Raw genomic sequence first — 288358 nt, 5'->3', positions numbered from 1 at the left:
TAGCTCCTCCAAATGCCCCAGCTCACACACTAGCATCTCCAGTCCACTCTGAAACATCTCCATCTCAAACAGCCTCACAGGTGTCCATAATCATGTGGGGGTATATGTAGGGGACTTAGTAATTGCTATGTGGGTCACCTGTGTGAGATTTAACCTTTTCTACGCTCAAACGCTGGCGATTTTGAGGAAATCGCCACCCTCTACTTGGTCTATTTTTTGGGGGGGGAAAAAATCGCATTTTGCAGGCGATTTCTAAATGCGGCAGCCATTAAATTAGCGATTTGTATCTTTTTCAATGGAAAAACATCTGGATGCGATGTTGTAAATCGGCACTTCAGAAAGTGCGAATTAGCGCCAAAAAGTGCGATTTATGCCGCAAATCGCAACCCATTAAGTAGTCGATTTGGGGAAAAAATGCGAAAACGGACGTTTTTGCAATAAAACTCACAAAAAACACAACATCGATCTCTATTAAATGTCACCCTGTATTTCCTATAGAAACGTAGAATTTGACGGCAGATAAGAACCACTTGGCCCATCTAGTCTGCCCCTTTTTTTAAACATGTTACCTCAAACCATATTTTATCCTTATTTTTTTGTAAGGATATCAATATGCCTATCCCAAGCATGTTTACATTGCTCTACTGTATTTGCCTCTATCACCTCTGATGGTAGGCTATTCCACTTATCCACTACCCTTTCTGTGAAGTAATTCTTCCTCAAATTTCCCCTGAATCTTCCTCCCTCTAGTGTCAGTGCATGTCCTCGTGTTCTGTTGCTCCTCTTCCTGTGAAGAATGTCTCCCACCTGTACCTTGTTACAACCCTTGATATACAGTATTTGAAAGTTTCTATCATGTCCCCCCTTTCCCTTCTCTGCTCTAAAGTATACATATTAAGATATTTTAGTATTTCCTGGTACGTTTTGTGATGTAGGCCATGCACCATTTTAGTTGCCCTTCTTTGTACAGTCTGTAATGTATTTATATCCTTCTGGAGATATGGCCTCCAGAACTGAACACAGTACTCTTGATGAGGTTGTACCAATGACCTATACAGTGGCATTATTACTTCTTTCATTCTACTGCTGATACAGTGGCGTAACTATAGAGGGTGCAGGGGGTGCAGCTGCTATGGGGCCCAGGGGTTTGGGGGGCCCGAGGCTCAGCAGACATCCCCTGCACCCTTTTGAAGTTATTTTTATTAAGTGTGCCCCCCCCCCCCAGCAGAGGCTGTGGTCATCTACCGTTATCTGCGGCTCGCACATACAGTATGTGAGCGGGAGATCCCACCCCGCCGTGCCGGCTCCAGTGCTGAAAGTGAAAGCCAGCAGGGGATCTGGCCTTGATAGCACACTCCTCCCTGGCGCTGATCGTCACAGATGTCGCGCCGGCTCTGACTACAGTGCTGGCCGGGCGACCCACGGGGGGGAAGAGACTTGGCGACTCCCCTCTCCTCCTCCGCCACTGATCGTAAGACCCCCGTGCGGAGCTTGGCGGGCCCCCACCTCCCGGCACTGATGAAAGAGACCCCTGTGTGGAGACTGGCGGCTCCTCCTCCCCCCGAAATGGCCTCATCAGGATCCAGCGCTGATCCTCAGAACCAGCGGGGGGACACCACTTGGCGGCTCCCACCTTCCCCTGCACCAGCACAGACCTACAAGCAGCAGCTGGAGCTGAGGAGGTGGATTGTGCAGTGCAACCAAAGAAGCAGTCCCAGGTCAGTGCTATCATCCACTGTCCCCAGCCCAGTGCACTCAGGTGCCCGGCCCCTAGCCCAGTGCACCCCACATATGACCAGCCATCCTCAGCCCAGTGCCCCCCCCCCCTCCATCTAACAAACCATCCCCTGTCCCCAGTTCAGAGCCCCTCATCTAACCAGCCAGCCCCAGCACAGTGCCTCCCCTGTCTGACCAACAATGCCCTGTGCCAGGCCCAGTCGTCCTCACTATCCCAGTGTCTGTCACCCTTCCTCTCCTTCCCCAATCAGCTTACTGCTCACTTCCCACTGCCCATGGTCTAACCCCCAGCCAGAATAATCACAGCCACCCCCATATCCTTAATCCTCACCTTCCTGCCTTCTATCATACCCCTCCCCATCTTCTAATATGACCGCAACCCCCCCCCCCCCTCCCCATTCTGTCAGAATGCTGCTGGGGGGCCCTTTTAAAATTTTGCTATGGGGCCCAGACAAGTCTAGTTACGCCCCTGTGCTGATACCTCTCCCTATGCAACCAAGCATCTGACTTGCCTTCTTCATTTCTTTGTTACATTGCCTACCTGCCTTTAAGTCCCCTGAAATAGATCCCTCTCTTTCTCAGTAGTTTCCATTATAGTGCCACTTATTCTATATCTAGTCTTTGGATTTCTGAGACCCAAGTACATGATTTTGCATTTTTGGGCATTAAACTGTAGTTGCCATGCTCTTGACCATTCCTCTAATCTACCTAGATCCTCAATCATTTGTTTTACCCCTCCTGGTGTGTCTACCCTTTTGCATACCTTTGTGTCATCTGCAAAAAGGCACATATTACCCTCAATTCCATTTGCAATATCACCAATAAAGATATTAAAAAGCACTGGTCCAACTCTGTGTTCATCGACATGTCACATTTTCATTGTACATATAATGCTGCTTTTGACAAATGTATTGTAAGGTGAAAGCATAATAATAATAATAAAAAAAAAAAGCACTGGTCCAAGTACAGATTTGGGGTACTCCACTTGTAACCTTTCCCTCCTTTGATTGTACACTGTTTACTACAACTCTGTTTTCTGTCCTGCAACCAAGATCTTATTCATTCGAACATCTTAGAATGCAATCCAATAAGGTAAACATTACAGGTCATTATGATTAATTAAAATGTTTGGCAATTTGCTCACTCTTGAAAAAGTCCCTTGGCGCGCAAAGGGTTAATCGACCACCACAATTCAGAATGCCAAAATAATACAATGTAAGAAGCAAGCCTATTATATCACCAAAGTCATCATAATCTGCTCCCAATTTTCCCATTGACAGCTACTTAAAGGAAATCAATCATTCTGATTTAGAGAATGTAAACTTGAATAAAAGCCCAGTTGTTAGCGCCAAAAACAATTTCCAATAATGTGCCCCTCTCTCCGTTTGGAACTGTCTAATTCAATTGCATTATAGCTATAATGTAGCCAAGCATGGTGGATGTTTTGTGGGTACTTGTGTAGTTTCACGGATGCGATATCGGCCGATGTATTGGATGCGATATTGGGCGATATATCGATGCGATCTGCAGCGATTTATGACCTGTTCATAATGATTTTACATAGTGTGGCGAGCGCAGTAATCCGCGTCCCCTCGCGGGGCTTGTGTGATATTATATATTTATTGTAGTCATTTAGTAACTGTTGCTTTAATGTGGAGAGTCCCCCCAGCTTCCGGCAAGGCTGTTGTAATTCTTTTGGCGGGATAGTCCTGATTTGGTGGGCTGTCCTGCCACGCTGCAATTAGAACATTTTGTTGGGAAGCAAAGTGCTGCATACTTCAGCGGATATAAGGGGTTATTCTGATTTAATCATTTCCCTGCGCGTTTCGCACGGGGGACCGATTTTTAGCGTGCACAGTTATGCACATGTGCAGACGTATGGTGCGAGTAGGCATGCATGTTCGCCGTCCACCTAGCAGTGTGGGCAGGGGGCACAGCCCACGGGAACGCCCAGCATTTCATGGGCTTTCCCATGGTAACGGCACAGTGACGTGGGTGTGTGTGTGTGTGGGGGGGGGGGGCAGGCAGCTGACATTGTCAGCGGATGTCAGCTGCCTGCCCACTTCCCGCACAGGGTGCTCTGTGAACGCTGGAGAAATTATTCAATGGCCGTCGACCATCGAATGATTTCTCCCTTGCACCCAAGGCTGCAAATGGATGATTATGCAAATCATCCATTCGCAGCCCTGCTGGGAATTGTGGCATACAAGGGTGGGTGGGCGACCACGAGGGCAGCTTTGCGAGTCAACCAGAATAAGGTCCATAAATGAAGGCAATGACCAGTCCAGTAACTTGGTTCAAGTGATTGTCCAGCATTACTCGCTATTATACTGCTTGGCTGGGCCTGCAGCTAGGCAGGGGTGTAGGGTTCTGGAACAGCATGGTGCACTCACAGGTCTCAGAAGCTAAGAGGACATCCACCCTCCACCATGTCGCACTTACACCGTGGCAAGATGTTCCTATGCATATACAGATACACTATTGATGGCCATCTTGGTTAAGGTTGATGTTTCCCTATAGGAGCCATTTTGTTGGAGACTACACATTAGTGCATTACACTTCTAGCACATTTGTCACAATCTTTTACGTATGGTGATGGTATTTCCATTGCATAAAAAAATCCTCTGTACTTATTTTCTAGCAGGGCGCCCAGTTTTCTTACGTACGCTACCGTAGTAAAATCGCATCGCATTGCATCTCATGGGCCATTATAGTGCCGTGCCATGCAATTTTTGTATGTGATTTATTCACTGCTCTGTTGGCCTCAGGGGATCGCACCTCCCGCAAAATCGTATGCGATTGCATGCGATTTTATAGGGTGCCATGCCATGCCATTAGCTATACACTTGTATGACATACAATGATGTTTTACTGACCCCCCACTATCCACGCCACCCCGAAGCGTGGGGAACCCCGTGTGGGGCGGTGGAACGCATCCTCCCAACGCTTTCATACCCCCATCCACGTCGGCATGGAGTTGATTTTATATAGTGTGGTGAGCCACCGAGCCCGAAGCGCGGCGAGCAGACGCGGAATACATGTAAAGTAATCCGCGGGGCTTGCTGCGCTCACCACGCTTCGGGCTCGGTGGCTCGCCACACTATGTAAAGTCAACTCCACGCAGATGTGGGGGTATGAAAAGGTCGGGAGGACGCGTTTCGCCAACCATCGCGGGGCTCGCTACGCTCGCCACACTTCGGGGTGGCGTGGATAGTGGGGGGGGTCAGTGAAACCTCATTGTATGTTATACAAGTGTATAGCTAATGGCATGGCATCGCACCCTATAAAATCGCATGCGATCGCATGCGATTTTGCGGGAGGTGCGATGCGATGTGATCCCCTGGGGCCAAGAGAGCAGTGAATAAATTACATTAAAAAATCGCATCGCACGGCACTAAAATGGCCCATGAGATGCAATGCGATGCGATTTTACTACGGACAATAGACCTGTACGCTTACAGCATACTGGGCGCCCTGCTAGGAAACAAGTACCAAATCCTCTCCTATTTGCATACTCCCATTGTTGGAGGTATGCCTACAGTCTGGTGACACAGGCAGCAGAGCAAGTCCCTGACAACAGAGATGAGCAAAACGTTTTAAACTTTCTTGTAAAATATAATAATTGCCTCATATTAACCAGTGGAACAGGTGTTCCCTGTCTAAAAACCTAAACCACAAAGCAGAATGAATGGCCCTTCTTCATTACACCTCTGGGTACTGGATGACTGTAAATGTATCAAAATGTCAATTTTTAAGTACTGTAAAATATGAGTGCTTTGTCCCAGGTTTTGAAATGTTGGGTTATGTATAACTTATTGAGACCGATTCAGACTGATTCAGACCCATTCGTAGTGGGATGAATTCGTCCCTGATGGTCGGGTTCGCTGGGCCGTTCACTCCAGGAGGGGCGGCCAGGGGGGCGGAAGCAGGTGAACTTCCAGCGTTTTATGGACGTGCTTATAAAAATGCTGGGCATACCCCTGCAGATGTAGGTTGTCATCACATGACGTCAGCGCCTGCCCCAAATTCACCAGATAGCAGGCGCTAGAAAAGTCAGTCCGGCACTGAGCATCTACATGTTGATGGAAAGACACTGATGCATTCTGGGCTTGTTCATGTTTTGTGTTCTACTCACATGTGGTTCCATATAAGTGACTATGAGAAATCTCATTTGAATATGCATGTAGGGATCATTGTGCATTAAAACCAATGTAAGGAAATGGCACTGATGGTCCCATTTGAATGTATATGTATATATATATATATAGAAGGTGGTGGTGCGGCACTCGTGACACTTTCTCAGCAACAGGAAGGTAACGCCAGTCAAGTTTGCATCAACGTTTCAAATTTAATTTGTCATCAGGATAAAATACAGAACAGACAATGGACAATATATAGACTTACACCAAGTGCAGGTAGACACCGACTGGGCGGGAGAGGGAGAGTCCGCCCCTTCGGAACAGGGAGATGACGTCATAAACAAGGGCGCGTCAATCGTGACAGAACCATCACCATAGTAACAATAAACATAGAGTACAATACAGCAGGAATGGTATATAGATACAAAGTTAACAGTCTTTACTGATAGCATCACAGTGGTGCGTACAACGTATAACAATGCCGGATGGTGTGGCAGGGTATAATGTGCATAAATTAACGTCTGAAGATACCCAGAGAAAGTTGTTCGTTTAAACCCCGGGGAGCCAGACAGTCAAGCTGATGGATCCACCGGGTTTCTTTCTGTAGTAGGAGTCTACCCCTATCCCCACCAATTTTGGACATAGGGACACAGTCTATCATGCAATATCTGAGGCTAGAAAGGGGGTGCTTTAATAGTGCAAAATGACGTGCGACCGGCTGGTCGCTTTTGCCACTCTCCAATGCATGGCGTATGGAGCTGCGGTGCATGGCCATACGCTCTTTGAATTTTCTCTCTGTCTTCCCTACATAAAGTAAACTGCAGGGACAAACAATTGTGTATACGACAAAGGACGAATTGCATGTGAAGTGGTGACTGAGTTTAAAACATTTGCCGGTAGTAAGTCTATATATTGTCCATTGTCTGTTCTGTATTTTATCCTGATGACAAATTAAATTTGAAACGTTGATGCAAACTTGACTGGCGTTACCTTCCTGTTGCTGAGAAAGTGTCACGAGTGCCGCACCACCACCTTCTATATTTGCTCTTGCTGAGCTGTGGAGGCACCGACCGCTGACTGCCTTTATTGTTTGGAGTGCCGGACCCTACATTTGTATCTCTTATATATTTGGCCAGATCTGTCAGTCAACGCAGTGTGGCAAACGGTGGGCGGGGTTTCACGGGTGATTGACAGTCCCATCCACCGTCAGCCACACTGCAGAAGCAAGGCACTTCCGCACTTCCGTCCTACATGCTCTCCACAAGCACACACCCCTCCTCGGCCAACACTCCCCATGCCTGCCCACTAACTCCATGCACGGCTGCTTACCTCCCACAACCCCTCCCCCAACACACTCATCCCCGGACGGCTTATAGGGCACCTACATACCGCGCGCCCAGGCCCCACCTCATAGACCGCCCCGCCGGACATTTCGCCCGCCCACCCTTCTGACTCACACCTGCAACGCCCGCCCCCCTTCTGCCTCTCAGTGGTTCCCAAACTGTGCGCCGCGGCTCCCTTGGGTGCCGCAGCACTGTCACAGGGGTGCCGCGGCAGATAATAAGCCTACTGACAGCTGCATGTCTTTTTTTTTTTTTTCGTGGTGTGAGGTGAGGTGAGCCGGTCCAGAAGTGAATGGAGGTAGCCGGCACTGGGGTTGGTGTGCGGAAGTGTCTGTCTGCTGGGAGTCTCTCCGCGCCGGGAGGGGGGTGCCAGCACAATTAATTCCGATGGCTGCCCGGGTACCGCTCCGTTATTATCAGTCAGAGAGCGGCGGAGACGGGACACCACCCACCCCGGGACCTCCCCTCCCGGCCGGCCTGCCGAGCCCCTATGTCCCGGGTCTGCTCCTGATCCCCCCTGTGCCGCCCTCCCCCGCAGCATCTGCCCCATCCACCCATCGTCACGAAGTCCCGGCCAGACGTCGCGGTAATCTAGCCGGGGATCTGTCAGCAGTGGTTACACTGCCTTCAACGGCAGCGCAGCAGGGGGCAGCTATGGGAGCAGGAGCAGCAGAGGGAGCGGCACAAGCAGCAGAAGGCAGCGCTGCAGATAACATGGTAAGATAGCGTCTGGCTGCTTCGTGCTTCCCTCCTGCTTCTCTCCCTCTGTTCCCCACTCTTTTTTCTTTAACAGGGTTCCTTAAGAAAGTGCTACGGTACTAGATTTACTATATGTAATTTCCATAGCTCCGCCCATGGCCACGCCCATTTAATGCCGTAAAATGGGGGTGGCCATGGGCAGAGCTATCCAAATTACATTTGAGAGCTCCCACGCCCCCTAATTAGATGCCCTCTCCCTGGTCTCCCGCAAAGTGAAGATGAAAAGTCGGCAAGTATGGTCCTGATGGGTCAAGGCGGTCCGACTCCTGCCGGCTATGACAGAGGAGCAGAATTGCGCTGCATTGGTTGGCAGTCGCTAAGTGAGTTTGAGAGGTTCTGGGGGGGGGGGGAATTCATGGTGTGGCGGGAGTGGTGAGGGGTAAATGGTCAGGGGGGGCAGATACTGGGTGTACTGGCGAATGAGAGAAGGATGGGTGGGAGGGGGGCAGGTGATGAATAGGTCAGATGCTGGGGGCAGGTGATGAATGGATGGGGCAGATGCTGGGGGCAGGTGATGAATGGGGCAGATGCTGGGGGCAGATGATGGGTGGATGGGGCAGATGCTGGGGCCAGGTGATGGGCCAGATGCTGGGGGCAGGGGATGGATGGGGCAGACGATGGGTGGATGGGGCAGATGCTGCGGGGGAGGGCGGCACAGGGGGATCAGGAGCAGACCCGGGACATAGGGGCTCGGCATGCCGGCCGGGAGGGGAGGTCCCGGGGTGGGTGGTGTCCCGTCTCCGCCGCTCTCTGACTGATAATAACGGAGCGGTACCCGGGAACGCGCACTCCCACACACAGAGCGCGGGCACGGCAGCGGCTGCGTCACCGTCTGCGTCACCCACACTCCCCCCAGCCCCGCACAGCGCCACTTCCGGCTACACAGACCCCCCCCCGCCCGCCGGCCTTCCAGATGCTGTCATCACAGGGACCCCCGGTCACCGGGATCGCCCCAGCCTCATAGTGACGGAGACCCGAGACACTCCATACCCACAGTGTCCCCCCATACCGACATACACCCCAGTGTCCCCCCATACCGACATACACCCCACAGTGTCCCCCCATACCGACATACACCCCACAGTCTACCCCCATACCGACATACACCCCACAGTCTCCCCCCATACCGACATACACCCCACAGTGTCCCCCCATACCGACATACACCCCACAGTGTCCCCCCCATACCGACATACACCCCACAGTGTTCCCCCATACCGACATACACCCCAGTGTCCCCCCATACCGACATACACCCCAGTGTCCCCCCATACCAACATACACCCCACAGTGTCCCCCATACCGACATACACCCCACAGTGTTCCCCCCATACCGACATACACCCCACAGTGTCCCCCCATACCAACATACACCCCACAGTGTTCCCCCCATAACGACATACACCCCACAGTGTCCCCCCCATACCGACATACACCCCACAGTGTTCCCCCCATACCGACATACACCCCACAGTGTCACCCCCATACCGACATACACCCCACAGTGTTCCCCCCATACCGACATACACCCCACACTGTTCCCCCATACCGACATACACCCCACTGTGTTCCCCCCATACCGACATACACCCCACTGTGTTCCCCCCATACCGACATACACCCCACAGTGTCCCCCCATACAGACATACACCCCACAGTGTCCACCCATACCGACATACACCCCACAGTGTCCCCCCATACCGACATACACCCCAGTGTCCCCCCATACCGACATACACCCCACAGTGTCCCCCATACTGACATACACCCCACAGTGTTCCCCCCATACCGACATACACCCCACAGTGTCCCCCCATACCGACATACACCCCACAGTGTTCCCCCATACCGACATACACCCCACAGTGTTCCCCCATACAGACATACACCCCACTGTGTTCCCCCCATACCGACATACACCCCACAGTGTCCCCCCATACAGACATACACCCCACAGTGTCCCCCCATACCGACATACACCCCAGTGTCCCCCCATACCGACGCCCCTCACGACGGTGTGAAGAGCGCCCGGAGGGCGCGATGAATCACCTAGTATATATATATATATATATATATATATATATATACCTTACAAGCGGTCCGGCACTGCCACGAGTGTATTGAGATAAACCTGCCCGGGTGCTCGCTCGGTTGTCAGCTTAGACAAGCTGACCACATACAAACTTCCCCAATGAAGAACGTCACTCCAGGTCTCTTTAAAAATAAAGTGCGGTTTTACTGATGCCTAAGGCGTTTCGGGCCAAGCCCGTCTTCAGGACATACTCGAGTATGTCCTGAAGACGGGCTTGGCCCGAAACGCCGTAGGCATCAGTAAAACCGCACTTTATTTTTAAAGAGACCTGGAGTGACGTTCTTCATTGGGGAAGTTTATATATATATATATATATATATATATATAGGCAGATACTGGCACTCCAGGAGACACAAGCGACAACAGCCCGGGTGCTGCACTCAGCAGGATAGAATACAGGTAGAGGTAGTGGCACTCCAGGGGACTTATCAAGAAATACACCAACACAGTGAAGTTTCCGACGTTTCGGATTTTACTCCGTCAGACGGAGTAAAATCCGAAACGTCGGAAACTTCACTGTGTTGGTGTATTTCTTGATAAGTCCCCTGGAGTGCCACTACCTCTACATATATATATATATATATCTCATATGCCACTTTCAGACCGCACTTAAAAACCGGTATTTTGCTGATTTTGAACCGTTTTAAAAAGGTAATCTGTGCGGTCTGGAAGGTGCAGGACCACTTTACCGTTTTACAAAAGCCGTTTTTTTGGCATCAAAATGGGGTCTGAAACGGTATTTAGGACTGGAGTGCCCCCCGCCGCCCCGTCGCGCCCCCCCCCCCCACACATTTGGGGGGGGGGTTTGTTAGCCCTGGGGGAAGGGGGTGTTTTAACCCGCGGGGGGGGGGGGGGCGGCGTGCTGAAGACTGACTTTGACACTGTATTTGGAAAGTTTCCAAAAACGGGTCTGCCAGTGTAATATACCGTTTAAGAGATGCGGTGTGAAAGGGGTTTTACCTGGCAGACCCGTTTTTGGAAACGTTTCCAAATACAGGGTCAAAGCCAGTTTTGCGGTCTGAAAGCAGCATGATTTATTATGGGAAAATGTGGACCATCGGTAGATCTTAAGGACCCTTTTGGCCTCCCCTGCTCTACAGGGAGACAGAGAGATTGCTACTATTTCAGGAAGTCTCCATAACATTCGTGTTGGCAAGTATCTGGTATATGTTATACTGGATGGAGGGGGGAGGGGGTTGGCTGGACTACACACCATAATTCTAAACCTAATACGAGGTGCTATCAAGCAGAGACTTGTAGGTCCACACAGGGAACTAAAAGAGAAAATGCAGGTGCACACTCAGCATCAAGGACAGAAACATTATAATAAACTAGAATTCAACGTGGAGTAAAAATTAGGTTCTTTTAGCATAACCTTAAGGTCCATACATACTGGGCGATTATGCCCAGCGTGTATGGACAGCGATGACCACTGTCAACGCTGGGGGGAAAGCCGCTCAGTGCCCAGCGCCGCCAGCAGGGAGAGGACGTCTTTGCATTGCGCAACGCTATGCAAAGCCGCCCGCAAAGCCGCTCATCTGCTGGCAATATAAGCAGATGAGCGGCTTTCCTGATGATGGTGCGGGACGTTCACACTGGGCGGCTTAGAGCTGAAATCTGCTCCTACTTGGTGTTTTGAGCGGCTTTCAGTTCAAAATCGCCCAGTGTGTATGGGCCGTTTAGGCTAAATGTACTGGTCCACCTATCATGGCCAGGTGACCGCATCAGATGGGTAACTAAAGTCCCTACGGTCCAGAGCCACAGGAGTCCCCGTGCCAGCACAACCCAACTGCCCCAAGGCATCACACTAGTGAGAAGTAGCAGGTATAGTGTTAGAAGGTAATGTATTTTGCATTATGGAGCTGTAGCAACTAGAAGCTAAGGTTGTTACATATGTGAGAAGTTATAATTGGGGTGCTTGAAAAGTGTCACATTAGTATAAAAGCAGTTTGTACATTAGTATACACAGCTTTTTACTAATGTAACACTTTTCAACACCCCAATTATTACTTTTGACTTATTTAACACTTTTAGAACATAGCTGCTACTTCTTATTAATGTAATACCTTCTAACACTAACTGCTACTTCTCATTAGTGTGAAGCCTTGAGGAAGGACCTCTCATATAAAATATGGCTCCCAGTGCAAACAGTAAAAATGGATGTATTGCACTTTCCGTCCTGCTTGTATGGGTGTAAGGGCATCGGGTGCCATAGGCAGATGGCTGGGGCCTCTGTGCAGTCTGCAGTTGGGTGCTCTGACCCTGCTGGACTCCTGGCAACTTCCTTCCCACTTATGGTTGCAGACAGCCAGCCTCACTCCTGGCAGTTGCACAGCCCATTTAGCCTATCACTGACAGGCTGCAGACTGCATACCTCCCAACTATTGTAGCTGCCGGGGAGGGACAGGGTGCGCGCCAGTATTTTCTGGTGTGAGGGGGCAACGGGGTCCGCGCAGTGGGTGGCAAGGTCCGGGCAGCAGGTGGTGGGGTCCGGACTGTGGGGATCTGGCCACTTGTAGCGCTATTTGCCGGGGCAGGAGAATTTGAATTTTTTTAAAAGACTGTCCGGACGTTGATTGGCTGAGAACGTCCGACCAGTCTTTTCAAATCCAGCAGCACTTCCCACCCCGCTGCCCGGCAAATAGCGTTACAAGCGCCCAGCCGCCACTGCCGAATCCCCGCAGTCTGGACTCTGGACCCCGTTGACAGATGGAAGCACAGGCCTGTGTCTCAGGAAACACCCCCCCCCCCCCTCCCCCAATAGCTCCATCAGTAAGGTGTCTGTCTCCAGTAAGACAGGTCATGGGTTCTAATACAGGATGTGACACTTGTAAAAATGATGTTAGGAGGGGGAGTCAGCCACAGACATAATATTGACTGATTCAATCTCGCAGGGGAGAAGAGTTGCCCCCATGAGAGCAGGAGCCTGACGGCAGATGCCTGTATTGCCTACTAGAATTACGCCTCTGCTTCTCTCGTTTGTCTTCAGCTGCATCCCCATATTTCTGAATCTCCAGTCCCCAGTGTCTCTCCAGCTCACATCAGCCCCCTTCTGTTTCTCCAGCCACCTAGCCCCGGGTCCTCCCCACTGTGTTAGAGTGTCCAGACCAGGACAGTTGCTCTGACAGTACCCCTTGATGGTGGCCCTGACTTTATCTTTCTCCAAGGTTTTATTCCTCTCCCTACTGTTTTTTTTCATAACAGTGTATAGGTAACTGAAAAGTAAAGATTGTGAACACAACTAAATGCAAGTTAAAAACATACCTAAATAACTGTGCAAGGCCTCTGTGCAGTGCATCAAAGGCCACTGTGCAGTGCGTCCAAGGCCTCTGTGCAGTGCGTCCAAGGCCTCTGTGCAGTGCGTCCAAGGCCTCTGTGCAGTGCGTGCATGACCTCTGTGCAGTGCTTCAAAGGCGTATGTACAGTGCGTGCATATAATAGGGTGAGAGAATCAGAAAGGGAGGGATTTGTTGAGAAATCTCTTGGTTTTTTTTAAAAGCGTCAATCATTTGCACTGCAAAACCAGTTTGATTGTGCAGTGTAAATGATTGCCGCTTTAAAAAAAAACTGTAAATTTCTTACCAAATCTCTCACTTCCTGATTCTCTCATCCTATAAAATGTCCCCCAATGTCTCCATGCAGTGCGTACAAGGGGGGCCATTCTGATTTGTTCCGGCCCTTCCCGATGGTTGGTGGACTGCACATGTGAATGGCCGAGGTGCTTTAAAATGATGCTGGGCCGTTCACATGGTGCGGGGGGGGGGGGAGGGGCATGTGATGGCCTTGTGTGTCGACCATGGGAACGCCCAGCATTTCATGGGCTTCCCCATGAAAACACTGGGCATTCCCATGGGTTTGTGGGTGGGACGTGGTGGGCAGGACGAGTCTCCACTGACTTATATTTGTGAAGGCAGGGGAAATCATTCAATGGTCGGTGGCCATCGAATAATTTCCCCTGCTGCAGGCACATACGAGGGGATGTGACTTCATGACACATCCCCTAGCATAGTTCCAAGGGGAGACTGCTGCAGGGGGGGGGGGGGGGCGTGCATTTGCCGGGATGGCGTTACAATGACTCAGAGTCAGAATCAGGGTCAAGGTCTCTGTGCAGTGCGTACAAGGCCTCTGTGCAGTGCGTACAAGGCCTCTGTGCAGTGCGTACAAGGCCTCTGTGTAGTGCGTACAAGGCCTCTGTGCAGTGCGTACAAGGCCTCTGTGCAGTGCGTACAAGGCCTCTGCAGTGCGTACAAAGCCTCTGCAGTGCGTACATGGCCTCTGTGCAGTGCGTACAGTGGCGTAGCTACGTTTTGGGCGCCCCCCCTCCGTCGCCGCCCCGCCGAGCATCCCTACCCCGCCTCCCCGCCGAGCAACCCTACCCCTACCCCGCCGCCCATGCAAACCCCCCCTCAATCCCCCACAGCCCTACCTATCGCGCTGGTCCCGGCGGCTCCGTTCTTCTGCTGAGGACCACCAGAAAATGGCCGCCCCCATACAGCAGACAGTTTCAGAGAACTGTGTGCTATATGGGGGCGGCCATTTTGTGGTGGTCCTCAGCAGAAGAACGGAGCCGCTGGGACCAGCGCGATAGGTAAGTGACAGTCTGCGGGGGATTGGGGGGGGTTAACTATAGCACCGCAGCCCCCGGCGCCCCCACATGCACAGCGCCCCCCCGCGGTGGCGGGGGCTGCAGTGCTATAGTTACGCCCCTGCATACAAGGCCTCTGTGCAGTGCGTACAAGGCCTCTGTGCAGTGCGTACAAGGCCTCTGTGCAGTGCGTACAAGGCCTCTGTGCAGTGCGTACAAGGCCTCTGTGCAGTGCGTACATGGCCTTTGTGTCTTAGTGGAAGCATATTTCCCACATATATTTAATATGTTACAAATGATGCGCAAACACAGTTTTACATTGCTTAACCTCTTACCTGGGGTGGCAGTTGATGTCACATGAAAACATTTATTATGCGTTTGTTTTAGCTTAATCCCCTCCGGTGCAGTTGGATGTGCTCCTAATGATGTACTGTATGATTCAGAAATGATTCTGTGTTAATATAGTCTTAATTATTTTGCTTGTAGCAGTTAATGCTCTGTGCATGACGCCAACTGACTTGTCAGTGTCAGGACTGTGGAAAAACCTCTCTTATCTTTATATCGGTTAGTAATGAAACAAACCCAGTTTTAATGCTCCACAGGTCTATTATAATGGACTGCACAATAAGCAGAATGATGTAATGTAGAAAAGGCACACGTTCACAACAGAAAAACAAACTATTCTTAACAATGAACCTCCTGAGGCTTCTACTGTGGCATACACAAGCAAAATCCTCAACAGTATACAGAGCTCTGCACCCTACTAAAGAAAGCAATACAAACACATCCAGTCAGTACACAACTCAATCACTTTCAAATTGAGGCAAAAGCAATGTCAGCACTTCGTCATAAGCTTTCATGAATTGGGTTTCAATGGCCAGTGGCGTAACTATTAAACTTGATCCCCCTGCCAAAAATTTTGGCAGCGTCCCCCCAAGTAGGGTTAACCCAACTCCCTCCCCCTCCCAACCCTGCCTGCACATCTGTCTGCGATCCCGGCTCTCCTAGTTCCTGCTGCTAATGCTAATGAAAACTGACACTGACAAAATGGCTGCCCCCATACAGCAGACCGTTTGTAAGGATGATAGAAGAGGTCGTGGTCTGCTGCATGGGAGAGCCATTTTGTCAGTGTCAGTTTTCATTAGCATTAGCAGCAGGAGTCAGGAGATCCGGGACTGCAGACATATGCGGCAGGTCCCAGTAGGCGTCAGCGACGTAACAATAGCCCCGCAGACCCCCGGCGCCCACACTTTCTCAGCAACTCTGCGCTAGCGCGGGGTCTGCGGGCCTATTGTTACGCCACTGTCTATGGCAGAGCAGCCTTGCACAAACCTTAGGTCAATGTTCATGAATTCTAAGTCACCTGTGGATCTGTAGAATGTGCTGGCTAGGAATGAATGCAGCATGTTTGAAAATGTGACGTCAGTAATGACTAAACCTGTGCACCAGATAGGTGGACTGGAAAACATGAACTGTTGGTAGATCTCGAGGACCGGTTTGGCAAGCCCATCTTTAGATCATCAAGTATGAGCTGACATGGTGTAAAGCACATCACCACTGAATCTGGGCAAGTTGCATCATCTGGAGCGGCGAAACGCGTATTTCCATTATACAGATGAATCTGAGATTTGTGAATGCCAGGAAAATGTTTGCTGTCCAAATGCCCGCAGTGGAGGAGTGGCTACTTTGGCGGAGGAAGAATAATGTTTTTCATAATTTCTCCTGGGCACCTAAGTTCCAGAAAATGAAGTCTAAATGCAAAAGAAGACGATGACAGTCTAGAGAATTTAAAGCTTCCAACTTTAAGAAAGAATGTAGAGGGAGGTATATTTCTGTTTCTCCTTGTACACAGTGAGGTCCATCAAAGGATGGCTTTGTTGAGCTTAGTATGAAACAATTGACTGATATGTCCAGAGTACCAAACTCAGCCTTACAGAACACCTGTCACAAAGTACTGTAACTTGGTCTATCAACTCGGGGATTGGCATGACCTGACGGAAGGGCACAGAGTCTTACCATGCTGGGATGTTTCTGCCAATGACCCCTCCGAGTGGGATTTGGGCTTCTGGAGCACCCAACACGCCAGCCGCGGCCCCCTGGTCAGGTTCCCCTTTTGAGCTGATGTATACTAGGGAAACGGCATATGGAGATTCGTAGTCATTTAGCCGGGTCAATAACAGAAGAGTCAAAGTACTGAAGGATAAAGGAGTCCAATGTCAGGCCGGGTCATACACAGGGAATCACGGTTTGCAGTACAGAAGGATGAGGCTGAAGAGTGGTCGGGAACAAACTGAAGTCGATAACGATAATCTGGAGGGAATACAATAACACAAGGAACACTGGAGCAGGATGTGAACGAGGGAATGCCTGGCAGAGACTTCCTTAAATAGGGGAGGGATTTCCTGCAGACGCCTGATGACATCTGCTAATTTGGGTACTGGCCCTTTAAGAGAGCCTCTAGTGTGGCGCACGCAGGCCCCTAGGGAGGCGCATGCCCGCACATCCCGGAAGACGCTGGAGACCTCGCCGCCTGACGAGACCCTGTGGTTCGGGAGGCTGTAACAACACCTTTAGATTGAATTGGATTGCTGACTGCAAGCCAGGCCTTATAGCCCAATATCAGTGCTTGCGCCCCAGTCACCCGGAGGCAGATTAAATGTTGGTGCCCCCGTCAGATAGATAGATAGATAGATAGATAGATAGAGCAGTGGGGCATCCCTCACACCAATATTATTAATTTGGATAGCTAGTAAGAGGCTAAGGATAGGGAGATAATAATGTAAGGCTGTTTAATTTGAGGGTAGAAGTTAGGGGAAAGGCTGCAGGATGGGAGGTAAGGGGAGAGGTTAGGGTAAGGCTGCCGGAGGAGAGGTAAGGGGAGAGAATAGGGTAAGGCTTACGGAGGGGTAGGGCTGCTGGAGGGAAGGTTGGGGTAGGGGGAAGAGTATAAGGTAGGGTTGTGGGAGGGGAGGCTAGGGATAGAATAATGTAAGGCTGTAAGAGGGGAGAGGTTAGGGAAAGGCTGCAGGATGGGAGGTTAGGGCAGTGGCGTAACTATGAAAAAACCTTCCCCCTGCCACAAATCTTTTGCGCACCCCCCCCCCAGAACGACCAAGACACCCCCCCCCAGCACAACCAAGACCCCCCCCCCCCACGCCGACCCCCCCACCTCGACCTCCCCAACCCCCTTACCCCTCCACATAGTGCCGCTGCATGTGCCCCGGGACCTTCCGCCGGCGAATGAGTCTGCGCTGCGTCTCTCTGTCTCCCTGCTCTCCCGGCTCCTGCTGTCATAAAAAACATGTCACTCAGAAAATGGCTGCCCCCGTACAGCAGACCGTTTTTAAGGATGCTAGAAGAGGCCTCCGCCTCCTCTAGCATCCTCAAAAATGGTCTGCATTATGGGGGCAGCCATTTTGTGTGTTTCACATTTTTTATTGCAGAAGGAGCCGGGAGAGCAGGAAGACGGAGAGCCGCAGCGCAGACTGATTCGCCGCCGAAAGGTCCCGGGGCAGGTGCAGCAGGTAACAATAGCCCCCCCCCCCAGCTCCCTCACCTTCCAAGCGCCGCTGCGGGGTGATAGTTATGCCACTGGGTTAGGGGATAGGTTAGGGTGTTGCCACACAAGGGGAGAGGTTAGGGTAAGGCTGCAAGAGGGGAGGTTAAAAGAGAGTGTAGGGTGAACCCAGAATCCTAGCCTATTCTAATCAGATGTATATTACAAGTAATTGTTATTTCAACATTATCAGCACTTTAGATCTCCACATATCACGAGCCAATGCGCATTTCACCGGACTTCCGGCTTTAACAGCTTACCACCCGTATCTGACCATAGTCACCCTGCCGGCTGACTAAAATTTAGACGCTTACCACCCGTATCTGACCATAGTCATCCTGCCAGATGAGTAAAATTTTGATGCTTACCACCCGTATCTGATAACAGATCATGGCAGATATATATATATATATAATATATACTCCCTATTGAAATGCTATAGGGAGAGATGAACGCTTCTTGTGCTGTAGGAGAGATCATGCAGCTATGGAACGCCCACATGGGCGTTCCAATTTTGCCAGTATAGTCGCAAGAACGGCCAGCATATCGATCGAACGTGCGTATACACTGCACTTTTGTTCCGATATCGGCCCGTCCGGTCAGATGAATATTAAACAGCACTGAACCTTCGACCGACCGAGTATGGACGGACAAGACCGTTTTTGGCCGTTAATCGATCGTACAGAGGGAATCGGGACCGCGTACACACCTATACAATTGAATGGCCGTCCGACCCAGAATGGAAGAACGGCCCAACGATTGTGTATATGTGTACCCAGCTTAAGGCTGCAGAAGGGGAGGCTAGAGTTAGGGGAGAGGTAAGGGTAAGGCTGCTGTAGGGGATAAGTTGGGGTAAGGCTGCAGGAAGGGAGGCTAGGAGAGAGGTTAGGGCAGTGGTTCCCAAACTGTGTGCCTAGGCACCCTGGGGTGCCTCAGGACAATTGCAGGGGTGCCTTGGGTTGGTGGACCAGGATCAATTCATATTATTTATGGTCAAAGTACCAGGCAAAACCAGTGCTTGTGGCTGCCAATCATAATATATGTGGACAAACAGAAGTAAATCCTGTCCCTCACCAGATAACTGTGACATATACACACAATGCACTTAATTTAATATTTTTTTTTATGAATTTCTCGATAAGAAGCATTTGGCCTAGGGGTGCCCTGAAAACATTTTGATGCTCTAGTACGCCGTGATTCAAAAAGGTTTGGGAACCCCTGGGTTAGGGTAAGGCTGTAGGAGGGGAGCAGGTTATATGACTCTGGCTGTAGCCCACTCCCTGCTCCTCCCCTGCTCTGTATAAGATTCATTACGTAATTTCACAGACCTGTGTGAGCCATAGGCAGGGGAAGTGATGGAGAAGGAGCTCCTGGCTGTGGCTGGTGGTAGCTGCTCACAGTGTGGGGGTCTCCTCCTGTGCCTGCAGGGTGCTGGCTGCTGGAAACTGCACTGGGTGCTGTTTGCTGGCTGGGGGGGGGGGGTTACTAAGTACCTGACCTCACTAATGCTCTTGTCATGCATGGGTCTTCAAACTGTGGCCGTCCAGATGTTGTGAAACTACATGTCCCAGCATGCCCTGACAGATTTGACATGCTCTTATAGGAAAATATTGTGGCAGTGCATGTTGGAACATGTAGTTTCACAACATCTGGAGGGCCACAGTTTGAAGACCCATGCTCTTATGGCTGAATGGATGTGAATTCCCACAGCCATGTTCCAGAATCTACTGGAGGAGAAGAGTGAAGGCTGTTAAAGGAGCAAAGATGGGAACAAAGCCCTTGACTGTGGAAAAGGATGTTCAACCAGTGCATATGGGTTTGATGTTCAGCTTCGTGTAGTGTATTTTACGTTGGCCAAATGGGCCTGCATCCAACTGTTAATGGGGCTGACAGCCAGTGTATGATTTCATAATTGTTGGCATAACTTATGTAACATACTACCCAGCATCTGTGTTTTTGGGTGTTATAAGGTACTCTAAGGAACGAGTACTCGTTTCACCACTTATTTCTTCTGCACTACAGCTTTTTGCTTTCCTAGATTCTGCTGACCACACGTGTGGATGGCCTTTGCTGGGGAACCTCTGCTCTCCTTGCAATTGGTGTAGAAAGTAGCCCATTTTTTTTCTTCTTGAAGCCAGAGGTGCGTAGCTTCAACATCCAAAGGCAAACGCAAGGGGGGTTTCTGGTTGCCCGGTCTTAGCAAGTGGCTCAAATAATGACAATAGTAATGCTATATAATACTAGAGATGCTGCCACATCATGCATTTTAAGTCAAATGGCAGACTTGTGGCACATGCCCAGTGGTAGCAGCTTCTTCTAACAAATTTGCTGTGTGTATGGTTTTGAGTCCTAAATCAGTGCACAGGTCCAGAGAGCAGCTGCCAGAAAGAAGAGACAGGAGCCTTACCATGAGGTGGGAGAATGTCTGCTTAGTGCAGTACTTGTTCTAATATGTTTGTGTACAGTATTTATTATAGTATGTTTAACCTTTTCATGACCACTTATGTATATTAAATATGTTTGATACAGCCATAGACTATCTATAGTTTTAAATATTGATACTGTATTGAATACAGTATCCAGTGTATAAAAAGACCAATGTGTACATTAATGCCCAGCGTCATTACTAGGTTCTTCTACAGTTTGCCCAGACTCACTGTTGCTCCAGTGTTCTGCAGACTGGGAGACTGTGGACTGCATGTGGAAACCCCCCTCTATAAATCCTGCGTTTGGCACTGACACCCATGGCAGTAGCCTCTCCGGGCTCCTGTACTTTTCAGGGAGTGTGGTCTTATACCCATTTCACACCAGAAAATGCAGGGACTTACCCGGGAATACAGTCCAGGGATCATTTCCAGGTTGGCCCCTTTCACACCAGCCTAGTCCCTGCATTTTCTGGTGTGAGGGGGGAGAGACAGTGCTGAGAGGGTGCCTGTGGCACTATGGGGTCTGGGCAGCGGTGCCTGGGAGCTTGTAGTGCTGCTAAATTTGAAAACATTTTGAAAAGACTGGCAGGAAGCTGATAGCGTCCGGCAAGTCTTTTCGTCCTCGCATAGAATAGGATACAATGGGCAATGGCTAATGCCATCTAAAGATGAGGTTAACTACCGGGGAAAAGCTTGGTACTGTAAATGCCGTAAAAAAACACCAAGGGGGAAATTTGCTAAGATGTGAAATACACTTCACAGGTCATGTTGCTATGGGCAACCAATCAGAAGCTACTTCTTATTTATTTATTTACCACTCTTGTCTTGAATATAGTAGACAGAATTTGACTGGTTGCCCATAGCAAGTAGCAACATGACCAGTGAAGTGTATTTCACATCTTAGTAAATTTCACACTAAATGTCGACATGGAGGAAAAAAGTCAACCTAACAACTATTGACATGAAAAATTCAGACATGAAAAGGTTGGCACATGAAAAGTTCGACATGAGTATTTCACAATTTTGTTTTAAATGTCTTTACCATACACGTGCATAGGCTAATCTAGAAATATGCTAATGGTTGGTCCCAGAGAATAGTAACTCCCCCAATAGTTACTCCCCCTCTCTCTCTCTCTCTCTCTCTCTCTCTCTCCAGAATGACCGGCACCCTCCTGCAGCTTTGTACGACAGCTAAATGATATTATAACCAAGTCCAACGGCGAGCACCCACGGATTTTTCATCCGCAATAAAGCATTCCATCAGCATGAAGTTTCACAAGCTTTCGGCCTTTACTTTATTAGGCCCTTCATCAGGCAGCAACAGACATAAGACATACACAGTGCTCACCTTATATACATATGCAAAGATCGTGAACTCAATGGCGCGAGGCGGGAGTCCTGGCATGCGTTCCAGCAGACTTACGGGTACAACCTTCCCAGAATGCTCTCCACTGCGGACACAAGGATCACTTGAAAGTAACTGAATATTAACTATTCTTCAAAAAGGGACAAAACAGCATTCAAAACTGTTTTGTCAAACTGCAATGTACAGTTAAAAAACAGGGCCAGCCCTCTACCTCCTCTGCTATACGCACATGGGACACGTTGGTTGCCAAACTGCCTCACCTTAGCCCCCCTATTACAGCATTGTCATTGACAGCCATTGCCAGACTGGTTCCCAACTTGAACATATCCCCATGGCTTCAGTGTAATATACGGGTACTAGGTGACATTTTAGACAGAACTAATTTGCTCACTTTCCCTCAGCTTCAGGACCGCTTTGCCATCCCATCCAGGGAACTGTTTCATTATATTCAGATCCGACACTGGTTCCAGAGCCTGCCACGCCCCACGCATCCCCCTAGTGCTGTAGCTAACTCTGTTCTATCCCGTTTAACTTCAACTAGGGCGGGTGGGGAAATCTCTTTCTGGTATGATGTAATAGTCAACTTGCCCAAATCTAAAAAATCCAATGCCCAGCTTCGCTGGGAGAAAGATCTTGACATCACATTATCAGATTTCCAGTGGGAACGTATCTTTAGCTCGTCCTTTCAAATGTCCAAGTGCTTGAACCACGCAGAGATGCATGTCAAACTGCTTAACAGATTATATCTCACACCTGATAGGCTACACACCTACTGGCTGTCCTGCTCCAAACAGTGCTGGAGGGGATGCGGCGAGATAGGCCACCTCTATCATGTCTTTTGGTCCTGCCCCTTATTGCGTAACTATTGGATGGAGGTCTTCCTTTTTATCAATAAGGTCATGGGCCTCGCCTTCAACCAAGCCCCAACAATAGCATTACTGCACCTCTACCCTCCGGAAGTTCCACCCCATTGTAGATATTTGCTGGGACAAATGTGTATCGTGGCAAGGGCCACACTAGCCCAAGCATGGAAAAATCCTTTTCCTTACAATGGAAACTGAATTTGTCCCATATTCCTCCACACCATCCTCCCCAATTGTGAAATGGATGGCCTGGCATAACTATGTTACAGATGGTGAGGGAGCGGCTTTGGTATCCCAACCCTCTGGGCAGGGCCAGATTTGTGCCTAGGCCCGTGAGGCACCAGCCTCAGGGCGGCACCAATTAAGGGCGGCAGGCAGGCTGACATTCTTTTAAATGGCACAGCTGGTGGGCAGCGGCGAGTGACAAGCGCCGCCGCCGCAGACATGAATTATCATTTGTAGGCGGCAGCGCCGCTCATCACCCACCACTGCCCACCCACTCTGCCATGCACATTACATCACCGCTTAGTGGCTGGGTCCGACGGTCCCCCTGTGCGTCCGGAAATAGCTCAGGCTCACTGCTGCTGGCTCCCGCCCATTGGCTACTCTACACACACACAGTCTATTGGCTGCTGTGTATCCAGCAGCTGAGCTGAGCAGCGCGCAGATCCTCCCTGCGCTCAGTCAGTCACAGTATGTGAGCCGGAGAGAGACTGACGGAGACACTGTGCTAATCACTGTACTAATAAGTGCCTCCCTCCCTCCGGGTCCTCCGTACCGTGAGCAGTCCAGAGTGCTTAAAAAAATATTGAGGTGGGCTACAGTTACATTTTTATGAAATATATATAAATAACAATGTTTATACATATATGATTACATTAAAATAGGGGGAGGAGGGGCACAAAAATGTTGTGCCTAGGGGCGGCCTGACCCCTAAATTCGCCCCTGCCTCTGGGTCATCCCCCTTGCAGTTCAGTCTGAACGAAACACCTGCTACCTGAGGTTGTCGGGAGTATACTTCCTATTTCCTATGTTTTATCAAAATGTCTTAGGGCGGGATGTTATAACATCCGCGGCCCCCCTTCGCCGGACATCGCATTTTTAATAACGGCATATGCTATAACATATGCCGTTATTCATGCAAGGGACAGCTCTTGCGGTAAGAGCTGTCCCTTGCGATGCGGTGCCGGCGCTGGACTTCCGGGTCTGTGACCCGGGAGTCCATCTGCGCATGCGCAGACCCCGGCGCCGGCCGCAGGGCACGCTGGGAGGGATCCGTGACGGATCCCTCAAACAGCGCTGCGGTAAGAAGCCCATAGGCTTCTGCAGGGATTCGCCAGCTTTAGCTGGCGATTCCCTCCGCAGCGCTGACACTGCGGAGGCGCCATATAGCATATAGAAATGCGGTAGAAACCCCGAAAACGGGGTTTTTACCGCATTTCTGCTATATAGCATCCCGCCCATATTCTTTGACTGAACACTGTATTGAGCTCTTTATTGTTATATATTGCATCCTTGTACTGATACTGTGTGCATCCCATACCCATAGAAACATAGAAACATAGAATTTGACGGCAGATAAGAACCACTTGGCCCATCTAGTCTGCCCCTTTTTTTAAACATGTTACCTCAAACCATATTTGATCCTTATTTTTTTGTAAGGATATCAATATGCTTATCCCAAGCATGTTTAAATTGTACTACTGTATTTGCGTCTACCACCTCTGTTGGGAGGCTATTCCACTTATCTACTACTCTTTCTGTGAAAAAATTATTCCTCACATTTCCCCTGAATCTTCCTCCCTCTAGTTTCAGTGCATGTCCTCGTGTTCTGCTGCTCCTCTTCCTGTGAAGAATGTCTCCCACCTGTACCTTCCTCCCCCTAGTGTCAGTGCATGTCCTCGTGTTCTGCTGCTCCTCTTCCTGTGAAGAATGTCTCCCACCTGTACCTTCCTCCCCCTAGTGTCAGTGCATGTCCTCGTGTTCTGCTGCTCCTGTTCCTGTGAAGAATGTCTCCCACCTGTACCTTCCTCCCCCTAGTGTCAGTGCATGTCCTCGTGTTCTGCTGCTCCTCTTCCTGTGAAGAATGTTTCCCACCTGTACCTTCCTCCATCTAGTGTCAGTGCATGTCCTCGTGTTCTGCTGCTCATCTTCCTGTGAAGAATGTCTCCCACCTGTACCTTGTTAAAGCCCTTGATATATTTGAAAGTTTCTATCATGTCCCCCCTTTCCCTTCTCTGCTCTAAAGTATACATATTAAGATCTTTTAGTCTTTCCTGGTACGTTTTGTGATGTAGGCCATGCACCATTTTAGTTGCTCTTCTTTGTACAGTCTCTAATGTATTTATATCCTTCTGGAGATATGGCCTCCAGAACTGAACACAATACTCTAGGTGAGGTCGTACCAATGACCTATACAGTGGCATTATTACTTCTTTCTTTCTACTGCTGATACCTCTCCCTATGCAACCAAGCATCTGACTTGCCTTCTTCATTGCTTTGTTACATTGCCTACCTGCTTTTAAGTCCCCTGAAATAGTGACACCTAGATCCCTCTCTTCCTCAGTAGTTTCCATTATAGTGCCATTTATACTATATTGAGTCTTTGGATTTCTGAGACCCAAGTGCATGATTTTGCATTTTTTGGCATTAAACTGTAGTTGCCATTCTCTTGACCATTTCTCTAATCTGCCTAGATCCTCAATCATTTGTTTTACCCCTCCTGGTGTGTCTACCCTGTTGCATACCTTTGTGTCATCTGCAAAAAGGCACCCATGGTTTTTTTTTGTCCCCCCCCCCTCCCAATCTCTATTTTTCTGTATCCTATTCCTTTTGTTTGTTGAAAATTCAATAAAATATATTAATGGTAAAAAAAAAAAAAAAAAAAAACAGGGCCAGGTGGGGACAGATTACCGCGTTTTTTTTAAAGGCAGGGCATGGCACTGGGCAGGGCAAAGCAATGTGGAGGGAGACTGAGGCGCAATTTACACTCACTTAACTGACTTACTTTCTGTGCCGCCTGGCGCCCAGCACTGTCTGCGCCACGTGACTGAGACCTGATGGACCCTGCTGCACACACACATTAGCTGCGGCAGAAGCAGCAGCACAAGGAGGACAGACGGAGGGAGCTCACACTCCGCAAAGGACCATGGGAGGAGCTGCGTGCAGTCGTTCATGCGCGCAGCCCTCCCGTGGCCATCTTTTTGGTGTGAAAAAATGTGCAGCGGTGGTGAATCCATTAAAAGGTACCGAATGGCTGGGCAGTCTAATGGGTGGACTGGTGCGCCCCCGGACCACCCCTTGGATTTGCCTATGTACACGTGGACTACACTTAAGAACAGTAAAGTGCCAGAAGCATGGCAAGCAAAGGGAGCGTGTTACATTAATGGTGGGTTCATGTTGACATTGGCACCCAATAAAGTGAACAACCCATGTCGACCTTTTCATGTGTCAATCTTTTGACCATGTCAACTAATTGCATGTTTTTGACTGTCTATCTAGAGTAGACACTGTCTAATAATCCACACCCCTTTCTTTCCTACCTTACTGGTGCCATACTTCCTCTCCAGAGCACTTGGCTGCAATACAGCCTGTGATGTCAGCATGGGGACACAGCAAAGCTGGATGTTTTCAGTCCTAGCCGGCAAACAGCTACAGGTCATGCAAGGTCAGATCACACAGCTCATGACAACAGATACTGAAAGACAACCAATAAATAGAGAATGAGAGACTAGCACCTTCCGGTATGAAACCAAAGAGGCAGTACACTCAATCCTTAGAGTTTACACCAGGGGTCTTCAACCCATGGCCCGCGGGCCACGAGTGGCCCGCGAAGCTGATCTCAGTGGCCCCCTGCCTGCTGGCCCGCCATGCACAGGATTTTTTTTTTTTTTAAGTAAAAGAAAATGCTGCCGAGGGAGACAGTGTAATGGAGTCCCCTTGGGTGCCGCCTACCCGATTTCTATTGGCTGCAGGCAGGGCAGAGGAGTGGATCCAGCGCGGCTAAGGGAGGAGGAGGCACGTCTGGTCACGAGCTGGAGAGTTGGGACCCGGCGAAGCTGCGGGAGGAGGAGACGCAGCTGGCGGGAGCAGGGGACCTGGCACTGGAACTGCAGGAGGAGGAGGCACAGCTGGCGGAGGGGACCCGGCGAAACTGCAGGAGGAGGCATGGATGGTGGAAGGGGGACCTGGCAAAGCTGCAGGCATTACTGGGGGCATTGTGTGTGGGGGCATTGTGTGTGAGGGGCACTGCTGGGGCATTGTGTGTGAGGGGCACTGCTGGGGCATTGTGTGAGGGGCACTGCTGGGGCATTGTGTGTGAGGGGCACTGCTGGGGCATTGTGTGTGAGGGGCACTGCTGGGGCATTGTGTATGAGGGGCACTGCTGGGGCATTGTGTGTGAGGGGCACTGCTGGGGCATTGTGTGTGAGGGGCACTGCTGGGGCATTGTGTGTGAGGGGCACTGCTGGGGCATTAGGTGAGGGGCACTGCTGGGGCATCATATGTATAAGCAGGAGTACTGCTGGCATTATGGTCTGTGGCATAATGGGCATCAGTGTGGGGCATAATGTGCACTGGGCATAATTTTGCGTGGATTAATGTGTAATGGTCATCACGGTGCGGCATAATGTGTAATGGGCATTATGGTGTATGACAATGTACAACAGGTATTATGGTATGTGGCATAATGTCTAATGGACACTATGGTGTGATGCACAATGTGTAATGGGCATTACGGTTAAACAGTGTAACAGTGTATATTGATTTAAGTAGCCTTTCATTGTTTGGGTTTGATCTGTGAGGCATACTATTTCACTGTGTGGGCCTTCATGTTTATATGACATTGTGCAGCCTTCAGTCAACTTAAGCGTGTGAGGACAATGACCATTCCTGCGGTAACCAATGTCTGGTCATGCAGGTTGCAAAAGAGGTGTCAGGTAATTGTTTTCCTGCTAGTTCACACTCGTTATAATTAGACCACGCCCCTTATAATTAGGTCACACCCGTTTTTGGGAGCGCGCCTAAGGCGCGTGCAATTTATTTAATATCAAATTATATATGGGGGGGGGCACATATTTTACTGTTTGCACTGGAACCCAAATTTGCTGCTGATAACTATTAGGGTGTGTGTGTGCGTGTGTGTGGGGGGGTTATGTGCTGAGTATGGGCGGCTGTGCCAACTATCTATGAAGGACTGTGCTGACGTTATAGGGGAGCTGTGATTCTATGGGGCTGTCCGAAATTCCGTAGGCGATTTTAGTGGCCCTCGGGCTTCACTGGATTTTTTTAGGTGGCCCACGCTGTCTTAAAGGTTGAAGACCCCTGGTTTACACTCATCCAGCCATTTTGAGTTGTTATGTACTAGCTGTGTCATTGCGTTTTTTAGATGTATTTGAGCCGAAACAATGATCAAAAAGAAAACAAATGGAAAGTAAATGTTCCGCGTGGCATTATTAGTGCTGGGAAACTAGTAATTTCTTTTACAGAGCCAGAGGTCCTTCGACGACCTAAATAGGAAAATAACATTGCAGAGATACAAAATTACTTTTTCACGCAGCATTATCTTATTGCTACGGTAACTAAGCAGCACTTGTGTTGTTTACCTGCCACAAACAATCTGGAACCCATGTCCTAATCTGCTGAGTTATTATATGGTGCCACAAGGGTTCTGTCGCACCTTAGAAATGGGATGGAACATACAGTAACATTATATAGAGACATTCATAAAATAAATAATGACACAATTCTATTATTACAACCTGCAACTAACATAACTACATAGTGATCACAAAAGGAGAGAGGGCCCTGCTGATGAGAGATTATATTCTGAACATGAATGTGCGAGTGGTGAGTGCCAGGGTGAGATCCTATGGATCGCTCTCCCAGTACCTTCAGTAATCCATAGCCTGTAGGCGTTAGCTACCAAGGCCAAGCGGTGTTTTCCGGAGCTTGGTATATACAACATGGAAGCTGATCCCATAGGTTTCTGTGTGGCTGCTTTTGTGATCCAGACCCGGTGATCCCCTGGATCAGGGGTGGCCAACCGGTCAGAGGTAAAGAGCCGAAAAATATCAGTTGTCAAGCCAAAGAGCCAACCTCATGCGCGCGCCGAAGGCACGTGCGCCAAAAAGGGGCGTGATCGGGGGAGTGGTCAGGGGCGTGGTCATATGACACAAGGAGAGTGGCCACATGACAAAACTTTATGCCCCCAGTGCCAGATATGCCCACCACAGTGCCAAACATCCTATGCCCCCCACAGTGCCAAACATCACATGCCCCCCACAGTGCCAAACATCACATGCCCCCCACAGTGCCAAACATCACATGCCCCTCAAAGTGCCAAACATCATATGCCCCTCAAAGTGCCAAACATCACATGCCCCGCAAAGTGCCAAACATCATATGCCCCCCACAGTGCCAAACATCATATGCCCCCCACAGTGCCAAACATCACATGCCCCTCAAAGTGCCAAACATATGCCCCCCCCACAGTGCCAAACATCATATGACCCCACAGTTAGGAAGCTGGGCCCTCCAGCACAGGTGTTGCCCACAGTGCAACACCTATGCTGGAGGGCCCAGCTTCCTAACTAAAGGGCCCACCTAGAGGGCCAGGAGGGCCCAACAAATAAATGAGCCACGGGCCAAGAGGGCCCGACTAATGCGCCCAGAAGGGCCTGAATTTGCCCACGGGCCTAGTGCCCGACACCCGGTGGTCTAGGGTGGATGGAGGGTAGGAGGCCAAAGGCCCCTACCTGGTGTTGGGAGAGGCCGCTGGGGGGAGCTTCGTCAGCTCTTTTGCTTCCCACCCCCGCTGGCCTCTCCGGGAGCCATCTTCTTTTTTCTTGCAGAAGGCGCCGGAGATCTTCTGTCTTGATCCCGGCGTCTTCTGGCCTCTTCAGCGGCGCCGGAACTCTTCTCCCCGCCGCCGTCTTCTGCGCCATCCTCCGGCGGCTTCTCGCGTCTTAAGGAGCGCTCCTGCGCTCCGCCGGCGTGGAGAAGACTTTTCGCCCTCCTGCTGGCGTCTGATGTCAGGCGCCGGGGGCAGGGCGGAAACGGCGCGGCGAGCGCTGATGGCTCGCCGCGGTCGTTTCCTATTGGCCGCCGATGCGGCGTTTTGAATTTGGCAGCCGAATTGGCGCCAAATTCAAAACCCCGCTTTGCAGACGGGAGGCTGGAGCCGCAGTTTACAGCTCGGCGAGCCGCATGCGGCTCGCGAGCCGCGGGTTGGCCACCGCTGCCCTGGATGGTCCCCTGTAGATACAATTGAGGGACGTGTGTATTCTACCCAGAGGTTGTTTTCAGGAAATATGCAGAAAATTATAATATTCCATGTAACTGAAGGAATGTAGCCATAACATAACTGCCTTATTGGGGGTTATTCTGGTCGTGATGATCACTTTAAAATTCTTTTAGCACACATATAACACAATAAAAATATGATAAAAACAATTCATGGACACCTCTAATGATATGGCTGGTTGAGGGAGAGTCTGTTCCTATTATACCCCCTAATGAATAGAGAGTTTGATGAATCAATAGTTACCACCCTTAGTAGGGTATGTGCGTCCTCCACCGACCTTCCGTGCGGTCGGCCCAAGTTGGCACAAATTACCGACAAACGCAGATATAGATGGTAAATCCAATCCGATGGTGTTTGATGGAATGGTATGGCTGGGGCTATGATGATGAAAGCCCTTGGAGGTAATGCACAATCCTTTGGTGAGAAATTCACTTTATCGATTCCGGGGGTTGGTTCAGGCTACAATCCGGCACAAGTCAGCACATACAGCTCCCTGATGTGTTTCGCCACTCCAGGTGGCTTTATCAAAGGTGGGTTTATCAAAGACCCACCTTTGATAGAGCCACCTGGCGAAACGCGTCCGTGAGCTGCTTGGACCCCCCCTCTATGTGCTGACTTGTGCTGGATTGTAGCCAGCCATACCATTCCATCAAACACCATTGGATTGGACTTACCATCTATATCTGCGTTTGGCAGTAATTTGTGCCAACTTGGGCCGACCGCACGGAAGATCGGTGGAGGACGCACATACCCTACTAAGGGTGGTAACTATTGATTCATCAAACTCTCTATTCATTCTGGGGTATAATAGGAACAGACTCTCCGGCAACCAGCAATATCATTAGAGGTGTCCATGAATTGTTTTTATCATATTTTTATTGTGTTATGTGTGTGCTAAAAGAATTTTAATGTGAGAATCACGATATTACTATTTTCTGTAAACAGATTCTCCAATCTATTCCAATTTTTCCATCCTCAAAATTGTGCGCTGCTTTCATTTATTTCCATTTTCTCTGCACCCTTGGTACGGGACTGATCATCCCTCCCACTAAGCAGCAGCAGAAAGATAAACTCATAGTGAAGCGCCACCCAGCTCTGACCTTTGGGCCAGTTCTACATTTCTTCACATTGTTTGCGAATGGATGTTACACAGTAACATCCATTCGCAGGGAAGGGGGAACCTCACACATCTTTTGATGGTCGCCGACCAGTGAAAGATGTGGAAGGCGCACGCATTTAAAAGTGACTTTCAAGTCACTGAGATATGCGTGCACGCTGGGAAGGAAATGGGCAGGCATTTGACATCTCATGATGTCAGGTGCCCGCCCCCTGCACCCGCATCATTGCCTCATTAGCATAAGAAAGGCCAGCGTTCTCATGGGAACGCCCATGAAATGCTGCGTATGCACATTTGCAAAAATACGCATGTGCACAGCGCCACCATCGGACCCCATGCGAATGCTCTCCATTGTGAACGGCTTTGGCGAATTGCATATTCGCCAAGCCGTTCGCAGGGATTGGTTGGGGGCGGACGGCGAGTGGGAAGGGGATGGGTATCCCCATGAAAACGCTGGGCTATCCCATGGCTATGCAGGTGGGACGATGCCTGCGGGCACACACAGATAAAAGTCAGTTCAGTTCGGTGACCATTGAATGATTTCTCCTGCTGCGGAGACATGCAAGGGGATGTGTTCTAGTTAGTTGGCGACCATCGAATGATTTTAAACCCGCACGCAAGCTGCGAATGGATGTTTTTGCGTGCGGGTGGAGTGCGTTAGGATGGCGTTTAGTTGGCAGCTTTGCGAGACAAACTGGGTGACCTCCATAGTGTTTACTCTCAATTCATGAATTGTGTGATCTTATTGTCTCACTGGATGTTCTGCACATCCAATGGAATGGTTCCATGTCTGACGTGTTATTGTGAGAATAAGGAATGTGACAATGTTGTATGATACATTGTAAAGTGTGTACGGCACAGCAGTATATATTGTTACACCACATTCCGAAGTCACTAGGTCTCACCATTGTTTAACCAGCTTCATACCGTAACACTGTGTATCCAATATGTATAATTAACATAACTTAATTTTACGAACCATACCATGAATAAAGGAGTTAGACACCGGCGAGTAAAAGGCGGGACCATGGTCAACAGGACTTTTGCAGGATTTTTTGTTGCCAAATGTCAAAGGGGTCCCCGGGGACACTATATGTGCACAGTGTCCCCTCGCATGGCTCGCCTATGCTCAGCACACTATTCTATTCTAAAGTCCCCTATGCACTAGTGAAATTTGGTCTGATTTGACCCGATTCTGATAAATCGGACCAAATGTCATGTGTTGAAATCCCGTCCGATAAATCTTATGTGCAGCCCTGAACTGGGGGATGCTGAAAGCCGGTGGGGGGACTCAGAGAGGCGGGCCGTGGAAGCCGGGCGGCATGTGAATTAAAAACAAAACAACATACAAATAAATAGGCAGACAGTGATTGGCTGAGAGCTCTCTCAGCCAAACAGTGGCTGCCCAAATCGGAGGACTTTGGCCAATCAGTGGCTTCCCATCTATTTGAATGTTGTTGTTTTTTGGCAGCTTAGCTCCCGACTCCCCCTGCCCGGCTCTCTGCGATCCCCCCACCTGGCTCTCCATGAACCACCACCAGTGGTGCACGCAGGGGGGGTTTCTAAGTACCCAGAAACCCCCCCTTCAGGAATCTAAGGACAAGTCAGCCTGATATATGGGGGCCTTTACTCTATGTCCACTTGGATAGTAAAGAATAATCCAAGTAGACCAGCATCAAAAAATCCTGAAAAAGTCCTGTGGACCATGTCACCATGGGCCTTATTCTGATCGGTGCGGCCCGATCAGAAATATGCGGTCATGTCCGTGCAGGCGAATCCCCGCCTTCCATACGGATCGCCACCTCCGTCCGTATGCGGATATGTGGCGGTCTGCATGAAAGTGGACGGGGATACGCCTCCTCCATGTTGGGAGCAGCCCCTGCATTCGATGGTCGCCGAACATCGAATGCAGGGCCGCACGCTCCACCAGGTCCCGCCACCCAAGACCACACGGACACTTGTCCGTGTGAAATCATGTATGGGGACGGGCAGCTGACATCCGGCGATGTCAGATGCCCGCCCCCTACACACGCGTCACGGCTTCATTACCATGCATACGCCCCGCGTTTGCATGGGAACGCCCATGAAACGCGGGGCGTATGCATAGGGTAATGAGGCTAAGTAGCCCTTCACGCCCCTCTACGGCGTATAAAGAATACGTGCGGCGAAATCGCCTGCACATGCGCAGAGTGACCTCTGCACATGCGCAGACGATCAACATCGGCGGGACGTCCGCATGCGGTAAAATCCGCACCGATCAGAATAAGGCCCCATGTGACCGTTGTCCCGCCGATCACCGGCCAGTGTCTAACTAGCGTTACTGCTGCTCTGGCAGCCGCAGATTATCTTTACTCCGCTAACTCAACCACGACGACTACGGGTGTGGTCGACCATAACATTGCCAATCTAAACTCCATCGACCGAGCATACCAAGATGCTCTGGGAGGCGTTGTATAATGGGCCCGTTCTCTGGGCTGCAAATTTACAGCCTGAGCAATTAGCGAAGGACTGCGCATGTGCACGGATCACAGTGCCCGCCACGCATAGAAAGACAGCATCGGCTCTTCTTTGCAGCTTGTTCGCTGGCTGGTTGATAGGCAGCCGGCGTTTGGGGGAACCACCTGGCCGTTTTCAGCGAGTGCCGGCAAAAAACACAGGCGGACCCAGGTGTGACAAGGGAGGACCTCCTCTGGATCTGCTATGGATAATCGCATCACTGAGAAAGTCACAGGTTATGCAGCCACTGCACCCGGGGGGGGGATCAACCGATGGTGGCGTGATTACCAATGGATTTGCTGTTGCGATGCCATTCTCAGCCATGCACAGGGGCGTGTTTTCACTGTGTCTGGGCGGCGGCTAACTGATCACTGGGCTACTTAAAGTAGCAGCCCAATGATCAGGTGTGAATTACCCCCCCCCCCGATATAAGCAGAAAATAGTCTATAATGGCCCAATAACAAATGACAATAAACATTTCTAAAATAGAATATGCAAAGTATAACATAAGGGAGAACTTGTGGGCATAGGAGAATAAGGACAACAGTTATTTTATGGTGTCCCAGACGTGATGAAACTACACCAATGCTGGGTACACACTAAGGAGGTCATTCTGGTTGACTAGTAAAACTAAACAGTGCCCACTGTCCGCACGAACGCCTGCCCCTGCTCGCAGGGCGAATGTCCCCACACGCGTGCAAATGGATGTTTTGCAGAAACCTCCATTGGCAGCCTTCCGTGCGGGGCCGAAATCATTCCATGGTAGCTGACCATCGTATGATTTTCACTCTCTGGTGACTCAGATTTGCGGCGCCCTGCTCCGTGAACAGGACAGGCAGCTGACATCCGGTGATGTCAGCTGCCCACCCCCATGGCACCCGCGTCACATAGTCATTTGCATGGGAACACCCATGAAACACTAGGTGTTCCCATGGGCTGGACTCGTGCCTGCCACCCCACGCAGCAAGTTGCCATGTCATTCACATAAATGGTTATGCGCACGTGCCAATACAAAACATTGCTCCCTCGTCCAGAGCTGTGGGCAATGTCTGTTGTTGTGGGGAGGGAGGTGCTATGTCTATGGGGCAGTGTCTGTGAATGTGGCTATGGGATACTGTGTGGGTTTGGGTGGGGGGGCCTGCCTGTTTTTTCAGGGCTGCAATGTCTAGTTGCAGCCCTGGTATACGGTATTACAACAGTTATGCAGCTGTCTATGTAATGAAGATCTACCCACAGACTTTGCATTACATGTGTAGCCTTTTACTTCAATGCAATAAATAGAATTGTAGCAACTGTCTCCAGGGAGACCAGGTCCTCCGAATCACCCAAGCCAAGAAATATTTTCAGAAAAATGCTATAATGCCCCATACACACGGGGTGATTTCTGTTAGACTGCATGCTGAGCGATGCGGGCTAGGGAAATTGCCCTTGAGCTATTGGAGGGGTAGATTGCCCATACACACGTAGCTATGTGTGTAGGCTGGCGATTTGACTGCATTTTGACTACACATTTGCCCTTATTCTAGTTGATTCGGACGGATGCGTATTTCGGACAGGAACCGAGTGTTCTTAGCCCCGCCTACCGTACGGATTGCTCACACACCGTCCGACTGTGGTAAGCTGCCGAGCGTACGGACCGCGAGTGGATGTTTCATGTGAAAACCTCCTCCATCTGTGGGAAACTCCCCCACCCTATGATGGTTGCCGACCATCGAATGATGGACCGAGCGGTCAGACAGCACCGAGTGCTCCAGACCACTCGAATATTTCACCGTATGAAAGCAGGGATATGGGCGGGCAGCTGGCATCCGGTTATGTCAGTTGTCCGCCCCCCACACGTGCGTCATGACCGCATTACCATATTTACACCCAGCGGTTTCATGGGGAACGCCCATGAAACGCGGGGCGTACGCATATGGTAAGAGCCAAAACAGCCCTTCACGCCCCTCTCCACCCCCTGCTCGGATGGTTCCGTACAATAGTTTTCTGCACGGACCTCACTCCGTGTTCGGACGTGTGAGGCGTTCGCACATGTGCAGATACGCCTCTGCACATGCGCAAACACCAAACATCGGCCGCCCGACCGCACTCGGAGTCATCCGACTCAATCAGAATAAGGGTCATAGTCAAAATCTAGTAAGGCGATGGCGACGTCCAGGACTGCGCATCGCCATCGCTATGGGACATATAATCAGAGCAATATGTGCTTAATTTCTAAGCATTCTAGTCAGATTGCTTAGAAAATACTTAAAATTGCCTCGTCTGAATGAAATCTGCAGTACCCATAATGACAGGAGTCTTGATGTTGGAATTCACCATCGCTTGTATAGCTGTTCTGGATGCATAGATGGCCATAGGAGAAATGCAAGCAGTGAATTTATATAAGATGACAGCACAGATCCTATAATTCAACAGGACAATTATGGAGATCTGGAAATCATCACTAATGTCATCAGAAGCCGGATGGATGGGAGCATCACGAACTTGTTCAGTTACAACACTCTTGGAGACAGATTCAGGGCGCGATCACACAGCACAGTGGGCGATTATCGAGTCAGATGCCTAGGGAAAGGAGTCGGACATCATTGTACTGACTGACTGTTTGGCCCAGCTGGTCAGTATTTAAAAGGAGAGCTGCACTGTAATTGGCTGAAGGTAATTGGTAGTGCAGCCTGGTTGGAGAAACCAACAAGATGGCCGCCGCCAGGTAAGCCGACAGGTTTCAGAACCAGGAAGTGTGTGCAGTACACTCCAGGCAGCGTGTCCAGCAAGGCCCAGGCAGAGTTCACAGCATCATGGCGCCTCAGTGTGGGAGGCATGGGTGGCAGACATGGTGGTCGTGACAGCGAGGAGATGTGTGCGCAAACACATGCCCTTGCATGTGGCCCTATCTAATGATTTTTCAGCCATTCAGAATGAAAAGTCAGCCTGGACTTTTTCATTATTCATCTGATGTCATGTGACTTCAGCTGCCCGTCCCAAGCAGGCATCGCCACCCCTGTGTGTGCAGGGGAACATCCAGCATTCCCTGTTTACACCCCCTTCCCTCCCCTCCTCGTGGGAATGGCTCGGCGACTGTGAAACTCACCAAAGCCGCATGCGCAAACCCCAAACATCAGGGACGGGTCCGAATTTGACCCGTAACGTATGGGTCTGAATCACCCCATTAAGTTATGCACATGTTATGCATCCGCCTCATTGTCAATTTCCACGCTATAGGTATAATTTATACTACAAACCATTATCTCCATTTAAAAACCTCTCTGGATGGAGATCAAATGACTGTGCAGCGAGCTTACTGATTGAAAGAAAAAATCTAGATGTGGTTCCGTTCCACCATACCTGACTACTCTCCTGGAACATCTTGGGTGACTCCTGGAGGCTGCCGCGACCATCCGCTGCCACCCTCTTCCCAAGAGAAATGTTGAGGGGGCTTGATAATGTATTTCGCTCTCAATTGCGTGATTCTAACATTGTATACTGCGGGGCCTCGATGATCAAAAAAATCACCCGCCCACTGCTTTGATTGGCCAGCCATAAATTAACCAACTATTGGTTCTGCTCATGCACTGGGAATGATTTTGGTGGTGTTGTATGATGCACAGAGCCGGCCCTAGCCTAAATGACGCCCTAGGCAAGATTTTGGCTGGTGCCCCCTAGCATCAACCCTCATCATAGCAGTCATTATTTTGGTGCTCCTACCCGCAATATTTTAAATAGAAACAGTGCACACATTCGGTGCGCAGCCCAAACAGGGGTGTGTTCTTGCTGTGAAGGGGCATGGTCACACAATAGTATTCAAATGATGCCACACAGTAGTACAACTTTATTCACATTATATCATGCGATGGTGTCCCTTATTCACGTTACATCACACAGTAGTACCACTTTACCTTATGTACATTACTCCTCACATTATTCACATTATACCCTTAGAAAAAAATCCTGAGAAAATATTGTATTTTAAGCACCTCCATGGCCACACTGCAACCCAGCACAAAGCAGTGTGTGCTGGGCAGAGGAGAAGAGCTGCAGCAGCTGCTATCACTTAAGGGGAGGGGGCCCGGGGCCCCCACTGGGCCCTTCCATCAGACTTTGGCCTGGGTAATTTGTACCCCCTACCCCTTTCTCTCGGCACCCCTGATAATACCACACAGTAATGCCCCTTACACATGACACACATTATTAATGTCCTTATAAACATAATGCCCCTTACACATTATGCCAACCTTTATTAATGCCCTTCATACACATAATGACACACATAGTGCCCCTTACACATATGTTGCACATTATTAATGTCATTATACACATGACACACATAATGCCCATTACACATATGTTGCACATATTATTATATGACACACATAATGCTTGTTACACATATGCCGAATACTATTGCACAACCAACCCACCCGCAGACAGCACTCGCACAGGTGCTAACACTGTGACCTATGCCTCTGTTCGGATACAGATGTTTCCTCATACATCTTGCCTCAATAGGCCATGCAGCTCCTGGACAGTTCTACTAACGTTGGGTGCCTTTTTTGCTGAAAATTCTACTAATTTGCATTGTTATGAATGTGACATGACACACAAGGAGCTTCCGATGATTAAAATGATATGCAGCATGCCTATATTCTGTGTGCGACTGTGGCTGTACCTGCATACGAAATGCTATGTTACAGTGATTTCCATGAATACACTATTGCATATGCAGATGCAGCCTCACTCACACACACAGAATATAGGCATGCTGCATATCATTTTTATCATCAGCAGAAGCTGCTGGTGTCCCTATGCATTCCAAACACCCTAGGCATTTGCCTAGTTTGCCTATGCCTAGGGCCGGCTCTAAAGATGCAGCACTACACTACAACCAGAGCCTTCCTTACTAACATTGTAGTGATGCTTTTGTGGAACAGATTTTTTGGAAACTTATAAATAAACCTCTGTGATGACGATAGAAAGACAGCCGGCTGTGTTTGTGCTATCATTGTCTTTGTTAAATATGTTTCCAAATAGCTATCTCCATTTATTAAATAAGCGACTATGCAGTATTTTCCAAGAAACTGTGACTGACTGGAGTTCACTAGGAAAAATAGTTTCCATTTGTGAACAGCAATGGCAGCAGCGTCAGGCTATTTCCTGACTGCAGTGAAGAGTGTGTGCTTACCTCTCAGCATGACCCATTCCAGGAGGGACACAATGCTCTATACCTGGTCTTCCCTCGTAATACATGACAGCCATCACCTGTTTTAAACAGGTTCAATGATAAGAAAGGTGTTTAAGCACAGTTGATGGTAATCATAAATCAAAAGGGAAGACCAGGAATGGAGGTGGGGAGTGTGGCCTTGTGGCCCCCACATGTTCATTGTGAATACATAGCATCCTCCTAAAGTTGTTGTTCTAAAATATTATAGCAAATTAACATATTGCTTCACATTAGTAAGTATAAGGCTGCTATGTTAATATAAGTTACATGGTTGGGGGTCTGGAGGCTGCCTAGGCACTTTATGGATTTTAACAGTGAGAAATAGGTTTCTGTACTTGTGCCACCGACTGAGACTCACATATTAGGCCATTTACAAAGAAATACAGCTACTTACCTTTATTAAGGCCCATACACACTGGGCGACTTTGGGCTAAAAGTTGCTCAAAACAGCAGGTTTGAGCAGCTTTCAGCTCAAACCCGCATAGTGTGTATGGCCCGGCGATGAGCGGTGAGCGCTCCTGCGTGCTCCTGCGCGCTCCTGCATCACCGCCGGGAAAGCCGTTCATCTGCTGGTATTACCAGCAGATGAGCGGCTTTGAGGATGGCTTTGCATAGCACTGCGCTATGCAAAGCCGTCCTCCCCCCGCTGTCGGCGCCGGGCAGGGGGAAAGCCGTTCAGTGTGTATGCACTGAGCGACTTTCCGCCCAGCGATGAAAACGATCATCGCTGTCCAATCAATGGCTTCCTATGCGTTTGTATGGGGTTTTTTTTAACTGCTTTGCTGCTCCCGCCATTCGTACTGCCGCTGCAGCATCTTCTGCCCGGCTCCCTGGTACTCTGCGCCGCCCCCCTGCTCTCACTGACGGCAGAGGCTTCCTCCTCTGCCCGGCTCCCTGCGCCTGATCCCTCCGCCCGGCTCTGGTAGTTCCCCCATTGCGGGGGAGCACGGCTCCGGGCAGCACATAAGATTTAGCAAATCTTATGTGCAGCCCGTCTGACCTCCCGACTCCGATCCGAAGCGCACGGGGCCGCGCATCGGGTCAGAGGGGATGTCTCCATATGCGATTTGGGACGATTTCACGGCCTGATTCATCCGAATCGGGCAAAATCGTGCCCAAATCGCATAATGTATGGGGGCCTTAAGAGTCGGCCAGGGACGCCGAAAAGGAGAGCCTTTAACGCTGGGTATAATGGCTCTCCTTATCGGCTGGTGGGGGGTTTAATACGTTTGCCCATAACGAGTGCCCGCTTCTACACATTATGCAGGAGAAACAGCACCTGTTATTTTTAAAACATTAGTGGAAGATTGATACATCTGCCCCAATGGCCCTTATTCTGGTTCACTCGGAAAGGCAAATTCCTTCTCAAATGGACATGTGCACTGCAGGGGGGGGGCAGATGTAACATGAGCAGAGAGAATGGTGTCAACAAATCCCAGGGGGCGTGACCTAATTCCGGGGGCGTGGCCTATACACATAGCTCTTCCGCGAGGCCACGCCCCCATTTTGACGCTATGGGGGCATGACCCAGAGGCTCTGTGAGCCTCTAGCTGTTGCGCGCCGCCGTCCGGTGCTTCCAGTGCCCGGACGGACGGCGAGTAGTGTGGGCGGCAACAGCGCGGCTGACGCGAGTCAGCCGCGTCCCAAGCCTCCTTCCGAGGCCAGGCGTCGGGGCGTTGCTAGGCAACGTCCCCGACTTCCGCCCGGCCACAACGCGGCGAAGGACAGCAGCGCAGCTGACACACGTCAGCCGCGTTACAAGCCTCCTTCTGAGGCAGAGAGTCGGGGCGTTGCTAGGCAACGCTCCCGACTTCCGCCCGGCCACGCTACACGCGCACGTCATCCAGGCGGCGCGTTATTTGAATAAATAGCCGGCGTCTGCTGGGCACAGACGCCGGTTATAGCGTCTGCCAGCGCGTTCCCGGTCCCTTGCACTTCTCAGTGCCTCTCTGCCTTGTGGATCTGCTCTTGCTGGTTCCTGGTCTCCCTGCCTTTTCCATCCAGGTGTATGCTGGTTCCCCTGCTGTTTCCAGGGACTCGATCAGCTGCCTCTGTGTCCCCTGGGTCACGTAAGTGCTCCTCTGGAGCTTGGTACTTGTCTGTGGAACCGCCGAGTTCCTGTTATTATCAGGCTGGGCCGCTCTCCCTCCAGCTCCCCTGCTGGAGTATTGGACCTGCCCCGCCGTGGGCTTATGCTACCACCTTTCTTTAGGGCATTTACTCCCTTCCTTGTCCTTCCCTTTCTCTCTATCCCTGCTTGGGGGTTTTGGGGATTCGCTTGCTAGCTTGGTATTTGTGGTGTTTCCCCGTCAGTCCTCCTTGTGTCTGCGACTGGGTCGCATTCCCGTTATTGGCCTGGTGCCGGCAGACAGGGGTTTGTTTTCAGTTAGGCCCAGTAGTTAGTCTTTCCTTTTGAGTTACCCCTGACGATCGCTTTTCCCTTGTCCTCACATAGACCTAGCTGCATCGGGGTTGGAGCGGGCATAACTCGCTCCTTCGGACGCGGCGGCCACAGGTGAAGCCTAGTTCCCGCAGGGATTTGTCATCTGCCCGGGGTTCTCAACAGAGTCAGCGTAGGTTTCGCCGTGGCCGTCCTGACCGGCGGTCCCGGCTGTGGGCTCACGCCTAAACCTCCATTCCCCATTTCCCTGTATCTGCTCAACGGCAACCATAACATTATAACCGGCCCAAACGGGTCATATAAAGAGGTCTTTATATAACCAACCTTTTTGCTTAGAGTTGCCGTGGTTTTTTTTTGTATTATGAATCCCTCTTCCCAGTCCTTCTCGGACCAGCTCCAGGGATTAACCCAAATGGTCCGAGATCTGTCCCTGAAAGTGGCATCCCAAGAACAGAGGGTGCGTCCTTCTGATCCTGTAGTGGTAGAGCCCAAAGTAAACTTGCCTGATCGATTTGCTGGAGATCGAAGGGCTTTTTTCAACTTTAAGGAAAGTTGTAAATTGTATTTCCGACTTCGACCCCGGTCTTCCGGATCAGAGTCTCAACGGGTAGGCCTAATCATGTCTTTATTACAGGGGGACCCCCAGACGTGGGCATTTGGCCTTCCCTCCGATAGTCCGGTGCTGTCCTCGGTTGACAACTTTTTCAGCTCGTTAGGGCTTTTGTATGATGACCCCGATCGAGAAGCCTCTGCGGAGACTCATCTTCGAGCCCTTAAACAAGGGAAAGATCCCGCAGAAGTATACTGTACTGAGTTCCGCCGATGGTCGAATGATTGTGGGTGGAATGATTCTGCCTTACGTAGTCAGTTCCGGTGTGGTCTATCTGACATCATCAAAGATAGTTTAATCCAGTACCCTGTTCCCAGTTCCCTCGATAAACTTATGGAATTAGCTATCAAGATTGACCGTCGTCTCCGGGAGCGAAGGTCAGAACGGGGCGTTCAAGCCCGGGCTCTTCCTTATGTTTCTCTGGGTCCAGACGAGATTGACGAACCCATGCAGATCGGGGCAACCCGTATCTCACCAGAAGAGAGAACTCGTAGGTTTAGTTCTGGTCTCTGTTTATACTGCGGTAACAAGGGTCACATCCTTAAGAACTGTCCCAATAGGCCAGTAAAAGCCTTGGCCAAGTGAACGAAGAGAGGGTTCACTTAGGCCTACAATTGTTTTCCTCTCGTGATTCGGTTTTAGTCCCGTGTAGTATTTCCTTTCAAGAGAATGAATTTTCCAGCACGGCATTTATTGACAGTGGTGCGGCCGGAAACTTCCTTGATATCGGTTTGGCCCAGAGACTGGGTATTCCTCAGTTGAAGCTCCAGGGCCTCGTCACGCTTCGGGGTTTGGATGGTAATATCCTGTCCAATGGGGCTATTTCTTTTCAGACTCCCCCAGTCCTTATGACTGTAGGATTATTTCATAAAGAGCAACTTTCCTTTTTTCTGACGTCTTGTCCCCTCGTTCCCATAGTTTTGGGGTATCCTTGGTTAGTTAAACATAATCCTAGTATCGACTGGAGCGCGGCGCAGATTGCCCGTTGGAGCTCTTACTGTACACAGCACTGTCTCAATTCCTCGGTCTTAGTGGCGTCTGTCTCCCTCTGTGGGATACCTCCCCCTTACAAAGACTTTGCGGATGTGTTTTCCAAAGGGAAAGCAGACAGCCTTCCGCCCCATCGCCCATACGATTGTGCCATTCAGATTATCCCCAGTGCTCCCTTGCCCAAGGGCAGACTGTATGCCTTATCCATCCCAGAGACTAAGGCAATGGATGAATATGTACAGGAGAGCCTCAAGAAAGGGTTCATCCGCCCGTCTAAGTCCCCCCTCAGTGCGGGGTTTTTTTTTGTGGCCAAGAAGGATGGTTCCTTGAGGCCGTGTATTGATTTCCGGGCCTTAAATAAAATCACGGTAAAAAATACCTATCCCCTTCCTTTGATCACGGTGCTTTTTGATCAGTTGCGGTCTGCAACAATATTTTCCAAAATTGATTTGAGAGGCGCTTATAATCTCATCAGGATCAAGGAAGGCGATGAGTGGAAGACGGCTTTTAGTACTCAGACGGGGCATTATGAGTACTTGGTCATGCCCTTTGGTCTCTCTAATGCTCCTGCCGTGTTCCAGGACTTTATCAATGATGTCCTTCGTGATTTTTTAGGCCATTTTGTAGTCGTGTACCTGGACGACATTTTGATTTTTTCACAAGACGTGAATATACATAGAACTCAGGTTCGACAGGTCTTGCAAAGATTGAGAGAAAATCAATTATTTGCTAAATTAGAAAAGTGTGAGTTCGAGGTCACACAGGTTTCTTTTTTAGGATACATTATTTCCTCTCATGGGTTTCAAATGGATCCCAAGAAGCTTCAAGCAGTGGTGGACTGGGCCCGTCCTACCAGCTTGAAGGCTGTCCAGCGTTTTCTTGGCTTTGCCAATTATTATAGACGCTTTATCCATTCGTTTTCCTCTATTGTCGCACCGTTGGTGGCGTTAACCAAGAAGGGTGCTGATCCATCTCAGTGGTCTCCACAGGTGGAGCGGTCCTTTGATTTGTTAAAACAGGCATTTGTCTCGGCTCCTGTTCTGAGACATCCGGATCCAGACCTTCCCTTTGTGGTGGAGGTAGATGCTTCCGAAGTAGGGGCAGGAGCAGTGTTATCCCAAAGAGATCCTGAGTCACTTGAGTTACATCCCTGTGCTTATATGTCTCGGAAATTCTCACAAGCAGAAGCCAATTATGACGTTGGTAATAGAGAATTGCTGGCCATCAAGTGGGCCTTTGATGAGTGGCGCCACTGGTTGGAAGGAGCAGTGCATCAGATCCTTGTCCTCACGGATCACAAGAACCTGCAATATATTGAGTCTGCTAAAAGGCTTAATGCTCGACAGGCTCGTTGGGCATTATTTTTTATGCGCTTTAATTTTGTCATCTCTTATAGACCAGGCTCAAAAAACATTCGAGCTGATGCCCTGTCTCGGTGTTTTTTGCCTCGGCATGACGACAAGACCACTAAGAGTTCGATAGTGCCAACATCTTGTATTCTGGTCGGAGCTCAGCAGACTCTGGAGGCCCTCATACGTCAGGCTCAGAGTCAAGCACCAGCCCAGACCCCCATCAACAAGTTATTTGTTCCCCCATCTCTTAGACGTAGGGTGCTTATGGAGTTCCACGATTCTAAACTGGCCGGTCATCCGGGAGTCATCAAAACGGGGAAGCTTCTTTCTCGTACTGTTTGGTGGCCTGGTATGGCACGAGATACCAGAGAATTTGTTTTGTCTTGTCCGGACTGTGCCCGGCATAAAGTTCCGAGGTCTCGGCCCATGGGGGAACTTATTCCGTTGTCCATTCCTGTCAGACCCTGGTCGCATCTGGCGATGGATTTTATTGTCGGGTTACCAATGTCCGCCCACTGCCAAGTAGTGTGGGTCGTGATTGACAGGTTTTCTAAAATGGCACACTTTGTAGCCTTGAGGCAATTACCATCAGCCAAGGAGTTGGTAACTCTGTTTTTGCAGCATATTTTCAGACTGCATGGGCTACCGTCAGATATTGTGTCTGATCGCGGTCCACAATTTGTAGCACAGTTTTGGAGACTCTTCTGTGCTGCTTTAAAGGTTAAGACCAGCCTGACCTCGGCCTTTCACCCTCAGTCCAATGGACAAACGGAGCGATTGAACCAGTCACTCAAACAATATTTGAGATGCTTTGTGTCCAAATGGCAGAATGATTGGGCAAGTTTCTTACCGCTTGCCGAATTCGCATATAACAACGCACACCATTCTGCTTCCAGGACTTCCCCGTTCTTCGCTGTATACGGATTTCATCCCCGAGCAAACTCCTTGGGTCCTGAAGCTTCCAGCTCCACCTCCCCTTCGGCTTCTCGACTCAGAGTCATTTGGAGGAGTGTTCACGTTGCTCTTAAAGAGGCGGCACTTAGGGAAAAGGTGTCGGCAGACAAGGGCAGACGTCCCTGTCATTTCAAAGTCGGGGATTGGGTCTGGTTATCGACCCGCAATATCAAGCTTCACCAACCGTCAGCAAGGTTAGGTCCGCGATTCATTGGTCCCTTTCGGATCATTAAGAAGATAAATCCAGTCGCGTTTCGCTTGTCCTTACCCAAATCCCTCAGGATTGCCAATACCTTTCATGCCTCCCTGCTTAAACCAGTCTTCTTTTCCCAAAAGTTCCCTCGCAGAAGGGACACGGGATCTTCCTCAGTAATGGTACAGGGACAACAGGAGTTCCCGGTAGAAAAGATTCTGGACTCCAAGTTCATGAAAGGTTCTTTGCAGTTTTTGGTTCACTGGAAAGGGTTTGGTCCCGAAGAGAGGTCATGGGTTCCTGACAAGGATCTTCACGCGCCCAACCTCAAAAGGATGTTCTTTAGAGAATTTCCTAGTAAACCCGGTGGTAAAGGGTTGTTAACCCTTCCTCAAGGGGGGGGTACTGTTGCGCGCCGCCGTCCGGTGCTTCCAGTGCCCGGACGGACGGCGAGTAGTGTGGGCGGCAACAGCGCGGCTGACGCGAGTCAGCCGCGTCCCAAGCCTCCTTCCGAGGCCAGGCGTCGGGGCGTTGCTAGGCAACGTCCCCGACTTCCGCCCGGCCACAACGCGGCGAAGGACAGCAGCGCAGCTGACACACGTCAGCCGCGTTACAAGCCTCCTTCTGAGGCAGAGAGTCGGGGCGTTGCTAGGCAACGCTCCCGACTTCCGCCCGGCCACGCTACACGCGCACGTCATCCAGGCGGCGCGTTATTTGAATAAATAGCCGGCGTCTGCTGGGCACAGACGCCGGTTATAGCGTCTGCCAGCGCGTTCCCGGTCCCTTGCACTTCTCAGTGCCTCTCTGCCTTGTGGATCTGCTCTTGCTGGTTCCTGGTCTCCCTGCCTTTTCCATCCAGGTGTATGCTGGTTCCCCTGCTGTTTCCAGGGACTCGATCAGCTGCCTCTGTGTCCCCTGGGTCACGTAAGTGCTCCTCTGGAGCTTGGTACTTGTCTGTGGAACCGCCGAGTTCCTGTTATTATCAGGCTGGGCCGCTCTCCCTCCAGCTCCCCTGCTGGAGTATTGGACCTGCCCCGCCGTGGGCTTATGCTACCACCTTTCTTTAGGGCATTTACTCCCTTCCTTGTCCTTCCCTTTCTCTCTATCCCTGCTTGGGGGTTTTGGGGATTCGCTTGCTAGCTTGGTATTTGTGGTGTTTCCCCGTCAGTCCTCCTTGTGTCTGCGACTGGGTCGCATTCCCGTTATTGGCCTGGTGCCGGCAGACAGGGGTTTGTTTTCAGTTAGGCCCAGTAGTTAGTCTTTCCTTTTGAGTTACCCCTGACGATCGCTTTTCCCTTGTCCTCACATAGACCTAGCTGCATCGGGGTTGGAGCGGGCATAACTCGCTCCTTCGGACGCGGCGGCCACAGGTGAAGCCTAGTTCCCGCAGGGATTTGTCATCTGCCCGGGGTTCTCAACAGAGTCAGCGTAGGTTTCGCCGTGGCCGTCCTGACCGGCGGTCCCGGCTGTGGGCTCACGCCTAAACCTCCATTCCCCATTTCCCTGTATCTGCTCAACGGCAACCATAACACTAGCCATGCCCCCAGCCCCCTGGCTGTGAGAATAGACGCTGTGCGCATGCTTACAGCCTTTATTCCCCGCTGCTTAGCAGCCGACAGGGGGGACTCCCAACAGCCCCCCCTCACCGCGGTACACTGCCGCGCACTGGTGGGACAGCGGGACAGGCCCTAATAATCGGGACTGTCCCGTTAAAATCAGGACTGTTGGGAGGTATGCATTAGGAGGCCATCTGTAGAAGGTGAGGTGGGTATGGCCTTACCAGAGATGCTCAGGCTGGGATACTTTGCACCTGCACCATGTTCAGTGCCCCTTATGATCATGTTGTGAGTGATACAAGCCATACACATATGCATGAAAAGCTGAGGTAAGTAACCCCATCTTGATCCACAGAAGTTATACCTAATCTACCCAGAAACACCCATACTTGGGGACAAGTCCACCTACTTTCATGCATGTCCACAATGTCCACAACTTGGCACCCTGCCCCTTTAATTGGTTAATTTGGAAGGTAGCTTTAAGCCCCATACACACGGGGGAGATATATTGCTCAGCCATATATTGCTAGCAATATATGGCTGAGCAATATATTGCTCAGTTTCTCCTTTTCATCAGCCACCAGAGATGGTCGCTGATGAAAGGGAACCTCTGCCGGCGGTGCCGCAGAGGTAACCAGCGATTAGAAAGGGGCTGAAAACGGGAGCGCGCAGGACACGCTCCCATTACTGGCAATATGGTCGCTAGCGACCATATTTCCAGAGATTTTAGCCCCTATCGCCCCTGTGTGTACACAGCTTTACAGTTAAGGACAAACTCAGGGATAGAAATTAGACTGGATATAAAGAAAGACAAAGCGCTAAGTGGGACTGGCATACAATATATTGGGCAATACATATGTTTGATGTATTGAAGGAAGAGATGGACTACATTTTCAAAACATACACTACAAAATGGCTTCTCAGCAAAATGTAGAAGAAACTGGCAAAATGTTACTTGTCCGCATATCTCTGATATATCGCATGGTGCATTTTGTGAGAAACCTGTCTCGAAAGTGGTATATTACCCCTTTACCCCTGTTGCAACAACATGTGTTTTTGTCGTGTCTTCCCGGGTTGCAGACTACTGAAAAATTGTCCCAGATAAATAACCCAGGTCTACTAACCTGGAAATCCGACGCTGGTAGCTAACAGAGACAGACTTAATAAGGACCTGGGTAATGGGGCAGCGTAAATGGGTAACCTGGGTCGCCCAACCCGTCCTGTTAAAAGCAAAGGGAGAACAAGGTTGACTGAACAGAAACTCTGTACATTGGTGAAGTGTGAAAGGGACCTATCCGGATTATTTAATTTGACCGGGGTAAGACATGGGTTGTGTCTGTGTTCAAAAACCTGGGTTGGACACAGGATTTTAGTGGAAAAGGGGCAGCAAAGCGGTAGAGAAATATTTAAAGTACAGCTATTTATAATTACTAGTATAACATCCCACAAAGGCTTCTTCTACAAAATTGTAATTAATAATGTAACTTTCAGTCTCTTTATTGATTGTAATAAAAGTACAGTTTTGTAGATGGTACTCTCTCAGTCCCTCTTTATGCTGCCCATACACTTATGTGATCAGATGCGATGCAACATCGCAATGCAATATCCCATCGATTTGATTGCATCAAGTGGTGTCCAGTGCAGCACCCGATGTCGCATGCCATCCTGCGATGGACCTCGGGTGCTGGAAGAGGGGTGGTGTGGGGCTCTGTAGGCGGGACCGGAGCTGGGGACCATAGCGGTGGAGCTTTCAAGTGGCGGGATTTGTCAGCAGCAGCAGTTGACTTTGAAACACTGGACAGCCCTCTGATTGGCTGAGAGAGCTCTCTCTCAGCGGCCTCAGCCAATCAGAGGGCCGTCCAGTGTTTCAAAGTCATCTGCTGCAGCTGCCGAGTCCCACCGCCTAAAAGCTCCAGCCTACACAGCCACCATGCCTCCCCTGCTGCTGCTGAGTCCCTCAGGTCCCCAGCATTAAGGTATCGGCTCCCCACCAGCGCTCCGGTCCCCACCCAGCCCCGCTCCCCGAACCCGTCGCTGATTGAATTAGAGCAATTGCATGCGATTGCTCATGCAATTCGATAAATATTATGGGCAGCTCATAATATCTATTGATGCGACATTCGACGGCGTGCCTGCACAAGGCGTCGAATGTCAGCTTAAAAATGCATGCAATCATTCGATTTATCAGCCAGATGTGGTCGAAATCGAATGATTGCATGTGATATCTCACATATGTATGGGCAGCATTAGTGCTTACACCTATCCACGTTCTAACCCCAACCATGTCTGCCAGAAAATCACCTGGTGTATTATAAGCCTACACTGTTTATTTCCTGATGTGACCTGACAAAGAACTGCCTTCAGCACAAGGCCAATTAACATTTCTATTGAATCAGCATAAAGGTACACATCAGGCAACACACAATGGGGTCAATTTACTAATGGGCCGCAGTACACACGTACCAATGTGTGTAGGGAGAGCGTTCTGAGTAATGCTCAGCGAAGTGCCAGGGTCCGTGTTCTCCGTTGAGAACACTGGCCCCTACTGATTAATAACCTGTGTGCAGACCTGCGGGGGCCACACATTTAAATCACTGTGTGGTCTACACACACAGCGATTTTCTGGCATTTTCTGAGCGAATTAGTGAAGTAATGTAAAATTGCTCAGAAAATGCCTGAATACCGCTACATGTGTATGGCCCATGAGATTCCATGTTGCTCTTAGCAACCAATCAGATTGTATCTATTTTCTTCCAGAAGGTGCTAAATAAATAAGTAAAATCTTTATACAAGTAGCATACCATCTTCAATAGAACTGCCCTCTTAGTAAATGTACCCCCATTTATTTTTCTGTGCTACCCATCAGATATAAGCAAACAGCTGCTGTGGGACTACAAGTACCAGGATGCCCTGTCAACTGGGATTTAAAGGTCAACAGCAGCTGTAAGAGCAGATGTCATGCTGTAAATTTGGACCTGCCCTTCTTCAGAAAGAATCATCTATCTATCTATCTATCTATCTATCTTAATATACGTGTGTGGTGATACAGTGACTACTGCATCTGGATGGTTTCACTACATGCTATGCCTACAGTGATGAGCTCAGTTAGGGGAACACACGTTTTCAGCATCGCAGGAATTATTGCCTGCAGCGAAGGGGTTAACCCTGCTCTGCCTCTGACTAGCGATACAACACATCCCCCATCCCCCAGCACATTTCCAGCTCCTTGCACTCGGCGCTCCTCTGTTTTGGCCTAGCGAGATCTGCGCTGCCGCTGGGAGAAAGGGGGCGGTATTACCGGACAGGGGGCGTGACCCGGAACCCTGGGAGAAGAAGGAAGCTCTTGAATATTAATGAGTAGGCAGCATTGTGCAATAGGAGAGCGTCTGTAGCAGCGGATAGCGAAGTCGGAGCAGCAGAGCGATAGGAGGAGGTGGGTGCCCAAGCTGGAGCATGGAGCCTATGGTGGTGGTGGTGATGTGAGCTGGCCGGGAAGGTATCTTCTCTCCGCTCCTTATTGTCACTGGTCTAGCACGTCCCCCTTGCCCCTCCCCCCACTCCTTGCGCTGCACCCTGGCTGCGTGCACTGCACCTTCCCCACTTCCTTGTGTGTCTGCTGTGCTGCATGCTCTGCAACCTTCCTCCCTGCCCCCCTCATTCCCCCTCCTCCTGTGTCTTCCCTCTCCCAGTTCCTGCCTGCTCTATACTGGGGCAGAGGCCCCTCAGTACCCCCACTCAGAGCTAAGGGTAGCAGCATGGGGAGGTGAGATTGCATCTAGAGCCACAGCCCGACACAGCTTCCTGGGCAAGGTAGGAATGCATAGCTGCTCTCATATGTCTGATATATTATTTATTTATTTTCTTCATTGTGTACATCATGGAATGATTTGTTCATTGTGTTGCTTTAATCTGTAGGGTTGTATAGCCAGCCGCAGTGTGGCTTGGCTTTGCCTAGGATAGGTTCTTGATTGACAAGGGTGCATGGTATGTAGCCATGTGATGTTCTGGATGTGCCTATTGGCACATGTGATTATCTGGCTGTGCCTTGGGCCTCTCATGCCATGAGAAGAACCTGTTTTTGCCTTTTGTGTCTTGGAAGTTGCAGTAGGGCTGTGGGCACAGTGGGGAATCAGCTCTTGTCTTTTACTTCTGGTAAAATGAATATCGGGCTTTGGAGACTGTTTGAATGGCCAAGCAATCTGAGTCTTGGGTACTGTATGTTCTTATTGGAAAGATCTGGTTGTGTCTAGGGCTCGGCTGTATAACTGAAACGACTATAAAGGCTGTATAGAGTCTATAGCCAAGGGAATACTCTAGTTTAGCCTCAGATGGGCAAGTTTAATAATACAAAAGCTGGTTCTGAATTGGGCAAGGTAAGAGACATTGATTTAGCTCTACATTGGTTTGTGGTTTTGTGGCCTGACCTATAATCTAAGGTTATTTGTTGCCCAGGATTTATCTCTGTGTTGCTGGGATGGTTTTTAATATTGCTATTATTATTTTTCAGTATTATCTTAGCCTACTTCTGTAATGTGATTTTGTTTTCTATTTTTATTTTTGTTTCTCTATGTATATTAATGCCATTCTACACATGGGTACAATCATTCTGCGATTCTCACTATATATAGTCAGTCGAATCGGTATCGCACGCAGATCACAAGGGTTTTAACCCTTGCGATCCCGATGCGCGCTCCCATGTCGCACGGCAGAAAGTCTTGGCTGCCTTGACTATATAGTGCAGATCTGCACTATAGTCAAAATTGTATGGCATCGCATCTCACCGTGTGTACACATTATAAGTGTCATGTAAAGTATTGACTAGGATAGGGGTTCCCAATCTTTTTCAAATTACGGCACCCTAGAGTATCAGAATTTTTCCACGGCACCCCTAGGCCCCCCCCCCCCCCAATATATAAAATTAAGTAGTTTGTGTTTATATGTGCTTCTTAGGTGCAGTTATGTGGTAAAGGTCATGATTTGCTTCTGTTTGTACACATTTTATTTTTGGCAGCCACTAGCACTGGTTTTGTCCATAAATAATTTGAATTGGTCCTGGACCACCAACCCAAGGCACCCCAGGGAGCCACTGCACACAGTTTGGGAAACACTGGACTAGGGGCCAGATGCACTAAGCTTCAAAAGTGATAAAATGGAGAGTGATAAACAGCCAGCCAATCAGCTCCTGCCTGATATTTTTCAAACACAGGCCCTTATTCTGGTTGGTGCGGTCAGAGCCGCACACGGGGCTCCGACCGCACAAACCAAGGGCCGCCCACCCGACGGATCGCCACGGCCGTCCGTACACGGACGGCTGGCGATCCGCACAAAAATGGTGGAGGCTACGCCTCCACCATGGTGGGAGCTGCCCCCTGCCTTCGATGGTCGACGACCATCGAAGGCAGGCCCGCACGCCGCGGCAGCTCCCGCAAGCTCAGACCACACGGACAATCGTCCGTGTGGGAGCTTGAAAGGGGGCTGAAAGCTGACATCCGGCGACGTCAGCTTTCCGCCCCCATGTCATGGTAATGAGGGCGTCATGCCCTCATTACCATGCACACGCCCCGCGTTTGCATGGGAACGCCCATGAAACGCGGGGCGTACACATAGGGTAATGAGGGGCTGAAGCCCCTCACGCCCCTATACGTCCCCTTTGCGGCGGACGAAATCCGTCTGCGGCGAAGGGGGCTGCACATGCGCAGAATGACCTCTGCGCATGTGCAGAACAAAAACATCGGCGGTACGGCCGCACGCGGGCCGTACCGTCCGATTTAGAATAAGGGCCACAGTCTGTGACATGGCAGGTAGGAGCTGATTGGCTGGCTGTTTATCACTCTCCATTTTATCACTTTTGAAGCTTAGTGCATCTGGCTCTAGGACTTAACCAGGGTCAGCACTACCGTTAGGCAGCTGCTTTGGGAGGAGGGATTTGGTGGGGGGAAGGGGGTGGCTGCAGAGTCTGCAGATCACAAAACTATGAAGGTCTATGACATGCATGTCCAAACTATGGCCCTCCAGCTGTCGTGAAACTACAAATCCCATCATGCGTTGCCACAGTTTTGCTGTTAGGGAATGCAAAACTATGGCAAGGCATGCTGGTACTTGTAGTTTCACAACAGCTGGAGTTCCATAGTTTGGACATGCCTGGTCTATCAGGAAGACATCCTTGTTCTTAATGCAGGTGGTGACAGTGGAATTTCTCAGATTCCACCTCCCCATTTTCACTTAAGGGTCTGGAAAGTGGGTGTTAGGGGTCATTAGGTTGGAGTTTTGCCTAGACTGCTGACCTGCCCTGGACTTGGCTTATGCAGATGTTTCAGTCTGACACTACTTTGGTGGCTGTGTAGTCCTAAATGTACTGGCCCATACGCACTGTGATTTTCAGCTGAAAGTAGCTTGCTTTTGGTGTTTTCAGCTCAATCTGTTGTATGGCTGGGCAATGAGCACGAATGCGCTCTCCTGCATCATCATTGCTGCCGTCAGGCTGTTTTATGCTGGCCACACATTAGACCAACTTTCATCCAACTAGTTGCTTGGATGGAATAAAAATCTGGTACTGTATGGGAGCAAAGGAAAATCAGTAGTGTGCTCACAAACCCAGGAAAATGGACAAAAACATTCAGTTAAATTGTTTAACTCAAACAGGTTCAACTACAGTACTGTGTCTGAGAGACAGGTTTGGTCCTTTTCCAGATTTTGTGAGCAAATTTCATATAGAAAATATTCTATTTGCTCCCATCCAGTACCATATTTTTATTCCATCCTAGTTGGAGGAAAGTTGGTCTGTGTGGCCAGCATTCCCAGCCAAATGAACCACTTTCCATAGTCTCCTACTATGAAAAGTGATTCACCCCTTGTGAGCGATTTTTTTTTTTTTTTTTTTTTTTTTTTTTTTTTTTGTTAATGATGTAATAAAAAAACCACGTTGGTAGAGCGATTAACATGAACTTGGATCTCTGCTGGGTCAGAAGCTGTGGATCACCTGGGTACTGCCTTGTCCGTGTTTTATCAAATTCTGGATTTGACTAAATTGATCCCTTCCCAAATTAATTATAACTAGAATTGACTTCTAATGCCGAGCAATTTGTAGCTCCCCCCAAGCTAAGGTAATTTAATTTGCAGCGGTCTCTTGCTGAGCACATTGAGTATGCAGCTACTGTCATTTATGGCAAGCCTGGAAGTAAAGAGAACAGAAACAATATATTTGGGAACATACACAAAATGATCCGTGTGTATGAAAGGATTTTGCATCCCACTTACCCTATTTATGTTCCTGGACCTGATCACTGCAGTGGGTACCCCTGTCCTTGGAATGGGAACAGAAGAGCAGAGACAGAATGGCAGCCTAATAGGGAAGGGTATTTGTCGATTCTAAAGGTGTTAATGCCTGGGAATTTGTGGTCTTTTTCAAGACAAGCCCTTGCATATGGCTCCAAGAAATGCCACCAAATGCAGAAAACCAGGAGGTGGTGGCAGATAGTTCACAAATTACCTAGTTTGAGAACTGTGTTGACTTAATCGCACATGGCATGGGGGACAGGCAGCAACTCTACTACATGGGTCCTCCAATGTAAAGTTCACAATGTCTTCTATCTAGGAGACTGACAATGGTAGGGGCTGTAATGTTGAGACAAATGTTGTTGGAGTGTCTGACCATCTGTGATATTGACCCAAAGGAAAACCTTTTCCAGTTAAGCAGTAGCATAGGAACCTGTTAAAAAATGTCAAGGTAGCCATAGTCCGTGCCTGGACACAAGGGAGTCAATGTTTTGACCACGATGACCAGATGTCTTTGGCCTTGAAAACTTTCGGTGAGCATCAGCATGTAAATGTCTTATTTCTACATTACTTTCATAAAATAGCTTTAATGTAATTTTTTAAGGTGTTGCTATTGCTTCCTGAGAGACCCCTGTGTCTCTTCTTTTCCATACCAATATGATGGTATTATCAAATATACAAAAGCAGTGGGATTCTGAGTTTTTTTTTATTTTTTTAAATCATGATGCCCTTGGTAGCAGTATATCTGAATCAGAAGGGACTACATGTACTTCCATTATGATCCACTGAAGTTCCGTGGGATAGAAGTCTGTAAGGGCAGCTCCTGCAGCAAACATTAGGCATCTAGCATTGATTGCGGTCTCCATCAGGCTTGATCCGGGTATTCTTTCCACATGGCTATAACATTTATGACGCCTGTTCTAACTCGGGACCAGTTCTCTTGGGAGAATGTTGGATGATTCTGGAATGTCAGCAGCTGTCCATGGTCTCAGGTAAACCTCAGCCTGTAAAACATGGTTTCTGCAAAGGGTGTCTCCGTGTTGCTTTATGTATGGAGCCTCTAGGGAACTGGGTATAATTATTTTTGCAGATTGATTGCACACCTCCAGACATACAACTGTCAGCGGAACTGTCAGTTTCTGAACTGGGTCTTCTGAGTCCTGTTTAGCTGTCGGTCACCAAAGGTTCCCAGCCTGATCCGTAGGCATCTGTGGTTATAGTTACCTAATGGTGCCCCGTTAATAGGATGGCTTGGGGAATAACGTTTTAGGTCTGTCCACCCGTCTGCTTTTGTAATGCTTCTTCTCTGATCTGTATCCATAGAGAAGGGAGGCTGTGTGTTGGAAGTGTCTTCCCAGAGCCAGGAATCTAAAGAATTTCCTGTTTCAGAGTAAGATAGGGATATCAGAGTTTGTGTTCTTTATATTGATCTACAACAGTCAGTCCCCTTGCTGGATATCCTGAAAGATGGGTTCACTGTATCCATTATGAATAAACGTACATTTAATGATCCGTAGTTTCGTCAGGTAGACTGGGCTTCATCACCATAACAAAGCTTTGTCAGAAGAGTATTGTGTAGGATAAATAAAGGACTCAATGTATGATAATTGTATTAGTTACCTGCCTGTTAAGGCTGAGCTTCCTCAAGAATCTGCTGAACCTTGACATCCTTTATGAAACCTTCCAGTTTGCGTAAGCAATGAACGCTTCCCTGAAGTATCCTTGGAAATAATGTATTCAAGTTTCAGCAGGACAACAAACACTGATTACACGTAGAGGTCGTATAGGACTGCTGCCTACTGAGCAACAGCAAGTGCAATACCGCCAAAGCCATTGTCCAGTCCTGAGCAACACATCGAGGGGAATCCAGAAATAAATGCACATGGTCCACGTTTGTCTTCTGACAGGGAACCCAGAATCTTTTCATCTCTAACCAGATTATTTCAGTATCCTGTAACCAGAAGTTTTTGGCTGGACATCGGCAATGGGTTATGCACTGTATCTGGCATCAAGGGACCGAGACAGCACTGTTGGTAAAATGTTCTCTGTGACCTTGGGAACAATGGTTTTCGCTGTTTTAAAGGATGTCTTCAGCCGTTTCATCGTGGTCAATACTTGTGCTGATTAAAGATACTCCAGTTATTCCTCACACAATTGTTGGTCTCCTACCACCTGACAAGCACACAGAGCATTTGGGACAGAGACAAGCCACTGTTTCATGGCCTACTCACCTCTAACATTTAGAGCCTGAGCGGTTCTCCAGAGCTTTGCTGGTGGTAGAACTTTAGCAATGAGTTTGCTAAATTCTTTGCAGATAAAGTATCTATCATCCAGGCTGAAATCCCCACAGTGAACCCAAAGGAGTACCAACATACCAAGCCTGCCCAGTGTAAGACACCTGCCTTCATGGGACATCTTTGACCAAGTGGATGTACAATACATTGCTGGAATTTCCTGACTGTTGCGTCCCTCCTCCTGTGATCTGGACCCTGCCCCATCCAAGCTTCTTTTAGGGTGTATGGAAATAATCGGCCTTGCATTCGCAAAAATAGTTTATTGGTCTTTGCAGACAGGCGTTTCCCGAACCACTAAAGGAAGCAATAGTCAGAACACTTCTTAAAATATCTAATTTAGACCCTGACTGCATGACCAAATACCTACCAGTATCAAATCTTCCTTTTCTAGGAAAGGTTATTGAGAAAGTGGTTGCAACTCAACTAGAGACCCACCTTTCAACCCATGACATTTATGATCCATTCCAGTCAGGATTCAGGAGAAGACATAGCACAGAAACAGCTCTGGTATGTGTGCTCAATGATCTTCTAAATGCAAGGGATAGAGGAGACTGTTCAATCCTAATCCTTCTGGACCTCTCTGCAGCATTTGACACAGTTGACCATGGGATTCTAATTGAGCGCCTGAAGAATTTCTGTGGTCTGGGTGGCACAGTCCTTAGCTGGTTCAAATAATTTCTTGCTGGCAGGTCAGAGTTTCATCGGGAGTATACTCTTCGCCACCAGTGCCGTTGTCTTGTGGTGTCCCACAGGGTTCTATATTATCTCCCATGCTTTTTGTAGTATACATGCTTCCACTGGGTGACCTAATCAGACGTCATGGCCTGGTCTACCACTGCTATGCAGAGGATACACAACTGTACCTGTCCTTTGCTCCAGGCACCGATAACACAATAACAACCTTAAATGGCTGCCTAGCTGAGCTCCAGGAGTGGATGAGTGCAAGTTGGCTAAGACTCAACCCAGATAAAACAGAAGTCCTGATGATAAATCACAGGACAAGACGGCAGCATAGCCAACTGTCTTACGCTGGGGGCACAGCACTAAAAAAACTCTGATCATGTGCGGAATCTTGGTGTTGTCCTGGATAGTGGCCTGACACTTAAACATCAGGTGTCGGCCACAATCAAATCCTCATTCTTTGATCTGAGAAACATAGCCAGAATCAAGCACTTAATTCCTTCAGAAGACCTGCCTAAAGTCATACATGCATTTATATCATCACGACTAGACTACTGTAATGCTCTCTACCTGGGTCTTCCAGCAAAAGAATTGCACCGCTTGCAGCTGGTACAAAATGCAGCCACCAGACTATTAACTAACCAGCCCCGCTCCAGCCACATAACTCCCATTCTCTACTCCCTTCACTGGCTACCTGTAAAATGGAGAATTGTTTTGAAGATTGGCTTACTCACTTTCAAGGCCCTACATGACCAAGGCCCAAGGTACCTGCAGCAGCTGCTGATCCCTTACTCTCCTACTCTATTACTACGATCCACTGAAGGATTACTAACAGTACCCAGAATCTCCCTGAATTCATATGGGGGTCGAGCTTTCAACTTTGCTGCTTTAACTCTATGGAACTCTGGGGTAGATTTATTATAGCGGTGCTAAAAGCGACGCTATAACACTTCCTGCTTCGCCTCAGTAGCAAGGCGAAGCAGGAGGGGAGAGCGACAAGATCTACTAAGATCTTGCCGGCGAAGCGGTGGAGCGCTAACTCCCCCCTCCGGCGATGCCTCCTTCAGCTGTCATTGCGTCAGTTAACACTGACGCGCTGTCTGCTTCTCCCCGGCCGGCTGGACTGCGCATGCGCGGGATCTTGCTTCTCATGCGATATCCCCAGCGCAGCTCAGAGCCAGCAGCAGGGACAGCGCTGTCCCTGTTGTAGGCATAGGACATCGCCGCCTGCAGCTGTCGAAGTCGATAGCTGCAGGCAGCGGAATGGTCAGCCGTTCATAAATCAGGCAGGAGGCAGGTGCGCAACACAAAATATTGTAGCTGCGCTATGCCTCCTGCCCCACACCGCCGCACGTAAGGGTGTCATAGATCAGGGGAAGCGCTATCCCCTGCCATAAGGCACGGGATAGCGCATATTTCCCTGATCGTCACTTAATAAATCGGTACTTCTTTACTTTCACGGCGCCAGCATGGCGCCGCGCGCTTGCGGGGCTCGCCCACGCTGCGGGCTCGGTGGCTTGCTACGCTTATTAAAATCAACTCCATGCCAACATGGATAGTGGAGGTATGAACTATCCATGTTGGCATGGCGTTAACTTCGTTTATTTTACTTAGTTTGTGGCGAGCGTAACCCGGAAGTAGCGCGGCGCCATGCTGGCGCCGTGAAAGTAAAGAAGTACCAGTAAATCTATCACTCTCTCTTCCTCGCACAGTGGGAGAAGCCACCACTGTAGAATAGACTAAAGACATACTTATTTACTCAAGCATTTCATTGACATCTACTGTTAAGCTTGTTTTGTATTTTGAGCTGTAAAGACTTTTGGTGTGTACACACCAAATCACCCTGCGATTCTGACTATATAGTCTATATAGTCAGAATCGCATGCGATCCCGATGCACATCAGAAACTCTTGGCTGCCTTGACTATATAGTGCAGATCTGCACTATATAGTCAAAATTGTATGCCATTGCATGCAGGCCGTGCGATGCGATCTGATCGCATCGCACAGCACATCTCCGGTGTGTACACACCATTAGAGTCCTACTGGGAGAAAAGTGCTTTATTATTATTATTATTATTATTATTATTATTATTATTATTATTATGTAATGCTTGTCAGCCGTCAGTTTTGTCATTTGAGCTGGGGTATGTTACCGCATTCTCATATGCAGCAAAGCCCCGCAGCTGGGGCTTCGCTGCGGCGGGTTACGCCAGTTCTAGATGGAGTACCCCTATGGGCTTCCCTTCGCGTCCCCTGCACGCCCCCTGCCGATCTGTGCTGCCCCCCCACACACACACACACACACACACACACACACACACACACACACACACACACACACACACACACACACACACACACACACACACACACACACACACACACCCACCCACCTGTGTTCGGGCAGCCACCTGCTGTGCTGCCCAGACAAGTGATCTCGTCCTCCCTGCACCTCTTCCGGGTGCAGGGAGGAGGAAGCGGAGCCGGGTACGGGTCCAGGGAGAGAGGGGGGACCCGCTGCACGTCGCCGGCCACACCGCAAAGGACCGCTCTTATCGCAGGAGCGGTCCTTTGCCTTAATAATCACACGTAGCCTAAAGGTAATTTTATAATATATACATACCTCCCAACATGACCCTTTCCAGGAGGGACACAATGCTCTGCTTCTGGACTTTCCTCTAATGTATGATTGCCAGCACCTGTGTTGAACATGTTAATTAATAAGAAAGGTGCTTCAACACAGGTGATGGCAATCATACATTACCAGGGAAGTCCAGAAACAGAGCATTGTGTCCGTCCTGGAGAGGGTCATGTTGGGAGGTATGTAAATAGGGCGGGATTCTCTAATAAATGCGGCTGCATATCGCCGGCATTCGCATAGGTAATAATCGCATATGCACTAACATATGCGATTATTAACTATGCGAATGCCGGCGATGTGCAGCCGCATTTCTTAGAGAATACCGCCCTATATATTATAAAATTACCTTTAGACTACGTGTACAAGGTGTATATGAAACAAATGCATATCGGTTTAGCTATCCCCATGATATTGCTTCATGGTATGCAAACATTCTAAAATAAGGGGAAAATTCTAAAATCCTTCTGCTTCCAAGCATTTCCGACTCAACCAGTGCTTAAAACACAGCACATAAAAGTCACCGGAAAGACCTGACTATCTCTGTAGATGCGTACACATGAGACGATAAAATAACTATATGCATGATATCAACGTATACATCCATATCGTGTAATATATAGTTAATGATCAACTTTCCCACGCATGTCGTTAGTGATGTTCTGTCGCCTGTACATGCAGGATAATGGAGGTCATCACTAGCGCGAGCCATGCTGTAGACTGTGTCATGGCCCCGCACTAAATCCATGCCACCATTGCACATCGTGCCTGGCATCGGCAAGTGTGGCTGCACATGCCGATGCCAGGTCCCGTCGTAAATGACATTGCTGGCTACACATATCTTGTAATGTGTACCCAGCGTGTTACGGATGCTTTGTTCTCTGCACAATTATTGATGCCCATTTTATTATGCTGGGAAATCTGTTTGGCAAGACTTCACATGCCTCAGGATACAGTTCAAACAGCTTGGTGGCATGCTTGGTTTTTGTAGTTCTACAACAGCTGGAGAGTTAAGCTGGGTTCAGCAGATATTTGTTCCCACCAGACAGATTGGACAGAATCTTTGGGTGTATACCCAGCTTATGCTGCCTAGTTCAGGACGCTCAGCAAATCTTCACGTGTGTAGGCCTCTTTAGGAGCTTATGGTCTGGTGCGTTATCACCAGCCACTTTATCACTTCACTGGCTTAATAAATCTGCCTCATGAATCACACATTTACCAATTGGCTCCACCTGTGGATATTTTGGAATGTAACAGTGCGTAATGAATACACCTGTGCGACTGCTTGGAAACAGCTGTCTGGGGTCCTGAGGATGGAGTTTGAGAACTACTGATAGGGATGGCCATCAGCACATCCCCCATCGATGGTTGCCATCGATGGCTTCTGGAGCAGGAACCATGGGTGGCTATAAACCATTCTACCTCACACCTTCGATGGTTCCTGCCATCGCTTAGCCGCGCATGCGCAGAGCAACGGGACGGGTCGCCGCGGGCAGCCTGCTCGGCCGTGATCCGCGCGCATGTGCAGAAGAAACTTTTGCCATCAATCCAGTTTAAGTTTCTTTTGCACATGCGCGCACCTTCCGGCGGGGCGGGCCGCCCGCAGCAATGACGCTACGCACGCAGTGCGCATGCGCCCACAACTTTTACCATCGGAAGCCATCCATCGATGGCATAAAACTATTCGACCATCCACTATCGATGCCCAAAACATCGAGCACTAGGTCTCAACCATCGATGTTTTGGGAACATCGATAGTCGATGGCCATCCCTAGGGATGACTGCACTTTGCAGCAGAAGGTGGATAAAAGGTGGATTATTCTGATTCACACAGAAAGGCACAATCACTCTCTAATGGACAAAACCATGTGCAATGCAGGGGGTGGGGGCAAATGTTACATGTGCAGAGATAGTTAGATTGGGGTGGGGGGGGGGGTGTACTTCAAACTGATATCTATATTGCAGTGTAAAAATAAAGCAGCCAGTATTTACCCTGCACAGAAACAATAAAACACCCAAATCTAACTCTCTGCACATGTTACATCAGCCCCACCTGCAGTGCATATGGTCTTGTCCATTAGAAACTCGTGTATTCTAAGTACCAGTGTAATAATTTCAGCACAGCATTAAACAGGTAGAGGGTATCCAGCATATGCTGTTTCTATAAGTACTATTACGTAATACCCCTTTCAGACCACAAAATGCAGAGTTTCGCTGGGACTTTGAAATGGTTCAGTCCTGGCACGACCCTGCATTTTGGTCTGTTCAGATTACTTCAGCGAACAGGCAATGATGTCATCAGGGTGCGCGGGGGAGTATTGCTGTGTTTGCTACTAGTTTGTGGACCCCGTAATCCCTTTCACATTGCACCAATTACAGGGTCAAACTGGCATGAACCTGGTAATTGGGTGCAATGTGAAAGGGGTATTAGTATACTACAGTGTCACAGAGCTTATAGTTCCTCCCACCCAGCGCCTGAGCGGATATCCTGTGCTCGGTGCAGGGGAGTTGGAATGCTGTGCACTTGTTGCTGTGTGGTATTGGCACATCTCTGGCTTAATAAGGGACACACACAAAAACACATTCTACAGGCCTTAAAAGGGAAACGCAACTAGAAGAGAAAATAAACCTATATTTAGAGTCATTTTACATTGCAAATATTACTTTTTGTCTACAGGAACATGTAATGTGGGTGGTGATCAAAATAAGTCTGCTGTAGATTCTTAAATGAAACTGTTCTGTAAGAATAATAAGTTGTTTAGTAAATTCCATGGGCTTGGAAAGGTTGTGATTTTTTTTTTTTTTATATCAGCAAATAGTTTATATTATGCACCTTGTGAGCAATGTATGATTACTTTGCTACTTATTCTGTAATGGTTATAAAATGGAGATTTTTACAGCTGTGCAGTCTTTTTATGTACACGCCACATCCTAAATCAGCGAAAAGTCTGAAGTGGAATTTTTGTGCATATATTGAGGAGATAAAGGTTTTTCTTAACAAATTCATTATAGTGCATTTCAAACTATATATAAGACCTGTATGGATTAAATTGTAATTTATTGTGGTTTCTGTGGCATATAGTAGGTGATTCAATTATTTTCCCCTTTTGTTGATCTAGTTAGAAACCGGTTAACTTCAAGGTATGTGTGTATATGAGGAAGAGATGGGGTGGTGACATTTTCTTCTTGCAGCCTCCTGTGGCACAAGAAGATAGGCCATGAAGTCTGTTGTTTGTGTGCCCTAACAACTACTTTTTGAAGGGTTTAGCTGCTTTGCATGGCACAGAACAGTTGAGTTGCCACCATAGTTGTTGTTGTGTGGCCACAGCGGATGGTTCTCTGCCATCTGCTCTAAAGGGGGATGTATCTGCCCCTGGGTAGAGTGGAGTAGTTTCCCAAACCAAGAAATCCATGTGTTCGTCATTTATGTAGCACAGTCTATGAAATGACAGAAGTGGGTTGGTTTCTCTGGGCAGTTACTCCACTTGAACTCTCTCCAATGGGGTGAACTTACAAAATACACAGAAAAAGTACAAACCAATCCGCTTCTAATGTAATTTTTCTAGCACAGTCTGTAAAGAGGGAAACTGATTGGTTGGTAGTTTGGGGTCTCGACTATGCGTAGGAGAATAAAGGGTACTTTTTACCTAGCACGGCGCCCACGATTTTGATCGTGGGCATCGTAGGTAAAAAAATCGTGGGCATCGCGACCATTGAATGCACTAAAAATCGGGTGCGACCGATTTTCCATAGGGAACAATGTTAAATTTCTCAATTGACCCGATTTTACTGTTCAATGCCTCAATTGACACGATTTTTCCATAGGAAACAATGTTAAATGGCCCACAGAGGCCAAATAGGCACCCTGAAGTGTGAAATGGCCCCCACAATTGTTAACGCCACCCCACGATCAACGTCAACGCGTCCTACGACCTTTTCATACCCCCACTATCCACGTCGGCGTGGAGTTGAGAATAGAATAGTGTGGCGAGCCACCGAGCCCGAAGCGTGGCGAGCCCCGCGAGGGGACGAGGATACCTGTGAAGCCCGCGAAGGGACGCGTTTACCTGTGAAGGTATCCGCGTCCGCTCGCCACGCTTCGGGCGAGCGGACACTATTCTATTCTCAACTCCACGCCGACGTGGATAGTGGGGGTATGAAAAGGTCGTAGGACGCTGCGCTCGCCACGCTTCGGGTTAACGTTGATCGTGGGGTGGCGTTAACAATTGTGGGGGCCATTTCACACTTCAGGGTGGCTATTTGGCCTATGTGGGCCATTTAACATTGATTCCTATGGAAAAATCGTGTCAATTGAGGCATTGAACAGAAAAATCGGGTCAATTGAGAAATTTAACATTGGTCCCTATGGGAAATCGCGTCGGTCGCGACGCACCCGATTTTTTTTTTTAGTGCATTCAATGCCCGCGATGGGCGCCGTGCTAGGTAAAGAGTACCGAATAAAGTACTAGCCAATCTGCTCCTAACTGCTGTTACAGGCTGTTTGAAAAATGACAGGAGCTTGTTGGTACTTTCTCTCTCCAATGATTAGTACATGGACCCCTTTCTCTCTCCAAGGTTGGCTAAATCTCGCCTTACGACTTAATACATCTCCAATTAGGTGTTCTATCTCAGGGCTAGTGGCTTTAGCCCATATTGTGTTGCCAGGAAGTATCCCCGCTTTGTTCTATGTTGTGATGACAACATTCTTAAAATGGGGTATAGTATAGCGGGAGTTTAGGCTGCGTGTGGGTAATGTTAGTATTCAGCACTAGACAGAGGGTTAGGGGAGAAATACTCACTGGAATGCTGGAGCAGCAGATTTCTGACCCAGAAGCTGCAGTAAAGCCGCTGCAGCAGTCAGGGGGGCAAGATTCTCTAAGCTTCAAAAGTGATAAAATGGCTGGCTGTTTATCACTCTCCAATCAGCTCCTGCCTGACATTTTTCAAATACAGTCTGTAACATGGCAGGTAGGAGCTGATTGACTGGCTGTTTATCACTCTCCATATTATCACTTTTGACGCTTAGAGAATCTAGCCCAGGAACAGGTAAATGACCACTTGGCCACCAGGACATTGTCGATATTCTAACAAGCTCATATGTCATCACTGTCTACTTGATGAATGTCAACATACCACATCTGTTTCCTGGTGTATACCCTATTGGGGTATAAAATTTGTGAGGTCTGTGGTTTGGGTGCCCTAACCAGGACTGTACCCCTCTTTGTATAAACCTATGGCACTTGATCAGAGAAACAATTGAATTGATCTGATGGGCACCCAAAAACATTTGAATCTTTGGGTGGTATTCAATGCCGTCGGCGAGGGGGTTATACAAGCAACCCTCGCCATTTATCCCCCCCGCGGGCCACTCGCCCTATTCCATGTTAAGGGAGAATGCTCGCTAAAGAGCATTGAATACCATCCTTCGTCTTAATTTTTAGTGGACATGTTTTAGAACATGTGTTTTAATTTTCTTTAGCTCTACTGTCAACGTTTTAGGGCCAGATGTATCCAGCTTCAAAAAGTGATAAAATGGAGAGTGATAAACGGCCAGCCAATCAGCTCCTAACTGTCATGTTACAGGCTGGGTTTGAAAAGTGACTGGTAGAAGCTGGTTGTTTATCACTTTCTACTTTAGCACTTTTTGAAGCTTGATACATCTGGCTCTTAATCCCTTTTTTTTCCCCTTAAAATTGTTGGCTTTTGTACTATAGTAATTCCAATGTGTTGTGCTCTCATTCATGACTGGTATTAGGGTTCCTGGCAGGTGACTGCTGTATGTGGCCCTTTTATACTGCTAATGGAGGGCCTTTGTAGTTTTCAAGGACCCTGCTCTCTCTGTGGGTGGGGGGGGGGGGGGGGTGTGCATGCAGCACTCACTGTACTGTACTAATAGGATCGGTGTCATGTGGGCAGTCAGAGGAAAAGGAAACCACATTTTATTCCGAGAACAAGTGTAGGTGTAACAGCTGTGGTGTTAGTCTCTCCCTCACACACTCCTGCAGCAGGTTGTGAGGACAACCAGTGGAAGCGTAAATTGAAATGTTATTGTTAAATTCCATAAGTTCTTACTACTGGCCAAACAAACCCGACTCTTGTTGAAGCACACCTGTTGCCTAGACAACAGTGAGGGCAGCCATTTTGTGGGTCATATCTATGAGATTGCAGCCTATTCACATGATGTGACATCATGTGCCGTGGGGGGAAATGTACTCTCACCTTGGTATAGGACTCCCCTGTGGAGATAACATAGACGCAGATGGCAGCATAGGTCAAAATCAAACCTAGGACCTGAGCACTGTGCGAGAGAAGTGAAAATGGGTAATGGTGCCAAATATATTTCCATATATCTGTATGTGCTTATATTTATGTTATGGTCCAATGCATTTTTTTCAATACTACTTTGTCTGATTTGTATCAATATGCTAACAATCTTTATATAATCTCAATAGGGGCAAACTGTAAAATAAAGTGTTACAAATGCAGAATTAATACACGTTTGACAAAAAAACACACATTATTGTATTTGTCTTTGTTCACTTTTTTGTCTAGAACCAAAAATTTCTTTGCAGACTCCTCTGTGTCACTGGTCTATTGGTATAATTCCTCTTTCTCTTCATGATGTGACTATGGGTAGAAGTTGTCAGCGATAATACTAACAACCCCCACCCACCCCCCTACGCTCCTGTAGTAGCTGCTTACATTGCTGTGTGACACAGATAGGGCTGAGATGGGGGGGGGGGGGGGGGTGCGACAGTCATATAACCTCCGGCAGAAGCATCACACAGCAGGTTGAACAGGGAGGGGTGGCAGGGAGAGCATTAGCAAGTCTTAACAATTTAAATAATTGGGCTAAATCCAAGTACCGTGTGTGTGTCTCCTTAATAACCAGTATGCACAATGCGTGATAAACAGTTGGCAAAAGAAAAGAGAAATTTGGACAAAGAAACTGAAGGTAGAGGCAGATCTGGAATAGCTTAGGGGCATAGACATGGGGCGATTTCAGCCCCATTTCAAATCGATCTGACCAGATCGCTTAGAAATGGAGCACAGAGCACTCTCCGTGTGTAACCCCTATGGCAGTGGTTCTCGAACACTGTTCTCAGAACCCCACACCGTTTACAGTTTCCAGGTCACCCGACAGGTGCACCCCTTACTCACTGACCTGTTTTAAAAGATCCACAGGTGGAGCCAATTATTTCACATGGTTCTGTGAGGAGACCTGCAATACACGCACTGTGTGGTGTCTCGAGGACCGGCTTTGAGAACCTGTGCCCTATGACGATACCCGCACGGAAACAAATCTTGCACTGTCTTTCCTGCGAGTTTGCAGGGTTTTGCTTAGAAACAATAGGCAAAACCCCACTTCACACCGCATCACTAGTGGCGCACGATGTGTGCTCATGCTTAACGCTTTGAGTGCCACCGTTGCTGTGAGCAATTCTTTAAAATAGCCGCTAAAAATGCCGGCATCGCTCACAGCGACTGATCTTTTAGTATAAATAAATACAAATACAGCCAAGTCTATTCATTTATATTGCACCCAAAAAATGAACAGTCGCTGTGAGCGGCGCTGGCATTCTCACAGCAATATTGGCACATGGAGGGTTAAGCTCTGCTTTATCTGTTATTGGTGGGTAGAGGAGATTTGGGAGTGCATATGTTCTGCCCCCGATCATGCAATAATACAGATATAGACACGGTAGGAAGCAGATATGTAACTAGATATTCATAGGCCCCATAGCAATGTCTGTTAGGGGCATTACTGTATGTGCCAATTAATGGTGATAAATGTATATAGGGCATATAACTTACACAGTACAGATTGGGCCCCATAGCAGCTGCACCTATAGTAGTTACTCTCCTGGCATGAAGTCCCTAGGGGTGCCGGACCTGTTCCCAACAGTCATTTACCTGACGTCGGGATCCCGACTGTCAAAACACCGACAGCCGGGTGCCCGACGGCCACCCGCTATTTTCCCTCGTGGTGGTCCACGACCCCCACTGAGAGACCAGTCTGAAGAAAACAGGCCAATTGCAGGTTCCTCCGTTGCGGTGAGTGTCCCTGCTTTAGGTGTGCTGCGCCAAGGATCTATCTGATCTGAAGCCATCAAGGGTGCATCGGGTGTATTGTTCATTCTAGCACCCGCCAACTTTGAAAACCCATGCAGTTCTTCTTCCCTGCCTGGGGTGTCGCTGTCTGCTGTGCTGTTTCTAGCAAGGTCTGGTTTGCATATCAGTGCTGATATACAGACCACACTGTGCTAGATGCACTACAGCAGACAGTGACACCCCAGGCAGGGAAGAGGAACTGCATGGGATTTCAAAGTTGGCGGGTGCTAGAATGAACACTACTTGTGTACTTCACATGTATCGCATGTAAGCCTGGGGGCGGCAGAATTGATAAATCCTAATCAAAAGACTGGGCATCCACTGATTGGCTGAGAGCTCTCTCAACCAATCAGCGGCCACCCAGTCTTTTGAATAGGATTCTTTCAAATCTGTCCCCTGGACCATGCTCCCTGCCTGCCGCACGGTGATTAGCACCTGCGATATGCTGCTGGCGGCTGCACATATTCTCTGTGCAGTTTGTCCGACATCTGATGTGCATGGGACCGCACATTGGATCCGATCGGCCCAAATCGCAAGTGTATGACATCCACCTTCACCCGATTTCTTGGCCCGATCCTCCGGAATGGGGTGAATCAGGCCCAAATTGCGAAGTGTATGGGGGCCTTAACACTTTACTGATCTTTCTACTCCTCCGTAGGATCGTGTGTGCGTTTGTGCGTTTGTGTGTGTGTGTGTGTGTGTGTGTGTGTGTATTCCGGGATGTGGAATGCAGGGCTTCCTGGTTTGCTTATAGGAGTAGCAGACGTATAGGCTGACACACGGCAGAAGGAGAGGGGGGGGGGGGGGGGTCATATGTCCATGAGTCACATGAACTTTGCAGCCTGTGTTCATGAGTGGATGTGACAGTGCATTTACCAGGTTGTGTCACACTACAGAGGGTGTGCTGATGCACTGTGGTACACACACACGCACGCGCGCAATATTAGGAAACCGAGAAGTCTACAAAGCTTTCTTTTTACAGTACTTGCATGAGTGTGAAGCAGATTGTAAGTAGATGAGGTTTTGTGAGAAGAAATATTTATTTGTAGGGTTACATCTCCAGCAAGTAAGGGGGTCGGAGCGGGATACGTTTAGCATCCCGGCAGTTGGAGTACTGGTGTTTATAATAGGGATTCTGGCATCCCGACTACTTACAGGAGACTGGTCACGGAGGATGTTGGCACCAGAATCCCAAGTTTGGCAAGTAAGGTGAGCGCTAGTGTTAGGCTTAGGCAATAGGGGGGATGCCTTCATTAGAAATTCTTAATGCCGGCATCCCAAATTCCACCTTGTCAGAACACACAGGGTATGGCATCTGGGTATGCGTTGGAACAGTAGTGGGCAGGATGAGATGCCGTTCCAGGAGAAGTGAATTTTTAGCGTGGGGTCAGGAGACGTGCTTCCGGGAAAAGGAAATGTGTGGGGTTGAGGTGTGGTTCCAGGAAAAGTGAATGTGGAGAGGGGATACTGTTTCGGGACCAGTGAATGGGTGGGGTGGGGAGGGGATACTGTTTCGGCACCAGTGAATGGGTGTGGGAGGGGATGCTTTTTCAGGACCAGTGAATGGGTGGGGGATGCTTTTTCGGGACCAGTGAATGGGTGGGGGGGGGATGCTGTTTCGGGACCAGTGAATGGGTGGGGGGGGGATGCTGTTTCAGGACCGATGGGTGGGGGGGGATGCTGTTTCGGGACCGGTGAATGGGTGGGGGGGGGGGATGCTGTTTCGGGACCGGTGAATGGGTGGGGGGGGATGCTGTTTTGGGACCGGTGAATGGGTGGGGGGGATGCTGTTTCGGGACCGGTGAATGGGTGGGGGGGATGCTGTTTCGGGACCGGTGAATGGGTGGGGGGGGGGGATGCTGTTTCGGGACCGGTGAATGGGTGGGGGGGGATGCTGTTTTGGGACCGGTGAATGGGTGGGGGGGATGCTGTTTCGGGACCGGTGAATGGGTGGGGGGGATGCTGTTTCGGGACCGGTGAATGGGTGTGGGGGGGGGGATGCTGTTTCGGGACCGGTGAATGGGTGTGGGGGGGGGGATGCTGTTTCGGGACCGGTGAATGGGTGTGGGGGGGGGATGCTGTTTCGGGACTGGTGAATTGGTGTGGTAGGGGATGCTGTTTAGGGACCAGTGAATGGATGGGGTGGGGGGATGCTTTTTCGGGACCAGTGAATGGGTGGGGGGGATGCTGTTTCGGACCAGTGAATGGGTGGGGGATGCTGTTTCGGGAACGGTGAATGGGTGGGGGGATGCTGTTTCGGGACCGGTGAATAGGTGGGGGGATGCTGTTTTGGGACCGATGAATGTGTGTGGTAGGGGATGCTGTTTAGGGACCAGTGAATGGATGGGGTGGGGGGATGCTGTTTCCGGACCAGTGAATGTGCATTTTTGGGGTGAGGTGTAGTTCTGGGTGTTCATAGACAGATATTTTAAAAAGCAGTACATTGGGCATGGAAGCAGAGATATTGTGCTGTTGTAACTGTGTGAATGCTGTTCGCTATAAAGGTGGTCTGTAGGGTGCAGGAATGAGATGTTTGGGTACAGAATAGTGGAACACTGCGGAATGCAGAATTTTGTTACCAAGCTTTAGGTTTGCTATGTGTGAAGTGCAGGGAGGGGCTGTGAGCAGCGGAGGGGCACTGTCCTTTTACAGCAGAGGGGGGGTTCATACATTTTTGTGTTTGGGTTGGACAGCGAGATCCTGGTGAGCGAGAACAAGACAGAACCCAATGTTCCAGAGACGTGACGGGAGAGGAGGAGGAAGGGGGGGGGGGGGTTGGAGGGAGCATCGTGAGGAGGATTTGTGTCGAAATGCCAACCGTACATACTACAATTCTTATTAACCCTGTCTTGTGTGTTTGTGTGCATCTGTGCTATTGTTGGTGAGCTATTTATTGGGCAAATTCGCTTTTTCGATGGTTAATGGATGCATCGCTCAAGGTTGCATTTGTAATCTGATCTCCGGCAGCTTTGTTTAATATTTCACTGCTGGTAAAAATGTAGTAATTAAACCTGACCCCTCTCATAGGTTGCATGGTAAGCGTGTACATTTCATGTATAGTCTGATTCTCCTATGCTGCCAGGTATAATATCTATAATTGCGATTTTCCCGGATTCCTGATCAATCGCCCTGACTATACATACCATACAATCCATATTTACATTCCGTTAGTGAGTTTGGCTTGACATCATGTGGTAGGAATGCCGCACAGCCCTACCACCCTCTCTAAGCTGCTGCTGATGGTACTCTCCGGACCTGATGAAGCGGTTTATGCGCACCAGGTGGTTTCTTACAACTACTATGGTGGGTAATGTGCCCTTGTGCTGCAGTGCAGCTGCTGCTCCGATCGATGTGCTGCGGAAGCCGCGGCGCCGTTGGCTGTTGGCGAGGCTGCCCAGTTTTAGAAAACTGGGCATGTGGGCCTTGTTGTATGTGTGTGCCAAATCCAAAGATTTACTGGCCTCCAGTGTGGGTGGCCATTTTGAATAAGCTTGGGCTTTTTCAGAAGGCCGATGGTGATTGGATGCTGCGTCTTCGAGCACAGCAATCCGATCTCTAATGCCGGCAGTGGACATATTTTGTCCTCAGGCGCCTCCTGTGGCATAATCCTACTTTCCCATTGCTGCAGAGACTATGTGCCTAACACCTCAGGAGGGTTCAATAAACGCAGCCTTCAGGCTGGTCACGCAAATCAAATGATTGGCTTCTGGGTACTTTGTTGCATGCAGTCTGCCAAGCCCATACAATTTTTACATAGAAAAATGCATGTTATGTTCAGCAGAAGAGCGCTGCATAAAATGTATTTAATCCAATATCAAAAAAAAAATTGCTACAATTTCTATAGCATCTCCCAACTCTCTGCTTTGCCCGATCTGCACCTGTCCACCACACATCACCGTGCCAGGTACTTTGTTTATTTGAGTTTTATTTCATGACCTGAACTCCCCTTCTGAAATGAGCTCCCTCATACAACAGGACTTTACCCTAACCTTCAGCCATTCCCAGCACATGCACCCTTTTTAAGCCAGATCATGAACTTCCCAAACCACCTTGTTCCCCTTAGCATACCTCCATGCTCCCCATACATAATGGAAGTTTGTTAATTGTCCGGCTCAAACGGCCCTTTGATCCCCGTTGCTGTGTGACTGGATTTTTAAATGTGACAGTTGCTTACATACTGCACTGGCTGGGTGACTTGGAAAACCCAACATCTTAGGGGTACTTGAGGACCGAGGTTGGGAACCATTACTATAGCCCCCATTGAGCACAAGTTCCGATTTGCGTTTGGATTGACCAATCTGCAATCTGTGTCACTTACCCTACTATATCTGCCTACTATAGTCCTATAGATGTCACTTCATTCACATTCTTACCTCTTTATCTGTGTGTTTTATTCACGTTCTTAGTATGCTGGCGCTGTGTAAATACTAAGGGGGAAATTTACTAAAGGAAATGTGTAAAAAATAGGTGTAAAAATAGGTGTATTTGTATCCAGAAATACACTTATTTTTGACATTTTCTATCCCAAAAATACGGCAATTCGTATTGATGTGCTATCAATACGAATTGCCATATTTTTGGGATAGAAAATGTCAAAAATAAGTGTATTTCTGGATACAAATACACCTATTTTTACACCTATTTTTTACACATTTCCTTTAGTAAATTTCCCCCTTAATGTCTTCCATTTAACTCTGTGTGTACACACTGGTCTGTTCCTACATTTCTTAGTAGTTTACTAATTGCTGTCATTTATGCTGAATGAATAGATGTTAAAACTAATTTCAACCAATTAATTCATGACATGTTTTTCCTGTTTTTACTTGATGGCGTTTTGCATCTCTGTGGGATTCCATGTTTCCTGATAATGTGCTACAGGGAAGCAGGGACATGATCAGCGAGGGTGTGGTATGGGGTTCCGACAGTTGGGATCCCGACAGTCATTAGCCCGACGTCGGGATCCCGTCTGCCCGGACTCAGACAGCATGGCTACGCGAAACACCTATTCTCCCTCTATTGAGGTCGTGGACCCCCACGAGGGAAAATAGCGGGTGGCCGTCAGGCACCTGACTGTCGGGATCCCGACTGTCGGGAATGCGTCCGGCACCCATCAGCGAAGCGACCAAAACGAATCTGGATAGGTGGATCCTTTAAAGCAGGCCGTGCCAACCTGTGGCTCTCCAGATGTTGTGAAACTACAAATCCCAGCATGCCTTGCCACAGTTTTGCTATAAGGGAGTGTTAAAACTGTGGCAAGGCATGCTGGGATTTGTAGTTTCACATCATCTGAAGAGCCACAGGTTGGCCTGTCCTGCTTTAAAGGCTAATAAAGTGGATTTGAAAAGTTAAACATTAATGTTTAGTTTGACTTCCCTACTGTGACATTCCACCCGATCCACAGTGTCTACTGTGGGTGCAGCGCTGCTCTCCTGGCTCCTGCTTGCAGAGCAGATTAATTATTGATCAAACTGGTGACTTTCATGGAATTATGTCAGCATGTAGTGATGAACTTCTGAAGCAGTAACCTAGCTGTTCTGCCATTAAATAAACAGTTTCATCCAACTTTAACACCTATTTAATTTTTTTTATTTTTTCTATGCATGTGTAAGAATGTAAAATGCTTTGATTGAGGCCAGAGAAAGTTGTTGCCCTTTCTCAGTTCAGCTGACTCCAGTAACAGCATAAATAAACATTTGAAAGTAAAGGTGGGTACACATGGTACGATTTATCGGGCAATGTTGGTACTTTCAACCCATCTTCCCGATATTCATATAGTTTGTATGTCCAATCCAAGAGGACCATTCCGTGGTTGACGCAGTGTTGCAATACAGCTTGTAACAGTACATTATGCTGTTGTATGGTGGATCATGTAGTGCAGGCATTCCACGGTCCTCAAGGCACACCAACAGTGTAGGTGTTAGTGATATCCAGGCTTAAGCACAGACGGTTTAATCAGAATCCCTCAGATACTAATTAAGTCACCTGTGCTCAAGCCTGGATATCACTAAAACATGCACTGTTGGTGTGCCTTGAGGACCGTGGTTGGGAATGCCTGATGTAGTGTGTAGTGATGCGATGTATCATTACATGTAATTGCTGGGTCACACCTAGCTTTACAGTTTTCATTGATTGGTTGTCAGCACAGCTAATTGAATGGCTGCAAGTCGTGTCTAGATTGTAATTGTGCCTTGCTAGTTTGTTAATGTCTCACCCAGCCTATGAGTGTCCACACACTGCTATAACTTCAGTCTGATCTATACAACAAAAATAAGATTGTGTTTCATGGATCGGCAGTCAGTGTATTTCTGTCTGTTGCACCACACTCATCGTGTAAATAGCCCACTACTTGCTCCATTCACACAATTAGCCTGGCTCAGAATAGCTAAGCTATAGATAACTCTTGCCTGTCAGTTAGTGCTAATGTGACTTAAGCAAAGTGATGCTGGCCAGGAGACACTACGCAGATGACGACTGCACTTACCAGCAATTTAAATAAAGTAAAAAAAAAAAATTACCATTTTGAGCACAATTTATTCTCCTCAATAACGAATCACAATAAACACAGCACCCGGAGGTGTAGCGGACGCCAACAGATGTGTCCCAATACATTATTATTACAGTCTCGCCAAACAAACAGGTCCAGTGCAGCTCTGCTACTGCTTTGGCGGTTTTTGTTTCACCCAAAAAATATATCTTACTTGCAATGGCATGGGACGAGGGCACACCAGGAGACTGCACTGGTTAATTTCCTAAGTAGCGCTTGTGTACCTGACTGCAACATAGTGGGCACACACTGGTCGACATTTTAAATGATTTTGTGGATTCCGACAGGTCGGAACAGCAAAATCGAAATATCGCCCAATGTTTGCGCACAGCGTCGCTGACTAAGCTCACTCCCGCTTTTTGTCGGTGAAATTCTTTATCGTCTGTATATGTAGGACGATGGAGGGTATCGCCAGCGAGAGTCATGCTGTAAAGGTTGCCGGGTACACCCATCGTTTAGAGTATTTCCTACTAGTTTAAGCTTTTTGTATGATGAATGGTGCAACAGCCAATCGGCTCCCAACTGCCATTTGTCATGTCAAGTATAGGGGAAATCTCGCGAGAGGTTGTAGCTCTCACGAGATTTCCCCTGTACTTTTACTCCCTCCGCAGCCGCCGGGTGGGTGGGCCGCACAGACTGGTTGCGGGGGCCGTATACGGCCCACGGGCCGGAGGTTCCCCACCGCTGTTGTACAGCATGAGTTTACTTACCATTAGATCTTTGATACATAGTGCTATTCATTATCCAATTTGGTTGTTTTATATTACATTTGATGAATATGTGACACTTGCTGTTCTCTCCATAGTAACCAAGATTATCACTGGGTTATCTGCCCAACTGTCATCTTTCAAACATATTGACAGTTGGGAACTAATTGGCAGGATCACCATATTTCATACACAACCACTTTTTAAATATCTAAAACTTGCTAAATGGCCCCGTAATTCTGTATACGTAGTGCTTTCTCCCCCACGCCAAGACATTCCATTGAGGCTTGTATACAGTGGTTACGGCACAGTGCTAGTACAGTCACACAAGAGCTGGTGGCTCACTTGCGCCGGGTATCTCTATCTAGATGGCATATTGAGGCTAGGTGCAGGACTATACACAAGTAGCATTTTAGGGCTTGAACCAGATCATTGTGAACATTGTACTTGGTGGTTCTCGATGTCACTAGTTCATAGATTGTCAAAGCGTATCTGTCCTGTAAATGGTTTCGTCGACTAGGTGTATGTGGTACTAATGCATATGTTATACAGGGAAGGCAGTGTATATACAATATGAAGGTTACTGTGGAACTGGATGGATATTTATCCATAGCCCTCTATCCGGATACATTTGTGGTTCCCTGAAGTTGGCTTCCATGTGGAGCACAACAATCTGAAACCATTCATTGGATGAGTCCTTGGTATGAGTGACCTCATTCTGGGCTGCTTATTGCAGTAGTCGCCTTTTTTATAATTATGTACTGAATGAATCGGTTGATATTTTGGCGATATCTGTATATATTTTTTTCGTTTTAGTTCGGCCTCCTCCTTGTCCTGTGTGCCCTAAGGAGGTTGTCTAATGCATGACTCTGTTCTTCAGCCTATGCACACACTGTGATATCAGGGTCATTAGTGCAGAGGGCAAGTCCAAGTGGTGGCACACTAAGTTCTAGAACCTAGTCATGAATTCTTCTTAAAGGAGAACATTCTGTACTTTATTTTTATTTTTTCCTGAAACTATCCGTATTCTCCACATGGAGGTGGCAGGAATTCTATGCAGAGGCTTTGCATTCCACTAGTTTCCTCACTGAGGCATGAGGTGCCAAATGAAAAGCTGCCTTCTAATGTTTATTTAGTAAGCCAATAAAATGGCTGCCTCCATTCTGCATAGCCTCTGGGTATGATTTAACCTGCACTGGTGTTGGGTACATCCTAAACTACTGATTTAATTTTTTTAATATGACCTATTCTAACTTTCCTTTTAGCATCTATCATTTGTGTAATTCTGTTCCTAGAGTTTGGCATACTGGTAACCTCACCTGTTTTATATATAGTATTGGAGGTTTCTCTTGCATCTCTGAACCTATGTTTGAGTACGGGGTGTGTGTGTGACACCTGCTTTCTCAGGCTACCTGTCTGTTATGTTTTAGCCTGGTCTACCCCCAACCTACTGTGCTGTGCTTACTCCCACCCGCTACACACCTTTTCCGTCCCCCTCCTCTGCTTGTTTCCTTCCTGTCTCTCTCCACTCGCCCCCTCTTCCTGAATACGCCCCACGCGGTCACCTACAGCTCGTCCGGGGCTTGGGAACCCCACAATTGTGTTCTATCTGTTCTAAATTTATTTTTTTGTTATCCCACTTCAGTTCTTGTTTGTGTGTGTGTGATATAGATATATCTATCTATCTATCTAGATCTACTTAAATGCATGATGAATCTCCCATATAGCATTGAAGAATATGTTAGCATGGCTGCAATAAATAGCACAGTGTAAGGGTTTCCATAACTATAATGCGGAGATGGAGAAACCAATGTAAGGGGCCAGTGCGCCTGGTACGTCAATGCATTTTCTATTCTGCTGGGCACCCCATGGTCTGTCCGTGGCAACATCAGGGTTAATGTAGGGGTGTCTGTATAACTAGTGCCAGATGCGGGCATAGTGCCAGCTTCCACGTCCTGTGTACAGAATGCGCGGTCATGTGACCAGAGGGGGAGGCTGAGGTGCAGATGAGCAGTGTGTTAACCCTTGCAGAGCAGGGAAGCACTCAGCAGTGCAACATCTGTACTACATGCGGCACAGTTCTCTTACAAAGGAAGAGCCGCAGGGTTATATAAATGTGCAGTGACGCCTCTGGAGGAATAGGCACAAGAGATGACTGTGTGTTATATCTGTTTCTGCAGCCACTGACAAGAGTCGCCTGCAAATGAATTCAATGAACCCCATGAAACCATCCCACCCAGGCACAGGACACAGGTGAGACCCTGCAACATGTTTTGTTGCATTCATTCATTGTGCCTTTTTAGTGTTTGTTTTGCAAGCACAGACTTTATGTTGGTTGTCGTCGTATACGTGTTGTGGTTCTAGAATGAGAGTAAGCGGAACCAGCTGCTTGTAAGAAATGATTTATGGAACAGGGTTCCCTATAAAGATTGCAGGGACAAATGGAAATAAATACAGCCGTTTCCTGTTGTGACTTTAAAATGTATTTATCTGTGTAATGCCCAAACAAAAAAATCCTGAAAGGTTGGTTGGTCGGAATCTCCGCACTGATGCATGCGGTGTCTGTGGGGGCACGGGCTCTCTTACATCCCTGCGTATGTGATGTCTGCCTCCTTGTTTCTGTGTCTCATGTATCCCTTGTATTTAAACGTTCTCCCTCTGGTTTGTGCACTCACCAATAACTCCCGCCTCTGCCCTCAACAGTGATGGTTCATTTGCATACGAGTCTGTTCCCTGGCAACCAAATACCAATCAGGCTGCAGGATCGCTCTCCGTAGTAACCACCGTCTGGGGTTTGAGCAACACGTCGCAGAGCCAGGTAACATGATGTCACGGAAGGCGGCGCACGCTGGCATGCACAGTCTTGGCCACTCCCCCCCTGTTCAGGACCTGTCCAGCATTATTCTGATTAACCCTCTCTTTATCGTCTCACTTGCATCGCTCACTCCTCACTAGTAGGCCAGCTGTGTCTCATACCTGCACATTAAAAGCTCATTTTCTATATTATTTTCCTACCTTTTGAAATATTGCTCACTTGGACTTTCACTCTTAGGAGGGCCTTGGGAATCCCATGGTGCCCAGCGGTGGCCCCACAGGAGGCGGAGTCATGCCGGGGCTGGCTGGCAATAATGGGGGAATGGGAAACCCGCAGTACATGAGCCAGCAGGCATATCCTGAAGGTGGAGCTGGGAAGGGATATCTGCAACAGAGCATGTACGGTCGTGGTGGATATCCAGGAGGGTCAGCTTACACAAATAGGTAACATAACCTTTGTTTTGTGCTATATATTAAGTGTTGCTGGCCATTCAGCCAACAAAGCTATATTCCTTCTCAATCCTCGGCTTCTTCTCTAATGATTTCTTACTGATAGTCTTATTACTTCTTGAAGACCCTACACTTATTTTTTATTTTTTTTAATTCTATATATCATCAGTGGCCCCTGAGGAAGCTGCTGGAGGGGCCAGCATTTGTGCAGGTCTCATTCAGGCATTGTCTTCTGAGCAACGTGTTTTTGGTTATTTTTACTTCTGATAAATCTGTAGCAAAGTACATGTGTATTGTGACCATGTGCAATGTGTGTGCCATGTACAGAGTCCAATCTCCAGTCAGATGGGTATATTGCTCCTGTATAGTGTCTCTAGATAGTGTACTCAGATAAAGGAGACTATGATCTTCTTAGTGACTGGGATAATGGCAGGTGGCGTGGCGGCTGACCTTTCTGGACTAAAGCAATATATTGAGAGGGCCGCCTGCCCAGTCACTAGGACCTGGCTATTAATTGCTTCTGCTGTGTGCAGGTGATTGGCATATTTCTCAGAGCAGCCATTAGCTTGCCTTTTGTAATGGATATACTGATTATAACATGCATGTGTTACTTGTATTCCCCTTGAGAGCTCTTGGGTGTTTTATAACATTTACTTTGTTACGGCTAGTTATCCTGGAGGCCCGACATCTGGAGGTGGGATGGGCATGCCTCAGCACTCCGGTCGCGGCCCAACAGACTTTACACAGGCGGCGGCCGCAGCTGCGGTGGCGGCAGCTACAGCAACGGCGACTGCAACGGCAACAGTGGCAGCACTGCAGGAGAAACAGAGCCAAGAGATGAACCAATATGGAGGGGTGAGTTGTGGGATAGTGAGGCCCCGATATGCTCTTAGAGGGATATTTATTGAAGTTTGGAGAGAGCAAAAGTATCAACCAATCGGCTCTTAACTGACCTTTTTCAACCACAGCCTATAACATAAGTGGTGATTTGTTGGTTCTTTATCTGTCTCCAAACTTTGCTAAATCTTCCCCACAATTTCTGCATGTTAATATTAAATCACAGCTGCCAATATTTATCAAACTTTCTCAAGGACAGATTTCATTATCTTTCATTTATCTTGTACATTCTCTAAAATGTCATCTTGAATGTGGTTGCTATGGGCAACACTACTGCTTGTCCTCTGTAGATCCTTTCCCCCAATATTTGTTTTATGTTCTGTGAGGGGGATATGTCAGACCAAAGACAAGTTGCCCATAGCAACCACTCCGCTCCTACCTATTGTATAAAATGTACTTTATAAGTGCTAAATGGAAGCGGGCTGGTTGCTATGGGCAACGTCCCCACTTGCCCATTCCTCCACTCTTTTTTTTTTTTTTTTTTGAGGGTTTGATCGCTTTCCCCCCTCTATGCAACTATCTGAATAATAGGATTTGTCTTCTCTCTGCAGGTGGGACCATCTCATAATTTTGGTGGCCAGTTCATGCCTCACTCCGGACCCCGAGGACCATCTATTCCGGGTGGAATGAATTCCGGGGGCATGGGGTCAGTGATGGGGGCTGCAGGTATGGCTCAGATGGGTATGAACTCTGCAAGAGCACAGGGCATGAATCCTGTGTATGCCGGGCAAAGGATTCCACAGCACGGGTACCCCGGGCAGCTTCAAAGCCAGCAGATGCAACGACAGGGAGTGAAAAGGACATACTCCAATGAGGTGAGGCTGGCGCCTGTATTTTGCACCGCGCAGTACAGATAACTATATGCGGAAACCACTGATGGTCTGACCTAGCTGAAACTGATAATAAAGTTGTGTCTTTCTGCTTTCTCCATAGGGCTACGCACCTCAGCAGTACATGCAAGGTGGCCAGTACCCACCCCACGCAGCACAGTATGCACCATCTGCCCCCCAGCAATCTGCTCCGTCCCCGTCCTACCCAGGGCACCGTGTGCAGCAGAACATCTCGCAGTACATCCCCCAAGCAGGTCCTGGGGGACATTACTACAAGGTAAGTGGTCGTCTAATCTATACATCATTCTTTGCTATAGATTTATCCTGTTAATGTTCTGCGTCCTTTGGAATGTTTCCTATTAGTACATGAATTAAAATAGAATAATTAAACACTTCTACTGTAGGGGCTTATATTCATGCATTTGGCTGGGTACAGTATTAGCGGGAGTGGACACTTTCTCGCTATGCTCCCCAGCAGCTGCGGCTACAAGTAGTATGGGAAGAGGCCTCCACCAATTGGATTGGTACGGAAAACACGAGGAAGGTTGTCTACTTTTGGACCTTCTAGCATGTGACTTGTAATTGTCTGTTGGGTTTGTATGCTTGTACTTCGTAACTTGTGAGCTCCACTTGCACAAGGACCGACGTTGCGAACACTCTCCCATAGGATATGTCCTACCCTTGATAGCTTCGCTCTTGTATCCTCAATGATACCTTTATTTTATTGATGAGACCTAATAAGATTGCAGCTAACTGTATACAGTTCATGGCTGTAAATATTTGATGTATGTGACCCATTATATTAGTAGCATCCATGCGTTAGGTCTCTTAGATTTTAAACTGCATTTTTGTAAAACTAATACATATACAATGTTCCTGTATAAGTGCTTTTTAATATTGATAGATTGGAGCCTGGGAAGTTGTCACCATGAGAACAATGAGGACTGTGACCACAATGGTCTTCTCCTAATCGGGAGGATGACAATAGCAGTGGGTTAGTACCTGCGGCGTCTCCTACTTACATTTGGTAGGAGGGTCGCCGCTATAGTTAGTTCTGGATCCTAGTTGGACAAAGGTACTGCACAACAGGGAAATGAGCAGGGTCCGAACATGGTAGCCCAAATAGACCCTCTGCTTGTTACTAGAGGCAGGAGATGGTAGCATAGATTGTGACCGTGTGCGGCCACCGGCTTTGCTCCTCCCCCTGGCATGTCACGTGGTTGGGTGTGAGGTTATTTCTCCAACTTTGGTCTAGCAACTACTATACCGCTACCCTGCTGCCTGAAGACATTTTCCTCCTCCAGTTTCCGGCACTTATGCAGTGCAGCCAGAATGTGCAAATCCCTGCCGTCTATAGACTGTAGCTACTGCAGTCCATAGAAGCCGGATTGGACTGCCTGATAAGTCCTATAGGAAGCCAGCTTTCTACTTATAGCAGCCTGGACTGGAAGTCCTGGAAAAAGGAAACCTGACTCGGTACTGCCATGTGTCTCTGTCACTGAATAGGCAGTCTCTACACTGGCTTCACTGTGACTGGCGGTCTCACAGGCTTCACTGACACCCAGTGGTGAGGCAGATTTTTACCTGGGGGGACTGCAGTTCCAGCAACCCATAGGTAAAATCCTCAACTGGTTAGTACTTCTCAGATCAATCTCTAATGTTTTGCCTCAGTAGAGTGCTGATGAATGCAAAGTACACCCGTTTCTCCAGATATTGTTCCTTGTTCCTTTTCTAGAAGTGATGTGCATGTGAATTATGTTTGTCCACTCTCCACCACTACTTTTCTGTAGTGTTCCTCTCTGCATTGCTGGTCTATTCCTTCTCTTTGTCACTGCATCATCTCACTTATAGCTTCTACTGTCTCTCCCTGCAGCTCACGGATCAGTATAACGGACAGGGCAATAACTTCAATGGTGGAAACTTCACTTATAATCAGACGATGAGCGGGGTGAGTAAGGAATTATAGTTACTTTATATTTTTTATGCACCTGTCACAAATAATGTTCTGTATTGTGTACTTTATCTGAAGGATGTACTGTGGGGGTGTTAACATTTAAAACTTCCACTTAACAATTTTTTTTTTTTTTTTTATGTATTTTTACATTTTCCAGCCAGGACGCTCCATGCCTGGGTATCCCAGCTCGCCCTTACCGGGGAACCCCACTCCTCCCATGACACCTGGAAGCAGCGCTCCACCATACCTATCACCAGGCCAGGATGTCAAGTCCCCTTTCCTGCCTGATGTTAAACCTTCCCACAACTCCTTGCACCAGTCGCCCACAGGTGGGTATAAGATACAGAGGTTTAGTTGGCATGGGGGAAGAAGGTTGTCCGGTGCCAGCAGGAGGCCATCTTGGGTTTTCTGCTCAGAATTTTTTGTAATATTATTCCAACTGTAAAACACCACCCGAAGCTGAACAAAGTGGCGGCTGCTATTGGGGGCATTAATATTGGGTCAATATTCTGCCTTAAGGTAGAGACACTGGACTCTGCGAGTCCACCAGAAACCGCACGCAGAGACGCCCCCCCCTTCCCCGTGAATGGCCTCACGGCCGCGAGTGGATGATCTACATAATCATCCATTCGCAGGTGGAAATCATTCGATGGTCCGCAGGTGCCATGTGCGAGGCCAGGGTGGGCAGCTGACATCTGCTGATGGCAGCTGCCCACCCAGCGTTCTTACGGGAACGCCCATGAAATGCTTGGCGTTCCATATGTAAATAAGTTCGCCATGGCCCCACGCACCCGTTATATGCACATGCGCAGAAATGACCGTGCGCATACACCATCATCGGTCCCCCGTACGAGTGTTCTGATCTGTGCAAACGGACTAGAATAACCTCCACTATTTCCACTCGGTGGCATGCCTATTTTGTTTCATGCCATTCATTGTTGTTTATGTAGCACCACATAATATGTTGGCACATTATACATAAAAGATGACAGTTGTGGGACTATTGGCGCTGTGATATTGGCGTGAGGTGGTAACATTGCTCTGAATTTGTCCCCTCAGGTGCTTCCAACGATGAGCTCCGCCTGACATTCCCTGTGCGAGATGGCATTGTGCTAGAACCTTTTAGATTGCAGCATAACCTGGCCGTCAGTAACCACGTGTACCACCTGCGTGAGTCTGTGTACAAGACGCTCATGATGAGGTACGCCCAAGCAGTGGACTTATTATCAGAGTCCGCCTTCAGTGACTGTGTGTGCACTAGGTGCTGCTATTCACGTGTTTACAGTGTTCAACTTTTCCCTTGCCCTCAGGCCTGACCTCGAGCTGCAGTTTAAATGTTATCATCATGAGGATCGGCAGATGAACACGAACTGGCCCTGCTCTGTCCAGGTCAGCGTGAACTCCACACCTCTGATTATCGAGCGTGGTGACAACAAGACCTCCCACAAACCTCTCTATCTGAAACACGTGTGTCAGCCTGGCCGGAACAGCATCCAGATCACCGTCAGCGCCTGCTGCTGTGTGAGTACGGTATGGGGAGTGTGGTAGGAAGAGGGGAGGGAGGGGGGGGGGGGAAGCCTCCTGGTCTGAGCTAAGAGGTCTACCGAGAGGACTCTACTTTGCTCAGAATGTCCTACACCTATATAATTCATATTCACTATGATATAGGTACACCAGCAATTATCCGGCACCTCTTTTAATCTGGGCACACATCACGCAACAGGGGGGGGAGAGTTAGGCTGAGAGGGGGCTCAGTTATACCACAGGGTAGAGTTAAACTACGGGGGGGCTTGGTTAGGCTGTGAGGGGTGCGAGTACAGGCCATTGGGGGTTTTCCTGTATGTGCCACCAATAATCCGGTAAAACTGAAAACTGGCATAGAGCTGGAATCGGAACGCGAATTATCGGTAGTGTATCTCTTAAATTCACACTGGCAGGAACTACAGAACGGTTATGGTTCCAAAGAGAGTGGTATATAAACCCAGCATAAAAGCCTACACGTTCAAGGACCTTTTAATATGGATCCTTCACCACGTACAGTGTGGAGTCAGTCATATTGTGGGTGGAGTTCATATCCTCCTTATTGGTTTGTCAAAGTCCAGTGACTGAACTGTTGTCTGACTAATTGCTTTGCGGTGTGACTTATTTATGAGCTACTTTTAGTTTCCAGTGATTTTCTAGACTACATTCTTATGAAGATATTTAGCTCACAAATGGATGAATCCACTGTCTGTAGGTTGCAGAAAATGAAAGATCTTACTCCATGCACCTCACTAACCTTTCACTATGGACTTGTTAGTTGACAACTAGTTAGTCCTGCTGTTCTTCCAACGCCCCCAGACACTACCACCACCAACACCTCCCCTCTGCTGTGTCATGTAGCCTCTGCCTACAAACAGAGCTGCCAGGAGTTTGCTGTGGCTGTTTACATGGAAGACCTGCCCATCAAGATATTTAGAGAAATAAGGGGGCAATGAAGTAAACAGGCACCAGCGCCCCCTAGTGCTTTTTTTTTTTTTTTTTAAATAGTGAAAGCTGAAACCAGACCTCTGACTACGCTGTGTTCTGCACTTTGTATTTGTTCTTCTTTTATTGTGTGTGTGTGTGTGTGTGTGTGATCCTTTCTGCTTAAAAATGCTAGTGAGTGTGTAATGGACTTTAGCCACTGAAAGGCTTCAGAAGCCTAAATGGCAATAAGTGGGTGGAGTAGTGTTTCATGGCGACAATCAAATGTTAGGGAAAATTGCACTCAGAGATCCTGATTTTCCCCAGAGCTCTGTAGAGTTATTTATGATCGCACATCCACCTGTGTACATGTCTGTTCTCTGTGGTGTGCTGGTCCCTGCCTTGTGATAGAGCAATCATGGTGTGTTGGGTAGAGGACTGGGTTACACATGGAGATAATTACTTCCCATTTATTCATAACAAAAGGACAACACAAATCTAAAAACTGACTCTGCCAACCACTGTCTCACTTGCCCGTGCCCATTACTAAAGGAGAATTACTTAGCTTGGTTTTACAATAGAACTATTTATTTTATTTTTGTAGTCCTGGATTCAGATTTATCCATCAGTTTCCACAATATCTGTGGATTTGTTCTGAATGCCCCTACTGTCATTTACCGGTCTTGTCCAGTTCGCTTTTGTGTGTGTGTGTGTGTGTGTGTGTGTGTAGCCAGGAGAGCACCGCTGAATGCTTACATTCAGTGGGGGGACCTACAGGATTAGGGCTACATTCCCTATTGTAGTATAACATTTATTGAATGCCTTTCTTAACCCCTTTGCCAACTTCTCTGTGAGAAATGTTCAAAATATCTGCTAAAAATGCCAGCGCCGCTCACATTTGTTCTATAAAAAGAAAAACGTTTCCTATATAACAGTGGTTCCCAACCCTGGTCCTCAAGTACCCCCAAAAGTGCACGTTTTCCATCTCACCCAGCAGATGCACTCATTATTCAGACACATTTTAAAAGATCCACAGGTGGAGCTAATTATGTCACCTGTGATTCTGTGTGGAGACCTGGAAAACGTGCATTGTTGTGGGTACTTGAGGACCAGGGTTGGGAACCACTGCTATATAGAAGGTAAACATTACAGGTCATTATGATAAGTTCAAATGTTTGACAATTTTTATACAGATTTTGATAAATTCACTTGGCAATCAGAGGGTTAAGTGTGTTTTTTTTTTTTTTTTTCTGTCCAAATCTGTTGTATTTGAACTTGTGTTGCACACATCTGATTGGGCGAGAGGCAGTCCTGCCCACCAGTGTTGTACCATATTAGCTCATGTAGAGAATAGTCGCACACGTTCACAGGACAAGTACTAACTTCTGCCACCTACTTCCAGTCCAGAACTAGAGTTCTGCGTTATCTTCTTGTGACTGCCACCTGGCTGTCCGAGTGCAATACGCAAACAGATCACCCTGACCTCTGCATAAATATGGTCTTTGGAAATGTCTGTACTATATGCAAGATGTGTGTTATTATAACACTGACTATTTCTGTTACAGTCTCACCTGTTTGTGCTGCAACTGGTCCACCGACCCTCTGTAAGATCTGTCCTGCAGGGCCTGATAAAGAAGAGGTTGCTTCCTGCAGAGCATTGTATCACGAAAAGTAAGAATCTCCAGCCCCCCTCCCTCTTTTCTGCCTCCCGAATGGTGATGTGCAGGTTTCCCCACTTCTATCATCTTTGCTCTGCGTAAAACTCCTTGATTCACTTTCCCTTTATTGATCTCTCCCCCAGTTAAACGGAATTTCAGCAGCGGCAGCATCCCAGGGACTCCCGGTCCTAATGGGGAGGATGGTGTGGAACAGACGGCTATCAAGGTGTCTCTAAAATGTCCAATAACCTTTAGGAGAATTCAGCTTCCTGCCAGGGGCCATGATTGTCGTCACGTTCAGGTAACTGAGACGCGGCATTTTTCCCTCCATTTTTATATTCTGATGTAACTTTGTTTTTCTGGCGCAGTCCTTATCTAGGTTGTGATTTTGCAGATTGTGTCATTTTTTATTTTTTTAAAGATATGTTTATTGGATACATTAGAGAATACAGGAGTCTGTCCAAAATAAGGTGACTTAGCTTATGAAATCATTAACAGCATGGAACATATGAATCCAAAAACAGCGGAGTTCTATAAAATATTGTATCTGATTTTAGGATGACAAGTAATACATTGATACTGCTTTCACATTGCACAACCTGCTCTGATCCGGTTTTTTAAACGTTTCTTTAACCGGGTCAGAGCAAGTTTAACCCCTTTCACATTGCATGTTGTAAACGGTATATTACTGCTTAATTACCGTTTTTGTACCTTTCACATTGCACCCGTTGTGAAAGGTACAAAACGGTAATTAAGCAGTAATATACCCCCCCCCCCCTTACTTGCCAGCGCACACCACCAGCATTAGAGCTACAATGCCGGCAGTAGGCAGAGCGGGTTCAGGGGGTGACCCAGGGGCGGCAGCCCCTACCCTGAAATGTCAGCACCTACCTCCCTTCCCCGGGCAGAAGCCACACTCACTCGCCTGCAGCAGCATCCCCAGCACCGGCAGAAGCGCACAGTGTAATCACGGCAGTAGTAGCGGCTCGCCGGGTCACCTGGACCACCCGCTCAGCAGGGTCCGCACACAGCCAGCACCTACCTCCCTCCCCTGCCCCAGGCAGCAGCCCCGCTCACCCGCCTGCAGGAGCAGCGGCTCGCCGGGTCACCTGCTCTTGTGTGTCTGCCTGCTGCAGCAGGGTCTGCACACAGCCAGCACCTACCTCCCTCCCCTTCCCAGGGCAGCAGCCCCGCTCACCTGCCTGCAGGAGCAGTGGCTCGCCGGGTCACCAGAAGCACCCGCTCTCACGTGTGTGTCTGCCTGCCGCAGCAGGGTCTGCACACAGCCCATTCAAGGGACCCGCTGCCTCCCGAGCAATGGACCGCACTTGCCAGGTACCTGGGGAGCGTGTGGGAGACAGAGACCCCGCGTCTCTGGGGGAAGGGGGGGGGTGGTGGAGACCCCGCTTGCCTGGTTCCAGGAAATGGGGGACCCCGCTTGGTTCGAGGGGGGAGGAGGGGGTCGAGATCCCGCTGGCCAGGTACCAGGGGAGGGGGGGGGGTCCAGTGTAGGGTACAAAATACTGGTTCACACTGCAGAAATAACGGGTCTGAACCGTGTAGGACTCTGCTTTTTAACCATTTTGAATTACCGGTTCACTTGAACCGGTAATTTAAAATTGGCACTTTCACACTGCAGCTCTAACCATTTTGAAACGGTTAAAAATCAGCAATTTACCGTGTTATAGCTGCAGTGTGAAAGGGGTATAAGTAGTTTATCCATACTATAGGACTAGGGATGCCAATCCCGGGGCATTTTTTCAATTCCGGAAATCGGGATTGAAAAATGCCCGATCCCGGGATTGGCTTCCCTAATAAGAAAAACCCTCCTTGGCCGTCCCGCATATTAACTTACATGTGCGGTGAAGCTGGGCAGGCGTTTTGTAGCCAGGCAGGCGAAGCCAGGATCCGGCGGGTGGGCATGCAGTGAAAACGGGTGTCGGGAAGCCGGAAGCACGCTGTAACCTTGTCGCGCTGCGCAGAGCAGCACTGCCAGGACGGGAGTAGCCGGGCAGTGTCTGAGCACTCGCTCAGACACTGCCTGGCTTTAGACTGCGCATGCGCAGTCTATTCCCGGAGTTTTAGAGGCCAAATCCTGGGATCCCGCCGACCCCGGGATAGGCCACCCTATGTAGGACTAAAAGTCTGCAACTTTATCCAATAGTTGGACTAATAAGAAAATAGAAGCATAGATAGGCAAAAGGGATGATAGAGTTACAAAAGGAGAAAGGAAAAGGAGAGAATAAGAGGCAGAGGGGGGGGGGGGGGGGGGGCACGGATCCTCGGTAGAGGCTCCTGGATTGTGTCATTTACTTAGACTTTAAGAGTTTCTTTTTCTTCCCCTCAGTGTTTTGACTTGGAATCCTACCTGCAGCTGAACTGTGAGCGAGGGACTTGGAGATGCCCTGTGTGCAAGTAGGTGTCCTGCTCCTGTTTCCCACACCTCCCTTGGAGTCCTGTGCTAAGTACACACTAGGACGACAGATCGTAATTACATATTTTTTTTTTTAATCATCGACTCAATGTGTGGTCTGACATCGCAGCTGCATGGCATTTACATGTGCCGTCCCAGTTGTGATGTCACGGCGGGCTCTGCAGCAAGTGTACAGGTACACGCAGCACAATGCGTTAATATCTTGTGTGCTGGCGGAGCCGATGCGATGTGTCCATGAACGGCGTTGTAAGACATATTGCTGGTACACTGTTCACCCAGCATTATACAAGGATGTTTTCCTCTGCAATAATACATTTTTTTCAATTAAAATGCAGGTTTACTTACTACTTTTTTTTATTTTATTTTTTTGCGATCTTTTGGTCACCACATGAATGTTCTTTATTGAACAAGTCTTAGAGCCGCCAAGGAGTTGCTTTTGTTCCACTCATATTTAAACTATTTAAAATGTAATATTAACTTGGTGTAATTGTCAAATAGCTTGTAGGATATTACAGAATGTTTTGGTTCCATTACACTGCTGATAACATCAGTATGATTAGTTGCTATGGGTTACAGCATGTCCCTTTTTACACAATATTATATAATCCATTTAGTCTACGTTTCTTTCAAGGATTATTGATGTGTCAGCTATTGTAAGAAATCCCTTATCGCTAAGTAAATAGGATTATCTGCCCCACCCTAATGAGGATATGTTCCATTGTAAGAAAGGCCTTCTAGTGCACATTTTACTAATGGCATAAAATTGTAACGTCCATTTACGTTCTTGTTCGGAAATATGCGCTACTGGTTTTATGCATGTAGTACATAACTTCAGACACTAGATGGTGCCAAAGATATCAGAAACCTAGTGAAGGGTATACAATTAGCCTCCAAGAAATGTCATCAACAGAAAACAGACGTTTTTCACAGTTTCGGTGAACCGAAGTGGCTTCAAGCTGCCACATTACAGATTGTAGGGCCAGTGTACTAATCCTTGGAGATCGATAAAGGGGTAGATGTATGAAGAAGTGATGAAGTGCCTGGTACTTTATCACCAGCCAATTAGCTCCTGACTGTTGAGTTACAGGCTGGGTTTAAAAAGGGACAGTCAGGAGCTGATTGGCCGGTGATAAAGTACCAGGCACTTTATCACTTCTCCTCCCTTATCACTTCTTCATACATCTACCCTTTTATCTCTCTCCAAGGTTTAGTACATAGACCCTACATTCTGTAATATGGCAAGCGGCAGCTTATTGGCTGATACTTTATCGCTCTCCAATGCTTCGTGCATAGAACCTATAGTCTACATTCATTATATTATTCCAGTGCATTTCCTATTTTCCAAAAAAGCTGGACTTCTACCTGGAACCATTGTCATTTTATAATTCATCTAATTAAACATTTGTTTCCTATTTGTATGTTCTACTTTAGGTAAAATCATTGCAGAGCCGACTGTGCCACTGTATTGTCTGGCCTCCGCTGGGTCACTACTTCTGGGAGATCTGATTTTTATTTTTGTCCTTTTTGCAGTAAAACCGCCCTGTTGGAAGGATTAGAAGTGGACCAGTACATGCTGGGGACCCTGCTGTATATTCAGAAGTGAGTAATACCGAATAGCACTGAGGCTGTATGTCTGTAGTATATGGACGTTCTGTCTGTATGGTGGAGGGGGATCCACTGTCAAGCTTCATGATCTAATATAGATTCCATCTGATAAGATATTATCAATGTTTGAGGCCTGCAGGATGCTGTGTTGTGGGCTGTAGGTTATGTCTATGATCCTGATTAATGCTTTGTCACCTCACACTGTACTACGAAGTGGTCGGTTATTCTGCTACTCATCAGGCACTAGGGACTTTGAGCAGTATGGCAATAGGAAGTGAGCAACTTCTGAATGAACGTTAAAGGAAAAGCTACAGTAAAATAAATGCAGAGTCATTCTATTGTAAAATCTGGGTTGGTGTGCGAAGTGCTTTACATATATTTTAAACCTGGTTGCTTTGGATCGATCTTATAATGTGTAATCAATCTTCAATGTAATTTTGGAGAGGCTACTGTGTCTATAGCAATTATTCATTAGGATTCCACTTCTTGTCCTCTTCCTGCCCAGCTCTGACTATGAAGAGATTACCATCGATCCTTCGTGTTGCTGGAAACCGGTCCCGGTGAAGCCAGACACCCACGTGAAGGAAGAGTCTGACGGGCCAGTTCTCAAGCGCTGTCGGAGTCTGAGCCCCGCACACATGGTCATGCCGAATGTGATGGAAATGATCGCTGCTCTAGGACCAGGTTCTTCTCCCTTCAATAGTATGCAGTCAGGAGGCGGCGTCCGACCAGACTATGGTGGCCCGCAGGGTGAGTATCTTTCTAGAGCTGATCTATATGGCACCATGACTACTCAGTTACGGCTGCTGTTGTATGCTATTTATTTTACTACTTTTGTTGGTATCCATATTTGTGTAGACCGTCCCACAATGACATTCACTGTGTGAAACTATTCCAGATTTTTTTTTTTTAATTATGCAAGATCTTTTCATAGTCTTTTCCATGTATCAGTCACTGTCAGTGGCCCCTCTCTCAGCTTTTATTGTAACTAAGAGGGGGGGGGGGGGGTACACACTATGGCAACATTGGAATGATTTCCAAATTGTTGTGACAAACCATCTACATAGTGCCGGGGCGGCCAAACCTGTGCTCAACGTCTACCAACAGTTCATGTATGACAGGCACCCTGTGAATCTATAGAAGGAATGAATGCAGCCTGTTTGACCGTTGATGACTACAGCTGTGCACCAGCTAGGTGATTCGGAAAACGTGGACCATTGGTAGCTCTCGTGGACCACTTTGGCCACCCCTAACATAGTCTATTGTGTATGCACAATTGCGCATATGGTTGTGCTGCAGGTCAATCAGATAATATTTTATGCCCGGTTATCATTTCATCTCACCATTTAGTGCGTATGGCCAGTCTCACATGGCACATGCTGAAGGAATTTAGGCCAACAAGCCTTGCCCTCATTCTGATGTGTAGCGCCATTAATATCTCATTCTTGTCAGGCACTACAGTAATTTACATCACTTTTTTGCATTGCAGTCACAGGGTTCTGAACCAGAGGTATTAGTTTAGCTGTTTAAAACAGTAGATACAACTCCTACATACAGTGTTATCCATTCTAGCAATATTTACAAATTGACCTGTACATAACAGCTACGTAGTTATCTAAATAATTTCCAGAGGGAAAGCACTGCTGAGCTGGTGCGCAGGTGATCCATAGAACGGTTTCCACAGACCATGAAATCGCTGCGGTCCCACAATAGCGCCACATTACAGAATGTCATTAGATGGTTTAAAAAAATTCCTTTCTTAAAACTATATCAACTGAACAAGCTCAGATATTGGGGTCCTGATAGATTCAAGACATGCAGGACAGAGAGGATATGTGCCAAACTTTGTGCCACAGGGCATTTGTGAAGGTCAATGATGGGCAGAACCAGAGCTGGTGGCTGCTAATCATAAAATATGTGCGCAAACGGCAAAGCAACCACCAAATAACTGACCTTACTGATGACCGGGCAGCACAATTTATTTTAATAAAGTTTTTCACAAACTTGTCAATAAGAGGTGCTGTGAAATTAGTGTGGCTGCTCTATGGCAGGCATGGCAAAACTATGGCCCTCCAGCTGTTGTGAAACTACAAGTCCCATCATGCCTTGCCACAGTTTTGCTATAAGCGAGTGCTAAAACTATGGCAAGGCATGCTGGCATGTGTAGTTTCACAACAGCTGGCGGGCCATGCCTGCCCTATGGCTCTGTGATGTTAGGAAGTTTGGGAACCACTGAATTCTACACTGCATTTGGTTGGTGTTTGAAAATAGAGGATGTACAGATGTGACCACTTACATATAGTCTTAACCCTTCCAGATGCACCATGCCATGACTCGACTTGGTAGTGCCAGGTGTCTGTTTTTGTTTTTTTTGCCAAAGTTTTCTGTTAAATAGCATTTTATTTGCAATAAGTGAGCCAATGGAAAGCACAAGCAGCTTCTGTTGATGAAAATGATAAAGCATTCGTATTTCTGAATAAAGACATGTTGCAACTTACACTGTTTTATAAAGAAAACAATGTAACCATTCATTGCTTATGCAGACACAGCGGCAGTCACTCGATAAATATTGTCTTGCGGAATATCCGTTTAATCAGCAGAAGCTGCTTGTGCGTCTTATTTGTTACGTCTTGCAAATTAGACACTATTTAAAGTAGCAAAAAAAGACAAATCACACGGGGACTTGTATCGCATGGAGGGTAGATGTATGGGGGGGTACACACCAGAACGATTAGGGCTCAATTCCTTCAATCTGGATCCAATTCCGACCGATTGGATGCAGATTGTATGTAGATTGGGCAAGTCCAATTCCGATCCGATTCCAATCCGATGCGCGTCCCCGCTGTCGTTTTACAGATCCTACCTGCTGCAGTAAGGATCTGTAAAAGATCCATTCAACTGGATACAGACTCAGATCGGATTGGGATCAGATTGGATGCAGATCGTTAGCATTGATTGTTAGCAGATTGTGTGCTCCAACAGATCGTGTGAAAATCACACAATCTGCTAATCTACTAACAATCAGGATCGTTCTGGTGTGTACCAAGGGTTTTAACATAGTACAGGTGGGAAATTTTCTTCAAAGGAAAACAAGTAATAAAACACGAGGACATGCACTGAAACTGGAGGGAGGTAGGTTCAGGGGAAATGTTAGAAAGAATTACTTCACAGAAAGGGTAGTGGATAAGTGGAATAGCCTCCCATCAGAGGTGGTAGAGGCTAAGACAGTAGAACAATTTAAACATGCTTGGGATAGGCATATGAATATCCTTACAAAGAAATAAGGATTAAAAAGGGTTGAGTTTACCTGAAGGGTAAAAAAGGGGCAGACTAGATGGGCCAAATGGTTCTTATCTGCCGTCAAATTCTATGTTTCTATGTTTCTACCTGGCCTATGTGGACACATCTGTAGCCAGTGATATGAATTCCTAGATACAAAGCCTTAAAACCTGGGCCTATCCTTTGTAATATTGATATCATGCAAGTGTATTATAGCCGTTCCCACTGGCTTTATTTTTTATTTTATTTTGTTATTTTGGACACCTTGTTATCGCGGACAGAGATTAGCTGCCTTGTGTGGGGATAGAGGTTTTCTAGAAACAGGAGATGTTCTTAGCATTGGAAGCTGACTCCCCTCCCTTGGTAACTTCATTCATTTCTAGCACAGAAAAGACTTATCGCGAGGTGAGCTTGTAATGGGTAGCATAGGTGATGTGCCCAGCATTCATACTGTCATTTACTCCCATTGTAGGTCCTACTTTCCAGAATCCAGGGGGGTTCTCTGAAGGTGGCTTCCCTTCCTCCAACCCAGGCACCCCCACAATGAATGACTTCACCCCCAATGGCCCTCCGCCAATCTCCTATCAGTCTGACATTCCAAGCTCAATGATGAGCCAAGAGAAGACAGGAGGACCCCCAATGACTGGACAGGTGAAGTACTAGGAGTCTGACCAAATGGTGCTTCTTTTTCTGGGCATTGTTTTGCCCCTTTACTGGATGTTTGATTATTTTCTCCTTATTTGGCCTGGGTTTTTTAATATACAAAAGTAGCCATCGGGGTTGGCCATCAAGAGAGGTGTGCAAAAGGTGCACCACCCTGCTGCTAAGAGTTCAGGTAAAGGACAAACCTAGTTCCCTGCATTTGTTCTGTGACGTCATGTCACCACATGTATCGGGAGTGAGGCGTTCTAGGCCAGGGCACCTATGCAGCACTCATGAGCAAGGCCCACTGTGGCGTAACTTCATCCCAGTTGCCCGGAGGCAAGATAAATGTTGGTGACCTCCCCTGACGACAATCCTGCTTACCGCCACCTACAGCTATGCAGCACCTCCACAATGACCATGGAGGGCTGGAGCCCAACGGCAACCAACTCCATTATCTCCAGCGGTTCCACCCCTGCCACATCTGTCTACCCTACCTGTACCTATTATGGGTGCCTGCTGCACTTTTAAATGAGTTCTCCAACTTCTACAACTGGAATCTGGACTAGTTCTACTTGTCATTATACCTGCAGAAGCCTACTTTTTTATTGGTTTTCCCACATCTTGTTACTACATATGCTTAAATCGTAGTTGTGTAGACTTTTATGGCACCATACCAGTACGGTAGTGACAGGAAAATGTGTTGCCAATTTCAGTATTGTGCTTTGGAAACGTACAAAGCGTTTCTGTAAAATGAACAAAATCAGTCTGTTCTAAAGCAATTTGATCCATAATCAAAAATATTTTGGAGGGTTTTGTTTTAAGTGAACAACAGCAAGTAACATTCCATGTAAGCTTCCTGTGCAGTGTATTAGAAATAATTCTGCTCATCCCCGTGACAGGCCCACATGTAATGTCCCCCTGTGTGAAAGTGAGGATGGTAATAATGTTTCGGCAATCATAACACTCCTGACTTGTGGCAGTCTTTATTCCAAACAGTCTATAAAGTGCACTTTAGCGGCCAAATGATTCCTCGGGGTGACTCTCTCTAGTGCAGGGATGGGTGACCTTCGGCCCTCCAGCTGTTGTCGAACTACACATACCAGCATGCTTTGCAACAGTTTTAGCAAGGCCAAATAGCTAACCTGTAGCAGGGCATGCTGGGATGTGTAGCTCAATAACATCTGGAGGGCCAAAGGTTCCCTATCCTTGCTCTAGCGGCTTTGCTGATTGACCAATCAGCCTTCTGAAGCTGCTTCTGAGCACAGTGGTTGCACTCTATTGCCATTTCAGAAGCAAGAACATCAGTAAGGAAGACCTTGATGTGTGGTGTGACTCAGTACCACGTGCACCTACTTGAAAACTGGCAAAGCCTCCGAATAAAGTTGTAATTTCAGCCAGTAGCCTCATTGGCGCTGAGAATTGCATTCATTTTTATTACTTCTAGGTAAATGGAGACAATTTTTGGTGTCTGCATAGGAAAATCACTCTGGTAAAGGTATCAGTGTTTCAATCAACATATTCAGATTCATTAAGGCAACTTGGTTTCTGCATAGCAGACAGCCATTTTTGTAGCATGAATATACGGTACATGCAAACGTAACTTCCGGAATCATTACGGTTCAGTGAGATACCAAGTGCCTTATAGGAGGTCTCTGGTTCATAGATAGCCAATCGGCTGCATTATGAGGTGTTTCTTGGCCCAGCCGACAGAACTGCTGCTAGCACACCGAAATGTTATGTCGGTAATTCAGCAGCCAGTGCAAAACTCATTGATATCAGCCATAGGCGTGAATACAAGCAACATGTGACTTTCAACTTGTTTGCATGCTCTGTCTTACTGTGACCATTTTCTGCTTCATGCCATTACAGGTTCCTTCAACTGGACGCATTGAGCACAATCCCTCCCAGTCACTTCACACCTCCAACCTCAGCAGCCAGTCACCACAGCAACTGCACCATCGGAATCAATCACGGCAAGCGATGTCTCAGCCTGGAGGTGACCTGGCATTCAACCATTCTGTGTCAATGCCAGCTGCTGGTGATGTAACGGAACCCTCACTTGATGTAAGAGACGGCTTCTTTTGCGCTCTTCTTATGTCGCTGTTGTTTTGTTACATAGTCTAATTGTTCTCTCTGTATTCCAGCTTCTCCCTGAACTGACAAACCCAGATGAGCTGCTGTCTTACCTCGGACCCCCGGACCTTCCAAGCAGCGGCAATGATGACCTTCTGTCCCTTTTCGAAAATAACTGATGCTCCTTCCACATCATTATATACATTTTTATTTTTCACCATTCGCAACTTTTAAACTGTAGGTATGATGGGAGGGACGCAGAGCACAAGACCCAATCCGGATGTGGCCCAATTTGCCTCTATAGGTGGATACAGACTGATTCAGGCCATTGCACTATTTAAAATCTGCGGTGCTGCGCCGGCAGCTGTGGAGGTCTCCAATAAATATATTTGACTACTCTTAAAGGGACATCTTGAGATTTCATCACTTTAAGCAGCCAGCAATGTTTATCTGGTTTATACCTCCTGGGTCAGACAAAGGTGGTCCCGCAGCCTCTGCCATCACCCTTTTAAACATTCTTAGCCACTGAGTACCAGCCTGTATGTTGCAGGGTTGTTGCGCTGTTTTTATTTTTAATTCGGGGACCTCTGTCACTGGAAGCGAAGAGCACAAAGCAGGCGTGTGTAAGCATACACACTATTCTTTTTTGTAATTTAAAAATACATACATTGTTTGTGTGAGTGTGTGTATAAATGTATATTATTGCTGGTCCATTATTCAGAACTCATTCCTTTTGTGGGGCGGGAGGGAGGATTTGGTTTATAATGGATGCTGCAGGATTCTTGGGTGACAGTTGATTGTAGCTCCCGCAATCTCTGCCAGTGTCTGAGGTAATGTCGCAACATATAGCTATAATACAGAGGATCCGCTCTGTAGTTCTATGTCTTTGTCGCTGTATGTTTTTTTATTTTCCAGTATAAAAGCTTCAATACCCCAGGCAGCATCACCTACTGTACATGCAATAAAATGGGGGACTGCAGCTTTGAAATAGCTACATTATTCACTCTGCAGCAGAGTGGGAATCTGTATGCAGTATATTAATATATATTTATAAATATATATATATGTGTGTTTTGTGTGATATCACATAACAGAGGGAAGGATGCAGCATGTAACTGAATATCAAGTTCAAATGTTATCTACGCACAGTGGCGGCAGCCATTTTGTTGCTTCCATTTTACTAGGAACTGGGGAAATCACTAAATCACGTAAGCCTTCAGCAACGTCTGTGAGGAATGTCACTGAGGCGTGAGACACAATGATGGCTCCTCAGTGATTTCACGGGTTTCTAGTGAATTTATGAGCCGGTTTCTCATTGCATATTGGGCCAACCCACAAAATGGCTGCCTAACTGGGTTTAGGGGACAGATGCACTTTAAGTCACGAATGGGCAGTGACTATATTTAACCCCCAGGTTTTTATTGTTTTATTGGTACCTGGCAAGACTCAGTGCTGTAAAGACACACAACAACAACAATCAGTCATAGTTGTTTTTATTTATTTTTTTATTTTATAACTTTGTTTCTGGTTTTTAAAAAAGAAAAAGAAAAAAAAAAAGAAAGAAAAGTTGTCATCCTGCAAAAAAGGAATTGTCTTTTTAAATAAGCCATGAAGGAATTTGCTTGAGGTGTGGCGCCAGTTATAAAATGAAGTCCCCACCCTCGCTCCTCAACAACCGAAGTACAAATACATTGCAAGCCAAATATAAGTTAACTCTTTCCAGACACAAGAAAACAGGCCAGGGGGAGGGGGATCAGGCTGGTGAGGGTGGTTAAATGTCGGGTTTCTATTTACATATCTAGGGTTTGTGCTATGTGCTGGAAATATGTGCGTTTTGCAGAAATAAAAATATATATATATTGAAATTAGTTTTTTTTCCTTGTATTTGTTATGTAGTAGAACAGTGGTGTTAAACTCCTGGCCCTCCAGCTGTTGTGGAACTACACTTCCCAGCATGCCCTTTAAAAGATTTTATATAATGATTACTAAAACTGTGCCAAGACATGCTGGGATGTGTAGTTCCACAGCAGCTGGAGGGCCATGAGTTTGACACCACTGTAGCAGAACCTTGGTTGATTCTATTGATCTAGCCCCCTGAATGTGAAGGCCTTTACAACTGCAGAGGCACAGCTGCCCTAAGAGCAGCCTTATCCTGCAGATGGGACCACCCACGCCATTACTGCATTTGTGCCAAACTGTCTCGGTGCTACTCTGTGGGATGTGGCTAGAACACACCAGGAGACTGTGTGGAGTAATATGATATGGGGCACCTGTATATCTGTGTGCCACGGAGTCTCTGGAGGTTATTTACGAAGATGGGATGTGGCTATGGGCAACCAATCAGATTAGACTTCGCTTAAAGCTGGCCATACATCTACAGATCGATTGTCCGATCTGGCTGGTTGGAACAAAATCCTGGTAATATCTGGATGACAGTTTGTTAGTTTTATAGCATTTCAAAGCAAATGGTCAACTGTCATTTGCTCTCATCCATTACCAGGATTTTGTTCCAACCAGTCAGATCTGACCAGAAATCTGTAGATGTAAGGCAAGCTTTAGGTACTTGTGTAGTTTCACGGCGCGGTACTCTTTACCTAGCACGGCGCCCATCGCGACCATCGCATGCACTAAAAAACGGGTGCGATGCGATGCCCGCGATTTTCCCATAGGGATCAATGTTAAAAGTCAGATTGGTCGCGATTTTAGCGTTAATTGGCTCAATGCCCGCGATTTTTACATAGGAATCAATGTTAAATGGGCCACAGAGCCCTAATAGTCCCCCTGAAGTGTGAAATGGCCCCCACAATTTTTAACGCCACCCCACGATCAACGTGAACCCGAAGCATGGCGAGCGCAGCGGTACGCGTCCTCCGACCTTTTCATACCCCCACTATCCACGTCGGCGTGGAGTTGAGAATAGAATAGTGTGGCGAGCCCCGCGAGGGGACGCGGATACCTTCACAGGTAAACGCGTCCCCTTGCGGGCTTCACAGGTGTCCGCGTCGCCACGGACACCTGTGAAGCCCGTGAGGGGACGCGTATAACTGTGAAGGTATCCGCGTCCCCTCGCGGGGCTCGCTGCGCTCGCCACGCTTCGGGCTCGGTGGCTCGCTGCGCTCGCCACACTATTCTATTCTCAACTCCACGCCGACGTGGATAGTGGGGGTATGAAAAGGTCGGAGGACGCGTACCGCCGCCCCTCGCGGGCTCGCTGCGCTCGCCACGCTTCGGGTTGATCGTGGGGTGGCGTTAAAAATTGTGGGGGCCATTTCACACTTCAGGGGGACTATTAGGGCTCTGTGGCCCATTTAACATTGTTTCCTATGTAAAAATCGCGGGCATTGAGCCAATTAACGCTAAAATCGCGACCAATCTGACTTTTAACATTGATCCCTATGGGAAAATCGCGGGCATCGCGTCGCACCCGTTTTTGATTTACCCGCGATGCCCGCGATTTTTTACCCCCGACGCCCGCGATTTTTTACCCCCGACGCCCGCGATTGTAATCGCGGGCGCCGTGCTAGGTAAAGAGTACCAACGGCGCCACCGCGCGCACAGTCTGTGTCTGAAACTTGGCAGCCTGCCAGAGGCTCTGTTTAACTGTGCGCCTGCCGCTCTAGCTGTTATCAGGGCAGCGCGTGGCTGCTTTCCTTATGTAAGCTACGTTATCAGCGCTGCCTGGTCATCGTGGTACTTGTAGTTCCACAGTGAAATAGGCAGTCCTGCGCACCGCTGACAACGGGGGGCATGTAAACTGGACACCCCAGGAATTTAGACGCTAAAGCATCTAAATCCAGACTCCCTGAACTGTACACCCCGGGGATTTAGACGCTAAAGCGTCTAAATCAAGACTCCCTGCAAACCACTAAGATGGGGGCATCTAAATTTAGACGCTAGGTCTAGGGGTACACTATTAAACCTGTTCACAATGACACTAGTCGACATAACAGCTGTCGACCTTGTTAATTCCGCTATCCACGCCAACCCGAAGCGTGGCGAGTGCAGCGAGCCCGCGAGGGGCGGCGGTACGCATCCTCCGACCTTTTCATACCCCCACTATCCACGTCGGCGTGGAGTTGATTTTATATAGTGTGGCGAGCGCAGCGAGGGGACGCGGATACCTGTGAAGCCCGCGAGGGGACGCGGATACCTGTGAAGGTATCCGCGTCCCCTCGTGGGACTCGCTGCGCTCGCCACACTTTATAAAATCAACTCCACGCCGACATGGATAGTGGGGGTATGAAAAGGTCGTAGAACGCGTACCGCCGCCCCTCGCGGGCTCGCTGCGCTCTCCACGCTTCGGGTTGGTGTGGATAGCAGAATTAACAAGGTCGAAAGCTGTTATGTCGACTAGTGTCATTGCGAACAGGTTTAATAGTGTCGGTGTCCGGGTCCGACTAAATCCATGGAGGAAGCTGTGGAAGGAAACTATACTCACCTGTCCCAGGGCGACGTAGTCCAGGGAAGGGGTCTTTGCAAAAAAAAAAAACCGAGAACGCGAACCAGACGAACAGCTGAGCCGCACGGTACTCTGTGTACATCGTGCGGCCAATAGCGGCATTCGGGGGCGGAGCCGCACGATGTACACAGAGTACCGTGCGGCTCAGCTGTTCGTCTGGTTCGCGTTCTCGGTTTTTTTTTTTTTGCAAAGACCCCTTCCCTGGACTACGTCGCCCTGGGACAGGTGAGTATAGTTTCCTTCCACAGCTTCCTCCATGGATTTCGTCGGACCCGGACAGCGACGGTCGACATGGACAGCGACGGTCGACATGGAGCCAGAAGACGACACAGGACCAGAAGATCAGGACCAGGGCTACCTACGGGATGAAGATAGGTAAGTATTAGTATGTAAGGGCTTTGGATGTATTAAAGTTTTATTTTAAGTGTGTGTCAGTGTGTTTTATTTTACTATTTTTAATACTGTGGAACTACAAGACCCAGCGGGCCCTTTAATGCCCCGCAGGCTGGGACTTGTGGTTCTCCAAGTCCCAGCTTGTGGGGGAGGCTTGCTGGGACACATAGTTCACCAGTATTAAACAATAGTTTGTTATTTTTTTTACACCAAGATCAGCCCGGTGACCACCGCCCAGGGTCACTGGGGACAGCACCAGGCTTCAGCCTGGTCAGGTAAGTCCTGGAGGGGGGGGGACCCCTTCATTGGGGGTCCCCACTCCCCCAGGGCCCCTGGTCAGGGGGTTAATGTTTTGGCCGCAGGACCTTATATCATAAGTGTCCCCCGGCTGTGACATTACCCTGCTGGCTGGTTTGGCCTGGGGCTGGTTCTTAAAATATGGGGGACCCCTAGTCATTTTGTCCCCCGTATTTTGGGAACCAGCCCCGGACCTGGAGCTGGTTGTTAAAAATCGGAGAACCCCTATTTGTCGGGTTCCCTGATTTTTAATTACCGGCCCCGGCTCTTTCAGCCTGGTGCTGGTTACAGCTGTGGGGGGGACCCCACGCTGGTTTATTTTTTATTTATTTAATTTTTCTATATTATTTTTTTTTTTTTTTTTTTTTTTTTTTTTTTTTTTTACACCTTGCAGCCTGCACGGATCTGACTGATCCGTGCAGACTGCCAGAAACATTCGTATTAGCGGCCGTATATAAGGCCAGCTAATACGAATGGTTACACCATCGGAGGGTTACAAAGCAGTCGTATCTGACTGCTTTGTACATTCCCCTCCGGAACACGACTTTGCATACGACTAATACGAAAAACTAGGTTTTTCATATTGGTAAATTTCCCCCACTACCCGGGATTTTAGTCCCGGTTCAAACCTGGGTTTTTAAAAATCCCTGGTCCATTGCAGGTAGCAGGACCCGGGAATTTAGAGGACTAAAATCCCGGGTAGACCCTTTTAGACATACCCTAGTCCCGGGATTGTGCGCGTGAAAAATCCTGGGATTTTGCCGTATGTCTGAAAGGGGTATTAGTAACCAACTCTGTTAGAAGATATAAAGGCATTGCTCAAAAGCACAGAACCGCATACCTCCCAACTGTCACGATTACAGCGGGACAGTCCCGATTTTCGGGTCCTGTCCCGCTGTCCCACCCGCGGCAGGCATTGTCCTGCTGTGGGGGTGGCAGTTGGGAGACCCCCCAATCTAATAGAATAGACGCTGTGCGCACAGCGTCTATTCTCGTATGAAAATGAGGTCGCTGCTAATTAGCATAAGCTGCACCCTCATTTGCATACGCCTTGCCCCCTTTTCGGGCGCTCGTGTCCCTATTTCCCCAACACAGAAGTTGGGAGGTATGGAACCATGAAGCATTGGATTTCCTACAGCTTTTGCAGGGCACAGACCAATAAATGGTAGTTATCTGCAGGCAGAGAACCCCGAAGTGCAAATACATTTTAAGGCACGCATCATTAACTATATTGTGCGTATACACTGGCTGATGTAGGTCATGTATCGTTAATGATAGCTGTATAGTGCATATTGTTAATGATAGATTGCCCAGTGTGTACCCAGCTTAATGCACAAAACCATGTGCACTGCAGGTGGGGCAGGTGTAAGTGGCAGAGAGGGTTAGCTTGGGGTGAGGTATATTGGTTCTGTGCAGGGTTAATACAGGCTGGTTTACTCTTTTAAACTGCCATTTAGATTTCAGGTTGAACACACCTCATCCAAATCCATACTTCTCTATCCTCCTGGAATGGCCGGGACTCGGGCTCCCAAAAATCCAGCCCCTGGGTAGGTGGGCAAGTCTCCCGCATGCTCCCCAAACCCGGTGTGGAGTTTGTGTGGATTGAGGGCCTCTCTTTCATCTAGTACACACACACACACACACACACACACACACACACACACACACACACACACACACACACACACACACACACACTACTTAGCTACACGGCAGGGGTATTGATCATTGGATAGACAGGCATAATGTCGACTACTGAATGTTGACATGCATGAATGTCGACATGGGGAAGGTCAACAGTCAAAAGGTCAACATGGGATTTTCTACTTTTAGCCCTGAATGTTGGCACAGTCAACGTGGACACTAAAAAAGTACTCTGCGTCCCCTCGTGGCTCCCCATACTTCAGGCTCCACGCCCTAGTGGATTGTGGGGCATGGAATACCGCCTGTCAGCAAAAAAAAAAAAAAAAAAAAGTGAAAAACCCCATGTCGATATTTTGACTGTCAATCTAACCCATGTCGACCTTCATAAATGTTGACTTTCAGTGGTCGATCTAATGCTTGTCGACCTAGTGACCGTATCCCTAGAATAGACAGGGTCCATTTTAATTTCCCAGAATGTTTTCATTTGCTGCCATCATGAAATGTCAGCTCTTGGGGCTCTTTATTCTCTGGTAGATGTCACAGCTGCCTCTGCATTTCTTTAGTCTGCTTTGTTCAATCTGCTGCTGATAATAGAAGTAGGCAGTGGAACATGGGGCAAGCAAAGACATCACTGCTGAATAAAGTTTTATATTGGATTTAAAAAAAAAAAAAAGATTAAATGTGAATTTTCATTGTGGCCTTAATTCAGATCTGTAGCACGAATTGCTGGTCCTCCTCCTCCATTCCAGGAAAGCTTGGTTACGTCCAGTCTGTGTTTATAGTATAGATAACATTCTCGATGCTGCAAAGACAAAGCACCTCCATGTCTGTATATGGTCAAGAGACAGACACATTGGATTTTGGGCCAATCTTGGCCCAATCCGTCAGCATCGGGTGAAATCGGACAAGTGTATGGGCACCTTAAGTGCGTATCCAGCTTTACACAAACACTCCTATCCAACACTGCCAATTGTTTAGGGTTGTCCAGTTTGATCTGGGCAAGAAGCAAGCCTCCCATTAGTTGGGACTGCATGTAAGTTTTGTGCGTGGTGACATTGAGAGAAGATTGTAAACTCAGTTTATTTAGCCCTGAATACAGCCCCTAATAACTGTCTCAGAGGTTTCCTAAAAGAAGACCGGGCTGCCCTAGTTTTCCCCAAATAGTTGTACAAGGACAATATGTAATCAATCCAAAAGAGGAACCCATTGATCCCTGAATTAAACATATAAAACCTCTCAGTAAGGTTACATAATATCTATAGATCTACTAACTGTGTGGAGTTTGTATATTCTCCCCATTCTTGTTTGTGTTTCCTCTGGGTACTCTGGTTTCCTCCCAAAAATATACTGGTAGGATAATTGGCTCCCAACAAAATGGGTGTGCATGTATATGTGGTAGGAAATATAGACTGTAAGCTCCACTGGGCCAGGGACTGATGTGAATGTACTGTGTAAAGTGCTGCAGAATATGTGTGCGCACTATATAATTAACTGGTAATAAATAAGTTGCGAGCCATGGTAAGATGGGAAATATATGCCATGATTGCCATGGATGCTGTACCACCTCCCATCTGAGGAATCGGAAAGCTGAGGTGGTGAAGGCAGAGACCGCCAAAGTTCTGCCATGGTTCATTGAGGATTAACCATGTTGCATGTGGGATCTGGGGTGTAACCGAGGTGGATTTACTAAGAAACCTGTCCATACACCACAAAAAGAAAGAAGGCTCTAACAAGATCCTCGCTACCAGTAAAGGGAGGGGGGGGGGGGGGTCTCCAAAATTAGGTTAAAATACAATGAAAACATGAAACACCCTTTAGTAAGGCAATATGGTCTAATGGTAGAGGATGGTAAAATAAATGACCATAGCCAGTGGCCCACCAATTCAGTAAGACTGAGAACACAGAAATGTCCTGAAAATGTTATAAAGTTCACCACCACTGGGTGGCAGCAGAGTCACACTAGTGCAGAAGTTCCCAAACTGCTGTGGCACCTTGGGTTGCCTTAAGTTGATGGTTCAGGACCGATTCAAACAGAAGTAATTCCTGTCCCTCACCACATTACTTGAGGAAAAAAAATATTAAATAAAATAAATTTGTGTTTCAGTCATCCTTAGATTCAGCTCTCAAGAAGAAACTTTGGTACTTGTTTCCTAGAACTGCGCCCACGATTTTGATCTTAGGCATCGCAAGGAAAAAAAATTGCGTCGGTCACATCGCATGCGGCCAAAAAAACCGCATGCGATGCAACCGACGCGATTACCGCAATTTTACATAGGGAACAATGTTAAATGGCCCAATTGACCAGATTTCACATAGGGAACAATGTTAAATGGCCCACAGACCCCAAATACCCACCCTGAAGTGTGAAATGGCCCCCCCAATTGTTAACGCCACCCCACGATCAACATCAACCTGAAGCATGGCGAGCGCGAGCCCGCGGTGTGCGTCCTCCGACCTTTTCATACCCCCACTATCCACATCGGCGTGGAGTTGAGAATAGAAAGTGTGGCGTGCGCAGCGAGCCACCGAGCCCGAAGCGTGGCGAGCCCCGCGAGGGAACACGCTCCCGAAACGTGGTGAGCGGACACGGATTACTTCACATGTATTCCGCGTGAGCTCGCCGCGCTTTGGGCTCGTATTCCGCGTGCGCTCCCCACGCTTCGAGCTCGGTGGCTCACTGCGCTCGCCACACTTTCGATTCTCAACTCCACACCGACGTGGATAGTGGGGGTATGAAAAGGTCGGAGGACGCGTACCGCTGCGCTCGCCACGCTTCGGGTTGACGTTGATCGTGGGGTGGCGTTAACAATTGGCATGCGATGCCCGCCGTTCTAGGAAACAAGTACCGAAACTAAGCCTAGGAGTGCCACAAACAAAATGTCTGATACTTTGTACGAGTTTTGCGGCTAGTGCAGTGGTTCCCAAACTTTTCAAATAAGGTATGCAAGATAGTAAAAGTACAGTAATATGCAGATCTCAGTAATGTCACATGTAGGGGAACAAGACAGTTACAAGTGATCACATCCAGCAATTAGAAACAGGCTCATTAATTATTAGGGGCCTTATATGGCTGCCTAGGCACTGTTCAGCTTGGTGGGTATGTGTTCCCTGTGTGATAACTGTACTGTCTCTGCTTAATGTTACCTACCTGGCTGTAGCAGTGACCAGTGGCGCTGCTGATGGCTGCCTAGGCGCTGTGCAACTCGGTGGGCATGTGTTCCCCACATGTAAGGTCTTAATGAAATGTATGTAATGCCTTCTCCCCCTGCCCCCCCCTTCATCCCTGCTTGATGCTGCACTGTAAATCCACAAAAAATTCCTAGTGTGCGCAAGCATACATGGCCAATAAAGTTGATTCTGATTCTATATGGCCATCTAGTACTCAAACGCACTAAGAGTTTGCAGAACTATACATGGCTATATAACTGCCCCACACTTACTTGTGCTATTGGTTTCACAGCAGTCACGTATCAGTACACATTTCCATCAGTCCTACACTATGTGTGAGACCCATAGGAAAACAGATCTTTGCTTGCTTACAAGTCAGTGTGTCCCACGTTGGCATCTAGAATCATGGCGAACTGCTCACATTACTTAGGCTCTGTAGCCAATCATCTACTTCGGATCCACCCACAAAAAGGACTGCAACACCATATTAACAGCAGATTCTAACCGTGTTCCTCAGAACCACAGTTCAGTTTCCAGGTCACCTGGGGATATTTAGTGTGTGACAGTAGGTTATACACAGTGAACCTGCCAGTGACCTGAAATATATGACCCATGTGGGCTAGGTTTATAGGGAGAAGCAGTCTTGGCACCATTAAGTGCGCTGATACGGCTTCTCCCTCATGTATGAGAGCAGTACAATGCAAGAAGATGGGCACTGTGCTATCATTATTAGCACTGCTTTCTACTAAATAGCACAGATACTGTCATTGCAACAGAATGTTAATTCATTGTCTGTTGAATTGTTTTGAAAGTCTCCATGGCACGTTACAAGTCTTGGGATCCAGGGCATAATAGTACTTGTGGTTCCTCAACTGCCAACATGCCCTGGTAGTCATAGGTTTGCTGGAATCTGTAGTATTGAAAAAATTTACACCATGCAAGTAATTAACATGTGAGCTGGGCATGCTGGAATGGTCACAACCCTGGCCCATTCTCAGCCCGCTTGCCAATTTATCAGCATGTAGGATTCAATTGCCGATCAGCAAAAACAGCTGTGTATTGTGGAGATGGTCGGGATTCTGAGACTCAATGGCAGTTTTCTGCCAAACCGGCACAAATGCTTTTCAAGGGTCCATTCTGATGAACTGCTTTCCTCAATGCTATCGGGAGCAACAGCATTGAATAGGTATCTGCCGCCATTTCTCATGATGGAGATAGCTTCAGTAGATACATAATCTTCATTATTTAACACAAATTTGTCTCAGCAAATTAGCTCCTAGCTCTCGGGGGGGGGGGGGGCAGTGATTAACAGTGAGAGGCAAATGTGCCCCACACATTCCTGGCTGTGTCAGTGTGACCTGTCTGTCACGTACATTCTGCACTAACCCAGTTTTACGGTGTTAATCACAACATGGTTTAGTTATTCTGTGTAGACAATCCATGTCACTCTTGAAATCCCACAGGTAGGTGTCCCCATGGGCCTGTCCCAGTTATCTACTGTACACCTGCTCCCTAGCAAACATCAGCTCCTTTAGCTTCCACACTGATTTTCTATTCCAACCATTTGGGTCAAATGCAGCTTCAGACTCCATGACAGAGTTTAGGTGAGACCATCATCCATACACTCTGCCAATCTTTACTACTACATTCCCTTTAGTCTCCCTCTGCCACCTTAGTTCATTCCAATAATTAACAAAGGAGGATAGAACCCAGGCACAACCAAAGCTGCTGTACAGGGAGTGTGTAGGTCTCCCGATATTAAATGTATGAGCAAAAAAGAGGGGAGTACAGCGCTAGGTTTAACTGAAAAGAATGTACACTACCACATGTACATAAATTCAAAACATTTATTATACAAAGGAATAAATGAGAGCTCTCATAAAAACATATATAGTGATAATAAAACAAGATATAAAAGCAATCATACAGAGGCTCTCTGAATATAGCTCCACAGTGTAAGCATCAGCACATGTATAGTTACCAGAGGGAGACGGGGGGGCATGTGTAATCTCCTTGGTGATTATACTGCATGGGTATGTCCCAATCCGGATAAAATGCCCAGTAGTCCAGGAATCAATATAAAGATGGTTTTAGGCAGTCCTTATGGTATATAGATACCAGGCTTGGTGTTGCAATGGCTGCTTGGAAAGGAAAGGTCCTGGAGGGTGGTAAACTGGTCCGGAAGTAAAGTGCAAAATTGTAGTGCAGTCTTGGCTGGTGCAAACAGGCGATAAAGTGCAGTGGAGTAGTATATAAGTTGCTCAACGCGTTTCAACGCTAGCTTGCGTCTTCATCAGGAGCTGGGGTATAGTGTCTTGTCAGGAGACCTTATATTTATACCCTGAGTTAATTGTTCCCTTGATTGCAGGTGTGGGAACTTTGATAGGTAATGCATTTAATACAATTAAAAACATACATTTGATATATACAAAATAAACAATGTGGTAGGCATGCACAGGAGGAGTATGTAAAACATAAGTATTATACGAAATGACAATGAAAACAACCAATTTGTGAAGTATAGTGTATGGTCATGTGATCACGTCACGTGATCGGGGTTAGTAACCCAATCCCGGAAGTGACTTAATGGTAGATATAGTCTAGCTTGTTAATACAATAGGAGTGGTGTTCTGTGTTAGGTAGATAGCGTGATGTATATCACGAGGTGGTGGGATTTCAATAGAGCAATTAGATCCATAAGAAGTGAGCGTCTACACTTCGTAGGCTGGAAGTGTCCGCCTCGCGTACTTCCGGTTGGCAGACGCACGTATGGTTGGCCGGAAGTCGTCATTCTTATATGTGTCAAGCGTCTCTAAGGATGCTGGGCGTCTGGCGTCTGTATTACCGATTGGCAGAAATGCGGATGGTTGGCGGAAGTTATTGCTCAGTGAGGACCATCTCTGCATAACGCTCCGTTTATTTCCGGGAGCTGTGTTCCCGGAGGGCGGAAGTAAGAGTATATTATACACATGGTTGGCAAATCGTTCATTCTATGTATAAGCTTTATAGCGGTGACATGGAGAGATATAGATATTATGGGCAGTGAATAATAATGACAGATTATGATAAAGAATTCGAGATACTGTATCTCTTACTACTGGAAAGATTTATGATGTAAATTTGTTTAGTATAGAAGAGAAAATATAACAAAGGAAAAAATAAAAAAATAATAATAATAATAAATAAAAAATAAAACATGTAAAATATATATAAAATAAAAAATAATAAATAAAATAGAAAAATAAAAAATGGAGATATAATGAATTCAATAAACATTAAGCTATTAGTACATATAAAATACATAATTATAACGTTAAATACGTTCCACATGTAATCTGAACACACTGGTATATATCCACATGTATATAAATACACATCTGGATATAAATATATAGCTAATGAAGCCGTCCACAATCATGATATATATTTAGTATGTGACCTATGCATTCAAGCATCATGCACAAAAATAGGCTAGATTGTGACGATGTATTTGACCAATGAATATTATCCCCTGCAATGGTGCAACACAGAGAGTACATCATATAAAGGGGATAAGAGAGAAAGAAAAGCGTGGATGAGACATGGGGGGGGGGGGAAATGACAGAGGGATGTTTATATTACACTGTTTAGCTCAAGTGCCTCATTGAGGCCGTCCGGATGTAAGCTATTCAATTTGAAGGTCCAAAAAGACGCTCACTTCTTATGGATCTAATTGCTCTAGTGAAATCCCACCACCTCGTGATATACATCACGCTATCTACCTAACACAGAACACCACTCCTATTGTATTAACAAGCTAGACTATATCTACCATTAAGTCACTTCCGGGATTGGGTTACTAACCCCGATCACGTGACGTGATCACATGACCATACACTATACTTCACAAATTGGTTGTTTTCATTGTCATTTCGTATAATACTTATGTTTTACATACTCCTCCTGTGCATGCCTACCACATTGTTTATTTTGTATATATCAAATGTATGTTTTTAATTGTATTAAATGCATTACCTATCAAAGTTCCCACACCTGCAATCAAGGGAACAATTAACTCAGGGTATAAATATAAGGTCTCCTGACAAGACACTATACCCCAGCTCCTGATGAAGACGCAAGCTAGCGTTGAAACGCGTTGAGCAACTTATATACTACTCCACTGCACTTTATCGCCTGTTTGCACCAGCCAAGACTGCACTACAATTTTGCACTTTACTTCCGGACCAGTTTACCACCCTCCAGGACCTTTCCTTTCCAAGCAGCCATTGCAACACCAAGCCTGGTATCTATATACCATAAGGACTGCCTAAAACCATCTTTATATTGATTCCTGGACTACTGGGCATTTTATCCGGATTGGGACATACCCATGCAGTATAATCACCAAGGAGATTACACATGCCCCCCCGTCTCCCTCTGGTAACTATACATGTGCTGATGCTTACACTGTGGAGCTATATTCAGAGAGCCTCTGTATGATTGCTTTTATATCTTGTTTTATTATCACTATATATGTTTTTTATATCTTGTTTTATTATCACTATATATGTTTTTATGAGAGCTCTCATTTATTCCTTTGTATAATAAATGTTTTGAATTTATGTACATGTGGTAGTGTACATTCTTTTCAGTTAAACCTAGCGCTGTACTCCCCTCTTTTTTGCTCATTCCAATAATTAACATGGCTTATTTACCTATTACGACACTGCATCCGTCACATGGAAAGGGTGTGTTTAAGGCTTTCCTTTGAACATGCTAGAGGCATCACCATGGAGAGGTGATATTGCCCATAGCAACCAAATGGTCTCACCACGGGCAGTATGAACCACGATAACAGGGTTTGTATTAGTGCCTCACACCCAGAATACCTACTGTTGGGCAGAGCATTTACACAAACTCTTGCACGGTGTAAGTTTTGTTTAGCATATAAGTATAAAATAGACAAGACGCACTCATGTTCAATCAGTTTTATTGCCTTTATGTGTATACAAATACAGCATTGTGCATTCACGTCTTCAGTAGAGGGTCTGTATGTCCACACCTAGAATGAGAAAAGTGTAAGGGATTAAGATAAACCAGATTAAAAAGGTGTCAAATTGAAGCTAGTCTGCCACTTATACACTGGAATCTAGACTCCTATTGCCATGATGCAGTTACAGCTGGCTTTACAAGTGCAATATGGCAGATTGCCTGTGCCACAAGAAAAGTTGTACTGCTGGGCATCTTGCTGAAAGCATCAGATCACCCTTAATGCCCAGGTCACATCTCACAGTTGTGTCAGATCAGGGATCGCAGAACTTTCACATTGAACGCAGGGGGCACCCTTCTTATAGCCCAGGTTGAATTACCCGATTTGTTGACAAGCATAAAATACTGGTGCTTTCACACCATTCCTTGACCAAGGTCCACACCTCACCAACCTGGGTCCAAGGTGAGATTGGATACTAAAATATGCAGAACCTGCTTATTCCTCTTTCACGTTTCCATTTTGGGAGCCTTACTCCTTGTCTCTGAAATGCAGCATTCAGGTAGGTATAGATATGGCTTTGGAACATGGGGCATGCAATTATCTCATAAAACGAAGTGGATGAAACTGATTTTAACTGCGCTATCCTGTTAGATCTCCCGATTAAAAGCAACCTGTTTTCAGCCACTGCGGCCCTGCCTGAGCCAGTTGGAATACAGCCCCCGGTAAGCTGCAGCATGCGCCTGCCCACCAGGGCTAACTAGATGTCCCCACAGCAAGCTTATTACCATTAAGTGCAGATCACATTTTGTTTATCTACATAAAAGGTGTGTCGCACCTTGCATTTTGAACTAGATGCAATATGATCTAGTTCAAAAAGTACCTGCAGCCCACACTTTGTGCTGTGCTTGGGGGCACGCATTACCTCGCACTGTGAATGGGCACCATTAGGAACTTTTTAAGTACAAGTTGCTTCCTTTACATTCTGGCAGGTTCACCACATTAGACTGAAAATCAGAGTGGAACGTTCTCGTCAGTTATCGCCTCTGACGGCACTTCCTATTCCAGAGTCTCATCATGTCACAGTCTTGCCCAAAGTAGACCCTACACATTGCACAAAGGCCATCTGCCTGCTGAGCCCAAGCACTAGACTTACTTCTGTAGACTTGCAACCGAGAAACATCAACCAGGGCCTAGAAGAGAAGCATTTGAGAATCAGACATCTGTTCCAATGAGTTGTCTTAAAAATAAAAACCTCCCAATAATAGACATGGATGCAGTCAGGAGACCGGTTCTCAACACAAGAGTTCTGCCGGTAATTCCAGCTATTTTGGTTCTGCTTCATCATTTACCTCCATGTATAGCGGCTGATACTACAAATCTTGTAGCCTGAGCCAGATTATGTGCTACCAGCATTTAGATATAACTGCCTTTGGCCAGTGTCTGGGCCTTAGATGTATTTAATTTAACCATGACATTGTACAGCGGTCTACAGATAAGTTTGTGCCATTAACTGGAGTTCTAGAAGATTGGCTATCCAAGACTCACCTTGCTTTCTGAAGACAGTGTTCCATATGTGCTGTGAAGGCAGCTTGTCAGGAAGACACTTCTACAGGGGAACAGGATACAATTCCAATTAAAATGCTGCTTGATTAAATCCCTTAAGCACCCAATGCCAACCTGTTCAACACACTGAGGCAGTCATTGTGGTAACTAATGGTAAGCACCATAATTATTCATAAAAAACTGATCTAATACACCAAAACCTAGTACGTAATAAGCCACAAAACCTAGTACGTCAATAAGCCACATTCTCAAACCCATATGCTCCACAGGACAATTGTCTCAGTGTAAGTGATCCGTCAGCCATTACTACTAGACCAAAACAAGTCATTTGTCCCATAAACAATTGTAGCACCTAGGTCTCCTAATACAAGTGGATGCTGTATGACTGCAGCACTTGCTGGGCTCAGTCCCATATCCGCAAGGAGTCATCCAACAGTCTCCCAATATATAGTCATCATAGACCAGCAGAGCTCCCGGTGTCAGCAGGATATTCTCAGACTAAGTTATGTGCGTACCAATATTCATTTAGTTTCTTATATAGCACATTCTGCAGCACTCCAAGAATATTTGACCTTTCACATCAGTCCCTGCCCCAGTTGAACTTACAATCTATATTCCCTACCACATTCTAGGGTTAATTTGGTTAGGAGCCAAATAACCGACCAGTATAGTTTTGGATTGTGGGAGGAAACTCATGCAAGTATGGGGAGTATATACACAAACTCCAGTTAGGGCCATGGTGGGGATCGAACCCATGACCTCAGTGCTGTGAGGGTAATGCTAACCATTACACCACCCGTACTGCCCCATATAGGAATTAACAAAAGCCATGAGGCCCTCATGTTATTCTGTTATATTGGAGAACCAGCCTCAAAGTGGTCAGAACATGTTTTCTTAATTGGGTTGTGTTAAATTTTAGACATTAATAAACCATTGTTGGCAGACCTTCACAAGTTTACATTAAGATATCGGGGGCATGCAATGTGGGATCACGGCTGTCGATACCCGTCGACAGCCATGATCCAGGCCCGTTTGCTGTCAGATTGACCGCATAACAGACTGGATTCAATGTCCCACCTGCCGATGGGTACAAAGGGGGCACGGCCACAAAAACAGCCATGGATTGTCAATCTGCGGCCGTTAGCAGAACGGGCCCTACAGTTTCTGAAGTCGGGCCCATTCTGCCGTGATCCCACATCAATGCTGTCGTTAATGACAGCATTGAATAGGGAGCAGCCGCCATTTCCCACGTCAGAAATAGCGATGGCAGAATGCATACCCCCCATAAACAGATGCCAGGACTGCTTATTTTACCAGCAGCGGCTAATTTACAGCCACGGAGTGGGAGGGGCCACAAAGGCTGCCTAATCAGTTATTAGCTGCATGGCAGTTCCTGGGAGGGGACCAGGCAGCTAGTTTGTCATACAGTCAGGTATGTGTTTCTGTAAATCAATTCTGATCTAGAAAAGAATAGCATCAGCTTTTACCTTCAATAGGCCCAAGCTTGATTGATGTTAAGACACCTGAAGGGAAAAACAAAAATATGAACATGCTATACAGTACTAAATACCACAGAAGTTACAGCTATATACACAAAGCCTTTGCTCCCATCATGCAAATTATACACCATACTAGACTTGCGGTGCCCATACACTGGTGTGAGCCGCCGGGTCGCGTGCGGTCCGTCACAATTTGACATGACTGATCGCATGCGTCCCTGATACCTGCCAGGAGGGAGGTCCCAGGACAGGTGATCGGATCCAATGCTCACAGGACCGCACCTCAAACCTGACAGCATGTCAGGGACAGCCGATTTGGTCCGATTGGTCGCAAGTGCCCAAAATCACCTCAGTGTACGAGGGCCATTAGATATATTACTGGGACAACACTTTGACCAGGGATCCTCAATTGCTTACTGCCCCAAAGCAGATTACTACAGCAGAATGGAATTACAGATATCCAGCAGAATGGAATTACAGATATCCACCAGCAGGGGCTGCATTTACCAATGGTTATACATCAAGCACAGGCTGCTAAGTCCCCGGTGATTAGCTGCAGTGACATAGCAGCGTGGGTGTTGCTCCCATGTAATGTTGCAGATCAGGTACAGTACACTAACCAGCGACCGTCAGGGAAGCGGCACTCTGGGCTCACTACTGTCCACAACAGCGACAAGGTCACACTATTGTAGCTTGGATAAGAGCCATGGTTTTTTGAGTTCCAGCCAGGACAGTACAGAGACCACTCACCATTATTGCAGAAGGATGACAATAGAGGCGACAAGGCCGTGCTGGCAGACAGGAGACCTGCAAGAGACATCATATGTGTTAGATAGCAGCATCTCCCCGCCATGCTATTGCTGTAATTGCTGTATTTCCCTACAATGTTGCTGGGCACCAGCACATCAGCCGGAGCAGCGACCGTCAAGGGAAAGACTCAATGTCGGCCTCTGTTTGACCGAGCTGGTTACAGATAATCCTCCAACTCGGCTTCGATCAGGGCCTTATCCAATCACAGGCTGATAGTTACCTCTTCAGTCCCACTGGTGCTCCATGGCAGAGGTGTTGACACGCAGTGTTGTGTACTGTACCAGACACCTAGGGGTGTGCAAAAAAAAAAGGCAAATTAAAAAAACAAAAAACGAAAGTGTTTCGATTCTAAATACTTAACCTGGCAATTGAACCAATGACCTCAGCGCTGTGAGGAAATACCCGACTGCTGTTATGCTAAATATATTGTTTCTACATTTGGACGCTCACAGCTGCACCACCACACAAATTCAAAGCATTAGACTGCAAATCAGAGTGGAACGCTCTCGTCAGTTATCGCTTCTGACGGCACTTCCTATTCCAGAGTCTCATCACGTCACAGTCTAGAAATACTGAATATGCTGACACTACATATAGCAGACAGATGGCCTTTGTGTGCTGAGCCCAAGCACTAGACTTACTTCTGTAGACTTGCAACCGAGAGGCATCAACCAGGGCCTAGAAGAGAAGCATTTGACAATCAGTCATCTATTCCAATGTTTTCTAAAAAAGTAAAAACCTCCCAGTGATAAACATGGATGCAGTCAGGAGACCTGTTCTCAACACAGGAGTTCTGCCGGTAATTCCAGCTATTTTTGGTTCTGCTTCATCATTTACCTCCATGTATGGGGGCAGACAATGGTTAATGTCTATACAACATTTACTGTAGGTGATGATACCAATCTCATACTGTATTATAAATGGAGAGCTTGCTCAGAGCAAGTCTTTAAGATTATGTGCTACCAGAATTTAGCCGTAACTGCCTTTGGATAGTGTCTGCTGTACAATGTTGTAGTTAAATTAGCAGTCCAGTCTTACAGATGGATTATATTTAATGGCACACAACCTATAGAAGATGGACTGTCCCAAGACTCACCTTTCTTTCTGAAGACAGTGTTCCAGATGTTTGCCTGAAAGATGTAAAGGCAGCTTTATCAGGAAGTCAATGATGGAGGGGGAACAGGATCAAATGCTCATTAAAATATGCTCTGATGAAAACTGCCTGGGAGCAGTTGAAACAGCTGTCAGGTCTCTACAGCTGTCATTTTTTGCAATGATGTGTTTGCAATAAAAGCTATTTTGTTTTTTCACTTACATCGCTGAGTGCTGGCTTCAATTCCTTCTAAACAGAGGGGGCAAGTGCTTTTTTTACATATGAAGGTGTCTACTAACCAAGGATTGGTGAGAGAAGTGGATGGAGATTAAATACCAGCCAATAAGCTCCTAACAAGCTTGCTAAAGGCTGGGTTTATAAAAAAAATAAAAGACTTGCTTGGCACGTTTATGGTCCACTTTCTCTCCAAGTTTAGTACATTGACCCCTAAGTGAGTGTTACCTTGGAAACGCAAATACTGAGCAGCAGTAGCTAGGTGCCAGGGACACCACATTTTGTTATAACAGCTCATCTATTACACAAAGAAAACCTCTGGCTAATCAATGTCCAACAATACTATAGCAGTAACAGCACAGCTGGGCTCAGTCCCATATCCGCAAGGAGTCATCCAACAGTCTCCCAATATAGACTCATCATTGACCAGCAGCGGTCCCAGTGTCAGGAGATTCTCTGAGCAGTTGTGTGCGTACCAACACTGACACTAACAAAACCTGAGGCCCTCAGTATAAGTGTCCTCTGGGTCGCTATACACAGCTACGGTGCAACCATTCCAATCAAGTGTCCCTGTAGATTACTTTAAATAGGGGCACTACTGGGTGCAGCACACTATACATAGGGTACTAAGTAAGAGCACATGGGAAAGTTGGCAACATGTTGTAAGATTTTAGGGCATTTGGGTGTAATCTATACAAGTTCATATATTTTAGATGGGAATAAAAAAGTCAGACCCTCTAAACGTTTTCACTGGCTCCTTTATGCAGCAGTTGGCAAACTTCTAATAAAGGTGCAGATTTTGTTTTGATCTAGAACAGTGCAAATGTAGCTGCATGCATTACCTTGGATAGTCCCACAAGCTAGGTCCATGTCCTACACCTGAGAGAAACAAAAAAGTAGGACAAAATGAAAACCACGCAATACTAAACCACATATCAGTTACTGCTATATAAGCAAAAGCAGCCACGTGAATGATACACAATATTAAGCTTATAAATGCCATGTACTTCCTACAGTAATACATGAATATATTGAGGATTGAACTATATTGATGTCAGAACTAAAGTATTTCAAATAGCATGTTGTGTTAAAGCCAAATCAAAAAGTTACTAAATGGCTCTTGAAGGATGCTCCATGGGGGGGGGGGGGGGAGAGATCATCCTACCCAGGATCCTCAATTCCTCTTACTGGCACAAAGCAGATCACATTCAAGCGGCATTATAGCAGGATGGAATATTATAGGTCCATCAGCATTAGCCAATGTTATACCTCAGACAATTAGGCTACAAAGCACACACAAGTTATATAGGCACAGGTGTAGCTCCCAGGTAATGTTGCAGGTATAGTACAGACACTAACCAGCGACCGTCAGGGAAGCGTTACTCTGGGCTCACTATTGTCCACAAAAGCCAGTGGGTAGTGCTATTGTAGCTTGGATCAGAGCCATGTTTGGGGAGCTTCATGTGGGACAGTACAGTGACCACTCACCGCTATTGAGGCAGGATGATGCAGGTAGTGCCTGATGAGGCTGACAAGAGGGGAACCTGCAGGAGACACATGGCATTACAGTCTGATCGCAGCATCTCCCCATACCCTAGTGCTGTATTTCCCTACAATGTTGCTGGGCACCAGCACATCAGCCGGAGCAGCGACCGTCAAGGGAAAAACCTCAATGTCGGCCTCTGTTTGACCGAGCTAGTTACAGATAATCCTCTAACACGGCTTCGATCAGGGCCTTCTACAAACTCCACAACAGATCGATAGTTACCTAGTCACTGCCATGGGCCTTTATAAGATTCAGACATCACTGATCAGGCGCTCAGGTGAGTTTGCACAGCAGACTTTCAGACCTGGCAAAAGAGCGATAAGTCAGTATACAAAGCTTACAATTCAACAACGTTAATAAAACCAGGTAATAGAGTTTCTGTATTTGTTCATTACAACTAAGCACTAATGAGATTAGAAAATAGCTGAATTTTCTGTGCAATGTATGGTTGCCTGGCTCACACTCACGCTGGAGGTACCACCACACTTATTGGAACAGCACAGTAACTGGAAGACTGTACTTACAGGTGTTATAAATGTCAGCTTTAAGTTTATGGTGACAGACCAGATAATGGTTGATTAGGGAACGATCTAGTTTATAAGATTGTGGTCTACAGATACTTCCCACATTCAGAATTTTTTTTTTTTTTTTTTTTTTTAAACAATATGGCTGTTTTTGTCCAATTGGAAAGACCTGTCATTTAAACTGTTTGTATGGGCATGATCACAACGCAATGTGTGCCCACTGGTCGCTCATCTTGCTTGCTGATCCCTTCAGCATGCAGAAAGATAGCCCATCTTGCAGATTTGGCGCACAGCATCCAGTGTGTAGCCATGATGAAGGATGTGCCAACACACTAATGTTTTGCATTAAATACTGTTTACACAATTGTTCCATGTGTGCATATCATTTGGCCAAGAGTGATCTGGATATCAAGGGAAATTGGATGGATCATAAAATCAAGTCAGCCATGTGTGGGCACCTTAAGGATCAGGTTTAAAAAGTTTATCAAAATGTGCCCAGGTTAGTGATGTTTTAAGGTATACAGCTGAATACATAGCAAAAGATTTGTCAGATTGAAAACAGACAATGGCAAGTCACAGCTTGGATCATTTGTTATGCTGGTCACAGACCAAATTTCTTCCAACCATCCAACTAGTTGCTTGGATGGAATGAAAATCTGGTACTGTATGGGATAAAGGGACAATCAAATGTGCTCACAAACCCAGGAAAATGGACAAAAACATTCAGTCAAATTGTTTCAATCAAATCGGTTCAACTACAGTACTGTGTCTGAGCGACAGTTTGTCCTTATCCAGATTTTGGGAGCAAATTTCTGAAGTAAATATTACATTTGCTCCCAGCCAGTACCATATTTTTATTCCATCCCAGCAACTAGTTGGACGGTTGGAGGAAAGTTGGTCTGATACATAGCAAGCATTAAAGCAAATTGATTTTGCCCAGTAATTTTTCTTCTAGCATTTAGAAGCAAATGGTTGGTCATTTGCTTAAGGTGCCCATACACTCTGTCATGGGCACCATGTGTTTTGAACTAGATGCGATGCAATCTAGTTCAAAGTGTATGGGCGGCACATACTATGTGCCGTGCGCACATTATCACCCAGCAATTGTACAGTGTATGGGCACCTTCTGATCCATTACAGATTTTTTCCCCCTCAGATGGATTGGACAAACCTGCGTACCCAAGCTTAAGACTTCCAGAATGTCACCTAAATGAAAATGCTTCTGAACTTAAAGTTTAGGCATTTATAGCTATGGCTGGGGAACAGTATTAGACTGCAAGTCAGAGTGGAACGCTCTCATCAGTTATCGTATCTGACGGCACTTCCTATTCCAGAGTCTCATCATGTCACAGTCTAGAAACTACCGGACACCCCAAGTGCTTAACCAAAACAGACCAAGTGCAATTAGCCCAAGCACTAGACTTACCTATGCAGACTCGTGACTGAGGGACATCAATCTGGGATGAGAAGAGAAAGGATTAGGAAAGGTCTTGACAGTTACAATTTGTTTTCTTAATAAAAGCCTCCAACCCTCCCAATGTTTAGCATGGATGCAGTCAGGAGACCTGTTCTCAACAAGAGAGTTCAGCCGGTAATTCCAGCTAATGTTGGTTCTGCTTCATCATTTACATCCATGTATAGCGGCAGATACTAGAATTGTACAGACCCTACAGGGAGCAGTTACACAGCATCCCTGTACTGTAGGGAAGGGATGTATTGGACACATACCAAAAACCCCAACAATAGTATGCCAGGGAGGGTTTGACTGTCGGGAAGGAATGTTAGGGACTAGGGGTGCGTCACGCTGAAGGATTAGCACTCAGATACTGGACACAATACAGGCAAGTGGTGGCCAAGTGCCAGTAGGGAACTATACCATTCTCCAATCTTCACAAGGTGTACACACGGCAGGATATGCCGTGAGATAAGTCCTGACGCGATCAGATTGCATCGGGACTCGCGGCATGCTAGAGGGGCACCATTTACACTATATAGTGCAGATCTGCACTATATATAGTGTTACATGCCCTCTATCTGGCTGCCGATTTTCACATCAGGTTTGCAAGCCCTAAAAAAGCATGCGTTTTGGCTTCCGATGTTCCCTATATCGGGAACATCATAAGCCAAATCTTAACGCGTGTACACACTAATACTGTACTAAAAATGTATACTCTTGCTCAGAGCTAATACTTAAGATGGGGCCACTAGCACTGAGAGTCCTGGTTCTGGCCAGTATCTAGGCCTTTGTGCAATAAATTCAGTGGCTATATTTTAGTGTTAAACCTAATGAAGATGGGCGGTGACAAGGCTCACCTTGCTTTTCTGAAGACAAATGTTCACCTGAAAGATATAAATAAGAAAAAAAAAAAAAAAAATGAATCCATTGCTGGAAGGGAACAAGATCATATGCTCATTTACAAAGTTACTGCTTACATGATTAAGTCCATTTTAGTATCTTGTACTTCAAACCAGTCATTTAGGAAGCTATAATGGTAAGCAGCAGTTGCTAGGAGCCAGGGACATACTCCAAGACGCCATATTCTCATGAACCCATGCCCCCAAAGAATGATAGGCCTGCTATTACTACAATAGTCATTTGTCCCATGAGCTCATAGATCTCCTTAATACAAGTGGAAGTAAACACTTCTATATTGTTGAAGCGCTTGCTGGGCTCAGTCCCATATCCGCAAGGAGTCATCCAACAGTCTCCCAATATGTAGTCATCATCGACCAGCAGCGGTCCCGGTGCAGAAGAATCTGAGCAAGTAGAGTTGTGTGCAGACTAATGTAGGACCACCAGCACACGAGCCCAGAGGCATTTAACAGTGAGTAAGTAGCTTAATGGCAAAGTAATTAGATGGATACTAGAGGGGCGAGTGGTCATCTACTGAATTCAAGTTCTGGATAGAAATCTCCATCACAGCTCAACCTTATAAACTATGAGGGCTACTGCATTCCGTGACCATTTAAGAGGCAGAGTATTAACGAGACAGTTACTCTGTATGTATATGGGTAATAATGTCATTTTTACACTTCTATGTAAAGAAACCACATAAGTGAACACATTTACACTTCTATGTAAAGAAACCACATAAGTGAACACATTACCTGTGATAAGAGGGCTTCATCTTTATCCATTAATTGATCTGTAAAACATAAATGTGTTATAAGTACAGAACCCCATAAGGTGAAAGCCTAGGGTGCAAACAAGACACTGTTGGAGGGTTGAGTGGCAGCCATGGACAATAGAGAGAACCCAAGCTGTCAAAGACCCTTCGTCTCACTTGCATGCTAATGGAGAAGCTGCTGCTATGGAGCTAGCTGCAGTCCTCGGTTTACATGCTCGGACAACACAGGATTAAGCAGGTACAAGTTCTGCAACCTGACAATCTGTATATGCATACACAAGTCAGTAAATAGTCACTGAGCTTACTGTCCACAACAGCAGCCAGGCTGCACTAGGATCAGAGCTGTGTTTGTGGGATCTTCAGGGACCACTCACCATTATGGCAGCTGTATGATGGAGGAGGCTGGCAGAAGGAAGACCTGCAAGAGACATACGGTGTTACACAGATAACAGCAACTTCACTCCATGCTATTGCTGTATTTCCCTAGAATGTTGCTGGGCACCAGCACATCAGCCGGAGCAGCGACCGTCAAGGGAAAAACCTCAATGTTGGCCTCTGTTTGACCGAGCTAGTTAAAGATAATCCTCTAACACGGCTTCGATCAGGGCCTTCTACACACCAGAAATAAACAGGTAGACACTACAAAAGTTATAGGTTTAAAAACAAAATCGGTACTTGTTTAGTTTCACAGCGGCCGATATTGTTCAATCGATTTTTTACCTGTGCATAACCCCACTATCCACTACGCATGGAGTTGATTTTATATAGTGTGGCGAGCGCAGTAATCCGCTATGCTCGCCCCGGGCTCGGTGCGCTCGCCACACTATAAAATCAGCTCCATGCGTAGTGGATAGTGGGGTTTTGAACAGGTACAAAATTGCATCAGATATCGGCTGCCGTGAAACTAAAGTACCAACAAATCTATATCACAGGCCACTGCAACCATCCTGGGAATGGAGAGTGCAGTGGAAAAGGATGAGAGATATTTTGCTCAGAAGGGCTCTTCTGAGCGATATCTTACTATATCACCTAGTGTATGGGGGACTAAGCACTACATTAGTTGGGGGGGGGGGGGGGGGGGGGATTCATGTGCTCAGGTGTCAAATGACACCAAAAAACTCCTTGAAAAGCATATCTACCTTCTGTCACTGTCAAACTGTTGATCTATTGATTGTGATCTATACCACAGGCAGTTGCAGTAACAGATTGAGCCATACTACAGCACTGTTTCAAACAATGTAGCATTAGACCTGCAAGTCTGTGCAGTTACATCTCTTACCACAAGTCCAGTGACTGAATCAGCAACATTCCCTTTTCAACAGGTAGCAAAGTCTTTAGTCACCTTGATCCTAAAACAGAAAAGTGGAAAAATTGCTTTAACTGAAAAAGACCAACTATAGCCAGTGAGTACAGACAGCTAGAAGAGCCAGAGCTGCTCACTATATACACAGCAGGCAAGGGGGTGGTAGTTACTCCTGTGCAACATGGCTGACAAAGCAGCAAGCAGGGAGAGGACATCAGAGCCAGGGGGTTTATATATCTGACCAGTGTGCAAGTGAGGGTACAGTGAACACACAGAAACTTATGGCCAACAGTACAGGGGGTCAGTAAGGGCTAACAAGAGCATTCAGGCTTCTGCAATATGCGGCTTCCTGCACTGGGCACATGGCGCTGCCCCTGGGTACAGTGTAGGGGCACATTATAGGATGTTTTTCCCGCCCCAGATGGATTGGACAAACCTGCATACCCAAGCTTAAGACTTACAGAATTTCACCTAAATGAAGGCTTTTGAAATTTAAAATGTAGGCATTTAAGGCTATGGCTGGGGAACAGTATTAGACTGCAAGTCAGAGTGGAACGCTCTCATCAGTTATCGTATCTGACGGCACTTCCTATTCCAGAGTCTCATCATGTCACAGTCTAGAAACTACCGGACACCCCCAGTGCTCAACAAACAGACAACGTGCAATTAGCCCAAGCACTAGACTTACCTATGCAGACTCGTGACTGAGGGACATCAATCTGGGATGAGAAGAGAAAGGATTAGGAAAGGTCTTGACGGTTACAATTTGTTTTCTTAATAAAATCCTCCCCCCTCCCAATGTATAGCATGGATGCAGTCAGGAGACCTGTTCTCAACAAGAGAGTTCAGCCGGTAATTCCAGCTAATGTTGGTTCTGCTTCATCATTTACATCCATGTATAGCGGCAGATACTAGAATTGTACAGACCCTACAGGGAGCAGTTACACAGCCTCCCTGTACTGTAGGGAAGGGATGTATTGGGCACATACCAAAAACCCCAACAATAGTATGCCAGGGAGGGTTTGACTGTCGGGAAGGAATGTTAGGGACTAGGGGTGTGTCACGCTGAAGGAAGGATTAGCACTCAGATACTGGACACAATACAGGCAAGTGGTGGCCAAGTGCCAGTAGGGAACTATACCATTCTCCAATCTGCATACTGTACTACAAATGGATACTCTTGCTCAGAGCTAATCCTTAAGACGGGGCCACTAGCACTGAGAACTGGTTCTGGCCAGTATCTAGGCCTTTGTGCAACAATAACTTCAGTGGCTATATTTTAGTGTTAAACCTAATGAAGATGGGCGGTGTCAAGGCTCACCTTGCTTTTCTGAAGACAAATGTTCACCTGAAAGGTATAAAGGAAAAAAAAAAAATAATAATTAAAAATGAATGCATTGCTGGAAGGGAACAAGATCATATGCTCATTTACAAAGTTACTGCTTACATGATTAAGTCAATTTAAGTATCTTGTACTTCAAACCAGTCATTTAGGAAGCTATAACGGTAAGCAGCAGTTGCTAGGAGCCAGGGACATCAAATAAATATGTACAAGTACTGATCTCATACTCCATGACCTACTACTGCAATAAGACAAGCCATATTCTCATGAACCCATGCCCCCACAGAATGATAGGCCTGCCATCACTACAAGATTAGTCATTTGTCCCATGAGCAACTATGGGCTCAGATCTCCTTAATACAAGTGGAAGTAAACGCTTCTATATTGTTGAAGCGCTTGCTGGGCTCAGTCCCATATCCGCAAGGAGTCATCCAACAGTCTCCCAATATGTAGTCATCATCGACCAGCAGCGGTCCCAGTGCAGAATAATCTGAGCAAGTAGAGTTGTGTGGAGACTAATGTAGGACCACCAGCACACGGGCCCAGAGGCATTTAATAGTGAGTAAATAGCTTAATGGCAATGTAATTAGATGGATACTAGAGGGGCGAGTGTCATCTACTGAATTCAAGTTCTGGATAGAAATCTCCATCACAGCTCAACCTGATAAGCCATGGGTCTTCAAAACAGTGGCCCTCCAGATGTTGTGAAGTTACAAATCCCAGCATGCCTTGCCACTGTTTTAACACTCCCTTATAGCAAAACTGTGGCAAGGCATGCTGGGATGTGTATTTTCACAACATCTGGAGGGCTGCAGTTTGAAGACCCATGCTAAACTAAGATGGTTACTACATTCCGTGACCATTTAAGAGGCAGAGTATTAACGAGACAGTTACTCTGTATGTATATGGGTAATAATGTCATTTTTACACTTCTATGTAAAGAAACCACATAAGTGAACACATTACCTGTCATAAGAGGGCCTCATCTTTAGCCATTAATTGATCTGTAAAACATAAATGTGTTATAAGTACAGAACCCCATAAGGTGAAAGCCTAGGGTGCAAACAAGACACTGTTGGAGGGTTGAGTGGCAGCCATGGACAATACAGAGAACCCAAGCTGTCAAAGACCCTTCGTCTCTCTTGCATGCTAATGGAGAAGCTGCTGCTATGGAGCTAGCTGCAGTCCTCGGTTTACATGCTCAGACAACACAAGATTAAGCGGGTCACAAGTTCTGCAACCTGACAATCTGTATATGCATACACAATGCAGTAAATAGTCACTGAGCTCACTGTCCACAATAGCAACCAGGCTGCACTAGGGTCAGAGCTGTGTTTGTGGGATCTTCAGGGACCACTCACCGTTATGGCAGCTGTATGATGGGGATGAGGAGGCTGGCAGAAGGAAGACCTGCAAGAGACATATGGTGTTACACAGATAACAGCAACTTCACTCCATACTATTGCTGTATTTCCCTACAATGTTGCTGGGCACCAGCACATCAGCCGGAGCAGCGACCGTCAAGGGAAAAACCTCAATGTCGGCCTCTGTTTGACCGAGCTAGTTACAGATAATCCTCTAACACGGCTTCGATCAGGGCCTTCTACACCAGAAATAAATGTAAAAACTATAAAAGTTATAAGTTTAAAAACAAATCTATATCACAGGCCACTGCACCCATCCTGGGAGTGGAGAGTGCAGTGGAAGAGGATGCTATATATAAAAAGGTACACAAGACTGTTGACACAAGGTTTTCATACCATTCATGCTCTATAATCCACATGTCCTCTAAATGGGAAGAGAATTGTGCCGAGCAGCAGAAGGAGGCCCCTGGCCAATAGCATGGTGAGTGATGAAAGGGCAAATAAAGTTCCATACACCTTAAATCAGGCATGTCCAAACTGTGGCCCTCCAGCTGTTGTGAAACCACACATCCCAGTATGCCTTGCCATAGTTTTGCTATTACGGAATGCAAACACTGGCAAGGCATGCTGGGATGTGTAGTTTGACAACAACTGGAGGGTCACAGTTTGGACATGCCTGCCTTAAATGATCGCTGCCAAAATGAGAAGCTGAATGAGAAGTGGGGAGCTGGAGCCAATCAGCATGGCTGTCACTAAAGAGGACCTCCCCCATCTGTACATGTTGAGGAAAGGGAGTGTCATTAACGATGCATGGGAGCGTCCATCATTAACTATTCAGTTTACACACTAGGGATGACCATTGGCCATTGAGGATTCAAAAGCAGTGGTTTACGACTGATTAGAGTCTTTTTGTCCATTGATGGGGAGAACCAGATTGTTTGCCTTTAACGTTTTTTTTATGCTTAGCCAAGGAGCTGGGACACTCCACTCCTAGGTTCTGATTGGAACATGGGCCAGTCAGAGGCAAAAAAGAGATGGCCATTCAGTTACAACCATCGACTGTCATCATAGTCTACCACCAGCAATCTAATTTGCAATTGTGGCGATGGCCAACCCTAGTACACATAGTAAGATATTTTGCACAGAAGAGCCCTTCTGTGCGACATCTTACTATATCATCTAGTGTATGGGGGATCCATGTGCTTAGGTGTCAAATGACACCAAAAAACTCCTTGAAAAGCATATCTACCTTCCGTCACTGTCAACCTATTGATTGTGATCTAATCCACAGGCAGTTGCAGTAATAACAGATTGAGCCATACTACAGCATTGTGTTTCAAACAATGTAGCATTAGACCTGCAAGTCTGTGCAGTTACATTAGTCACAGAACATCTCTTACCAAGTCCAGTGACTGAATCAGCAACATTCCCTTTTCAACAGGTAGCAAAGTCTTTAGTCACCTTGATCCTAAAACAGAAGTGGAAAAATTGCTTTAACTGAAAAAGACCAACTATAGCCAGTGAGTACAGACAGCTAGAAGAGCCAGAACTGCTCTCAGCCAGCTGTTGCTCACTATATACACAGCAGGCCAGAGGGTGGGAGTTACTCCTGTGCAACATGGCTGACAAAGCAGCAAGCAGAGGACATCAGAGCCAGAAGGCCGGGGGTTATACATCAGCGCGCAAGTGAGGGTACAGTAAGATTATATACTGTATAGGGATAGAAACTCACGGCCAATAGTAGAGAGGGTCAGTATCAGTAAGGGCTAGTAAGAGCATTCAGGCTGCTGCAATATGCAGCTTACCGCACCGGTCACATGGCGCTGCCCCCGCACCGGGCAAATGGCGCTGCCCATGCATCCCCCTACACGCACATGGCACTGCCCCCCACCGGGCAAATGGCGCTGCCCATGCATCCCCCTACACGCACATGGCACTGCCCCCCACCGGGCAAATGGCGCTGCCCATGCATCCCCCTACACGCACATGGCGCTGCCCCGCACCGGGCACATGGCACTTTCCCCGCAACCCCCTCGATGCACCGGGCACATGGCACTGGTCCCCGCACTCCCCTCGATGCACCGGGCACATGGCGCTGCCCATGCATCCCCACCTCCACGCACATGGCGCTGCCCCGACACCGTCAAGGAGACACCAGAGCATCCGTCTCACCTCCGCCCTCTTCCCGCGGCCGGGTCGGCGCACTGCGGGCATTTCTGGCCACGATGCCAGGTGCACAGGAGCCTCCGTGCTCGGCCCTCTCTCTGACGCCCTGGTATCCTGGCCGGGTGGAGAAGCCGTGACCGCTGCATCGGGCAGTCGGAGTCGCTCTTCCCACCCAGGCCGCCACCCCCAGCTGGACTCGGACTTCACTGGCGCAAACATGGCTAAGGCTTCGTAGTGTGAGGGGGAAGGTTTGTGCCGGCAGGCTTATATAGCTGTCATCGATGTCCATGAACCATCGATGCATCAGACACACACATTCGATGGTTTGAATCCATCGAAGGCTAACCACAAATACAAAAAAAAATCATACATAGACAGGGTAGGGATGACCATCGGTGCGGTCGTCATCGATTGTAAAGGACTATGGGATGGGTAACCATCGATGGTTTACATATCGAAGATCATCCATTCTCTTTAAATTACTGGCTGGTAGGCCAATCAGAACCAGGGGGTAGGACTACACGGGTCTCAGGGGCAGAGCTATGCTCGCTGTCCCGGCACCTTGGGAAACTGGGGAAACTAAAACATACCTTTTCCGTTCAACTTCTGCTGTGTCATCGATGGAGGGAAACCATCGGTTCCCCCCAACATCGATGGCAATACTACATCGTCATCGGCCATAAACATTAATAGTCAATGGCCATCCCTAAGATATATACAGTTACACACACATCCATTTACAATGGTACTTGTACAATGGGGTTATTCTAGTTCACTCGGAAAGGCACAATCACTCTCATGAACAAAACCATGTGCACTGCAGGTGGGGCCGATGTAACATGTGCAGAGAGAGATACATTTGGGTGTTTTATTGTTTATGTGCAGGGTAAATACTGGCTGATTTATTTTTACACTTCAATATAGATTTCAGTTTGAAGTACAAACCCCGCCCAAATCTAACTCTCTCTGCCCATGTTACATCTGCCCCACCTGCACATGGTTTTATCCATAAGAGAGTGATTGTGCCTTTGCGAGTGAACTATAATAACCCCCAATGGGTGCAGTGTGTGCGGAGTCCCAGGGGGTCCACACTTGTCAGCTTAATGCTGCCTCGCTGAACGCCTGCAAACACACCCCCCCCTCCCCCCCATGCGAGGGGATGTGTTCACTAACATAGCACCATGTATACATTTGCAAGCAGAATAAATCATTTGATGGTCGCCGACCATCGAATGATTTCTCCTGCCTTCCGAAATAAAAGTCAGTAGAAAATAACTTTTATTTCTCCGACAAAATGTCGAAGACAGTGTGGGCACTGACGTCCTGTAACATCAGCCGCCCACCCCCTGCAGGCATCAGCCCGCTTGCGTTCCCATGGGAATGCCCACATTTTCATGGGGACGCCTTTAAAACACTCTGCATTCCCATGGCCCAGCACCGTGTCCGCCCCCGGCCCTCCCTCCCCGCAAGGAACGGCCTAGTGAGTGTGTAACTCGCCGAAGCTGTTTGTTTGAGGGATCTGCACATGTGCAAATACACGGTTCCGCATCGGAAGACCCCCATACATTGTAAAAGGGCCGAATTCGCCCCGTTCCAAGTGTTAATTGAATTAAGCCCTTGATTCAGATGTGGTCACAAACAGTGGCGTAAGTTTGTCCCAGTTGCCCAGAGGCAAGATACACAATTGTGCCCCCCAAATAGCTCAGTTATACCTTTCACACAGAAAATGAAATACCCGGGTGAAGCAGTTCCACCCAGGAATTTAATTAAATACATGGGTCCTTTTTCTGTGTGAAAGGGCACACCCGTGTCGTAAGTCCTGTGCAGTGGCGTAGATTGTGTAAGGCAGCCCCCGCTGCTGCTTGGGGGAGCGGGGCTGAGTGGGCGCCGGGTGTTGGCACAGTGGCGTAACAGGAGGAGGAGTGGAGGAACTAGCGTTGGACCCGGCGGAATGCATGCTGCACCGGCAAGCAGGGGCAGCAGAAACCCAGACTTAAACCCAGACTGGCTCATCAGCCGTGCGCCTATTTCCCTCCCGAGTGCAGCGTGTGAGACCGGACGCTGGAGAGGAGTGCTGATGTGCTCTCCCCCTGCGACTGCCGTGCTCAGTCACACAGCAGGCAAGTTCTCTCTGCACACCCCCACCCACCCTACAGACATCTGGACCCGCCGGCGATATTAGTCCTCCCCTTCCGCGCTGAGGCACCTGGCCGCTGTGCCCTGCAGTCAGGCATGGCAGGGTAGTAGCAGCTAGTTCCCTCCATCAGGAACCCGGAAGACAATGGGAACTAGCCCCCTTCTTAGTCACCCAGCAGCCAGCAGCAGGCCTCCTCCTCCCCAGCACTCCTACTTTCGAGGCATGATCCCCCTCGCCCCGCTCAGGCACCCGGCATCTGCTATGCCCAGGCACACAAAAGACAAGTTACCTGCGCTGCGCTCCGCACCTCCCCCCTCCCTTTTGGCACCCTGACCCGGCGACTGTGTACCCCCATCACATACCCGCTCAAGCACCCTCCCCATACCCACTTAGGCACCCAGATGCAGTGTTAATTTCCACACCCTGACTAGTCAGACTTTTGCTGTGCCTCAACCCCCTCATCAAGCATCCAGCAGCTGATGTGTGTCTCCTCTCTGCCACCCCCCCCCCCCTTCAGACACCCAGATCCTGCTGATTCCTGCAGCATCCTGTCCTCATCACCCCTCCCCCACCAGTCTGGCACCCTGCTTCTTTTACATTATGCAATTGTTTAAATGTCCTTCTTTAATTGTGAAGATTAAATTACAATCAGTGCTCGAAGTGGGAATAACCATGCAGCAGCTTCTGATTGGCTGCCGGTCTGCTGGCAGATTAGAAATGATGGTGGCCATAGGTGGACTGTACACAGAGGGCCTCACAGCCAGAGCCTCCTCCTCTCTACCGCCGTACAGAACCACCTCTGTTGCCGCTGACGCCCAGAGACTACTTCGCACAGCAGCTGCCACCGTCCAGAGCCGCCTCCTCATTAGGTAATCCTATTTCTCTTCCTGCTGTTACAGTCTCTATACCTGCTGTCTCTATGTCCATGCTTTCACTCTCTTTGTTCCTATTATCACTCACTTTGTCCCTATGTCCCTGCCATCCCTCTCTCTGTCCCTCTCTGTCTCTGTATTTTGGTTCATACTGTGGCATAATGTGATTTTTGGCTCATGCCACGTGGGAATTTTGTCTCATTCCGTGTGGCATTATGTGAATTTTGGCTCATGCCATGTGGCATAGTGAGATTTTTGGCTCACACTGTGTGGTATAATGTGATTTTTGGCTCATACTTTGTGCGGCATAATGCAAATTTTGTTTTGTTCTGTGGGAATTTTGGCTCACTCCATGTGGCATAATGTGATTTTTGGCTCATTCTGTGTGGCATGTGTAAGGGGCATTAGTACTAGATAGTATAAGGGGTCATACTATTGTGCATAATGTGTATAAGGGGTATATGGGGCAGTACACTACACCCCCTTTTGAGTGACCACACCCCCTAGACACACTTCACTTAAAAATTTCCACTTTGAGCACTGTGTGTGTGTGTGAGTATAGATCGGTACTCCCTTTGATGAAGTAAAAGGCTGTGTGCCTTGGCAGAAACATTTCTGGGTCAGACATACCTCAACATCTTTATAGCAAAGTACTATCCTGATGACGGGGCATATCTGACCCCCAAACGTTGTACTTACTTTAATACATTTGAAATTTGCTGAAGTGCCGGGCCTGAGTTTTTTTCTTCCATACTGGTGGGGGATTTTCAAACTAGACTCTCTTGGTGTGTGGCATAATGTGTAATGAGCATTATGCTGTGGGGTATAATGTGTAAGGGGCATTACGGTGTGTGGCATATTGTAGAATGAGCATTACCACACACTCTTTTTGAAATGGGCGCCATAGAGGTACATGCAAATTATTTATTTTACAATCAAAATGGGGCCGGGGGGGGCGCCAAAAATGTTTTTGGCAGGGGGGAGCAAAATTTCTAGTTACGCCACTGATCCTGTGTCTCCGACCCTGGAATTGACCAGGGTCGAGGACACGGGATTTATGACCCGTGTTGACCCTTTCAGACAGTAGAAATACCCGTATTATTGAGCAAATTACCGGGTAGAAATTTTCAACCCGGTAATTTGTTTTTCTGTGTGAAGGGGGGTCAGGCTGCTCCCGGCAAAATGACACATGTGTATTTGCCGGGATTTTCAGACTTTTCTCTCTGAAAGGGGTATCAGTATGGCATCTGTCTCCAGTAAGTCATGGGTTCTAATACAGGGTGTGACACTTGCAAAAATGTTAGGAGGGGGAGTTTGGCTTTTAATTGTTTCAAACTCACAGAGGAGGAGAGGTGCCCCCTTGGGAGCAGGATCCCGGCGGCAGATGACTCCAATGCCTCCCAGAGTTACGCCTCTGGTCACAAAGCAGCAATTTTAAACATATCAGTCAATGTTTTTTAGCTGTGAATGCATCTGACCCACAGTGTGCACGCACAGCGAGTGAATTACACTGACCCTAGCAGTAAGGGATTAGCTGCAAAGTGAGTGACAGGAAGACAGTGGTTAAAGGGGAGTTATCGGGTAAATGCAGGTGCATCATGGCCGTTCTGACAGTGTTTTCTGACAACTGCGCATGCGCCAGTGTGCGTGCGCACTTAAACTACAAATGTATTGTTTAACTTACGATGGGAGCAACAATGCAGGGGTAGGATGCAGCATTTTCTGAGAGAGGCCCGGAAACGCCAGACATGTCTGAGCTGTTCAGGGAGAGGGCTGCTGCGGCTGTGTGACATCACATGCAGCGGCTGACTTTGACCAGAAACATGGCTGGGGAGGGCAGCCGGGGAGCTGCCAGTCATGCAAGCACAGATTTTTGCGGCATATCGCTGGCCTGGATCAGGCCCTTAATAATACTGAAGAACCCTCTGCGACCCTAGAGAGCAGCTCAGCCTGCACGTATACAGAGGCAAAGAGAATCTGCGACCAAACCCGATTTACATAGTAACATAAGGGTCCATTTATCATTCAATATTTGTGGCGAAATCCCCCAAAACACCCGTTTTCGGGGGTTAGCTGCAAATAGTTATCACTCCAATGTATGTAGGAGGGACCTCCCTGCATTGCCGCCGGCCGCCTCCTCCATAAGTTTCTATATATATATATAGTTTCCGATATATCAACATTGGGCAGCATCTTATCGCATCCCCGGGCTACCGCCATTCTGAGATGGCAGTAGCCCATAGTAGCCTTGGGGCACTGCTGTTGGGGCAGTGTGGCCAGCGGGGTCGGCGCTAACCGTGCATTAGCAGACCCCCCGGCCCCCGGGTCAGCACATTGCAGCGATGGGCTCCATTTGGAGCCCTGTTTCTGCGTGTGGGGGATGATACATCCCATCGTTAGGATCGCATTTTGCAATAAGACCAGGGGCGGTAATATTCCGCCCAGATCGCATTGTAAATGTGATCCATGATAAATGGGCCCCCATAATAACATAGTAATCAAGGTTGAAAAAAAGACGTCAGTCCAGCCCCCTCAGGTAAAATCCACTACTGTGTGAAGCCAGATGCCATCTGTGAGACGGCACTGGCTTCACTGTGACTGGCAGTGACTTCCTGGAAGTCAGACCTGCCAGTCACTCAAGGCGTTTCCATTGGGAGGTGTTCACTCCTTCCGGGAAGGAATGGCCATCGGTGCCTTTGCTATCGATGGCAAAAGTGCCACTGGCCATCGATAGTGTAAAACTATTCAATGGGTGACCAATGGGCACTTTGAATGAAAAAAAGGTACTTGTGTATTATCACGGCGCCCAGTAAGCAAATAGCTTAGTGGGCTATTCTGCGTAGTGAAATCGCATCGCCGTGTATACCGCGATGCGATATCCATGTTAACTTCTCAGGAGTGCTTATACAATGTAATATCGCATAGGATCGCATGTCACTAAATGAGATGAGATGCGATGCGATATTTCATTGTATAAGCACCCATGGAGCACATATGGCATGAGATGTGATGGGTGCTTAGTATGACATGTGATGCAATGCCCTCTGCCATTGGTTTGCGTCACTCCCAGTATCCACGTCAGCCCGAAGCGTGGCGAGCGGCAGCGGATTGCGTCCTCTGACCTTTACATATCCCCACTATCCACGTTGTTTTTATATAGTGTGGCTCATTGCGCTCGCCACACTTCAGGCTCAGTGGCTCTCTGCGCTCGCCACACTATATAAAATCAACTCCACACCGACGTGGATAGTGGGGGTATGAAAAGGTCAGAGGACGCGTTCCGCCGCCCCTCGCTGCGCTCGTCACACTTCGGGCTAACGTGGATAATGGGGGTGTGTTATGGACACATTCACACCAGCAATATCATTCATCTGACACAGTAATGACAATGTGTGTTAACGAGTAACTGGTCACATTTAGTCAATAAATAATGATTCAAGAACATACAACAATTCATAGCAACATTAATCAAAAATAAAAGTTACAATGATTCAAGAACAATTATAGTAACAATAAGTTTAATTAAAAAGTCAATCAGCTTTTGGGAGCAAAGTCAGTGCATGCATGATTCTGTCAAATGGGTGATCCCCTGCCAAACATTTTCTCCAAATAAACTCTTGCAAATATGAGTCTAAATGATGGCGAGCTGTACCACATTGGCGCTTGTTCCTCCATTTAGCTGAACCCCAAAGTCTCTCAATTGTTTGGGTGTGGACACCACTTTCCAGATCCACGAAATTATACTTGTGGTTAACACGGGCATGGTGGAAACCTGCCCGTTCCAATTCATCCGTGCAATCGCTATAAATAGTGGTTCCCGGCTCTATGTGGGTGTTAATAGCGCCCATGAGGGTGCTGGCATCCCGTTGTGGCACTGCGGTTATAAAACGCTGTCCCGTTTCGAGGGATACCCTTCCAAACACCCATTGCTGAGGTAAAACTCTGCCCAAATTACTCTTCCTTTTGACAAAAAGGCTTTCATCTACCTCTACGATCTGTCCAGGGCCCCCAATGCGGCGCTGCGTCTGTGACAGCAAGTCCACTGTGCATGCCTCCCGCATCCAGTTGTTATAGTGTACCACTGTCTTATTAGACAGGTTCAGCTAACACTGGCAAAAGTCAATAGAGGTCATCTCCTCTGACCATGCGTAAATGAACCTCACCAGCTTCACAAAAGGCAAGCGGCACCCCGGGAAGAAATGGGCCGCTCTCAGGCTCACCTTTTGACGGCATGTATTTATGTGGCACCTCCACATTCACTCTTTAACAGACAACCTCATCGGGTGCCCGTTACTGCATGTCGCCGTCACTGGCAGCAGGTGACGCTCCTGTAAAAAAGCAAATGGTGTCCTCCTCATTCTGCGGCAGAGTGAACAGGCTCACTGATGCTGCCATCGCACAGGAATCAGTCGAAATGAAGCAAAATTCACTGAAAAATTCACTGAAACTACTACAAATCTCTCTAGCTCTGGAAAACACCGTACGGGAGCGCGCATCGCATAGTACAGAACTGAGCCGTACACAACGGACCGTGTATGGGCTCCTTTTAGGCACTGCAGAACACTCGTGGGGTCATATAAATAAATAAATAATAATTATAATAATAAAAAACACATTTGAATTTAGCCACTGTACAATCTGCATGAGATCCAGATGAGATTACAATTTAGACTATCTGCATACAATTTAGACTATCTGCATACAATTTAGACTATATAGTGCAGATCTGCACTATATAGTCTATGCAGCCAAGACTTTCTGGCTGAGATATGGGAGCGCGCATCTTGAAAGCATCTGGATGGCTTGGGATAAAACCCATACAATCTGCATGAGATCCAGATGAGATTTTGACTATATAGTCAAAATCTCATCTGGATCTCATGCAGATTGTACAGCATACAATCTGCATGAGATCCAGATGCGATTACAATTTAGACTATCTGCATACAATTTACACTATCTGCATTCAATTTAGACTATATAGTGCAGATCTGCACTATATAGACAGGGCAGCCAAGACTTTCTGGCTGAGATATGGGAGCGCGCATCTTGAACGCATCTGGATCGCTTGGGATAAAAACCATATGTGTACACACTAGTACAATCTGCATAATGCTGTGTACACACTAGTACAATCTGCATAAGATCCAGATGCGATTACAATTTAGACTATCTGCATACAATTTACACTATCTGCATTCAATTTAGACTATATAGTGCAGATCTGCACTATATAGACAGGGCAGCCAAGACTTTCTGGTTAAGATATGGGAGCGCGCATCTTGAACGCATCTGGATCGCTTGGGATAAAACCCATACAATCTGCATGAGATCCAGATAAGATTTTGACTATATAGTCAAAATCTTATCTGGATCTTATGCAGATTGTATCAGTGTGTACACAGCATAAGATCCAGATGCGATTACAATTTAGACTATCTGCATCTGATATGACCTCCAAATTCCCACCCAAATTAGTCCTCCCATCAGTGAGGAAATCATGAATGGTCCCCTTGCCAATGGGTTTAATTTACACCATCTAGGTTCACCGCTAACATTATCATCGATGGTGACCAACAGGTGATTATCTGTGACCCATAGACTCTGTACAACAGGTAGGCTCTGGGAGCAGAGAAAACTATGGACCTAATTCAGGTTGGATTTCATAAGTGATGCAACCCACAGTTTCCTGAATGGTCCTGCAATCACATCGCTATAACGCTAACGCCTAATTAACAAGCAGAGGCGTTTGCGGGGAGAGGCAGCAGGCATTTGGGACATCTCCTGCAACCTCAATTCTGAGTAAGGTCAGACTTACTCAGGCTGCAATCGCAGATAATTATTGTGACCGATTGTTGTGTTGTTTCACTTAAACTGCAATTGCATCATAGTCTCCGAGGTGGCACACACACAGCAGCAGCACTCAGCTCACACTCCACATATTACCAGGCTGCTGCTGGCTCATTGGGGAAAATTTACTAAGATCGAATGGGTACGAATGCACCCATTTGTTTGCAATAGCGTATGTAAATGTGTCATTGCTACATTTACTGTAATGTAGAATTCGGATGAGTTGCCGCTTCTACGAACGGCAAGCTCATCTGAATTCTGCATTACGAATGAGTTCACCATTGATAAAACTCAACTGTAAAAATAAGGGGGGACAAAAAGTCTCCCGTAGTTTGGGACCATTGTGTTCCAACAGCCAGCGGTGTAATGCAACAGCTGGGATACTTTATACCAGAGAGGGGCGCTGGGGTGGAAGATTTGGATTTGTCGCCGAGATTTGGATTTGGCTTTGTCAAGTGGCGGTGAAAGGCTTTGGATTTGCATTTTTTTCAAAAATGGTCAAAAAACGCCCAAATCACATAATTTTTGCGTTTATTTGTCCATAATATTAACCTCAATAATATTAATTTCCAACCCTTTCCAGACAATTTTGACCATTTTACAGCTCACAATGTTGCTTTCATTCAATTTAGGCCAAGGTCTGCAGCAAGCTGGCTGGTTATTAACATACTGAACTTCTGATAGTATCAGTATGGTGTATTGGGGTGCAGTACACACAAACAATAAAGAAGAGCAAAATTATTTTTTGGTTTTATATTTTTTTTTATGCACACCTTGTATAACACTACGTGGAGGCAGAACAATCACACAAGGAACTTCTGACAGTATAGTATACGGTGCAAACTATTGGGATGCAGTACACACAAAAATAAAAGCTAACTTTTTATTTTTTACATTTTTTAATGGACAGGGATTGTACAACACTGCGCAGAGGCAGAACAATCACACACTGAACTTCTGACAGTATAGTATATAGTGTATTGGATTGCAGTGCAGCACACCACAATGGAAAAAAATAAATTAAAAGCTGTACCCCATTACACTGACCAGTACAATACCCAGCACAAACCCCTCTGCACTGCACAACACCACTCTGCACTGTACAATACCCCTCTGCACTGCACAACTACACCCCTCTGCACTGCACAACACCCCTCTGAGTCTGCACAGTCCCCTCTGCCACGCACCCCTCTGCACAGCACAACTACACCCCTCTGCACTGCACAACACCCCTCTGAGTCTGCACAGTCCCCTCTGCCACACACCCCTCTGCAGTCAGCACACCACTGCCAGTAATAAACACCCCGCAGAGACTACACTCAGCAGAGCTGTGCGCAGCTTGTGGAAGCGCGTGACAAATGGTGCCAAATTCTCGGGACCCCAAGCCTTTAAAGAATCTGCGTCTCGCGAGAATCTGACACAAGATTTCCACGTTCGGCAGGAAACTCGCGAGCGCAGCTCACGGACAGCTCGGGGGCCTATGTTCAGAGCGGTTCGGATTCTGTGGAATTTGAACCGCTCATCTCTACGGTCCCCTGGCCAAAGCATTCTCACCCTGGCTGGTCAGCCTGGGAGGGGGTTACTGGGGGAGTGGAGATTCCCCCATAAATGGATCCCCGCAAGGCTTAACCCATCCAGGGATAAAGGCCGGGGCTGTCCCTGAGCGGTGGTTGTCGGGCAGATTTTTTTTTGGGGGGGGGGGGTAAAAAAACCTGTAAAAATTGCATTGGATTTAACAATAGAATTACAAGTCCCAGCATGCGAGGCAATAATGGGCCGCTGAGACCCACAGTTCTATTGTTAAACCTATGTAAAAATAAAGAAACACACATTTTCCCCCTGTATATGGGAAACCAGGACCTGCGGAAAGAGCCCGGCGCTGGTTTCCCTCAGGTGGGGGATCCCACACCATTTACAGTATTTTTTTTTTCTTTCATTTTTTTATTTCAGGTTTGTTACACTGAGAAGCACTGCTTCAGTGTCATCCATATTTGGCTGCCAGGAACCTCTGTAGCCAAATATGAATGGCATCGGCAAATCCAAATCCTAGAATTCGGCAACATAGTAAATGTGCCAAATTCTCAGGCTGTAATTACGGCCGATGCGATACAGTGTATTTCGTATTGGATATCAGCCATGACGGACAGTCTTAGTAAATTTACCCCCTTGTCTCCTGCTCCTCACCTGCTGTATGACAAGGTGAAGGTGCAGATGCACCATTACACTCATTACACTCAAGACCCGTGAACATATTACACCCCCCCCCCCCCCACCCATCCCATTACCCCGGTTATGCTGGAACACTGGGAATGGGAAAACAACATAACCAGCACTATAGGGTCTATTTTCTAAGCTTTGGAAATAGATAAAGTAGGGCTGGGTACACATATGAGAGACATGCAATTGGGCTGATGGTTGGGACACTTTCACTTCATCCCAGACCATGCCAGATTGCCTGTACACTCTGCCTTCTTTAACATTTACAGCATTACATACGATATCTTTTGATTTACCCTGCAGCACAGTCAACCATAAGATATTGTAATCATCCGCGTATAATTGGACATACACACCTAAGTATATGCACGATTTGTTGTTCCAATAATAACAAATCATTCCAATATCGTTTAGGTGTGTACCCGGACTAAGCTAACACATTTCCCATAGTTTATGCAGCACGGCCGATACATATCTAGTTTTGGCATGGCCAAATAGCAAAACTGTTTTAGGACATGCTGGGATATGTAGTTCAACTGCGATTCACAGGTAGTGCGATTATCGATAGACTGTATCGACGGCCCATAGTACGCATGCGCAAGGCCGCCCAGCTACCTTTATTAATCGCTGGCTGTACACAAGTTGATTGACAGGAAGCCGGCATTAGGGGGTGGAAAGTAGCCATTTTCTGTGAGTGTCAGGGAAAATGCAGGCATGCCCAGGTGTTTTAGGGGAAGTCATGTGATGTCAGCTCCGGCCCCGACCAGCCTGTTTCTATCTCAGCCATCCAGTAAGTTCTGGACTACACACAGACTGCACACACTGGGGAAGTCATTAGATGGTGAATGGATTTGCAGTTATTTGTAGGCCTGCGATATTTTCGCAAGCCGTGCTAAGTAATTTGCTGTCTTGCGCAGGTGGAATTAACACGGGCTGGACGGCGTATATCTGAATGCAGGGCTCTGCAAATTAGCAGCCCAGCGATCAGGTCTGAATCATGTCCTTTATCTCTCTCCACTATATCTCTCTTCAAGGCTTAGTACATAGGCCCCTATATGACCCACTTCCACTAGTCCACCATTTAACTATAATTAAGCATCAATAGAATTTGATGTCAAAAACACTGAATGGTCATTACTTTCACACCATTCAATTGCGGCTGCAATTAGAAAAACAGCATCAAATGGTAGGCCGCTATGTCACACAAAAAAACACTGATGATGCCAGTCCACCGGAATTCGATGCCCATCCATATGCAATAGCATAATCATGTGGGCATATATTACTCAGGAATAAACAATACTCCTTTTCCATGCATCAGCCTAGTATTTTGCTCAGTGGAAAAGGGTCTGAAAAAAAGACCCTGGGTTCAGTGACCTGGGAATCCAATCCACTTAGCTTGCTAGGGCTGAACCTGGGTAAGGGTGCAGTGTAAATAGTTAACATGGTACTTGTGTAGTTTCATGGCGGCAGGGAAATTGCATCGCATTTGGCGTCCTCTCGCTGCGCTCGCCATGCTTCGGGCTCGTTTTCAGCGTCAGCTCACCACGCTTCGCGCTCGCCACACTTTGTAAAATCAACTCCACGCCGATGTGGATAGTGGGGGTATGAACAGGTTGGGAGGACGTGTACCGTGTCCGCCCGCCACGCTTCGGGGTGACGTGGATAGTGGGGGTGTGCTAATTCGCATTGCATTGCAGTGTCCACACCCCTGTAAAAACTGAGCTGGGGAGAGAGGCTGAGCTGCGGAGGCAGCCTGGCATCTCTCACCCCACTGCCCATCTCCCTGCAACACGGGAGCGGGACCCGGGCCTCTCCAGCAGACCCAAGCCTGGGTACACAGTAACTGCCCCCCCTCAACATCATTTCCTCCAACCATCCAACTAGTTGGATGGTTGGAGTAAAGTTGGTCTGATGTGGCCAGCATAAGGCTTTTATTAGGCACCGGCATATCTATAATGGGTGCAAGGTTTGTGGTGCACACGGGTCCCTGGGGTCCGTCCACCACACCCATATAATCATACTCGCCACTCCCTGTTGACCCGGCACCAGCAATGCAGTGTCAAAAATCACTGGGAAAAGATCCACCACTGCCTTGAGAACGTGACATATGCGCCATGTTCTCAGAGCATTGGGCCTTATTCTAGTTCACTCTTAGAGGCAAATTCCTTCTCAGATGGACAAAACTATGTGCACTGCAGGGGGAAGATGTAACAGGTTCAGATAGAATTAGATTTGGGTGAGATATTTTGTTTCTGTGCAGGGAAAATACTGATTGCTTTATTTTTACACTGCAAAAAAAACCACCCAAATCTAACTCTCTCTGCACATGTTACATCTGCCCCACCTGCAGTGCACACGGTTTTGTCCATTTGAGAAGGAATTTGCCTCTAAGAGTGAACTAGAATAAGGCCCACTGTGCCAGAGTCTACTGCACCATGGGAGAGGATGGGGCCAAATCAGAGCATGCACAAGGTCCCTCTCCTATAATAAAGTGCCCCTGTTGTTAGGTCACACCACCTATGTATGGTGCTGTCCAGTGGCGTAACTAGATACATGTGGGCCCCATAGCAAAAATTTGTAAGGGCCCCTATTCATCAACTAATGGTGAAAAATGTATATAGCACATGATACTTTGACAGGCAAAGTGGGCCCCCTCAGCTCTGGGCCCTTGGTGCTGTCTGTTGTATGAAGCATTACTTTCTGGCGCTTCGTATGAGGGATTTCTGAGATTTGACCTCATCTTAAGGTGCCCATAGACGTGCCGATCCTGCTGCCGTGCATACCCTCCAACATGACCCATTGTATTCGGTACACAATGCTCTGTTCCTGGACGTCCCTGGTAATGTATGATTGTCATCACCTGTGTTGAAACACCCTTCTCGTCAATCAACTAGTTCCCCACAGAAGCTGGCAATCCTACATTACCAGGGAAGTCCAGGAGCAGAGCATTGTATACCGAATGCAATGGGTCATGTTGGAGGGTATGGATGCGCGCTCCCGCAGCATATCATCGCACAGTACTAAAAGTATGTGCTGCACATACTTTTTGTACTTGCTTTTTATCGCATCGCATGCACAAGGCATGCAATGTATGTGATGCAATGCTATTTAAGCTCAAAACGCACTGCCGAATCGGCACGTGAATGGGCACCTTTACCCTTAGTACAGACCATGCTGCAATGAAAATATACAAACATGTCAGCGTGTATAGGTACAGATTAATTTTGGCACAACTTCCACAGCCTGCTACATGGCTGCAGTTGCACAGGAGCATTGCAGCAAGTCATGTAGAAAGCTAAGAACATGCACTGCTCATGGTCACACATGTATGAATGTACATGTATCTTTTATCACTTCTCCACAAAACGATGATAAATTCGATGATTAACGCCAAACATATAATAAAAAAATTATGTACGTGACAATCTAATAGAAACATGGTGGCAGCAGAGGCAGTTACTGGGGGCGGCAATGTGTGCGGGGGGCACTGCGGGAGCCATGCTGGGATGGGCATCACCTCATCGCCCCCAGCTACGTCACCCAGTCTATCGCCGCGCCTTCTCACGCCACGCCTCTCCTACTAGTGAAGGGCCGCCCATCTGACAAGCCCTTCTCACGGATTGGCTGAAGCGCCTGTCAGTCTCGGCCCCGAATACTCCGACTAAGCGCGAAAGTGGGCGGGCCGTGGGCGCGGCCTGCCCCCATATAATAGCCGCCGAGGCGCCTCCTTTAGGTTCTCTTCGGTTGTTCTCTCGCAGCTAAAGGAACTGATCCTCCGGCTTTTCTGTCTCCTCTCTCGTCTGACGGCAGCAGCCTCCCTCGTCAATCGCACCATGAGCAACCCCAGGGTCTTCTTTGACATCGGCGTGGATGGTGCTCCTTTAGGCCGCATCCTTATGGAGGTAAGTATTCCGAGGGAAGGGGGGGGACCCGGGTGGCTGGCGGGTGTGGGTCACGTGTTACTGCCTGCATGCTCCCCCCTCAGTGCTCTCCCGTCCCGGGTTTACCGCATTACGGGGGAGGGGGTGTTTGTGTCAGAGCCTTGCACCGGTGTATGGGGTGGGACCACTCCCGGCCCTCCCCTGTCTACTACACCCCACACCCCAGCGTGGTCTCCGCCACCGCCGGTCTCCTGCCCCCGGGTAACGGCGCCTAGTAGCGCTGGGTGTACCGACGGCGGGCGGGGGTCCGAGTAATGGCGGGTGAGCGGGCAGAATGGAGGAAGTGGGTGTGCCGCGCTGCAGCCCCCACCTCTCTGTGCAGGGGTGAGGGAGGGCCAGGAATCCATTTTAAGAGGATTGTTTAGTGTTCGCCTCAAAATGTCCGCCCGTCGCGCTCCGTAGTGTCCCGGCCATGTGCCCGGCTGCCCTCGGGTGTGGGGGCTCGGCGGACGTAGTGGCTCTCGGGCGCTTAAGTGGTCACAGCCTGTACCGCCTTGCAGTCAGCCGGGTGTGAGGGCTGGAGCATTGGGCGCGGTAGGGTGAGGCGGTCACCCGGCTTCTGCCCATGGGAGGGGGGGGGGGGGTCCTCACCCCCCCTCCCCTTACATGGGCAGCAACCATCCTCCAGCAATCCCGTATTGCTGCACTCCAGTACATGCATAGAATGTGTTTGCTATAGGCTGCGCCTCCAGGTGTCTCTATTGGGCTGCCTGATACAGTGTCCCATGCCTAATGGTGCCAGTGCTAGGCTTGGTACCGAGCTGTGTCATAGGGAACATCCTGCACAAGTGATGGGCAGACGGGATGTGCCAGGAGCTGTAGCTTGTGCCTCTGGGTTCCTCTACTGTTGTCTGTGGCCAAAAGCTAGTAATGGCAAATGACCACTGTATAGAGTAGGTACTAATGTGATGCGGAACATGCAGGTAAGGGCCGGGCCCTCATACGCCTATGCAATTTGGACCATGACATTAGTCCACATAACATGTGTTTGACATCCTATCCGATGCACGGTCCCATTGCACAGCTGAGTCGGGTTGCATGCCTGCATGTTTCACTTCCAACTTGGACAAGCTCCCAGTGGCCGGGAATGAGGTTGCATGTGATGCATCATATGCCAATGGGCTGCCTGGAACCTTTCTGGGTGGCCTAAGGGGTATCAAATGGCTATACTCTGCTGCAACTTCTTGCAGTAATGTATGGCCACCTTAAGACACGACTGCAGCCTCATCCCTTTCTGAACTTTGCTTGGGGAAAAGTATATAGAGGTGGTGACTACTGCTGAGTTTTATATCTATATGCATATACATCTCCAAGCTTTGGTGTTTAAGCCAAGTACATACTAGGCTATATAGTATTAATGACATGCACAAGACTTAGTTAGCTATGCACATTGTTAATGACTCCTCCCTGTCTGTACATACAGCGCAATTGTGCATATTCAGTGAATGCATGTACGGAGTAGGTGGTGGATTATTTCCCTATCGTTCTCCCACTGCACTGCCAATATAGTTGGTGAGTGTACCCAGCATTAAGCTGGCTATGCAATATGTTCGGCCAATGATATTAAATATTTCCCTGGAGCTCCAGAAAGTTGCATACACGCTGAACAATCTGACATACAATAAAGCTTGTGACCATCTTATGTCACTGTTCATACACACTGAACGATGCACCTAGTCATAAACATTATAGGCAGTACTTCACTGAATGTACAGATGGTGGGACTCTAACAACCTGCATGAGAATCATTAAGTGGTAGGTACACTCTAGATGTGTACTAACAATATAATTAGTGTTTTAGGTTTAAGATCTAGAATGCTTCTATTGCTGTAGTCTAGTCTTCAGACACAGGAGGTGGTAGAGAGCTCTGCAGTTCACCACTCTAATCAGAGTAATGGACAAATTTCTACCACCAGACTCCTCTAATAGGAATGTACTGAGCGATGCACTAATCCGGGTCATATAGTCCTATTTTCAGGATGACTGATAGAACAGCTTTCTGTAATCTGGACACTGAGTTATAACTAGTCAGTGAAACATAGCTTTATGTTGTGCTGAAGGCATTCTGCCTTTACCAGACACTTCTGGCTGGCAAAACTCACTGGTTTTGCCCACACTGACCATCTTGTGGCACTGTGCCATTTTTCTTGGTAATAAAATGACATCTACCACATGTTGCTAGGGGCATCACCAGATTTCATGCCCTACTTTCCTGCCGCTATTGTCTGCCTGCTCCTCCCGTCTGGCAGGGCAAGCTGATTTATACTGGCTTTCCTTTCTAATTCCATGCTAATCCAATGTAGTGAAGCATTGGATGCTAGAAAAAGCGGTTGGCAATAGGCCTGTATGGGAAAATACCAGCATGGCTTGTTGGCGCATAGTCTTCAGAAATGAACGTATACAATATAGCTGCAGGAAGTCGTGTATTAATTACAGACATGATTCTTCAGCAGCCACTTGAAGGATCATCACATCAGAGTAGCAGATTTTTGTCTGCATCCAGATTAACATGATGGCTGGCTCATCTCTGTATAATTTGAGACTAGTAGGGGATGAAGCGTAATGTCGCTAAATTTCTGGTGCATGATTACTAATCCTGTTATGTTGAATATCCATGATTAGGCCAATCAGAAGTGTTTAAATATTGGCTGCTGAATTGTAGTGTTAGCCCTTTGAGTGCCAAGTGAATCTGTCAAAATTGGTGTGAAAATTGGAAAGCAAACATTTCTAGTCCTTATGACCCGTACTGTTTACATTCTATAGGAAATAATCATTCTACGCAACATATTTATTTGCATTTATAGCACGTGTGAGTGACACTTGCATTTTTAGCCAATATTTTGTGCATCTCAGCAGTTTGCACACAAAAGGTTAATTATACTGCTGGCCATCTTGCCTGGTACATATATAAACTAGATGCAGGACTAATGGTGCGTACACACAGAAAGATTTGGTAAAAGATCTGGGTGTGACCACTCGCTCAAATCATTTCGTGTATGAACGATATATCGGACAATGTGCATATCGGTCGTTGGTACGCTGATCTTTCCTGCATGCAGAATAATCAGTGACCAATCGTTAGCGATGTGTGCCAGTCGTTTCATGTGTATGAACGATTTGGTAAGGCTGACTGGCTCCCTCTCCCTCCACCATCGTTAAAGATCAATCGTTCACCATTTGACACCAAATCGTTTGTGCAGGAGTCCAGAAGAAATTGTTAAAGACATTGAATCGTTGCCCAAAATCATTCCATGTGTATGCACCTTAAGTCCTCCTGGGCACAACTTGTGATGTGTCCAATCATGCTGAGTAACTCTTAAATGCCAACATCTTTGTGTTAAAAAAATACCAGCATCGCTTACATTTGTCATAGAACGTCAAATGTATTTAATATTGGGAGAAATTGCAGGGCATGATTAAAAGGTTTGCGTGGCAATTTCACACTTTGGCACTCAAAGGGTTAACAATTGTGCCTTAACCAGTTGTTTAAAAGTTATGCAGTAAGTAAATCTCTATGGGGGTGTGGCTTAATGTTGCACTGTATGGGCCAAATTGGTTACACATAAGTGCAGTAAATCTTATTGTGGAGGTTTTGCCTCAACAATAGTTGGGAGCCTGTTTGCTCCAGTGTATACACATTGTGTGGGTTGGGGGGATTACCACTAGGGTTATGGCTAACATCGCCATCCTATTTTTGTTTAACATCTTAAAATCAAGGTATTTAACTGGCATAGAACATGATCCATTACCTTGCCTCCGTTCTGCTAATTCAAATAGTCTTGCGAGTGTCCAGAGAATGCAGTTGCCTGCGTGTTTCTGCGATGTAGTCAGGCTGGAAGTGTTCACCAATGAATCAGAATTACAGGAGACGCATCCTAAGCGTATAATCTGGCATGGACATGTGCATGTTTGTCTTTAATGTTTCTAAGCCTTTAGATTCTGGGCATGGTACCTTGAATGACAATTACTCATGACCTCCAGCCTAAGGCATGTACCACATGCCAGCCTAAGTAAACATGCTTCCCCTCTCATTCCAGCAGAGTGGCCTCTGGCACAAATCCCCTCCAGTCTGTCTGCTCTCCTTAAAGGTTCCACCATAAGCCCTACTCTAATGTCGTCTTTTCTTTTTCTCTCTGCAGTTGAGACCGGACGTTGTTCCGAAAACAGCAGGTGGGTCTTCCAGCATTACCATTGTTCTAGAACTCACTGTCTGCTACAGCGGTAGTCTTAGTGGTGTGGTCAGTGCAGGGTTTCTTCAGACCCTTAAGTAACAAGAACACACAATCATTCTTAAAAAAAAAATATATATATATATATGCTTTGAAGGTTCTTGACCCCCTACAGTGAAGATGGTCTGTTATGGGACTGCACTGTCGCACTGCTAATCTGGGACTGCTGTATAATGTGTCTGCATGTGTTTTTGTTTTTTGTACAGAAAACTTCCTGCAGCTGTGCACTGGGCAACAGGGATTTGGCTACAAGGGATCCTGCTTCCACAGAATCATTCCAGGCTTCATGTGTCAGGTATGTTCATGGGTGACCTGTGGAACTACACGTTCCAGCATGCCCTGTTTCTGCCTCATTAGTTATGACCAGGCAAGTAAGATGCTGATTGTTCAGTTTATCACAAGAGTGCAGCTGCTACACCTCTTAGCCAATAGAATTGATCTAGTATTGCCTGTTATGGAGCACACATGGCATGAACAGGATTGTGTGCTAAAGTTGTCATCACTGATAGACCGGCAAGAACTTACCCATAAAAAAAGTTTATCTCACTATTTCTTCTTGCTTTAGGGAGGAGACTTCACCAACCACAATGGAACTGGTGGAAAATCCATCTATGGGAACAAGTTTGCTGATGAGAACTTCATCCTAAAACATACTGGAGCAGGTATCCTGTCAATGGCAAACGCTGGCGCCAACACAAACGGTTCCCAGTTCTTCATCTGCACTGCAGAGACCAGCTGGTAAGCGTCTAGGCATCTACCAAACCTCCAACATATTGCCATGCAATCTTGTGCTAGGTCAGCAAGAGCCAGAATCGTTTTGAAGGAATTACATGTGACCCTTAAGCTGGGTACACTCCATTATCAGCGTTCAGGCAATCTGGCACATACACTGAGATGTCACAACCCCCTGCTGTACATGTAGTCATTGACTCCCACAGGTCATTAACCATATAGTGCTAAAACTCAAAAGGAACATAATGCATACACAGCATATTGTATGCAAGTTGCTTAAGATTATCTTGGTGGCTGCTCCAAGTCCCCGACGAAGCTGTTAATACTGGTGAAAAACATTGCATTAACAAGTTCCACATCTTCAATATCTAGGACAGCATATTCAACACCGCTCTCCTACTAGATATGTGGTTCAACAACTGGAGGGTTGCATGTTAAATGCCCTTAATCCAGGCTTACGGCACTTGATACTGTAGTAGTGCATACATTGGTATCTTGGCTTTTAAGGTCACTATTGTGACCTCATAAATTGAGTTGCTTCTAGTGACTGCATATTTTGCATATGTAACTGGGAGTAACAAGACTGAGTATTAGAGGTAAAGACCCTGCTTACAGTCTAAGTAAACAGGCACTGATACACAAGGAGATACATTACACTGTCCCTTCCAGACTGAGAAAGTGGCATAGTAATGGCTGACTCTGCTACTAGAAGACTTAACCCCTTGAGTGGTGGGGTTTCCGGGGGGGGGGAGGGGGGGCGCCAAGCCTACCTAGTTGTGCCCCAGAAAGTCACCACTGAGGCTGCTGAATATACATTTTTGGTTATGGAGCAAACTGTCATTTGAGTCATTCAGATTTTTTTAAATCAAGTCTGCCCATTTTGTCTTGGTGTTTGGTAGTTGGAATTCATCTAGTAATGTATGGGTTCAAATGACAATATAGTTTGCTGTTGGACAAACTTTAGGTGTATGGCCAGCTTACAAATCTGATATTGATGTGGGGTCCATGAGGTGACTTGAGATCCATAGAATGCATCTTCATGGGTCTTCAACCTATGGCCCCCCAGATGTTGTGAAACTACATGTTCCAACATGCATTGCCACATTTTTTTTTCCTATAACATCATGCCAAAACTGTCAGGGCATGCTGGGACATGTAGTTCCACAACATCTGGAGGGCCACAGGTTGAAGACCTGTGATCTAGATAATGGCTATAGTACACTGCAGGCGTTATGGTAGAACAGATGGATGGGTAGGATTCCTATAACACAAAGCTGTTCTACTAATCTTGATTCCAGTCCCATTTCATGATACGGATGACAAATGGCTGGGCCTGCACAGGATTTCCTTAGCTATGTTTCCATTAGAACACATGTAACTGTAATCACAGCTGTTAACCATGTAACTCGTGTCTCCTGCAGGCTGGATAACAAGCATGTTGTGTTCGGCCAAGTTATTGAAGGCCTTGATGTCGTTAAGAAAATGGAGAAGCTTGGGTCCCAAAGTGGAAAAACTTCCAAAAAAGTCACCATCCTCAACTGTGGCCAGCTTTAAAGGAAAATCTCCATTCACTTCCTGATTGTCTTAACATTACAATCATTCCTCCATCCCTCACCATTGGTTCCCTGCTTCAAAAACATTTCCTGGACTTCTACATCTGTGGAGCGTTATCCTCCTTGAAACATCCTTTGTTTTTGCTTCATTTTTCACGAGTTCTGTAATGTGCAGGACGCACACTAAAGATTAAATAAACAAATCAAACAACATTCACTGGCTCTGTACTTCTGTTGTGGCACAGCGCTTGCTATGACTAAATTAATAAATATCCTTCACACTGGGAATATAAAACAAAGCATTGAGCGCATAGCTCATGGGCTCGGGCTTACTGTGAAACTGGTGACATTCCTACTGAGATTTAGGGCAGTTCTAGGTGCTGTTCCAGCTGGCTTGGGGACAAGAGGCTTCTGTGCAGCAGATCTAACAAATGCCAAGTCTACCTCCTCCAGCATCCTGCACTATGTGGAATGCCATATACAGTGTGGTCACAACTGGAACCTAGCATCAGTGGCTGGCAGACCCATTCCCTTCCCAGTCACTGGCAAACAGTCACAATCAGGCATAGTTATCTGTCTCACTAATAGACTAGTGAGAAGGCTGGAAGAATTTATTTACCATGAGCAATCATATAGATTTTACATTGCTCTGGCCTTATGCTGCTCATACATATGAGCGCATGCAATCATTCGATTTTGGCCACATCTGGCCGATCTAATTGCATGCATTTTTAAGCTCTCATTCCACGCAATGCGCAGGCATGCCATCAAATGTCGCATCGATAGATATGTGCAGCTTGTATCGAATTTAAAATGCTGGGACGGCCCTCTGAGGCCAGAGTGCTCTCAGCCAATCAGAGGGCCGCCCCAGTGTTAAAGTCGACTGCTGCTGACAAGTCCCGCCGCCTGAAAACCCCACCGCTATGGTCCCCAGCTCCGGTCCCACCAACACATCACCCCTCCAGCACCCGATGTCTGTTGCAGGATGGCATGTGACATCGGGTGCTGCACTGGGCACCACTTGCAATCAGATGCGATGGGGCATTAGACGTAGCAATGCTCACTTCTTACAAAGCATATGCACTATGGCATAGCTGGTGCAACCAGTATGTACGTCAGTTGCAGATGTTAATATCTATAGGAATTAATGGAGTAATCACCAGCTGCAAGCAGTAACAGCATGTTATAGCAAAGATCAGCATGGCTACACCTGTATTATGGATCTGGCTCTGCAGGGTGTAGGTGGATAAATCGGAAGCAGTCATGAAGGAATTGTGGTGGGACAGAGGGGTATTCAACACTTTCCAAATCTTGGGTGGTGTCTTTCACCCATTTTAGGATAATTTAGCCTTGCTCTATTAACCTGGACAGATGGGAATGGGGTGTAATTGCTCATTAAACTGATTCTCCTATTGGTCAGAACCTGCTGCTGAGCCAGGCTAGAAGTACATCCCTGTTTTATTAACTTGTATATTTTTAGGGAATTGGTGAGCCTGCTAAATTGGAAATGACAGAAGCCAGTTTAGGTGTGCAATGCCTATCGGATGGTAATCCAATCCTAACAAGCAGACATAACAAGTGATGCTGTAAAAAAATATGTAGTAATATGCCAACATTTTGGTCCAATTTGGTCTTCAGTCAGAGCCAAGAATCCAACATTTTCAGAGGTCCATCTGACAGCAGAAGCTTCTGCCAGCATCACTCAAATTTAAATAAAGATTAAGCCACCAGTGTGGGGGGTGGTTATGAGAATGGTCTCCTGTTGGAGGTGATGTAAGCTAAGACATTAGAGCAATTTAAAAGTGCTTGTTATCAAATATGGGGGGAATAAAAGAGGTAACTACAAATGTGATGCAACTGCAGGTTCCTTTTTTTTTTTTTTTGTCTTTAAGAAGGGTTGAGTATCCCTTCTAGACGGCAGCAGGGACAAACTGTTGGTTTATATAAACCTGTGTTCCCTCACCTATGACTCATGACATCTTTGGATAGGAGTCGCACAAGTGCCATGTCAGAACCACGATGAGTGGCTGCATCTGTAGGGTTCAAATGGTTCTTGCGTGCTGTCAAGTTCTATGTAAGCTCAAGGCTTTCCCAAAACCAAAGGAGATCGCTCAAAAAAACGTTAAAGGTGTGTACATAGTGCGATTTTTTTTTTTTTTTTTTTTTTTTTTTACTTACTATCGCTCAGCGATTCTAAGCCATAATGGAAGGAGCATGCTCCTGCAAATGGGAGCGCGGTCCTAATGATTTATCAACCTGTACACACTAAAAACTTAGGTGATACTGGCTAATATTGCCCCCTGTGTACAGGACTATATTTGCACCTACAGTAGTTGGAAAACCATAATTAATTATAAGTCCCCTAATGTACTGTGGGATATCATATCTGGTTGGTGCTCTCTACACAATAGCAGAGAACAGTGGCCTATTTCTGAGGCACTCTTAATTGTAAATGTGTGTATATAGAGAAAGATTGGATCTGCTTTTGCAGGGATGTCCCACTCCTGTCACCCATGTTAGTACAGTATAAACCAGTGCAGGGAAGACAGCTTACACATGTTGGGGGTATTCAGAGGCTACTAATATAGTACAGCAGGTAACTCTTGTGCACAAGACTGTGTCCAGCCTGTCACCACATAATGCCTGCTATCTGTATTTACACATATTTATTGATGCAAGATCACTCAGTCGAAATATCTTGTATAACAAAAATGGGATATATACTCTTTAGCATTGTGTGTGAAGTTTGTAGAATCATTGTCAAGAGTGTTAGCTGCTACGGTCTCTGAATGCCTCTAATATACCCCCCCCCCCCCATCTATCTGGGATACGGTCATTACGTCAACATGAGTCTAGGTTGACAATAGGTTTTGAGCTGATGTGCCGACAGGCAGTATTTCATGCCCTACCATCCACTAGGGCATGGTAGGAGGATAAAATAGTGTGATGGGGGTAGCGAGTCAACATGCCCAAAGCATAGTGAACCATGAGAGGGGACTTGGTGCTACCTTTCAATGTCCATATCGACATTCAGGGAAGACAACCCAGCGAAAAACCCCATGTCGACCTAATGCTTGCATCAACCTAGACCCATGGTGTCGATCCAATGCTTAATGATCCCTACCCATCTATCTGTGTGCTTTGCGCCTCTCTTACACTGGTTTATAATAACTGGGGCGAAAGGTTTGGTACATCCATAGCCAAATTAAGGGGGGGAATCAGGATACTGTACCCGGGCCCCCCCCTGCGCACTGTGACAAAACTTGCTCTCCTGATTCTTGTCCCAATTCTTAGATCGAACAGAGGCTGCTGGCGCCAATCATATATTAAGAGGGAAGTCTGGGTAGAGAGCATTTTGTTCCTCCTGGAATGGGTCATGTTGGGAGCAATGCCCAAACTCATACACTCCTCCCCGCTGCACAGACTATTTTTACTTTCGATGTCGCAGAGCAGTGCATTGGGATTGGATGCGGCTTCACACAGTGAGATGTGAACTAACTAGCTATTTATTTTGACTATATAGCCAAACTCCTTTAGATATCAATACTTTATTCCATACAGTATCCAGTGTATAAAATGACCAATGTTTACATTAATGTTACTAGGTTCTTCTGCTGTTCCCCCGGACACCTGCACTAGTTCCAATATTCTGCATAGTGGGAGATTATTGGACTGCATTCGGAAACCCTCCTCTGGAATCCTGCATTTGTCGCTGAGTTTGATGATTTTAAGGAATTACATGTTTTCTCCCACATCCAGCAGGGGACACTGCCCTAAACCATGGGGATTGGGATGTGGTCTGGAGGAGCCGGCACTTTAAGAAAATTTGACCTGCTGGCTACTTCCCCTCCCATTCCCCTCCAGACTCCAGTCTTTGGAAAAAAGTGCCCGGAGGAGTCGGATCCCTGGGTATAGGTCTTTTTTATTTCAAGGCAGTGTTTTCTAACTGCACAAGTCCCTGGAGGGAGCCAGGTTGTCACTGCATGCAGTGTACCTCCTGGGCTCAGCCACCAGGGGTTTACTCCCGGGGGCCTGTGGCAGCTGCATGCACCTTGCGTTACGGGCCCAGGGCTACCACACTCCTCAAGGGACAGGATTGGCGCAGAGCGCCGTGTGGTCCCAGTCAGTATCGCTAACTGGCCGGGTATTTAATGCAGGTGGGCCGGGGGAGTTGCGCTAAGTGTTCTCCCTGGCATACAGTGACCGCAGTGAGCTGAGATGTCTTACCGGGAGTCTGGCGCTGATGGCGGCGCAGCTGTTGGCCGGAAGAAGGGCAGTCCTCTGAAGGGGATCTGTCTCCCGGCCAGGCGTCCTGTATAAACAGGACGCAAGAGTCCACATCCTGCCTATGCTCTGAGGCAGCTCCCAGACCAGGGTACCTGCTCAGTGTCAAGTGACTTTCTCCTCCCCAAGCATCCAAGGTATGGTGGTCTGGGGAGGCTGTTAGTGGGAAGTATTTGGGGTAAAGCTGCTTTTCCCCTGATTCTACTCCAGACCCAGGTTAGTGTGTTACACTTGTGGGGACTTGTGCACGGTTGGTTGTTATGGCTGAAAGGGCATCTAAGGCTGCTCTAAAACTTTATTCCTGTAAAAAGTGTAAAGTACAATACATACAGCACCTGAAGGGTGTTGTTGTTTGTGAGGCTTGATATGGTGCAGTTCAGCCTTCACAGGCAGGCTCGCACCAGCAGACCTCTGAGCTTACAGCTGTGCTTTCCAGTTTAGCTGCAGAACTGGCAGCCTCTCGTAAAGAAAGAGAGGTACTGCAGGCTCAGATTGAGACCTTATCATCAGTTGAGCCCCCATGGGCCACGTCTTTAAAAATGTCAGTGGACTGTTTGTCCAAATCTCTTCCCTCATTGTCTCAGGTTCACCCTTTATCCCCCAGGAGAAGGGGTCCGGCTGAATTAATACAGTCATATGAGTCTGAAGAAAATTCTTCGGCAGAAGAGGGGGAGTTTATGGTTGAGGAGGTGATGGAGCCCCTCATAGAAGAATATGCAGAGGAGGACTCCCAGGTATTGATGCTTTGATTAGAACGGTCAAACAGACTTTAAAACTGTCGGTTCTGGAGGTTCCGGTTTCGGTTTCCATTTTTTGAAAAACTCCAAACAGCAAGTGTGTTTTACGGAGTCTCCAGAACTGGATAAGGTTCTATTGGAAGCCTGGCAGTTACCGGATAAAAAGTTCCAAGTGTCTTGGAAATTTAAGGTATTATATCCATCTAGGAAGCAAGAAACAAATGGGAGTCTCCTCCTCCAACGGACATATCAGTGTCTAGATTATCTAAACCTAAAATGCTTCCGATTCCAGGAGCTGTGGTGCTTAAGGAGGCTCCAGACCGCAGGTTGGAAGCCACTCTTAAGTCAGTTTATTCTGCTTCTGGGGTTCTTGTTGCGTCCTGCCTTAGCAGGGGCCTGGGTAAGCAAGGCTGTTGAAAAATGGGCAGCTCAGCTGGCGGCTGGCTTAAAAGGTAACCAGCCTAGAGCAGAATTGTTGTCCTTGGCTGAATATATCCAAGATGCGGCTGGGTATCTGGTGGAAGCTGCCACAGATAAGGCTGCATTAGGAGCCAGAATTTGGGCATCTGCAGTGTTCGCAAGATGTTCGCTATGGCTTCGGTCATGGCAGGCAGAGGTGGAAATCAACAAGGCAGTGGAAGCCCTGCCATGTAATGGAGATATGTTATTTGGACCAGAACTGGATAAATTAATCTCTCAAGCTACGGGCAGCAAATCAACTTTCCTGCCATCCCTCGCAACGCCTCTGAAAAGGCCTTATGGAGGGCCATTCTTTCGGGCCTTTCGAGGAGCATCAGGTGGCTGAGGTAAAAGTGGCAGCTACATTTGTGCCCGCAGCATCTACCATTTGCCGCCAGGAGCAGAAGCCCCCTGAGAAGCCTGTTGCATGACGGGCTCCCCGACCACCTGGGGAGTTCCCAGGTGGGTGCAAGGCTGTTGGATTTTGCAGAGGCATGGCAACAGATTTGCAAAGATCCGTGGGCTCAGCAAGTGGTATCACAAGTATACCAGCTGGATTTCACAGCTTTTCCTCCAGAAATTTTTTTTTCAACAGGGCTTCCGTCATTGGAGTCAAAACGGGAAGCCCTCGAGTCCTCAGTACAAAAGCTGTTGCAATCGGGAGTAATTGTAACAGTTCCAGTGGAACAAAGAGGGCAGGGTTTTTATTCAAATCTCTTTTTGGTGCCCAAACCGAATGGCACATTTTTTCAATCTCAAGGGGTTAAATCAATTCATTGTTTACCGGAAATTCAAAATGGAGTCGGTACGGTCAGTGGTGGCAGGTCTCGAGCCAGAGGAATTTCTCATGTCTCTAGACATAAGAGACGCGTATCTCCATGTTCCCATTTAGGAACCGCATCAGAAATTTATTCGGTTCGCAGTGCAGAAGGCTCATTTTCAATTCCGAGCACTTCCTTTCGGTCTTTCATCAGCACCACAGATTTTTACCAAAATAATGGTGTGCATGGTGGCAGCTTTGCGCCAACAAGGGACCACCATCATCCCATATCTCCTCCTCAAGGTTGATTTTGGATGCTTTCCACACATATCAGTTTCTGAACCAACATGGCTGGATGGTAAATTTCCCCAAATCACAGTAGCAGCCGGCCCAGAGACTCTTGTTCCTAGGGCTCCTGTTCGACACCATCCAACAACGGATATATTTTCCTTTGGACAAGATTTTGTCCCTCCAAGCTTTGGTGAGGCAAGTGTTGGAGGCAAGACATCTGACAGTTCACCTCTGTATAAGGTTATTGGAGAAGATGGTAGCCACCTTCGAAGCTCTTCAGTATGGGAGGTTCCGGTTCAGGACTTTTCAAATGGACATCCTTTCCCAATGGTCGGGGTCTCACCTTCAGATGTCTCTGCTGTGGTGGCTTCGCATGGACCATCTTTTGGAAGGTCGTCGATTCAGTCTTATAGACTGGACAATAGTGACGAGCGATGCCAGCCCTCAAGGTTGGGGCGCAGTGACTCTGGGACAATCTTTTCAGGGTCGTTGGTCCCAACAAGAGTCTCATCTTCATATCAATCTGCTCGAGATAAGAGCCATTCGGTTGGTATTGCTTCAGGCATCACACCTGCTTCAGGGAAGAGCAATCCAGGTGCAGTCGGACAATGCCACAGCAGTGGCATATCTCAACAGACAAGGAGGCACGAGAAGTTGGGCTGCAATGAGAGAGGTTAGGCCAATTTTTCTTTGGGCAGAGCGCAATGCGTTGAGCCTATTAGCAGTGTTCCTCCCTGGGGTGGACAATTGGGAGGCAGACTACTTGAGTCGTCAGGACCTCCACCCAGGAGAATGGGAACTGAATCCAGAAGTGTTCCACCAGTTGACACTCAGGTGGGGCATGCCTCAGGTGGTCCTGATGGTGTCCAGAAGGAACAACAAGCTCCCTCTATACTTTGCACAATCGAGAGACCCAGCGGCAGCAGCAGCAACGGATGTTTTTTCCGTTCAGTGGCGGTTCAGTCTGGCGTATGCCTTTCCACCGTTTCCTCTTTTGCCTCGGCTTCTCAAGAGAATCAAGAGAGAATCAGCCTGGGTGATTCTAATTGCTCCAAGTTGGCCGAGGAGGTCATGGTACACAGATCTCCGGCACTTGTTGGTGGACGACCCTTGGAGGTTGCCACTGAGGGAAGATCTACTTCTTCAAGGACCGTGCGTTTACCCAGACTTGCCTCGTCTTCATTTGACGGCATGGCTGTTGAAGACAAATTGTTAAAAAGACAAGGTATTCCAGCAGTGGCGATTCATACCATGGTGAAAGCAAGGAAGGAGGTCACATCAGCTCATTACCATCGGATCTGGAAAGCATATATAATATGGTGTGATAGACGTCAGTTGCCAAAGGTGGTCTTTTCCTTGGCAAGACTTCTTCGTTTTTTACAGCCGGGTTTCACAGCAGATCTAAGTCTAAGTACGTTGAAAGTCCAAGTGTCGGCCTTGTCAGTGTTCTTCCATAGGAGGTTGGCCCTAATTCCTGAGGTCCAAACCTTTTTGAAGGGGGTGCTTCAGTTAAGACCTCCTTTTACAGCCCCTACAGAGCCTTGGGATCTTCCCTTAATTCTAGACTTTTTGCAGTCAGAACGATTTGAGCCAATGGAGATGGTAGATTTATGCTACTTAACTTGGAAGACTCTTATGTTGTCAGCTTTGGCTTAGGCTCGTAGAGTTTCGGACCTCAGTGCGTTGTCTTGCCGTTCGCCCTTTATGGTTTTTCGCTTGTACAGAGCAGAGCTGAGGACTCGTCAAGATTATATGCCGATAGTCGTGTCGGCATTTCATATCAATGAACCAATTGTGGTACAAGTTTTATATGGAGAGTCGTCATCTCTTGATGTTGTTCGAGCTTTACGATTTTATGTCAATCGTACAGATGCGATCAGGAAATCGGATTCTTTGTTTATTCTGTATGAAGCAGGAAAAAGGGGTTTTCCAGCGTCTAAGGCAACATTAGCTTGCTGGATTTTTGGATTTTTTTTTCTTAAATAAACATAGGAAAAGGGGATATGTAAAGGTGATTTTGTTAAAACCACGGACTGTCCCTGCAAAATACAGTCACTTGTGACTTACATGCTTGCACATTTCTAGTTTAGTTGTCAGATGTTACTGAGGTGACAGAAATAGCTTCATTGAACCCACTCCCCCACCCTAATCACACAGCATTTGGTGCTACCCACAATATATCCAATGGGATTAGGAGGGGAATATACTGAGCTGGTATCAAATATTCTTGGGTTCAGTGCTACGGGGGAAGGGGAGGGAGGTGTTATGAGTTATCATGTGTGATTGACACAGCAGGCAGTGGTATGTCTACATATATAAGAGTGGACACAGAGACCTCTGCTCAGCATCCTTGAGACCCCACAAGGCGACTGGATTCATTATGGAAAACAAACGGGTATTCTTTGACATAACTGCGGATGAAATTCCTCTTGGCCGTGTAGTGATGGAGGTACAGTGCGATTGCTTTCTTCTTATACTTTGTTTTATAGGAGAGCTGCAGTGAATGGGACAAGTGAATTAGCAAAGGGACTCTTTCTGCCTTCGCTCTAGGGTACGGCAAGGCTGAACCACAGCATTAAGAACAATTTGATGAGATAGCCAGGCTCAGTTTTGTTTGTACCAGATACATAATACCATGTATGGGCTTTATTTACTAAGATACTAACTAATCAGATACTACGGGTGTTATTCAATTGTTATATTGCGCCCCATCTCTTGTCTAAAATGACGGGAGATCATAGGGCGATATTCAATTGATCATGTAGCTCTCATTAGGTCAGGTTTAGTAATACATTCGTGCTTTTCAGCGCAACACCCTCAGGGATAGCGAGCCGAAATGCTGGTCAAAAACAATTGAATACTGCCCTATGTGTTTTTTTCTAAGATGATGGGAAATGGGATGTTGCTATGGGCAACCAATCAGCTTTATTATTTTCTGGAAAGTGTTAAATAAATAAGGAAAATACTCTGGTTGCTATGGGCAAATCCCATCTGCAATAGAACTCCCATCTTAGTAAAGAAACCCCTATAGTTCTTGGTATATTTTTTGTCTATAGTTTAATGCTAACCTATGATAATTCTCTGCACGTTATTTATTAATTGTTTCACTTTCAGTATCATCCCTAGCCTTAAGGCCCCCTTACATTAGAACGATTTTGCCCTATTTTGGCCAATTTCGATGTTTTGGGCCGATATATCATCTGAAAAGTGTCACATCGTTTGTGTTTTCCATCCGATGCGCGTTCCCGTGAGAGTTGGATGGGAGCCTCTAGGTTGGTCGGACAGCTCCTGTGATTTGTCGGAATCGGATGTAATTGGATGGAAAATGGAGTGCTTTTGGCACATACGATGTATCGTATGCGATATATTGCAGAAAGTATAGTACACATGCAATTTGGCCAGATAAATCTCATACAATTTATTGGACCAAATTGCATGCACAAAATGACACCAAAGTATCAAATTGGATGCAATCACTCCCGGGAAGGTCCAGGGGGAGTTCAAGGGAAATTGCATCCAATTTCAGCATCAGATATATCGGGGCCCTAAGCCTCAGTTACGTCGTCATATGTAGTATAGCCACAAATGACTGTACTAGTTTTCCTTAGCAAGCTGTGTACCATCGCAGTGAGCTGTGTTAGGAAATGACTGCTTGTGGGCCTTGAAAATGATATAAAAATTCAGTATACCATCAAATATAACTGATTGTCACTTTCATCATATTTGGGCACTGGGCAGTCGTTTTAATGCTGCCTTATTGGATTTGGTGAGCTAGTAAATAAGGAGGAGCTGCCCCCCCCCCCCCCTTTCCCAGGGACAGGCTACACTTGTGTCACTTTCCTGCAGCCCTCATGTCTTTGCAGATTCTCTAGGCCATCTTATAGGTGACAGGTGGGGCATTTTAGGCTTTTTGGTCTATGTAGAATATCAAAATTTCTGCAATTTAAAAAAAAAATAAGATTGTTTGTAACATTCCTATGTATCATGTTTCACATTAGATTTACTGCATGTATACAGTAGATAGGCTTATATGATTTGTGCTGTGTAATCTTTATCCACTGAATACTGTTCAACCAAAAATTCCTCAACAAACAAAATTCCAAATTAGCGACGCAGACAGTTGTCAGTGGCTATCACAGATCTGCACAGTGAGGGGCGTGGGAAGCACATAACTTATGGGCCCCATACATCAGCAATCACAATTAATGGATTTCCAGATAAAGGGATTTTTTGGCCAGATAAATGGATTTTACAATCTATCTGACTTTGCCCACACATTACAGATTTATTTCAGCAGATTTTCCCCATCTAAAGATTGCATCTTCATATCTGGAAAGTACCCAATCGATTGTCATTTCAGCTGTTACTTCCTTTCATAATGTAATGGGCCCCATACATCAGCAATTAATTGTGACAATCTGGAGATGATTGCCACAATTAATTTTAGATGTGTGGGCTCCCCCTTTTGTCAATCCCAATCAAAAATTAATAGGGATCGCCAATCGATTGCTTAATCAGATTTTTAAACATGCTTAATAATCTGGTATTATCTGCGGATTTTTTTTATATGTGTGGGCATTCCCAATTCGCCTTCTTCATCTATTTACATTATGAACAGCTGAAATGACAATCGATTGGGCAATTTCCAGATATGAAGATGCAATCTTTAGATGGAAAAATCTGCCGATCACTGAAATAAATCTGTAATGTGTGGGCAAAGTCAGATAGATTGTAGAATCCATTTATCTGGCCAAAAAATCACTGGATCTGGAAATCCATTAATTGTGATTGCTGATGTATGGGGCCCATAAATAGAAGAAGACAAATTGGGAATGCCCACACATATAAAAAACAACCGCAGATAATACCAGATTATTAAACATGTTTAAAAATCTGATTCAGCAATCGATTGGCGATCCCTATTAATTGTTGATTGGGATTGCCAAAAGGGGGAGCCCACACTTTAAAGATTAATTGTGATAATTATCTCCAGAACTGAGGATTGTCACAATTAATTGCTGATGTAATGGGGCCCATTACTTCCCGGTCAATTAATTGTAAGACCACAGGGATAGATGTACATGTATGTAGTAGTGATAAGGGAGGAGAAGTGAGCCATGGCAACCAATCAGCTGCTCTGTATAATTTTATATTATGCAAATTACAGATGTTACTTCAGTGCTGATTGGTTGCCATGGCTCACTTCTCCTATGACAATAAGAGAGAACCTATAGATGCCTGGGATCTGATGTCCTCTGCATCTCAGCACTTTTACATCTAGTATAATCTGGGTCTAATGACAGCTGACATCCTGGGGGATATCCCACAATTTTGGATTACATGTAATCGTTCTGGCAACAATGAAGATCCACGATAATCTGTTATACCACAGTTTTCTACTCTCTTGAAAGTGAAGCCTATCCTCCTGGAGCTGCCTACGTCACTGGGGAAGTGGGTGGTCCAGGGGTTTGACGCTGTTAAACTGTGAATTGCACCTGTTGTCCGATTCAAACAATGGCGGCATTGAGCCGTGCTGACACGGCTGCAGCGCACCTGCTCTCTGGGATGCCCTACTGATTACACAGATGGTTCCACTTTTACACTGGGGCAGATGATGTATTAAGCCTGGTGAAGAGATAAAGTGGAAAGGTACCAGCCAATCATTGCCTGTCATATTTCAAACCCAGCATTGCATTGCAGGGGAACCGCACTTATATGTACATTATCATCCTTCTTTGAATTAGGCCCTTAGTAGCAACAAACTCCCCACCCCCCACATATTTTATATTTAATTATTAAATACAATTGCTAATGGGATGGGAAAGGCGTCTCTCCTCAGACCTCAAAACCACACTAAACACTGTCACCCTTACGTTCCTCATTGATCATTTTAAGTACTCACTGTAAAACACCATTATATTTCCAGTTAGCCTGGTCTGGTCTGTCAGCTCTGGTCAGTGTCCTGTAGTCAATTAGGAATCTGTTACATGGTACTGTAGGGGTTATTGCACATAGTGCCTGATTAACCAATAGACTGATCAGGCTGCAGCCTAGGGCACCAGAATGGGGGAGGGGGGGGCTTGCAAGGGGCTCCCTAGGAATAAATCGAAGGCCTACTTTATTCCATATTTCTTAGCTATCACCCGTCCCAATGTACCGTGGAGGGTAACGTTCATAAGGTGACTGCCAGGTGACTGTGCCAATGTAATGTACTGATGGAACCACTACTTAACGTACATTGTACTGTAGTGCCAGCTGGGCAGCCTACAGCCAAAGTCTCCACCACATGCCACAAGCATTAGATCCTACATGCCAATTGTATAACCTTCATTACATGGACAGTATGACTGGCGAGTCCCTGAGCGACCATACACGTGTGTTTAGCAGCATTACAAGGGGAGCTACATGTATGTTTTCCCGATGTAATAGACCACAGAGCGAAACACCGACTTAGGGCCTGATTCAGATTAGAACGCAGCATTGCAAATGCACAGCCCTGTGGGCACGGTACGCTGTACACATGCACGAGACGTTCCTGCGATGGGAGGCATCGCAGGCTGCTCTCAGAGTTCCGTTCCCTGGCCGTTGGGAGGGAGGGACGCTGACGTCATCAGCTGCCTTCTCCCCACCGCCGTCACAGCGCCAGTAAGTCTAGCCTTGCATTTGCAGCCATGCGGTCACTGTGGTGGCGGGGTGCGTTTACCTGATCGCTGGGCTGCGAAAGCTTGCAACCCAGCGATCAGGTCTGAATCGGGCCTTTAGGCCAGTGCTAGTTTGCTGTTGTACAAAAATGCATCATTGAATGGTTTGAAAAAGATGGTTAAATGCTTTCCCTATTGCAGAGGCAGTCTGCCAGTGTGCACAGTATGTGCGTGTACAGCTCCGGCATCCTGACTGTCCGTACAAAGTGTAATGATGAAGTACTAGCCCAGCCCTGTGGCACTCCCGTGGCTTCATTGAGGGCTACCACTGTGATATATTATTTTACCAAACTGTTGTACAATATCATCTAACCATTCATATGCAGTATTTGCCAATGGACTATTGAACCATATGCGTAAGCCACCAAACTATCTGCCCAGCCAATTCAAAACCAATACAATCTGATCAGAATGAATCCACAACAAAAGGTGTGTGGCCAAGAGATGAGATTGGCAGATCTAAGTGCCCACACCGCCAGCACATATGCCACTTCCAGCGGTTACTATTTTTATGCATCTAGCGCATTCTATGAATTACACGTCATGTTACACATATTAAATAACAAATGACAGCATACACAAGCTCACCAGCACACCTAATGGAGACAAAAAAAGATATAAGACCCCCCAGCTCAAAAGAGCTTACAATCTAAGCGAAAAAGAGATAGTGAAGTTATTCATTGCTGGGAGACATCTAATAATAGCAGCAGTGGCTGGCGCAGTGATCCATAGCATTAAGACCCAATCTAACGTCAAAGCAGAAATGGACAAGACGCCAGCACCCAGATTCCTATAACGCTTGGGAAAGAATAGATCTCATCCATTCGGCTCAGCTAACCGTCATCAGGGATGCCCCCATAGCTGGCTAAGCCTTCAAACAATGGAGGAACATTCTACCCGAGGATCAAAGGGATGACAGTGGGCTGCTATGATACCTCCATGTCTTGTATCAGTTACACATTGCTAATAAATTGTAAGCTCCTGGGGGCAGACTTCTTAACCCCCCCCCCCCCCCCCCCTACTGTTTCATCTAGATTTATCATCTGTGGATCTGTCGCTTCCCAGTATACAGCGCAGTGGAGTATGTGGCTGTCCATACTGCTGTATGTGTCATATGAAGCTTAAGGAAAGGATTGCGGTGTGCAGAGGCAATGTGTTGGGGCTGTACAGAGCGGGGAGGCATACTAAATATATGGCTATGAGATGGATAATACAACATAGGAGCAGATGTCACCTGATTAAAAGACGCTGGAATTACTTCTCCAATCTGACTAATCCACAACCAGCCGCCCTGGAGCCACTTTAAACCCCCTCCACCCTCAGCATGCCTATCATGAACTGGTTACTATGCCCGGCTTAACATGCCAGCAGATCAGGGGTTAAATGGTAGCAACCCCACACTGCTGCATGCATTTTATATGCCACATTCAGCTCAAGGCGACTTAGCAGAGTCTACGCCAGCTGTATGGAGAATGGGAGTCTGCGTGACAAGAGGTATCTGCAGTGTGTCAGTTGCTCTCTGGTGTCTGCAGGAATGAGGCTGAGCACACTGCAGTGTCTGTCGCCTCAGGGTGCTGCTGCTGCCAGTGGGTGGAACCCAGCATGGATTACATTGAGTCAGGGTGGAAGGTATAATGTATAGCTGGGAACACAGCCAACACTTCCTCATACAGATGTACATACTGATCCATAGTAACACATGAGGTCCATATGGAAAAGGAAGAAATCTAATATTTTATGCCTAAATGAACAATATGCAGGGCTGCCATCAAGGGGGGGCAGAGAGAGAGAGAGAGAGGGGGGCCCACCCCTGGCTCCTATAACCGATACCTGGAGAGCTGCACAATGCTGAGCAACAATAGTGGACTGATGCACAGGGAGGACTTGTTAAAACAAGCCTTCCGTGCAGATCGGTTCTCTGTGAATTGTTCCTGCAGGCCTTAAACGCTCCACATTTATGTGAGGTCACATAGGGAAGGGATGGAGCCAAGCAGCAGAATCATTTTGGGGCAGGGCCCAGTCTATTTGGTCAGTCCCAGGCATCACAATTTCTGATGGCAGCCATGCAATAATGTAGCTACGGCTACAGTATTTCCAGCAATATAATACACAAAATAAATCACAGGAAATAAGTTGTATGGCGCTAGAGCAGCTAGGAAACTAATAGTGCGTATATACCAGCTGCCACAGTAGTGGAGGTATGCCAGCCTCCAAATATAGACACTAGAGAAAAAAAGCACTACTGTATGGCGCTAGATGACACGTAAAAAAAAAAATTATTATATAGACATCATGTACATACAATATATCATACCAGACAATAATAAGAAAGAAAAAATAAATATATAAAAAAGACATTATAACAAAAAAAAAATAAAAATATATATATATATATATATATATATATATATATATATATATATATATAAGAACCAGATAACACACACTTACTTGTTCATAAGGTAAAATAATGGCCAATATTTATAAATATATATTATTTACTAGGAAGAGACAGGATTCGAGAGAACCACCTACGGTTCCAGGGCACAGGGAGACTTCCCCAAACAGCAAAAGTCTCCCGCAGCTTCTGGGAGGGTAGGCAAGTGTGCATAATGTCGACAGGTATGATGTTGACATTGTCACAATGTTGGTGTTTGTGTTTGTGAAATGTCAACATGTAAAAATTAAACATTTTGCATGGACCAGCAGTGAAGAGTTAGCTAGGGTAGTGTTCCTCAACCATGGTCCAAATGGCACACTTTACAGTCCAGGTTTCCAGGCATCAGCACAGATAGTTACAGCAAAATAACTGAGGTTACCTGTGCTTAAGTATGAGGTTACCTATACACAGTTACCTGTGCTTAAGTATGGGGTTACCTGTGCTCAAGTATGAGGTTACCTATACACAAAAATGTTTGCTCCTGTATGAGGTTACCTGTGCTCAAGTATGAAGTTACCTATACACAGTAATTTGTGCTCATGTATGAGGTTACCTGTACAGAGTTACCTGTGCTCAAGCATGGATAGCCCTAAAACCAGAACTGTTAGTCTCCCTTGAGGACTGTGGTTGGGAACCCCTCGGCTAGGGTTAGACTGTCACAGGGGAGATTAGGTTACAGTGGGGATGCTAGAATTAGGCCCTTGGGGAGAGCCCGGAGAGGTACGCATATTCACCTGGAATTCATCGTCACATGACTGAAAGAAGCTGCTGGAGCTGCAAAGATTAGATCACCAGGGATGTTTTGTCAACATAGTAGTCATGTCAAAATGTAATCCGTGTCAACCATGTGAGTATGTCGACATGCAGCATGTATTGAGAACTCCCTTACATTCACATACACAATAAGCCTGATTCTGGTTCACTCACAAAAGCAAATTCTCTCTCTAATGGACAAAACCATGCTGCACTGCAGGTGGGGCAGATGTAACATATGCAGAGAGAGTTACATTTGGGTTGGAGGTGTACTTCAAACTGATATCTATATTGCAGTGTAAAAATAAATCAATAAAGAATCAGGCCCAATGTATGTGAACAAATGTATGTATGCATGTATGTATGTATGTATGTATGTATGTATGTATGTAATCAGCACTATGGAAGTGGCCCTGCATACAGAGGGGATCTGATCACAGATCAATTCCTTTCTGACTTCCAGGTGTGAGAAATAGAATGATGAAGGAAAGGGGATAAGTGATGACTGGGTATCCGCCAATAGGTCAACAGTCATTAGTTGGATACGTATAAGGTCAACACAAGCAAAAAATGCTGACATGGCAATGGTGGGCACATGACAAGTTTGGCATAATTTGTTTTTCTTTTTGCGGGTGTTTTCATTTTTGGAAATGATAAAGTGCTTGAAGCATGGCGAGCAGAGCAAGCCCCACGAGGAGACACGGTACACCTGGGGTAGCCGGGTAGCCAACCCTAGTCCTCTAGAGCTACCAACAGTGCGTGTTTTGCAGGTCTCCTCACAGAATCACAAGTGAGCTAATTAGCTCCATCTGTGTATCTTTTAAAATGTGTCAGTGATTAATGAGTGCAGCTGTGCAGCAGCTAGGTTGTCTGGAAAATGTGAACTGTTGGTAGCTCTCGTAGGCTAGGGTTGGCTACCACTGCGGTACACTAATCTGGAGCCCACCTGATCAAATCTACAAATTGGCACAAAAGCGTCAACTTTTTGTGTTGACATTTTGTCTATGTTAACTCATTGACTGTCTGACTGTGATTGCCTTTATACCACAAAAAGTGGAAAAGTTGATGTTGGAGGGATAATGATGGAGGGCGAAAGTCTAATCATGGTGGGAATCTGTGGTTTAATGCAACTCTGTCTTACCCTTCCCTGACATGAATATTTCATGTGCATATCGCTCAGCTTAGGGGGACATACGCCACACATGTGCACTAGTCTTACCATAAACCTGTACACTGTGTATAATACATAATTTGCTAATCCGTGTTCTCATTTTCTCTTAGCTCCGGTTTGATGTTGTGCCAAAGACTGCAGGTATGCAGCGAATTGAGGTCACTGATATATAAATGCATCTCTCACTGTGTATGACGAACACAATCTCTGCAGGCAGCAGCAACAGAGAACATCATGTGATCCCCCTGCTGACAGCATCCTAATGGCTTGTCTGGCACCTAATACACAGATGATTTATATACATGGGGCTACAGCCATACCACTGTCTCTGTTTTATCCTCTCCTGTCCACCTCCCTCATCCCCTTCTATCTGTCTGGTCCTTGTCGCGCTGATTCCTTTCTCCATTTTGCCTTTACCAGCTGTGTACTCTGTTTCTCTTTCTGTGTTCCACTACAACTTTCTAAATGAACCTTTTTGATTTCCTTTCTCTCTGCAGAAAACTTCCTTAAACTTTGCACAGGGGAAGTTGGCTACGGGTACAAAGGCTGCACTTTCCACCGTATTATCCCCAGCTTCATGTGCCAGGTGAGGCAATGTAGCACAAACCTTCTTCACCTTTAGATACCTACTTGGAAGCAAAGCAATGTAGCGTCTGCTTTTACTGTCTCGTCTCTTCCAAAACATGTTTCTTGCTCTGTTTCATGTCAACTTTTTCAGTCAATTTACATTCTCCCATCACTAGCTGTAACATAATAATCACCTGGATCACCCTTTCTCATTTTTATGTCTCTGTGTCCTCCCTTTTCCATAACCACTTTGATGCACATTTAGCAAGTCGTCTCAATCTCTTTATTTCTATAATTTTTCTCTCTCCTCCCGAGAACAAGTTGGATTTCCGGTGTTTCCTTACTTTCTCCTGGCCTACACTGTCTTCTGCATGTCCACCGAGATCTCTAACGTACTTTATTATCCCCAAACCGTCTATCTGCTCTCCATAGCCACCTGATTCTCTATCTCTTACCTTATTATCTACTTATGTTACTATGTGCCTGGATCTCCAACTCTCATTGCTGTAACTACCAACTGGTTCTACACTTCTTCTTAAATAAGATAAGATAAGATAAGATAATTTATTGTCATTGTAAAAAGAACAACCAACATAGTTGCCAACACAACGAAATTCCAATCTTAGTCTCAGAGAAATACATCAGAAGACAACAGTGTTAACAGTTTAGGTTAAAATCACACACTGCGGTAGGAAAAAAGCTATTTTTCAGACGAGAGGTTCTAGCTTTTATACTCCTCAACCGTCTGTTAGATGGTAAAAAGGAAAAGGCATAATTGTAGGGATGGTATTGATCTCGCATAATGCTATCCCTCTTACGTCTACAATTTTTTACAAAAATATCTGAGATGGTAGACAGATCACAACCAATAATGGTTTCAGCAGTATGTACTACTCTGGTTAATTTCTTCAGATCCTTAGTTAAACCATTTCCAAACCACACTATAATGCAATAAGATAAAATGCTTTCGATAACACAGCTATAAAATCTGACTAAGTTTTCCTGGGAAAAACTAGCTGCCCTCAATCTCCTCAAAAAGAAGAGACGCTGTTGGGCTTTTTTAGCTATCAACCCAATGTGAGAGGTCCACGATAGGTCCTCAGAGATCATAGTCCCCAGTAACTTGAACTCCTTCACACGTTCTACCTCCAAATTGTCGATGGACAGTGGTTCTAATACAGTTTTCCTCACCCTCCTGAAGTCGATGATTATTTCTTTAGTTTTTGCCAGATTCAACAGAAGGTTATTTTCCTTACTCCAGCTAACCTCATCTCTGTATGCGGATTCCTCGCCATTTGAGATGAGTCCCACTATTGTGGTATCATCCGCAAATTTTATAATTAAATTTGAGTCAGATCGCGAGTAACAGTCGTGTGTAAACAACGAAAATAAAAGTGGACTCAGCACACAACCCTGAGGGGCACCTGTGCTCAGTCTCTGTACCGATGACTCACACCCCCCCAATTTAACATATTGGGGCCGGTCTAACAAGAAATCTAGGATCCAGCTACATAATCTCGGGGGAAAGCTCAAGTTCAACAATTTAGTCACTAAAATATTAGGTATTATTGTATTAAAAGCAGAGCTGTAATCAATGAACAACAACCTAACATAAGAATTTGGTTTTTCCAAGTGTGAGAGCGAGGAATAAATTACCGACAGTAGTGCGTCCTCAGTGGATCTTTTGGGTTTATATGCAAACTGATTATTATCAAAACCCGGAGGCAAAAGCTTCTTAATGTGCGCTAGGACCAGCCTCTCGAAGCACTTCATAATCAGCGGGGTCAAGGCAATAGGGCGGTAATCATTCAGGCTCTCAATCTTGGATTTCTTGGGAATAGGAATGACCGTCGTGGACTTAAAAATATCAGGGACGATACAGGTCTGTAGGGACGCATTAAAGATGAGGGTAAAAATCATAGTTAGTTCACTAGCACAACCTTTCAGGACCGTACCAGGGATACCATCGGGGCCGGCAGATTTTCTGACATTTATACCTAACAACCCTCTTCTAACTTCATGTTCTGTCAGTAAGAGTGTTGCATCCCCCTCAAGTAAGGGGAGTTTAAAGGCAGGTGACTCATTTTCCACATCAAATCTAGCATAAAACTTACTGAGGTCATTTACCAGCGATGCCTCAGCTTTACTAATTCTAGATGCACCCCCTTTATACTCTGTAAGGGTGTGGATTCCTTTCCACATACTCCTTGAGTCCTTGTCATCCCTAAACTGAAGTTCAATTTTCCTGGAATATTCCTTTTTTGCTAAGGAGATTCCTTTTTTTAATAAAATTCTAGCTTCTCTATAAGCCCTCAAATCCCCACTCCTAAAAGCCACATCTCTATTTCGCAATAAAGCCCGCACCTCCCCCGTAACCCAAGGCTTGCTATTTGAAAACTTTTTCACCGGCTTTAAAACTGTAACATTATCGATGCACCAATTTATGTAGGTTAATACAGTAGATGTCAATGAGTCCACGTCCACCATACAATCCATGGTGGACTCTTGAATAAACATATTCCAGTCCGTCGTGTCAAAACAGTCTCGCAAACTGTCCATGGACCCCTCGGGCCACGACCGGACGACGGTTTTAACCGGTTTAACTCGCTGCACAACGGACTTATACTTTGGTGCAAAGAATAATGAAACATGGTCCGAGAACCCCAAATGAGGACGCACAACCGTCTTGTAGGCCTCCTTAATATTGCAATATAGTTGATCGAGAGTGTTTTCACCGCGTGTCGGTATGAAGACCGATCTATATAATTTAGGTAACACACACTTTAGATTGGCCCTGTTAAAATCACCAGCTATCAGGAACAAACCGTCAGGATGTTTCGTCTGTTGTTTAGTGACTGCAGAATGTAGGGTTTCCAGGGCTGTAGTAACATCAGCGTCAGGCGGGATATAAACTGCCATAATAATGGCAGCAGAGAATTCACGGGGCATGTAAAAAGGCCTACACTTGACCAACAGGAATTCTACTTCAGGGGAGCAATGTTGTTCCAAGACAGTGGTATCCGTGCAGTAGCTGTTGTTAATATATATGCACAGCCCACCCCCCCTGGATTTGCCTGATTTAAGAGTCCTATCAGCCCTGTACAATGTTTTATCCGGTAGGGAAACCCCATTGTCTGGTATCGACTGATTCAGCCAGGTTTCAACAAGAATAGTCACAGAGCATGTACTTAATAATTTACAGTTCACAAAACCTATCAGCATCTCATCCATTTTGTTTGCTAAAGATCTAACATTAGCAAGAAATAGACTGGGAAGTGGGGGTCTGAGCGGGGCAGCCTTTAGCCCATTCAGTACCCCTGCACGCTTACCCCTTTTCTGTAGCCTTTCCCTCCGAGGGACACGCTTATGTTGCTTCAGCTTCTGCTGCTGTTTTTGCTGCCTGACCGACCCGCACCCCCGCGGGCTCACAGCAGGGCCTCCTCCTTCAGTGCCCGACAGCACAGGGCTTCTCACACCTGCGCCCGGCAGCTCAGGGCCTCCTGCACTGACGCCGGCTCCCGGCAGTGCACCTCCGTCGCCGCCGATGATGTCACTCGGCGCGACCCTCCGGCAGCCTCCCAGCACGCAGCTGAACCCGGAAGAAGCGGCTCCACAGACCTCGCCGTTGGCCGGGTGAGTGAATCTCCACTCCAGCAACTCCAGCCGGGAGTAGCGTGTGCGTCCTGCCGCCTCCGTCAGCAACAACGCGGCCAGAAACAACACGAGCAACCCGCTGCCTCCACAAATCCTCTGCCTTCTCTGCAGACCAAGAGCCGCTGCACCGTAGCGCGCCGCCATCTTGCAACCTAGCTGCATAAGTGGATATTTCCCCTATTCTTGGTTCCCTAACTTCTGCCTGTTCTCCATAATTATATGGATTTTCATCTCTCTTTTCATGTCTTATCCATATGCACCAAAGTCTCACCTGTTACCTTATTACCTCCCTACTTTTTATCTGTTCTCCACAACTATCTTAATTTCTACCTTTAACCGTATTAACCCAGAACCCATCTAAAATCTTATTGTATCCCTCTACTTCTCTTCTCCACACACTTGGATCCCCATCTCTTACCTGATTACAACCATTGCTTCCTCTTCCCTTCACTTACCTCCAGGGCGGTGACTTCACCAATCATAATGGTACAGGGGGTAAATCAATTTATGGTGGTAAGTTTGAAGATGAGAACTTCATCCTAAAGCACAGTGTCCCAGGCGTCCTCTCCATGGCCAACGCAGGACCCAACAGCAATGGGTCTCAGTTCTTCATCTCAACCATCAAGGCTGACTGGTAAGAAGAAAAGGGCGAAATGTAGGTTTATAACAAAGAATGCCTTACATGACATCTCAAGGGATTGTATATCTGGTAGACATGGATGGAGCATGTAGTATACTGGAGCATGGGTTAGAAAAGTGCAAAGTATGTATCTCAGATTGTTCCTGGGATTGCACCTAAATTAGTAATGTTGGCAATCTTCATGTAATGTTCTAGTTCATTTCATCATTGTCCTTCCAACTTATTACTTTTATCTCACGTTTATACCTTCTTGTTCCATGACCAGTCATCTCCCACCTTAGTCACAATACTGCTTCCTCACATTATTTACTCTTTTCTTTCACTACTCTCTATCCTGCAGGCTGAATGGAAAACACGTGGTGTTTGGCAATGTAGTCGAGGGGATGGAGGTGATAAAGAAGATGGAAAGTTATGGCTGTAACAGTGGGAAGACCAGCAAGAAGATTGTTATCTCGGAATGTGGCACTCTGGATGACACAGCCACCGCTTGACAGCAACGCTTCGATAGCATAAACCAAATCATCATATGATCGTCACATATGATATTACCATGTTGAACAAGTAAAGGCTACCCGCAATGTTAATGCTTCTAAACTACATTGCCAACCTTTGCCGTACCCTAATCCATATGCACAGTGTGTATCCAGCTCTCATCGAATGCTGGACAATGGCCGCTATCTGTACTTTGTGATACCCACTTATTGATGTGGTCTGTCATCAAGTCCACCAAAACATGTCGAAATATAACTCCACCTACACCATACAAGCTTCATTAAAAAAAATATATTCGTCCGCTATACAAATTGGGAGGCAGCTGTTTGTGCCCTAAACTAATATTGACGAGAATGCAGACTAACAATCACCTAGCAAAGTGTGCCTTAAACTAGTGATAACACTAACAGAATCCTACCTCATAAATTACTGATCTCGCCTATAAATTCCCTGTGTGTGGATAATGGGTGGACTCCTCTTGTAACCGCCGCACCCATATCTGTAGCCAGAGTGTGAGATGTGGGCTGCAATGTACATCGATTGACCATAACATTTTCTTACTCAAACATTTACTACTGTATGCAGCTGAAGTCATGTGTACTGGTCAGTGACTACTTCTGCTTAATATTTATGTCAGAAGAAAGAGGTTTATTTGTCTCATTGGATTTGTCTCATTGGATTCTGATTAGACCATATAAGCTGCTGTCATCATAAGGCCTTTCACAGAATTTGTTAAGTCATTAAACCCATCAATAACCACCTGTCCACAATGAAAATGTTTTATGTTCACCACTATCATTTTACAATCATACTTGCCATTGCTGAGAAATGTTCAGTTTGTGCCTTAAAATAAACCAAAGTTATTAATAAATCTAAAAAAGTATGCTGAAAAAAATCCTTAAAGGTGAACTATCATTAAATAAAATTAATTTGTACATTTTTAATTAGTCGTTACATGATATCACAAATGGATTTAAAAAAATAAATAAAAAAACTAGGCTTTACCTTAAACTTATGTCCAGACCACACAGTTGAACTAACTTTAGAATTTGAATGAGGAAGCTGCTGGTGTAATAGGGCCTACACACATGGCAATATTAAGGTATGGTACTTGTTTCCTAGAACGGCCACAACGATTTAGATCGTTGTGGTCGGAAGATAAAAAATCGGTCGGTCGCATCGCATGCGATTTGGTCGCATGCGATGCGATCGACCGATTTTTCACCCGATTTTTTATTTTTTTTCACCCGATTTTTTGTAATTGCCCCCCCAAATGTTAGTAAGTGGGCTAGACCCCACGATAGACGTGAACCCGAAGCGTGGCGAGCGCAGCGAGCCCGCGAGGGGCGGCGGTACGCGTCCTCCGACCTTTTCATTCCCCTACTATCCACTAGGGCGTGGAGTGAGAATATAATAGTGTGGCGAGCGCAGCGAGCCACCGAGCCCGAAGCGTGGCGAGCGCAGCGAGCCCCGCGAGGGGACGCGTATAACTTCACAGGTATACGCGTCCCCTCGCGGGGCTCGCTGCGCTCGCCACGCTTCGGGCTCGGTGGCTCGCTGCGCTCGCCACACTATTATATTCTCACTCCACGCCCTAGTGGATAGTAGGGGAATGAAAAGGTCGGAGGACGCGTACCGCCGCCCCTCGCGGGCTCGCTGCGCTCGCCACGCTTCGGGTTCACGTCTATCGTGGGGTCATGGCGGGCACATAAAAAATGTGAAATGGGTCATATTGACCCATTTCACCTTTTTTATCATTTTTCCCTATGTGAGATGGACTTAATCAAGTCCATCTCATCTTGTGCCATTATAATGGCACAAGACCGACCGATTTCAATGTTAAAAGATTTTTTAACATTGAAGTCTATGGAAAAATCGGGTGAATCGGTCGGTCGCATCGCGGCCGATTTTAATTGGTCGCGACCGACCGATTGACCCGATTTCTGTCAATCAAAGTGAAAAATTAGTAAAAAATCGGCCACATCGGGAGGATCGTGTCCCTTAATTAAGAGCCACGATCCCTCACGATTGTGGCCGTTCTAGGAAACAAGTACCTAAGGTATTTTATAAGCGACTTTGGTTAATTTGGCAAAGTCGCTTAGAAAATGCCCTTACATCAGTGTGTGTGTAGTGGCTATGGCGACAGCAATGCGCATCCCCGCACGTCGCTGTCCGAGATTGATGAGCAGTGTCCATCAACCTTGCTGGTCGCCAGTGTTCTCCAACCAGGCTGGCTGTGCAGTGTAAATGGGTAACATTGACCCAGGACCCGTTCACTACAATTCAATATTGGTCGCTGAGAGATGCTTTTATCTCCCAGCGCCGGCTCAGGGCCCGCCTCCGGTGACGTCACTCGCCCGTTTGGGTAGAGCAGTGTAAAAAGGGGTCACAAGCCGGGGTTGCACTCAGGTTGGAGCCGGATCTAAAATCTCAGGTTCAACCCGGCTTGTTGGTGTATACGGGGAGAGAGCTGGACATAAGTAGCTGCCTCATGAGAATTCCAAAGACAGTTTATTGCAATATCTGATTTATATACATTTGTGACATAAAATAATGACTAAATAAAAAAAAGTTAAACATTTTTTAAGATTTTTGTAAATTTGATGGTCTATTACAGCAAGTACATAAAGCTTCATCGTCATCTATTAGGTAATATCACTATACATGACCAATATCCAACCCGTTTTTGCTACATATTAAACAAAACATAATGTCCAGCAGCAACGACATCATTCCCTTCCCGCCAAAACACCTCCGATAATGGACTGCCTGTGACTTCTCTTATTCCGAGCAGAGATTTGGAGGACTTTGCCGTCCCACTCTAATTCTTTATCGTATGAGGAGCAACACTCTGCAAGTCTACTGTTTACGTCTGGAAGACCCAGCTCAGGATCCTTACATTTATTTACTGTTTATTTAATGTTTAAACTGATACGTATGAATAAAACTACAAAGTCCATATATTGAATTTGTTTAACTGTACACTGTGAGGGAGTGGGGGTAAATACAAGGATCTTGCAAGGATGGCATTTGTAAATGGGCAACCAAGGCTATGGACTAATGCTGTGTACACACAGTGAGATTTTGTGTTCGATTTTGACTATATAGTCAAAATCAAATCAAAATCAAATGGACATCGAATGGTTTTCAGCCTCATTCAAAGCCGATTCGATCCCGATGCACGCTCCCGTTTAGTGTAAATCGAACAGTAAAATAAACTGTGCAGGCAAGACTATATAATATAGATCTGTACTATATAATCCAAACCAAATGCCATTTGATTTGATCCCGATTCAATTGGGATTGAATCGCAAGCAAAATCGCATTGCTGCACTGTCTATTTGGCTATTCCATTTCAGCTGAATGGGAGCTCTCATCTGCATAAAATCGGGCAGTGGTGCAAGTAGAAAAAATGACATAGTGGCACTGTGCTGCGTGTCGAAGGTGCACAGTGGAAAATGGGCATTGTCATATGACACTAGAGGGAGTGGCTACATGATAAAACTTTAGAACACAATGACATTTCTGTTTGGACTTGTGCATTGCATCCTGCACACAAAATGTAGGAGCCAGATAAACTACAAGGCCCATGGACAAAATTTACACAGTAATGGCTGTTACGTGTGACACACCCAATACATATTACCCATGCCAGTGGTTCCCAAACTGTGCGCCTAGGCTCCATGGGGTGCCTTGGAGCACTTGGAGGGGTGCCTCAGGTTGGTGGGCCAGAATCAATTCAAGTTATTTATGGCCAATGAAATAGGCAAAATCAGTGCTTGTGGCTTCCAATTAAGAATATGTGGGTAAACAGAAGTGAATCATGTTTCTCACCACATAAGTGGACCTAAGGAAAACATTTAAATCACAACTTTGTAAATATTTTTCCTGAAATTAGTAACCAACTTTTGGCCTAGGGGTGCTGTGAAAAATATTCTGATACTTTAGGGTGCTGTGATTCAAAAAGTTTGGGAACCACTGACCCATGCCATAATGCCCATCACACATTATGCCCCACACCATAATGCCCATTGTGCCGCTGCCGCATAACTGATGCCCATTACTAATATGCCCCCACAGTGCTAGGTATGCCCCCACAGTGCCACACATATGCCCACACAGTGCCACACATATGCCCCCAGTGCCAGATATGCCCCACAGTGCTAGATATCCCCCCACAGTGCCACACATATGCCCACACAGTGCCACACATATGCCCACACAGTGCCAGATATGCCCCCACAGTGCTAGGTATGCCCCCACAGTGCCAGATATGACCCCCACAATGCCAAATATGCCCACAGTGCCAGATATGCCCCCAGTGCCAGATATACCCCCACAGTGTCAGATATGCCCCCACAGTGCCACACTTATGCCCACACAGTGCCAGATATTCCCCCTGTGTCAGATATGCCCCGACCAGGGCCGGATTAACAATGGGCCTGATGGAGCTACAGCTCCAGGCCCATTCCCCAAATAGGCCCATTTTGTAGCTGATGGCCAGGGCTTTCCAACGAGCCCAGCTCCACGTCGGTAGCCCCCCGGGAACCGGAGATACCGCCAGGCAAACCTGGAACGTTTTCCCCATAGGATAACATGGGACCCGCTAATTCTGACCTCCTCCCGGTTCCAACGGCTGCCAGTTTCCCCCTCCGGCATTACAGAAGGCTGAGGTTGATCTCAGTCGAACCCAAATCGCTGGGCCTTCAATATGATACCTGGTCCATATGGGTTCATTGGTTCTTGAGATATTGCGGGTAAACCAATGTTTTTTTCATTTCTGAAATGTAATTTCATGGCTGTTCATGTTGTTTGACATATTTCTCTGGAACCAAATGGCCCAGTTTCACGGGACCAAAATCATTCGAAGCCCATGGAGTAAATGGGTCAGTTGGTTCAGAAGATATAGCAGGTTGTTTAAAGGGGGGGCGGGGGAGGTTTTCTCTCCCCCTCACCCCAGAAAATGCATGGACTAGGCTGGTGTAAAACGGACCAGTCCGGGAATGTCCCTGCATGATCCTGGGACCATATTCCCGGGTAAATCCCTGCATTTTCTGGTATGAAAGGGGTATTATTTCAAATAGCCTGGACCTGCAGTGCTCTGAATACAGCCAGGAAGCCCCCTGCTCTCTGCCCGGCTGTCAATGGCTCTTCTGTCCGGTGGCGGCTGTCCCCCAGTTACCGCAAGCATGTATTCCCCCTTGGCAATGAGCATGTAATCCCACATGGCAATGAGCATGGAACCCCTGGCAATGAACATGTAGGTAAGCAACACTTATATGGCATAATTTTTGGTACTTGTGTATTATCATGGCGCCCATCGCATACCTTAATTAGTGGTATGCGGTGGTATGCGATGGGACCCGATTTTCGGGTCCTAAGAGCTTTACTGTACAATTTCAATATCGCATTGCATGCCATTACAATGGCATGCGATGCGATGCAATTTCTAATAGTATTGGCACCCTGATGGGTCATTACACAGTGTTAACGGCACCCCCACTATCAACGCCAACCCGAAGCGACCGAGCTCGGAGGTTGGCGAGGGGACGCAGAATACATATGAAGTTATCCGCTTCGGGCTCGGTGGCTCGCTGCGCTCGCCACACTATATAAAATCAACACCACGCCAACGAGGATAGTGGGGGGATGAAAAGGTCGGAGGACGCGTACCACCGCCCCCCGCGGGCTCACTGCGCTCGCCGCGTTTCGGGTTGACGTTGATAGTGGGGGTGGCGTTAACAATGGGGGTGCATTTAAGATAGTAATCACCCATTAGGGTGCATGTACAATGAAATCATCGTTTTCATCGCATCGATCGCATCGTGTCGCATGCGATCTGGTCGCATGCGATGCAATCAAAACAATGTCATAAGTGTAAAATCGTGGGCGCCGTGCAAGGAAACAAGTACCGTATATACTCGCGTATAAGTCGACCCGAATATAAGCCGAGGCACCTAATTTTACAACAAAAAACTGGGAAAACTTATTGACTCAAGTGGGACCCTCACTCGAGTATAAGCCGAGGAGGGGCTTTTTCAGCATAAAACTGTTCTGAAAAAGTAGGCTTATATTTGAGTATATATGGTACCTAATTTTTAATAGAAATTATGGTGTTTGGCATAATACGTAATGGAGATTATGGTGTGTGGCTTAACATGTAATGGGCATTATGGTGTCAATTTTTAATGCGTGCCTTTGGCGCACAATGCCCCTATTTATGAAGCATGTTGTGCATTATTGCTTAATCTGTTTGGTATAATAGTGTGTATTTTGGCTCAATCCATGTGGCATAATGTGTAAGAGGCAAGTACAGTATAAGGGGGTTACTATTGTGTTGCATGATTTGTATATAGGGTATATGGTGTGGTAAACTTAGGTGACCACATAAAAGGTGCTGAAATGTTGTCTACCAAGTTTCAGCTTTCAGTATTTTTTTTATGACTTGAATGCCGCCTCACCCCCCACCATCGGCGTGCTGCGGGTGCACCTTTGGAGGGCACCCGCCAATATATCTCCCTGCATTTTTCTTATGCCAGCCCCCTGCCTTTACCAGGCATATATAATTAGTTGAAAGTATTTACACAAATAGAGACACACCCATGAGCAGACCACCCAAACAGAACACTGGTCACGCCACCCATATTATTAGGTGCTGGCCACAACCCCTATTATTGCGCATAATAGGCCCTTGATCATTTTCAGCTCCAGGCCCATTTAGACCTTAATCTGGCTCTGGCCCCGACAGTGCTAGGTATGCCCCCACAGTGCCAGATATGCCCCCCCCCCCCCACAGTGCCAGCGGCAGCACAGCACAACTCACCGTGCAGTGCTGACTGGCTGGCCGGCCTTAGCGGCTCTTCTGCTGCAGCCTGCTCTCTCCCCCTCCAGCCACTTCCTCCCGCCGCCGACACCGCCGCTGCTGCTGAGGGAGGGGAGGGAGAGGAAGGAGAGACGCGCGATGCGCTCCCCTCCCCTCCCAAGGGAATCTGCTGTGGCGGGGGGCGGAGGACCTGTACAGGCCACGTCCCCCGCCACTTACATATGCGTGCATTTGCAGTAAGATTCGGGGGGGGGGGATTTGTTATGGCGGTACCGTACCACCCCGTTCGCCATATTTACAGCCCTGGAATCAGGATAAAAAGCTTAAAACCATGTTCGATCTCCATTCGATGTCTATGCGATACCAATTCTGTTTTAACTTTATAGTCAAAAATAGAATGGTAAATCTTACAGTGTGTACACACCATTAGACATTACTGAATAAGTAGTAGAATGAAGCACGTCACTACATGTCTCCAGCCATGTAGTGTTGTCTATATGCACATGTACACTCGCTCAAATGAAGGCTATCCCAATCCGGCACGCGGTTCTGCACAGCGTGGCGTGATGCTAAAGGTCATACTGCACAGGCCGTACAACCACACCGCCTGCCCTGCTCGCACCTCTGCCGCTGGCCCGGCCGCTCAGTGTGGCGCCCCCACACCACCCACCCTGCTGACGGCAGCTCCGTCTGAACCACTCCCCAGCCGCACCGCCCGATGCACCAAGTATGTAAGTAAATGTGGTCAGTTGGGGGGGTGTGTGAGAGTTTTTTTAAATTATGGATGCCAATCCCAAAATCCCGGGATTGAGCATTTTTCAATCCCAAATCCCAGGATTGAAAAAATGCCCAGGGATTGGCATCCCTAATTCTGTTGTTTAGGGGACTATTTCCTAAAGGAGGGGAGTTTTGCTCACAAAAGCAGCCCCAATAGGTTTCTACGGAGGATACTTATTTGCAGAATTTTCCAAGCTACCATCAGCAAGATGGCGTTAGCTGCTGTAGCCTGACGGCTGAAGCTTGCAAAAGTGACTGGGAGAGGGATCCGTCAGCTGCCTCCCTGGCACTATCCATGGGCCAAATGTAATGTGTGTGGGTATCAGAAAGTGAGAGATTTTGGGAGAGTGTTCCCATTTTTTTTTAAAGCGGCAATCATTTACACTGTAAAACCAGGTTGATTTTGCCATGTAATTCATTGCTGCTTTAAAAATTAGACGTCACATGACATTAGCCGCCCGCCCTGTCTTCGTTCCAGTGCCCATAAATAAAAGTCACTTGAGACCGAATTTTATTAGCGAAGGCAGAGAAACCATTCAGCGGTCGGCGACCTTCGTATTAATTCACCTGCAGCGGTGGCATGCGATGGACGAGTCTTCATTACACTTCCACTCGCACGGTTGCGAGGGGAAACAGTGGGGGTGCGGGTATTTGTCGGGGGGGCCTCTCTGTCGATCTTCGCAGCTTACTGAGCCAACCAGAATCAGGGCCTTAGACCCCCATGTCTGGTCAGCAGCCTGCAGCAGTGCTAAACCAGTGGGGAGGGCCATTGGATAGACATTCAATTGGTCTACCCCAATAGGTCGACATGTAATAGGTCAACAGGTTTAACATCATATAGGTCAACATGCAATAGGTGGTCAGGGTCAAAATGTTGACATGGAAAAAGTAGACACATGCCAATGTCGACAACTGTTGACATGAACCCCCAATGAGAGTAACCCGTACCCTCGCATGGCCTTTACCAGAGAAGGAGAAGGGATCCATTTGCCTCTAAAACTCAGAAAAAATATAATTATTGGGTCTAGAACTCGTAGAAGCATAAGGTAGTAAATCTGGCTGCTGCGGAATCCACAATTCAGAACCAGGACCGTGGTGTGCGGCACAAAAAACTGTTCTGCATCGCTGCACCTAAACGGTCTGGCCAGCAACCTTGAAGGTGTCCGCGAGGCATCCCAATGGTCCAGGTCTTAAAAATAACCATAAATGGAAAAAAAGAAGAAGAAACAAGCAGCGCTAGAATAATTTAAAAGTATAGAAAAATTGGACGCTCTTTACAAAGTTTAAGCACGGTGAAGGGACCGGTCTCCTGGCAACAGGAGACGCAAACTAAGATCCACCTGACCAGAGGCACCAATGAAACATGGCAATGTCCGTGTCACCGGAAGCCGGGGTCGCCGGATTTTCGGCATCTAAGTTTATATATTTGGTATCGTTGCACTATTCATTATATTCTTTGTATATGTGCTAAGGTTGTTCTGATATTCTATACGAGACTCTGCTTCCTATTCTACAAGTTCTTTTTCTTATGATGTTTAGTTAACTGCCCTCAACATCCATGAACATCTGGATCCCCAACAAACCTCCTGGAAATTATAGATGTAACAAAAATATTTGTCTCACATGTAAACATATGGTAAATAAAGCTAAAAACATAACATCATTTTATAATAAAAGTATTTTTTCTTTAAAACAATTTATTAATTGTGACACAACATATTGTGTCTATCTCCTTGAGTGTCCCTGCAAACTGCAGTATGTTGGGAGAACCACTCGTAGCATAAAAACCCGTTTTAGAGAGCACAGGACCAACATCTTAAAAAAACTCCTAAATCACAGCATCCCTCGTCACTTTTCCCAACATCATGACAGTGACCCTGGGGGTCTCACCATAACAGCAATAGAACATATCCCTATTACCAAAAGAGGTGGCGACCGATTTACCAAATTGTGCCTAACCGAAACCTCTTGGATATTTAAGTTAGACACACTTAATCCACAGGGCTTAAATGAAGCGTTAGATCTCACCTGTATGGATTAATGATGCTCTTCTATATATAGCTCATTGTTCCCCTCTCGGTTGATAACCCCTATCCTGTGTCTATATATTTCAAGTCTCTACTCCGTGCGAGCCAGGGAGATTGTGGTCTACCCGTGATGCTTGGTTGGGAGAAATCCCCCCATGACGTCACGGGTTTGCAGACCTGACTCCCCCTGGCTCCCACGGATTTAGAGCCACATAATACCAATTAACTATTTATGAGTACCCTTCCTCATATAATGATCTCATATAATGATCTTCTATATTACATGATGTTCATAATTTAGAACGAAATATTTATTAATATTAATATTAAAATTAAAATGAAATAATGATTGTTATTATTATTATCTTTTCATTCTTTGATTTTAATTATTATTATTCTATATACATATTTTTTATATATATATATAATTTTTACTATTATTATTTTTATTTTTGTTTATTTATTTATTAAATATAATCTGGTGTCTCGTTCTTTTTAATTTATTTTGTCATTAACTCTGGTTATGATACCCAGGTTTCCCATATAGATTTTTCTCCAATAATTATAGTCAAAATAAAATAAAATAAAACAAAATAAAACTATATCTCCAAAAATTTCTGGTTGATTTATATATAACTTTTCTACTTTCTGCTCTATGTAATTATGTCTATAATTAGACAAAAAACCTTTTTGTACATTTTGTGGAATGATAATAGGTTTACCTCTCTCCGATTTTATCACATATTGTGTCTATCCCTTTAAATGCGATTATTTTACTAATTTTGAAAAACGAGAAAATGCTAACAATTGTTCGTTTTTGAGTACTGATTATTCACATGCTCGCTATATATGCACTAGTTTTTGTGATAGAAATGTTTTATTACTGGACACACTTGCTTAGTATATTACTAATGACTACACATGCGAATCAATGTTTTCATTGGTTAAACAAGTACTTGATATCCAATAAATACCAACACTTGGAAGTAACATCCATCCGTCTTGAAAAAGTCTCCGCCTCCTGAGACGAAACGCGTCGACGTCACAGGTCACGTCACGTCACGTCTGCAAACCTCTGTGTCTCCCCTCTCACCGCCCATCACACGAGCTGGTCTGCCGCGGTCCTTTGGAAATCTCTGCGATCCACCGTCATCTGGCAGCAGCGAGTGAATACCATCTGGCGGTCGAGGTTCCCCTCCCGCTACCTCCCGCTATCTGGCTTCCACTACAGCCGCCCGTACTGGACGTTATCTGGACATACACATCTATCACTGGACTCCGGGTTGAGCGGTAAGATCCAACAAGCTCCCCGCATCATCTTTCTACTGTGGTCAGGTTGAGCAAATTACCATCAGACGCTCCCCGACACACGCCTCCCCTCAAAAACATCAACGGAGGGTGAGATATATTGCATATTCTGCACTAACCTGCTGTTTATGCTTGAATTGACTGAGCTACATCTGATTGTGCTGCTGGCTCACCTGTGCCCAATACCCTCATCCCATTCCTTCTCCCCCTCTCCCCCTGCTTATGCATTCTAATTGCTATGAATGACTGCTACTAATCCTCATCACCAATATACTCCGGAGTATTTCCATAAATATCAGTTTGCAAACGTGACCTATACATGACCATATTGATTAATGTTTTTAATATTGTATACTATTGTATGAATTTTTGATATAATTTATATGTATTTTTTTATTCTTAATATTTTTCTCTATAAATTTATTTAAATATTGAACAGTGTGTCCAGTATCATTCTGTCTGGTGGTATCTTATATTTTCATCCATTAGCAGCGCAAAGTGGTTTTAAACCCCATATCTAGTTAATTGGATGGTCTAATTCAGATTGTGTGGTCAGGTGACCTAATTACTTAGGTTATATTTGTCCAGCCACCACTGAGCAGCTATCTACCTTTGACAAAGCTACCAGGAGAAACGCATCAGCGATTGCTGCTACACCCACTTTTTGCCAGGACTCCTAGATTGAAGTCCGAACCAACCCAAAAAGGATCCCCCTTTCCCCCCATACCTTGCTGGGACTTGTATTTGGGATAAAACGGATACCAGCCATTACCGCACCGTAGGCCATCCATTCCTTGCTTGGGACCAAAAGGAGTAAGTGCCACATCGCTCTCAAATACATCTCCAGTGGATATAGGTGGTTAGTACCAGCATTGGGCCAACCACAAGGACATTGGATGGACACGTATTATTTGCCAGCACATATAGGGGCGGTAACTATACACATACATACCTACCTGTTATCTACTTTTGGGTACACATAGGAACTGACTCTCCAATTTCATTGTTACATCTTGTGACTGTGGGTGCTATTTTATATTCATATTTGATTTATACCATGGTGTTTTTTTCATACTAATGCTATATTTGATGTCTTATTAAACTTTGTAAAGCCCATTCAATTTTTCTTTTAAATTATTGCAGCGCTGCTTGTTTCTTCTTTTTTCCCATTTATGTACATGCAGAAGTAACTAACTTGTTTTTTTAAGCAGCTGCTGGAGAAGCCGCTTATATTGAGCTCCCCAAGTTCTAACCCCCCACCAGAGGGTTGGTCCTAATTTTATTCTCTTAAGAATTACCAAGCTTGGAACAGGTTACTTAATTAGTAGCTCAATCCATTTGATTTAACTGCCTATGATTAGCCATGAATATCCTTAAAACCTGTAGGTTGCCTTGAGGACCGCATTTAGGAACCTCTGTCTTATGGATCAAATCATACTTTCCTACCCTCCCCGGCACCCCCTTTCCTCACTGAAACAAATACCGGATTTTGCGGGTTTGCAGCAAGGGGCAGGGCTAAAATGACGCGAAAAGCATCAGAGTATCTGGTCTCCTCCCTGGGCTTCTCCAAGAGATGAAAAAAAAAAAAAAAAGTAGGCAAGTTTTTATTACATTCATGAGACTTCGGGGACTCTTCCTGTCCTTATACACAGTCAAAGTGCAAATGTAAGCTACAAAATGCTTCCTTATTAAAAGTATAGGAAGAGGCTTCTGTACTAGGAAATATGATTAGGTTGAATTTTCGCAAATGAGGCCCAATGATGCAATATGATGCCTGTCTCCAGCCACTAGAGGGAGTTCTCAGCACATCAACCCATCAGTCTACTTGACGTTAGGTTAGACAGAACCAGTATTTGGGGCTAATTAACAATATTGCAGAAAATAAAGTCACAGCAATTTAAATCTTTGTTGCCAATAAAACAAGGTCAGCAGAGTGATATTACTGGCTGACAGGAGTATGAGGACTCATCCCTTTACCGGCCAGTCCAGGTGCCCTCTTAGTTTACCAGTTCACACCTGCGCTCTTTTTTGGAACCCGGAACTTCTGCCTTAGTTGCTGTCAGCTGGTTAACTTACTGCCGGCAGTAGCCCCTTTGATGTATAGGGCAAGGCAATAACAAATATTCATAATTGTAATGTAATGGACAGCCGACTGAGAACACCTGATATTGTACACAAACACTAAGCAATCATCCTTCCTATCTGAACATGGGCTTAATTCATGTTTGTACGCAATGGAACAACCACCAGCAGCCTGTTATAGTGATAAGGTGGGCTGCTAACTGCAGCAGGTTCAGAGGATTGTCAGAGATAGATTTATGAAGCTCGGTGAAGTGATAAAGTGTCTGGTTTTTATCACCGGCCAATCAGCTCCTACCTGTCATTTTTCAAACCAAGCCTGTAACTTCACAGGTAGGAGCTGATTGGCCGGTGATAAAAACCAGACACTTTATCACTTCACCGAGCTTAATAAATCTGCCCCTGTGTCCTCTAAGTACTGGTAAAGCCGAATAGAAGAAGAATAAACCAGCGCTGATTATGTTTCTCAAATTGTTTAAAAGTAATACATATATGACGGCTTCTTTCAAATCAAAATTGTATTCAATACCCACTTACAGATGGAGCAGCTCTCATTACAGCATCTTGGCGATTCTCTCGCCACCCGACACCGTTCACCAGCCGCCGTCCTGACGGAGGCCGCCATCCTGCCGATCCCCCATCACTGTCCGCACCTGGTGACTCTATATACTTATACTCATTTCTGTTTACTACAATGTGAGCTGCTTTTATTAGTAAAGGTACTTTTTATACTTTACTTATTGGGGATGATTCAGGTTCACTTGCAAAGTACTTTAGGTTTGCTAATGGACAAAACCATGTGCACTGCAGGTGGGGCTGATGTGCTTTCTGCTAAATCTTTGTCCAGGGCAGAGGGAAATGGCTCCTGATAAGGGAATGGAAGCTCAGGTGATGGGCTGGGGGTGCGGGCTACGGTAGGGCCATTGGAAGCTGTGATGAATTTGGTGAACTGTGCTGCTGACACCTGTATGCTCTACTGTAACCCAGTGATCATACTGGAATGCTGTTGCCTGCTGCAAATAAAGACTCAGACTGCATCAGTGTCCAGTGTATGTGATTCCTTGTCACTATATATATATATATATATATATATATATATATATATATATATATACACACAGAGACCAGGTTGGCGGCACTCACGGATGGATGTAACATAATACACAGAGTCATAGTGACTCTGTGTATTGTGTTACATCCGTCCGTGAGTGCTGCCAACCTGGTCTCTGTATATAGCACCCACCAGCTGGTGGGACTGTCTGAGGCGGGCACCTGGCATATATACATCAGCAGCAATGGAGTGCTGGCATACCAAATATATATATATATATATATATATATATATATATATATTATATTTATATATACATACATATACACATAAATATTAGGGATGTGCACCGGCCACTTTTCGGGTTTTGGGTTCTGATGGGTTTTGGCAAAACACCTCCAAAGTGTTTTGTGTTTGGATTTTTGGGGTTTTGGGTTCTGATTTTTTGTTAAAAAAGCATAAAAACTGCTAAAATCGCAGAATTTTGGTTTTTATTTTTTGCTCCTACGCTATATTAACCTCAATAACATTAATTTCCACTCATTTCCAGTCTATTCTGAACAGCTCACACCTCACAATATTGTTTTTAGGGCAAAAGGTTGCACCGAGGTAGCTGGATAACTATGATAAGCCACACAAGTGTGCGGCACAAACACTAGACTGATATGGCACACTTAGCATCCAATCTAGGCTGATACTGCACACCTAGAATTACCCCTGGACTGATATGGCACAGGTAGCATTACCCCTGGACTGATACGGCACATTTAGCATCACCCCTGGACTGATACGGCACACTTAATAGCACCCCTGGACTGATACGGCACACAGCATCACCCCTGGACTGATATGGCACACAGCATCACCTCTGGACTAATACAGCACACTTGGCAGCACCCCATGAATTATACAAAAGACTTGGCAGCAACCCATGAATTATATGACACATTTGGCTCACCCCAGGAATTACGCGTCACACATGTGGGCACCCCTGACCTGATACAGCACACATGGAATTATACGGCACAGATGGCGGCACCCCTGGTCTGATACGGCACACATGGCGGCAGGCATGGAATTATACGGCAGACATGGCGACACTCCTGCAGTAAAAAAAAAAAAAGAAAAACTTTTATTCTTTTAATTAAAAAAAAAGAGCAGCACACCTGGAATAATACGGCAGACTTTAGTAACACCACTTGAATTATACGGCACTCTTGGCTCACCCCTGGACTGATACAGCACATTTCACAGCCCTTGGACTAAAAATAACAAATAAAACACGTTTTTTTTCTTTTCATAAAAAAAGGGCAGCTCCCCTGGTCTGATACAGGACACATGGGGGCACCCCTGGACTGATATGGGACACATGGGGGCACCCATATAATTATAAGGCACACATGGGGGCACCCCTGGACTGATATGGGACACTGGGCACCCCTGGAATTATACGGCACACATGCGGGCACCCTTGAACTGATACGGGACACTGGGCAGCACAGCTGGACTGATATGGCACACTTAACACCCCTTGCAGGTTAAGGGAAAAAAACACCTTTTTTTTATTTAAATAAAAAACAAAAAACTTTTTTTTTCAGAGAGCCCCCCTTAAATGTCCCCCACAGTAGTCCCATAAAACAGCCCCCCTTTAGTAGTAGCCTTAGTAATGCCCCCTTAGTAGCTGTAACCTGAATAGTTTTCCACTTAGTAGTTCCCCTTTAGTAGATGTACAAAAGTTCCTGCACCATTAGTTCCCCCTTAGTAAATGTACCTTTAGATTCCCGACTTTTACAGTTGTCCCCCTTGAGCAGCCCCAATTATTTTATGCAGCCTCTATTTGGTCCCCCATTAGTTGCCCCTCCTTAGTATATCCCCCACAGTGTTTTTTTGTCCCCCATAGGTTTTTCTTCTGTGCAGACAGCACGGCAACATCCGTGCTGTCTGACTTCTACATGCAGAATGAAGATGGCGCCGGAGCCGGACCTTTTATAGAGATCCGAATCCGACGCAGGATGATGACGTTTTGGCCTCGATTTGGACTCCTGAAAATGGCGGGACCCGGCGAATTTCTCGGATCTGTCCTCGGATAAGGTAAGTTCCTGGGGGTTCGGATCTCTAGGATCCGAACCCGCTCATCCCTAATAAATATATATAAAATTATATAACCAAACTTTTAAAACACATACCCGCAGACAGACAGAGCTGCCTGAATGCACCTTGTTTCTTCTTCCTCAAGCCTCCATCCTCTCCTGCACCTCTATGCATTACTCCGGAGTGAGGGTGGGGGGAGGAGGCACTGCTTGCCCCAGTGACATCTCTGCCACTGGCTCCCCCAAGCCACCACGGGGTCTGTGGGGATATTGTTACGCCACTGCCTACTATATATCACAATGTTAAGTATATACAGCCTAACCCTGGACTATATAACTTGGCAACATATTTTTGAACTGTCTCACAACTGATCTTTCATACCACAAGAGGGCAGCACATTACCTCAGCAGAGGCACCACATTATATTATAGAATCGCAACAAGTGTTCGCACAACATAATTATTTACGGATTACAGTTATCTCTGCTGCATTCCCTCCATTTCCACCGACACAGCTACATTCCGCATATGTTTCTATGGATGATGCAACAGTGACGTGTGGTGGTGGTTGTGTACAGAGAGGCTCTATAACAACCACCACCGAAATCCCCTGCCGCCCCCCCCCCCCCCCCCTGGCTGCAGTCGACGCCCCCCGTCCACCCCACCCACCCCAGGAATAAAAGGACAGGACACAGGTGACAGGGAGCTGGGGTACAGGTGACAGGGGAGGTGAGAGCTGGAAAAAAGAGGAACTTCTAGAAGCTTAATTGACAGGGGCTGCTGTCAATTAAGTACTTCTAGAAGTGCCGCTTTTGCAACTATTTTTAATGGGCTTTTTCAGCCCACGGCTTGGCCCCGACCCCCCGGCTTCATCCCCTCACATTTGTTGGTTATCGGTGCCTTCCAAACTAATTAAAAAATTACACATTGCTAAATAATATAAAGAAAATACTAGGTATATTCTTTGTATTATTTTAAACAAAATTACAGGGAAGCACTGCATCCCCCGACTGCACGTCCCTGAGATGCAGTGCTGGCAGATTTGCATTCTGGACATTGGGGGTTATTCTGGTTCAATCTCAGATGGACAAAACCATGTGCACTGCAGGTGGGGCTGATGTAACTTGTGCAGAGAGAGTTAGATTTGGGTGGGGTTTGTACTTCAAACTGATATCTATATTGCAGTGTAAAAACAAAGCAGGCAGTATTTCCCCTGCACAGAAACAAAATAACTCACCCAAATGTAAATCTCCATCTGAGAGTGAATTTGCCTTAGCGAGTGAATTTATAATAACCCCCATTGGCCAATGTCACACTTATGTATTTATTCCAATAAGCATGCTTGGGATATACATATTGATATCCTTACAAAAAAAATAAGGATCAAATATGGTTTGAGGTAACATGTTTAAAAAAGGATTAATGAAAGGAAGGAAAAAGTCATACTTACTGTCAGGGGTGCACCTCCATAAATGTGATATTCCTTCCTTAACCCCTTCATGACAGAGCCAGTTTTTGCCTTCCTGACAGAGCCCTTTTTTTCAAATCTGGCATGTATCACTTAAGTGGGGATAACTTTTTTTTGCTTTTACTTATCCCAGTGATTTTGAGATTGTTTTCTCGTGACACATTGTACTTCAAGTTAGTGGTAAATTTTCGTCGATACAGTCTGTGTTTTTTTGTGAAAAATACCAAAATGTCGTAAAAAAATGGAAAATTTTGCGATTTGCAAAATGTTAAATTTTCTGCTTGTGAGACAAATAATCTTACCACTCAAAATAGTGAATAACTAACATAGACCATATGTCTACTTTATGTTGCCATCATTATTTCAACCTCATTTTCATTTTTTTGGACACTAGGAGGCTTAAAATATGAATAGCAAATTCTCAAATTTTCAAGAAAATTTCAAACTCTGATTTTTTTAGGGACCAGGTCAGTTATGATGTGACTTTGAGTGACTTGTATGTGAGACACCCCCATAAATGATGCCATTTCAAAAACTGCACCCCTCACAGTATTCAAAACAGCATTTTGAAAGTTTGTTAACCCTTTAGGTGTTTCACAGGAATTAAAAGAAAGTGTAGGTGAAATTTCAAAATTTCATTTTTTTTGCAGATTTGCAATTTTAATACATTTTTCTAAGGAACACAGTAGATTTTACTAGAGAAATGTGACTAAAAATTGATTCCCCCAATTCTTTGGTTTTCATAAATATCCTATATGTGGCCCTAGTGTGCACGGTGACCAAACCACAGGCTTCATAATAGAAGGAGCACCTACTTGATTTTGGAGCCTCCTTTTTATGAGATTATTTTTTAGGCACCATGTAGGTTTCTAGGCACCATAAGATGCTAAAAGTTAGGTACCCCCCCACAAGTGACCCCATTTTGCAAACTACACCCTTCAGGGAATTCATCTAGGGGTATAGTGTACATTTCAAACCCCCAGGGGTTTCACCAATTGTGGTACAACTGGGCAGTGAAAATGAAAAAAAATTAATTTTTCATTTTCACAGCTCAGTTGTATCAAAATTGGTGAAACCCCGGGGGGTTTGAAATGTACACTATACCCCTTGATGAATTCCCTGAAGGGTGTAGTTTGCAAAATGGGGTCACTTGTGGGGGGGTTCCACTGTATGGGTGTTTCGGGGGTCATTCAACCAGAATCTGTGCTGCAAAATCCAAAAATCACTCCTTCCCTTCTGAGTCCTGCCATGCACCCAACTGGTATTTTTTGGTCACACATGAGGCATTGCCGTACTCGGGAGAAATTGGGGCACAGATTTTGGGGTGCTTTGTCTCCTTCATTCCTTGTGAAAATGAAAAATTTTGAGCCAGATCTGCATTTTTGTGTAAAAAAATGTAATTTTTTACAGAAAAATGCACATATATATATATATGTGTGTATATATGTATATATATATATATTTATATATATACATATATATACACACACACATATATATATATATATATATATATATATATATATATATATATATATGTGTGTGTGTATGTATATATATATATATATATATATATATATATATACATATATTTTCAGTGCATATACTGTATTTTATTGTAAACCTTTTTCAGCAGCTTGATGCTGCTGCTGCTGCTGCGGGGGGGAGGGGGGAGGAGGGCAGCGCTGCGTGCGCTCCAGACGCTCCGGGGGAGCCGTTGGAGCCGCTGCTGCTGCCGGGTGAGTGCCCGGCGGGTGCGAGGGGTGGGCTGCACATCGGTGGTGATCGGTGCTGTACCTGACAGCACCGATCACCACCGATCCCTGTGTTACCGAGCGGCTTAGCCGCCGGTAACACAGGAAACGCTGTGAATGGCTGTTCAGATTTGAACAGCCAATCACAGCGATCGCCGACCGGGGGGGGCACCCCTGCCCCCCCTGGGCGGCGAGGGGGGATGTCTGCTGTCAGGGACAGCAGACATCACCTAACTGTCACTGCGTCTCTAGACGCAGTGACAGTTAGAAGTCATGACGTATATATACGTCATGTGTCGGGAAGTACTTCCCGACCATGACGTATATATACGTCAAATGTCGTGAAGGGGTTAATTGTACCAATCAATATTTCCCCTTTATTGTGGATTCAACACTAATTTAACAGAAATTACTTGATACATCTTATACACTATATTGAGTAAGTGCTACTTGTGCGCGGGTTCTCCACCCCTTTCCCCAATCTTATATGTTCAAAAAAGGGGCAGACTAGATGGGCCAAGTGGTTCTTATTTGCCGTCAAATTCTATGTTTCTATGTTTCAATTACAACATTGCATTTGATTAGATACGTAGCTGTCAGTCCATATCCACACTCCATATCCATTTGTGACACCTGTCAGTTACATGATTATTTGAAATCTCCTCATATTCTGTTATGACTACAATTGTCTTTTATTTGCTGCTAGAATTTCATTTAATTACCTCTGGCTTCTATGAACTGCATTGGACGCAGCCCATAAAAGCAGCCTAGGGCTAATGATCAGGCAGGGAGAGACTTCCTACAGGAAGACCGCAGCCCAGTCTGTCATAACACCTCCCAATGAGACTAACTGTCCTGTAGGGAACTGGCAGGTAAGACTTCCAATAAGAAATGGCTGTCAGTCACAGTGAATCCTGTACAGCAGGCATGTCTAAAGTCCGGCCCGGGGGCCAATTGCGGCCCGTGCCATCATTTAAAGTGGCCCGCATCCTCCAGCCAGAAGCGGGCGGAGCATCAGAAGCAGGATGCACAGCACAAGACACTAAAGGTGGGGTCCCGGCGAGCGCACCTTTACCTTGCTGTCTGCAGCAGTGAGGAGGTGCCGGCCGCCACAGTGAGAGTTGTTTGGCGGCTTTCAGGTGAGTGTGCGTCCAACCCCTGGACATTCAGAGAAGGGGGGGCAAGCTACGGGACATACAGGGAAGGAGGGGCAGGCTGGGGGACATACAGGGAAGGAGGGGCAGGCTGGGAGACATAAAGAGAAGGATGGTCAGGCAGGGGAATATTATGTGAAGGGGGCAGAGTGGAGGACATACAGCAAATGGGGGCAGGCAGGGGGACATACAGTGAATGGGGGCACGCTGGGGGACATAAAGTGAATGGGGGAAGAGTGGGGGGACCATTTTGATGTGATTAATGATTCAAAGAATGTCAGGCTGAATAGTCGGCCCCCACACATTTTCACCTCACCAAATCTGGCCCTCGTCGCAAAAAGTTTGGACACCCCTGCTGTACAGTCTCATTGACTGCATCTGGCTTCAATGACACTGAGGGGGGTGGCAGATTTTACTGGGGGCGCTACAGTCCAGCAGGCCATATGTAAAATCTACAACGGTTAAAAAGATGAAAAAGAGGGTCACTCACCACACCCTGCAAATATCGCACAAATAAACACATTAACACCCACAATACAAAAGTGTACAATATCAGTCCCTGATGGAAAAGAAGGTCCTTCAATCCCAATATTTCCATAAGGGAGTTTCTCCCACAGGTGTGTTGAGAAGTACCTCCGAAAAAATACAACTGCCCAATAGCATAATTCTGCAATTACAGTATGGGGGCTAATTCAGATCTGAACGCAGGTCTGCGAATTCGCAACCCTGACGATTATCGAATCAAATGACCACACATGTGCACGGATCATAGTGCACATGTGCAAGCCATCCTCACAAACAAAGCCAGCGATGGATTGTCATTGCTGGCCATCAGAAATTGTGTGGCCTGGGACTGACAACATTGACAGAACAACCCCCCCCCCCCCACACACACACACACACAACACAACCATTGTTACACAAAATATTTCTGACAGAAAATTTGTCTGTACCCTGCTAGTCGCCTCACGGATGGCGCCATCAATTTGATTTTTAACAAAAAAAAAATGAAATGAAAGCTGGGAGGTGTTACCGCCTACCTGCAACATATTAAGCCACATCGTAATGCCCATTCCATATTAAGCCTCACACCATAATGCCCATTACATATTACTGTATGTCGCACACCATAATGACTATTACATATTATGGGTCAGATGTATTAAGCCTGGTGAAGAGATAAAGTGGAGCTAAAGTAGAAGGAGATAATGCACCAGCCAATCAGCTGTGTTGATTGACAGTTGGGAGTTTGTGGCTGGTGCATTATCTCCTTCCACTTTATCTCTACTTCATTTCCTGTTTATATTTTCGCCAGGCTTAATACAGCTGCCCCAATGCCACAACTGCTGCTTACCTACATGCTCGTTGCCAGGAGTTACATGCTTGTTGCCAGGAGTTTTTTGCTCAGTGTTAGTGGTTACATGCTTGTTAGTGGCTACATGCTCCTTTCTTGAGGAGTACATGCTCGTTGCCAGGGGAAGTTACATGCTCATTGTCATGGGGAATAAATGCACATTGCAAGGGGGAGTTACATGCTCGTTGCCAAGAGGGAGTTTCTTGCTTGTTGCCGAGGGGGGAGTTACATGCCCAGTGCCATGTGGGAATTCATACCCATTGCCAGGGGAAATTATTTGCTCGTTGCTCAGGGGTGTGCACAATAATAGAATTGAGCAGGGGAGGCAGGCAGCAGGGGACAGAATGCAGCTCTGGCAGGTGTTGTGAGGCGCTTTCCATTAGCGCAATCTAGGCCCTACCCTTTCTTCAGGGCGGTAGGGCCCGGGACAAGTGTCCCCATAGCACCCCCCTGATGGTGGCCCTGCAGGCCATTCACAACTTGATTGACATGCGGCCACCATTTGCGGGAGGCACGTCAGCATTTTCTAGGAGCGTCCTGGAAAATGTATATGGCTCCAGGCCGTGTGGGGGGGGGGGGGGGGGGAGGACACTGACATCAGCAGCGGGTTCCAGATCTGCCTACGGCGTTCACAGCACTAAAGCTGGGTACACATCTATACAATCCCTGTTTTCTTGCGACCGTTCAACCGACCATAGGTGCGTCGGACCGTCCACAAACAACAGCCGATACGTGCGTACACACCTGTACAATTTTACTTGTGACGTCCGATGTACTCCCATCCAAACAATCACATGAAAAAGTTTGAACCACCGTACACACTCTCTCGTTATGGGCTATTGACACGATATATATATAAACAAAATTATCATAATGGGCTGGGTTAAGGGCATACCAAAACAAAGAGGCGTGAGAACAGAACCTAAACAAAAGTGATTTCATTTTTTACATCAGTACTGGCTGCGACGTGCTGCTGCACTAGTGAGCCGGCGTCACTTTTCTGGCTGAAACCAGAGGCTGGTATATGTGGATCTGAATGAAATATTATAGCCAGCACTCTGTAATAGAGACATTAAAGATTTATGAAGAATGGAATAGAATAAAACACAAATACAGTGTCTGTCCCTAGTCACCCTGCCGGCTGCTGTAAAGATGGGGGAAAGCATCTACAGTCAGCCGGCAGGGTGACTATGGACAGATACGGCAAACTGCTATAAAAGGGGTATGCGACTACAGTCAGTTTGCCGTATCTGTCCATAGTCACCCTGCCGGCTGACTGTAGACGCTTTCCCCCGTCTTTATAGCACATACCCGCAGAGTGATGTTTTAAATCTCCTGAGTAGCCAACGTGTCGACACACCGTATTTGTATCCAGTGCAAACACTGGCAATCTATCAGGCACTTGTGATGAAATGTGCATTGTATATATTATCCACAAGCTTTTAGACGAATGAGGCATCTCGTTCATCTAATGAGATGGGGGGGGACAGTACAGTGAAACTACACAAGTACCATTTTCTCAATCATATTCAAAGTCTGCGTCCATATCTCATAGCTAGGGTCTTCCCCATGGCAGGCTCTGGTGCTGACTGCAACTACATACACAATTTGAACCGAGACGCCTACAGCCAATCGGAGATGAGTGCTTCTAAATCACAGGGACCGGCCAGGGATAGCTCCAGGCTTCAGCTCTGGACGGGTGAAGCCTGGGGGGGACCCCTTTATTGGGGGGGGGGGGGTCCCCACTCCCCCAGCTACCCAGTCCAGGGCTGGCCAGCCACGGTGCGCATGGTACGGCCGGGGGACCTTACAATAAATGTGTCCCCCGGCTGTGGCATGACACTGTGGGCTGTTGGAGCCCGGTGCTTGTTCCAAAATACAGGGAACCCCCATTTTTTTTGTCACCAGGATTGGTCCAAGAGTCTGGGCTGGTTTCAGAATTTTTTTTTACCGCGAATTCGCATCTCATTAAATACTCAAATTCTCCCCCCCCCCCCCCCCCAAAAAAAGCGATTTTGAAAAATGCGATAATGTGCGATTTTGGATCCTTACTAAAAATCACATCTCACCCTAATTGTCCCTATACTACGGTCACAGCACAGACCGCTGTCACACATATCGCAGCATCAAAATATAACTAACTTTCTATATATAGGATTTTGCGGACAAATCGCTGGGCTGCACCCGGCGTGTGGGGCGACCTTGCTCTGTGCTGGCGGCCAATCACAGACTACCGCCACAGGTTGCAGTTTTGCAAGAATTTGCAAAACTACAACCAAAGGTAAATTAGGCTCTAGGTCCGCTTCATTCAGGATACGGCTGTACAAACTGTTCCTTATGCACTTTAGATAAAGCAAACATCTGCTTAAGAACTTGGTGCTTGATTCAGACCTGTTTGCTAGGCTGCGTTTGTCTACAGCCTAGAGAACCTAAACCCTGCTCATCGCCCAACCGAACCCCCCCCCCCCACCCACAAATCCTCGCATGGGATGTGCACGCTTTACACATCCCCTCGCATGCAGACGCATAACTAAAAAATCGTTCGATGCTTGCCGACCATCTAATGATTTTTTCTCTGTCCTTAACTCGACACCCGAAAAGGCTTGAAAAACCCATGCCGACCTTTTCCATGTTGCGTTTTGCTTCTGTCAAAATTTTCGCCTTGCCCACCTAATGCATGTCAACCTTTTTCATGAGTCGACCTTCTGCCTGTCAATGAATAAGTTACTATCGCTAGCTACCCAAGCACCAAGATTTACAGGGAAAGAATGAATGAAGCAGTCGCTCATTCAAAACTCAGACTGCCTCGTACAGCATCTACAGACGCATCACCAGTCCCAGCATGAGAATCAGGCCCAGAGCATATACAGAAACTGATGGCTACTGCTGCTCCTTGGAGCTTATTCAGGTCTGTTTACTGCCGCCCCTTGTTCACACGGGGACCGATGGTTGCACTGTGCGCATTTCTGCGCATGTGCATACGCAGGGGGCGTGCACCAATGGCAAACAGACTGTTCACCGGTTGCACACACCCAGGACAGTGGGAGGTGGGTGGAGAGGGGCGGGGGGCACCGGGCAGCCCCATGAGCATATGGCCAGGGCAGCCGAGAGGAATGCCGGGCCCCGGTAAAATTGGAGGCGTGGTCTAATCAAGGGAGGCGTGGCAACCTCCCGCAATTAGGTCACGTCCCCAAAATTATTACGGGGAGAGTGTTATTATCCCCCCAACCATTCAGCACACACCTACAGCATGTGCTGTGCTTACAGCAGGCTCAGCATGAGCTCTCACTCTGTCCGTGAGACGCTCATGCTGAGCCTGCTGACAGCACAGAACATGTTGTATGTAAGGGACAGGGGGTCGGACCGGGGCCCCTCAAGCAAGCCCGGGCCCAGGTAATTAGTACCCGCTCCACCCCCCTCTCGGCGGCCCTGCATATGGCAACACCCAGCGTTTCATGGGCATCCCCATGAGAACACTGGGCGTTCTCATGCTAATGTGGGCATGACAGACATGCAGGGGGCGGGCAGCATCACCGGATGTCAGTTGCCTGCCCACTTCCCCCTGAATGCGCACACATATGTAAGGTTGCTCAGAGCAACCTTACATATGTGTGCACCTTCCACGTCTTTCGATGGTCTATGGCCTGAGAATGGATGTTACTGTGTAACCTCCATTCCCACGCCCTGCAAGCTAGTTTGATTGACTCGTAAGGATGCGAATTCGTATCCGAGCGAATCAACCAGAATAACCCCCCTTGTCAGTGATGGGCTGGCAGTGTTTTGTCACAGTGGGTCATGTGACCGCTGTGGTGTCAGTGAATGCAAGCATTGCATGCTTGGTCAAGGCAACTCTACTGCCCAGCAATGCTGTATATAACTTTTATGTGTTGTACTCAGTATCAACAGGGCGCCCGAGCAATATTTGGATACACCGGTGATTTAAAAAAAAAAAATGTAATAAAAGAGTAAAAGTTTTTATTGTCGCAATTTAAAAAAAAAAAGGATGTAAAAAAACCCCCAAAAACACATCTACCCGGTTTGTTGAGTAATGATTGAGCAGTCATCTAAGCTCTGTCACTCACCTGCACTTCCACCGAATTATATAATAATGGCCATAAGTAAAATATAAAATGCCCAGCACTATCGTATTAAATGATCACAAGGCTGGGCAGCAGTATTACCCTGCAGAACACAGCTTATTTCCTGTAAGACATTCTTGCAGTGTAAAGGTATATTTGACCTTTGCTTGGTATCTCTGCCATTGCCCTGTTAAAGGTCAGACGCAGCTGTCACTGGAAGGGTGAGGCTATTTTAGGTTCTCTCTCCCCACTGCACTCATTGGACTCCTGCTAATGCTCTCTGATTGGCTACCATGAGAAGTAAGACTGGTATATGAGACAGACACTCTTAGTGTGTCTGGGGGACATTCCAGGGACCAGGACATTTAGATAATCACTTCACCACTTGGTTTCCCCACTTGCAAGCCACAGCTCACTTTCTATTGCGGCAGAGCTGTAGCCAGCTTGAGGTAAAGTAGTCACAACTCTGGTTACTGCGATCTCTGGTTTGTAGTCACTATGCCTCACCGTCTGGTAATTGTGCGCCATGGGGAAAGCTCATGGAACCAGGAGAACCGGTTCTGTGGCTGGTTCGACGCTGACCTCAGTGAAAAAGGGAGAGAGGAGGCCCAAAGAGGGGCACAAGCTGTTAAAGAGGCCAAGATGGAGTTTGACATCTGCTACACATCTGTTCTAAAGAGGGCAGTGCGCACCCTGTGGTACATACTGGATGGCACAGACCAGATGTGGCTGCCAGTGCACAGGTCCTGGAGGCTGAACGAGCGCCACTACGGGGGGCTGACCGGACTCAACAAGGCAGAAACCGCAGAGAAGCATGGCGAGGAACAAGTGAAGATCTGGAGAAGATCCTATGATATCCCACCACCACCAATGGGAGAAGATCACCCGTATTACAAGCTCATCAGCAAGGTAAGGAATCACTGTGACTGTAATTCTTGTCACCCCAGTGTAAGACCGCATAATATTTCTAAAGGTGCCCACACACGGTGCGATGTACTCCGTGCTTTGGTACTAGATTGCATAGCATCTAGTACAAAAAGCATACAATGTGCTACAGCACCGTGCTTTTTTTGCACCATTTCCCAGCACTTTACCAAGTATAATAACTCTTACTAACTGTTCTGGGGATCATCTACATTTGTATATAAGTAATTTTAAAAGATTCCTCTCAGATGTAGCAGTACACACCCACGCTTCTAGGTGCCATGTTCACAATCTCTTTTCGCAATCTCTACATTTGAGTGGAGCATGACACGCCCCCTCAATGGGGCACTGTGCAAAATTCTACTACCAACTATAATCTCCCTGAAACTACTTTTCAAAAGTATGATACAATTTCTACCCATCAGAAACACAAAATATAGGTTAATAAAACATGCTGCTCGTCACCATACTACCCAGTTGCTGGATAATTCTTACAAACCACTCACAGTAATTGAATGTCTTGCTAGAAATCATTTATTTCTTGAATACTGGGATGTGTAAAGTTAGTATATGTCCTGTTAATGCTATTTACTTATACCAGTTTCACACCAGCCACAATTCCCGGGTTGATCTCTGGAGCAACCCTAGACAGTGCTGGTGTGAAAGAGTCCAGGGCCAAAATCCAGGACTGATGCCCCGGAATTTCAACACTGCTAGCTACCAGGGTTGGTCCAGGGACCTTGAAGGATTATACCCAGGCCTATTTTTGTGCAGGCTCCAGCAGGAACTGTGGCCCTTATTCTAGTTCACTGTTTCTGACAAAATATTCCTCAGATGGACAAAACCATGTGCACTGCAGGTGAGGCAGGTGTTACTTGTGCAGAGATAATTAGATTTGGGTGGGGTTTTACACCTGCCTCACCTGCAGTGCACACGGTTTTGTCCATCTGAGGAATATTTTGTCAGAAACAGTGAACTAGAATAAGGGCTTCAGTTCCTGCTGGAGCCTGCACAAAAATAGCCCTGATTATACCCCTTTCACACCAGCCAAATTTCCCGGGTTGGGCCTGCGAACAACCTGCGACAAGTGCTGGTGTGAAAGGTTCCCGGGCCAAAATCAAATCAAGGTTCCCAGACTATGGAGCAGGGCTGTTGAAAGGGCCTATGAAAGGGCTAGGGGGTACTTACCCGCATTGCCAGTCCTCGTGTGCTCTCAGGCCGGGGATACACACAGGCAGCGGGCGCAAATGACAGGACAGCAGCGAATGAAGATGACACAGCTCTCCGGCGCCCTCACTGTCCGCCGCCTGTGTGGATCCCTGGCCCGCATTGAGGACCAGCAACCGGGGTGAGCAATTACCGCCATCCCGCTGCCTGTCCGTTTCCTCCTTGCTGCCTGCCCACTTCCTTCCCGCCCCCTTCACACACCAGAAAATCCAGGGACTAGCCCGGTGTGAAAGGGGCCAACCTGGGAATGTCCCTGCATCATCCAGTGACAATATTCCCGGGAATGTCCCTGCATTTTCTGGTGTGAAAGGGGTATTACTGGCCAGTATAATAGGTGCAGGGACATGTCCCTCCTTCCCGTGTTGCCTCTGCTGATTGGCTATGCAGGGCAACTTCCGGTTGTTGTGGATTTCCATAGACGCTTAGAGGCATCACACAGTGTGCAGGAAGACAATGTGCAAGCTCTGTGGCACAACAGACCCCAGCAGTGCTACATACCTCCCAACTTTTGGATGTGCCCGGTCGGGACAGGGTGCGCGCCGGGTTTTTCGGGGGCGTGGCCTATCGGGAAGGGGGCGTGGTCTATAATCGCGGCACTGCAGCAAGGCCATGCCCCCGTTTTTCGCCGCTGTGGGGCATGCTCAGCAGCTCTATGAGCTGCTGGCCAGCCCCCAGCCTGCAAGAATAGACGCTGTGTGCATGCGCACAGCGTCTATTCACGGACTACAGGGGGGGACTCCCAACTGTCCCCCCCCCCCGCCGCGGGACACTGCCGGCGGCGGGAGGGACGCGGGAATGTCCCAAAATATCGGGACGTTCCCGCGATAAGCAGGAAAGTTGGGAGGTATGGTGCTATTTAACCCCTGAAAGCATGCAATGTCCTCAAAGGCCCACCCTCCCTCTCTCCTCCCTCTCTCTAATTACCTCATCTTTGTGGGCCTAAAAAAGTCAATTTCTAATGACATTCTCATAGAAATGCAGGGTCATCCCAGGTTCAGTATAAAAGGTGCCAACCCAGGATGTCCCTCCTTCAAAAGCATGTGTAAACGGGGCCCAACCCGGGAATGTCCCTGGAATTTAATTCCCGGGTTGGTCTCTGCATTTCTGGTGTATATAGCTATACAAGGGCAAAAAAGTTATGTGGCTAATGATAACAGGCATTTATAGTGTGTTGTTACATGAACAAGGGTTCTCCCTGCAACCATAGTACTGAGCAATGAATGAGAGATTATTGTGTAAGGAATAATGTGACTTAAAATTATTTTCTATGCAGAGATTTCCCAGCTGATTAACATGAGGTATAATGATTCCAATCACCTCAACCAAGGTCAACTATTTTTCCATGTATCTCAAGAAAAACTTATAGAATACAGTTTTCCATAGACCACTTTATAGAAGTATTTAGGTTTTCTCATTCAGTATTTGGAAGAGGCATATGCTGCTGGCATAGCCACCAACTATCTGTCGTTTTCATATTTGTCTTGGGACATATTACAGCCCTCATTGTAGTCTGCACGCTCCCCTGTGTGTTCGGGCAGGGGAGCAATGGTGGGCGACTGCGCATAAACCTTTATGCGCATGTGCAGCCGCTTGGTGCGAGTGTGCGGGGTGAACTGCTTGTCTGCCGTCCCGGTCACACCTAGCAGTGCTGGCGGGGGGAGTGGGGCGGTGGTGAGGGGCTGTGAAACGTCCCCATGAAATTGCTGGGCATTCCCATGTAAATGCACCCATGACGTGGGTGCATGGGGCGGGCAGCGGATGTCAGCTGCCCACCAGCTTCCCATACAGGGTGCCTGCAAATGTAAGACAACAGGGAGGTGTCTTACATCTGTGAGTGCCTGCAAAATCATTCGATGGTCGTCGACCATCGAATGATTTTGTCCCCTCAACATCCATACGCACGCGTGCGGGCAGGCCCGGCGACAGGGGGGGTCAAAGGGTACAGCTGTGACGGGCCTCGAGTATCAGAGGGGCCCCAAGTTCAGCCCCCGCTTGGCCGCCGGGCCACTCATCCTCTGACTGTTAGCGTGGCCGTGGTGCCGCTGAGACAATTGAACCTGCAGTACATGGGGGATGCCTGGGGACATTCGCCGGGACACGCAGCTCTTGGCTGCCGCGCAAACAGCCTGTGGATGGTCCGCCGGGACACGCAGCTTCCGGCCGCCGGCGCTTACACACACTGACATGAGCCGGTGCTGTCAGTGTATCTAAGCAGCGGCCGGAAGCTGCGTGTCCCGGCGGACCGTCCACAGGCTGTTTGCGCGGCAGCCAAGAGCTGCGTGTCCCGGCGAATGTCCCCAGACCATTGTGGGTGCTCATTATAAACATCAGCATCTAAGGTAAGAAATCTTTATATGTGGGGTGCACTTTGGGTCTCTACTGCTGCTTCTCGGGGCCGTGTCTAGTGTTAGCTCAGGTCTGGATAGCAGTCTCTTGTCAATGCTTTGATTTAACATACTGCACTTGAATTGGCCTCTAAGGACGTATGGCTTCAAACTGGCAGTAAATATCTGAATTTGGTCACACACGTGTGTATATGTATATATATATATATATATATATATATATATATATATACACATACACTCCACAAAGGCCGCACATGGATAAGAAAGAAGGAAATCATGCAGTTGAAGTTCAAATGTTTTCGATGTATTTTACCACATCGTCAGTGGATGCGCCCGCTGATGACGTCATCCTACCCTGTCGGTTACTATGGAAACGTGTGTAACACCAAGCACCTTAACTCACGCCACTTGAAAGGTGATGCAACCCTGGTTAGCATCATCATCGTGCGGCGGTTGCCATGGTGCGTAACATCAATTGTCTAATGGGCATTAAGGTGTGTGGTATAATATGTAGTAGGCATCACGATTTGTGGCATAATGTGTATTAGTTGTCAATTCAGAAGTGAGACTATCTGCGCTGGGGGCAGCAATTATATGGGACTCCTTGCCACCAATATGCCCACCATTCCTCCCTGCTCCACACAACTACTAGTGCTTGAGGGGGTGAGGGCCCCCAGAAATATCAGTGTATGGGGCCCCAAGATTTCTGTTGCCGGCCCTGCGTGCGGGGATATTTGGCATGGGGGATGGTTCGTGTGGGTGGCATTAAAATGACAGGCACAGCTGCGAATTTTGCAGCTTTGCGTGTGAACCAGAATGACCTCCTACATGAGGAAGGGCCCACGTGCAGTATCCATCCAGGACTCCTAGTCTAGCTGGCAGAGATAGCTGCTTATAAACTCTGGTGCTGTACAAGAGAGTCTACTCACAGGTCTCTGTGGGAATGGTGCAGCAGGTTTTACCACAGGGATTTCCCCACTGTATATGTGCCAAACGCTGGGAAAAAAAGGCCACCACACCATTGTGCAGTGATTTTGCAGCACTCCTGTTGTAGATGTGTGACTTCACAGAGGTAAGCACTGAAGAAATGGCTGAAGTGATAGCACCCATTATAGATGCACTACTAGATTTGTCCCTAAAATTCAAAATGGAACAATTGTCCAATCCAAATCTGTATATAAAATGCAGTGCTATTGTTATCTGGCTTTGTGAGTTAATATCTATTAAAGAATGTATGAAATATAAAAATATTACATTATATCTATATGGCTGATTGCGAGTCACAGGTGGCTGCAACTGCAACCACTTTAGTGTCTTTTGCCGCAGTGGCAAAAGCAGCTTTAATCTAATGCTATCCTGAGTAAACTGAGAGATGCTCAGACCCCAATTACCTACTTTTTTTTCTCCTGGAGAGGAGACCAGATACTGCTGCCCTGAGGGGCAGGAGGATAAGGCTGATATTGCCAAGCCCCACCCCCATGCCATGGGTCCGTGGATTGGGGGAGGGACTAAAATGACACAATTCACATAATTTTAGCCCTGCCCCTTTGCTGCAGACCCACAAAATCCAGGACTTGGTGCAGCGGGGAAAGGAGGCGCAGGGGGAACAGCCTACCTTTCCGGGGGGCCAGGAGGGGGACCTGATTTTCGTGAGCCTCCCAAACGAGGGTAGGCAAGTATGACTCAGATGTCCGATGGTAAAGCAATGGATCCAATACTTGACGCTGCAGAATCATAAAATATGCAGTGAGCGTCTTTAAATTCAAGACATCTCCTTCGGCTGAGGCAGATTTTCGCACAGCAGCAATGCAATTAGTTTCCGGCTCTAAATTAGCCCTATAATCAGCACTGGTCTGTGTTTCTGCCCGATAATGACGTAGTTCATGTTTAGAAGTGAAGGTCAGAACTGCCCACAACACTGCTAGTGACCTTTGGGGACTGGGTTCCACTTCGCAGATTCACTTCTATTTGGAACTATCCTGTGAACATTGTTACGTTGTCCTAGTACAGAATGAAAATAATGAATGTAGATGACTATTATTTACCTGCCTATCTCTTTCTGGCCTACCAGGATCGGCGCTATTCAGCCCTTACTCCATCTGAGCTACCATCATGCGAGAGTTTGAAGGACACCATCGCCCGCGCCCTCCCCTACTGGAATGACGTGATCGCCCCACAGATCCTTGCTGGCAAGCGGGTCCTGATTGCAGCACACGGGAACAGCTTGAGGGGCATTGTAAAACACCTTGAGGGTGAGATGTCCATTCCATCCTATAATGGCAGTCTGTTTCTACTGTTACATTTCTTCTGCACCTGTAATTTGTCTTTATGTGTTGGCTGATCAGGACTTATAGCATTGTTTGATTTAGTATATTATTGTCCTATACCAGTCATGGGACCACCTGGTGTAATGGGCAGGGTGATACGTAGTCATGTTCCTCTAACATCAGTTACCACAGTTTACTCTAACACCCCTTTCACACAGAAAATGGGTACTTGTTTCCTAGCACGGCGCCCACGATATTCAGTCGTACGGCATCGCATGCCATATGCAAGCATGCAATGCGATTTTTAATTGTATAAGCAAGCACCCTAATGGGTGCTTACAATGTTAAATGCACCCCCACGCCCCACTATCAACGCCAACCCGAAGCGTTGCGAGCGCAGCGGTACGCTCCTCCGACCTTTTCATACCCCCCACTATCCACGTCGGCGTGGAGTTGATTTTATATAGTGTGTCGAGCGCAGTGAGCCGCCGAGCCCAAAGTGTGGCGAGCGGACACGCATTACTTTACATGTATTCCGCGTTCGCTCGCCACGCTTCGGTGGCTCGCTGCGCTCACCACACTATATAAAATCAACTCCATGCAGACGTGGATAGTGGGGGTATGAAAAGGTCGGAGGACGCGTACGCTCGCCACGCTTCGGGTGTGCGTTGATAGTACAGGTGGCGTGGGGGTGCTTTTTACATTGTAAGCACCCATTAAGGTGCTTATACAATTATTTATCTAATAGGGGGCACATTTAACATTGAAAGCACCCATTAGGGTGCTTATACAATTTGAAATCGTATACCATTGTATATGGCATACAATGCGATGGTATACAATTTAAAATTGTATAACATCGGCTGCCATTGCGTAACATCGCATCACATCGTATGCCTTATGGTATGCGATGCGATGGGCGTCGTGCTAGGAAACAAGTACCAGAAAATGAAATACCTGGTGAAGCAGTTCCACCTGGGAATTTCATTAACACTTTTTCTGTGTGAAGGGGCACACCCGTGTCGTAAATCCCGTGTCTCCGACCCTGGAATTGACCAGGGTCGAGGACACGGGATTTATGACCCGGGTTGACCCTTTCACACAGAAGAAATACCCGTGTTATTCAGCAAATTACCGGGTAGAAATTTTCAACCCGGTAATTTGTTCTGTGTGAAGGGGGGTCAGGCTGCTCCCGGCAAAATTACACCGCTTTTGAAATGCCATGTCTGAAAGGGGTATGAGAGTATAAAGAAGTGAATTCCCCATTTAACATTATTTATGTATCAATTATATAATCAGCCCATGTGTCAGTCTAGACGCTCTGCAGTCAAAAGTTGGGATAGCTTCTCTCTCCTCTCACAGCCCTCACTGGCTGTTGTCCCCAAACACACACACACACCCCATGTGCATCTGGGATGGGAAAGAGGCCCCAGAGCAACCTATGGACAAGAAAATAAAAAATAAAATGTTGCTTACGGCGATCCCGTTTGCACTGGCCAGCGTTGGCCGGCTTTCCTCCTCTCTCTATGCTCCTCCTCCTGTGGACGCCCTGAATGTCGGGTGTGAAGTGATCATGCCACAAGTTATCAGTCAGAAGCACCAAGAAAGTGAGGTTGTGTAGGTAGATGCCCCAGTGCTCTGCTTTGCCCTGAGCCCATAATGCTGTTAAGATTGCCCTGAAAAGAGGATGATATGAGAGAGAGAGATATGGGGGCACATATCTTGGGAAAGGTACCTGTTAGCCCTTAGGGGGAAAGGTACCTGTTAGCCCTTAGAGCGGGCAACTCCCTAGATGGGAAAGAGATCAGAGAGAAAGAGGCAGAGGGGGGGGACAGGACAGAGGTGAGAGAAATATGGGGGATGACAAGAGAAAGATAGAGGAACAGGGATGAAAAGAGAGAGAGTGATGGCCAGAGGGGACAGATGGAGAGAGGCAGAAGAGGACAGAGATGAGAGATATGGGGCAACAGATGAGAGAGAGATAGAGGGATCAGAGATGAGAGCGATTAAGGGGGGCAGGGATGAGAGATAGAGGGGAAGGAAAGATGAGAGAGAGAGAGAGAGGAGGGGGCAGGGATGAGAGAGACAGAGAGCTCAAGGATGAGAGATAGAGGGGGAAGGATTAGAGAGATAGAGGGGGCAGGGATGATAGAGAAAGAGGGGCAGGAATAAAAGAGAGAGGGGGCAGAGATGAGAGAGAGAGAGGGGGCAGGGATGAGAGAGATAGAGGGGGCAGGGATGAGAGAGATAGAGGAGGCAGGGATGAGAGATAGAGGGGGAGGACGAGAGAGATAGAAGGGGCAGGGATGAGAGAGATAGAGGAGGCAGGGATGAGAGAGATAGAGGGGGCAGGGTTCAGAGAGATAGAGGGGGCAGGGTTGAGAGAGATATAGGGGGCAGGGATGAGAGAGATACAGTTATGGCCTGGTACATCGTGGCTGCGTTGCGCATAAAGTGCGCCATGCAAATCGCGCCTGGATCGCGCCTGCTCCTTGCGCTATAGTCCCGTTATAGATCGCGTTATAACGTAACGTAATCTTGTAAATGTAACCTGCACTTACACTCATTGACCACCAGATGTCACTTTTCCCAAACAGTACAGCGCATGCGTAAAAATCTCTTCTACAAAACAGTGGCCGCCACGACTTTTCACTACGGATTTTGTCCTTACTTTACGGACAGATTGTTTTGTATTTATTCGCAGAAGCAGCTACGTACGGTCATTTATGTAATTGGTACAGAAGCCATGCTAACCTTTGCTATTGCTGGATGACTACTTAAAACATTATTTGAGGACCTACAGTATCATACTTTACACTACGGATTTTGTCCTTACTTTACGGACAGAGTTATTTTCGTTTATTCGCAGCCGCAGTGACGTACTGGATGGTCATGAACTGTATTTGATTGGTGCAGAAGCCATGCTAACCATCTGCCAGGAGTAAAATCACAGGCAATAGTGGCCTAGCGGGTAGAGGCACGGCTTCACTATCTCAGTATCAGTAGTTCGATCCTCAGTTGGTTACATTATATTTTTATTTTTTAAACGTTTTTTTTTTCGCAAAATAGATTTAGCTTTTCAGGTAAAACTCCTTGCCTTGAGGACCGTGTTTCGGGATTAAATTCGCTAACCATTGCTAACCAGCCACTTTTCACTACGGATTTTGTCCTTACTTTACGGACAGATTGTTTTGTATTTATTCGCAGAAGCAGCTACGTACGGTCATTTATGTAATTGGTACAGAAGCCATGCTAACCTTTGCTATTGCTGGATGACTACTTAAAACATTATTTGAGGACCTACACATCATACTTTACACTACGGATTTTGTCCTTACTTTACGGACAGAGTTATTTTCGTTTATTCAAATACAGTTCATGACCATCCAGTACGTCACTGCGGCTGCGAATAAAAGAAAATAACTCTGTCCGTAAAGTAAGGACAAAATCCGTAGTGTAAAGTATGATACTGTAGGTCCTCAAATAATGTTTTACAGTAAGTAGTCATCCAGCTATAGCAAAGGTTAGCATGGCTTCTGTACCAATTACATAAATGACCGTACGTAGCTGCTTCTGCGAATAAATACTGTACTAACAATCTGTCCGTAAAGTAAGGACAAAATCCGTAGTGAAAAGTGGCTGGTTAGCAATGGTTAGCGAATTTAATCCCGAAACACGGTCCTCAAGGCAAGGAGTTGTACCTGAAAAGCTAAATCTATTTTGCGAAAAATAACCGTTCTCTGTAGCGCAGTATGTATGGGTATTAACTATCGTGTACTGTACATGGAGACCTGCCATTGTGAATTTTTGTTTGTGGAAAAGTCCGAAAGATTTTGATAAGCACCAACTACTGTAACTGTATTAGTTTAAAAAAAAAAAAAAAAGAACGTTTAAAAAATAAAAATATAATGTAACCAACTGAGGATCGAACTACTGATACTGAGATAGTGAAGCCGTGCCTCTACCCGCTAGGCCACTATTGCCTGTGATTTTACCGCTGGCAGATGGTTAACATGGCATCTGCACCAATCAAATACAGTTCATGACCATCCAGTACGTCACTGCGGCTGCGAATAAAAGAAAATAACTCTGTCCGTAAAGTAAGGACAAAATCCGTAGTGTAAAGTATGATACTGTAGGTCCTCAAATAATGTTTTAAGTAGTCATCCAGCTATAGCAAAGGTTAGCATGGCTTCTGTACCAATTACATAAATGACCGTACGTAGCTGCTTCTGCGAATAAATACTGTACTAACAATCTGTCCGTAAAGTAAGGACAAAATCCGTAGTGAAAAGTGGCTGGTTAGCAATGGTTAGCGAATTTAATCCCGAAACACGGTCCTCAAGGCAAGGAGTTGTACCTGAAAAGCTAAATCTATTTTGCGAAAAATAACCGTTCTCTGTAGCGCAGTATGTATGGGTATTAACTATCGTGTACTGTACATGGAGACCTGCCATTGTGAATTTTTGTTTGTGGAAAAGTCCGAAAGATTTTGATAAGCACCAACTACTGTAACTGTATTAGTTTAAAAAAAAAAAAAAAAAGAACGTTTAAAAAATAAAAATATAATGTAACCAACTGAGGATCGAACTACTGATACTGAGATAGTGAAGCCGTGCCTCTACCCGCTAGGCCACTATTGCCTGTGATTTTACTGCTGGCAGATGGTTAGCATGGCTTCTGCACCAATCAAATACAGTTCATGACCATCCAGTACGTCACTGAGGCTGCGAATAAAAGAAAATAACTCTGTCCGTAAAGTAAGGACAAAATCCGTAGTGTAAAGTATGATACTGTAGGTCCTCAAATAAAGTTTTAAGTACAGTAGTCATCCAGCAATAGCAAAGGTTAGCATGGCTTCTGTACCAATTACATAAATGACCGTACGTAGCTGCTTCTGCGAATAAATACTGTACTAACAATCTGTCCGTAAAGTAAGGACAAAATCCGTAGTGAAAAGTGGCTGGTTAGCAATGGTTAGCGAATTTAATCCCGAAACACGGTCCTCAAGGCAAGGAGTTTTACCTGAAAAGCTAAATCTATTTTGCGAAAAAAAACGTTTAAAAAATAAAAATATAATGTAATCAACTGAGGATCGAACTACTGATACTGAGATAGTGAAGCCGTGCCTCTACCCGCTAGGCCACTATTGCCTGTGACTTCACTCCTGGCAGATGGTTAACATGGCTTCTGCACCAATCAAATACAGTTCATGACCATCCAGTACGTCACTGCGGCTGCGAATAAAAGAAAATAACTCTGTCCGTAAAGTAAGGACAAAATCCGTAGTGTAAAGTATGATACTGTAGGTCCTCAAATAATGTTTTAAGTAGTCATCCAGCAATAGCAAAGGTTAGCATGGCTTCTGTACCAATTACATAAATGACCGTACGTAGCTGCTTCTGCGAATAAATACTGTACTAACAATCTGTCCGTAAAGTAAGGACAAAATCCGTAGTGTAAAGTATGATACTGTAGGTCCTCAAATAATGTTTTAAGTAGTCATCCAGCAATAGCAAAGGTTAGCATGGCTTCTGTACCAATTACATAAATGACCGTACGTAGCTGCTTCTGCGAATAAATACAAAACAATCTGTCCGTAAAGTAAGGACAAAATCCGTAGTGAAAAGTGGTTAGCAAAAATCCGTAGCGTAAAGTCTTAACGTGGAGCATTAGTCACCCAGTGGTTAAACTATGTATTGCATGGCGTGGTACATAACGCAGGACATAACGCGATCTGCAACTCGCGAGTCAGAGCCCTCAATGGCGCGTTGTAAACCACGATGTACCAGGCCATAACTGTAGAGGGGGCAGGGATGAGAGAGATAGAGGAGGCAGGGATGAGAGATAGAGGGGGAGGACGAGAGAGATAGAAGGGGCAGGGACGAGAGAGATAGAGGAGGCAGGGATGAGAGAGATAGAGGGGGCAGGGTTCAGAGAGATAGAGGGGGCAGGGTTGAGAGAGATATAGGGGGCAGGGATGAGAGAGATAGAGGGGGCAGGGATGAGAGAGATAGAGGGGGCAGGGATGAGAGAGATAGAGGAGGCAGGGATGAGAGAGATAGAGGGGGCAGGGTTGAGAGAGATAGAGGGGGCAAGGATGAGAGAGAAAGAGGGGCAGGAATAGAAAAGATAGAGGGGGCAAGGATGAGAGAGAAAGAGGGGCAGGAATAGGAGAGATAGAAGGGGCAGGGATGAGAGAGATAGAGGGGACAGAGATGAGAGAGATAGAAGGGGCAGGGATGAGAGAGAGAGGGGCAGGAATAAGAGAGAGAAGGGCAGAGATGAGATAGATAGAGGGGCAGGGATGAGAGATAGGGGGGAAGGATGAGAGAGAGAGAGAGATAGAAGGGGCAGGGATGAGAGAGATAGAGGGGCAGGGATGAGAGATAGAGGGGGAAGGATGAGAGAGATAGAAGGGGCAGGGATGAGAGAGATAGAGGGGGCAGGGATGAGATAGATAGAGGGGGCAGGGATGAGATAGATAGAGGGGGCAGGGATGAGAGAGATAGAGGGGGCAGGGTTGAGAGAGATAGAGGGGGCAAGGATGAGAGAGAAAGAGGGGCAGGAATAGGAGAGATAGAGGGGGCAAGGATGAAAGAGAAAGAGGGGCAGGAATAGGAGAGATAGAAGGGGCAGGGATGAGAGAGATAGAGGGGACAGAGATGAGAGAGATAGAAGGGGCAGGGATGAGAGAGAGAGGGGCAGGAATAAGAGAGAGCAGGGCAGAGATGAGAGATATAGAGGGGCAGGGATGAGAGATAGGGGGGAAGGATGAGAGAGAGAGATAGAAGGGGCAGGGATGAGAGAGATAGAGGGGCAGGGATGAGAGATAGAGGGGGAAGGATGAGAGAGATAGAAGGGGCAGGGATGAGAGAGATAGAGGGGGCAGGGATGAGAGAGATAGAGGGGGCAGGGATGAGATAGATAGAGGGGGCAGGGATGAGATAGAGGGGGCAGAGATGAGAGAGATAGAGGGGGCAGGGATGAGAGAGATAGAAAGGGCAGGGATGAGAGAGAAAGAGGGGGCAGGAATAAGAGAGAGAGGGGGCAGAGATGAGAGAGATAGAGGGAGCAGGGATGAGAGAGATAGAGGGAGCAGGGATGAGAGAGAAAGAGGGGGCAGGGATGAGAGAGAAAGAGGGGGCAGGGATGAGAGAGATAGAAGGGGCAGGGATGAGAGAGATATAGGGGGAAGGGATGAGAGAGATAAAGGGGGCAGGGATGAGAGAGATAGAGGGGGCAGAGATGAGAGAGATAGAGGGGGCAGGGATGAGAGAGATAGAAGGGGCAGGGATGAGAGAGATACAGGGGGCAGAGATGAGAGGGATAGAGGGGGCAGGGATGAGAGAGACAGAGGGCTCATGGATGAGAGATAGAGGGGGCAGGGATGAGAGAGATAGAGTGGGCAGGGATAGATAGAAGGGGCAGGGGTGAGAGAGATAGAAGGGGCAGGGATGAGAGAGATAGAGGGGGCAGGGATGAGAGAGATAGAGGTGGCAGGGATGAGAGAGATAGAAGGGGCAGGGATGAGAGAGATAGAGGGCTCATGGATGAGAGATAGAGGGGGAAGGAATGAGAGAGATAGAGGGGGCAGGGATGAGAGAGATAGAGGGGGCAGGGTTGAGAGAGATATAGGGGGCAAGGATGAGAGAGATAGAGGGGGCAGGGATGAGAGAGATAGAGGAGGCAGGGATGAGAGAGATAGAGGGGGCAGGGTTGAGAGAGATAGAGGGGGCAAGGATGAAAGAGAAAGAGGGGCAGGAATAGGAGAGATAGAGGGGGCAAGGATGAGAGAGAAAGAGGGGCAGGAATAGGAGAGATCGAGGGGGCAGAGATGAGAGAGATAGAAGGGGCAGGGATGAGAGAGATAGAGGGGACAGAGATGAGAGAGATAGAAGGGGCAGGGATGAGAGAGATAGAGGGGACAGAGATGAGAGAGATAGAAGGGGCAGGGATGAGAGAGATAGAGGGGGCAGAGATGAGAGAGATATAGGGGGCAGGGATGAGATAGATAGAGGGAGCAAGGATGAGAGAGAGGGGGCAGAGATAAGAGAGATAGAGGGGGCAGGGATGAGAGAGATAGAAGGGGCAGGGATGAGAGAGATACAGGGGGCAGAGATGAGAGAGATAGAGGGGGCAGGGATGAGAGAGATAGAGGGGGCAGGGATGAGAGAGACAGAGGGCTCATGGATGAGAGATAGAGGGGGCAGGGATAAGAGAGATAGAGGGGGCAGAGATAAGAGAGATAGAGGGGGCAGGGATGAGAGAGATAGAAGGGGCAGGGATGAGAGAGATACAGGGGGCAGGGATGAGAGAAATAGAGGGGGCAGGGATGAGAGAGACAGAGGGCTTATGGATGAGAGATAGAGGGGGCAGGGATGAGAGAGATAAGAGGGGGCAAGGATAGATAGAAGGGGCAGGGGTGAGAGAGATAGAAGGGGCAGGGATGAGAGAGATAGAGGGGGCAGGGATGAGAGAGATAGAGGAGGCAGGGATGAGAGTGATAGAAGGGGCAGGGATGAGAGTGATAGAAGGGGCAGGGATGAGAGAGATAGAGGGCTCATGGATGAGAGATAGAGGGGGAAGGAATGAGAGAGATAGAGGGGGCAGGGATGAGAGAGATAGAGGGGGCAGGGTTGAGAGAGATATAGGGGGCAAGGATGAGAGAGATAGAGGGGGCAGGGATAAGAGAGATAGAGGAGGCAGGGATGAGAGATAGAGGGGGCAGGGTTGAGAGAGATAGAGGGGGCAAGGATGAGAGAGAAAGAGGGGCAGGAATAGGAGAGATAGAGGGGGCAAGGATGAGAGAGAAAGAGGGGCAGGAATAGGAGAGATCGAGGGGGCAGAGATGAGAGAGATAGAGGGGACAGAGATGAGAGAGATAGAAGGGGCAGGGATGAGAGAGGGGCAGGAATAAGAGAGAGAAGGGCAGAGATGAGAGAGATAGAGGGGCAGGGATGAGAGATAGAGGGGGAAGGATGAGAGAGATAGAGGGCCAGGGATGAGAGATAGAGGGGGAAGGATGAGAGAGATAGAAGGGGCAGGGATGAGAGAGATAGAGGGGCCAGGGATGAGATAGATAGAGGGGGCAGAGATGAGAGAGATAGAGGGGGTAGGGATGAGAGAGATAGAAAGGGCAGGGATGAGAGAGAAAGAGGGGGCAGGAATAAGAGAGAGAGGGGGCAGAGATGAGAGAGAGAGGTGGCAGAGATGAGAGAGATAGAGGGAGCAGGGATGAGAGAGAAAGAGGGGTCAGGGATGAGAGAGATAGAAGGGGCAGGGATGAGAGAGATATAGGGGGCAGGGATGAGATAGATACATACCTCCCAACAGTCCCGATTTTATCGGGACAGTCCCGATTGTCAGGGCCTGTCCCGCTGTCCCACCCGCGGGCGGCAGTGTCCCGCGGTGTGGGGGGGCTGTTGGGAGTCCCCCCTGTCAGCTGCTAAGCAGCGGGGAATAAACGCTGTGCGCATGCGCACAGCGTCTATTCCCGCAGCCAGGGAGCTGGGGGGCATGGCTAGAGGCTCACAGAGCCTCTGGGTCATGCCCCCATAGCTGCAAAATGATGAGAGAGATAGAAGGGGCAGGGATGAGAGAGATACAGGGGGCAGAGATGAGAGAGATAGAGGGGGCAGGGTTGAGAGAGATAGAGGGGGCAAGGATGAGAGAGAAAGAGGGGCAGGAATAGGAGAGATAGAGGGGGCAAGGATGAGAGAGAAAGAGGGGCAGGAATAGGAGAGATCGAGGGGGCAGAGATGAGAGAGATAGAGGGGACAGAGATGAGAGAGATAGAAGGGGCAGGGATGAGAGAGGGGCAGGAATAAGAGAGAGAAGGGCAGAGATGAGAGAGATAGAGGGGCAGGGATGAGAGATAGAGGGGGAAGGATGAGAGAGATAGAGGGCCAGGGATGAGAGATAGAGGGGGAAGGATGAGAGAGATAGAAGGGGCAGGGATGAGAGAGATAGAGGGGGCAGGGATGAGATAGATAGAGGGGGCAGAGATGAGAGAGATAGAGGGGGTAGGGATGAGAGAGATAGAAAGGGCAGGGATGAGAGAGAAAGAGGGGGCAGGAATAAGAGAGAGAGGGGGCAGAGATGAGAGAGAGAGGTGGCAGAGATGAGAGAGATAGAGGGAGCAGGGATGAGAGAGAAAGAGGGGTCAGGGATGAGAGAGATAGAAGGGGCAGGGATGAGAGAGATATAGGGGGCAGGGATGAGATAGATACATACCTCCCAACAGTCCCGATTTTATCGGGACAGTCCCGATTGTCAGGGCCTGTCCCGCTGTCCCACCCGCGGGCGGCAGTGTCCCGCGGTGTGGGGGGGCTGTTGGGAGTCCCCCCTGTCAGCTGCTAAGCAGCGGGGAATAAACGCTGTGCGCATGCGCACAGCGTCTATTCCCGCAGCCAGGGGGCTGGGGGGCATGGCTAGAGGCTCACAGAGCCTCTGGGTCATGCCCCCATAGCTGCAAAATGATGAGAGAGATAGAAGGGGCAGGGATGAGAGAGATACAGGGGGCAGAGATGAGAGAGATAGAGGGGGCAGGGATGAGAGAGATAGAGGGAGCAGGGATGAGAGAGATAGAGGGAGCAGGGATGAGAGAGACAGAGGGCTCATGGATGAGAGATAGAAGGGGCAGGGGTGAGAGAGATAGAAGGGGCAGGGATGAGAGAGATAGAGGAGGCAGGGATGAGAGAGATATAGGGGGCAGGGTTGAGAGAGATATAGGGGGCAAGGATGAGAGAGATAGAGGGGGCAGGGATAAGAGAGATAGAGGGGGCAGGGATAAGAGAGATAGAGGGGGGGGGGAGGAGGAGGGAGATAGGCAACCCTGCCCTATATGTGTGGTGTAAATTCCATGCTTGTTTAGAATGTGCAGATGAAGAGAGGAAGGACCCTGATGCTGACAAATGTTTTGCACCAACCCTGCTTCAGTGAGCGATATACTGCACATAATCAGGGCACATCCCTGACGCGTCTCCTTCTAAATGCCAGTTTTAGATGTTGGAGGTTAGATCTCGCACCCACCCCTCCCCTCAGCTGGCTGATTCAGTTACTCTGACCTTTCCAACATGAACTTACAGTGACATTTGCCTTATTGTAAGGGTGAGAAGAAGGTTGGACTAACCTTCACCCATATTAGCCCGCACTCCATATATAAATCACTATTTTCTATAATCTACTGTCTCAGTCTATAGCTATATCTCATTCTACATCCTCTCCCTCTAGTATTTTGGTCTGAACTCCATACACCCCTTTCTCATTACCTCTTACACTGAAGGTCTTCCTGTTACCATTCTGGTAGAAGTCCTATATATAAATATCCTTAGCTGCCTTTTCCCATTCTCTCCCCTCATCCTGCCACCCTGTGGTTTGCTGTGGTAATGCAGCTCACACTTGCAGTGTAACAGATATACGGCCTGATTCAGATGTGTTAGCAAGGCTGCAAATTATGCCGATGGATAAAACCGTGACGCAATGCAAGTAGGGGCAAAGTGCCTGATTCAGAAAGGATCGCCCTCCATCCCTGCAACGAACGGCCTGGTGAGTGTGTAACTCGCCAAAGCCATTCAGTGCTGGGGTGTGCAAAGAAATGATCATGCACAAAACCCAACCATCGGGGCTTGCGACGAATTTGAATCTCTACGAACAATCCCGAATCAGCCCCAGACTTGGGTGAGTCATTTTGTTCAGAGTAAATATTGGCTGCTTTATTCTTAACACTGCAATTTAGATTTCAGTTTGAACACACTTGACCCAAATCTAACTCTCTCTGCACATGTTACATCTGCCCCACCTGCAGGGCAGCATGGTTTTATCCACTTGCAAAAATTGCAGCCTTGATAACAGGTCTGAATTAGGCTCATAGTCCTTCTCACAGGGTTAAAAAAAAATATATGTATTCTATTTAGTACATAAGACTGTTACATATATTTAAATACATATCATACACAAAAAAGTGCATCTGGTAAACTGTTAGTAATGCTGCTTTCCCACTGCAGACCCGTTTTAAGTTACAGGTAATCTTAAACGGTATTTAGCATTCCCACTGCAGCAGATTACAGTTTTAAATGCCAGTTTTAAATGCCAGATTACAGTTTTAAATGGTACATTCCCATTGCAGGTAAAACGTTTTAGCTCTTCAAAACGTTTTTACAGCATTGGTGTGCAGTGGTGCTAGTAATATATACATTGCTGGTCTGTGCCAGCAATGTATATATTACTGGCTGATAAATAATCATTGGTGTGCAGTGGTGCTAGTAATATATACATTGCTGGCCTGTGCCAGCAATGTATATATTACTGGCTGATAAATAATCATTGGTGTGCAGTGGTGCTAGTAATATATACATTGCTGGCCTGTGCCAGCAATGTATATATTACTGGCTGATAAATAATCATTGGTGTGCAGTGGTGCTAGTAATATATACATTGCTGGCCTGTGCCAGCAATGTATATATTACCGGCTGATAAATAATCAGGCTGATAAATAATCTCCGTGTTCAGCAGGTGGGGGGGCGGGTCAAGCAGGCCGGGGGGCGGGGCGCCCAGCTTGTGTGGCCGGGCGGGGGAGCAGGACTGCCGGGCGGTGAGCGACAGCGGGACGGCGCCGGTGAGCAGCGGTGAGTATATGACGCTGCGGGCGGGGAGGGGGGTGGCAAGGGAGGGAGCAGACAGCTGGACTGAAAGCCGCGCATCTTTGAGCCCGGCTGCTGTATACACATTCAGCGAGGATGGCTCAAATATGAGCCATCCTCGCTGCATCTGCTGGTAAAACCGTTTAAGATGCATTCCCATTGCCTCTTAAACGGTAGATTACCGGCTAAAACCCTGCTTGGAAAACAGGTTGAAATACCGTTTAACTTTAAACGGTATTTCAACTCTGGCGCTTTCCCACTGCAGCCTCAAACGGTATTTTGCCCTAAAAAATCGGCAATATACCGTTTTAAGGCTGCAGTGGGAAAGGGGCATGAAAGGCCAAACTACACTGTTTTCCACTGATATGGTAGAGACAAACTTGGAAGTAGTAATTAACCTGAGAAATGCATAGATTTTACAAAGCAATTGAAGGTACATTAAATGTAGTGGCTAATGTTTCTCCATTCATTTAATGCTGGTGTCTGCTTTTCCAAGTTAACTTACTAGAGGTCATAACATTACATTTATCACAGCATGCGAGGTTGCACTTTGCATTCAAAACAGATGGTTCCAAAGTCAGTTTTTAGGCAAAGGACATTGATTTGATTAATTACAAGAAACATGATACATTTAGCCACATCTCACCTGAGCACATCACAGGACTCCATTACCAGGTTACAGCATTTTTTTTTTTAATTCAATTAATTTTAATTTTTCAAAGACAAACAACACATCAAAATAATAATCACACCCCAAAATGAGACACCATGGAATGAGGGCAACATTTAGTACATCAGTATAAAGGCATGGTATATCAAAACAGTGTGAGATAAGATAAGGATGCTAAGCATAGGTGTCATATTCACCAATAGTATCAACTTCACAGAGTGCCTGTAGGCGCCATACGAGCCCAGCTATTCATTAGAAATAGAGGATATAACATCAGACATAGAATTACTGCTAAAGTCACCTGCTGCCCTACAAACCCATAGCCACACCAAGATTAATCTAGGATATATGGAACACAAAATAATAATAATAAACCCAAAACAAACCTCCCTAAAACGGGTGTGGTATGGGACTCCGACAGTCGAGATCCCGACAGTCATTATCCCGACGTCGGGATCCCGGAGTCAGACAGCATGACAAGCGCAAAAAAGCCCCTTGCGGGCTCGCTGCGCTGTGGGCACGGTGGCTCGCTACGCAAGCCACCTATTCTATTCTCCCTCTATAGGGGGTCATGGACCCCCAGGAGGGAAAATAGCGGATGGCCGTCGGGCACCCGGCTGTCGGCATTTTGATAGTCGTATAATGACTGTCGGGATCCCGTCCGGCACCCCCTAAAACCCCCCTCCCTGTATGACCCAACCCCAACTTAGGTATACCTGGATCCCTTAACCTTACACCCCCCCCCCCCCCCCCCAAAGGATCCACACTCAATTTTTTTTTTAAACAAAACCACCCAACAGAGGGATATCAACAGTATGGACCATCTAGGGCAGTGGCCGTATGAGAACAGAAACCAGGACAAAATATATAAAGACACATAGCAATGTAGGATAGCAAAAACCTCACTCTGATTAATTTGAAATGTATACGTGTTAGAAAACACCAGGGTATCTTAAAAAGAAAACCAACATAAATAAAAAGGGTATAGAGAAATTTGTAACGTGAGGGACAGTCTGCGTATAGAAACCGTATTAAACACTATTGTCAGTTCGGCAGGCAGATACAGTGACAGTTCCGCGCCAAGGATCAGTAGGATAGCACAAGCATAGTGTAAATGGCACACAAGTATGGTGGATTGTCCCAGTGTCCTCAATTCGGAAGGCAGGGGAAGCTGTGGATGGATCATAGCATCATAATGGCAATCGGCTCCATGAGGATAACATTTCTCCATTGGGCAGGGCATCACTGGGTAGAAGTGGGTCATCTCGTAGCCAGTATGGGAGTATGCAAACATCTCTGAAGTAGAAGAAAAGAATGGGTCTGCCACCTTGACAGCAATTGTAGGTTCAGGAGTAAACGAGGGTAACTGGCTAGTGGCAGTTGTAAAAGAGAGCATCCGCAGCAGTCTCTGTGTGGAGGCATTCAGCGCCATGAGGATTGTAGACATGGAGATGGCCATCATAGGATAAAAGTAGAAGATGGACTCACCAGCACAAGGGGACCACCAGGGTGCAATGCAGTTAGGCAGCCACTGTGAACAGGCGACGGCTAGCACGCCGCCCAGATCTCCAGTCCTGGATGTATAACCCAGCAGGATGAATGCAGGCACAATATGGCCGCCAATCACAGCTAACACCCTGCACAGATCGCCACAAGCCGCCCGGAGTCGTCAGGGTCCCGCAGAGTATTCCCCGAAGTGCCGGAGGTCACTGGGGGTCCAGAGCCACAGGCCAGTAGGATCGGAGGAGGCGCCCTGGAAGCAACAGGGCGAACACAGGCTCCCAGAGAGGTGCGCGGCACAGACAGGCCGCAAACACTGCCGGCTGGTAAATATGCAGACAGGGGCTCGGAGGCTTCCCACGGATAGAGCTATAGAGCATAAGCTGCGCCTGAAGGCTATGGAAGTGGCTCGGTAGGTCCCTAGCAGGATAGATTATAAGGATCGAAGCGGGAGAGCTGAGAAGCATGTCCTATAGCCCGCTAGTTCAGGCCACGCCCCCCAGATTACAGCATTTTAATAACGTCTCCAGTGTATATTTTTGTAACTCCCTACACCCAACCCAGATAGCACCCTCCTGCTATACATGGCCATCAGAAAAGATTTAAGAGCAATATTTTTAATTTGCTTGGTTTTAAGATTTCATCTGAATATTGTGTATGCGTGATCATCTATGTATATATATTTCTAGTGTAATAATTGTGTCTCTGAAACACTGCCATCTGTTGTCAGCGAGTAAAACTACATCTCTTCAAGCGGGCTTACTAGTATCAGAACAATTACAAATAATATTTCCTCTCTCTACCGCCCTCTGCAGGAATGTCTGATGCTGCCATTATGGAGCTTAACCTCCCCACTGGAATCCCTATTGTGTATGAACTGGATGACAATTTAAAGCCACTCAAGCCCATGACCTTCCTGGGGGATGAGGAGACGGTGAGGAAGGCTATGGAGGCTGTGGCAGCTCAGGGGAAGGCTAAGAAATAGAGCCAAGGAGAGACGCAAGAAGAGCGGAATGTGGACTTTTGTAATAAATAATTTTCTCTTAGTAATGTTACCAATGGCTAATTACTACCCACGTCATATTTATGTCATCCTGACTGTAGAAGTGTCTTATTATTATTACTTGTTATCCTATCATTGTCTTATGGCGCTAATGGAGCGATTGCACCATTTCAGTGACCGCATACTGTCTTAATCATCAACGTCAGCTGTAATAGAGAACTACCCCCTATACCAAATGAAGAGCCCCCCACAAGGCTGTATTAAGGTTTGTGGAGGCCCCAGGCAACAAATAAACTTCCAATAAAATTGTCAATACAATATGCTGGCAATGTTATGTAATTGTTGGACTGTGTTGGCATGCAAAGTGACATGGTCTGCCACTTAAATACCAATCTTAGATGTCATAGGTTGGGTCTCTCACCCCTCCCCACAGCTGGCTGGTTCAGTTAGTCTGACCGGTACTTATGTAGTATCTGGGCTGCCGATTTTTTGATAGTATGCCTTAAGGCATACAATCAGATGCGATGCGATATCGCATCGCATACGACCATATCGCATGCGATGCGATGACCCGATTTTTCCATAGGATTCAATGTTAAAATGAGTCCATTTTAACATGGAATTCAATGGGAAAAAGGGGTCCTTTTCATACCCCTACTATCCAAGTGGGCATGGAGCTGGATATAAACCTGTGGCGAGCGTAGGGAGCCACCGAGCCCGAAGCGTGGCGAGCAAACGGTATTCTGTGTCCGCTCGCCACGCTTCGGGCTCGCCACAGGTTTATATCCAACTCCATGCCCACTTGGATAGTAGGGGTATGAAAAGGACCCCTTTTCCCATTGAATTCCATGTTAAAATGGACTCAGTCCATTTTAACATTGAATCCTATGGAAAAATCGGGTCCATCACATCGCATCGCATGCGATATGGTCGGATGCGATGCGATGGACCCGATTTCAAAATCGGCAGCCCAGTTAGTACATAAGTACCGTCTGACCTTTTCCAAATGAACTTACAGTAACCTCTTCCAAAATGACCTAACTCCTGCCAAGATAGAAGCTACCAGGGCACCCTCTACCCCTCTAATTGGGTGCAACCCAAGCAGGTAAATCCCAATCTTTATGGAGCAAGGGCAGGTCGGCATCATTGTCAGATTGGCAGTGTGGCGCTGACCGACATCATCACAGCACAGCGCCACACCTTATGCTTATTATGGATATGGAGGAGCCACAACTGCCAACTTTACAGACAGGGACTAGATTAGCAATGGGGCGGATGGAGCTACAAATAGTTTTCTCATCATAAGTATGAAATCGTATTTCTAGCTTTCTTACAAAATTATGCGATTTTTCTTCTTTTACATATTTAGGGAGACAGTGGGGCAGCCAGTGCTCAGTGCGAGGGCATCATTAGGGAATTAAAAGACATAACCGAGTAATATTATCGCACTCATTTTAGGTGCCTTCTACCCTCAGCGACCGCCTATGGTCAACTAATGGTAGTGCCTGGGTCTGCAATGAACAGGATGGTTCTTCCGTTCCCCTTATCTTCGTCACATCCTCCACTGTATTGAGCAAACTGCCAACGCAATCCCCATGCACACTGCCAGCATTAGCAAACATAATGTACATACACTGTGCTAGTCAAACACATCAATTTTGAGTTCACACGTTGTTCTAATTCTTTGTTTTTTAGTCCCTGAGATAATCTTCACAACATATTGTATGTGATCACAATATGGAGCCATTTCCTTTCATTGGGCTTACTATTGTTTAATGTCCTTGCAAAATCTGCATTTGTACATTTGTACCTAAACACATATATGTCCAGTAAGAATCAGTAATCACAAAGCAGCTGTATTGTGCTGATATTATCAGAATGTATTTCTGAAGGACTTAAGCTGGTCATTTGCGATCATAATGTTGGGTAACGACCAATTTTGTACAAATTAGGACTGCACAGAACAATGTATATTGTCCTATCCTGTTTATATACAAAACGTATGTGTGGGTAGAGGCGGAACAACCATTGTTGCAGCAGGGGCAGTGCTCTGGACCCCTGACAACAAAGGAGCTCACTGCTGCCCCTATCATCCATAGAGCTGTGAATTTGGTACAGCCGCTGATAGGCAGTGTGGAGGGGGTAATTAGTACACGCCCCCCCTTCAGTGACCCATTGCTCTGTGCCGTCTCTGTCTGCCACCTGTCCCTGTGTGCCTCTTAGCTTCCTTGCACTCCATTATCCCCGCTCACTCTCTGTGCAGTGAGTTTAGCGGCATGGGTATGGTGACATCACTTGGAGCCTGGGCAGGAGAGGCCATATGCTTTCTCTCCCTGCCTAATGTGCATGGCGGGGGGGGGGGGTTGGATGGTTACCGACCCAGGTAAATAGTAGCCACTCTTCCCCTCTCTGCACCATTGTTTGTGCGGTTACTCATTGGTCCAAAAAAACTGGACCGCACAGTGCGTAGGCAGCTGTACATTTAATATTGTTTTGGTATGTACACACACACACCTACAGCACCAAGGATATGTAGGTCCTATTTGGACCCAACTGGATTTTCCCAGCCAACTAAAGTAGGTATAATCATACAGACTTGCTTTATAACATTGCCCTGGGCCAAGCAATGCAGATATAGAAGACTTTGCAGCAGTCATGGAGGAAGCTGAACCTAGAACTTCTAGGGCAGTGCTTAATGCGCAGAGGGGGGGATGACGTTCATTTGGAGCACTCATACCCCAGTATTTCTCGTAAGGTAAGTTTAAGTGATGTTGTTTTATATTGTTCAAGCCAAAATATGATAAACATATCACTGTAATTAATACATACAAATATATGTTTACCAAAATAGGGGAATGAGGCCCACCCTTGAGACATACTGGCATATGTTTACATTTAAACCAACCATAAATGATCGTAAGTTAAAGTATGTTGTTTTTTTAATAATACCTAAAGTATGTTAGGCATATACAAAATATAGATAAGTACCCATCATGCATGTCAAGGGGAGGCTACATTTACGTACTGGTTGCTGTAAAAATGAAGTTTCATTACAACTATGAAACCAAATACCCACCAATTCTTCTTCTCCACAATTATATAACATTTATCCATTGCAAAAGTAAAAATATAAAAATTCACACTTTTGGACTGCATAATCATCTCTACTTGGGGCCTGATTCAGACCTGTATGCTAGGCTGCGTATACTTGTGCAAATGCAGACTTCCTGTCAATCAAACTGCAGGGGGATTGCAAACAGATTCATCGCTGTGTTTTCATTACTGTTTGGCGTTGCGTATGCATGCTGCGATCCAGACATTCTTTGATTGATCGGCGTGCAAATTCCACAACAGCGATCAGGTCAGAATAACCCCCTACATTAACCCATCCCTGCAGGAATTCACCATTAAAGAAGCCTCTGTACATTTACATAATTGTCGGGAAATTGTCTTTCATATGGAATTTGTAGTTCATACACACTGAACAATTTTTGCCCATTTTAGTAATTTTCCCGGGGCCGGGTGACTTTCCATAGCAGGACGGCCAGTGTGTGTGGGCCTTTACAAGCATTCCCTGAAAACTCACCTCTTCAGCCAGCTCACTAGCACTACTTACCGCGCTTCCGTAGACATCCAGTGGACGCAGCTGCTCACACAGTGCAGCATAGCCCAAAACAAATATGGCCGCCGCATATGTGCATTTAATATATGCATATATGCGGTGGCGGCCATATTTGTTTTGGGCAATGCTGCCATTTATGACCCGGCTGGGCTGCGGCCGCTTCTAACCAAGGTAAGTGGCCCAGCTAGAGTGAAATCTGGTCCGGCTCACCGGGAAACGGCCCGGTTTCCCGGTGGGCCAATCCGCCTCTGATTCTGCCCAATTACTTCACCTCCACACAGCTCACAAATAACGTTCTCGTTCTACACTCTCTCAACCCACTGACCCCAGGGCAACATTACTATGTGACTGGATCATATAACTCAGCAGCAGCTGCAATATGACAAGACCAATATGCAATATGTAACACTTACCCTCATATAGCTAATCCCTATTTCCCTACAGATTGTGAGCAGGGCCCTCTTACCCCTCTGCCTGTTATTATTCAATGTAATTGTATTCATGTTTTGTTCCTAGTTGTAAAATACAATGACATTTGCTAGAAATACATAAATGTTAATAAAATAAAGAAATACACAATGCAACATCCACACAACTGAAAAAATTTAAATATAACTCCAATATTTAGATTTTCAGAAACCGTTGCTGTTTCTGTGTATTGTTTCACTGTTTTAATTTATTTGAGTCTAAGCCCAATGCCAGTGAGAGGCAGCAGAGTGACTATCGCTGTATACCACTTAGTAATGATAAATCAATGGAAATCTGATTTGAGAAAATCTAGTTCATCAACCAGTGAGGGTAGCTGCCGAGAGGTGCCACATGCCACCCACACACTTGTTACAGGTGTGACACATTCTACAATTATATATATATATATATATATATATATAAAATTACACAGTATCTCATTATACTAGACATAAACATTTTACACAAATCTTCCTAACCCACATTATTCTTATTTTTTATTAAATGAATGAATGAATTTTGTGGGTTTTCTGATTATATTCTGGCTTCCCATTCTATAGCACTGTAACGCCATGCTAATTATGGGGGGGGGGGGGGGGGGGTTCTTGACACGACAGTGAGAATTGGGAGCATGACCATAAAGGCTGACAGAGAGAGGTGATATATAAAGCTGTCACAGAGACCTATACTCAGCAGAGGCATAAGTAAGTTTAATTAATATAGCGCACTTTCTCCAACAGGACTCAAGGCGCTTTACAGACATTAAAAAAACAACAACAATGCACATAATACAGAGGATGTTGGTAGTACAGTAACAGACAAAATAAAGCCTTGAGCACACAGTAAGCATAATGCAGGATTGATTCAGCATTTTGGATAACTTCCATAAATTCAACCCTATCCAACATGTGTGAGAGACCTGGCGAAAACAGGAACCTGGGTGACCAGCAGCACTGGTTATACAAACAAACCCTCCAATGAAGAGATAAACAGCCCCTGAATGCACCGAGGGGGGTGGGTGAGGAAGGGACAGAGCATGGTACCCTGTCTCAACCTGTACATGGGGAAGGGAGATATTAGGAGGGACACAGTGACACAACTGTTTCAAAACCATAGTCTCCCTCCACCCCTCCTCTCCCTCTCTCCAATCCCTCCTCTACTCCTTCTCCCCATTCCCTCTCCTCCCTTCTCTCCATTCTCTCTCCTCCCTTTTCTCTTCTCCCCATTCCCTCTCCTCTCCCTCTACTCCTTCTCCCCATTCCCTCTACTCCCTTCTCTCTCCTCCCCTTTCTCTTCTCCCCATTCCCTCTCCTCCCCCCTATTTCTCTCTCTACCCTTCTCTTCTATCTCCTCCTCTCCCTCTACCCCCTTCTCTCTCACTCTTCCCCCTCCTGTTTTTCTCCTTTATCTCTCTCCTTCCCACACATCCCCTCTCTTTCCTCCCTCTCTCAGAGTATCTACCAGGTACTGTCTCTCACTCTCCCTGACTCCCTCTGTCTTTTACTCCATGTCTATACCCCTCTCTCTTCCTGACACCCTTTCTCTCTCTTATACCTTCTCTCTTTCTGTCTCTCACCCATTCTCTCCCTGACACTTTCCCTCACTCTCTGTCTCTTCCCTTTTATCTCTTTCCCCAACACCCTCTTTGTCTATCACACCCCTTACTCTCCCCCCCCCCCACCCCCTGGGGCCCACAAAGTACTAGTTACCCCCCTCTCCCCTCTGATATATAGAGAAGTAAATGCCAGTGCTTCAAGAGCAAACCTAATATCAACAGAATTCTTATGTGTATTATAGTTTTCTCATATTTAATATCTATAAAAATAGGAGCAGGCTGTTTCAGTAATGACCACATCTAATTCACATTATAATACCTGGACTAGAACTGTAATTAACTGTTAAGACAGCTCCCCCATTCCCCGGCACCACAAGTGACCCCTAAGTGACCACATACATGCACATAAAATAGTCTGTGAAATTCTGACAGTATTATAAGTGTTCGTTGCGTTCTTCTGCTGTGACCTTACCACCATTAAGAGCTGGTGTGCTACCTGTGAGTCAGTAACAGATAAGTGCAGTAGTTATGTAAATTAGATCTCGCCTATCAGTAGTTGGTACAGGGTTGAGTCCTTTAGAGCTTGAATTTCTGCATATATGTGACCATAAATGTGTTTAGATCATCATCTGAGGGATAAAAATAAAGGCAACCAAGAGAATCAATAACACACAAAAGTATATACATTTTCAATAACTTATTGATCACAATAACCCAATATTGAATTTATATATATGTTTTCAGTAAGTTGTGAATTAAGGGCCTAATTCAGAATGGATCACTAATGTGAGAATTCGCAGTGGACTGTGAGGTGAAAACCACCGCCTGGAACGAAAGACTAAATTGCGAGTGAATTGCGACTGGATCTCTAATCGCCATCCATTCGCAATTCCCAAGCCATTGAAGAGTTTTTACCTTCTGAGCAGGTCTGAGGCTTCCACTAATGCAACTGAGACAGGGTGGAAGTGTTCATCGCTGACGTCACAGACCCAACTCATAAACGCCTGAGCACCACACCCAGAAAACGCCAGCTCTTCACCCCCTATTGCCGGCTTTCTGTCAGTCAAGCTCCGGACACAATGCAACATTTCTACTGAATTAAGGTTTGCAATATGACTCTGCCATTACAAATGCCAATCTATTTCAGCCTGACGTGGGTTGACAGTCATTGTCTTGCTTCTAGATCCACCTTCTATTGAGTTTCAGCTCATCTGTATAATTTGCATACAATCAATAATATCCATAAATGAAGACAAAGGGGTTAATTTAAAAAAGATGGGATGTTGCTTCTACATGTGCTAAATAAATAAGTTGATTCTGATTGGTTGCTATGGGCAACATCCCATCTTCAATAGAACTCTCATCTTAGTAAATAAACCCCAAACTGTCCTGGTCTCATGTCAGCCAAACATCAAACAAACCATACGATGGTCACCACAGTGTTTCACAGTGGGGATGAGGTTCTGATGTCGCTGTTCATATTCTACAAGCCTAACGATTCTCATTTACGTTCTAAGGTTCCTTTTCTGACTCCTTCCTCAAGCAGTCTTCTGGCCAAATGGTCTTCATCAAACGGTAAATAGGCAACAATGTTTTTCTTGTAAAGCAGGTGCTTTTCCTTCCTATTACCCTATGCATAGTATTATTTTACTTGATGATTGGCCTGATACAAATGCTGTCCCAGCTGCTGTTCAGTATGCAGCAGCTGTGCGGAAATATGCAAATGTGACAGCCGATGGGATTTGTATAGAGACCTTAATTAAAGGCATCTGAAATCCATCACTTGTGTTCAAGGAGGCAGACATCTGACACACATAAGTCGATAATGCAAAGATCCTTTGAGAACAGTGCCTCAGACACAGGAACCTAAAGTGTGGATCCTACTCTCATATTTTGAAGGGTTTTGGATTAATCTCCTGGCGCTAATATGATTTCTGGGTCGCCTATTCAGAGTAAAGGGATATTTTCCCAAAATCCTCAATACAAGATATAGCAAAGAAAAAAAAAATGTATTACTCCAAAATTGGCGCCCCTTTCTCGGTAATTAGATCTGGATAATAAGTGAAAATTTAGAATGTACAATATACTCTCCTTTTACTTATGCTCAATCCTCCGTTTCACTTTTCCTATATTTTCTCTCCTATCCTTCTGGCGAGTCCTCGATGTTAGATATGAAAAATAAGAGACATACAAAAATCCAATGTGTAAAATACGTATTTGTAGAGCTGTGATCAATTATTCAAATCGCATCACGTGAGCGTACATCAACTCACTAGTGGTAAGCTGAGACACACGTATAAAGGTATCTTTTATAATGGGATGTCGTACCACTACTCACGATCAAAGGTAGCTTTCCACGTATATAATGGTTTCTTTAAAACGGTTTTCTCTCAAAATAGATTTTATTCAAACAATATTCATAAAAATAATCCAAAACATATACACTTTAGACAGATTTCTAGGTAGAGGCAGTGATGAAGTGTAGTCTACACACAAATTTCCCAGGGATCCGGACCTGAAAAACGTGTGGACAGTCACTCACCCACTTACCTCTTCCTATACAGTCCGGTGTACAAGGGTAAAACAGTTAACAGGCACTATTCCAGGTACAACATGTTTCAAGACTCCAGTCTCTTCCTCAGGTCCCTGGATAGTGCTATTGACAGGATCCATTTATATACCCTCCAGTGAGTTTACTTCCTGTGACGTGATTCTGGTCACGGAGGAATCTTTTAATGCTCCCAAAACATATAAAGCAGTATCAACAAACATACTGAGGACAAAGCTTAATCACTCCTAAAGTCCCTGAGCGTGGTTGATCCCTTCCAACTAATATATGTCCCTGCAGCCGCCGCTACATTCTGCCGTATGTACGGCGATTACACTTCCGCCCAGCGTGACGTCACTTCCGCCGGGGGATGCGGGGATTCGCCTCGTGTATCTGGCGTCCTCCATTCTCCCGCATTTTCTACAATGGGATTTCTTTATATCAATAGTCGGCTTTTCTTGTGCAAAAATAGCGGATTTAAATATCTATAATAAATATAATAAATAAATAAAAACGGGTGAATATTCAGTTTTAAAACTCACTAAAAATACCGGATATTATAAAAACTTTTGCTATGGAGAATGCTTTAAGAAAAACTTGAAGTATATAGAAAGCTTCAAAGTATAGAAAACTTATGGTATAAAAAACTAATGGTATACAAAATCTATGGCATACAAAATTCATTGGTGACATCAGAATTTTTTTTTTTCTTTTTGACATAAAGACAACCAACATCTTTAAAGTGCTAAAAGCTGGGGAAAAAATGGGCCGAAAATAAAGAAATGGGGCAGTGAATGAATACTGCTTAGAGGAACCATTTCAGTTCAAAGTCTTGGTTCAAGCCCAATGGTGTAAGGGTTTTGAATTTAAAAATGAACTTCATTTCTGTCCTTGCTAGTATCTGTTCAACATTCCTGTTTCTCCAGGTTCCAACAATATTCTGTATGCCCAGGAATCTCTTTATAAATTTTATCGAGCACTGATGTTGTTCTTTAAAATGACTTTAGAGATGGTGTGTGGGGAGGCCTTTTTTAATATTTCGCAGATGCTCGGAGATTCTAACTTTCAAAGGTCGGGTAGTTCTCCCGATATAGAACAGACCACATTGGCATTCAACAACATATACGATGTTCGAAGTATCGCAGGTTATGAAGTCCCTTATTTTGAAGGGAATATTATTAATTGTAATTTCCGTCGTTTTCGAAGTTTCTGCTGATATATTCCGACAGCCCATACAAGAGCCACACCTGTGGAATCCCTTTGTGCGGATTAAATTCTTCCTCTCCTCTGGTAGGCTGCTTCGGACCAAATGGTTTCTTAAATTAGCTGATTTTCTATATATAAATTTTGGTCTGTCTGGGATTAGATCTTTTAAAACCGGGTCCTCCTGTTACAGTCTGGAGTCTCGAAACATGTTGTACCTGGAATAGTGCCTGTTAACTGTTTTACCCTTGTACACCGGACTGTATAGGAAGAGGTAAGTGGGTAAGTGACTGTCCACACGTTTTTCAGGTCCGGATCCCTGGGAAATTTGTGTGTAGACTACACTTTATCACTGCCTCTACCTAGAAATCTGTCTAAAGTGTATATGTTTTGGATTATTTTTATGAATATTGTTTGAATAAAATCTATTTTGAGAGAAAACCGTTTTAAAGAAACCATTATATACGTGGAAAGCTACCTTTGATCGTGAGTAGTGGTACGACATCCCATTATAAAAGATACCTTTATACGTGTGTCTCAGCTTACCACTAGTGAGTTGATGTAAGCTCACGTGATGCGATTTGAATAATTGATCACAGCTCTACAAATACGTATTTTACACATTGGATTTTTGCATGTCTCTTATTTTTCATATCTAACATCGAGGACTCGCCAGAAGGATAGGAGAGAAAATATAGGAAAAGTGAAACGGAGGATTGAGCATAAGTAAAAGGAGAGTATATTGTACATTCTAAATTTTCACTTATTATCCAGACCTACTCTCATATTGTCTACTGGAATCTGACGGACATGCACTTTATTTGATGATGCAGTGACAGCTGTCTCAAATCTCCTGCCGAGGGTAATTTAGCCAGGAACTACATTTTAATTAAACTGAGAAGTCAACAAGGACCTTGCTTATAAGATGGGTATTCAAAACTAGGACCTGCGGGAGGGCTGGTACCAGCCAAAAAGAAATAGCGGTTATTTGTTACTCCATCTGGGACACACAAGGGACCTTATTTATGGAATTATAATGAGGAGGAGGAATGTTATGGCTATCTAGCCTTTTCTGGGGGTTTCTCTGCATGTTATTGATATGGTGTTGTACTTAAAAATGTTGTATTGATTTTGAGGCACTTTTAGAATAATGTAACATTATTTATATTTTCAGGTTGACACAACAGAGGTGGTTACTTCTTTTTTTATATTTACTAAAGTTTTAAGAAAATTTCTCTTTTTATTCCACCAGCTGCATTAGGTCACTTTTTATCTATAGGGAAATTTTTCTGTTTAAAAATACTGGTTGTTTATTTTATTTTTTTGTCACATGGGATGACATTTCCTCTGGAAGTGGTATAAGTTCCTACCCTTTTTTGTCTATGTTCCTACAGTGTAATGCACTAAGGGGTAGATGTATGAAGCAGACAGTGATAAGGGAGGAGAAGTGAGGTGAGCCAGAGGAGAAGTGGACAAAACCATGTTGCACTGTAGGTGTGGCAAATGTAGCATGTGCAGAGAGTTAAATTTGGGTGTAAAAATAAAGACAGTATTTACCCTGCACAGAAACAAAATACAGTAACTCACTCTCTTCACATGTTACATTTCCCCATCTGCAGAGCAACATGGTTTTGTCCATTTGAGAAAAAAATGTGCTTTGCGATCAAGTCTGCGTTAGGCGCAGGGTTGAAAGGATTTTATGTATTTAATCAAGTGACAGCCTTCCTCAACAGATTATGCTATGATGGCTGTTATGATTGGTTTTATATTTAGTCTCTGCATACCAAGTATGTTGTCATTTTAACACTTTAATGACACATTTCTGTGAAACAGAAGGACCTTCTGTGAGGAGTAAAATGAACGCAATCATTACACATTCTGCATATCTGTAGCTTTTTGTCTCTTTTAGAAAAAGCTAAACTGAGCACCAGACCTGTTTTTCACTGATATGGCTCTACATAGGATTTGGTGGTCCTTATTAACAGGTGGTTGCACAAAGCATCATTGCACTTTGGGTCTCTCTCTTATACATACTTTTCTCAAATCATCATTCTTTGCTGCATGCCCTGACCCTTACCACATACTTGCCTACCCTCCCGGAATGGCCGGGAAGCTCCCGCAAATCGGGTCCCCCTCCTGGCCCCCCAAGTCTCCCACATTGCCCGCAGCCCCCACACCCCCCCTTCCCCACTGCAGCAAGTTACAATTTTCGGGGGTACACAGGGAAGGGGTGGGGCTAAAATGCCGCGAATCGCATCATATCCAGTCATTTTAGACCCTCCCCCAATCCGCGGACCCACAAATTGCCAAGGCTGACTGTCATGGGGGCAGGCTTGGTGACGTCATCCTCGTCCCGCCCCCTGACACATAGCCTCGTCCAGCCCGAGGAGTGTAAAAAAACTAGTAAAGTATTCCTTACCTGCATCTACTACTGGGCGTACAAGACATGGAGACGGCTAAGTATGTACTACTTTAAGGTAAAGCAGGCTGCTATTGGCCAAGGCATCATAAGTTTTCAACATTTATTCTAAATATCAGAATTTGATATATCACAGGCCTCTAAATTAGGGATGGCGCTCTGCAAGGAGGTTCAGCAAGAGCAGGGCTAACAAACAACCTACGAAAATGCTTTGGGGGGGGGGGGGGTGTATTCAATGAGTGCCAATATTTCTGACATATGCGCACAGCTCGGTGACTGATTTATATTTTTTATTATAAAAGTTGTACTAAAGCAAGTTGGCCCATGAGGGCGACAGAAACTTGGCTGGCAAAAGCAGTGTAGTTTAGTGAACCTAATAAACCAGCTGCTAACTTAATGGGATTACCAATCCCGGTGAGCCAGACAAAGGGCCTTATTTTGGTTCATTCTTTCTGACAAAATCCTTCTTAGATGGGCAAAACCATGTGCACTGCAGGTGGGGCAGGTGTTACTTGTGCAGAGAGAATTAGATTTGGGTGGGGTTTTACTTCAAAGTGAGATCTATATTGCAGTGTAAAAATAAAGCAGCCAGTATTTTCCCTGCACAGAAACAAAATTACTCACCCAAATCTAATTCTCTCTGCACATGTAACATCTGCCCCCCCTGCAGTGCACATGGTTTTGCCCATCTAAGAAGGATTTTGTCAGAAAGAATGAACCAAAATAAGGCCCAAAGAGAAAAACAGAAAGAAAGAGAAAGTCACTGACACAAGTAAGCGGGGAAATGCGTCAGCTCCTGAATCTTTTTACTACTTGGAAGAATTGCCGGCCGGCCTATCGAAGCCTAAACTCAAACCAGAGCTTTGTCTCCAACTATCCAGTACGTTCTGTGACCACTGCTGCTGATGAATTTTCTTTTTCCCTACATGCCACCCAGCCAATAATCAGGGTCTGGTAAATATAAGTTTCAATTAACTGTTCCGTTCTATTATTACCATTTTTGACTTACTACTGAAACTACCATTGGCTAGCCATATTAACCGGAGGACTGGTGGACAGTGTTGAAATAATTAATCCCGACTGTTTACATTGTTGGACTCCCTGTATACTAACATCATTAAAGAATGGCTGATCTCTTAGTCCTAACACACTAAGGCTGACAATAGTGGATTTATCAAGTGGGATCTTTTGGCAATAACCCTATTCTCCTTAAAAGGATATTTTAGTAGCTATTTATTCATATTTTTATAATATTTATTTATTTTGTGTTTGGTATCGGCCGGTACCCATTAGATGGACTATTAAACTGTATATGACCTACTGTCATTCTATGTTTGTTACTGTATCTATAAATGCTACTGTATGTTTCAAACTTTCTAAAGACCGGCTTCTATTTGTACCTAAATCCGAGTGCTTGCTTTCTGTCTTTCTCTTTGTTAAGCAGGTGCTCTGGTTTGCTGGCAGCTGTCTGTATTACTCCAGCCCTCTCCCACAGTGTGTGTGCTTCTCTATGCGTTTGCGTATTCCTTACCTTCCTGCTTCTCTTCCGGTGAAGCCACTGTATGACTGTAGTGTAGATGACTGCCAACAGGGATGAAACTCATACCTTCCAACTGTCCCTATTTTAGTGGCACAGTCCCGCTATTAGGAAACTGACCCACTGGGTACTTATGTATTATCTGGGCTCCCATGTTAAATGCACCCCATTTTTTCATACCCCTACTATCCAACTACGCATGGAGTTGATTTTATATAGTGTGGCGAGCACAGCGAGCCACCGTGCCCGAAGCGTGGTGAGCGCAGCGAGCCCCGCGAGGGGACGCGGCCTTATAAGAAAAACGGGAGTCCAGATATTACATAAGTACCACCCACTGTCCCACTTGAACTTGATAAAATCTATGGGGACTCGGTTGGAGAACAATCCTCGGACTAACACATTGGCCCTATATTAAATATGGATTATAATTAAGGGCCCGATTCTAGTTAGTTTGGTAAGATGCTAGTATCGCAGCTTACCGAACACCGTAGACACCACCCTGCTGAATAGCCACCACCCCGCTACCAATTCCCCGCGGTACCATGCGAGGGGATGTGTAATAAAAATACATCCCCTTGCATGCCTACGCTGCAGGAGAAATCATTCGATGATCGTTGACCATCAAATGATTTCTCTCTGCTTCCCAAATAAAAGTCAGTCTGAACTGACTTATTTGCGCGTGCCTGCTTTAAGACAGGGCGGGCGGCTGACGTCCTGCATTGGCCTGCCCGCATAGCCATGGGAATGCCCAGTATTTTCATGGGGATGCCCATAAAATGCTGGGCATTCCTATAGGCGACCCCCATCCACCCCCCCCGATCCTTGCGAAAAGCTCGGTGACTATGCAAGTTGCCGAAATCATTCTTGTGCCTTTAGTCCTGCCCAGGGCCGGTGCAAGGCACCGGAGCGCCCCAGGCAAGTCGGGGTGGGGGCGCCCCGGTGTCTGCCGCCCAGGCACCTGTCCTGCGGCGCTGTAAAGCTGGCAGCAGGGGGTCCCTGCAGTCAATAAGAAATAACGAGTGCTATCCGCCGGGCTATGCGGAAGCGCTTCTGTTTTGGAAACACTGGCCGCACGGCGCACGCTGATTGGCTGAATCTCAGCCAATCAGCGTGCGGCCAGTGTTTTCCGTTGCCTTTTCTCTGCCATGTAACATCCTCCCCCACTGCTGTGCCTTCATAGATACGGTCAGCACCTAACTCCCTCTTTTCCATTGCCTTTTCTCTGCTTCTTATTTTCCGTTCTCTTTATTATTTTTATTCTTTGTTTGTTACATCTTTTTATTATTGATAATCCTGTTATTGTTTTTTTTATATACTTCAGTCTATAATATATTTGGACTTAATACAGGATTATTAGGTGTCTTTACGGATAGATCTAGGCCTTGTGTTTCTCCTGTTATATTTGTGCTATTGCTCATCCTGCTATGGTTCAATATTGCCATATCCTGTAGGTCTCTTTTTTTCTTATCTGTCCTTTCCTGTTGATTTCAATAAAATCAGATTGCACATAAACAATCCATTTGCAACATGTAATATGAACATTCTCTTGTGATGGGTGCAAATATGTTTTTGTCAAAATGATCATTATATTTATATATGTTGGGTCATATTTTATCTGTAGATAGATTTCCTTGTAAATGTTTAGGGCATATGCAAATATCTAATAATAAAATAGTAAATACATATGTTCCTACAGAAGAGGACTAGTGCTTCCTCCCTGCAGTCTGCCTATCATGGTAGGGATGGCCATTGTTGCCTTTGATATCAGTGGTTTCCATCTATGGCAATAGTCCAACTGGCCACTTATAATGTCATACTACGGAATAAATGTTTTTACCTATCGATGGTCTTCCATTTTGTTTGACTGAACTGTCGGCCAATCAAAACACAGAGTCAGGGCTTCATGGGTGTTGGAAGCAGAGCTGTGGTCTGTGTCCTGGCCCTTTGGGGAAAAAGTAAAACAAAACTATTAGTTTAAGCTTGAGATCAGCGACTTGCAAATAACTAGCACTATCCGCCGGGAGGCGGCGGTGGATGCACTGCTGGGTTTGAAAACACTGGCCACACGCTGATTGGCTGAGATTCAGCCAATCAGCGTGCGGCCAGTGGTTTCAAAATCAGAAGCACTTCCCGCGCCGCCACCCGGCGGATAGCGCAAGTTATTTCCAAGTCACTGCAGGGACTCCCCCAACTCAATACACAGCGCCGCAGGGAACCCACTGACCGTGGCTTGAAGATAGCACCGCAGGTCCCCCCGCGCCGCCGCTGCCTGCTACTGCCAGCTCCCCTCTGCACCCACAAGGAGGGGAAACTGGGGGCGTAACAAAAGTGCCCGCAGACCCCAATTTTTTCAGTACTTACCTGCCGGAGTCCCAAATTGGCAACACAGCTATGCAGAAACCACCAGCAAATAGTGCGGCAGCTAGAAAATCACAGGGAAATGCCTGTGCCACACAAGACCTGCGCATGACTCTAATAGAGCATTGTATTGCGCAAGGTCCACTGAAGAGGATAGATCAACTGTGTAAAAATAAATCAACTGTTGTGCCCTAAAATTATACTTATTAGAATTCAATAACTAAACAGATTTTGCACAAATCCCTGATGTGTTCAGTGCTTGTGAACTATTCTCAGTCATTTTATGCATTTATAGGAATCAAACACTGCTATCAAGTGGCACACCTTCTAGTTTTAGTAGAGACCCAAAGAAGAGGATACAATGCACTAGTAAATGTCTGAAGGGAGCTACTAGAGAACATAATAACTTAAAAACAACTGTCCAGTGTAGTGACCTCTAGGTATGGAAGGATTAAAGCAAATGCAGATGGTAGTTTTAAATATGGTATTTGCCTTACTGCACTACCCATATTGGAAAGATCCCAGTGGAAGTGACATTTGCATTTGTTTGCTGGAAAGTTTCTATATCATTTATTCTGAACACGAAGTTATTGCTAATTTGAAATCTGAAGCGAAGTACAAACAATTTTTTTTATTAAACATAAGCAAACATGTCAATATGCCAATAAATAAAGCGTTGCAGCTCAGAGTAATATAATGGAACACAATAAGCAACAAAGAAACAATGACAAGAAAGACATGAACATGTACAAGCAGTAAAATGCAATGAAGTGCGTGTTCCAGCAGTAGCTAAGGAACAGCATGGTAGTAAGCCACTCAAAGCAAAAGGTGACATAATAAGAAAACAAAACAATTTAATAAAATGGGAGAAGAGTTACACAGGAAAAAACAGGTCGGGAAGGGGAACATTTGTGCACATGGTAACAGGATGATTTTGTAAAACACTAGACAATATTTTGAATGATTTGCCCAGCTCCAATGGTTCGGAACAACACGGTTTGTCCACGGTGTATGCACTATCTGTGCACCCCCAAAGTCGTTAGCGACCTCTTCTGGTTTTCCCTGCAGAAGGGTCAATCAGAAGACCACGCTAGGGATGCCACCACCCCATCGTTCCCTGCATCGGTAAGTGCACATACATTCGCTGATACAGAGTCCCCTTAACCTCCACGTAGCCTACACTGTTGTGTTGGGTACACATCATCTAGTGCAGCGGTTCTCAAACTGTGGGTCCTGACCTTCTCAGCATGGGGTCACGACTCCATGTTGATGACCATCAGGCTGATGACTTTTGTTATCTCAGTCAGTGATTCAAGGAGTCTGAAAAATCTGTTGTATTGTCTGTTATGTCAGACTCCTCCCATAATTTTGTGCTGCCATGTATGTGCTGTCTGCTGACTGCACATGTGATGTGATGACCTTCTGCAGTAACTTTTTGGGGTCCCATAATTATTTTTTTGTCTGATGGGGTCTCGGTGCAAAATAGTTTGAGGACCCCTGATCTAATGTGTACCCAGCTTTAGTATCATACCAACCAGTATTTGAAAACAATGTTTGAATTGTGATTTGACTAATGATGGCTTAACAGGTTATCGAATTACCTGCAAAGAAACATCAAGAGCGAAAACCTGACTGACTGAGTATTAGAGTGAGAGATTGGAGTCAAAACTAGAGAAGGAAACAAATGGACATGATTCAGAGATGTTGGCAAATGCCATTGCAGCTGTGAATTTGTACACAAACATCGACTGCACATCGGTAAAACATCAACTTTCTGAGTTGACCCAATGGGCACCCGGCATGGTCAGATACTGGAGCCTTGGCAACTATATATGGGATCACAGTTGCAAGATGTGACCAGATCCAGAAATGGCTGTGAAATGTCTGCGCTTAAGTCGCTGCGTCCCCATTACCTCCACAAAAGGTCCATTACTGAATAACTGTGGGAAAAATCCTCTCTGTGACCTCCATTGCAGGCCCAAGTTATAGACACACACACACACACACACACACACACACACACACACACAGTGGCAAAGACACTACTCTACATAAAGCATGAACATTCTGTGTATCTCTGAATAAGGCTCAAAGTAAGGTAAAGGAACCGCTAATCACAGACGATAATGGGAGAATGAGAGAGAGAGACTATTCTTATATATTTCCAGTTTCTTATATAGCGCAGCAGATTCCATTGCACTTTACAATAGTAGACAGTGATAGAACAAACTGGGTAACAACAGACAGACTTGGAGGTAGGAGGGCCCTGCTGCAAGCTTACAGTCTATAAATATAAAACATAGTAATAGTGAATGATGCATGGATAAAATAGCTTAGATATTTTAGCAATAAAGAAAAATGACATCAACAATGTTGATTAATTTATACAAAGGTTCCTTACAGTGTAATATCGCAGTATAGTTCCAGCAAAAGGATCAGGCTAGATTATAGTTTTGTATTTCATTTAGCAAACTAATTATACGAGCAACACAGATAAGAGTCATATAAAGGAGAAAAAATAATATATGTAAATAATAAAAAAAAATAACAAGACATAATCACTACAATGGGCAGTATTCAATGAGAAAGTTCTCTGTGCATGAAGAGCGTTTTATTTCGCTCTCCATGCACTCTCCGTGTTTTAGCGGAGATTCTCCATGTTTGGAGATTCTCCGTCACGGCACTTTACCCACTATTCAATGTGGCTGATGCTCGCCGCCACTCGCGGCGAGTCTTAACCCCTGCAGCGGACCAGCGTCCGCGGCAGGGAGCTTTCAGGGAGCCGGGGGACGGAAGCAGCCAGAGAGATTAAAGTCTCCCTGGCTGCTCCAGAGGAATGTGGTGGGGAGGGGGGCTCCCCAGGACCCAGGCAGCACAGGCTGCCCCCCCCTATAGCCAGCAGGGGACCCAGTATTCACTGCACCCGATCGTGCATATTAACGATCGGGTGCAGTGAATATATGAATATCTAATGAGCGGCTCGAGCGCTCCGGCCCCCTGCTGGCTGCACTGTGTAAAAAAAAAAAAAAAAATTTAAAAAAATATATATTTTTAAATTAAATATATATCCATGTGCTATAAGCACATGAATAAAAATAACATGCCCCTTCACAGAAAAAAAAAACCTGATTTTTTTACACCAAAATTTAAAAAAAAAACCTTTTAGTTTAAAAGTTCACATTCCAGCTCCCCATCAAAAGATGGAGAATTGCTACACGGAGAGACACGGAGAAAATCACTTAGAAAGATGGAGAATATTTCACATTGAATAGGGTTGCTCGCTTTTGGAGAGTAAAATGCTCCGTCCAAGGCGAAAAAAGCAAAAATTCTCCATAAAACACGGAGAACTTTCTCATTGAATACTGCCCTTAGAGTGTAAAGAAAAAGTACAATTTTGGAAATAATGTATTTCCCTATGGTAGACATATTATGCATTGATTACTATTGTGTGAAAACAATGTGAGTCCCGCAGTAGCATCATTGCAACCTACCCGCCTCACCCGACATACAGAGAGTGTAGATGCCAAATTAGCATAAAACATAGCTGAAACAACAAGCAGCAGAAATTATATGGGCCCTTATTCTGATCGGTGCGGTAATATCCGCGTGCGTTCGTGCCGCCGATGTTTTGTGTCTGCGCATGTGCAGAGGCGTCTCTGCGCATGTGCGAGCGGGGCGTACGGCCAAATCCCGAACAGGGGGTGGAGAGGGGCGTGAAGGGCTATTTGGGCTCATTACCATATGCATACGCCCCGCGTTTCATGGGCGTTCCCATGAAAACGCTGGGCGTACGTATGGTAATGCGGCCGTGACGCACGTGTAGGGGGCGGACATATGTCATCGCCGGATGTCAGCTGCCCGCCCAGATCCCTGCTTTTGCACGGAAAAATGTCCGTGTGGCCCGAGGTTGCGGGAGCTGGTGGATCACTCGGTCCTGCATTCGATGGTCTGCGACCATCGAATGATGGGGGAGGTTCCCTGAGATGGAGGAGGCGTATTCCGTGAAAAATACACGTGCGTTCCGTTCGGCCAGCTTCTTACCGCGTACGGACGGAGTTGGCGATCCGTATGGAAGGCGGGGTTTCGCACGCACGGTCCTGGCCGCATATTCGGATCCGGCCGCACCGATCAGAATAAGGGCCATGGTGATGGCCCAAGGGTCACTTATACCAAACCAAACCAAATGGTCACATGACAATTTGACCCAATGATAAACTTCTAAATAAAACTCCCAAATAACCTATTGTGTGCAGTGAGATTCCCCAGGGCAGCCACCCTAACTGTAACCAGAGAACCCCAATAACACAATCTACTCAAATTTTCTAACTGCCCCAGCTCAGAATGCGTTCCTCTCCTGGATAAACTCTACAAGTCCCAGAGGAAGCCTTCATGACAAAAACTACATGGATGGTGCTGGTTGTTATCATTGGCTACTACAAAAATGTATATATTTTGACAACTTGTGCTGTTGTGCCAACCAGTCCCAATAGTTGCTGCACTAAATTGGAATCTCTTACCCACAGCTGGCTTGGTTAAGATCCCAAGCAAGAGCAACCAATCCAAACACATTTAGGAAGATCCCAATGATGTCCTGTCTCTGCAGGTCCAATATATTTGGTATCTTTATTGTTATCGCACTTTAACTACAAAACACTATAGAAACACTTATGGCCTCAGCATAGCACTTGAATAACACAACACCACGTAAAGTATATTTCTGTGTATGTATATATTATATACAGTGTGCAAAGACACATACACTATACATATGATTTGCTAATACTGCTTTATTGCTGAAGTTGTGTTTTTTTCAAACACACACAAAAAAATACAGGTTGAACACTGATTATCCGGGATCCTCATTTCCAGCACAGATTACCGAATTTGCCTGATTATCAGTGATACCATTTTAAAGCATTGTGACAACCGCAGCCCAGCTTGCTCCTCCGCCACACCACCAGCAGCTCGTCTCCGGCTCACAGGGCAGCACGACCCCCCCCCCCCCTTCCCACCTGTAACTCGTTCCCCCCTGCCTCTCAAAACCCTCCCACTGCCCTTTTAACTACTTCTAAGCCCTCCCACAGTCCCCTCTACGTCCAAAGACCTAACAATACTAACTTCCCCCGGCACCGGGATTAAAGGAGGTTCTGGACCATCGGTTGCTGGAAAATCAGTGGCATACCTGTACTATATATTGAATATATATGTGTTTTTGTAACACATCCCGAAACGGCGGCGGGGGTATTCGGCAGGGTGGGCTCTCTGGCGCTCGGTAAACTGCAATCTTCGCAGTTTACCGTGTCAAGCAGAATCAGACCCTTTATATGTTTTTCAGCGTACAATTGTTACACCAAACAAATGCAAGTTTGCGAAGGAGGGATCCCCTGCTATCTTCTGTTCTAACTGAGATTTCATTGTTTCTCTTACAAAAAAGGCTCTCTTACAAAAAGTTGTTCTTCAAAGTAGAGGATTTAATGTGGTACAAACGGAAAAATTGTACGCTCTGCTGAGCCAGACTATATTCCTACATTGCAATGACAACGACAAAACTCTGTTGATAAAGGTAAATCCCTACAAAGCATTTACTTATTTATTAACAGTTTCTTATATAGCGCACACATATTCCGCAGCGCTTTACAGAGACATTTTGAACATTCACATCAGTGGAGCTTACAATCTATATTCCCTACCACATAGACACGTGCAAACAGACATTCTAGGGTTATTTTTGTTGGGAGCTAATTGACCTACCAGTATATTTTTGGAATGTGGGAGGAAACCGGAGTACCCGGTGGAAACCCACGCAAGTACGGGAAGAATATACAAACTCCATACAGTTAGGGACATGGTTTGAATCGATCCCATGACCTCTGTGCTGTGAGTCAGCAATGCTAACCATTACACCATCCGTACTACAGAGCATTTGTTTGTTATTATAATAACAGAACAGATTTTAGATCAATTGATTCTATTAGGAGGGAATTCAATTGGAAGTGAGGTCTAGCAAGGATAAAATTATATCATAGCTGCTTAAATAAATTACTGTACATACAGTTCTATATCCGGTTCATTAGGTCATTGAGAGTGTTCTTACCTATGGTGTTGTGGCATGGTTCGGTCCCTGCTTTGCTGCTGACCGTAAATCCCTTCAGAGGGTAGTATCAGTTGCAAGCAAAATAATTGGGGTTGCCTTACCAAGCATACAACATATATTTGGGAAGCGGCTTCTCTCAAAGACAAATATTATCCTGAGGGACCCTTCTCACCCGAGTGGTGATTTGTTTTCCTTACTCCCTTCAAGCAAGCGATACCGTTCAGTCTTGTTTAAAACCAAATAATATAGAGAGAGTTTTTTTTTTCGGTGGCAATCCGCACTTTAAATACTTAGTGCCAACTGTGAATCATGCACAATGGATTCAGTATTGAATCCCGGCGGTCGGGATCCCAGCGTTCAGAATCCCGACGCCGGAATCCCGACAGCCGAAATGCCGACAAGGGGGGGACGTGCTACGCTCGGAACACTAATTTATTCTCCCTCCAGGGGTGTCGTTGACACCCACGGAGGGAGAAAGTGTCGGCATTTTGGCGGTCGGGATCCCGACCGCCGGGATGGTAACTGCATCCCTGCACAATCCCGTACTCCAGTGTTACCTCTTTTTTCCATTGTTTTTGTCTGTATTGCTTATATTTGAATTTCATTTAATGTTCATTACATGTGGGCATTTTATGACAATAAAGATATTATTATTATTATTATTATTAAAACTTTGTTTTATTGTTTTTATTTCAGGACATGGAAGAAGTAATTACCCACGTTCGGATGTGAGGCGCTCATATCATCCAACATGAAAATGCCTAATAAAAACTTTTTTCTTTTTACTGTTTTACATTAAATGTTTAGTGATAATTACTGTGCCATTTGCCTTTTTAGTCCATAAAAGTAATGTGTGTGTGTGTGTGTCTGCATGTAGAAAGATGAAAGATTTAACCCCTTGAGTGGTATGCCCGGAAATTTTCCGGGCTCAGCTAGGCTGTTTTTCCGGGCATACCACTTATATAGAATAGGTGTGCGCCAGTGGTGTCCAGGTGTGCACCACTGGCGCAGCACCTCTGGAGCACCCCCCCCCCCCCCCCACAAATCCCCCAGTCGTCGTCATCCCCGTCACCTTTCCTCTGGCGAACAGTGCCCCGGAGGTCCTATGTCCTGCCAGCCAGCCCGTCACTCATGACGTCGGCGGCAGGCTCGGGTATCGGAGCGGCTCGGGGGGACCCGAGTCCTCCCGAGCTGCGAACATCCCCCAGCCTACCGCCGACGTCACTGCTCAATGTGACAGGCGGCTGAGGAGAGGGGTGAGAGCGGCAGCAGGGAAGCGGAGGGGGGGGGGGGGCTTCCATCTTTCTGTGGTGGGTTTTGCTGGGGCAGGATAAACCTGCCCTGGTAGGTTTGTCCTGCCCCAGCCATTACCCACCACTCAAGGGGTTAATATACTTTCAGTCCACGATCAGGGAAACAAAAAATGTCACACTGTATTGAGGGTTGTTTAATTGCTACTATATTATAATTAGGGGCTGATGTACCAAGCAGTGAAAAGAGTGAAGTGGACCAGTGCAGAAGTTGCCCATGGCAACCAATCAGTCTCTATGCATGATTTAATAGAATGTACTTGACAAATGCTACATCCAGCTGGTTGGTTGCTATAGCAGAGCTGGATTAAGTATGTATATGTGTGTGTGTGTGTGTGTGTGTGCACATATACACATTGTATTACCATGAGATCCTGCATAATCCAGAAATGTGGCTCATATGCTGTTTGTTAATTCAATATAATATAATCTTTTAACCCTTTGAGTGCCAGCGTTGCTGTGAGCGATCCTCGAAAAACACCAGCATCGCTCACAGCCACTGTTCTTCTAGTATAAACACATACAAATACAGCAGAGTCAATTGATTGAAGTTTAGTTAAATATTGCACCCCAAAAAAAAAAAGAACAGTCGCTGTGAGCGGCGCTGGCATTTTAAACGGATATTTTGAGGATCTCTCACAGCTACGTTGGCACTCAAAGGGTTGAAGAAAAATGTTTGCTTGGCAATTTTCACACCTATTTGGACAAATTCCCTTGGCACTCAAGGGGTTAATACTGCAGTGCCATGTGTGAACTGTATTCATTCTTGACCCTCAGCAGAGGGATGGAATGGGATGCCGGCAGTCAGAATACCGACGCAGACATCCCAATCAGAAGTATACCCCTACACCACACCCACAGCAGTGTTAGCAGCTTCCAGATGTCAATTGGTGCAGGGGGGATTTTTGGATCCACAGCAAGTAGGTATACCTCTGACACGTTTCACACCACTAGGGGCTTTTTCAAAGAGTCGTGTGTCCAGAATTAAGTCACCCATATTTCACTTTTGTTATAATCAGAAAGCGCAGAATCTCATATACAGGGTAAGACAAACGGGCGGCACTCTCCAGTCTTATTCAGGCTAAAACAAGCCTTTATATGGATAAATAAATGCTTGTTTTATCCTGAATAAGACTGGAGAGTGCCGCCCGTTTGTCTTACCCTGTGAATTGATGTCCTGCATCGTGGGAAGGCTACCCCAGCAAATATTTGGACTTATAAATACAAGTGAGTGCCGGGCCCCTCTTACTTTTAAAATGGTGGCATAGGCTTGCGGACAGGGGACGTGCCCTCACAGCCGAGATTCCCCTTCTAGTCACTACAGGGGTCTGGGAGATGCGGGATACCTACACAGAGTGCTGTGGCTCCTACACTGTGACAGGAACCAGGAAGTGGTCCACCCACAGGTGTAGGTTTAAGGATTTCAGATTTAGAATGGGTCTGAAAGAACCGTCTGGTTTGGGGACTAAGAAAAGAAAGGAATGAAATCCCTTCTTTCTTTCCTCCTGAGGTACCGGGATCACCACTCCCTTTGTTCGAACAGCGACGTTGCGGCCCCCAAGAGGGCTTTCTGCAATCGAGCTTCTTGCGGTAGGGGTGTAGGAAGAAATCTCCTTGAAGGGGCACCCCTGAGATTGATCCTGTAACCCTGGGAAATGATGGAAAGTACCCAAGGGTCCGTGGTGGAGAAGGTCCAGGCATCCCGAAACTGTAGGAGGCAACCCCCCACTCTGATCCCAGAATGGGGAGTCTCCGCCCCGTCATGTGGAGGACTTATCCTCACTTTTAGAGGGCTGTTTCTTTGCAAAGGCCCCAAAACGGGATCTGGGTGCCCTTCCCTTGCTAGAGCGAAACTTTCCCCTTCCTGTTTGTCCTCTATTGGATGCACCCCCTCGAAAGGAGGAGCGAAAGGACATGCTTAAAGCCCCAAACCACGACACTCTATGCTTAGACCTGGTGGGAAGGAAAGTGCTCTTTCCCCCCGTGGTTTGTTTAATAATGGAAACAAGTTCCGCCGCAAAAAGAAGTTCTCCTTTAAAAGCCAAAGCCTCTAGACACTTCTTGGATTCACCGTCAGCTTCCCAAGCTTTAAGCCAGAGAGCTCTCCTAGCTGTCACGGAGGTGGCTGACACTTTTGACGCCATCTTGGCACCTTCTTCCCCAGGTTCACAAACGTACTCCACAGCACACCTTAGCTTTTCAGCCAAAGCAAAAGCTTCTGTGTCAGGCTGAAGTTGATTACACAAGGTATCAGCCCACTTCATCATGGCATTGCATACCCAAGCAGACGCAATGATAGGGCGTAAGGAAAATCCCACCCCTTCAAACACAGCCTTAAGACAACCTTCAATCTTCTTGTCCACGGGGTCCTTAAAAGCAGCACCCCTTGGACAGGTAAAGCAGTCGATTTAGACAACCTGGCAACAGCTGCATCCACCAGAGGGGTCTTTTCCCATAATTTTACATTCTCCTCTAGCATGGGATACATGTTTGCAAATCTTTTGGGCATGAGAAGCATCTTATCAGGCTTTTTCCATGCTTCTCCAAGTAAAACCTTCATGCCCTCACCTGAGGGGAAAGTAACTGCATCCCTGCGCAGTTTCTTAAATACACTATGAGCTGGCACTTTATCCTCATCTGAGAGATTCAAAGTCTGCTTAACTGCTAGGATCTGGGGCCTTATTCTGATCGGTGCGGCCCGATCAGAATATGCGGCCGCAACCGTGCAGGCGAATCCCCGCCTTCCATACGGATCGCCACCTGCCGTCCGTACGCGGATATGTGGCGATCCGCATGAAATTGGACGGGGATACGCTTCCTCCGTCTTGGGAGCTGCCCCTGCATTCGATGGTCGCCGAACATCGAATGCAGGGCCGCACGCTCCACCAGGTCCCGCAACACAAGACCACACGGACACTTGTCCGTGTGAAATCATGTATGGGGGCGGGCAGCTGACATCCGGCGATGTCAGATGCCCGCCCCGTACCCACGCGTCACGGCCTCATTACCATGCATACGCCCCGCGTTTGCATGGGAACGCCCATGAAACGGGGGGCGTATGCATAGGGTAATGAGGCTAAGTAGCCCCTCACGCCCCTCTACGCCCCCTGTGCGGCGTATAAAGAATCCGTGCGGCGAAATCGCCTGCACATGCGCAGAGTGACCTCTGCACATGCGCAGACGATCAACATCGGCGGTCCGTCCGCATGCGGGAATATCCGCACCGATCAGAATAAGGCCCCAAGTCCTCAATCCCAGGGACAGAAGACTCATATTCTTCCCTCTGGTCCCAAAAGGTATCCTCGGCACACACACCTTCATCATCAGAATCTAAATTCAGCAGGGGAGGTGTAGATAAAGGGTGCCTGGGGGAAGTAACCTCAGGAGCCTTGGCAAGCTGCTCCATGAAAGCATTAATTTTATGGACACTCTGAGCAGTGTCCTGCATAACCTGCAGTAAAGCAGGGTCCCCCTGACAGGGGGTGATAGAGCCCACAGAAGGTTGAGAGGGGGAAAAAGGCCTAGGAGATTTCACTAGATCATCTCTCTGCCTATTCAAAGCCTGTACCAAGGCATTTATAGATCTCCCCAAGGCAGCCGCCCACGCAGGTTTAGGCTGCTCAGACCTCTGGGCTTGAGCCCCACTGGGCACAGACTCACATGAAGGGCACAAATCCCCCTGATCCATCTGTTCAACTATTAATTTAACACAGCAAAACCTGCAGTTAATTAACATGGCAGGCGCTCCCTCCCCAAGAGCAGCCTCACTACACCTTTCTGTCATGATTACACACAGTGCACAATGTCAGGCATCTGCACAGAATGTAAATTTTTTTTATTAAAAATAAATAAAATATCAACAATAAGAATACATATATGTGCACTTCATAAGTATTTCATTTTGCAATTGCAAGACAAAGACGAACAGGACTCACAACATTTAACATAAAGAGGCTTTTCTTATAGCTTGATTTGCTGATATGAGGCTGGATTTAAAAGTCAATCAAAGCGACAAATTTTGTGCAAGCAAGGCTTTTTGTATAGTTACCAGTCCCGCATAGTTGGAGGAGACAAATCTCCAGATGGTGTGTCCGGCTTGTTTAGTGTCCGTGCTGTTAGGTACACAAATTACCTCTGTAGAATGAGAGGAGCTCTCCTGTTTAATACGGAGTAGAGATGGAAAAGCTCTGCATCACCAGTAAGTCCAACAGCTGCTCTGGTCAGTGTGGCAGCGATTATCTGCGGAGATGGTATCTGGCTATCAGTGGTCAGCAACAAAACGCGTTTCTCCGCCTTAGGGTCAGCGGCTTCCTCAGGAAGCCGCTGACCCTAAGGCGGAGAAACGCGTTTTGTTGCTGCAGAGAAAAGGCGCCAGAACAGAGTGTAGGTAGAGACCACGTCTCTGCTTCAGCGGGGAGAGAAGCCTTTTGGCCTTCAGCCGCACCTACCAAGTGCTTCTCCTCACCTCAAGTGTCTCCCCTCAGACCGGGACCACTTGGAAGCATCCAGCTGTGCTGGACTCCTGTAATAGACATCAACTCCATTTCTGGATTTCTGCCTATAAGCCCTGGAAAATGGCGGCACCATAGTGGGGGGGGTCAATCCCCCAAGATCTCCCTAAGCAGGGAGCCGGTTCAGGACTCACCCCAGGGCCCAGGAAACCTCCTTTCCTGGAGGGTAAGCGCTGTGCAGAGAGAGCAGAGAGCTGACAGGATGTGCTTCTGTCAGCCTCTGCTGCACTCTCATGCATAAACTTCCTCTGGAAGTTACACACTGTACACCTGCACTAACTAAGAGAATATTAATAAAATAACAAACACCTAGCTATCTAACAAAAAACGGCTACAGTCAGCAGCCAGTCAGCACAGCACCTACTTCAGTGGGCACCTAAAACGAACTGAGGAATGCTGGGACGCAGAAGGGAGAAGCCTACCTCTCAAAGAAGTCAGCATAGGTGCCTTGCTCCTGAGGACACTCCTATATCCCATGGTTAGCTGTGTCACCAGGATGGATGACAGAGAAATACGTATATTTTTGAGTGCATCTAAAATACTAAAATCTGTGCTTCCTGATGGTTCTCTGCAGAAACTGCTTTTAGACTTGTGACCCATCCTCAAAAAATTGCATTATGGTATGCAAATATTCCAAAATATGGAAAAACTGATGTCCAAATTACCCAAGCATTTTGGATATGGGAAACCTATGGATCCTGGTAGTTCCTTATTAATATCTGTAGGGTTTTGGACCCTGCTACTGCCTAACCCAAAAAACCCCACCCTGTAGCCAAACCCTAACTTCCCCTTCTAAGTACCTACCGCTAAAACTCTCTCTCTCCCACAGCCTAACCCTAACCTTTCCCCACTCAACCTAACGCTGCCCGCATATTTAATTTTGGGATGCTGGCAGTTGGGATTCCAAAGCTGGCATCCCAAAAGTGAACATGCAGGCAGCATTAATGCTAGGCCATTGTTGGAATTGCAGATGATGGTATTCCAGTGCCGGTCTTTTGGTGGTAGTCAGGATGCCAATGTCCAGTATTGTGACTGCCACCATCCCTTCTTCCAGGATGCTAACCACATTCCTACTCAACAGTTGTGTCTTTAGTGTAGTGATGATGATTGTATAGTTTACCTAAATAAATAAGCAAACACTAGGTGATATCTACATATCTCCGCAAGAGAAAACATTCCTCCCAGTTACTTACTAGATTCTTGTTATTACTGATATTCTTGCATTTGTGAAAAGTGAAACAGCAAAGAATTTATTGGATATATCCATAGCTCATAAAATGGGGTTTTCTCTCTAAGAGTTGGACAATCCTCTATTTGTGATTTACGTTCTGAAACAAATATACTGGAAAGCACGGTACTAATACTGTTAATATTAAATCTTTTTTTATTATGAATCTGTGATTTTCCTGTTAACCAATTCACCAATGTATTCCTATTCTTGGGTAGCGATCACATTTCATGAGTAGACTAATGGACTTTTATCCATACTATGGAATTGACTAGCCACAGTGCATAGGTGCTGAGTCTAATGCGCCGGTATTGTTCGTCAAGGACCTCCGCAAGGTGGTTTGGACTTGGCTGCACCCCACACGCAGGTCGCGACCTTCTGACTTGGTTTCCTGGTACAGGAGCTGGTATACACTGGAGACTGGACTGAAACTGGATTTCGAAACGATGACACAGTATACTGGAGCTGAACTAGAAACAGAAATGGTTTGGACCAGGCTATTAAAGACAGAGTGTATATGTAGTGCTTATACTTAGATAGAAGGCTGAGGAAAAGCACATACAATATATGCTTGTTGTAGGAAATTGCTGGAGAAATCGGGAAATGTGGATGCTAGCAGCACAGAACTTGATAATGTAATTTAGAATGAGCTTACAGAGGGGGCTCGCACAGCACACATTTATTGAATATTTACCCCTCGATCTATTATCTTCTAGAAGGTGCTAAATAAATAATTAGAGAATTTGATTGGCTGCTATGGTCAACATTCCATCTTCAACAGAACTCCCATCTTAGGAAATGTACCCCTTAGAGTCTGAGCTCTCTATAGCGCAGACTCTGCGCTTCCGGCAGAGAGGAGGGGGCCTGGATCTTAAAATGCCCTTGCATGAAGCTTTATTAGCAAAGAAACTCACAAGGATGCATTTTCATAAACACGGCTGTTGGTTTCAGAAGCAGATTGTAGCAGGGTAAGAACTTGAGTTCACTGAAGAGAAATCAGTGAAATGCAGCTGGGGCTGCACTGAGCAGGTAACAGGTAAGATCTTTAGCTTCATTTACTGAAACTTAAGGCCCCCATACATTAGTCCGACTTGTCCTAAGGACAAGTCGGACCTGATTCCCCCCTGCAGCTCCCCGGGAGGGGGACACACGATTTGGCACTTGATGTGCCAAGTTTTGCAAATGATACATCGCATGCGATGTATCATTTGCAACTCCAGGGGAGCTGCAATGTAAAGGGAGCAGGGGGCAGGGGGACATTGAGGCGGCTGGGGGGACGGACGCTGCGGGGGACACAGCTGCGGCAATTACTTACAGCTGAGCCGGGCAGGGGGAGCCGGGAGCTGTCTGTACCGAAGAAAAAAAAAAGCCCATACAATGAATGGGCAGCCTGTGATTGGCTGCTGAGCGCTCTCTCAGCCAATTGCTGACTGGCTGAGAGAGCGCTCAGCCAATCACAGGCTGCCCATTCATTGTATGGGTTTTTTTTTTTTTTTCCTTCCGTACTGACAGCTCCCGCCGGCTCTATGCCGCCTGTGTCCCCCGCAGCGTCCCCAGCCCCCCCTGCTCCCTCTACCGCCGCGCCGCCCCACTAGGTCCCAAGTCGGGTGGTCGGACGTGCAGCAGGTCCGACCACCCGACGCAGATCCGATGCGCACGGGACCGCGCATCGGATCTGAGGGGACATCAAAACTAGCCGATTTTGGTCCGATTTCGGCCAGATCCGACTGATCTGGCTGAAATCTGACCAAAATCGGCTAGTGTATGTGGGCCTTTAGCTGATTTAGAGAAATCAGGGGCAGATGTATTAATCTTGGAGAAGAGATAAACTGGAGATAAAGCGGAGAAAAGGTAAAAGGAGATAAAACACCAGCCAATCAGCTGTGTTTGAAAAAGACAGTTGGGAGTTGATTGGCTGGTGCTTGATCTCCTTTTACATTTTCTCTGCTTTATCACCAGTTTATCTCTTCTCCAAGCTTAATAAATCTGCCCCTCAGTGTCTTGGAAGAAAAGCCAACAACACAAATACACAGTAATAAACTAGAATATGCAGTCTTAAGGCCCCCATACACTAGGGCGACTTGTCCTTAGGACAAGTCGCCCCCGACTTCCCCCTGAGCTTCCCCGGCTGCTCCCCGGGGGAGCTTGATTAGACTGGCACTTGATGTGCCATTTTTTACATGTGATAAATCGTCTCGATTTATCACATGTAAAAAAACCCGGGGAGCAGGGGGGGGGGGGCTGGGGACTCTGTGTCCCCCGCTGCTGGGGACGCTGCAGGGGACAGCGTCTGTGTCCCCCCAGCGTCTGTGCGGCGAGGCGGTAGAGGGAGCAGGGGGGCTGGGGACGCTGCGGGTGACACGTCTGTGTCCCCCCAGCGTCTGTGCAGCGAGGCGGTAGAGGGAGCAGGGGGGGCTGGGGACGCTGCGGGGGACACGTCTGTGTCCCCCCAGCGTCTGTGCGGCGAGGCGGGAGCAGGGGGGCTGGGGACGCTGCGGGTGACACGTCTGTGTCCCCCCAGCGTCTGTGCGGCGAGGCGGTAGAGGGAGCGGGGGTGGCTGGGGACGCTGCGGGGGACACAGGCGGCATAGAGCCGGGCAGGGGGAGCCGGCGGGACTCGGAGCTGTCAATGGTAGAAAAAAAAAGCCTATACAATGAATGGGCTGCCTGTGATTGGCTGAGCGCTCTCTCAGCCAATTGCTGACTGGCTGAGAGAGCGCTCAGCCAATCACAGGCCGCCCATGCATTGTATGGGCTTTTTTTTTTTTTATTCAATACTGACAGCTCCCGCCGTCTCCCCCTGCGCGGCTCTATGCCGCCTGTGTCCCCCGCAGCGTCCCCAGCCCCCCCTGCTCCCTCTACCGCCGCACTAGGTCCCAAGTCGGGTGGTCGGACGTGCAGCAGGTCCGACCACCCGACGCAGATCCGATGTGCACGGGACCGCGCATCGGATCTGAGGGGACATCCAAACTAGCCGATTTTGGTCCGATTTCTGCCAGATCCGACTGATCTGGCAGAAATCTGACCAAAATCGGCTAGTGTATGGGGGCCTTTACTGCTCAATCTGGAGTCAGGAATGAGCTATTTTGGTACTTGTTTCCTAGCACGGCCACAATCGCGGGCATCGTGTACCTTTAAGTTAAGGTACACGATGCCCGCAATGGACCCGATTTCCTTTGAAGTCAGGTCCATTTTGCCGGCAAAGGAAAAATCGCGGGCATCGCGTCGGTCGGGACCATTAACATTGGCCCCGACGCCCCCGATTTTGCCATAGGCTTCAATGTTAAAATATTTTTTAACATTGAAATCGGGAGCATCGCGTCGGTCTTGTGCCATTATAATGGCACAAGATGAGATGGACTTGATTAAGTCCATCTCACATAGTAAAAAATGTGAAATGGGCCAATATGACCCATTTCACATTATATATGGCCCCGTCGTCACCCCACAATTGACGTGAACCCGAAGTGTGGCGAGCGCAGCGAGCCCGCGAGGGGCGGCGGTGCACGTCCTCCGACCTTTTCATTCCCCTACTATCCATGTCGGAGTGGAGTTGAGAATATAAAGTGATCCCGAAGCGTGGCGAGCGCAGCGAGCCCCGCGAGGGGACGCGTATACCTGTGAATTTATACGCGTACGCTCGCCACGCTTTGGGCTCGGTGGCTCGCTGCGTTCGCCACACTTTATATTCTCAACTCCACGCCGACGTGGATAGTAGGGGAATGAAAAGGTCGGAGGACGCGCACCGCCGCCGCTCGCCACGCTTCGGGTTCACGTCAATTGTGGGGTGGGGTTTACGGTATAAAATTGGGGGTCTAGGGAATATTTTACATTGAATCCAATGTAAAATCGGGTCCCAGGGACCCTATTCACATTTGATTCAATTAAAAAATCGGGTCGGTCGCATCGCATGCGACCAAATCGCATGCGATGCGACCGACGCGATTTTTCCGACACGACCACCCCGATGGAAATCGGTGTGGCCGTGCTAGGAAACAAGTACCGCTATTTTAATTATTGCTCAGGAAGGGAGTTGAAGACCTGGAAGGAATTATATAGGAGAAGCAGGACATAGATTGGCTGCAAGAATCAGCTGAGGCACGGAGCACTCTGACTTGAGGAGATGCTGAAAATCTGAATCCATTTTGTGACTTACATGAATGCATTCACTGAAGAGGTGTAAAACAAATCATTATAAAAGAAGACTAACGTTATCAGTGATCACACAATTTTGATCAGCTAAAGGGACAACCATTTTTTCACAAGATTGTTCTACTTGAAGCACAGACATTAATACACGTTCATAAAGGAAAGTGTATAAAGAGAGACAAAAGATAACAGAGAATAAGGACGAGTAAGAGAAAGAGGGATAGAACAATAGAAAGGGATTAAAGATGGATGTGGAGAATGGTAAATTGTGACAGAGTGAGAGAGAGAGAGATAGAGAGAGAGAGAGAGAGAGATATAAAGGCCCTTATTCTGGTTGGTGCGGATATGTCCGCGTGCGTTCGTTCCGCCGATGTTTTGTGTCTGCGCATGTGCAGAGGCATATCTGCGCATGCGCGAAAGGGACATACGTCCAAATTCCGCATGAATTGTTTACACTACGAACAGGGGTAAGAGAGGGGCGTGAAGGGCTGTTTGGTCTCATTAACATATGCATACGCCCCGCGTTTCATGGGCATTCCCATGAAAACGCTGGGTGTACGTATGGTAATGCGGCCGTGACGCACGTGTAGGGGGCGGACATATGACATTGCCGGATGTCAGCTGCCCGCCCAGATCCATGCTTTTGCACGGAGAAATGCCCAAGTGGTCTGAGCTCGCGGGAGCTGCCTGATCGCTCGGTCCTGCATTCGATGGTATGCGACCATCGAATGATGGGGGAGGTTCCCAAAGATGGAGGAGGTGTATACATGAGAAATCCACTCGTGCTCTGTGCGGTCAGCGGCTTACCGCATTCGGACGGAGTGAGCGATCCGTACGGAAGGCGGGGTTTAGGACGCACGGTCCTGGCCGCATATTCGGCTCCGGCCGCACAGACCAGAATAAGGCCCAAACTGAGCTAACCCAAGAGTGGGAAGAAAGTCGGAAACTTAAGAGTGACAATAAAGTGACGGAATGAAATAGAGGGAAGGTTTACCAGGAGAGATAATCTGGAGAGGACGGTGGGAGGTTATAAAATAATAATAATAAGGTAATGGCAATAGACAGGAAATGAATGATAGTCAGATACGGCTGCATAAATTATATTAGGACAGAATGAAAAAGTGGAATAAAAAAAAAATATGGTGCTAGGACTGAGGCATAGAAGACAGAGAAGAGCAAAGAGAGTATTATCAGAATGGAAAAGGATGAATAGGAGAAAAATATGGAAGAGTTTCTTACTGATAAATTCAAAACAAATATTTATAGTAAATTGCGTTAATCTCTCACCCTGGGTGCCGGATGAGTTATCGACAGTCAGCATTCCAGTGTTGGAGAAACAACGGTGAGAATCCCTATTGTCGGTAACTTATACCCTTAGGTCCCATTATATGAGGGTGGACATAGTTGTGGTTTGAATTGTACTGTACACATTATCATTGGCAGCCGCCAGCACTGGTTTTGACTATCAATGACCATAAATAATGGTTTTGGTTCTGGACCACAAACCCAAGTCACCCCTGCAGGTATCTTGTGGCACACCAGGTCACCAAGGCACATAGTTTGGAAACCCCTGGTATAGGGGAATAACGCAAGAAAGGATCATTTTAAAACATTTAACACAGATGAAACAAAAAGACAGAGTAAACAAATATATTGTGCGAGAAAGGCAGGCGTATTGAAAACAGACAATGAAGTGAAGAAGAAAGTATGATAGGGACAATAGAGGTAAATGAGAGACAATAGATAAGAGGTAAGAGAGAATAGAAGGGCTGGGGGAGAGAATAGAAAACAGAATGGAGACAACTGTAAGCACTGAGAAAATTCGCCAGTAGCATTATATGATAGGAGATGCAAGTGACATGAAATGGAGAGTCAGGAAAGGTGACTAAGGAATAATAGATACTGCGGAATGAAAGAGAGCGGCTGAAAGGAGAGGGCACAAACAGCAAGCTAAAAAGAGAGGGTAAATGGGTGAGCGGAGGGAGAGAATTGTCAAGTAGAAAGCAGGGGGAGGAGAGACAATGAGCACAAACTGATTGCTAGAAAGGATATCTAGAAAAAGCAGGAGGGAAAGATGGGTTTATTAGCAGAGGGGGTGGGAGGCACAGAGGGGTAGCTAGCAGTAGATTACAATGTACGTTCCTTACTTATTATACATCCGTCCTCACTATTTGCCTAATACTTCCAATCGAGCCACAGGTGATCGGAGCAGGGATCCAGTGTCTGCGTTCCATTATTGCACGCAGATGATCACACGCTCACAGACACAGCTGTGGGAGGTAAGTTACTGGCACAGAAATTTATTTGGATTTAATTAGGTGTGTGTGTGGCGTATATACCAACTGTTGTACCCACTGATCTGTGTGTAAATACTGTGGTGTGAGAAACACACACACACATGTGTGTGTCTGTGCGTATATTATGCAGTTCTTCAGTAAGTGAATCGCACGCTGGGTTAATGCAGTGCCACTACGCTGGCTGGAGCTGCTGTATTGTATAGGTAGTGTTGTGTAGTGTTATACATGGCCCACCTGTCACAGCAGAGTGTATTTGTGTACATTGCATCAGGTTGGCAATGAAGGCAGAAAGGATGTGCATGTTGTTGGGAAGCTATTGTATAGCTGACATTTCTGTAGGCACACTCATACAGGTGTCATGTCTCTGCGTGGGAGGGAGTGGATTACTGTCTATCTGACCCTTATATTTCTGCTTTAGGTCTGGCACACTGGATGCACAATGAGAAGCTGAGGAGGAGAGAGGGGAAGCTAAATCTGTCCACACGTATAACAGTGGACGGCAGACAGGGAAGGAGTGCGAGAATGAGGGGGTCTCTCTGTATGTATGTATCCTTATAGCACCCCGAATAAAGGGGCTTTCAAATCGAAGCAAAGAAAAAAACAAATGCATGGAATGCTCACATGGGATAAACTGAATTATCAAGAGAAGAAGAGCTGACAATCTAAAATATGTGAAGGATACCGCAAAAACTAACAGCATATCCTAAAGCCTCTTAACTTTCCATTTTTTTCACAAATACCTTTATTGGCAGGATGACACCTTCCCTGCCTTGGATTCCTACACCTCTGCCTCCCGCCTCAGGTGTGGTGTCACTACGTGGTCCTGGGTGGGGAGTGTTATATGGGATGATCTGTGGTTGTGGGGTTCTGTGCAATGGACTGGTACTAGTGGTGCTACTCAGCTGCCGACACACCTTGGTGTCTGACCTGTATGTGGTGAACCTGGCCTTGGCTGACCTCCTTTCCTTACTTGGGATGCCTCTCCTTATCCATCAGTTGCTCCATGATAGAGGCTGGGTCTTTGGAGATATCCTGTGCCGTGCTGTGACCGCCCTGGACCTCAACAACCAGATCACTGGTGTAGGCATTATCACTGCTCTCTGTGTGGACAGGTAACAGTTCTGGAGTGTGCGGGTGATTGGCCAGATGTGAAGTCTTAGGCTCGTATTCAATGCGGCCAGCAAGGGGGTTAAACCGCGGGGATTGTAGAAAACAAGCGAACCTTGCTGTTTAACCCCCTCGCCGGCTGCTCCCCGTATTCAACGTTCCGGGGGAATGATTGCGACTAATGCAGGGAGCCCACACAGTGCACGTTTTACAATCAAGTGAAATAAGTAACGCCACCTGTGGATCTTTAAAAATGTATCAGTTAGTAATAGGCGCACCTCTCGGGTGACCTGAAAAAACGTAAACGGTGTCGGGTCCTGAGGACCGAATTTGAGAACCACCGATTTGGATCTTCCAGGAGGCAGTGCTTCTCAGTCCCCAAGACCACCAGTCCAGGTGTTGAGGATATTCCTGCTTGAGCACAAGTGACCTAATTAGTACTGCAGACCATAAATGCTTAAGCATGGGCGACCTTAAAACCAGGACTGTTAGGTGTAAATTTACTAAAATAGGCATTCTATTGAATATGGGATGTTGCCCATAGCAACCAAATAGAATCTACTTATTTATCTAGCACCTTGCAGACGATAATAGATACAATCTGATTGGTTTCTATGGGCAACATCCCATCTTCAATAGATCGCCCAGCTTAGTAAATGTACCCTTTATTGTGTCTTTAGGATCGAGTTTGGGAAGCAGTGTTCTAGTCTTATATTGCTCCAAAAGTCTGAAGGGTGGTAAATTTGTATATTGGAGATTCTAGACCCACGCCTTTACATCACTCGGCTGACCAGGTTAAAGGCAATCAGCCGAGCAGTGTGTCCCCAGCTTGACCCCATATGACCCTCGTAGACACACGGAGCTAGAAATATAGAAGTGATTAGCAGAGGTTCCCAAGCTTTCAATCACGGTGCTCCTGAGTATGAGAATTTTTGTTCACGGCACCCCTAGGCCAAAAGTGTCTCATTGATAAAATCAGTACAAAAATTAGTCAATGAAGTAAATTGTGTTTATATCTAATCCTTAAGGTCAGTTATGTGGTAATGGTCAGGAATCACTTCTGTTTGTCCGCAAATTGCTTAATACATTGGTCATAAATAATTTGAACTGGTCACGGGCTACCAAACCAGGGCACCGCAGAAAGTCCCCCAGGGTGCCAGGGGACACACAGTTTGGGAACCAGTGGATTAAGGTCTTCTATGGGACCGAGAGGTCACCATTAAAAATACCAAACAGGACATAAAAAGGTTCTTCCTGATCCGGTAACTGCAGGAACATTACAAACATGTTTAAGCCATTTATCATCTACGCGCCTGCATCCTCACTTATACAATCATTGGGTGGATCAGACGATATCGGGTGGTCGGTGTGTTACCCTGCTTAAAACAAGAGGGGAACTGACCCAGGGCGGGGGACATAAAATAGCATATATATATATATATATATATATATATATATATATATATATATATATATATATATATATATATATATATATATAAATCTATTCCAGATTCTTGGAAGGTACAGTTGGGTGCTATTTCCCAAAGATTGTACAGTCTCAGACTATGAAGAGACGTGAGCTGAAGGTATCTTTAGTCCTAGTACGTATGTTCTTGCATAGAATTAGCTCCAGAAATAGACCTCTTGTGAGAAATAGACCATCTGAGGGCTGTAGTTCTAACTGAGTCATGACGTACTTGAAATTGGGGACCTGGTGGTTTTACATATTACTTGGAAAAGAAGGAGGAGATGATGCCCTTTATGTGGAGAGAAGGCGACAACCTTCTTTAATATAAGGTATTTCGGAGAGACAGTGAGACTCTAAGTTGCTCTGAGAAACTGGATGAACAAAGGAGGGGGAGTATTTAATAACTGGGTGATTTACATAACTGCATCAAACAATGAGGGGAAAAAAAACAGCATCAATGACACTTTACTGGTGACGGTCATGAATTCTCACATCTGTGTCTTAAAGGGAAAGCACAGGCAATGTCAGTGATATGTTTATTTGTCTTTTCTATAACTGTACAGAAACAACCAGTGTAAAAGCCCATACACACTGGGCCCATACACACTGGGCGATTTTGAGCTGAAAGCAACTCAGTTTTCTCGCTTAAGCTGCTTTCAGCTGAAAAGCCGCCCAGTGCTTACGGGACAGCGGTGAGCAGTGAGCGCTGATGCACCCTCGCGCATCATCGCTGGCCACCCACGCTCAGATGAGCGATGGGGTGGATGGCTTTCCATAACTTCCTGCTATGTAAAGTCGTCCAACCCCTGGGAAAATCGATTGGACGTGCGAAAATCACTAAGTATGTATGCACTGAACGATTTTCAGCCCAGCGATTTCCCCCCCCCCCATCATCGGTCTGCATGCACGGTGGACAGTGTGTATGCACCTTAAGTATGGCTACCATATATTGTACTTGTTCATTATTCAAAACAGAGACGCATTTATGTTTGGGCTGCGCATATAACCAAGCAAATACAAAAGGTGGGAGATGAACAGGCTGTTCAAATGAAACAGAACAAACACTTGAAAAATAAACGCTTTTATATGATCAGTGGAACAGGACTTGAGTGGATTGCAAACGCCTAATGCCTGACAGTTTAGCGGCGGAAGTAATTATAACAGCTACTGAAGAAAGGCATAGCAGCTCGCATTTCATACCTGACGCGGGATAAGTAGTGTTAAAGATAAAATACTCATTGAGAGTTAGGTGTTAAGCGAGATGGTGCCATTTTGCACCATGCTAAATAAACGTTCCACTACAGGGTGGTGCTTGTGACAAATTTCAATTTATAGACATATTTAGAGTTGGGGGAAGAGGGGTGTTGTCCTGGATCAACCATAAATTGCAGTGTAAGCATAACGCTGCCCATTATGGGCCAGATTCATTGATCTCCCATGTTTTGATACCTGCGCAGGATGTGCATTGCTCATGGCTGTGACTGCAGCAATGATTCCAGTGCTTGCTAAGCACTGGCAGGGAATTGGCAGGTACAGCCAGCATTACAGAGAATGGGGGCATGATTTTGTGGGCATGCTGAGGCCAGGGGTTGCTCAGGTGACTGATGTTCACGTAGAAAGATATAATGCTGTGTTTCCAGATACAGCAGCAGATCACATGGGTTGTCTATTTACACAAGACACTTCCTGCCCCATTAGCATATTACTGCACAGCGGCTGCCTACAAGGACACAGTGCAAATCCGTCCATCTCTGAAGCAGGCCCTAAGTGCAGACAGTATTCTAACAGCACACAGTCTCCCCCCCCCCCCATGTATTAAGTTCATAGGACTAAATTATACACTGCAGTGCAACCAATTAAAGTACTGTAGGAGTAAGGTCTGCAAGCCCTTATTAGATGCATCGTGGGTACTGTGACATCATAATAGCAGTTACGGCCAGGGGTGGATTGGGGACTAAAAGTGTCCCAGGAAAATCTCTGGAAATGGCCTCACGTGGGCAACACAAAATCAACAATGGGCGGAGCCAGCATGACAGGAGGCGTGACGATGGGCAACAAATGCATTGCTCTCCTGCGATAGTGTAGAAGTAGAGTGTGCTGCACAGTCTATTTCTACTTGCGATTCCGGGTATGCGTATCGGTATAGCAAGCCCCTAAAACTGTGCAATTTTGGCTAACTTTCCTTAAGATTCTGCAAAAACGTAGGGTGTGGGGAAGGGGCATTGCCACATATAAGTACCAATTCACATTACATCACACACAGCACCATCGGCCCATTTACATGGGAACACCCATGAAACGCTTTGCGTTCCCATGGGCGCAGCCTGTCGCCGCCGCCCCACGCCCACACTGACAGGTGCGAATGGGACAGCGAGCAAGCAGTATGCTGTGCCTGCTCGCACCAAGCGTCTGCACATGCGCAGAAAAGTTTATGTACATGCGGAGTCGCTCAACATCGCTCCCCTGTGTGAACAAGCAGGGGAGCGTATCAACTAGAATAACCCCAATTGTCACAATGCTCATTACATATTATACTACGCACCTTAATGCCTATTACTTTTTATACAACACACCATAATACCTATTGCATATTATGCCACAAAACTGCCTCTTACCTACATGCTCGTTGCCAGGAGTTACATGCAGGATACAAAGAAAGGGAGAAAAAAGCAGCACTTGGGTTATCTAACCATGAATGTAAGGACAAGCGGGATTGTCTAAATGCACATAAACATTTTATTGTTGTAAAAATATTAATATCACTTAAAAGATAACATGAAAATTAAATCACTGCAATATTATATATAATAGTTAAATGGCACAGTGGCATGGGGGAATGGCACAGTGGGGCATAATAATGTTCTGATTTGGCATACAACTGAATGTCTTTATGCCGGAAATAGTGGATATCTCACCGCTGGAGGATTCGGTACTGGTAGTTGATATGAGAGTCCTTGGATTAAGTGGATATTACCACTATGGGCTTTCCATTCAGAAGGTCCTGGTGTCTTCTCCAATAATAGGCAGCAAGTGGCAACTGGAATTTAGCCGCTGGAGTCTTGGTGTCCCCTCCAGAATTAAGCAGCAAGAAGCCGGTGGAAGTCAGCCGCTGGAGTGATTAGATAACAGGACAACCTGTTTTTTCCTCAATTGGATGCGGTGTTTTGTCCACTGGAAAATCAGCCAAATGTTCCTAAATGGGTAGATACCTCCGTCTGTGCTGTAACCCCCTCACCGACACGTTTCACTGATAACCAGCAGCTTTTTTACATGCAGGATGTCAGAGGTTACATGAACAATGTCAGAGGTTACATGCTCCTTGCCAGGGGTTTTATGCTAGTTTCCACAGAGGATTACATGCTTGTTGCCCAGGGGGAGTTACTTGGTCATTGCCAAGGGGGAGTTACTTGCTCATTACCCAGGGGAAGTTACAAGCTCGTGGCCAAAGGGGGATTACATGCTTGCCTGGGGGTGTGCACGGCTTACCAGAACTCCTGGAATTTTCACTTCTGGACCACTTGCATCCGTCCCAAACCAGGCGGTGGCCATCTTTGGAGGGGTGCAGGGTCTAGGTCTTTATACATAGTTACATAGTAGATACGGCTGAATAAAGACTTGCGTCCATCTAGTTCAACCTACGTTTTAATAGCTTATCCCTTGTAAAAGACAGAATATGGTTCTTATTAGTACCCCTGGATATTTTTATCCAATAAATGCTTGTCCAACCTTATTTTGAACGTATTTATTGTATCTGCCAACACCACCTCTCCAGGAAGAGGAAGTTCCAAAGTTTGACTGCTCTGACCGTAAAGAAATTTTTTATTTTGAGGGAATGAAATTTTCTTTCCTCTAATCTAAATTCGTGCCCTCGTGTCCTAGATTCCTTTCTTGCAGTAAAAAGGGTGCTTGAGAGTTCCTTATATTTGCCCCTGATATATTTGTACATGTTGAGCATGTCCCCCCTTAAACGTCTCTTCTCTAGTGTAAATAGTCCTAGCTTGCTTAATCTCTCCTCATAGCTTAAATTCTCCATTCCCCTAATAAGCTTTGTTGCTCTTCTTTGGGTTTTTTTCCAATTCCATGATGTCCTTTTTATAGTGTGGGGCCCAGAACTGTACTCCATATTCAAGGTGTGGTCTAACCAATGCCTTGTACAGTGGCATAATTACTTTTGAGTCCCTAGTTTCCATGCCCCTTTTAATACATGCTAGAATTCTGTTGGCCTTTTTTGTTGCAATGTGACATTGAACACTGCACCCCAGCTTATTATCTATATGGACTCCTAGATCCTTTTCAAGTGCTGAAGTACCTAATGCCTCCCCGCTTAGGTTGTAACTTGCACACTGGTTACGTCTCCCGAGATGCATAACCTTGCATTTATCCACATTGAACCTCATCTTCCACTTTTAAGCCCACTCATCTAGTTTGTTAAGATCATTTTGAAGTATGTTGATTCAATAACTCTACTCAGTTTTGTGTCATCAGCAAAGATGGATACATCACTGAGAATCCCCATCCCGATATCGTTAATATAAATGTTAAACAAGATGGGCCCCAGTACCGAACCCTGTGGCACTCCACTTAGTACTGGTATCATAGTTGATACTGCACTGTTCACAACCACTCTTTGTTCTCTATTACACAGCCAGTTCCCTACCCATCTACAGATATTTGCACCTAGTCCCAGGTCCTCCATTTTATTTATCAACCTCTTGTGTGGTACTGTATCAAAAGCTTTTGCAAAATCAAGGAAGACCACATCTACTGCGTTTACATTATCAAGGTTTTTGCTGACATCCTCATAGAAGCCCAGTAAATTTGTCTGGCAGACAAAGAGACTCTGAGCCCCTAAGGCACGGCTCCCCTCTGCCCACCTGCTCCTGTGATTTTTATTATTTAAATTTACATGTAAAAAGCCGGGGATCCAATGGCCTCATGGGTGGGTGGCCTCCCGGGAAACTTCCCAGTAACATCAATGGCCAATCCGCCACTGGTTATGGCAAATGAGCATATGCCTATAGGTCATAATTAGAGACAGGATTATATGCAACATAAAAAGCTTGAAATATGCATGCAAATATGCATGAAAAATACTTAAAATATGCATGAAAAGCGTCAAAATATGCTAAATACAAAATACAAAATAAAGTGAAATTTTATAGTTTTTTATTTAAATCAGCATACAATTAGTAAGTAGTAAATGACCCCCAGCAGTATACCCCACATAATGCCCCCAGCAGTATACCCCACATAATGCCCCCAGCAGTATACCCCACATAATGCCCCCAGCAGTATACCCCACATAATGCCCCCAGCAGTATACCCCACATAATGCCCCCAGCAGTATAACACACCTAGTGCCCCCAGCAGTATACCCCACATAATGCCCCCAGCAGTATACCCCACATAATGCCCCCAGCAGTATAACACACATAATGCCCCCAGCAGTATAACACACATAATGCCCCCAGCAGTATAACACACATAATGCCCCCAGCAGTATAACACACATAATGCCCCCAGCAGTATAACACACATAATGCCCCCAGCAGTATAACACACATAATGCCCCTAGCAGTATAACACACATAATGCCCCCAGCAGTATAACACAGATAATGCCCCCAGCAGTATAACACAGATAATGCCCCCAGCAGTATAACACAGATAATGCCCCTAGCAGTATAACACACATAATGCCCCCAGCAGTATAACACACATAATGCCCCCAGCAGTATAACACAGATAATGCCCCCAGCAGTATAACACAGATAATGCCCCCAGCAGTATAACACAGATAATGCCCCCAGCAGAAGTGCACATAATGCCCCCAGCAGAAGTGCACATAATGCCCCCAGCAGAAGTGCACATAATGCCCCCAGCAAAACCGCACATACTGTAATGCCCCAGCAGAAACTGTGCTGTAAGTTACATTTACCGTTGCCATCCGTTGGTTGAGGTCAGTGTTCTGTCCAGAAGCACCACTGTTCGAAACCTCCAGCACCCGTGTGGCGCGCAGTGATTCCCCGCGTGTCAGCAGAGGTGGACAGCCTGTCAGCGTGGCGGGTGTGGGATGTAGCTGGAAGAGCCTACAGTACACACTGCAGCGTATCAGCTCTTCCACCCACATCCCACCCCCCGCCGCGCTGACAGGCCGCTCAATCCATTCCTCTGATGGGCGATTCTGTCAGCCTATCAGCGGCGTTTCCTCACATAAAGAAAAAAAAAGTCAGGAAGTGAGGGTGAACGCTCCGCGCCGACCGCGCTATGCCAAATATGCACCATCAGGACATTTAGGTCAGATATGCAATTTCTGCTGAAAATCGGGCAAATATGCAAATGCATATGCAAATGCACATAATCCGGTCTCTAGTCATAATTAATCATCCAGAGCTGTCATAAGATACTTTGGGGAGAAATTTACTAAGATGGGAGTTCTTCCGATCAGATGCAAACTTGGAAAGCACGGCTTCTAATAAATGTAGCATAAACACATATTTACAATTCTATTCCTTCTAAAATGCAAGCTGAGATTGTATAAAACCTATAGCAATAGTGAAGATTAGCATCCTTCATTACTCAGACACAGCATGGGCACTGATCATACTATATTGATTATCAGATAGTGCAGTCATCATTTTGTAATGTAATAGTTAATGACACTCTTTTTAACTGATAAACTGCAAACATTGTTAAATGACTGTCATCTATATCTCTGTCCGGTTGTGTGTCTCCAAAACACTGCCATCTGTTGGCAGCTAGTGAAACTACATCTCTTTCTCTCTCACATATGCACAAACACATAGGTAATCACAAGGTAGCAGACTAGCTTTCGAAGCATTTGCTTTGTGTGGGCTTACTAGTATTTCATATTTATCTACTGTCCTAGATTGTCTGGGGGACACCCAAGCTTTTGAAAATTCTCCTGGGATCCCAAGTCAGAGTAAACCAGGCAGTGAGTGAGTGGTGAGCCTACGTGCAAAAATATAATTTGGGCCCCCCTACTCCACCCCAATCCCATTCACAATATGCAACACGGCAGTGGGTGACAGGGAGAAGGTATGGTATAACGCTCTAACAATCTGGATTCTGACGTCGGAATACCAATTGTCAGGAGCCTGACGGGGGTAGGGGGGTAAGCGCATTGAAGCCCCTTGAAGGCTCGCTGCGCTCACCACCTATTCTATTCTATTCTCCCTCCTTGGGGGGCCTGCCCATGCAAGTCGTATTTCCAACTGTCCGATGTTGGAGAAATGACTGGCGGAATCCCGTCTGTCAGTGAGTCATCCGCCACCCGGAGTGTGACCGGGAAAAACAGTGGGTGACAGGAAGAGGGGGACAGGGGCAGCAGTGAGCCCCTTAGTCCACTACACCTCATGCACCAAAGGTAGTTCAGCCACTGAAACCAGCTTCATGTCTCTGCCCACTTCCTGGAGGTGAGCAGTCTGGCGGCACAATGATGAGATTTATGGTGAGTCACAATATTATACAGTAGGGAGAGCAGGGCCACAATAATACAATTTACAGCTGTTACCGTCTGGGCCTCCCGCTCAGGTATTGCCAGGTTGGCCCCTACAAAAAAATCTGCATGTTATAAATAACATTTTAATATTAAGTTGTTTGAACAACAGAGACTGTATGAAATGGTCCTGTACCTGGACAGGGCACTAACGACAATGTGTGCTTTTTCTTTTGTCTCTTGGCAGATATGTGGCTGTTGTGCACTCGGCCACCATGGGCCAACGTCGGAGCGTGCGCTGCACATGGATAGTGACGGGCTGCGTGTGGCTATGCTCGCTCCTCCTCAGTACTCCTGCACTTCTGTATTCTGGAGTACGATGGGGAGAAGGTGTGGCTCTGTGTGTACTGGATCTTCCTGGAGCACCCCCATCCCTCTATTGGTACACACTGATGCACAGTCTCCTGACATTCCTCCTGCCTCTGGCAATTATTGTAGTGCTGTACTCGCTCACCCTCCACCACCTTTCTCGGGTTATGAAGAGAGTCCAAAGGGCTCCATCTCAGCGTAGCCGCAGGGTCACCCGAATGGCTCTGGCTATTGTCGCTGCTTTTCTGTTCTGCTGGGCTCCTTTCCATGCAGTGCAGCTTGTTAATCTGTTCTCCACTGGTCCTCCATCAAGCTCTACGTTCTACCTCAATCAAGCTGCAATCTGCATGGGATACGCTCATAGCTGTGTCAGCCCCCTGCTGGTCATCTGCTGTACCGAGGGCTTCCGGGAGCGGCTACCGCATGCACGGTGAGATATATTTGGGCTTTCATACTATTTATAAAAGTCTCTTATAGGTAAGAGTTTATGTGGAGCTCTCAGATCAGGGGTGACCAACCACACAGAGACAAAAAATCCCCATGAGTTCCTCTGCATCCTACCTACCAAGCTTTAAAAAAAAAAAATACTGCAGGAAGGCACTGATAAATGTATTCCTAGAATTATTCCAAGTCAAAAGGAAGTCGATGTAGATTAACAGCAAAGTCAAATTTGAAATGGCTAAAAAAAAAGGGCATTCAAAGGATTTATAAAAGATGGGACACCCGACTAATTTTGCCGCATATAAAGAATGTAATAAGAAATGTAAAAATACAATCAAGATGGCTAAATTAGAGACTGGACATAAAAAAGCCGCAGATAGCAAATCTAATCCCCCCAAAATTCTACAGTTATATAAGAGGGAAACGGTTGAGGAAGGAAAGTGTTGGCCCACTTAAAAATAAGCAGGGGGTACTCTGGTAATAGAAGGAAAAGAGAAAGCGGAATTATTCAATGAATTTTTTTGCTTTGGTATTTACAAGAAGAATCTTCAGAGGATCTCCCACAGATTAAATGCTCAGCTCTTGGTTGCTCCCAAACTGTATGTTTGAGTGAGAAAATAGTCAAAAATAGATTGCAGGACCAAAATAGTAACAAATCTCCTGGTCCGGAAGAAATACACCCTAGGATACTAAAATAATTGAATTCTGTCATAGCAATACTATTACCGTATATACTCGAGTATAAGTCGACACCAATATAAGCCAAGGCACTTTTACACAATTTTACAACAACAAAAAATGGGAAAATGTATTGACCCAAGTGGGACCATCGCTCGAATATAAGGTGGGCTTTTTCAGCATAAAAATGTTCTGAAAAAGTAGGCTTATACTCAAGTATATATGGTATATCTGATGTTCAAGAAATCAATGAACTTGGGGATGGTACCAAGGGACTGGCGCATAGCTAATCTCTTATATATTTAGCCAGATCTGTCACTCAACCCCTGTGGAGAACGTTCCTGTGTAGAACAGTTTCACTTTCATGTGTCTAACGTTCCACCCCCTTGACATCACCTCACCCCGCCCAGCCAGGGCTACAGTACACGCCCACCATCCACCATTACTCCACAGCCACCATCCACCATTACTCCTGCACATCCCTACCCTCTGCCAGGACCCCCGCGACCCCCCTCCCGCGATTCGCGGGACCCCCCGCGACCCCCCCTCCCGCAATTTGCGGGACCCCCCCGCGACCCCCCCTCCCGCGATTCGCGGGACCCCCCCTCCCGCGAATCGCGGGACCCCCGCGACCCCCCCTCCCGCGAATCGCGGGACCCCCGCGACCCCCCCTCCCGCGATTCGCGGGACTCCCGCGACCCCCCCTCCCGCGATTCGCGGGACTCCCGCGACCCCCCCTCCCGTGATTCGCGGGACCCCTGCGACGCCCCCTCCCGCGATTCGCGGAACCCCCGTGACCCCCCTCCCGCCATTCGCAGGACCCCGCACCCCCCCTCCCACGATTCGCGGGACCCCCGCTTTCCACCCTCCCGCGAGTCGCGGACCCCCCCTCCCGTGATTCGCGGGACCCCCGCGAACCCCCCCTCCCGCGATTCGCGGGACCCCCGCGACCCCCCTCCCGCGATTCGCGGGACCCCCGCGACCACCCCGGTATCCGGACTATTGTTAGACAGCACTTACATCGACAGCCATTACATCGACACCATTAGTTCGACACCTCAATTGGTCGACATGGTTTTAGGTCGACATACCATTAGGTTGACATGTCATTATGTCGACAGCTCATTAGGTCGACAGCTCATTAGGTCGACAGCTCATTAGGTCGACATGTTTTTAGGTCGACACTGCCATTAGGTCAACAGTGTCTATGTCGACAGTCAAAAGGTCGACATGGGTTTTTTCACTGTTTATTGAGCCGACATGTGCCGACAGGCGGTATTTCATGCCCCACTATCCACTAGGGCGTGGTGGGAGAATAAAATAGTGTGCCGAGCGCAGCGAGGCACCGTGCCCGAAGCATAGCGAGCGGCTGCGGTACACTTCAAACTGTGTCCATGTCGACTGTGTCGACATTTCGGCCAAAAAACAGTGAAAAACCCCATGTCGACCTTTTGACTGTCGACATAGACTCTGTCGACCTAATGGCAGTGTCGACCTAAAAACATGTCGACCTAATGAGCTGTCGACCTAATGAGCTGTCGACATAATGACATGTCGACCTAATGGTATGTCGACCTAAAACCATGTTGACCTATTGAGCTGTCGAACTAATGGTGTCGATGTAATGGCTGTCGATGTAAGTGCTGTCTAATATCCGTCCCAGACCCGACCACCCCCTCCCGCGATTCGCTGGACCTCCGCGACCACCCCCTCCCGCGAAACGCAGGACCCCCGCGACCCTCCCGCAAATCGCGGGACCCCAGCGACCCCTTCCTCCCGCGAGCCCCCTCCCGCGATTCGCAGGACCCCTGCATCCTCCCCTCCCACGATTCGCGGGACCCCTGCGACCCCCCCTCCCGGCATTAAAAGGGCCTACCGCGACCCTCCCTCCCGCGATTCATGGCACCACCCCCCCCTACTGTGATTTGCGACCCCCCTCCCGCAATTCGCGCCGCCCCCTCCCGCGATTCACGGAACCCCCCGTAGTGCCCCCCTCCCGCGATTTGCGGGCCCCCTCGGCACTTCTCACGATTTGCGACCGCCCCCTAATTCACACATTCGGGGACCCCACCTCCCGCGATTCATGCCCCCCTCACGCAATTCACGGCACCCCCCCATACCCCCCTTCCTGCGATTCGCAACCCCCCACGACCCCCCCTCCCGCGATTCACGGAACCCCCCGTAGCGCCCCCCTCCCGCGATTTGCGGGCCCCCTCGGCACTTCTCACGATTTGCGACCGCCCCCTAATTCACACATTCGGGGACCCCACCTCCCGCGATTCATGCCCCCCTCCCGCAATTCACGGCACCCCCCCATACCCCCCTTCCTGCGATTCGCAACCCCCCACGACCCCCCCTCCCGCGATTCACGAAACCCCCCGTAGCGCCCCCCTCCCGCGATTTGCGGGCCCTCTCGGCACCTCTCGCGATTTGCGACCGCCCCGTAATTCACACATTCGGGGACCCCCCCTCCCGCGATTCATGCCCCCCTCACGCAATTCACGGCACCCCCCCATACCCCCCTTCCTGCGATTCGGAACCCCCCACGACCCCCCCTCCCGCGATTCATGCCCCCTCCCGCGATTCACGGACCCCCGCACCACTCCCCTGCGCCCACCCTCCCTTGATTCACGCCCCCCTCATGCAATTCACGGCAACCCCCCCTCCTGCGATTCGCAGCCTCCCCACGACCCCCGCCTCCTGCGATTCATGACCCCTCCCGTGATTCATGGACCCCCGCACCACTCCCCCTTGACTCACGGCACCCCACGCGCCCCTCCCGCAATTCACGGACCTCCGCAACCCCCCCTCCCGCAATTCACTAACCCCGACAACCCCTCTCCCGCAATTTGCGGACCCCCCTTCCCACGATTCAAGCCCCCCCGCGCCCCCGCCCACGATTTGCGGACCCCCGCCCCCTCCCACTAACCGCGGATCCCCACACACCACCCCCCCTCCCGCAATTTGCAGACCCCCCAGACCCCCTTCCGGCAATTCCACCCCCCAGCGGACCACCGCGGCCCCCGACCCGCATTTCACGTACCCCCGTGACAATGGGGGATCCTGTACCACCACAAGCAGGTACCGCCCCTAGGTGGGAAATACGGCCCTGGCTGCCGCACTGCAGGTTTCCCCACTGCCCTCTGCACCAGCGCCACAACTTTTATCAATGTCTTGCCCACATACCACTATTATACAGCCTCCTGCTCTCATGCACGCTCACTCCCTCCCAGTGGGAGGAGACGCTCACCCACTGCCGGGAGCTGCATACTGTCCCCCACCCTCCTCCAGTTCTAGGGATGCCCATCGACCATCAATGATTTTCAAATAATCAATGGTTTATGGCCGATGTTGAATACTTTTGCCATCAATGTGGGAGGACACTGCCCTGCCTCCTGTTCTCCTGCCCCGTAACTTCCGCCAGTGGAGACCCGCTCACCCTGTGTTGCCCACATTCCCCTATCATGCTTTACCGCCCAGCCTCCTGCTCTCATGCACCCTAACTCCCACCCAGTCGGAGGAGACACTGACTCCTGTATTTCTGTGCTGCCATGCTGGACCCTCACCCACTGGCAGAAGCTGCACAGTGTCCACCACCCTCTTTAGTCCCCCGTATGCCCACACACCCCTATCACTACCCAGCTTCCTGCTCTCCTGAACCATAACTTCCACCACTGGGTAATCGCTGACGCTGTGTTGCCCACATACCCCTATCATGCCTCATATCCCAGCCTCCTGCTCTCATGCACCCTAACTCCCACCCAGTAGGAGGAGACACTGACTCAGGGCCACCGTCCGGTACTCCTGTGCTGCCACGCTGGACCCTCACCCACTGCCAGAAGCTGCAATACAGGGCATCTTTCATACAATTCTAACCATATTTCTCACAATACAAATGTTCACAAATTAAGGGGCGTAGCCCCTTACGCCGGTGTGAAGAGCGCCCGTAGGGCGCGATGAATCACCTAGTACCAATATAAAAGAAAGGGGTACTTATGTAGTATCTGGGCTGCCGATTTCTAAATCGGGTCGGATCGGGAGATCGCATCGCATCGCATGCGACCATGCGATTCGATGCGATGCGATGACCCGATTTTTCCATAGGAATCAATGTTAAAATGGACTGAGTCCATTTTAACATGGAATTCAATGGGAAAAATGGGTCCTTTTCATACCCCTACTATCCAAGTGGGCATGGAGTTGGATATAAACCTGTGGCGAGCGTAGCGAGCCACCGAGCCCGAAGCGTGGCGAGCGAAGCGAGCCCCGCGAGGGGACGAATACCGTCCCCTCGCGGGGCTCGCTTCGCTCGCCACGCTTCGGGCTCGGTGGCTCGCTACGCTCGCCACAGGTTTATATCCAACTCCATGCCCACTTGGATAGTAGGGGTATGAAAAGGACCCATTTTTCCATAGGAATCATTTTAACATTGATTCCTATGGAAAAATCGGGTCATCGCATCCGATATCGGATGCGATGCGATGCGATATCGCATCGCATCGCATCTGATTGTATGCCTTAACTTAAGGCATACAATCAAAAAATCGGCAGCCCAGATACTACATAAGTACCAAGAAAGGTAGCAAAACTAACCCTGAAAATTATAGACCGGAAAATATTAGAAGGAATAATAAGAGATAGTATCCAAAATTTCTTAGAACAGGAGGTGATAAGTAAGGCTCAGCATGGGTTCGTCAAAAATAGATCATGTCAGACTAATTTAATTAGCTTCTATGAAGAAGTCAGTAGGGGGGTGGACTTCAGGAAATCTGTTGATGTAATTCTTCTTGATTTCGCTAAAGCCTTTGACACGGTGCCTCATAAAAGGTTATTAATAAAACTAGCTAAGTTAGGGGTAGGAGTTAAAATTTGCAACTGGTAGCACAATCAGGGAAAAAGAGTAGTGGTAAAAGGCATACATTACAGCTGGGGAAAGGTCCAAAGTGGAGTCCCACAAGGTTCAATATTGGGACTCACCTTGTTTAATATATTTTTTAATGATATACTGTAGGTAGTGACATAGGGGGTTATTTTGGTTCACTCTTTCTGACAAAATCCATCTTAGATGTGCACTTTGAGCGATTGCTAGATCACTAAAGAATGTGTCAGCTCTGTCTGCTGAGCGTTCTGTCAGGGCCAGATTTCTCTACTGTGAACACTGGCCCCGACTGATTAATTATCCAGCATGCTGGATATTAATCGCCGGGGGATAGTGACACATGGGGCCGCGCATCTCTATCGCTATGGCCACTACACACTAAATAGCTACGTGTGTAGGCCCCATAAGGTCATAGCTTGGAGCCTACTACACTGAAGGTCAACATAGGTTAGGTCGACAGGGTCATTAGGTCAACACAAGCATTGGGTTGTACTTGGACCGGTGCTTTTTAATATCTTGGTACTTGTGGAGTATCACGGCTCCCACGACCTGCATCGTATGCAGATCGTATGCTAAAAATCGCATCGCATGTGGCATACGATGGCATACGATGTTTTACCGATTTTTTACTATTTTAGCTCAAAAATCGTATGCCATCGCATAACATCGTATGCCATATGTAGTGGCATACGATGGCATACGATGCGATGCGATGTTTTACCGATTTTTGACTATTTTAGCTCAAAAATCGTATGCCATCGCATAACATCGTATGCCATATGTAGTGGCATACGATGTCATACGATGCGATGTTTTACCGATTTTTGACTATTTTAGCTCAAAAATCGTATGCCATCGCATAACATCGTATGCCATATGTAGTGGCATACGATGTCATACGATGCGATACGATGTTTTACCGATTTTTGAGCAAAAATGGTCAAAAAACGGTAAAACATCGGATAACATCGTATGCCATATGTAGTGGCATACGATGTCATACGATGCGATACGATGTTTTACCGATTTTTGAGCAAAAATGGTCAAAAATCGGTAAACATCGGATAACATCGTATGCCATATGTAGTGGCATACGATGTCATATGATGCGATACGATGTTTTACCGATTTTTGAGCAAAAATGGTGAAAAATCGGTAAAACATCGCATGGCATCGTATGCCATCGATGCGATACGATGTTTTACCGATTTTTGAGCCATTTTAGCTCAAAAATCGTATGCGATCGCATCGGATGCCATACGATGGCATCCGATGCGATGGCACCCGATTTTGCACTGAAATGCATCAGAATGCATTGAAATGTGTATTAAAGTAGTGAAATGCCCCCAAATGCCATTTTTCATAGTGCACCACCCCCACTATCAACGTCAACCCGAAGCGTGGCAAGCGCAGCGAGCCCGCGAGGGGCGGCGGTACGCGTCCTACGACCTTTTCATACCCCCACTATCCACGTCGGCGTGGAGTTGAGAATAGAATAGTGTGGCGAGCGCAGCGAGCCCGAAGCGTGGCGAGGGGACGCGGATACCTTCACAGCTATACGCGTCTCCTCGCGGGCTTTACAGGTATCCGCGTCCCCTTGCGGGGCTCGCTGCGCTCGCCACGCTTCGGGCTCGGTGGCTCGCTGCGCTCGCCACACTATTCTATTCTCAACTCCACGCCGACGTGGATAGTGGGGGTATGAAAAGGTCGTAGGACGCGTACCGCCGCCCCTCGCGGGCTCGCTGCGCTCGCCACGCTTCGGGTTGACGTTGATAGTGGGGGTGGTGCACTATGAAAAATGGCATTTGGGGGCATTTCACTACTTTAATACACATTTCAATGCATTCTGATGCATTTCAGTGCAAAATCGGGTGCCATCGCATCGCATCGGATGCCATCGTATGGCATCCGATGCGATCGCATACGATTTTTGAGCTAAAATGGCTCAAAAATCGGTGAAACATCGTATCGCATCGATGGCATACAATGCCATGCGATGTTTTACCGATTTTTCACCATTTTTGCTCAAAAAATCGGTAAAACATCGTATCGCATCGTATGACATCGTATGCCACTACATATGGCATACGATGTTATCCGATGTTTTACCGATTTTTGACCATTTTTGCTCAAAAATCGGTAAAACATCGTATCGCATCGTATGACATCGTATGCCACTACATATGGCATACGATGCCATGCGATGTCATACGATTTTTGAGCAAAAATGCTCAAAAATCGGTAAAACATCGTATCGCATCGTATGACATCGTATGCCACTACATATGGCATACGATGCCATGCGATGGCATACGATTTTTGAACAAAAATGCTCAAAAATCGGTAAAACATCGCATCGCATCGTATGCCATCGTATGCCACTACATATGGTATACGATGCCATACGATGGGAGCCGTGATACTCCACAAGTACCAATATCTTTATTGGTGATATTACAAATGGAATTGAGGGTAAAATGTGCCTTTTTGCAAATGACACAAAGGTATGCAACAGGGTAGACACACCAGGAGGGGTAAAACAAATGATTGAGGATCTAGGCAGATTAGAGGAATGGTCAAGAGAATGGCAACTACAGTTTAATGCCAAAAAATGCAAAATCATGCACTTGGGTCTCAGAAATCCAAAGACTAAATATAGTATAAATGGCACCATAATGGAAACTACTGAGGAAGAGAGGGATCTAGGTGTCACTATTTCAGGGGACTTAAAAGCGGGTAGGCAATGTAACAAAGCAATGAAGAAGGCAAGTCAGATGCTTGGTTGCATAGGGAGAGGTATCAGCAGTAGAAAGAAAGAAGTAATAATGCCACTGTATAGGTCATTGGTATGACCTCACCTAGAGTATTGTGTTCAGTTCAGGAGGCCATATCTCCAGAAGGATATAAATACATTAGAGACTGTACAAAGAAGAGCAACTAAAATGGTGCATGGCCTACATCACAAAACGTACCAGAAAAGACTAAAAGATCTTAATATGTATACTTTAGAGCAGAGAAGGGAAAGGGGGGACATGATAGAAACTTTCAAATATATCAAGGGCTTTAACAAGATACAGGTGGGAGACATTCTTCACAGGAAGAGGAGCAACAGAACACGAGGACATGCACTGAAACTAGAGGGAGGAAGATTCAGGGGAAATGTGAGGAAGAATTACTTCACAGAAAGAGTAGCAAATAAGTGGAATAGCCTCCCATCAGAGGTGGTAGATGCAAATACAGTAGTACAATTTAAACATGCTTGGGATAAGCATATTGATATCCTTACAAAAAAATAAGGATCACATATGGTTTGAGGTAACATGTTTAAAAAAAGGGGCAGACTAGATGGGCCAAGTGGTTCTTATCTGCCGTCAAATTCTATGTTTCTATGTTGCCATGGGGAAGGTCGACAGTTAAAAGGTCAACATGGGGTTTTTCACTTTTTTTTCGAGCCGTCATGTGCCGACAGGCAGTATTTCATGCCCTCTCATCCACTAAGGCGTGGTGGGAGAATAAAATAGTGTGCCCGAAGCGAGGGGACGCGGTGCTTCATTTCAGTGTCCATGTCGACTGTGCCGACATTCGGGACAAAAAAATTAACTTTCCCATTTATATTTGCAGTTGTTGCCGTTTTTTCTTCCGTCGCTGGGCTGGATTTTGGCCAATTTCGGCCTTGCCCCACCATGGCCCAAGCTCTGCTATTAACAGCCCCCCTATTGATGGGATTTGTGCCCCTCAGCACCGCAGAAGGACTATCCATCTGGAGACCCCACCGTGTTCTATCACTGAAAGCACCAGGATCTGCCTTGGAGTGAGAGATGAAAGCAGCGTTTTGTGACATCCATAGTAATACGTGTTGCTGAAGTTGTTGTAAGCCATATCAACCAATCAGATTCTGTCACTTTTTCTGTTCCAGTGTAGAAAATTCTAACAAAATGATCTGATTCGTTGCTATAGATTAAAGAACTTTGCCTGTGCACATGTTTCAGAAATATTACCTGAAGCGTTTACATTTATAGTATATTTGTATATACATTGTTACATCTACAGATACAGTTTATTTCAGCCCAATTACATCATCTAATTTGGAAGTTTGTTGCAAATAGAAAATTCTATTGTGCAGACAGAATTGTTCATTTTCTTTGCTTGCGCTGCAATCACACCAACGTTTTGGAAGCTGTGCTTTATATCGCAAAGAAAAACTGCAGATATCTGTGGCTGGTACATACCTTGCGGATCTATTTGCAGCCTGCCACTTGAAATGTTGGTCCTGTCACACAGATGGAGCCCCTCTCAGCTCTGTGAGGGCTGGTGATATAGAATTGCCAGCCGTCAGGCCCTGTCATCTGTCAGACATGGGCGCATGAGATGCTCACGCGCCCTGTTCCGACGGAGCTCCCCGCTGCTGTACGATACCTCCCCGTCCGTCATCGCCGAACCCCCCGCCTCCCACACAGCCTGACCTGCCGAGATTACTAGCGTTTGAAACAGCTGTTGTATCAGAAAGAGGAGATCCCTTAAATCAGGCATGTCCAAACTATGGCCCTACAGCTGTTGTGAAAGTCCCATCATGCCTTGCCACAGTTTTGCTATTAGGGAATGCTAACCTATAGCAAGGCATGCTGGGATGCGTAGTTTCACAACAGCTGGAGGGCCACAGTTTGGACATGCCTGCCTTAAGTGGTTTACACACTGGGAGATAAATTGATCAAACTGATGTCATATTGCAAGTGGGTCAGCAGGTATGTATACCCAATGGGCCCAATTCAGACATCATCGCTCCGCCGCAAATTCAGGAAGCGTTCAGTTAAGGAGCCGCCCTGCTAGACTGAAGTCCCACCTTGCTATTCAATGTGCACGCTGTGCGGATATGTCCAAAACCCATCGTACCAGGCTCACCATCTAATGGTTTTTACACTGGCCCACAACTCATCGCAGGCGCCGCGTAGCCCTGGACTTAATTGGCGGTGCAATGGAAAAAGGCATATTCAGGCTGGAGCTGATGTCAAACACCCTTCTAGCATAGTCCCGGACACTCCCAGCGTTTTCCTAGGCACGCCTGCGGTTTTCTTAGCACTCCCACTAAATGGCCAGTTTCCACCCCCAGGTGCCTACTACTGTCAATCACCTTGCAACGGTGTGCATATATAAATAGTTGCAGGATTTAATCACAGGACAGTCTTGTGCATGCGTACAACAGGCCGCACGAATGCGCAGTGTAATCAGCCGCTGTCTGAATCGCAGTTGTGCGATCAGGTCTGAATAGGGCCCAATATGCCTATGAATGATGTCGTTCAGAGACATATTGCATTTGCCATGAAGCACAGCCAAGGCATATCGGGTGTACACACCTGCCGACCTGCTCGCAACATATCATCTGTTCCCTTGAGTGGACGATATACTGCTAAGTCTGTACCCCAGGGTTGCCTACTTTTAAATTCTTTAAGCAGCACTTAGGGGGGCAGGGCCTGATGTAAATGTCATCAAGCCCCGCCCCCCAGTACAGCAAATCCCGCGATTCATGGGTCTTTCAGGAGGGGTCAGGGCTAAAGGACACAATTTGCATCTCTGGGGGGAGAGATATCCGGGAGGGTTGCCCATCTTTCCGGTAGGGCTGGGAAGGGGACATTCCGGGGGAGGATAGGCAGCCCTGGTGTACCCACGTTAAGGGATCTTCTCTATATTGGCACCCCAGCTGATTGGTTATGCTCACAAACACAACATGTATGATTTTCACCAAGTCCATGGGAAAATATGCTGTCAGAAATGAATGTAATATGCTTAAATTGTCACATGCAAGCGGCAAAAAGCAATTGAAGCACCAAGGAATTATTTGAGCTAAAATGTACAGAATAATCGGTACTTATGTAGTAACTGGGCTGCCGATTTCTAAATCGGGTCGGATCGGGAGATCGCATCGCATCGCATGCGACCATGCGATTCGATGCGATGCGATGCGATGCGATGACCCGATTTTTCCATAGGAATCAATGTTAAAATGGACTGAGTCCATTTTAACATGGAATTCAATGGGAAAAATGGGTCCTTTTCATACCCCTACTATCCAAGTGGGCATGGAGTTGGATATAAACCTGTGGCGAGCGTAGCGAGCCACCGAGCCCGAAGCGTGGCGAGCGAAGCGAGCCCCGCGAGGGGACGAATACCGTCCCCTCGCGGGGCTCGCTTCGCTCGCCACGCTTCGGGCTCGGTGGCTCGCTACGCTCGCCACAGGTTTATATCCAACTCCATGCCCACTTGGATAGTAGGGGTATGAAAAGGACCCATTTTTCCATAGGAATCATTTTAACATTGATTCCTATGGAAAAATCGGGTCATCGCATCCGATATCGGATGCGATATCGGATGCGATGCGATGCGATATCGCATCGCATCGCATCTGATTGTATGCCTTAACTTAAGGCATACAATCAAAAAATCGGCAGCCCAGTTACTACATAAGTACCGAATAATCACCTAACAGGCAGAAAAACACACAATGCTCATGTGAGCATTTGGAAATGTGCGGCTTCTAAAATGCTGATGTGACACCAGCTTACATACAACATATGTCTGCTATGCACAAGCAACTGCAGCAAACCACAGTCCCCAAGTTTACTTAGAGATCATTGTGCTCAATTTTCAACTTTCCTGGGAGCAGTTTAAAAAAATGTGAGAATGTGTCACTGTCAGTGGCCCGGTGTTGGTGTCAATGGGGCATAAGTCTGTCGTGATCTCATTAAAATAAAATACCTTTACAAATGACAATTTCATGCTCAAGCAATGAACAGTAGGCAAAGACCAGTGATTGGTTGCAGACTACTAAATTATGGCAGCTGCTGTCAGACACAAAACACTGCTGATTACAATTGCTGACATATAAAATCAAGCCTTATAGAGATATTATTTACAAAACTGGACTTAAGTTGCTTATAGCAACCAATGCGAGTCTGGTATAATCTAGAAAATAGTAACTAGGAGCTAGATTCTCCACTTCTCCTATTTAGAAGATAAGAAGCTCATGTCCCTTACAGGTAGATTAACTGAGACTTCTAAAATAGACAATCTATTACTTTTCAATATTATTCTGCAAAGAAAATGATAGAATCTGGCTGGTTGCTATGGGCAACATTTATTATATGATTTAGAAGCTTTAGTAAATCTACCTCTTACAATCCACAATCCACCCAAAACAAAAACTGAATATTCTCTGCAGTAGATTGAATATAGCAAAATAAACCCTATGGGGTAACACCCTCTCTGTGACATAAATAAACCCCGAAACATCTACGTTAGTAACAAAGGTCGGAATGTTCATGCAACAGCCAGGAAATGCACTTATTGATTCCTGCCATAACATTCCCTTAACCGGGAGGACTGCTACCACCAGAAGAACGTTAGCAGGCGGCACATGGCACCAAGGCATACCTGCCTACTCTATGGTATCAGCCAGGAGCTCCGGAAAAGCGGGTGGCACTCCCGCCTCCCCACCTGGGAAAGTAGGCTCCCACATTCCGCTTCCCGTCCATCCACATGCACAGCCATGCTACCGATCAGACAGAAGGGGCGGGCGATGACACAATCCCATTGCCATGCTCCCATTCTGCCTCCACCACGCCCCCTGCTGAGGAACATGGATGCTCCCTCTCGGGAGCAGCACCAGGGTGGAGGGAGAGCCTAAAAAAATTGGATGACATAGGGGCAGATGTATTAAGCCTTAACAAGAGATAAATTCAAGTGTGATAAGGAGAGATAAATGTCCAGCCAATCAGCTCCTTACTGAATTTTTTTAAACACAGCCTGTACAATGGCAGTTAGCAGGTGATTGGCTGGACATTTATCTCTCCTTATCACCCTTGCATTTATCTCTTGTTACGGCTTAATACATCTGCCCCATAGTGACAAACATTGTGTCTTTATTGATAACATGGCATCCCTCCACTGTGCCCCGGCACTGACAGCTTCTTATCTGGTCGATGATGTCACTTCCTGGCACATACTTCCAAGAAGAGAAGACACCTTCCTGCCTTCTCTTTACTGTAGATGAGTGGGTGGATGGGAGTTGTTGAGGGGGCACACCGGATTCCCAGAACTCACAAAGCAGCCATCACTCTTATACGTGGAAATGAGAATTTGCTTAATACTCTAGCAGGGTAACTTTACTAAAGCTTCTAAAAATGAAAAGAGGTGATGTTGCCCATAGCAACCCATCTGATTCTGTCTATAATTTCTCTATTGCATCCTAGAAAATGATAGACAGAATCTGATTGGTTGGTCATTTTTTTAGAAGCTTTAGCAAATTTACCCCTATCACGTCTATACTTCACCATAATAAAATCCCAGTACCAGCTTTCAATCAGGTTGGACTTACCCATTCAGTGTCGCTGTGAATCAGATTGCCAGTCTCTTTACGACACAGGCTTGTACTCCTGCAGGAGAACATAAGGCTGCAGGTTATGGTGTATAAAGCAGGACAGGGGAAAAAAAAAAGTAGAATACAGTGGCAAAATGTAATACCCTGCAATATTCCAGCTGTCTGGGAATCCCTGCTGGTCTGCCTGTATTTTTAAGTGGAAATCATTTGAAAGGCAAAACCGACCTTGTTTTGCAATGTAAATGCTTTAAAAATATGGTCTGACTCACAGGAAAAGCCTACATCTCATAGGGGCCCATTTACCATTGAATATTTGCCTATAATTCCCTGAAAAAAACACGTTTTCTGGGGTTAATTGGAATTATTACGTACCATTGAATGATTTAACGTTAACTCTACATCCCCATACACACCTTTTGATCAACATTATTTATAATATTGCTTATTGTGAAATCCCCCCAAAATACCAACCAACCAGCACTTAACTGTTACAGGCTATGTTTGTAAACTGAGAGTTAGGAGCTCATAGGCAAACGCTGGGGGGGGGGGGGGGGTACTGGTTGCCCGGAAACCCCCCTCCTCTTGGCAAGTGCCTTAAATTATGAAAACAGTAGCACTGGTATATAATATGATCACTAGGGCTGCCACCACATCATGCAGTGTAAGGGACAGAGCAGAGCTTCTGCACATGCCCAGTGTACCAGCTTCTTTTACCACATTTACTGTACCGATCTGAGCCGTCAAACATCACACTGGACCAGAGAGCAGCTGCCAGGAGGAAGAGATGGGAGCCTTACCATGAAGTGGGAGATTGTGAGCTTAGAAAGTGTAGGACTGGTTCTATTAGGTTTGTGTATTTATATATTATGATAGGTTTAAACATTTCCTGACCGTTATCTTATTTAAATGTTTAACCGCTTTGATAAGTTTGAGGAGTCCTTAAGGCATACAAACTGGAAAAAATTATTCAGAGGTATGGATACTGCTAAAAGGTGGCAAACTTAAAAAAAATACTGCAGGAGGGAACTGATAAATTTATTCCTAGGATAAAAAAAAAGAACAAATGTCAAAATAAAGCCAATATGGCTTAATGGCAAAGTCAAATTTGAAATGGCTAAAAAAAGGAGGGCAATCAAAGCGTTTAAACAAGATGGGACACCCCAATCATTTGCCGCATATAAATAATATACCATATACTCAAGCTGACTTTTTCAGCACATTTTGTATGCTGAAAAAGTCCCCCTCGGTTTATACTTGAGTGAGCAGTGGCAGACTGGTAGTGCAGTGCAGCGAGGAGAACAATCAGCGCTAGCAGCAAGGTGAGCACTGGAGAGGGAATGGGCAGGGCTCGACAAATCCTGGTGCCATCATGATGGCGTGCCTCAATTTCCCCCTGAGGCACCGGGCGAGGAGAGGTCCCGGCAGTACAGCACTGCAGGCAGCTTGCCCTCCTGCCCGGCGCACGCACTCCGCTCAAGCCCCAGGAGCAGCTTGGCTGCTTGCCAGAATTGCAAAGTGGCCCACTGGATGGCTCCGGCCCCAGCCCAGTCTCCACCAATGTCGGCATTTGCCCAGGCCATCACCACTCCCACCGCAGAGCTGCAATGACTGAGAGTCACAGATGACGAGTCTAACACCGAAAGCGAACAGTGAATGCCGGCCAGTTCTCCGTTTCATGCTCGCTGCAATTCGGTGGTGTATTTCAATGGGGTTTTCACTGGGATTCGCCAAGAGTGTATTCAATGATAGGATGGTGAATTGCTTTCTCCCTGATTTTTGGCATGATTCACCATTTTGCATTTGACATCTTTTTAAGGTGAACTGGAAAGTGATCTTTTAAAATAAAGGGGTTTTTTTTTGGTGTAAAAAAAAAAAAACAGATTTTTTTTCTGTGAAGGGTCATGCTATTTTTATTCATGTGCTTGAAGCACATAAATATATATTTCATTTTTATTTTTTTAACAATTTTTTTTTTGTACACATTCGCCAGCATGGGGCCGGGAGCCGCTCATTAGATATTTCCTTCCTGCCTCCGTCCCCCGGTGGTTAACATTTGCCAGCAGGGGCAGCGAGCCCCTGCTGCATTGAATGCGGTGACAGGGAGGGCTGGCAGCGAATGCTGCAGCCCTCCTGAACCCTGCGAATGTGCAGCGAATCCTAAACAGGATTCGCTGCACATGGAGAATAAAAACATTGAATACTCCCCTATGTGGGCAGTGGGTGACATACAATCCCCAGGTTCGGTTGTCTTATTGCTTTTAATATTTTCACCCACATTATCTCCTTGGCTAAGTATAATTATATTACTAGGTTGATATGTGTAGGGGCAGCACACAAGATGGCTGATGTTAATATGTGTAGGGGCACTTTAATTATGTCTGTCTCCTACACTTTCATAATGGCTCCTAGATTACAGTATTGCAGTTATGTATTTTATGTCTGTCTGTATAGCTGCTGCATTTCCCACTCGAGTCAATAAGTTTTCCCAGTTTAGGTGCCTCGGCTTATATTCGGGTTGACTTATACTTGAGTATATACGGTAATAAGAAATACAATCATGATGGCTAAATTAGAGACTGAACGTAAAATAGCTGCAGATAGCATATCTAATCCCAAAAAATTCTAGTTATATAAACGGGAAAGGGTTAAGGAAGGAAAATATTGGCCCACGAAAAAATAAGCAGGGTACCCTGGTAATAGGAGAAAAAAGATAAAGTGGAAATATTCGGTACTTATGTAATATCTGGGCTCCCGTTTTTCTTATGAGACCACGTCCGCTCGCCACGCTTCGGGCACGGTGGCTCGCTGCGCTCGCCACACTATATAAAATCAACTCCATGCGTAGTTGGATAGTAGGGGTATGAAAAAATGGGGTGCATTTAACATGGGAGCCCAGATAATACATAAGTAACAAATATTCAATTAATTATTTTTGCTTCGGTATTTACAAAAGGAAGAATCTTCAGAGATTCTCCCACAGATTGAAAGCTAAGCTCTTGAATGCTGCAAAACTGTAAGTTTGAGTGAAGAAATCGTCAAAAATAGATTACAGGACCTAAATAGTAACAAATCTCCTGGCCCGGCCGAAATACACCCTAGGAGACAAAAAGTATTGAGTTCTGTCATAGAAATACCGTTATATCTTATATTCAATGAATCAATAAAATCAGCGACGGTATCAAGTAACTGGCGTATAGCTAACGTAGTACCAATATGGAAGAAAGGTAGCAAAACTGACCCTGAAAATTATAGACTGGTCAGCCTTACATCCATTATGGGAAAAATATTAGAAGGAATAACAAGAGATAGTATCCAAAATTTCTTAGAACAGGAGAAGATAAGTAAGGCTCAGCATGGGTTCGTCAAAAATAGATCATGCCAGTCTAATTTAATTAGCTTCTATGAAGAAGTCAGTAGGGGGGTAGACTTAGGGAAATCTGTTGATGTAATACTTCTTGATTTCGCTCAAGCTTTTGACACGGTGACTCATAAAAGGTTATTAATAAAACTAGGTAACTAGGAGATAAAATCTGTAATTGGATTAAAACCTGGTTGCACAATCAGGGACAGAGAGAGTGGTAGTAAATGGTATACATTCCAGCAGGGGTGCCGAGAGAGAGGGGGAGCAGGTACAGTTTACCCGGGCCCAGGCCTGTCAGGGGGGCCCAGGTCTGGACACACAGTTTTTTTTTATTTGGTGGCGAGTGCGCTGGGTCTAAGTGCACCGTAATCAACTTTTCAGTGGCGGCATTGGGAGTGCGGATGTGGGTGGACGTGGACCAGCATGGGGGCAGCAGCATCACAGAGGTCCTTCCGCTCTCCGACCCCAGGGCCTGCTAAGAGACCGCCACGTGATTTGGGAGTTTGCTCCTGACAGAACATGTTAACACCTGGCAGAGCATGTAACTCTGGGCAAAGCATCTAACCCTGTGCAGAGCATGTAACCCCGTGCAGAGCATGTAACCCCTGGCAGAACATGTAACCCCGGGCAGAGCATGTAACTCCAGGCAGAGCATGTAACCCCTGGCAGAACATGTAACCCCGGGCAGAGCATGTAACTCCAGGCAGAGCATGTAACCCATGGCAGAGCATGTTAACCCCTGGCAGAGCATGTAACCCAGTGCAGAGCATGTAACCCCTGGCAGAACATGTAACCCCTGGCAGAGCAGGTAACTCCAGGCAGAGCATGTTAACCCCTGGCAGAGCAGGTTAATCCCATGGCAAAGAGCATGTTAACCCCTGGCAGAGCATGTTAACCCCTGGCAGAACATTTAATTCCGGGCAGAGCATGTAACCCCTGGCAGAGCATGTAACCCCTGGCAGAGCATGTAACTCTGTGCAGAGGATGTAACCCCTGGCAGAACATGTAACCCCTGGCTGAGCATGTAACTCCAGGCAGAGCATGTAACCCATGGCAGAGTATATAACTCCAGGCAGAGCATGTAGACCCATGGCATTCAGCATGTTAACCCCTGGTAGAGCATGTTAACCCCTGGCATCAAGCATGAAGCCCATAGCAATGAGCATTTAGGTAAGTGGAACTTACAGTACAGGTATGTGGCATAATATGTGTGGTATTATATGTAATAGACATTACAGTGTGTGGCATAATATGCAATGAGCATTATGGTGTGTGGAATAATGTGTAATGGGCATTATGGCATGTGGTAAACTATGTAATAGGTATTACAGTGTATGGTATAATGTGTAATGGCCACTACGGTGTGGCATAACGTGTAATTAGCATTATGGCATGTGGTATAATATGTAATGGCAATATGTAATGGCATACTTTTGCGCGGCGGAGCAGCGCGCGCTCCCGCAAAGGGGGCGCGGCCTCAAGAAAACAGGGCATGGCCTCGCGGGATGATGCGTCCTCCGGCCACGCCCCTGTTTTCGCCGCTCGTCGGCACTGAATAGATGCTGTGCGCATGCGCACAGCATCTATTATGGCAGGCCGGGGGGCTCCCAACTGTCCCCCCCACCGCGGGACAATGGCGGCCCCGGACGGGACGTGGGAACGTCCCCGAATATCGGGACGTTCCCGCGGTAAGCGAGACAGTTGGGAGGTATGTAATGGGTGTGTGACATGTGTAATAGGCATTAAGGTGTAAATTTTTGTCCCTGTATCCACCTTGGAAGCAGTGGCATAACAAGGGTCAACAGAGTGCGGGGAGCTCCGTCCGTGGGGGCCCCAGGAAGTTGTTGTACCGGGGCCCAGGATTTCTCTTGGCAGCCCTGCATTCCAGCTGGGGTAAGGTCCAAAGTGGAGTCCCACAAGGTTCAATATTGGGACCCAACTTGTTTAATGTATTCATTAATGATATAGGTAGTGGCAGAGAGTAAGATTGAAATATTTGGGGATGACATGTAGGGGGAAATTTACCAATATGAAAAACCTAGTTTTTCGTATTGGTATTTTCCCTACGACTGCATACGACTGTTTAAGTCGTATGCAAAGTCGTGTTCCGGAGGATCAGTTACAAAGCAGTCATATACGACTGCTTTGTAACCCTCCGATGGTGTAATGATTCGTATTAGCGGCCGTATATACGGCTGCTAATACGAATTATTTCTAGCAGTCTGCACGGATCAGTCAGATCCGTGCAGGCTGCATGGTGTAAAAAAAATAGAAAAAAAAATAAATAAAAAAAAAAAACGGCGTGGGGTCCCCCCCACAGCCGAAACCAGCACCAGGCTGACAGAGCCTGGAGCCGGTAATTAAAAATCAGGGAACCCGACAAATAGGGGTTCCCTGATTTTTAACAACCAGCCCCAGGCTCCTGCTCCGGGGCTGGTTCCCAAAATACGGGGGACAAAATGACTAGGGGTCCCCCGTATTTCAAGAACCAGCCCCAGGCAAAACCAGCCAGCGGGTAATGCCACAGCCGGGGGGAGACTTTTTATGCAAGTCCCCCCGGCCAAAGCATTAACCCTACCGACCAGTCAGCCTGGCCAGGGGCCCTGGGGGAGTGGGGACCCCCCCAATAAAGGGGTCCCCCCCCTCCAGGACTTACCTGACCAGGCTGAAGCCTGGTGCTGTCCTCGATGCCCCTCGGCTCCTGATTGGCCTGCTAGGCGGCCAATAGAATTCAGTCTGAGGAGAGGCGCCGAATATGAAACTTCAGCATCTCTCCTCAGCGCGATGCACGGACAGCGGAGACAGCGGGGACCGGCGACAGCAGGAAGATTACCTGGACTACGTCGGATCAAGAGAAGACTTCTTCAGCGCAGGAACAGGTGAGTAGGATTTCCTTCCACAGCTCCAACATGGATTTCTTCGGACCCGGACACCGCCATGGACCTGGAGGACGACACGGACCGTCGACATGGACCTGGAGGACGACGCAGACAGCCGACATGGACCTGGAGGACGACACAGGACATCAGGACCAGGGCTACCTACGGGATCAAGAAAAGTAAGTATCAGTATGTATGTAATGTGTGTATTAAACTTTTATTTAAAACGGGTGTCAGTGTGTTTTATTTAACTATTTTTTTTACGGTGGCACTACAAGACCCAGCGGGCCCTTTAATGCCCAGCAGGCTGGGACTTGTGGTTATCCAAGTCCCAGCTTGCTGGGGAGGCTTGCTGGCACTTGTAGTGCCACAGTAAAAAACAATGGTTTTTATTCTATTTTTTACACAAAACCATCAGCTCGATGCCCACCGCCCAGGGGCATCGAGGACAGCACCAGGCTTCAGCCTGGTCAGGTAAGTCCTGGAGGGGGGGGACCCCTTCATTGGGGGGGTCCCCACTCCCCCAGGGCCCCTGGCCAGGCTGACTGGTCGGTAGGGAGAATGTTTTGGCCGCGGGACCTTATATTATAAGTGTCCCCCGGCTGTGACATTACCCTGCCGGCTGGTTGTGCCTGGGGCTGGTTCTTTAAATACGGGGGACCCCTACTCATTTTGTCCCCCGTATTTTGGGAACCAGCCCCGGACCTGGAGCCTGGGGCTGGTTGTTAAAAATCGGGGAACCCCTATTTGTCGGGCTCCCTGATTTTTAATTACCGGCCCCGGCTCCTTCAGCCTGGTGCTGGTTATGGCTGTGGGGGGGACCCCACGCCGTTTTTTTTTTTATTTATTTATTTTTCTATTTTTTTACACTGTAGCCTGCACGGATCTGACTGATCCGTGCAGGCAAAAACGCAAATAGAACAGGAAAATGGTGTTCTATTTTCCTGTCGTATTTGCGTGGGTGTTTCACACCACTAAGCAGCCGTATTGTCAGTACGGCTGCTTAGTAAATCAGAAACCACCATTCTTTTGAATGGTGATTTCTGTCGTATCCTATCGATGGTGTAGGGCATTCGTATTTGTAACTACAAATACGAATGTTCCATCTTTAGGACTACGAATT

General features: G+C 46.7%; 6 protein-coding genes, 1 long non-coding RNA gene and 18 other non-coding genes across 28 annotated transcripts; 5 read left to right on the top strand and 20 right to left on the bottom strand.

Annotated features, from left to right (window-relative positions):
* The first annotated feature begins 50333 nt into the window (after positions 1 to 50333).
* On the top strand, positions 50334 to 98258 carry ZMIZ2 (zinc finger MIZ-type containing 2). Of its 3 annotated transcripts, none has more exons than XM_083184706.1 (19): positions 50334 to 50486; positions 77487 to 77559; positions 78010 to 78124; positions 78359 to 78564; positions 79239 to 79425; positions 80019 to 80282; positions 80401 to 80574; positions 82171 to 82245; positions 82409 to 82580; positions 83311 to 83452; positions 83562 to 83772; positions 86262 to 86367; positions 86498 to 86655; positions 88702 to 88769; positions 90319 to 90387; positions 90899 to 91143; positions 94145 to 94323; positions 96187 to 96381; positions 96462 to 98258. In XM_083184706.1, exons 2-19 carry the CDS (start codon positions 77510 to 77512, stop codon positions 96567 to 96569), a joined length of 2724 nt encoding a protein of 907 aa, XP_083040832.1. In that variant the 5' UTR covers positions 50334 to 50486; positions 77487 to 77509; the 3' UTR covers positions 96570 to 98258. The 3 variants fall into 3 exon arrangements, with proteins under 3 accessions (XP_083040832.1, XP_083040834.1, XP_083040831.1); XM_083184708.1 differs by having other exon boundaries at positions 50397 to 50549; XM_083184705.1 differs by lacking the exon at positions 50334 to 50486 and adding an exon at positions 50620 to 50863.
* Positions 98259 to 111303: 13045 nt separating this feature from the next.
* LOC146075446 (uncharacterized) lies at positions 111304 to 128146 on the bottom strand. Its single transcript, XM_083184704.1, has 22 exons — positions 127899 to 128146; positions 127127 to 127194; positions 125724 to 125772; positions 125329 to 125366; positions 124342 to 124368; positions 123709 to 123739; positions 122997 to 123066; positions 122092 to 122135; positions 121698 to 121735; positions 120903 to 120929; positions 120016 to 120046; positions 118288 to 118369; positions 118008 to 118063; positions 117362 to 117398; positions 116289 to 116322; positions 115834 to 115870; positions 115413 to 115480; positions 115133 to 115189; positions 114371 to 114406; positions 112866 to 112926; positions 112474 to 112510; positions 111304 to 111392 (listed from the first exon to the last, which is right to left on the bottom strand). Exons 12-19 carry the CDS (start codon positions 118299 to 118301, stop codon positions 114398 to 114400), a joined length of 312 nt encoding a protein of 103 aa, XP_083040830.1. The 5' UTR covers positions 118302 to 118369; positions 120016 to 120046; positions 120903 to 120929; positions 121698 to 121735; positions 122092 to 122135; positions 122997 to 123066; positions 123709 to 123739; positions 124342 to 124368; positions 125329 to 125366; positions 125724 to 125772; positions 127127 to 127194; positions 127899 to 128146; the 3' UTR covers positions 111304 to 111392; positions 112474 to 112510; positions 112866 to 112926; positions 114371 to 114397.
* LOC146076850 (small nucleolar RNA SNORD49) lies at positions 112330 to 112400 on the bottom strand. The gene has a single exon (XR_014474242.1). It is a non-coding gene; the product is annotated as a small nucleolar RNA SNORD49 (small nucleolar RNA).
* On the bottom strand, positions 112596 to 112667 carry LOC146076862 (small nucleolar RNA SNORD65). The gene has a single exon (XR_014474253.1). It is a non-coding gene; the product is annotated as a small nucleolar RNA SNORD65 (small nucleolar RNA).
* Positions 113279 to 113349, bottom strand: LOC146076872 (small nucleolar RNA SNORD99). Its single transcript, XR_014474263.1, has one exon. It is a non-coding gene; the product is annotated as a small nucleolar RNA SNORD99 (small nucleolar RNA).
* On the bottom strand, positions 114956 to 115091 carry LOC146076840 (small nucleolar RNA SNORA16B/SNORA16A family). Its single transcript, XR_014474233.1, has one exon. It is a non-coding gene; the product is annotated as a small nucleolar RNA SNORA16B/SNORA16A family (small nucleolar RNA).
* Positions 115250 to 115389, bottom strand: LOC146076842 (small nucleolar RNA SNORA16B/SNORA16A family). The gene has a single exon (XR_014474234.1). It is a non-coding gene; the product is annotated as a small nucleolar RNA SNORA16B/SNORA16A family (small nucleolar RNA).
* On the bottom strand, positions 115681 to 115751 carry LOC146076851 (small nucleolar RNA SNORD49). Its single transcript, XR_014474243.1, has one exon. It is a non-coding gene; the product is annotated as a small nucleolar RNA SNORD49 (small nucleolar RNA).
* LOC146076861 (small nucleolar RNA SNORD65) lies at positions 115955 to 116027 on the bottom strand. Its single transcript, XR_014474252.1, has one exon. It is a non-coding gene; the product is annotated as a small nucleolar RNA SNORD65 (small nucleolar RNA).
* LOC146076871 (small nucleolar RNA SNORD99) lies at positions 116880 to 116950 on the bottom strand. Its single transcript, XR_014474262.1, has one exon. It is a non-coding gene; the product is annotated as a small nucleolar RNA SNORD99 (small nucleolar RNA).
* On the bottom strand, positions 117833 to 117967 carry LOC146076843 (small nucleolar RNA SNORA16B/SNORA16A family). The gene has a single exon (XR_014474235.1). It is a non-coding gene; the product is annotated as a small nucleolar RNA SNORA16B/SNORA16A family (small nucleolar RNA).
* LOC146076846 (small nucleolar RNA SNORA16B/SNORA16A family) lies at positions 118118 to 118258 on the bottom strand. The gene has a single exon (XR_014474238.1). It is a non-coding gene; the product is annotated as a small nucleolar RNA SNORA16B/SNORA16A family (small nucleolar RNA).
* Positions 119868 to 119938, bottom strand: LOC146076853 (small nucleolar RNA SNORD49). The gene has a single exon (XR_014474245.1). It is a non-coding gene; the product is annotated as a small nucleolar RNA SNORD49 (small nucleolar RNA).
* LOC146076875 (small nucleolar RNA SNORD99) lies at positions 121254 to 121324 on the bottom strand. Its single transcript, XR_014474265.1, has one exon. It is a non-coding gene; the product is annotated as a small nucleolar RNA SNORD99 (small nucleolar RNA).
* LOC146076855 (small nucleolar RNA SNORA44) lies at positions 121802 to 121934 on the bottom strand. Its single transcript, XR_014474247.1, has one exon. It is a non-coding gene; the product is annotated as a small nucleolar RNA SNORA44 (small nucleolar RNA).
* Positions 122189 to 122329, bottom strand: LOC146076844 (small nucleolar RNA SNORA16B/SNORA16A family). The gene has a single exon (XR_014474236.1). It is a non-coding gene; the product is annotated as a small nucleolar RNA SNORA16B/SNORA16A family (small nucleolar RNA).
* On the bottom strand, positions 123563 to 123633 carry LOC146076852 (small nucleolar RNA SNORD49). The gene has a single exon (XR_014474244.1). It is a non-coding gene; the product is annotated as a small nucleolar RNA SNORD49 (small nucleolar RNA).
* On the bottom strand, positions 124760 to 124830 carry LOC146076874 (small nucleolar RNA SNORD99). Its single transcript, XR_014474264.1, has one exon. It is a non-coding gene; the product is annotated as a small nucleolar RNA SNORD99 (small nucleolar RNA).
* Positions 125433 to 125565, bottom strand: LOC146076854 (small nucleolar RNA SNORA44). Its single transcript, XR_014474246.1, has one exon. It is a non-coding gene; the product is annotated as a small nucleolar RNA SNORA44 (small nucleolar RNA).
* LOC146076845 (small nucleolar RNA SNORA16B/SNORA16A family) lies at positions 125826 to 125966 on the bottom strand. Its single transcript, XR_014474237.1, has one exon. It is a non-coding gene; the product is annotated as a small nucleolar RNA SNORA16B/SNORA16A family (small nucleolar RNA).
* A 14541-nt stretch (positions 128147 to 142687) lies between the features above and the next one.
* On the top strand, positions 142688 to 149639 carry LOC146075445 (peptidyl-prolyl cis-trans isomerase-like). The gene is made up of 5 exons (XM_083184703.1): positions 142688 to 142873; positions 147052 to 147082; positions 147348 to 147436; positions 147707 to 147879; positions 149295 to 149639. Exons 1-5 carry the CDS (start codon positions 142805 to 142807, stop codon positions 149425 to 149427), a joined length of 495 nt encoding a protein of 164 aa, XP_083040829.1. The 5' UTR covers positions 142688 to 142804; the 3' UTR covers positions 149428 to 149639.
* An 8566-nt stretch (positions 149640 to 158205) lies between these two features.
* Positions 158206 to 175327, top strand: LOC146075444 (peptidyl-prolyl cis-trans isomerase-like). 2 transcript variants are annotated; one of them, XR_014473575.1, is made up of 6 exons: positions 158206 to 158406; positions 167133 to 167163; positions 167520 to 167608; positions 171705 to 171877; positions 172224 to 173477; positions 174435 to 175327. XR_014473575.1 is itself a non-coding variant. In XM_083184702.1 (5 exons), the coding sequence occupies exons 1-5, from the start codon at positions 158338 to 158340 to the stop codon at positions 172372 to 172374; spliced, it is 513 nt and encodes a 170-aa protein (XP_083040828.1). In that variant the 5' UTR covers positions 158206 to 158337; the 3' UTR covers positions 172375 to 173638. The 2 variants fall into 2 exon arrangements, 1 of the variants encoding a protein (XP_083040828.1); XM_083184702.1 differs by lacking the exon at positions 174435 to 175327 and having other exon boundaries at positions 172224 to 173638.
* A 23510-nt stretch (positions 175328 to 198837) lies between these two features.
* Positions 198838 to 221199, top strand: PGAM2 (phosphoglycerate mutase 2). The gene is made up of 3 exons (XM_083179821.1): positions 198838 to 199248; positions 204910 to 205090; positions 220735 to 221199. The coding sequence occupies exons 1-3, from the start codon at positions 198838 to 198840 to the stop codon at positions 220902 to 220904; spliced, it is 762 nt and encodes a 253-aa protein (XP_083035947.1). The 3' UTR covers positions 220905 to 221199.
* Positions 221200 to 226762: 5563 nt separating this feature from the next.
* LOC146072612 (uncharacterized) lies at positions 226763 to 287391 on the bottom strand. The gene is made up of 4 exons (XR_014473216.1): positions 287190 to 287391; positions 280993 to 281050; positions 236112 to 236216; positions 226763 to 227196 (listed from the first exon to the last, which is right to left on the bottom strand). It is a non-coding gene; the product is annotated as an uncharacterized LOC146072612 (long non-coding RNA).
* On the top strand, positions 255698 to 276601 carry LOC146075443 (melanin-concentrating hormone receptor 1-like). Its single transcript, XM_083184701.1, has 4 exons — positions 255698 to 256203; positions 256640 to 257333; positions 266505 to 267056; positions 276246 to 276601. Exons 2-4 carry the CDS (start codon positions 256975 to 256977, stop codon positions 276460 to 276462), a joined length of 1128 nt encoding a protein of 375 aa, XP_083040827.1. The 5' UTR covers positions 255698 to 256203; positions 256640 to 256974; the 3' UTR covers positions 276463 to 276601.
* Positions 287392 to 288358: the final 967 nt, after the last annotated feature.

This window comes from Crinia signifera, chromosome 4 (assembly GCF_055691185.1).
Source record: "Crinia signifera chromosome 4, ASM5569118v1, whole genome shotgun sequence".
NCBI lineage: Eukaryota > Metazoa > Chordata > Amphibia > Anura > Myobatrachidae > Crinia > Crinia signifera.
Note: the sequence above shows the minus strand (reverse complement) of the source record. Positions and strands in the feature narration are given on the sequence as shown.

Coding starts and splice junctions, on each gene's coding strand:
- LOC146075444 (XM_083184702.1), top strand. CDS start 158,338: ATGGAAAACAAACGGGTATTCTTTGACATAACTGCGGATGAAATTCCT. Junction 158,407..167,132: donor TTGGCCGTGTAGTGATGGAG/GTACAGTGCGAT, acceptor ATTTTCTCTTAG/CTCCGGTTTGATGTTGTGCC. Junction 167,164..167,519: donor TGTTGTGCCAAAGACTGCAG/GTATGCAGCGAA, acceptor TTCTCTCTGCAG/AAAACTTCCTTAAACTTTGC.
- ZMIZ2 (XM_083184706.1), top strand. CDS start 77,510: ATGAATTCAATGAACCCCATGAAACCATCCCACCCAGGCACAGGACAC. Junction 82,246..82,408: donor ATAATCAGACGATGAGCGGG/GTGAGTAAGGAA, acceptor TACATTTTCCAG/CCAGGACGCTCCATGCCTGG. Junction 82,581..83,310: donor CTTGCACCAGTCGCCCACAG/GTGGGTATAAGA, acceptor TTGTCCCCTCAG/GTGCTTCCAACGATGAGCTC.
- LOC146075446 (XM_083184704.1), bottom strand. Junction 117,399..118,007: donor ATCATCCTGCCTCAATAGCG/GTGAGTGGTCAC, acceptor TGTTTCTCTCAG/GTGTAGGACATGGACCTAGC. Junction 115,871..116,288: donor CACTGTCTTCAGAAAGAAAG/GTGAGTCTTGGG, acceptor CTTCTCTTCTAG/GCCCTGGTTGATGCCTCTCG.
- LOC146075445 (XM_083184703.1), top strand. CDS start 142,805: ATGAGCAACCCCAGGGTCTTCTTTGACATCGGCGTGGATGGTGCTCCT. Junction 147,083..147,347: donor CGTTGTTCCGAAAACAGCAG/GTGGGTCTTCCA, acceptor TTTTTTGTACAG/AAAACTTCCTGCAGCTGTGC. Junction 147,880..149,294: donor TGCACTGCAGAGACCAGCTG/GTAAGCGTCTAG, acceptor TGTCTCCTGCAG/GCTGGATAACAAGCATGTTG.
- LOC146075443 (XM_083184701.1), top strand. CDS start 256,975: ATGACACCTTCCCTGCCTTGGATTCCTACACCTCTGCCTCCCGCCTCA. Junction 257,334..266,504: donor ACTGCTCTCTGTGTGGACAG/GTAACAGTTCTG, acceptor GTCTCTTGGCAG/ATATGTGGCTGTTGTGCACT. Junction 267,057..276,245: donor GAGCGGCTACCGCATGCACG/GTGAGATATATT, acceptor TTATATTTGCAG/TTGTTGCCGTTTTTTCTTCC.
- PGAM2 (XM_083179821.1), top strand. CDS start 198,838: ATGCCTCACCGTCTGGTAATTGTGCGCCATGGGGAAAGCTCATGGAAC. Junction 199,249..204,909: donor ATTACAAGCTCATCAGCAAG/GTAAGGAATCAC, acceptor CTGGCCTACCAG/GATCGGCGCTATTCAGCCCT. Junction 205,091..220,734: donor CATTGTAAAACACCTTGAGG/GTGAGATGTCCA, acceptor CGCCCTCTGCAG/GAATGTCTGATGCTGCCATT.